Here is a 237,641-nt window from a genome sequence, read left to right as displayed (position 1 = left end):
GTTTCAAGAAACACGAATAACCAAGGAACCCTGTCACGATTTTTCTTAGCCCCATTACTGCCTTATTTTAGCTAAAATGCACACGGAAGATTATTACATAAAAGGGAAAGAAGAGACAACCCATAGTTCCTTTTCCTTTCAGGTCTTTCATACAAATTATTAAGCCAAAAATAGACAGTGTTGGTAGAATATGTATGTAACAAGAAGTGAATAAAACAGTTGTTTACAGCATCCATTGTTGTTCAGGCAAGAATGAAATACATGTGCCCATGTGAACCGCAATTCTACATATGATGTAACTATTCTTATTAAAATTGACACAGCTCAATACTTAAAAAATGGCCAAATTCATGCCAATACTTCTAATTTTTATTTTTATTTACTTCGATGATTACCCCTATGATATATCATGATTAATAAAATAACTTTTAAAAAAATCTTTGAGGGGGCGTACTGGGAACTGAACTCAGGGGCACTCTACCTATAAGCCACATCCCCAGCTCTATTTTGTATTTTATTTAGAGACAGGGTCTCACTGAATTGCTTAGCACCTCACTTTTGCTGAGGTGCTGGTTTTGAACTCTCGATCCTCCTGCCTCAGCGTCCCAAGCTGTTGGCATTACGGGCATGCACCACCCGCCCAACTTAAAAAAAAAAAGAAAAAAAACAAAGATATATATAGATATATAGATATATATATATATCTATATATATCTTTTAGTGACCATTTTCCTGCTTTCTGAACAAGAGGCCTACATTTGATTTTGCTCTGAGATCCACAAATCATGCAGCTGGCTCTGGTAGATTTCTCTCTATTCCAGCTGTGTTCAAAGGTGTTCCCTTATTTATTCGACCAGCCTGGAACCATTTATCCTCCTACAATCACCAAGCTTTGACTTGTTACTGAGGAATTAAGGGAAAGTAAGAAGGTAAAAGGGAAAGTACCCAAGGGAGATAGATCAACATCAGAACACAAAAGTAATGCTGAAAAGCTAAAGTAATTGTTTTGTTTTAAAGAAGTAGGTCCAATGCATGTATAGGGTTATTGTGTCAAGGATGGAAACAGAACCTTTGATCTCACACTCACCTCAGGTTAGAAAAGGTAGCCAAATATCCTGTTATTCCTGTTTTGACTCAACCCCACCCATCCTGCCTCATCTCTATCTTTCTGTCTGACCTGGGACCCAGTGTAGGGGATTAACAAAGAATCAGCCCTCATTCCCATTCAGGAAATTAAATACTTGGTGTCTCAGTTAAGTCTTTTTGGATCTCTTTGGAGAGGGAGGTTCACTGTGTCTGTTTATCTGGATTGTCTGCGCTCCTTTTTTTTTTTTTTTTTTTTTTTTTGTGGTGCATGGGGATTGAGCCCAGGGCCTTGTGCATGCGAGGCAAGCACTCTACCAACTGAGCTACAACCCCAGGCCCTCCTCTTCTTTTTTCAACCTCTACTTGGTGAGCAGGACTCCTCTTAAGCATGCCCACCCACCCCAGCACAAACAATGGAGCTGAGAGAAAGAGAACTTCCAGGAAACAAACTCAAGAATCCAGTTCCTGCCCTCAGAAAGTTCTTTCTGAAAAGTGATTCCACTTTGTCCTTATAGTTTTGGGTCGTGTCACTCTGCACCACAACCAAGACACACTTCGGACTGTTTCACACTTTTGTAACACAGAAGTGACTACTGAATCTGCTCCATCCATACTGGAATTTGAAAACTGCCCCATAATGAATAGAGAAGAAACTTAATGATCCCACTGTGACACATCCTTCCCTGTCAGCCTGATCACAGTAGACACTCTTCCCTGGAAGCCACACTTCAAGGGGCACGGAACAGCAGGCTCAAGGCTGTGCTCCAAGGCACGGTTGCCTGGTTCTCCACTCTGCTCAGCACTGGCATTCCGGAGCTTCAGGGCTCCAAGCACCACACCATTGCCCCCTGGTGGATGAGATGATGTAATAGCTTTTCCAGGCTGAACACCTAGGTTAGAGTTCTTTTTCTAAAGTTCGATGATTAGTTTGATATGTGAATCCAGATAACCACCTACCCTAACCTACACTCTCTCTAGAGCAGAGAAGTACTTTGCCATTGACCAGGTAGTTTAGACTCATTTAGCCAGCAATATTTTTCAATCACCCGCATTTTCTATCCACCGTATCATTTATTGGCATTTCTATTGACCACCGAAATTCCACTTCTCCAGTCCCTAGCATGCTACTGACCGCAAAATAACGTAAGTAGCAATTAATAAGTATCATAACAGCAACTAAATATCTCAGGGATCCAGTCCCTAGCAGTGGGACTGGCCAGAAACTTCTAGTTATAAGAGGAATTCAATAGCCATCTTTTCCCTTCCAGGAATGAACCACTCCTACCCTCCCCCCGCCCCATTTCTTAAGAGTTAGCTAAGTGTGCAATGGGATTTAAAAAAAATAAATACCCAAGTTTTTGGCTAACTAGATAAATCTAAAACTTCTCCAGCTAAAATATAACAAAATACCAGAAAAAACTTTAAAAGTATACATCCTTATCTGAAAAGGGCATTAACCAAAAACTACTGTGGTATTCTTAATGGAGAAATTTTAGAAGTTTTCCACTTAAAAATCAGTATTGAGAAAAAGATAACTATTATAACATTCTGTTCAACATACTTCTGTTCTTATGCATTGGAACTGCATCCTACACCACCTATATTTTCCTGCCTTAACCAAAATGTTAAGAGAAGAAAATAAATGAAATAAGAATTGGAAATAAAGAAAATAAACTATATTTGTTTGATAAAGAATACAAAATATAAGGTAATTATTCAAATTAAAAATATAGCAAAGTGACTGAATATAAAATTGATATTCAAAAAGCAATTTTATTCCTGTATATCATCAAAAACCAAAATGTTAGGAAACCTACTTTTTGAGAAGATGCTATTTTGTCTAGTAACAGAAACACAAAGTACTTAAAAGTTAACTTAATAAGACATGTTTCAAGCTTTTATGGAGGAAAGTATAAAATATTATAGAAAGTCATTAGAGAACATCTAAAAAATAAAGATGATATCTTAGTAGATAGAAAACCTCAAACCTTACATGTCCCAACTCTTCCCAAATCAATGTATAGATTTTATACACTACAATCAACTTTCCCTAAGGGCTTTCCTAGAAATGTTAGAACAGCCAATGCCAAGGTTTGCCAAGACATTGTAAGCAGAGAGGAATGGGGAGAGAAGGAGGTGGCTGAAGAAGATTATTCCATCATAATATCTTATTAAGCCACAGTGATTGGCAAATTGGCAATGCAGCAGGGAATAGAGCTCAGAACAGAGCTTTAATAGATTTGGAAATACTGTAGTGGCATTGGTACTGTAGTTTACTGATGAAAGAATAAAGCATTCCACAAATGGAACTGGAATGATGGAATAGCCACATTTTGTCAAATTATCTTTCCTCCTCTCCTACTACCAAATAAGTAGTTTTTGCCTCCTTCCTTTAAATTTCCTTTTATTTTATTTTATTATTTTTATTTTCTGATGGTTCTGGAGATTGAGCCCAGGGCACTCCACCACTGAGCTACATCCCCAGCTCTTTCTATTTTATTTTGAAGTAGCATCTTTTCAGTTATCAAAGCTGGCTTCAACCTTTCATCCTCCTCCCTCAACCTCCCAAGTCACTGGGATTACAGATATTTACCTCCCTGCCTGGCTTGTTTTTCCCTTTCTAGCTTATTTCAATACAGGAAATTCTCTAGTGAATAAATTCCTTTAAATGTTTACATAAGTGACTTCCCAAATCAATATACCAAGTTTTGTGTGCTCTTTGGTCCAAATTTCCATGTTCATTTTAGCATCTATATTCCAGAGAAAACATGCATCCCTTTTTTTTTTTTTTTTCCTAAGGGCTTAGTCAGATGCAAAGATTCTGGGCTTCATAGCTGTGAAGGAATGCACAAAACTCCAGAAATTACACAAACTGTTTATGTCTATGTATGTATGTATTTTATCTGGGGGAAGATTCTCCAAAAAGGCAGGACTCCATATTAACACACAATTGTAGCTTCTCTTGTGCCTAACTAGCTCATTCTTGGGGTAAGTGGCGCAGAGTCAAGACCCAGACTCCAGGAGTTGGGTGGAAGCAAGCTTGTGGCGATCGCTTGCAAACTCATTTATTACGGGAACAGCTATACATTTTATAGGTTTCTTGCCCAATCACAATGTGCCATGGGGGATCAGACCACCAGGTTCCTATATGGGTTCCCTTGGTAACATTGAGTCAACTTGGGTGAGTTGTATACTTTCCTAGGTGGCCAGAGCGGAACGCTCCTCCCCGCAGGATTTCCTGTTGGGTCTGAATGTGTGAAGGTTTTCCTTACACATTTGGGATGTTCACTGCTGCCAGCCAAGAACTAGGATTTCTCCCAACATACAATCAACTCTCTACCTATGGAATGAAGTTCAGGTACCAATGAACGAGGTGAGCCCAGTGGGTAGGAGGGGTTGCCTGGCATCATCACTGTATCTTCTATGAATAGTCTGATCTATTTCTTCAAAGAAGCATTTATAGACTACAATTATATTATCTTTCTGGTCTGCAATTTTGCAGTGTAAATTGTAAATCAATAACCTTGTCTGTCTTCGTAAATGTTTCCAAGTTACAGTCACAGATACACAAAACTTGTCTAGTAAGTGGACCACTTTTGTAAATCTGTCAGTTTTAGCCAACTGATTGTATGAAATGGCAAAACATTAACCCCTTTATAAATAATTAATACCATAGAGGTCTTTTAAAATTTATTTAATATATATCTCTATACAGCTTGAAGGAAATTGTTATTTGTTACTATAAAAAGAAAAAAGAAGAGGTGATGGACAGAGGATTTCCAGGGCAATTAAACTACTGTATATGGTATTACCATGGTGGACGCATGTTATACATGTATCCAAGCCCATAGAATGAACACTAAGAGTGAACCCTAGTGGAAGCTGTGTGCTTTGGGGTGATTATTATATGCCAATGTAAATTCATCAGTTCTAACAAATGTATCACTCTGGGGAGTAGTGTTGACTATGGGGAGGCAGGGAATGTATGGGACTGTCAGGGGCGGGCTCTGAGGGCCCCAGACCTCACCGTGGCCTGATCTCTAAGATGGCGCCTGGCAGCTTGCCAGACTTAGCTGCACTCATATTCAAGTTTTAGGAAGTAACTCTGGTTGGCTGTTGTACATGAGGCAATCCTGGTATCTCCCTGGAGACTGTTCCTTGATAGGCTGACTTTCCTGGTAGTCTACTCTCTGATAGGCTGATGTTCTCAATATAAGTCTGAGACTTGCAGAATAAAGTGCTTTTGGTTCCTGTGATCAGGAAGAGCGTTTGCGTTGTGCGGTAGGCGATCATATGGGACAATTCTACACCTTCTAGTCAATGGTGCAGCAAACCTAAAACTGCTCTTGGAAAGATAGCCTAAAGAAGAAGGAAGAGAACAAGAAAGGAAGGAAGAAGAGCAGAAGAAGAAGAAATTTTTTAACTGATTGCTAAGGATTTGCCTTTCTCAGTTTACCATCAAGAATGTATTTATGGGGCTGGGGTTGTGGCTGGGTGGTAGAGCACTGGCTTACCACAAATGAGGCACTGGGTTAGATCCTCAGCACCACATATAAATAAATAAATAAAAAGTTATTGTGTTCATCTTAAACTAAAAAAAAAATTTTTTTTAAAGAATGCATTTATGGGCTGGGGCTGTAACTCAGTGGCAGAGCACTTGCCTGGCATGTGTCAGGCACTGGGTTTGGTCCTTAGCAACAATAAAAATAAATAAAATAGAGACATTCTGTCCGGCTACAACTACAAAATTTTTTTTTTAAAAAAAGAATGCATTCATGAAGTTCCAGCTAATATAATCATGGAAGATGAGGCGCATAGCCACACAAATTCATGGCTAAATCTCTCAGTTGGTAAATTGCTGACAACAGAAACGTTTGTATTGACCAAGCACTGTGCTTTGATTAAGTTTGCTCGTTTATTTTATAAATTTGCTGTAAAACCATTAGAAGAGTTTTATTACTCAAATTATGAGACTGAGCCAGAGTGGCCTTTTAAATCTATAAATTAATTAGCACTCTATTTCCAGAGCACTGAGAATATCCACCCCTTTCTTTTAATGAATATATTTCCTTTGTCTATTAAAAATAAGTTGTGATTTAGTTCACAGTTTCTCTAGTTTGCCATCACTCATATGTATGGTACTTATGTCAGCAAATGTAATTATAAACTTACTTTACTATCTACTTCTGAGTAGATGAGAAAATCTTATATATTCATCTTATAGAAGAAATTAACCTCAATTAAAGCATTTTCTACGTCCAATATAGGATTTAAACACACTTAAACAAGGATATAGCTCTGCCCCATTTCACTGCATAAAATTCTTTTTTGCTTTCTTTATGACTTTCACGTGGGAGTTACCTGAAAGTATATATGTATAAACTTGCCATCACTTTGTTCTTTCTTTCTACTTTATCATCACTTCTTGATACTTTTTCTATAAGTCACCATACATTCTTATTTTTTAATTGTTTTGTTTTGATTTTCCATCTCTCAACCTCATGTGCCAGGTTTGTGTTTTTTTCTAATTTCATTAAAAACCATATATGGCAGAGTCCACGTGGTTGGGGCAAGACTGACTTCACTTTCCATAAAAGTGAATGTTCCAATAACTTATTTTAAAATATTTCATCTCTATGTCCTTCCAAAAGCTTATGTGTTTGAAACTTAATCCAAAAATTTATATCTCAATAACATTTGGAGGTAGGGCATTTGCAAGATAATTAGCATAAGATAAGGTCATGGAGTTAGGGCCCTATCATGGCATTAGTGGCTTTATAAGGAGAAGAAACCTGAGCTAGCACACCTGCTTTATCTCACCACATGAGCTAAATAAACATCTGTTCTTTATAAATTATCCAGATTGTGGTATTCAGTTATAGCAACACAAAATGGACAAAGACAATTTCCATTCAGTAGGAGGCAAGATATATTCTTACCCAAATCCTAAATATGCCCCTCATTAAAAAAATATTGCATTAATTGGAACACACTGAATAAAAAGAAATGGAAATCAATCCATCTTGTCTAAGTTGAAAGGGGTATTAATTTGCTCAACTCTTAAAAGTTTCAAAGGTAGAATAGACTCAGATACAGCCAAGTCCCAGAACTTGAAGACTATTTTTATCATACCAATTTCTCCATTAATCTTTCATTTCAACTTGATATCATTCTCTCAGCTTGACATTTTCCCTATGTGGAGATAATAAGACCACTGGCAGCTTCAGAATTGCATCCAGATCAGGTTTCTATGATCTTTAGAAGACATGTTATACTTCCTCTAGCTACAAGTACTCTGGTTATCCCTTCCTGGATCATAGCTATACCTGAAAAAAAAAAAAAAAAAAAAAAAAAAAAAAAAAAAGTCACATGGCAAACATGTAACCAGTCCTGAGTTACATGCCCACCTATGTGGTCAGGAGGATGCCTTTTGTGATTAGTGATCCTGATCGATCCAGCAGGAGTTGGGACTGGGTTCATGTTCCACGGAGTGGAAGAATGGACACCTTCAATGCCAAGTTAAGCAAGCAAGCAGGAATTTTATTTAAAAGGAGAGTAAAAGACATAACTCCCTGGAGAGCGCTCCTGGGAGGGGTAAGAGTGCCACTTAAATTTTACAGTGTTCCCTCTTTTAAAGGCATGTAAGGAGAAATTGACAAGCTCCTTTTGATTGGTTCTTGATGTTTCAGTGTCTCGAGGTGGGCACTGGCTGGATGATGCAGTCACTCTCTGAGAGATGGAAACTTCCACCCTTCCTGAGACACAGGCACTGTTTTGTAACTTGTCTGGGCATGTCGAAAAAGCTGTTCTCCTACTTGCCCTGTTGTCGACCTTCACTCTCCCCTCCTTACTCTCCACAGCCCATCCTTTTCTATCTAAATCCCCCCTTTGATAAGGTCCTTGTGGAAGTAAGGAAAATTGGGTGATGATAGCTCTACCTGTTACAAGCTGAGAGGCGTCGACCAGGGGTCAGCCGTTCAGATTCTCCTTACCAATGATCAAGAGGTTCATGGTAGAAGTCATCTGGAATGATCTCTCAGTAACTGCTTCCTGCTGTCAAGAGGGATTAAGAATCATGACAGTCCCTTGGGGGCTGGTCCAGGGGTCCCCAACAGATGTCCATGTGAGATTCCTTTGTGTTTGAGAGGAAGAGATTTTGTTATTGGTAAGAGACAGGAGTTTGTTTAGTGAGTGAGGTTTTGATTAATGTCTGAACGAGACCATGTATGCAGGGGATGTTGTAGCACCCTACCATGATTAATACCCTAAGCATTGTGATTAAAAATTTTCCATGGCATATCCAGCTTTTTGTCCCCTTGTTCCATAAAAGAACTTCCATCTCTGTACATAATAAGATGTGGATTGGACAGAGGAAAACTTTGGAGTTCTCCCTGGCCTGAGTAATCTGTGGCTAAGCCTTGTGACCATCACAGTCAGGGTTTCCTTCCAAATGATTCTGGAAGAAAGGTGGCTGAGCTTAAATTTGAGCAAGATTTTATTTGAGACACTGGCCCTTCTGAGAGTAAGGCCTGGTATTTTGGAGGTGACTATCTCAGAGCTATAATCCCCTTTTACTATTTGGAATTCCTGAAAGGTCATGAGACATGTATACAGTAAGTTCCCTTCCTAAGGTTATCTTAATTGCCTTGGGGACCAGCAAGGCTACTTCAGCCACCACTCACAAGCAATGGGGCCATTCTTGAGATGCCACACCAAGCTCTTATCTGAGACATGCTATAGGTTGTTGAGCTGGCCCAATCCTTTGTGTTATCACTCTTAAGACCATTCCTCCCCTTTTGGTCACAAACAGATTAAATTTTTGCTCTATAGGCAAGCGGAGAGCAGGAACTTGAAGGAAGGCCTCTCTCAGGGATTCGAAATCTTTAACATACTCTGGTTCCCATATTAGGGGGGTTGTCCCCTAGCATTGGGTTTCTTTAAGGAGTCAATAAAGGGGTCTGACTATCTGTCCATACCCAGGGATCCAAAGCCAGGAATGTCCAGTTATCCCCAGGAATCCTCTGAGTTACCGTATGGTGTATGGTCTGGGGTAGAGGGTATCATCCCATGGGGGCAAACCTCTCTTCCCCTAGCCTGAAGATTCCTTGAGACACTTGAAATCCTAGATATTGAAACTATGGTTGGCATATTTGGGCTTTCTTTTTTGAAAACTTATACCCTCTATCCGCTAAATAATTGAGAAGCTCTGTGGTGACAATTTAACATTCTTCTTGGGTGGTAGTGTACAGGCAAATGTCATCCACATATTGGAGGACAGTTACAGATGACCTATCCTTGAATTCTGCTAGGTCCTTGGTAAGGACCTGCCCAAACAGGTGAGATCTATCTCTGAATTCTTGGGGGTAATATTGTCTAGGTTAATTGAGATCCACTGCCTGGTCTTCAAAGGCAAACAGATATTGTGACTGATTGTCTAGGGGTACACAGAAAAAGACATCCTTCAAATCTAGTACAGTAAGCCAAGCAGTGGCAGCTGGGATCTCATATAACAAAGTATAAAGATCAGGTACCACAGGATGAAGGGGATGGCTGCTTCATTGATTATCCTAAGGTCTCAGATTAGATGCCATTCCCCATTTGGTTTTTGGACTCCTAAGATGGACGTGTTGCAGGGGCACCAGAGTCCCTGTCATTTAAGATTTTAAATGATTGCCAATAAACCTCTTTGTGCCTATGGGTGCAGGGGGTACTGTCTCTGGTGTGGAAAGATGAAGGGGTCCTTCAAAGTTATTTTAACTGAAACTGCTCTCTTTGCTTGCCTGATTTTTCTCTCAGTGGTCCACACTTCAGGGTTTATATCACATTCTAATAGAGGTAGACATAATGAACCCTGGGGTCCCAAATTCATGCTGATGAAGACCTGAGGTTTTGAGAGTATGTCTCTTCCTAGAATAGGGTATTCTGGGACTGTCAGCACTTATGAGAAAACATCACCCTATTCCATTTACAGCTTAATGGGGGAGTGAACTATCTAGTAACAGCCCACCCAGACACCCCTTGCACTGTCATAGTATCAGAGGAAAGGGGTATATGGAGAAGCTAGTACCAGTGTCCAAAAGGAAACTGACACTTCTGGCTCCCTACTGAGAAGCATATGCAGGGTTCATACATAATAATGGGAATCATAGGAGCCACTAAGGTTGACCCCAGGCCCCTTCAGGCCCGGTTGGGGGAATCTAGCCCCATGAGCCTGCACTCCTGGGGACATTCATTCCTCCAGTGATTGCCTGACATGAGCCTTGATCAGGGTCACTTAACCTGTTGGCATTCCCATTGGTAATGTCTCCCCTTTTCACAACAGAAACAAGTTCCTTTTGTGACTTGAGGTCTAATCCACAGAACTCCTTTAACATCCCTAAAGCTTGCTCCCTGCAGGGCCATGACTAGTACTTCAGCCTTCCTTCTACCTACATGTTCTCTTTCCTTCCTCTCCTCCTGATCTCTGTTATAAAAGATAAATGATAAAAAAAAAAAAAAGAAGAAGAAGAAAGATAGATGATACAAGTTGGAGGATGTCATCTAAGGACTGATCAGGGCCATTCGCCAATTTTTGTAACTTCCTCTAAATGTCTGGTGTTGACTGAATAATAAATTTATCCTTTAAAATTATGTGGCCCTCTGTGGATTCAGGATCCACTTTGGTGTACTTTCTCAATGACTCCCAGAGTTTCTCCAGAAAAGTTGAGGGGTTCTCCTGAGGCTCTTGGTGGATTTTAGAGATCACAGAATAATTGATAGCCTTCTGCCCCAACCTTCTGAGACCCTTAAAAGACTAAAGCCTGAAAACGTCTCATTTTACAATCATCCTATTCATCATTTGGGTCCCATTTGGGATCATTCTTAGGAATTGCCTGTGCCTCAGATGGATAGATAGATTTACTCCTAATCTGTGCTGCAGGGGCATAGCTGAAATGCAGATTCTCCAGAATGTTCACCTGCCCTGAAGACAGTCCCCTTTTCATTAGAGATCAAAGCAGTAACAGAATATCCTTCTAGTAAGATGAACACCTGATATAAGTTTTGGAACACCTCAATGTATTTATCTGGATCCTCTGAGAATCTCCCTAAATGCATCCCTTTTGCCTCAGGTCTCAAAGGGAAAAAGGAACATGAACCTTGACCCACATTCCCCGCCTGGCATTTCTTAAAGCTACAGTATGTTTTGTTCTCCTCTGGGGTAGATGATGGGTGTCCTGGGAAGGGAGGACATGAGAGCTGTTGGATAGTTAGTAAGGACTAGTAGGGGTTGGGAATTCTTGGGATTTCTCTGACTTGGAATTTCTCCTTACACTTCTCTTCCATCATGGCAGCAATCATAGCTAGGTCTAGCTTATGCTCTTAACATAATTTGGGGTTCTCCCTCAAAGCAAAAAATAAAAAGCCTAAACATAGGGGACCTCGGACCATTTTTCTTCCTTCTTACAAAACAAACTAAGCTGCAAGATAGTATTAAAGTTTATACAACCCTCTGGTGGCCATGATTCTCCAATGGAGAGTTTGTATCAAGGTCACGCTTAATAGCAGAAGAAAATCAGGTGCTTTTTTCTGAGTATCTATGGATCAGACTTGTCCCAGTTTTTCAGTAGGAAAGCTAGTGGTGAACCTGGTACTACATTTGAGGCTGAAGCTCCCACCTGGATAAGAGAAAACAAAATTCAGGTGCCTGTGCCAGAAGAACTGCACACTCTCATAGGGACTGATATTCTTGGCAGTGCCTACTGCCATCCCATCCCTCTAATCCTACGTGACTTGCTGGATTTATTGCCACCTTACAAGCTAAGTTGTGCAGGTCTTTGTTTTCTGCATGACATGACCCAGGGGGAGCCAGATTTACCAGAACTTACTGGTCTCTCCTAGCCATTATTAGGCTTCCAGATCCAACAATGGCTAATAATTGAATGTTGGCCAACAGTGAGATGTATTCCTCTGCTTTGTGCATCTACAAAATTGGTGAACCTAGTGAGTATTAACTATCCTTTCAAGCAAAGTCCCAGGTGACTTGTAAGGTCAGGTGTAGGGTTCCTTCCACGTCCAGTGTGAGTAAGGGAAAGGGTTTCTGTCAAAGGGATGAACCAGCTGTAGATTAATCTTTAAGAACTTATTTAATAGAATAACCACAGGAGAAAATTATCTTTTTAAATCAAAGGGGGTGTGAGAGATTGAGCCATGCTAATATCTGGCTTTTAACAAAGATACAGGAGCCCACCTTCCCTTTATTTATAGTTGTACAGGTAAAGGGGGACCAGGAGGAGCTTCTGTGAGGAACAAGATGAGATGGAATTAAGGAAGTCATTTGCTTTAGCTGGCCATCCCAGTAGGACCAGCAAATTCCCAGCAGTGAGCCATTGCGCAGACATCACATACTTCAGGCAATCTGGAAAAATCTCTCAAGGATTACCAGTCCCTGAAAGCCAGATTTCCATGTCTGACAGCTTACCAAGCCTGCTTTTAATTGCTGGTCATAAATGGCTCCCCACAGTCAGGGTCATCAAGGAAAAGGATCATTTAAAAGGGGGTTTTCATCTACAATCTGGATCCCAGGGGTCCCAGAAGGACAAAGAATCTCAGAGGACCTTCTTCCTTTCTCATGAATAAATTTGAGGAAGAATTTAACTACCAGGCTGTGAGTCAGGTGGACTTGGAGATTCCCAGAGAAACAGAGTTCAGCTTCCTTGGGGGATGTATGAGAATGTGTCTCCCTAGATCCCTAAAGAACAAAAAGGTATGGATACCTTCCCTTCACTTATAGGCTAAGAAATTGGGTAGGCACATGGGGGCACAGAAACAACAATGGGGGTATTTTTAGCAAATCTGAAGCCCTTTGATATGTGAGAAGAAGGAGTCCAAACTCATCTTTAAAATCTCTCTGCATAGTATCTACTTCTTTCTGTAGAGAGATATTTAGCTATGAAGAGCACTAGGGAGGATCCAGTGTAAGGGAGAACATGCGGGTGGCTCATGCAGAGGTGCAGCCTAGCAGAACCTTCTTCACTCAACACCATGATTTGCCAGCTGCCACAGGATATCCCAAGCAGCTGCTGGGGAATGGCATCAGAATAGGGGCCTTCAATAGTCACCAAAAAGTAGCCTCAGTCGGGTCCTTGTAGTTGCCTCTCAATGTCACCCAAACCCTCACAACGAAAGGCAAGCCAGGATCAGGGTGCTGTCTACTTGCTCCTGGAACCAGGATAGAAAAATGGGAAATGGCTGTATAGAGTCCAATGTGGCTGACCCACAGGGCAGGTGATTGGAATTACTGAAACTGAGAAACTTATCACCCAAGACTTGAGACTGGCAGCTGTGCTTTTAAGTGATTGATGGATGCCCAATTTTCCTCCAAAGGATAGTGAAGGCGAAGAGCTTCAGGTGCAAATTACTTACCTTAGTGGAGGTTGGGAATCCCAGACAAGCCCCCAAGATGTTACCAGCATCAGCTCAGGCTTGTGTTCCATGGGTTTGAACACTTCAAACTCTGCTGAGGTAAGCAAACAAGCAGGGATTTTATTTAAAACAAAAGTAAAAGATTCAGAACTCCCTGCAATGGTGCACATGGGAGGGACAAGAGTGCAGTTTATGTCTTACAGCATACTCCTTCTTTTAAAGGTACATAAGAAGAAGTTGATAAGCTCCTCTTGATTGGTTCTTGACATTTCAATTGTCCCAAGATGGTAGTGGGCACAGGCCACATTAGGCAGTTGCTCTTCAGGCAATGGAAACTTATGTTCTTTGAGAAACAAAAACTGTTTTATTACATGTGAGGGCATGGTAAAATGGCTATTCTTCTGCTTGCCCTCTTGGCAGTCTTTACTGTCCCCTCCCTACTCTTGACTGCCTATCCTTTTCTATCTTATGGATAGAGACCCATGAAATTGGGGTAGTGGGAAGGGGTGGGGAAGCAATTTCCCAATGAAAAACAAGAGTTATAAGATTTCAGAAACAATACTGGGTTCACTACCCATGTTTGTTTCTTCTCCTTCCCAAGATCCCACTACGATGAGGAAATATATTGATAAAAATTATGAAATTGGAAGAAGTAATATTAGTGAATGAGAGAGCTAAACACCATTTTGGAAAGCAAAAAACTAATGGAGGAATGGAAAGAGAGAGATCGCTACAATGAAAGTGGCCACCAAATGCCTAGCACATTAAATGGAAAAGTCCCACATCAATGCACATCCACAAGAATAAAATTTCAAGTTTCCAGAATAAGAACATTAGGTCACATTAAAAGACTAGAGGCTAATTCAGATCGAGCACTAATCTCCAGGATATATAAAGAACTCAAAAAACAAACACCAAAAAAACAAATAACTGGATCAACAAATGGGCAAAGGAACTGGACAAGCACTTTACACAAGATATGATCAGTCAACAAATATTTGAAAAAATGTTCAACATCTCTAGCAATTAGAGAAATGCAAATTAAAACTACACTGAGATTCCATCTCACTCCAGTCAAAATGGCAATTATCAAGAATGCAAGTGACAATAAATCCTGATGAGGTAGGGATAGATGTTCACTCATACATTGCTGGTGGACTGCAAATTGGTACAATGACTCTGGAAAGCAGTATGGAGATTCCTCAGAAAACTTGGAATGAAACCATTATTTGACCCAGCTATCCCACTCCTTGGCTTATACTCAAAGGACTTAAAATCAGCATACTACAGTGATGCAGTCACATCAATGTTTATAGCAGCTCACTTCACAGTAGCTAGGCTATGGAACCAACCTAGGTGCCCTTCAACAGATGAAAGGATAAAAAAAATGTGGTACAGATACACAACGGAATATTACTCAGCTTTAAAGAAGCATGAAATTATGGCATTTGCCAGAAAATGGATGGAACTGGAGACTATCTTGCTAAGTGAAATTAGCCAATTCAAACAAGCCAATCCCAAAAAACCAAAGTCTGAATGTTCTCTCTGAAATGCAGATGCTAACACATAATAAGGTGGGGGGATAGAAGTTCAGTGGATTAGACAAAGAGGAATGAATGGAAGGGAGGGGGATGGGAATGGGAAAGACAGTAGAATGGACGTCACTTTCCTATGTTCATATATGAATACATGACCAGTTAACTCCACATCATGTTCAACCACAAGAATGGGAAGTTGTACTCCATGTAAGTTTGATATGTCAAAATACATACTACTGTCATGTATATCTAAAAAGGACAAATAAAAAATATATAGACATACATGTATTTATAAAATTTAAAAAATAGACTGGAGGTTGAGAATGACATTAACTGACTGATCCAGAAATAGTTTTGTAAATTAGAGGATGGTGGAGCAACTCCTTCAAAATAATGAAGCAACATAATTTTGAGTCACATATTTTCTCTGAAAAATGAGGGTAGAAAAAAGACATCCTGTATGCAAAGGGAAAGATATTTTATCTTCCGTATACCCCTTCAAAAGATTCCATCTTTTCACTGGAGATCAAGGTCCACTAAAATTAAGAATAAAATGAGCTCAGAAAATATAACCTAATAGAGTCCCAGAGAGGTCCCAGGTCACTAGCTACGTAGCCCATGTTAGAGTGAGAGAACAAGAGACTTCAACTTGTTGTCTTCAGGAAAAACCTATTCGGTCGAACAGTTGATATCATGGAGCATTTGCATTGGGGTAGGAGAGGAGGATTCATGGGGAGGAAGTGTTGCAAATGCAAACATTCAATGAAGTAAAAAATCTGCAGAAAAAAAGGGATAATGCATCATAGTGAATGGGTTAACTCTACAGTACATATTTATGTGGTTGAGATGGTTTTACACTAAATATGGATTTAATTAAAAATTGTGACAAGTAATAGGAGATGAGCAGGAAGAAGAATAAGGTGGTGTAAGAGAGCTGAATTCTTATCTGTCATAACCAGATGCCTAAAATTAATAATTCAAGAAAATAGGAGTACAAGTTTGTCATCTAGAAATGTGGACTTGAGAATAGAAGTCACTAAAAGAAAAAGTCAAAGGATTGCTTTTGGGTAGAAGGACATGAAGGTCAGGGGCTTATTTTTCATTTTACGTTTATTGGTACCTTTTGACTTTTCAACTACTTCCATGTATTATTGCCCTTTTATTTTGTAAGGAAGTATTCTAAAAATAACAAATTGAAAACCAAAGGTAGTGATAAGTTAACATATCTTTTAATAGTCATTTCACCAACCTGGGCTATATATTAAAGCTCTGAAGACAAGTCATGTTGACAAACTCCTTTGGTTTATGCCTATGCAGGCAAAAATTTAAATATTTAAGGACAAATGCTTTGTTGATTCTAGCAATGTAATTTAATTGAGTATGTATGTCTAATGTCTCACTTAATGTCATTGGGTCCTTTACTGTGTTTCTCTGATAAGATTTTAATGTAAGATTTGCACAACTGTTGGCTCTGTGAGCAAAGCACTTGGACACCCCATAGGTCAGAGTGTCCAATGAGCAAAGCACTTGGACACCCCATAGTTCAGAGTGTCCTGTGAATTTGTCAACTCTCTTGAAATCTTGTGGATTTTTAGACACATAAATCCTAAATTGAAGAAATTGTCAAAATAATCCTCAATAGGCCAGGAATTTAGCTTAAAAAAAAAATTCCAAATCCTTCAGACAGAAAAAACCTCCCAATCCTTTAGGCTTCTTTGGAGAGTCTGTACAGAGGGGATGTGTGAATTACATGGCAGAATTAGATTAGCTTGGCAAATTTGTGCCATGATACCATACTTCTGGGGTGTTTAGTCAGGTTTTTGCTTTGTTTATTTTTTTACCACTATGACCAAAAAAACTGTCAAGAACAATTTTAGAAGAGGAAAAGTTTATTTGATGCTCACCATTTCTGAGGTCTCAGTCCATAGACAGCCAACTCCATTCTGGGCCCAAGGTGAGGTCCATGACGGAAGGGTATGGAAGGTAAGGCCCATGGTGGAAAGGTGTGGAGGAAGAAAGCAGCTCAGGAGATGGCAATCAGAAAGCAGAGAGAGAAAAAGAGAGAGAGCATGCTCGAATCACCAGGGACAAAATCTACCCCAAAGGCATGTCTCCTAGTAACCCACACACCTCCTCCAGCCACCCCTACCTACCTATAGTTACCACTCAGTTAATTCATTCAAGTGGATTAATGCACTGACTAGCCTCTTATAACCCAATCATTTCACCTCTAAATTGTCTTGCATTGTCTCGCACAGGAGTTCTGGGGGGACACCTCATATCTAAACCATAATGCAGGGGGAACATGTCTGCAGGGGCTGCGCTATGACACTGGGAACACAAATATCAGTGACTCCTTCTACTACTGGTCCCTTCAGCCTCCAAGGCACAAAAGCCTCTGAAAACCTCTGTCCCCCAGATAGAATGACCAGACCAAAAGGATTTGACCAAACATTTTGAAATTAGAAAAATGAAAATTTTGAAGTTCTAACTTTTCATTGTTTTACCCCCAACTCTTCAGCTCTTTCTCAATAGCCCAACCCAGTTGCTCTCAAAAAGGAACTTTTCTTTCATCCAATATGGATTTCATTTTGGTAGTGTATGTGTATATGCGGGTGTGTATACATGTATATATACATATATATATGAGTATTTTTCATTCAATTTAATTGACTCCTTATTTGATTAAGGCAAGTGAATCAACTGATTGATTTGGCTGCCTGCTTACCTAATCTCTGCAATAAGTAAATGAGACCATAATTTAATTTTAATTTAATCATTCATTTAATAAGCTTTACCAGAGCGTAAGTTTTTGCCTAAGTTTCCTGCAATGGCTATATTGACTAGATTACTGTGTCACTGACTTTTCAGGTCATGTTTGCAAATAAATTATTAGTTTTGAGTATTCCAGTTAAATGATTTGAATGTCCCCATTTTCGGAAATGCAGAGTACAGTTTTTAAATTATGTACCTTTTGTATATAAACTTCTCTTGGCATGAAATAGCTACTATTAAATTGACAGCAATGAGAATAGACCTTTCCACTTTGCATCTACTCAAAAATTTGGAGTAGATAGATTGTTGAAGGAAAGGCACTTTTTTAATGCTCTCTCAGATCCTTTGAATGTTTACTCTCAATAATATTTTTTTCCTGTTTTTCACCTTGACCAGTCAGATTTAGAGAGAACTAACCCAGATTCTGACAAATAGTCAACATAGAGATGAGAAATCTATATGCTATATTCTGCCTAGATGTCTATCTGGAAAACTCAGGTTTATCCTTCAAATCTCAGATCAATTGCTGCCTCTGTTTTGAAACCTCCACCAATACCTGGTACATTTCATAGGAAGCAAAGGACAAATATGGATATTGATTAAGGAATAGAAAGGAAGGGTTAATAGAAGGATCCTGGATGCCCTCCATAAATCTGAGGAAGTGCTGAACAACTCAACCTTAGGGAAAACTGAAACTAGGACAGCTCCAGAGACCTCTGCAGCAGGAGTTTGTGGATCTTGTCTCCAGAGTTCTATCCTACTCTCTCCAGAGTCCAATCCCAAGATGATTTACGACGAACAGTTTTTTATCCATGTTTACATTTCAAATCCCAGCAGAAATAATATGGCTAAATAAGATGGCACAGAGACCAGCCCATCCACTATGGAAACTAGGAACCAAAGTCAATCCAATTTATGTCTCCCATCATGTTTGACTTAGAAGCAACTTATCCTACTTCCCAGATCCATTTTGCATCAACTCTGTGAGACCAATGATTTAATTAGAACACTATAAGGGTGTTCAATCCCCAGTACCACAAAAATAAATAAATAAATAAATATTTAAAAATTAAATCCTTAACTTAAAAAAAAAACAATATAGAGAATCTATATAGAAAAACTATAGAGAGAAACTATATAGAATCCCATTTGAAGTTTTGTATAATACACCGTGACTGATTTGTAATTAGTTCTGAAAAATTTGTATGAGTGTAATTTATGAAGAATACCTTTATTCTCAAGAAATATACTCTGACATATGCGAAGGTAAAGTACTATGACATAAGCATCTTACTCTTGAATGGTTCCAAGAGAAAAAAAGTTCCATACACACACACACACACACACACACACACACACACACACAGTTCTGCCAAGTATATAGTATCTTAACACATCTCACAATTTTTATTATCATTATTGTATAACAGTTATTGCTAGCATGTCAAATGTTACTTAACATCAGAGAGGAAATTCTCTCTGAAGAATTGGGGTTTAAATTAAGACTCAAAGAAAGTAGAAATGTTATGACAACTTGGCACAGAGGAGATAGAGGAGACATTTCAAGTAAAGAGAATAACAAATGCAAAACCTCAAGAAGGGATAGAGCTTTGTGTAACTAGGTGTAGAGAAAAGGTGAGTGCGACTGGAAACTAGAGAGAGGGGAAGAGTGATACAGGATAAAGTCTGAGAGCCAGGAGGAACCTGGTCATGCAGGCCTTGGTGACCATAGCAAGGCATATAGAATTTATTGTCATTTCAATAGGAAGCAAGCAAAGAGTTTTGAACTATTAAATGGTATGACCAAATTTATGCTTCAAAAAGACAACTCTAGCTGCTGTGTAGGGTGGGGTAGTGTCTAAGTGAGATATGATAGAGGTTTGGACTGGAATGGCAGCAGTGGAATTGATGAGAAGAATATATTGGCATATATTGGAATATATTGGAAGATCGATCTGGCAGTGCTTCATAAAGGATGGGTTGTGAGGTGTCAGGGGAAGCAAGGAATCAAAGATATTTGTATCCTAAGATGCTGGCATGGTTGATATACCATTTTCTAAGAGCAGAAAATCTAGTAGATGAGCAAATTTTGGAAATTGCCTGATGCCCCGATGAATATATGTCAGTGTGGCAGTCAGAGACACAAATCTGGTGATAGAGATTTATGACTAAGCAGCACATTATGAGATCACCTCGTGAGAGACTGTAGGAAGAGAAGAGAACTGTGGACAGGATTCGGTCATTCATTGTTAGAAACCAAGTAGAGAAGAGGCTGGACCAGCAAAAGATTCTCAGAAATAGTTAAAATAAAAGGGGATTGGGAATGTGGCTCAATGGCAAAGCACTTGCCTAGCATGTACAAGGCCCCTGGCTTAATCCCAGCACTGCAAGAAAAGGAAAGAAATAAAAGAAATTTTTGAAAACTGTGTGTTTCCAGAATGATGTGTTCATCTAGGATAAAAGTCACTGAAAGTCAGACATAGTGATGTAGGCCTATAATGACAGCAACTCAGGAGGATCCCAAGTTTGAGACCATCCTGGGCAACTCAGTGAGAAACTGCCTCAAAATAAAATTTTAAAAGGGTTGGGGATGTAGCTCAATGGTAGAGAGCTTGCCTAGCTCATGGAAAGATCCTGAATTCAATCCCCAGTACCACAGGGAGGGAAAAAAGAAGGTGGGTGGGGGAGAATGCTGAGAGGTCAAATATAAGGAGAACAGGATAAGGCATATATATATATATATATATATATATATATATAATGCCAGAAATTGAACCCAGGACCTTGTGCTGTATATACCCCCAGCCCACAGAGAGATTCACAAAAACTAACTATTAGACTTGGCAAGAGGGAAATAATTTGTGATTTTGATATGAACTACTTAGTAGAATAGTAAGGAATCAAGTCCAAGAAGACAGAATTTCAGAATGATGAGAAAGTAAAAATAGTAAGTGTAGAAATCTTCTGCTTACAGTTCCTATATTCCTATACATGCAGAGATGGACATATGTACATTTTAATTGAATTACGTTCAAAAGAAATTCAGAGTGAGAACGTGTTAACCAAGATCTCTCCTACAATACCCTGTGCAACCTCTTCAATATGTGTAAAACTAGAGAAGAATTTAATTCAGATACAGATTTATCCGGTTTGGGAATACAATTGAATCACTTGCTCTTCTGAATGTCCTTTATTCAAGGTGCTAGAGTATTTTTAAAGGAATTTATTTCATTATTATCTTATATTTTATTCTGTAATATTTAATATATTCCAAAAGTTACATAATATTTATACTCTGAAGGAAATAAACACTTATGAACATTGTACCTCACTCAAAAACTATATGAATTTTAGTATTACTACATCTAATTCTGGGATCCTCTCTTTCATCCTCCTCCTCACTCAATCTGTGCCTGAAAGTAAACAATATCCTAAATTCCATGATTTTAAAAAGAATTTATAATATTACATATCCCTAAACAATATAATTTCATCACTGGTCAATCTTTGTGGCATATATGAGTGTTAAAAAAGCATTTTTCCTAAAAATAAAAACTCTGGTGACTCTAAACAATTTACCCATGACCAAGAAACTGGCTATAACCAGAGCCAACTATAGTTACTCCTTCTGGGTTCAAATCATAAGTTTTACTAATACTCATAAGAGCTAACCTGGAATATAGTCACTCTTTACAGCTCAGTCCAAACACAAACCAGAAATTCCTGCATAACAATAAATCAGGCAGCTTCTACCAATTGCTTGGAGCTTTTAAAGCCACAAACAGTATTTGAACAAAAAGTCCTGAGGTTGAATAAGTTGAATAACGTGGAATACAGTTGGTAATCTCAGAGTGCTACTTTGAAAAAAAAAAAAAGACAAAATTTCTCTCTCATTTTAATAGTAAAAATTCTTTTTAATAATCCATACGATTCATTGTCAAAAACATTTCACCTATGTTTTTGTACCAGGAGTTTAGGCATCAGGAGTGTTTTGCTAATGGCTAATGAAAGCACTCTTTCTATATTATGTTGTAATAGAATTGTAAAATCTCAGTACTACAGGTACAGATATATTATCTCTGCTCTGATATTATCTTCTTTTCATGGATGAGGCTAACTTAATTAAGTTAGTAGACTTCATCACACCCAATATTCTTTGACCAGTCTGTTCTTATCAAAGATTTTAGTCTTTGTTCAGTGGGTCAGCAGATGTTTTCATCTTGAAGTAAATCCTTTATTTTGGGTGCCAAATGTTGTACTGGGTTTCAGTATTATTCCTGAAACTAAGCTTCTGCCTTGTACCTTGAATCTAATATGAATATCCCTGTCCTTCATAGGGACTCATCTCCTCTTCCTGTTAATAACACCCACTTTCCTATGGATAATCCATTCCATAGGACTCAGGTTGAGCACATGACCACTCCTGGGCAATGAAAGAGCTTCTCACCCAAGCCAGAGTGATTGAGTCTAAAAGGCCATATAAACCAAGCCTGGCCAAGGTGATCTGAGGACTTTTCCACAGGAGCTTTACAAAAGTATATCTTCTTTCTTTCATGGTGGCAATAGGGTTTAAACTCATGATATATATGTCTGGTAATAGAAAACTGCCTGGATGTAACTCCTTTAGTTCCAATCTTGTCTGCCAGTTGAGAGTTATTAGAGAAAATATTTCTAAGAATTAAAAATATAGAACTTTCATAATGTCATTGAAAACTCCCTCTCATTTTATCCATGCCTAAAACTCACTTTTAGCTCAGTGAGCTAAAAGGACATTTTCCCTTAGTTCCTTTGAGTGGAATTTCTAGACTTTCAACTGGAAGAGCCATGACTGGTATATAAATTTGTACATGAAAATCAACTACAACATACAACAGTACTTGAACAGAGCAGGTTGAGCCCAAGTGGAATGTTATGTGGTCACGAAACCGTAGATTAAACTGTGTGTGTTGTTTTTAGGGAAACAAATCATGGCTTAACCAGGTCACAGTTTTAGTAACTTCATAAAACATACTCAGGAATTTCCACATCTGACCAAGATGGAAGAAGAGAGGCTAAAATTGCCCTCCTGCCACAAACAAGTGAAAAATAGGGGAAATTATTTTAAAATGGTTTTCAGACATTGAACAGCAATCATCAGAAAACAGTGATTCCTGGGAGAGAAAATCAAAGTGCTAAGTCCCATGAGTGCCACAACTTATTGCCTCGAGAAAGTTTACAGGGTACAATGGAGACAGGAAGAATCCAGGCAGAGTCCAGAAGGGTCCTGAGTTGGAAAGGCAGCATTTTACTGAGGCCAAAGAAACTGAAGTTTGGACAAAGAACAAGAAGCTCTGGAGATCCTCTCTACCCTCACCAAACCTTCACCTGAGCCCTAGCATTGCACATGTAGGAGGAAACAACCCAAACATTGTAAAGAACCACCAGAAAGGGGAAGGTGGAGCAATCACTGGAACTCGCACAAGACAGAAATAGTTGCTGTTCCTTCAGTTAGATAGAAACAAGAAGCATGGGGCATTGAGTAAAACATTTATAAAGGCATGGACTCCCTAGTGGGCAAAATTAGCCCTAGACTGAAGGTTAATCTGGCCCCAACTCATAAAACCTTTAAACAAGTCTCAGGGATAAAGGTGGAATCCAGTTGGAGAGGGTAGAAGTTTAGCCATGTACCACAAACAAAAGAAAGAAAAGAAGGAGGAAAGTACTCCAAAATCAAAAAGATAAAACTGTTAAAAGTAATTTAACTATGTCCTAGAATAAACCTTGAGGAAGTATTTTTTTAAGAACATAATAGCCAGGATCCAATAAAGGAAAATTCTCAGTGTCTCACAGGTAATCAAAAATTAGCAGGCATTCAAACAAACAGGTAAATAAGATCCTTAATAACTATAAAATTTGATGAAAATAGAAACAGATGACAGAACTAGTAAACATAAACATTAAAGTAATTATTATAACTTTTTCCATATGCTCACAAATGTCAAGGAAAACTTATAAGCTTGATAAGGAAATACATGAAAGAAATAAGAATGATCCAAATTGCTTGTCCAAATATGAGTGATCCAGTATCAGAGATTAAAAGACACTCAAAGAAACTGCAACCCAAATGATGCCTTTGGAATCAGTTTCCACTGTACTAGCTACATGACCCACTCCAGCTCCATTTCATTTGTAAAATGGAGTTAATAATACCCTTCATATTGGTGAGCTACAAGGATTAAATCAACAGACACATACAATTCAGAACAGTCCTTGGTACATTAAAAAAACAAAACAAAACAAAACCCTCACCAATGTTAGCCAGTAATAATAGCCATAGATCTTATTTACACATGTCATCCAATTGCTCTGTGGTGTTCTGACTCAATCTTGACTTCCAGGCTGCTACTAACTGCCTCTTAGAATAGTCAATCACCCATCACCATTCTTGTCAGAGCTTCCAGTTTGACTAAAGTTCCTTCCATCATCTTCAAGCTGACTGTGATAGTAATGCCCATCCCTCCCAAAGGTTAGTGTAGTTTCCACTTCTTTTACTATTTGGTTTAGTCCTGCTGTTTATCAAATTCACTGTTCTCTTTCTGACAACAGGGAACCTTGAAAGACATTTATTCAATCACTAAAACTCCACCTGTAAAGGTATTATAAAGAATTTATTTTATTTTTCTAGGTTAGAAGTTTATTTCAGACAAAGACATAATATACATAAGCCTATTCCATAAAGTTTTTATTGCTAAATTGAGTTGGATAAAATCCCACATTACAAACTATTACATTTTAGTTCATAATCTATAATATGCATTGCATATTATATGCCATAATAGTAAGTAAAATAAGCAAAATATATAACATAATATTGCATAGTATTCTGTCTTGCATTTACAAATGCAGTTTCTGCTAATGAAGAGTAATGAGCAATTGCTTTAATAACAGGTACAATTTTTTAGTAATTTATGTGCCAAGAAAGGTTTTTATATGCTATCTCATTTCCTTCTTACTATTGATATCCTTATTTTATAGCTAAAAAATGGAACCTCAGAAAGGATGACATAAAAATCACATTTTCACTAAACTGGTGATTCTGGATTCCAATTCATGTCCCTCTGACTCAAAAAACCTAAATTCTTGACAATCTGCAGAACTGAGCTCAAATGAGATGAAGGCCTTGAATAGAACTAGCACTTTTTAATTGCACTTTGAATAGTATGTAACTAATGTGCAAAACAGAAAAAACCATAACATTAAGGTTGAAGAGCTCTGGAAATATACAGATAGACATAAATTGAAAGAGAGAGAACAACCATACTACACTATACCTTGAATGATCCATGAAGTCAAAATAAGTATGAAGTCCAACTGTAGTAAGAAATCAATTTTATTTCTAGTTTTTCATAGCATCTCTTTCCCCACTCTTTAAACTATCCTAATCTGCTTTCCTACTGTGACTTATTTTCAATAATGTATAGTCCAAATAACAGCATCTTCACACCTGGTGGGCTCTGTAGTGATGCATGCTGGGAATGTGGGACTGTGAGAAACTGGGGAGGTACAATGCAAGCCATCATCACTTCAAAATGAAGACATGAGCTCTGTTGACAGTAGGAACTGGCCAAGGGCAATTGTATCAAAACCACAGGAGCACACTCACATGCAAAACAAACTCAGTCAGTAGCTGACTAGCAGAGCAATTTGATGTGAAATAACATGTTTCACTCAAGTACTTTCTTCCATTTTAAAATTGTGTTTCTTTAATTGTAAAATACACATTTATTAATGTATCCCATAAATGTGCTCATTATCTAGTCAAGCACTGTGCTTAGTATAGGGAATGCCAAAAAGGAACATTCTAGATTTCAATCTTCAGTCTGATAGAAAACTCAAATATGTAAAGGCTTCGATGCCTACCAGGAAAACACCACCAGGAATATACCTGTATTCAAATAAACCTGGGATTATTATTTGCCACATCAAGGGAGACCTCAGGCCCCAAAGAACAAAGGGAAGTCTCAGAGGTGCCTAAGAGGGATTTGTTAAGCTGGGTTTGAACTTGTACTAGGACATTTTGAGGAAGGTTCAAGGAAGTGGGGTTTTCTGGAATAAGATGCTTTCAGAACATGGGAACCATTCTATGATTGGATATCTTAATAATTTTTATCTAGGAAAAAGAAAAAACAGTATGGGATTAAATCTGTAATTTGCAAGATAGCAGCCAGTCCCACCAACTGGGGAAAGGGGTTATGTGGCCATTTTTGTGGTTAGCATGGTGGTCTTGTTTTAGTTTGTGCTCAGACATGAATGTGGAGAGTTTTATTTAGATCTATGAAGTTGATTATCCACAGGGTAACATCATATGATTTTGGTATTCTGTGAAAATATTATGTGCTAGGCTGCTTGTTCTTCCTCAAGATGGAGTTACTGCAGGTTGCACTGGTGCAAGCCTGTAATCCCAGCTACTTTGGAGGCTAAGGCAAGAAGATTGCAAGTTTGAGGTCAGCCTGAACAACTTAATGAGACCCTGTCTCAAAATAAAAACTGGAAAGGACTGGGGAAGTAGCTCAATGGTAGAGCATCACTAAGTTCAGTCCCCAAACACACACACACACACACACACACACACACACACACACACACACGAGAGACTGATTTATACACTACCTTGATAATTTCTAGCTTGTTATGTATGAGGTTGAGAGCCTTATATATACTTATGAATAGCTGTCTTGAAGAGTACATAGGGATTTATTAGACAAAGGAGAGGTCAAAGTTCATTTCCAAACCAAAAACAAGTTTTCACATATACGCAGGAAGACAGGGAACTTTGAGTAGTGCAGTACTACTGGAATGAAGAAAGGCAGGAGAGATGGTAAGATTGAGGTTGAGTTAGCAGGCCATGTCAAGTCATGAAGGAGTTTGGACTTCATTCAGCTGGTAATATGAATCTATCAAAAATGATCAGGAAATAACATAATCTGTTTTAGAAAGCAGACTTTGGAAATAATAGGGAGAACAAGCTAGTTTGAGGACATGACAAGAACAGAGATGAGTTGGAAAATTATTTTGGACAAGAGATGATGAGTGTTTAAACTGAATCATTAGCAATGGGGTTGGAGGACAGAAGGGATAAAAGGTATTTCTCATAATATAAGAGATATATTCTTCAGTAAAATGTAATCTGCGTAAGGACAGGGGTCTGGGGCATTTTCTCACCACTCTATATCTGGGGTTTGGTTTTGTTTGTTTTGTTTTGGTTGTTTTCCAGTACTGGGAATTGAACCCAAGGAAATTCTACCACAGACCTACATCCTGAGCCCTTCTTATTTTTTATTTCGAGGCAGGGTCTCACTAAGTTGTCCAGGCTGGCCTCGAACTTGCTATCCTCATGCCTCAGTTTCCTGGGTCACTAGGATTACAGGTGTATGCCCCTGTGCCCAGCACCACCATGGTCTTACACCAAGTGCTGTCTGATGTGAGGCAGTTGTTCAATGCATGTTTGTTGAATTCATAAGTGAATTGTGAGGAACGAGTTTGGAGAGGAAGGTGGCAATGAAGGAGAAGCAGTAAATGTTTCCAGGTTGAGGTACTGGGTAAATGGTGATTTAATAAACAAAGATAAGGAAGTATAGTTATAGAGGAAGAAATTAATCTTTCAATGAATCCACAAAACAAAACAGACAGCATAAGAATTACATATTTAGAATTTTTCAAGAAGTATTTTTAAAAGGACAAAAACCTGAAGTGGTGTGATTGACCTAGTAAGAACCCAGAGTCCTAAAATTATTACTGTATGTTAGAAGAGGTTAATAAATTCTTTTCATGCTGAACACAATTCTACAAGAGATAAAAGTTATTGACTAGTCATATGTGGTGACTAGGAAGACAGAGCTCAAAACCAAGGTTCTGGAAGATATAATTGGCATATGAACTGAAAATATTTTATCATAAATTGACACCTTTATTGAGGTATAATGATACCCAGTAAACTGCACAATCCCTCAACAACTTGATTGCAACCTCAAGGGAACCCTAGAACCAGACCCACTCAACTAGGCCGCTCACAAATTCCACAGAAATGTGAATTAATAAATATTTATTGTTTTAAGTTACTAAATCATGGATTGGCCAGATATGGTGACTCATGCCTATAATCACAGTTACTCAGGAGGCTAAGGCAGGAGTATCCCAAATTCAAAATTACCCTGGGCAATTTAGCAATATCTTGTCTCAAAATAAAAAATAAAAAGAGCCAGGGATGTAGCTCAGTGGTAGAGTGCTTGCCTAGCCTGCACAAGGCCTGGATTCAATCCCCTGTAACACACACACACACACACACACACACACACACACACACACACAAATTTGGGGTTAATATGTTATGTGGCAATAGAAAAAAGTATTATGGGTTATTCCAGGTTTGTGGTTATTGCAAATAAAGTTGCTATGAACAAAATACAAGAATTTGTATGGATAAATGCTTTGATTTATTTCAACTGAATGTATATTTTATCTCCAACTTTATTTTGCCTTGTGTTGTTTTCTCTTCAGTGTCAAGTTGACTCAACAAGGTCATAAGCTCCAGGTACTTACTTAACATTCCACACAATGCTCAGTCCCAAACTAATTGCCTAGTAGATGATCAATATTTTGAATTGAGATAAATTGAGAACATTAACAAATACTCAAATGTCTTTCAGTAGACACCTCAAAAGCAGAAGGGAGAAGGTGATTCAGTATTCCGGGTGATACACTGACTGACCTCCCCTCTCCCTGGCCTATGAAAAATTAATAGATTTGCCTTGGGTTCATGAAAGCAATGTCCCTTGGAGTCCATAAAGAGGTTTTCACCCCCAGATGATGTAAATTCTAATTAAACACCATATATAAATGGGGAGAATTAATCTAACTAATCCTGGTAAAAATCTGAAGTGATATATTTCTCAAAATAGAAATAAAATATACTTGACCACATTGCCAGACTCTGCCTCTCTCTGTTGGCTGCTTTTCAATGAATTGAAGCTTGTGTTTAGGGGAACTGGCTATGCATTAATTTGAGAGAGACTCTCAGTTCTCAGATATGGTTGGAAAGAGCAGGTAGAGATCCCACAGGAATGCCATGGTTTTCAATGGGTTTCCACTGGTTAAGCATCTTTATCTGTCATGGAAGGCACTGAGCCTTTCAAAGGAGTAGAACTACTTCAAAGAAACATTCTGAGCAAAGGGAATGCTACCAAAGTTACCACAATGGACTGAATTAATATCAAACATAATTATATCTGTGGGTAGAGATAGAATTCACTCCATAGTAGTTCTGGAGAGCTGGAAATAACATGGGCTTCAAAAAATTGTTTATCTATGGATGGAATTCAGTAGAAGAATGGTTTCTAGCATGCTTGAGGCCCTGGGTTTACTCCCTAGCACTAGAAAAAAAGAAAGCATCATTTAAAAATTTGTTAATGGTATTTTCTATTTTATATTCCACCAATAAATTTGCCTAGGGGAGATTTAGAGTTGCTAAAACAGGAATACAATGAGAAAAAATAGTGCTAATAACTAGCTTTTGATATGCAAAATACAATAGGGTCAACCCTTTGCATCTGCAGTTTCCATATGCTTGGAATTAACCAACCCTTGATCAAAAATATTCAAAAAAAGTTGCACATGTAATAAACATGTACAGACTTTTTTCTTGACATTATTCCCTAAACAATGAAGCACGACAACCATTTGCATAGTATTTACATTGTATTGAGTATTATAATTCTTCAATACACAAGAGTATATGGGAAGATGTGGCATAGTTGTAAGTATAAATACTGTGCCCTGAGATATGGTATCCTTGAGAATGGAACCAACAGACAATGTAGCTTGCTACAGAAAAAGAGAGTAGAAGGATTTCCATTTTTTCCCCCTTTGGTGTGGTACTGGGGACTGAATTCAGGGGCACTTTTCCACTGAGATACATCTCTGGTCCTGTTTTGTTTTGTTTGTCTTTGAAACGAGGTCTCAAAAGTTGCCAAGTTGCCAAGGCTGGTCTCAAACTTGTGATCCTCCTGCCTCAGCCTCCCAAGTAACTGTGATTACAGATATATACGTCTATGCTCAACTGCAAAATGATTTTCTAAACTACTTTATTTTCTTCTTCAGATAGCCAAGATTGGTAAATTTAATCATAATGAATTCTGTATAAGGAAGATCTCATCAATTCAGGAAGGCTTAAAAAACAAATTCATTCTCAGACTGATTAGGAAGTGAAGAAGACAGAGCGGGAAGAAGCAGAAGCAGTGGGGTAGGGAACATCTAGGCCTTTGTTCCTCTCCTTGCCTCCCCTGCCCAACCTCAAAGTATCTGGGGCTATAGAACATCCTGGTGTGTGTGCTGGAATCTGAGGACCTCAGAGTTGTTGGTATGCACCCCTCACTGCAAGCCTAGGGGAAGGCCTGCACCCAACCACTTTCCTATAGAAAGGAACAATGTAATGGACAAGGAAGCAGAAAGCAGATAGATACAGGAGCTTGACTCCCCATACCTCCAAGTCCTGGTGAAGGAGTGGAGAGGCAGGGAGTGTTCTACTGAACCAATAGAGAGCTCCTTGCTTGGGACTTTAGGTCCAGAGCAAATGGCAGAGATTATAGATGCCAATGGGAGAGAAGAACCAAAAATAATTCCCAAAAGGCCTGTGAAATCTGTGGGATCCCAACGATTGCCAGATTCAGCAGGAGAGCAGCCCAAAAGGATCACTCTAAAATGATCTAGGAGATACTGGACAGTTCCAAGCACCATTCCACCCAATTCTATGTAGCTATATAGGATCCAATGCTTTCCCCCTCCTCACTCTATCACTGAAAGAAAGGTAGAAGAGAGTGCAAATATCTGCATTTACCTGGTCAATGGTTAAACAGAAAATAAATAAAGACATGATTTAAATTCTTAAATAAGACTGGCATTATAGAACATGATTAAAATTTCATTGTCTTTATTTCTCTCTGTTATCTAGTAAGGTAGAGTTTGTGATGAAAAACAAGTCAGTCACTGAAAAACATATTTATTGTTCATTTCTGCATGAGAGTTGTGGTGTCGACACAATTGTGAACCCATTACACCAGTTTATAAGGGACCGGGTTTCTTAAAGAAAACAAACACTTTTCTCACAGTTCTGCAGGCTAAATGTCCAAGAATAATGTGTTAGCAGTGTTATTTCTTCTGAGACTGCTCTCTCTCTCTTTTTGGCTCATAGATGACCCTCTTTTCCTGTGTCTTCACATGGTTCTTCCTCTGTGCATGTACCTGTGTCCTAATCCCCTCTTCTTATAAGCACACTAGTCATATTGGAATAGGGACACCTCAATGTCCTCATTTCACCTTACCAGTTTAAAGACACTATCTCAAATACATTCATATGATAAAGTCCTGGGGGTTAGGGCTTCAACACAGGAATTTGAAGGGGGCAGGGGAATGCAATTCAGCTTATAATAATCAGAAATCAGTATAAGTTATCATTCTTAATTTTTTCTAATCCACATTGCACGATATTATATCAAGAGTACAATTTCAGTTTAACAACTATGCCAAAGAAGTTCCCATTTATGCATGGAAACAATTTATTCTCTATATTATCCTAGGACTGATTATTGTCCCTGGCTGGCAAAACTTCCTCAACCCCACTTTGGGGTATATGGATTGAATCCAGGGTGGCTTTACCACTGAGATATATCCCCAGACCATTTTATTATTATTATTTGGGGGGGGGAGTCTTACTAGAGACTGAAACCCAGGGTGCTTGACCACTGAGTCACATTCCTAGCCTTTTTCATTTTTTAATTTTGAGACAGGATCTTGCTAAATTGATGAGGCTGGTCTTGAACTTGCAATCCTGCCTCAGCCTCTGGAGTCACTGGAATTACAAGCATGCACCACCATGCCTGGCTTAACATTTATATTTTGTTATTTTGAGATAAGATCTTGCTAAATTGCTGAGGGTCTTGCTAAATTATTGAGGCTGGTCTTGAATTTGTGATTCTCCTGCCTCAGCCTCCTGAGTCACTGGAATTACAAGGTCTGCACCACCATACCCTGCTCTGGCAAGCCTTTTCAAAAACAAATCTGCAAACACCATCTCAGACTTACTAAGTCTGCATTTAGGGTGGGTGGATTCACTGTGGTACTAAATAGCAAGAACTATTCACAGAAGAAAACTGACTTGGTGGTTCGGTGATATAGCACTTGTCAAGGAAACGTGAGGAGGCCATTGGTTCCATCCCTAACACTGTTAAAAAAAAAAAAGGTATGTTTTCACTGTGACATATGTTACTTTCTGCTACTCCAACCTCCATTTTCCTGGTTTTCTTTGGGAAATTACAGTCTCCATTGTGCACAAACCTGAAAACATGAAACAAGATCCTCTGTACTCTAACCCAAGTGTAACCAGGAACCAAAGCTGGCCTTTTAGGCACTCTCTCCCAGGACTTTGAACTTTAAGTGGAAGGAGAATGGTTGGGCAGCATCCTGAGAAGACTGATGTGTATGTAGAACTATCCATATTCCTAGAGGAGGCACACTTCTGATATTTTCCAGGTTGGTTATCCTCCCAGTAGATTCACCTTCTGCTTGTAGCCAAAGTCAATTTCTTTGCTTGGAACTCAAGATCTGCAACTAATATCATTGTTGGGAATTAAGAGGGATAATTACCGAAAATTGTCAAGGAAATAGGTATAGCTTAAGTTCAGGTATAAATTGTATATTGATAATTAGTATCCCTTAAACAGTAACTTTTCATAATTCCTTAGAAATGAAACACTGAGCCCTAAGGAACCATGTGTGAATTAGCTAATAGCACCTGCCAGGACAATACTTTTCTTTCTCTAAAAATAAGGGAACCAAATGTTAAATCCAATTACCAGAATTTTGATCATCCTCAGTGTTCTGGCTCTTAAAGTCCAACATCTGGATCTAAGTATTGTCTTCAGACTTGAAATATTAGAGCTTTACAATGATAGTTTAAAAATCCACAAAAATAAGCAAAAGTTCTTTGAGAAAGCTTCTAAAGTAGAAAATTATTTGGAGTAAAGTTAGTGATTACTATCACCCTATAGCCCAACAGCAAGATATACCACTTATGGTAGTTATCTTTGCATTACTGTAATGTATCAGCCGACTTTTGTTGACATGACAAAATATATCTAAGATAAGTAACTTCAAGGAGGAAAATGTGTATTTTGGCTCATGGTTTCATAAGCTTCGGTCCATGGTTGACAATGCAATTTTGAGTCTGTGGCAGGAGAACATAGCCAAAGAGGCTTTGTACCTTCCTGGTAGCCAGAAAGTGAAGAAAGAGAAGAGATCACTGTCCCACAATTCCCTTCCAGGGCATGCCACCAATTAACTAAAATCTCCCACTTTACCCCACCTCTTAAAGGTTTCTACCACTTCCCACTAGCACCAAACTGGGGACCAAGTTTGCCTTACACATGGGCCTTTGAAGAACATTCCAGATCCAAACTACAGACCCACTGATACCTTTCAAGAGAGACAGAAATCAAATAGAAGAGAAAGATCCAAGTTTATACTTCTCCCTCTTCTAGAGGATACTATGGAGAAGATCAGCAGTCTAGAATCAATATGCACACTATTCCCACATTTGTACCCTACCTTGGAGTACTATCTAAACATCTTCTGAAATATGAGCAGCCTCCCACAAGAATTATCCCATTCAAATTATCAATACAGCCAAAGTTGTGAAACCCTGTTCTATGGTATCAGAGGCACCTATATAGAAAGTGGGGTTAGAAACCTTCTCAGGCAAAGTCACAACTTCTTACATTTGAAGAGAATTGTTTTTTTGTTCATATTTCCTTGTCCACAATAAAATGGACAAGAATATGAGGATTGCATGCATTAGAACATGTGTGTTTAAATATAATAAATACATTTATTTGGTATATTATTTGCCATAAACAATGCACAGGCATTATGGATTTCAAAATAATCTCTGACTTCTGTGAGCTACCATCTAATGCAAAGATAGACATACCAACAATCACATTACTATGGATTAATGGCAGTCCTAGAAATTGTATTAAAAAAAAAACAAAGAATACCAAAGGAGGTCTGGAATTTTCAGGAAAGACTTCAGAAGACAGAAGCAGTGAAATGAGACTCTGTAGATAAGCAGATATATGTCAGATGGGAGCTAGAGAAGAATAATCAGTAGCAGGGACATCATGAAAAAAGTCTCCCTGGTAGACAAATCTATTAGTTTGAAAAAAATAAATTGTTCTTTCCTTTAAGGGTATCCAGAGCAATTAGGAATTAAATCAGAACTAGAATCATTGGAGGCTTCTGAAAATTTAGTCTGAAAAAGTACCACAGTTGATCATTTTAATCCCCAAGAGAAAAAAATCAGGAAAAATAAGTTCTCAGAATCCAAACCTCTTCATGATCCAAACATTAAAAATGTAAAAAAAAAAAAAAAAAAAAAAAAAAAAGTTTGACCAGAAATAAGAAGAAAAGATTTAAAGCAGAATTTAAAGCAGAAGTAAACTTTTCAAGAATCTAAGGTCAACATTCAAGACAGGGATAAAAAAATAGAGGGACTTTATCACCGACATGAAGAAAGCATTAGATGTAAAAACATAGGTTAAACTTTGGAAAATAAGTTTTGCCTTTACTGACTTCTGAAATCTTTTTCATGTTTGAACACTCATTGTTTGAAATTTCACTTACAACCCAAGAGATTCTTATGATAAACAACCCACAGTCTCTCATGCTATTATATGCCTTCAATTTTCCTACATTTTCCCTGTAGAGACACCAAAAACTCCCCTATGGGTTTCAGAATATCTTAAGTACCTGAGTTATACAATATTCAATTTGACCTGGTATCACTTGTAAGCTTTTATGATTCAAAAACCATATGGTATGACATTTTAAAATAGCCCCAAAGAATATCATAGCATTTCTATAATCATTTGACACAATCATGTATTTTAACACCCAAGTAAATGTACCTGATTTCAAAAGACACATTTCCCTTGGCAAAACACCTGTTTCGAAGTGGAGAGCAAAGCTTCTTAAAGCTTCTTACTCCACAGAACACTCTGAAAGCACAGAACACCACAAAGTCAATGCATGTGAACAAAGTGTTGTGAATTAGCACTGAACCAATGCAGATTATCCCTGCAGCAGGTTAGCCTGGTTGTGCATTACCAGGGAGAATCCAGGCTCTCCCCCTGGGCATCAAGTAACTCTGTTTTCAAAAACTGGGTTAAGTAATTACTTCAAAGTAGTCAAGTGGTTTTATTCTAGTGTAACTAGTATATGAGTGCCCCGAATATAAAGTGCATGATGTGATGATTCCAGCATGCAAAGCAGGATCCAGATCATCCCCAGGGAAGTTCAACAGATTGATTTCATTTGTGCATAGCAGTTTTCTCAAAAATGTGTCTCAAAGTGTAATTCTCATATCCCTTACCTGAACCTATTCTGGGATGCTTAACTAAAGAGGCTGTTTCCTTCTGTCCTCTCACATTTGGTGGATACGAATGTTTGGTCTGACTCTTAGGCATGCTGAAATTAACAAACTATGCCTTTAAGAGTCCAGTAAAATTTTGCATAAGAAAATCATTTATTTTGCATTGAATTCACTTGGTACATAGATTAGTGCTGAAAATACGAATTTTAAAAAATATTTTTTAGTTGTAGATGGACACAATATCTTTATTTATTATTTTTATGCGGTACTGAGGATCAAACCCAGCACCTTGCATGTGCAAGGCAAACACTCTAGCACTGAGCTACAGTCCCTGAAAATATGAATCTTAATGGCTTTAGTGGTAAAGAGTGTTTTTAGTTTATGTCTACATGATGGGTTACCAACATTTGGTGGGGTGGGAAATTAACTTCTGATTCCCTGCTTAAGTAATGAAATATTTCATCATGACATTTGTCAAAGTCAGTAAGCCATCATTGCAAGAATTAAAATGGGAACTCTTTCCTCAGTTTTCACTTCAGATGGGTTTGATGGGGTTATTTCTTCATAAAGGAACCTACCTTTATAGATGGAGGAAAGATAAGTATTTTTAAAATTTTAAGATCCCCTAGTCCATGGAAGGAAAGTTTATTTAACTCCAGAACCAAAACAACCTGAGGAATTAGCATTAAAAAAAGAAGTATGGGCTGAGCCCACTCTGGCAGATTCCACTGCACTCTGGCACCCCATCTACCAGTGAATGGCAGACTCTATCTCGGGTCACTACAGCAGTCTCCATACACTACCTCCATGTGGTAGCTTTCATCTTGGGACACTGCGCAGGACCTGGAGACAGCCACCTGCTGCAGCACCGTGCCGCAGAGCTGCATCTCAGAATAGGCTACCCAATGCCACTGCACAGCCTGCCCTCACAACCACATCTCTGAAAGCCGTTGTCTCCATCTTGGGACACCTCTGCTGCCATCTTGGGTTACCTCCTCTGCTGACACTGCCATCTTTAGTTGGGGCAGCATCCATTTTGGAATAACAGTCAGAGTCTAGAAACCCAATATCAAGGTACTTACAGCTTAACCACCACCACCACTGCCAAATAAGACTGTGCCTGCTTTCATCTTGGGATAACAGTCGGGGCCTGAAAGAACATCACCAAGGTCCCTGCAGGCTTGGTTACATCTGAGGTGTACCTGCCAGGTGTGCTAATAGCCTCTGTCTTACTGCAGAGGCAGGAGAGAGCCTTACAAGGGGTCGGTAGGTTGGAAGAGGGTGTGAGGCTGTAAGGATTTATTTGAATTGTCAACTTGATTGGACTAAGAGATGCCGAGGATTGAGAGGATTCTGGGTGTGTCAATGAAGGTGTGTCTAGGAATGCTTGGAATGTGGGATAGTGAATCAAAGTGGAGACCCTCCCTAAGCATGGGCAGCACTGCCCAACAGGATGGTGGCTTGGATGGAATAAAAGTTGGAAGAACAAGAAAGCTGATGCAGATGCAAGCTCAACTCTTCTTGAACAGGTTCTCAATTGCTGCCTTGATCATCTGAGGATATCGGATTCTTGCTTCTTTACTCTTCCAAAGTGGACTCTGACAGTGATTCTCCAGGTAGTTTCCAGAATACTTGGTCTCAGACTTGCGTAGCACTGTTGATCTTTCTTGTTCTGGGGCTTCTGCATGTTGGACTGTGCAGCTGCTGGTCCTTCCAGCTCTCCAGCTGCAGACTATTTTGGACTATCTGGCTTCTGATCATGTAAACCTTTCTAATAAATCCCCTTTTATAATCGTACTTCCTGTTGATTCTGTTCCTCTAAAGAGCCGTGAATAATACAGCGGGCATCTTGATCCCAGCCCACCCAGCCAACCAGGGCTCAGCACTTACCAGGATCCCAGAAACAACTTAGGCAGCACTTGCTGGGACCCAACATCAGCCTCGTCCACAACTTCGTCCCCAATATGGCATCCAAAGACTACCTGGTCCCACCGGTTTGACAATCAACAGGACCTTCTGGCTTCTCAATCCCCAGTCTCCCAATCACCCGCTAGCCACCAACATGGCCCAGCATTTGCAGGTACATGGCTAGCCCATAGCTCTCAGTGCCTGGCCCTGATCTGCCCAATACAGAACAACTTTCCTCAAAAGGTACGCAGATCCTGGCACTCAACCCCCAGGATCCCTGGGGAGAGAGGTTTCTGATTGGGAAGTCAAAAGGGAGGGGGCAGGAGAGAAACACTTTAGATACTAAATTAGAGACCAGGAACTGTGGGGCCCACAAGTGAGGTAAGGGGTTAAGACCAGGCTCCTGTGTCACACAAGTGGACCCCAAGGGAGAGTCCTGGGCTACAGTCTCCAGTGGGACTGGCAATTACTATACCCCACCTCCAGGAGTCCTGCCTCCAAGTCTAATCCTCCCACCTTAGTAACTGTCACCATCCTGAGTATGGATTTATCAGCAAACTCCTGACAAGCCCTCCTATCAAATGAGAAGGGAAGCAGAGAAGATATTGATCTCCAACAGAAACAATTGTTCAATTTTCCTTCAAGATTCTTTTTTTTTTTTTCCTTTGCCCACTCTCACATCCCCATCATTTCTGAAAGCAAGTACTTTTTGTGCATCACGCTACTGAGGACTGGGAGATTTGAATAATGTATTACAGTTTGGTTGTACATTATATTTTTTAACATTTTTTCTTTTTTTTTTTTTAACTTCCTCTATTTTCATCTTATTTGTTTCCTCACAGTCTCTTTCTCTCTTTTCTCCCGCTAACACCCGGTTTCTTTTGATTCCTCTTTCACTCTTCCTATGATCTAACAACTCTATGTTCTCACCTCCTACCTCATTAGCAGCACATCCTACACCTCCCTCCCATTCTTGCTCTGCCCACCACTAGAAATTGTAGACCTTTTTGCAAACCTAATGTTTAAGTTGTAGATAATAATTGAACACATCTTCTGTTTATTGTGACAAAACTGTTAACATCTTATAGGGGCTATTTGGTTTAAGGCTGCTTATTATTTACATTGGGTGCTGTTGGTATAACTATAAATGTATAGAGTAGAAACTTGTATTACTTTGGATCTGCACTATTAGAGGGGAAGATACATGAACAACATGAGAAAACAGAGAAGAAAGTGCTCCAAACAAACCTAGATGTTATATCAATAGAATTCATTGACAGAACAGAAGAAATGTCAGAAAAGGAGTTCAGAATATACATAATTAAAATGATATACAAAGTAAAGGATGATATAAGACAGCAAATGCAGGCAACAAAATATCACTTCAATAAATAATTAAAAAAGCAAATGCAGGAAGTAAAAGATTATTTCAACAAAGAGAGATTCTAAAAAAAATACAGAAATCCTTGAAATGAAGGATTAAAAACTCAATAGAAAACATCACCAAGAGTAGAATTAAAAACTCAATAGAAAACATCACCAAGAGATGAGATTCCTTGGAAGACAGAACCTCAGACAATGAAGACAAAATATTTAATCTTAAAAATAAAGTTGACCACACAGAGAAGATGGTAAGAAATCATGAACAGAACCTCCAATAATTATAGGATAACATGAAAAGACCAAATTTAAGCGTTATCAGGATAGAAGAAGGCACAGAGATACAAAAAAAAAAAAAAGAAATGAACAATCTATTCAATGAAATAATATCAGAAAATTTCCCATACCTGAAGAATGAAGTGGAAAATCAAATACAAGAGGCTTATAGAACACCAAATATACAAATTTCCAACAGATCCACACCAAGGCACATTATAATGAAAATGTCCAGCACACATAATAAGGATAGAATTTTAAAGGCTGAAAGAGAGAAGTATCAGATAACATATAGGGGAAACCAATTTGGATATCAGCAGATTTCTCAACCCAAACCCTAAAAGTTAGAAAATCCTGGAACAACAATACCAAGCTCTGAAAAAAAAAAAAAAAATGGATGCCAATCAAGGATCTTATAGCCAACAAAACTAAGCTTCAGATTTGATGACTAAAACATTCCATGATAAACAAAAGTTAAAAGAATTTACAAATAGAAAGCCTGCCCTATAGAACATTTTCAGCAAAATATTCCATGATGAGGAAATGAAAAATAACAATGAAAGTCAACAAAGGGAGGAACTACACTAAAGGAAAAGCTAATCAAAGGAGAAACCAAGTCAAGTTAAAAACCAGAAATCAGCCAAAATGACCAGGATTATAAATCATATCTTGATAAGAACCCTGAGTGTTAATGACCTAAACTCATTAATCAAAAGACATAGACTGGCAGATTGGATTTATAAAAAGATCCAACAATTTGCTGCCTTCAAGAGACTCATCTCATAGGAAAAGACATTCATAGACTGAAGGTAAAAGGATGAGAAAAAACAGACTCAGTAAAAAAAAAAAAAAAAAAAAAAAAAGAAAGAAAAAGAAAAAAAAAAAAAAAAGCAAGGGTTTCCATTCTCATATCAGATAAAGTGGTCTTCAAGCCCAAGTTAGTGAGAAGGGATAAAGAAGGACACTTCATACTGTGTAAGGGAATCATACATCAACAAGACATAACAATCATAAATATATATGCCCCAAACAACGGAGCATCTATGTATGTCAAACAAACCCTTCTCAATTTCAGGGATCAAATAGACCACAATACAAAAATCTGGTTGACTTTAACACACCACTCTCCACTGGACAGCTCTTCCAAGCAAAAACTGAATAAAGAAATACTAGAACTCAACAACATAATTAGTAACAACATAATTGATAAATTCAGCATGCCTTTATGTTCAAAATACTAGAAAAAATAAGAATAATGGGATTATACCTCAACATTGTAAAGTCTATTTATGCTAAGCCCAAGGCCCACATCATTCTAAATGGAGAAAAATTGAAAGCATTCCCTCTAACTACTGGAACAAGACAGGGATGCCCTCTTTCACCACTTCTATTCAACATCATCCTTGAAACTCTAGCCATAGCAATTAGACAGAAGAAATAAATTAAAGGGGTAAGAATAGAAAAAGAAGAATTCAAACTATCACCGTTTGCTGACAATATGGTTCTATATTTAGAGCATTCACAAAATTCCACCAGAAAACTTCTAGAACTTATAAATGAATTCAGCAAAGTAGCAGGATATAAAATCAACATCCATAAATCTAATGCATTTCTATTCATAAGTAATAAATTCTCTGAAAGGGAAATTAAGAAAACTACTCTATTCACAATAGCCTTAAAAAAAAAAACAAAAAACACACTTGGGAATCAATCTAACAAAAGAGGAGACCTCTACGATGAAAGCTACAGAACAGTAAAGAAAGAAATTAAAGAAAACCTCAGAATATGGAAAGACCTCCCATGTTCTTGGATAGGCAGAATTAATATTGTCAAAATGATCATACTACCAAAAGCATTATACAGATTCTATCCAATTAAAATCCCAATGTCTTCCCTCATAAAAATAGAGAAAGCAATCATGACATTCATCCAGAAAAATGAGAGTCCTAGAATAGCCAAAGCAATCCTTAGGAAGAAGAGTGAAGCAGGAGGCATTGCAATACCAGACCTTAAACTGTAATTAGAGTTATAGCAACAAAAACAGCATAGCATGGGCACCAAAATAGACAGGTAGACCAATGATACAGAATAAAAGACACAGAGACAAACCCACATAAATACAATTATACTAGACAGTGGTGCCAAAACATACAATGGAGAAGAGAAAGCCTGTTCAACAAATGGTGCTGGGAAAACAGGAAATCCATATGCAATAAAATGAAATTAAACCCTATCTCTCACCCTGCACAAAACTCAACTCAAAATGGATCGAGAACCCAGTCATTAGACCAGAGACCCTGCACCAAACAGAAGAAAATGTAGGCCTAAATCTTCATCATATGGGCTTAGGACCAGACTTCCTTAACAAGACTCCTAAAGCACAAGAAACAGAATCGAGAATTAATAAATGGAATGAATTCAAACTAAAAAGTTTTTTCTCTGCAAAGGAAACAATAACACCAAGAAAGAGCCTATGGAGTGGGAGAAAATCTTTACCACACGCACTTCAGATAGAACACTAATCTCCAGGACTTATAAAGAAATCAAAACACTTAACACCAAAAATACAAATAACCCAGTCAATAAATGTGCTAAGACACTGAGCAGATACTTCACAGAAGAAGATATACAATTGATCAACAAATATATGAAAAAATGTTGAACATCTCTAGTAATTAGAAAAATGCAAATCAAAACTACCCTAAGATTTCATCTCACTCCTACTAGAATGGCAATTATCGAGAATATAAGCAACAATAAGTGGTGGTGATGATGAGGAAAAGTACACTCATATGTTGCTGGTGGGACTGCAAATTGGTGTAGCCACTCTGGAAAGCAGTACGGGAATTCCTCAGAAAACTTGGAATGGAACCACCATCTGACCCATCTATCCCACTCCTCAACCTATACTCAAAGGACTTAAAATCTGCATACTATAGAGACACAGTAACATAATGTATATAGCAGCTCATTTCACAATAGCTAAATTGTGGAACAAACCTAGATGTCTTTCAATAAATGAATGGCTAAAGAAACTGTGGTACGTATACACAGTGCAGTATTAATATTACTCCGCAATGAAGAATGATAAAATTATGGCATTTGTAGGCAAATGGTCGAAATTGGAGAATATCATGCTAAGTGAGATAAGCCAATCTCAAAAAACTAAAGGATGAATGATCTCGCTGATAAGCGGATGAGGACATATAATGGGGGGTGGGAGGGGCTAGCATTAGGTTTAGGGTTAGGTTTAGAGTTAGGCTAAGGAGAGCGGCAAGAATGAAGGAAAGAAGGACTGTGTAGAGGGAAAAGAGGGGTGGGAGGGGTGGGGGGAGGGGAAAAATAAAATAAACATCATTACCCTATGTAAATGTAAAAAAATTAAAAAAATAAAAAATAAAAAAAATTAAAAAAAAAGAAACTATAAAAAAAAAAAAAGGAAAATAAAATTATGGCATTTGAGGTAAATGGATGTTGCAGAATATCATGCTAAGCAAAATAAGCCAATACAAAAAAACCAAAGGCCAAATGTTTTCTCTGATAAGTGGATGCTGGATATGGGGGGTCGGGGTAAGGGAAGAATGGAGACACTTTAGATTGAGCAGAGGGGAATGAGGATAGGGGATGGGGCAGGGGATGGGAAAGATGGTGGAATGAGACAGACATCATTACCCTATATACATGTATGAGCACATGAATGGTGTGACTCTACATCATGTATATCAGAGAAATGAAAAGTTGTACCCCATTTGTGTACAGTGAATCAAAATGCATTCTGCTGTCTTATATAACTAAATAGAACAAATAAAAAAATATTTACAAAAAATGGGTGAAATATATTATAACCACAAGATAATTTACAATTATATTACAGATGATATAAAAATGCCACTTTTAAAATCATGCACATTCACTATGTCCCACAACCCCTATCAAAGTTTTACCAATATTTTGGGAGGAAGAGCTGGGTAAGGGAAGGAATTTATATATTCATCACTGAAAATGTGAAGTACACCAGCCCTCCATTCACTATTCCAGGTTGGTCTCAACTCAGTGTTCCTGAAGTAGATTATCAGAGGAGCCAATCCATTGGATTGGCAGACACCTCTGACTTTATGGAAAAATATAAGTTGGACCAGATTCCTGTTACTACCACTTTGTGCTTATGAGAAAGAAATGATGATGGGAGTCTCTGGTGAGCAGAAACAACATAGAGACAGAAGAGATCACAAAACCTCCAAAAGACTGAGGTTGGTTTTCTAGTCCTAGTTGATGTGAGACCTACCTGAATGCCATTAGGATTCTTTATAGTCCCTGAGACCTCTAAGTACCTATAAGAGCCCACCTCACCTTTGATTTCAGTTTCTTTTAGGGGACCTCTATTCTTGCAGCATTGGAAGGAACAACAGTTTCTAAGAGAGTTTGATAAACAGTTGTGTGAACTTCCACATAAACATTGATGGTAAAGATCTGTGTCCTTCCTCACTTGATTTCATCAAAAGCCTGGCCTTGCTGAAACAGCTTCTATGTCTTTTATGAGCATTTTGTTGCATGGTCTGTGGATAAGAATTACACAGAGAAGATGGCATTTGGACTTAATTCATACTGTCTTGATTTAAGCAAACATGATCTTTAATCAGTTGAATTCTTTCCAAGGGAAAAAGACAAACATTTCCTAAATACTGAATATGCAAAGACCTTTATAGTTATTAGCCCTTTAATCTTCACAAATTTACAAGATTTAGGCTCAGAGAGGTCAATTGACTTGTTCAACGATCACAGTTATAAAATGGTAATGTTTGTAACATAATTCAGGCATCTACTTCCTAGTTCAGAACTTTCTACTAGACCATTGTCTGTTATAATATAGTATATATCAATTAGAGTTCCCAAGAGTATTTTAAATAGATTATGAAAAAACATTTTAAATGTTTAAACATTATCATAATTTAAAAAAAAATTATTTTTATATTGGAAAAATAAAATCATATTTGATTTATGAAAATGCATATATAAATAATAGTACATATGACAAATATAATAAAAATCTTGAAGAGAAATCACTGAAGTTTGAGAAACATTTGCCATATCAAATTCACATGAAATTATTAACATCCTGACAATTTATTCAAAAGTGATTACAGTAGTCATATTAAGTTCAAAATTTAGATGTAAAGCAAATATTCTAGGAAAGAATACATCGCTAGCATTCTATCTTTATGTTGAAATTGTTAGTGTACAGAAGACATTTTTTCTAAAATCTTATTGATTCTTAAGGGATTAAAATATAAAAATGTGATGTTTTACTACATCCAATACATGTGCATTGTATTGCATAACAATATAGATAAACACTGTAAACTATTCTAATGCTTTAACGAATGCTGAAAAGATTTAGGCATACTCTCAGCAACTTTGTACATTTAGAGAAATTTTTCCAGGTAGTCAATAAAACAATACAGGATGATGTTCTAGCAATGGCCAAGGGACTTCAACCTCTGGAGAAATATGTTAATGCTTTTGTAATGTACCACCTGAGTATCATACCCACATAATGAAATGAACCTTCAATACTAAAATGACCAAGAAATCAAAACTGTATGTGACCCGACACTCTGGACATAAATATAGGAACACACAGTCAAAGAGAAAAATCCTCTCATATTAAGTCTGAGGTTATGTCAGGGAGAAGTAAATGTGCCATTAGGAGGATTTCTGACATTAAATTGTTTCAGTTGTGTAGGAGCCAAGGTACAGCAGCAGCAGGACTCAATTAGGAAAGAGTCTGAAGTTCCCTTCTTCCAGCTCTGCCCTCTGGTATCTAGGAGATTTGGCTCTTGCACCATTCCAAGTCTCAAAATGTGAATAAAAACCCACCTGATTAGATAGAGAAATTACCATGAAGGTACATTACAAAGTATCTATATGTATACCTGCTAAGTGATCTTGTGTTTAGAAAAATAGTTAATAAATAAATGAAGATTCCTTTTTCTCTTTTTGTACTGTGGATTGAACCCACAGGGGTACTTGGATTCCCAGCAACCGCCCCCCTTTTTTTTTAACCTTTATTTATCTTTTAATGTGGTGCTGGGAATCTAACCCAGTGCCTCACATGTCCTAGAAAAACACTCTACCACTGAGTCACAACTCCAACCCCATTCCCCTTTTTATTTTTTATTTTGAGAGAGGGTCTTGCTAAGTTGTTCAGGCTGGCCTTGAACTTGCAATCCTCCTTCTTCAGACTCAGGAGTAGACGGGATTAGAGGCATGCACTACTGTGCCTGACTCTGAAATCTTCTCTTTACGATGAAATATGCTTATTTTATTTTCTCCTCTATTTGAGATTGCAGCTACATTGCAAAGTTTGGTATGTTTCTCTTTAAGAAACACAATTATTCTGGAATATAGAATAGTATTTAAAGTTCGAAGGTTGGAAGCTGTTTATAGTGGAGGGAGAAATGCTATACTGAAAGAAGACTTTCCCCCCCAAGAAACATCACAGATTAGGCACTGCATTGGATGAGATGATCCAACTCAAACAAACGAACAAAACAAAACAGTGTTCTTCTTAGAATTCTAATGATGAATGTGTTTATTTTTTCATGACGTCGGCTCCATTAGTCTGGTGAATATCTGAAGTGAGGAGTCCCTGCCCTTGGATCTGACTCACACCATCGGGCTGCTGGCTTAGAAGTGGTATTTCCTTTCCTGCCAAGTTGGGTCTTAACTGAGGTTGTTCCGCTTTCCAAAACTTCATGGAGTTTATCTTTGTAGAGTAAATTCACTCCAGGAGCATCTTAAACAACAGGCTTAAGGAAGGAGACGTTTGTACAATTCTACGTACCTATTAAAGGCTTCTTTTTTCCCCATTTAATTACTTTAGAAACATTTCTGTATTCACTGATAAGTTCACTTACTCCTACCAAGACACATATTACCCTTGAAAATCACTTGATACATTTCACTATGGTTAGAGGTCAAATCCAATGACCGTTTCTAAAAGCCATTTCTCTTCTAGATGACCTATTGAGGGTATTTCAAGTGTTGTGATTCTAAATTGCCTTTTATTTCTTTCTCTGTAATATTCTTCTGCCCAAATATCTGAGGGAAAAAAAGGTTGCTTATTGTACCCTCTAGTGGCAATTGTGACATTCTTTTTAAAAATATATTTATTTCATTCTTTGGCCTTCTATTGTAAATTTAGTGCACAGTATAATAGAATTTGTATTGCATTGTCATAGTGTCTATAAATGCATTAAAATAGTTTCATGGGAGATTATCTTGTTTTCTTCATACTTTATTAGCTCATTTTATTCTGTCTTTTAAAATGTTCTAATTCTTCTGCCTCCCATTTTAAAACATTGTTAATAATCAGTTATTCACATGATGAAGGTATGGATAGTACTCTGCATCTCCCAAATCATCACTTATATTGGAGTTTAGAGAACTGTCTCATTCACATTTAGCTATGAACCCATCTCATTTTCTAAAAATTCACATTTGAAATAAAATATAGAAGACACATGCCTGGCATCCCACTTTTGCTCCCTCTCTCCTTTCTCTGCCTTCCCTACTCTCCGTTTTTCCCCACCCCAAATGGGCCAGGGCAGATCTTTAAGCTAAGAGGAAGCTCATGCATTGGAAGGGCTGGGGCTAGGGGTACTGCTGTCTCTCTGTCTCCTTTCTTCGCAGGTGGAAATTTAGACGTTTTTATTCTAAAGTTCTTGCTACCAAATTCTAATGAGGTATTTTGAAGATAGAGGGTGAGAATAAAAACAATTAAGAAAAACAAAAGAGATAATCAAGCAGAACAGTTGGTTCTCAACAAAAACTTGAAATTAAGACTTGTCTTCAATTGAGAGTAATCAAGAGATAACCATTCATTAAAATGACTTTGATTCATCTTGTTCCTGAATATAAAAACTAAATGTCAATTTCCACAAGTTAATCTGTAAATTCAATCGCATTCTAATAGAATTTTAACAGTTTACCTGAAAGACTGTGCCAGTTAGAATAGCCATGAACAACAAAAATTTTAATAAGGGTCATAGAGGGAAGGACTAGATTTAATATGTTTAAAAGTGATATGAAGCCACAGAAAATAGAATAGCATGTTATCACCTCAGAGAAAGACAGGTGTTCCAAGGGAACAGAAAAAAACAAATAGGAACATATGATATTTTGGTAAAAACTAATATTGACATTTTGAATTGGTGAGGAAAAATGAATTGAAACAACTAATTAACAATTTGAAGGAAAAAAATACAATGTTCTACCTCTCTCCTCTTACCAAAATCTATTCCAGATAGATTCATGAATTAAATTTAAAACATAACAAAATAACAAAAATAAATGAGTATTTTAATGAATGTTGAAATGAGAAAATCATTTATGAGCATAATATGAAATTCAGAGGTCATAAAGAAAAATATCTATAGATGTAACACTGTACAGATTTAAATTTTGAAATTACTTATAAAAGCCTTCCATAATTATATTAAAAAACTGCCCATTCCTGGTGGTACATACCTATAATCCTAGCTACTCAAGAGGCTGAGGCAGAAGGATAAGTTCAAGGTCAGCCTTAGCAATTTAGCAAGACCCTGTCTCAAAATAAAAAATATGAGCTGTGGATATAGCTTAGTGGCAGAGTGCCTCTGGGTTCAATCCCCACTACGACAAAAATTAATAAATAAATTTATATACATATATATAGGCAAGTAAGAGGAATTACATTTTTTTTATAAATTTATTTTGTAAAAATTGTATCATGCTAATAAGGGTAAACCAAGATGATGAAAAATGTATCACCTTTGTGAATTTCTTCTTGGGGACAGAGAAAGCCAGGTCTTACTGTTTTATGTAGGAGTTGGGTTTCCCAGGAAGAAATAGACATTTTCCACTATGAATGATACTAAGAAGGCATTATTCCTGGGACAGAAAATGAGGATTTAGTGAGCAGGAATTAGACTAAGGTGAGGAGAAAATTTTTCTCATTTCTCTGAGTTCAAGACTTGGTGACTCTGAGGGATCAGGGTCCCTGACTAAAACCTGACCACATGGGAACAAGCTGATGACCAGTCAGGATGGGGACTGGGGCTGCAGAGGTCAGGGCCGAGTACACTTGAATTACAAAAGCAATTTATTTTTCACATTGGGCTTCCTTCCCTTATTTCCTGTACCTCTGCAAGGGGAAATTACGGTATAGCCTATGTCCATAAGAGTGGACAGTGGTCACTTATCTGAGAGTAACCATGTCCATGTCCTCTGGAGCAGAGATTGAAAGTTGTATCACTCCCTGGGTTTGGAATTCAACACTTTGCCAAGAATTGGGGAACCATAGGGAAGAACCTAGGGTTGTATCTGTTTTTTTTAATTTTGGGGGAGGGGTGCATTTTAATTTTACATAATAGTGGGAATCATTATGTCATATTTGTACATGCTGGGGTTGTGGAATTTTGTGGATGGGGGTGTTTTTGCTTTTTTTTTTTTTTTTTTTTTTGTACTGAGGATTGAACTCAGAGATGGTTTATCACTAAGCTATATGCCGCAGCACTTTTATGTTTTATTTTGAGACAGGGCACACTAAGTTGCTTAGAGCCTCACTAAGTTTCTGAGACTGGCCTCAAACTTGTGATCCTCCTGCCTCAGTCTCCCTAGTCTCTGGGATTATAGGTGGGCAACACTACACCCAGCTGGGGGTTATGTTCTTTAGTACATGGTGGGTACCAAAACCATTAGAAATATCTGAGGTATATTGTGTAGGAGATTTCATCTTAATAAAGAAGAATGGGGATGAGGTCTCACCATCATGGTTTGGATTAGAGTAAGTATAACCTAAATATTATCTAGAGTCTTTCTGGCCCTTAAAGTCAAAACTGACTCAACATCTACCCTCCACGTCCATGTTCTGTAGATTCTAAAATCTTCCTGAGTACTCTGTGAATTCCGGGGGAATTGGGCAGCAGCAGAGGGAGGAATTCACATTCCGAGACTGTCTGCCTCTCGGCTCTCAGGTGTTTGCACACTTCTGGCCCTTTCTTCACACAGCCTCAATACAGTCTAGACCCCCAGCCCCTCCACTGTTCCCACAAGAAAAGCTCACTTCTGCAAGCATTCTGTGAATAGAATAGCTGTCTTAGTTTTTCTTCACAGTGACCAAAATATTTAACAAGAGCAACTTAGAGGGGAAAGTTTATTTTGGACTCACGGTTTTCATTCATGGTCAGCCGACTCTATAGGTCTGAGGTGAGACAGAACATCATGACAGAAGTGTGTGGGCAAGGAAAGTGACCGCGTACCTAATGGCAGCCAGGAAGCAGACAGAGAATCAAGGCAACAGGGACAAATACAAGCCCCAAAGGCACGCCCCCAGTGACCTACATCCTCCAGCCAAAACCTACCTGCCTACAGTTACCACCCAGGACAGTAGTCCCTTCAAATTATTATTATTTTTTTTTTTTTTCAATGCTGGGGATTGAACCCAGGACCTTGTGCTTGCAAGGCAAGCACTCTACCAACTAAGCTACCTCCCCAGCCCCCTTTCAAATCTGTCATATGAATTAATCAACTGATGAGGTTACAGCTCTCATAGTGTAATCATTTCAGTCCTGATCATTCCTGCATTGTCTCGCACACCAACCTGGGAATACACCTCATATTCAAACTATAATAAAGGTCTTTACTAAATCACTGGGTGTGATTTAGACGCAGGGTAAGGATGAGGCGTCAAGACCCCCAGACTCTGGGAATTGGGTGAGAGCAGGATCGTGGCGAGCAGCCTGCAAACTCATTTATTGTGGGAACAGGTATACATTTTATAGGCTTCTCGCCCAATCACAATGTGGCACGGGGATCAGACCACCAGGCTCCTATACAGGTCCCCTTGATAACACTAGGTCAATTTGGGGCAGTTGTTTACTTTCCTAGGCGGCCACAGTCGAATGCTCCTCTCCACAGGTTTTCCTGAAGGGGGGGCGTGAATGTGCAAAGGTTTTCCTTTACACACTTCAGACATTCACTGCTGCGAGCCAAGAACTAGGAGTTCTCCCAACAACTGGGGAGTGGGAGCGCGCAAGAGGGGTGGCACTGGGGCATTATCCACTGTATAGCAAATGTCATCGTGTCTTCCATGAGAGTGCTGGACCCCAAACCCTCCCTGGGCACCCCAGCAGCATAAGCTCTTCTCTCCACTCCTCCATGCAATGCCCAGTCTCACAGCCTTCTCTAGCTCCTCTCATCTCCCACTCTTTATTTCTCCCTGATTTTTTCTTCTTTACTCTAACCTCTGCCCTTTTGTGGAAGAAGAAAAGGAAGAACTCCTCTTCTTGTTCATGCAGAATCATTCTGCCTTATTCTCTGAAGTTCGGGCATCAACCAACATCTTGGTCATCACCTTTAAGCTTTCACCTTTTAACTCTTTCATTTTTTAAGTTACTTTTCCAAGCAAAACCTAGCCAGCATTCATGACAAATTTTTAGGTCAGTACCTAGTTGTCTAATATAAATCCAAATGGACAAATGATAGAAATACAGAGCCCTCTCCACTCCCTATATGCACACAAAAGAGCTAGGAGTTGATTGACTAAGCTGTCAACAATAAATTAAGGGAGTTGCTTGTACATTGCTTTCATTTTCTTCATTGTGTATTTTCAGTGATTTTTGAATTTTTACAGTAAGAATATCTCACTTTCCACTGGGACATCAAAGGTGAGACAAAGTCCCTGCCCTTAGGGCACTCACATTCCTACGCTGGCAGCCCAGATTCCAAGCCCAGTGTGATATGGCGGGTCAGTATGGCTTGCCCATGTTCACTGGGAGAACTGAGATATCTAACTGCATCATCTGTACTTGTGGGGCTCTTTTTATATTGTTGTAAAACATTTTCTAAGTGGCAACAGACCCATTTTCTGTCTCCTAGAACTGTTCATTGCCATCAGTTCCTGGTTGTAATGTGTCCCTCTATTGGGTTCTTTCTAATAAAATCAGCATTTGATTTTCCCAGTCATTCATACTGTAATTTATCTTTTTGTAAGGTTTTAATTGAAATATCCAAATATTTCCTCTGCAGCTATAATTCCAGAGAGCCAGACATGGTGTTAGGAATAATTTTTTTGCTTGTCCTGATAAGAAAACCAGGAAATTCTAATTTTACCAGGGTTTTTCCCCCTAAGTTTGGAATTTAAATTATTTTAATATATTTATGAAATGAGACAAGTTGATAGCAAGAGCAGTACTCAGTAATTGGAAAGTCAGTTACCTTTTATCTCTTGGTTAAAAAGAGGAAGTAGGTCAGTTTCTTGTTAAAATTATTAGCAAATACTATTTATAGCATGGTATAAATTCCTGGGGAAAGACATCCTAATTTTGACTTTCAAGAAGGAGGCAATAGCTAACACATTCTTATTTTTAAATATATTAAGAATGCATTAGACCAACTTTTCAGGAAGGGAGAACATGTCTTTACACCTTGCCCCACCCAAAGAGAAGGAAAAAAAACACCTAAATTAAACTAAGTTGCTAAGACATTTTCACTACTCGTATTGTGTATCTGCTAGAAGGGTTTGTCACAGATGCATATTTCAGCCTGTCTGTGTGATAAAGAGAGAAATATAAACTTGAGAATAAAATATTTATGGCCTAGAGTTACTCATGCCCCTTTATTTATAGACCCCTCTATGGATTTCTATCTCAAATATAAAACTAAAACTCTGGTCGATTTCTCTGCATTTGAATCTTCTGCTGAAGAGATCTAAATTACCCAACCACTAAATTGAGGGCTTCTGAAATAAATCAAAATATATTTATAAATATCATAAATATATTGAAATGATGATTTTAAAGGCAAAGAAGTGATGTTTATGCATTCAGTTTGTTACTGAACTGAGAAGAAGCTTGTCTCAGAGGCAGCAAGATTACCCAATAGCCTTAATGTTTGCACACATCAGAATAAATGACAATTTGGATGTAAAATACAAGAGCAAATATTTCTTAGCAAGAACTATGGTTTGCTGTTGACTGAGTCCCTCTAATGCTAGGTTAAAACATTCTCCAAAATCGACTTCTCTGCCTTGCTCTTAAATGACTCGGAAGGGCGGTGACATCACCCTTTGAAGCTTAGAAGGGAGGAAACCATATTTCAACAAGAAAGGCTAGGAAATATTCAAACTCCTCAAACTGGAAATTTCCACTTCTGACAAGACACACCAAAAGCCATTGGGACAAACGTGCGCTCCTGCACTTCTCCACTTCCAGTTTCCTCTCCTTTCTAAAGCTTCTTTAGTTCTCACCCCTGCTTTGGATGCTAACCAGAGTTCCAGGATAAATGATCCCCTGAATAACGTTTCACATTGCATTTGTGCACAAGGCCAGGGAGATCCTAGACACCACCCTGTGATGAACAGTTGCTTCAAGGGAAGTCAGAAATCCAAGCTGCAGGAGAAGCCTTTGGATCTCTCATGCTCCCAGACTCTACAGGTTCAGTTCTAAGACTTTAGTCTAGGGATTAAAGTAAGATTAGAGCTTGATGGATCAGGGGAGCGAGAAAAGAGGGAAAGGGAATTTGGTGAGAAATAAGATTGATCAAATTATATTATGTTCATGTATTATATGGCATAATGAATCACACTGTCAGGCATAATTATAATGCACCAGTAAGAATAGATTAGAATTTGAATCCCTACCTGTATCTGTTACAAAATTTGGAATAATCTTAAAAGGCACCAAGAATTCAACTCTGAATTATAATTTTATTATTAGTTATTTGTTTGCCACTTCCACATTTAATGACTCTTAAGTTCTGTAATTCTGTAAATCCACAGATGATTTGATAATTTGAATCATGACTCTATACTTGAATCATGTACTTGAGAAGAATGACTCTGGATAGGCTAGTCTCTTTCCCCTCTCAAGGTTCTTGTTCTCAGTTATTGCTAATCAATGGGACTTCCAATGACCTGAATCCCAATCCTACATATATCTGCAGTCTTTGGGTTCTTTATATAGTCTATTCCTAAAATTCTTATTTTCTTCAGTCAATTAAATCTACAATTACGATTTGCTTATTAAATATTTTAATTTCAATGAGCAGAAAAAGAAAGCATTTTCTCCATGATTTCCCTCTTTTCTCCTGTCTTTTCAAGTCATTGTTGGTTTGCATTAAAAGTTCAATTTTGTTCTCTAATTTTTACCAAGGTAGTGAGATTCACCTTCTTAAATAGCATAAGGTTTTATACCACCATATTTTGCATGTTTTGTAAAATATTCACAAATATAGTTTGCTCAAGAATATAATGAACATTTCAGGACTCATTTAAAAAAAAAAAAAAAAACCTACTTGATAAAGAGACAGACCCTTTGGCCCCACAGGTTCCCTTCTTATGGTATCTAGGTTTCTCCCCCATCTCCACATCCACCCCTTTCACCGTCTACCATGATTCTCAGAGAGCTTACATTAAGCACACATTTTTATGCTATTATGGGCCATAAAAATGTTAGAACAGGTGTAGTTCTTGTCTTTGTTGACGGTGTCATTTTATTCCAATGTGTAAAATAAAACAAAACTCACTTTGGAAACTATTATGAGTTGAACTGTATCATTCCCATCCCACTCCCAAATTCATATGTTGAAGTCCTCGTCTCCAGTTCCTCAGAATGTGACCTTATTGGGACACAGAGTCTTTACCAAGATAATCAAGTAAAAAATGAAGTCATTAAGGTGGAACTTCATCAGTATGATCAGTATGATCAGTGTCCTCATGAAAGGAGAAATTTGAACACAGAGACACACATAAAGGGAAGAGGTAAATAAATACAGAGAGAAGACAGTCTTCTATGAGCTTCCCCCTAAAGCTCCCAGAACCAGCCCCGCCAATATTTTAATATAATATTAAGTAAAATCATAATACATAGGAGCTGTCCACACAATAAAAAAACACAATTTTGAAAATAAAAATTAGAAAATAGAATGTCAACACTGATTATCTCTAATGAGTAGAGAAAGGGTTGCTTTAATTTTATTCTTTATGCTTCTCTTTCCAATATTTTCAGATTTTTGAAATCCAAAAATTAAGGAAGAACAAATTATAATCATTTCCAAAGTGAATCACCCCTACTTTCTAGCATTAGAAACAGAAAGGTATCTGTTTTGTTTTGGTTTTCTTCTGTGACGGTCATGGTTACTTCTTTCCAGAGGTGAACTGGCCTTCTATCCCTGGTCTTGTCTGGATTAGACACCTTAGTTTTCAAAAGAAAACATCAATTCTACCACCCACTTAACTGACTCTGATCCATATGTACTTCATTGGCATCAAAGATTATCTATACGCAAGTTTCCTTCCAGAGAACATAATCTTGAACTCTGCTCTGGGTCAAATGTGGGATATTCCTCTAGTAAATGTGTGCTTGTGGTTTGCTGGTTCTTGATTTTCTTTTGGTCCTGATTTCCTTTCTGTTTCTCTCTCTCTCTCTCTCTCTCTCTCTCTCTCTCTCTCTCTCTCTCTCTTTCCTCTATCCTCCCTCTCTCTCTCTCTTTCTAATGAAACTTGAACCCAGGACCTCAGACATGCTAATCTTGCTATGAAAGTTGCTCTACCACTGAGCCACATCCTCAATCCTTCCTTCCTTCCTTCCTTCCCTTCCTTCCTTCCTTCCTTCCTTCCTTCCTTCCTTCCTTCCTTCCTTCCTTCCTTTCTTTCTTTCTTTCTTTCTTTCTTTCTTTCTTTCTTTCTTTCTTTCTTTCTTTCTCTGTTTTCCTTCCTTTCTTGCCTTCTTTATTTATTCTTTTAAGTTCTTTCAAATTTTCTAGAACAGGGAGGAGGGGAAAATGAAAAAATGAAGAAAGAGAGAAGGAAGGAAAGAAAAGCAAATTTGTGGTATGAATTTGTGGCTATGACTTCACGCAACACAATATGGAGGAGAGTTTTATTGCTCCATTTTTCTAAAACAATCTACAATAATTCAACAGGAACTGACATACCAAAAACAGCAAATGGAAAAATTTCCCCTATGAGTTAGTGTCAAGAAGAATTGAAAGAGTTCAAGTCCCAGGTACAACTCAAACAAATTCCCCTGTGACAGAAGCAACCTCCTAAAGTGGATTATTTTCTCAGGGAATGAGTCAGCTGCCTTGGGTCCATATAGACAAGTCAGAGAGGCAGGGAAAAGTGATTTTTTTTTTTCTGTGTTGTTTCACAGTTTTCAAAGTTCACATTCTACATTGCATCTTTACACACACTTCATTTATAAACTTTTAATTTCAGAAAAGTGAGGACAAAGATAAGAATCAGAACAAAGGATGGGCTCTGCCAACCACCAACAGGGTGATCATGTAACTAGAACTACTTTGTTGGTGGGCACCTAGAAATTTACACGCAGCTTTTCAGAACCTGTTTTGTACCTGCCGTACCTTTCCATTTTCCTTGTCTTCATAGGATTTCCATCATCTGTTGCTTTTTTCATTCATTATTAAAGTTTGGTGTCCCAACCTTGCCTAAAGGCAATGTTTGGTCTCTTTTTTCCCCCATAAACAGCAGTATACCCTGTCCTAACATTACCTCCAGAACAATTTTCTATGTAAGATGCTGAGTCACTGAAGGAAGCTACAGACATTCTGTGGGCAGCAGCAGGCAATTGAGAAAACAATCCTTTCCCAGGTCTTGAAAGGTTACTTTCAAGAGTGAGCAAATTCAGAAGGATCAGGAAAGTGGGCGAGACATTCACGCAGGGTAAAAGGCACAAAGTCCATTTCACAGAGTTTGAGGAAGTTCCTATTTCATAACTGAGAATGGTGTGCATGGAAAATTCCTTTATTTAGCAGGAATTTCAGAGAGTTCTCTTGAGTTCTTGTCCAGGCTCCACCTTCTGGTTTTCCACGAGTTAATTGGAAAGATGACTCTCCTGGAATAGAAAGGTAATGAAAAAACAAATGTGTGAAGTTCTAACCTTCTGGATGCCTTGAGTTAGCTATTGATCTTTAAATATCTATTGCTTCAAAACCAAAGTCTGGATACATTTGAACTTTCCATTATATATTTCCTAAAGGTGGTTCAACTAAAAGTCAACTTTTTATGTAAAAGAAAGAGGCATAGCAGAATATACAGGAAAAGCTTGATACTGCCTTTAAAAATGGGTCTTGGTGGCAACATGTTGTGAATCAATAATATTGCAAAATAAAAAAAGATTGAAAAGAGATATTTGTCCTACCCAAACACAGAGAGGCTTCCCATAAAATAGTGTTAATGTAGAATTACAACAGTACCCTCCTCAAGCCCTTCCTGTGTCCCAATAAGCATTCCAGCTACCATTCAAATAATATGTCCTCATTATAAATATATCATCCTTTTCATCATATGAGATGGATTTAATTAACCCATATTTCAAATAAGAAAACTGAGGCTCAGAGAAATTAGATAATTTATGTAAAATTTTAGTATAGTAAGAAGCAAATGACTGGTCTCTCTGAACACAAAGCTTCTCTACTGGGCTGAGGGTGTAGCTCAATGGTAGAGTGCTTATCTAGCATGCACAAGGCCCTGAGTCCAATCCCCAGCCAAAAAAAAAAAAAAAAAGAAAAATAAAAAGGCACTCTACTTATGCTGTTCAGCAATATGCTACGCTAACTTTCATACAACTTCCTGTTCCCAGCCACCTTGTGGTATCTACTATGTTGGAACATACATGAGATAATGCATGTAAAACCTGGGGCCCATGCCTGGCTCATGCTAGGTGCTTACTGATTATCAAAACTTGACCATACCATTCTTTACTTATACTGAGAGGTACTGGCATTTACTTTTTTAAGTGTGTTTTGGTTCCCCCAGTTAGATTAAAAGTCCTATGGCTCATACTTCTTTCACATTCTCTTTGTGTCCCTTAGAATGCTATTGATTGCAAGTTCTGAAAATCAGATGTACAGAGGGTTAAATGGGAAAGGAAATCAATTGCCTCACCTAGGAAGATGGCCAAGGCAGGTGTGAGCGGGCTCGATTCATCAATGAACAATGTCATTAGAGACCTAGATTCCTTGTTCTCTGCTCTCCCATCTAGAGACCTGCTTTATCCTAAGCCTAGCTACCCTTCCTGGTGAAGGAGGGCTATGGTAACCTATAATAACCAGTGGATCACACTTCACTCCTGTCTGAGAGAGAGGAAGGCTGCCTCCTTGTGGCTCCAAGGACAAGAAAGCTTATTTCCTACACAGCTGTTCAGTCTCACTTTGCCTCTCATTGGTCCATGCTGACTTAGTTTACCCACCAAACCATTCACTGGTAAAGGCAGTTGGATTTTCAGAACTAATTAGATTAATCATCTTAAGGGAAACAGGATTTGTCCACTACCACCCTCAAACTTTCATACCTTAAGGCTAACTTACTACTCCTGAAGGGATGAACAAATGAGAAACAAGCTTTTTTATGATTCCAGGTAGACAGTCTAGTGATATCCTGAAAATTGACAGTAAATCAGCACAGAAATAAACCAGGTCTGTCTGCCACACATTCTGGTTATACAGAAAGGGGAGGTAGAGAACTCCACTCACATACACTTCTTTTGCCATAGACCAATCCCATGTGACATTAGTTCACTGAGATCCCAGATAAACTTCTCAAGTACAGAGGACATGAATGTGCAGAAGGAAAACAAAGTCCTTAACACATCATCTATAGCAGGTTCCTCAAGGGATGATTTAAATGGTGCCTATTCACTGCATTAAATAATACTGAATTACAGAGGAGTTAATCTCTATTCAACGCCTTTTGATCTTCCTGATACTATAGAAGCAAAAGTCGGTTCACTGCTTTGAGTCTTTAAGACTCTCTAATACTTGTTAATATCCATTTAACCAAGGCAGGGCCAGTCTTCCACTTGGAGATGTGAATGGCATCTACCTGGACTTTTGAACGTTGTTGTTTTCCTTTAAATTATTTTTAAAGTCAGGCTGTGTTTGAGGTAGCTATATTTGTCTTTATATTTGAGGCAGTGAAACCAAATTCCCTCTGAAAATAATCTAAGGAAAACAAAGTCAATTAAAATAATAAATTTGGAGATGAGATTGTACATGGATATGTTAAAAATTATTATTGCAATGTGTAGCAATATGTGCTTATGGTGAAAAATATAAAAGTGTCACAAGAAGACTAAGGTTTGAAGAGCTTTTACCTGGAATAATTAGAGAATGATTGCAGATGTCTAACTCAAGAATAAAGAAAATGCTGGTGCAGAGGGCAATTATTCCAAGAGCCACAAGAGGGCACCATATTAGTAACTATAAAAACCGTCTGGAGTAGCATCAGATCTTGGGCCCTGTTCCTCAGAATGTGGTCTGCAGACAACATTATCAGCATCTCCTGGGAGCTTGTTAGAAAGGAGACTCTCTGGTCCCACACCAGACCCACTGAACAAGAATCTGCATTCCAACAAATCCCCCTAAGTAATTCTCATATGCATTAAAATTTAAGAAGCATTGACAGGCTCAAAGTTTTGGGTCCCTCTTTGGCAACTCTTCCTGGGAAGAGTTAGGAATAGGACTGACATGTTTATAAATTTTATGAAGTGGATTTGCCCATGAATTCTATGGTCCTGCTGCATGGATTCTTCCTCTAACAGGATGACTTGGACAAATAACTGAATTTCCATCACTTAGAATATTGGTTTGATAAACATATTTTTAGTAAATGGTTGGAAAGTAAATCAACTGCTTTGAATTTTTTGGAATAAAACAGAACATAAACATATTGTCACATATACACATTGAGACTATTCCTGCCATATTCAGTGAACTTTCTAAGGACTTTTCCCCATATTTTGCTATGTGCTCCTGCTAATATAAGACCGTTGTGTGCAAAGTCTGTAAATTAGGTACAAGTAGACTGAGCAAGAAAGATTTTATATCCAAAATTTCAATAGCTTCAGAACACCTAGGACTCATGGGAATCCAGATAAAAAGAACCAAACACACTTGTGTTTCTTGGCCTAAAATTCAATCATTATTCCAGTCAAATATTAAAAATGACTTGTATACTTCAACATGTGGGAAGTTAACACCCAAAAGAATATACTAGTATTTTCCCTTTTAATAGGTACAAGAGCAGGAGATTGAAAAAGCCCTGAAATTCTCCAAAAAGTCTAAAGTATGAGACTTCCCACCTTGTGTATATCCCTATCATTCACCACTTCAAATTGATTTACGGTTGAGTGGTTTCTTCATTAGTTTCAGTGCCAGAATATATGGAGGGGAGAGAGAAGTCTAATTAATGGGACTGTGGTGAGTCTCCCAGTGTCGTGTCTGCCTTGAAACATTACAAGGTAACTAGTCAGTGACTCAAGAAGGCGACAATGGAGGGCAAAAGGAGGTTCTCATTACTCAGGCACAAAACCAGTCCAATGCTTTCCCCATTACTCAGGTCTAGGTAGTGAGATACTCCTTCCTCCTTTCTGAAGCTATCCTTTTTGTGATTTTCTCATCTTACTTTCATTTTTCCCTCCACTCACTCAATCATTTTCCTCTTCATTTATTTAATATTTTGAGCATCTTCTGGATGCTAGGGATATAGGACAAACAAGGGAAAGTGACTTTTAGAATGTGGGAAAGGAAAGAAACAAATAATAGTCAAAGATTATTTCAGGTAGTTATAGACAAAGAAACAACAAGCCAATATGGTTGTGAATGTGGAAAGTGAAGAACCTTAGAGCAAGGCACCTGGCAAAGACTCTCTGAGAGCTTGACATTTGCTCCAAAACCTGAGAATGTGACATTTGCTCGAAGTCTTGCAGGAAGAAACTTCTAATCAGAGAACAGTCAAGAAAAAAGCCCCAAGGCAAGACTGAGTTTGGCATGTCTGAGGAGCAGAACAAATCTGTGTGCCTGTATCACATTGATCAAGGTGGAGAGTTGTATGTATAAAGATATGTTGGCAAAGATTGAGTGCATGTAAATATTTCTGTGTGGTGCAAGATATGGGCAGGTCAAGAGGATGTGACAGTATAATGTAATGAGCTCTGAGGACTCAAGCTCTGCTCTAATGCCACCTATATGTACTATCTAGGGTTAATTAATGACTTTGGGGAAAGGAAGTAGTTGTGCATGTTGGAGCTGGGTTGACTTGAGAGTTCTATGGATGCTTGGAAATGTACCTGTTTGAATGATCTTTACCGTAAACAGAAATGGTGTCTGATCTTATCCCTTTAAGATGCATGTTTGGGGCTAGGGAGATAGTTCAGTTGGGTAGAATGTTTGCCTCACAAGCACTAAGATCCTGGGTTCAATCCCCAGGACTGAAAAAGAAAAAAAAAAATGCATGTTTGCACATTGAGTTATTTTGTGCTGCTCAATCATGGTGGCTCTTGAAGAGAACATTATGATGTAGAAATCGAACCCACTCAGGGAAAGTCATGGATATTAAAAATTTTAGACCCATCAGTAACCATTATAATTACCTTCTGTTGAGAATCTAATTTTTTGAGAGCATCATCACTCTTCATAATTAGTTCCATAATTTCCCCATAGAATATAATCTATTTCATCTGAAGTGCTAAAACCAAGCACTAGTAGTTGATCACTGTCCGTAATTTGCATTGCTCTTTATCCAAGAAAATATTAGTTCTTATTAGCCAGATTGAGATCTATTATGAATGTCAATGTAACTTAATTAAAGCATACTATTAATCACAGTACTATCTTCCAGACTCGAATACTTTTCCCAATGATGTTTACTTACCCAGACCTTCACTGATGAAGTGCAAAAATAAATCAGATAAAGACATTTTTGATGAGTAGGGAGATTTAACCAAAGCCTCTCTTAATGAAAAAATAATGTAATAGGAAATATGGAAAGAACTGTATCTGCTAAATCATATCCAGAAAGGGACCTCAATACAATAAGGTATTTGTTTTACCATCTCAATACCTAAACATTAAGTATATTTATTAAATTCCCAAGTATTATTACTCTGCATGCTATAAATGTTAGCCAACAGGTTCATACCCTCTACTAGTTTTTGCAAATTCTATTCTTCAATATTTGAAATGCACAAAGTCATTTTATGCATTAGAAAAAGTTTAGCTACATTCATGTTTCTAACATACTATTTACACATGTACCTCTTGCAGTGTAGAAAACTGCAACTGTCTTTTGCATTGATGGGGATGATTGCAACTTCCTTGGGGAAATTGGCCATTTCTGTGGAAAAATATTTTCATGGATTACTGGTTAGGCAAGATAGGGCCCAAAACCAAGGAGGTGTTTGGGGATGGCAGGGCAGGGACAGATGAGTGTCTAAGCACTAAGCTGTTAGACCACCCACCAAGAAAGGCCATCCTCCCCGATGGAATATAGAGATTGTTATAACTTATTTGGAACTTCCTGGTTGGGGTTTTAATTATTCCAGAAACAGATAAATTGTCATCCTAGAACTAAAGAAGAAAAGAGAAAGACAATTCGAATCTGTAAAAAGGGCCCCAGTCACAAAAAAAGTGCCAAAAGAACAAGAGAAAAAGCAGTTCTTGGCAATTCTCTGAACACGTGGGAAGCATGGGGTACTTCCAGCTGCCCTGGGATGAGGGTCTGAATTATGGTAGAAAAAGAAAGAGCTGCCCCAGAAGGCTGGGGAAATTTGTGGATACTTGAATTGCACCTTAATTTATGTCTGTTGAAATTCTTTTAGAGTCAAGTAACAAAAAGGAACATACACTGGATTAAACAATATATGGGAATGTGGAGCTCAAAAGACTAAAAGTTCAGAGATATTGTGGGTGTTGAGATGAAATTCAGTCAGGGTTTCAGCCAGTTGAGGAACAGTTCTTTCTGTCTGCTTCTTCTCAACTCTGCCAGCAGACTGACTTCACAAGATGTCTGCAACATCAACTGAGGCCACCTGCTCCTCATTTGCATCTGAAGGAGAAAAGAGCTGGTCTATTCCAGTCACCTAACAAGGACAATCTCAAGTTCTGGCTACTAACCTGAGATGCTAGACCACTAAAGGTGTCAAGGGGCCCTGGACTACTGGATTGGTTAAACGTGTCAGGGCTAGGGCCTGAATATGAAGACAGAGTCAAGCATGATGAACAAGGGAAAATATTTGGAAGACAACTTTGATGTCCTTTATGAAACCTAACTGCTTCTGTGAACTTTGACATTAGGAAGAGTCTTAGGAATGAGTTTAAGGTCCACTAAATTTTCAGTTAACTGCTCAAGAAGATCCACTTTTAATTCTCTTTCCATAGCTGTTACATAATACAACTATTTGAAATATATAAGGTCATTTTCTCAGAGTGAGACAACATCCATTAATCTATGGTATTTTTTAGTGAAAGTTACCATACCTAGGACTCAGCATTAACGCATTGATCACAATTTGAACGCTTTGCAGAATCAATCACGAATTCTCCTCAGGACAGCAGAAGCTGGATATTGGAAGCACTTGGAAGTCTTAAGACTACAGGGGTTGGTTTCTCCACCCCCACAATCAGAAGCTGAGGCGCACTGCCCAAATATACTGCCAGCTGTGCAACCTGGAAAGGGAGCCCAGCTGTGAAGCTCAAAAGGATTTTCCAGGACTCCCTCTGGGCATCCTCGCTCCAGTATGCAGGCTCTCCTCATAAATACCAAAAGTCTGAGTAGCGGGAATTCCAGCCAGCAGTGCACAGTTGGAGTGATACTTGAGGCAGCAAACAATATTTTCCAGATGTACAGACTCAGTTTGCTGGGAGATCTGCTTGGGGAGAACAGGGTAGAGGTCAATTCCTGCTGGCTGAAGAGAGTCTGTGGCTGGCTGGTACCCTTGACGTGAATTAAAGAATTCTGTTGTATTCATTTTAACACAGTGAAGAAAGAACTGAACAATGAAGGTGAAGGGTTTAGGAACCAGCAGACCCTGGGGCGCAGCCACAGGCTGGCTTAGGGTACTTCTTGCTAGCTTCTGCCCTGCCAGCATGGCGGGTGGGGGATTGAGAACACAATGATGAGTATTTGTATGGCACTTTCAAGTCTAGAGTACCACTATGAAGATATGTGAGTCATTTTCTCTTTTTGATCTTCTTTTGACTTACACTGGAATTTAGCAAATGCTTCCCTTCTAAAAGCTTTCCTGAACTACACCTGGTAGAACTTTATTTATTGTCTATTTAGCAAGGTCTTTAAAGATGAAAAACATGAATATTTGCATTTTAAAGAATGTTAACTTCCTTGATTATGAGGATGGAAAACAGAACAAAGTTGGGTGGCAAATGCATTATTTATGTGGGTTTGTTTCTAATTGATTGATTTGGAATAATTTCTATCATGTTGGTTTAGATTGACAGATAGTGTATGCTGCAGCAGACTGGATTGGCCTTTTGTAAAGAAGGGCAGTTTTTCATCTGAGCACATTGACCTTGGACAGAATCAGAACAGATTGTGCTATAAACTCGCCTCAGCTGTTATGAAGATTCTCTACTTCAAAAATATCTGCTTTGCAGGTGCTGAAATCCCTGATCCTCTACCTTACAGCTTTGAAGAATTCATTTTCAGGAGCCGCCTCCTAAAATGTAAATATTACTAGGAAAAGTCATATATTTAGCCAACTCACATCTGGTTTAGATAGAATGTCTCCTTGAATTTAATTATTTGTCCTATGTGTTCCAGGTGGGGTTAGTACCTGAGATTTATTTCCATCCAATCTAAATTTCCTATATTTGGATCATTCCTCATTCCTATAGATGAAACTACAAATTTATAATACACACACCCACCACACACACACACCTATTTATGTAACCAATGCCCTAAATATGTGCTAAGAACACCATTATGTGTTCATGCTGTTATGAATATAAATTATAACCTCACTGATAACAGTCATGCATTTCAGCACTCCTGAGCTGGTGTTGTATCCTATTCTTACTATTCCATTTTGCCATTTTCTAACAAAAAGAAATGTTACCCTGTTGCTAGGTAACCTTGGCAATATTGTACATAGCCCTCTACTTTCTGTATTTTTCTGGCTTCCTTCTTGTGGTCTAATTATAATTGTTTTGCTTCTGAATTCTCTCTCCCTATTTGTGGCTTCCATTGTCATCGGATAACTGTCAGTGTTATTGTCACCATTGAATTCAGTGATGAGAAGCCACAATTTGCTCATCCTCTGACAGAATAGGAAATTGCTGTGTTCTCGTGAGGCATCCGCATGCCATCAGAGGAGGAGTTTCTCCCTTAGAGGTTACACTCCCGAAGAAAGTCCCCAACGCTTGGCAACCCTCTTTCTGATTTTCCTCATCTTTCTAACCCCTGCTCTAATCCCTTCCCTTTGAGAAGTAGGTCTGTGTCTGGATTATGGTCATGCTTTTGTGATGATAATATTCTGAGAGAAAGTAAAGTTATGCACTATGATCAACCTAAGTAAATATTAACAAAAAAGAAAATGACTGTAACTGCATTGAGCTGTGGACCTATTGTGTGCCAGACACTGCTAAGTGATTTACATACATCATTCATTTAATCTTCATCTATACCCTGAGGTATCATCATTCCTGTTTGTAGATATGGAAGCTGACAGGAGACTCAGGGGAGCCAGAGCCATATAGTAAACAGGTATCAAAACCAAGATTTCTCCATTTAAGATGTCACTGAATATAAGAAGTCACATCAATTTAATAACGGTTTTACATTAAATGTAAATGTTAATTGTAGGATGAATTCAGAAATACTATAATAAGGGAAAATATGAACCTTAAAATAAAAAAATAATATATGTATATAACCTACTACCATTCTCTGGCTTTTAAATTGGAACTATACTCTGTTGTATGTAATGTAGCTGGATTATTCTATTGTTTTGTTCCTATACATACAAATACCATCTTCCTACTGTCTTTTAATGGGGCTCTTTCCAGTATATTTCTGGCTAGTGAATATTTTCTGAATTGTGAAGGGGTTCTTTGAAAAAAAAGAAAAACCCTGGAGTCAAATCCTGGCCAGGTAAACTGTCTTGAGCCTGATGATTCTCTGACCTCATTTCTCTGCTTATATTTTGTCTAACCTATCACATTTTTTATGGAGAGACAAAGTTGTAAAAGTATTGACATCCTCCACTAGCCTGGACTTCTTCAATGGTAAAATATGTCTTTTGTTTATCTTGGTATTTCTCTGTAGTACCTTGTACATATGAAAGTAAGAGTTCAATAAGTATTTATTTAATCAAATTTGTTAATACATATTAACTGTGAGAGACAGTGTTCTGGTATTATGAGAATTAATCAATAGATTTGGGGAGATGCCATTTCCATTATTATTGAGAAGGATCATCTCAGGGTTGTTTTCTCGGGGTCCTGATGCTTTGCTGGAGGAGATTAAGATGCTGCTCTTTCTGCAACAAGAATGTCACTATTTCAAAAACTGGATTGGTGCCTTTGTCTTTAAAGAACGGATAAAGCACAAATGGATGATAGGAAGAAGATTGGGGACAGAGTTAATTTACTAGGCCTGAAGACAGAATGATTGGAACAAATTTTGTCCTACAGATGATGTGACAGTTTTTTCTCATCATGAATAGCATAATGGGTGTGCAAGTTTACAATCTAACCATCTTGAGAACAAAGCACTTTAGGTGCATTAAACATTCACAAAACATGGCAAGGAACATCTATTTCCTATACACTTTTACTTGGTTAGCTATGAAATAAATAACTTCACTGTGGCACTATTGGTTTGCAAAGCACCCCAAACTCTTCATAAATGCATACACATTAACCAATTGGAAGAAGAGAAGAGATAGAAGAGAAGTCTCTAGTTTAATTGGTGACTAGTCATTTCATTTCCTTTGTCCTTTCTTTCCTGTTGTACCTGATCTCTGAATTGTTTTATAAAAAAAAAAACTAAACTAAAAAGAGAGGAAGAGAGAGAACCAAATTGGAAACTGTGAGAAGAGTTTTACTTTGGAGCCAAGAGACTCTATCCTCATTTCTCTGGTCATATTTTGTTTATCCTGTCGCATTTTTTGTGGAGAAACAGATTTGTAAAAATGTCTAAGTCCCCTAGCAACCTGTAATTTCTTTGATGGCAAAGTCTGTCATTTGTTTATCCTAATATTTCTCTAAAGTATCTGATTATCATCCTGACTTCTCTTAGTACCAAATACCTTTCTGCTACTCAGAATTAACATGAAAACAGAAGATAAAGTGGGAAAGAAAACAAACATTAGCTATTAGTTTAAACTTTGGGTTTATATTGTTTTTCATATGAGATTTTTGAGATTTCAGATTTGATGGAGCTCATCAATGTTGTTTGAGTGGCACACCTTTGCACAGCAAGAATGTGCACTTTCTACTTTGATTTGCAGATTTCCCATTACTTATTATTTATTTATTTATTGTATTGTCCTATTTCAACTATGTCAAGTTCATGAACTCCAAATATTAATATTATGAATTTATTTCAAAAGCTATTAATTATCTCTTTTCAGAACAGAACTTGCTTTTTACCTAAATCAGTGCTTTTCATATTTCATAGGGGCTTTTAAGACTTTTTACTTCTATTTTCAAAATTGTGTTTAAATCTCACTCTCCAGACTTTGGGGATATTATAGTAATACTGTTAGACTCAGGTAGGCAAATACACTGTATGAGTGCTATCAATTCCCCATCCCGAACTGAAAAGACTATCATGCTAAGTGAAAAAAGCCAATCCCAAAAAAATCAAAGGCCAAATATTCTCTCTGATTTGTGGATGCTAACCCAAAACAAGGGAGGCTGGGAGGGAAATAATAGAAATAGATTGGATGGGACAGAGGGTAATGGAGGGCGGGGAGGGGAGGGAAATAGGAAGGACAGTAGAATTTTTCTAAAGTGTTGTAAGTTTCCTAGCCTTGTATTTGTATACACAACCAGGGTAATTCCACATTAAGTAAAACCACAAGAGTGGGAACCTAACAGAATAAATTATACTTCATGTATGTATATTCTGCCAAAATACATTCTACTGTCATGTATAACCAAAAATTAAAAAAAAAAAAAACCCATCCCACACCAAGGTAAAAAGTACTTATTGATCTTTCCTGTTTAGCTTGCACTTAAAATCTTCCTCAGTGACACATACCAGACATCCACTACTTCTGAAATCTCAGAATATAACCTTTTTGCCTGTCTGCATGAGAGATTAATCTATCCCTTTCATTTTCTTGAATTATTTCAAGTACTATATTATTAACAAAAGTGTTCCAGGGTTCCTTTCTTACAGGATTGGACATTCTCCTACTTTTAAGATTATTTTTCCCTTGAATTAAAAAATTATATTCATTCACAGTAACAAGGAGGATCACTTCATAAAGGAAAAGGCCCTCCCAAAAGAATCCTAGTCTTGAGGTTTATTTCACACCTGTCTAACCAAAATAGGCAAATATTGAACCTAGGAGCTTTCTGAGTGAAGATATGGAATCAGAACCACAAAATGAACACATGATGTTAGATTTCTCTATCTTTTGTGTGTACCTGCTCTATGCATTCTTGGAACATTTTCATATCAATGAAATCAGAAATGCAGTATTTGTTATCTTTGATATCCAAAATATATGTGCTTTCTTCTCCATGTTGCTTAAAATAGACTCAGCCAGTCAGAAGTGATCACCTTCTAGAGGCAAAATACAAATTTTGGATTCTTATAAGAGCATAGCGTTGTTCCTCAGATATTGTTTATAATGTGTTCCTTTGCCTCAGGTTGGAATATGGAAACTTCTTTAGAGTTCACTCAGCAAAAATGTAGAACACATCAATATTCATGCATTAATAAATTCTAGTGGGAAAAGGAGAAATATTTCCAACATTTAATTAGGAATAATATCCCTCTATGCAATTTTTCTTTAGTTAAATTTCACCAAATTTCTAAACAATTTTATTAGTTTAGGAAAAGTTAAGCAGACCTTGCTGTTGGGAGAAGAAAATAAAGGTTGTGGGCTAATAATACCTTGACAATGGTTGATTTTTTTTTTTTTCCCTAGCACTGGGGATTGAAACCAGGGCCTCACACATGCTAGGTAAGTGATCTAAAACTTAGTTACATACCCAACTTACATACCCGACTCTACTTTTTTTTTTTCTTTTTGTGACAGAATCTAAGTTGCCAAGATTGCCCTTGAACTCATAATACTCCTGCCTCAAACTTCTCAGTAGCTAGGATTACTAGTCTGTGCCACCATGACAACAAAGGGCTCAATTTTTTTTTTTTTTTTTTGGTACTGGGGATTGAACCCAGGGACACTTAACCACTGAGTCACGTCCCCAGATCTTTTTAAATATTTTATTTAGAGACAGGGTCTCACTAAGTTGCTTACGGCCTTGCCAAATTGCTGAGACTGGCTTTGAACTCTTGATTCTCCTGACTGAGCCTCCCAAGCCACTGGTATTAACAGGTGTTCGCCACCACGCCCAGTCTCATAGTTAATTCTTAATAGGTATCTGCTAATTCATTTGATGGCAGTGATTGGAATCTGGTATCTTCAGACAAATCTTGGTGAGATTTGCCATAAGGATGATGCATTGGGTGCCCATCACTATGCGGTTATCTTTCTTATAACCATGTCTAACTGGAAATATAAACATGAAACTCATAGTTACATTTCTACAAAAAATGGGAGCTAAAGATATAGCTAGGTTAGCTTCATATCCCTACTGGAAATATGATCATATCCACAGGTGCTAGGCAAACATTTTTATGGAGTGAATGAGGTTTCCCAAGGAAAAAGTGTTGAATCTAAGAAAAGTCTAAGGATGGAGGCCCAGAGTAAAACATTTTTAAGGGGTAAATTAACTCAGTGAAGGAATCTGAGAGAATTAAGAAGAAAATGGGGAGGCAATGTCACAGAGAACTCAACAGAAAACAGAACTTAGAGTTCCAAGAAAAGAGAGGTCTACTCATCAAAGCTTTGTTATTTTTTTTTTCCTTGATAAAAAAATTCAATTTATAGCAGGATCAAGTTAAGACTATAGAGGAGGGAAATATCAATGAAAGTGAAAGGAAGTTTAGAGATAGGATTGTGAGAAATTGAGGAACTGTTTACCGGATCATTTGTTTTTATAAGAAGCTGAGGGTAAATTCATTTAATAAATGTAAATGATTGGGATATGAAAATTTGGGATGGTTGCTGTGCAGAAAAGAAAAGAAAGACAAATAAAAGCAAAAAAGAAAAAAAGAAAGAAAGAAGAAAAAATTTGGGATAGCTTTAAGAACCTGGGTGAGGGGCCAGAAATGTAGTTTAGTGGTAGAGCTTTTGCCTAGCACTCACAAGTTCCTAGGTTTGATCCTCAGTACCACAAAAATAAATAAATAAATAACAGGTGAGAATAGAAAATACAAATTATAATGATGCTGATTTATATCATTATACAAGTTCCTCTGACCCAGAGGGGTAAAGGTAGCATGGAAAGTTTAGAATAAATCCATCCTTATTTGTAATACAAAGACTTCAAAAGATGTATCATCAGAAACTAATGATAGCATCATATCTGATATCCTACTCAAAAATATCAAAGTGGTGTAGAGTATATTCTAAAGTTTGAACTGAGAATCCAACGATCTGGTCATGGTACTGGCTCCACCATCAATCTGCTATGTAGCTATGTTAAGTGACCAGTTCACCTGTTTTCCACTTTTCTGGAATTCAGCTCCTTTAAGTGATTTCTGAGATGGGGAATTCCAAGAGAGGAACAACACTCCTAGAGTTGGTGGTAGAGGTTTGTCTCCAGCATTCTCTTTAGACATGTTGAGTTTGTCACACCTGTTGACATCCAAGGGAAAATAACTGGTGTTCGGTGAACACTACAGATCTGGAACTTGAGAGAGATGAGGCCTGGAGACACATTTTTGAAATTCATCAGCACACAGGTGCTTTTATTCTTTTATTTATTTTTTATTTTTATAAGTATACTTTAATGAGACATGGACAGAATTTTTATTAGAACCCTGGACCTTATGCATGCGAGGCAATCAGTCTACCAACTGAGCTATATCCCCAGCCCACACAGATGCTTTTTAAAATCAAGGGGCAAATAAGATCATCTAGGGACAAAGAGTAGTATAGACAGATAAGAATGAATTCCAACACACTGCAATATTTAGAGAACCAGCAGATGAGACAGAACTAGAGACAAAACTGCAAATCTTCATCGGTAGGGCTCTAGGGGTCCAAAAGGGAAGAGAACTGCTGGGTGTGTCAGCCCTGCTAAGAGAAGTGGGGGACAAAGATGTGATCCCTGCATTAGACCATGAAGGGAGTACTGATGATAAAACCACCGTTTTAGTGAAATAAAATGTTAGACACCCAACAGCAAAGAGATTCTAGAGTCAACAAGGAAAGATGCCTCTTTTCAGTAAATCTGCCATGAATCTTAGGCAAATGGCATTGAAGCAGGCAGGGACTATGTAGTCAAAAGAGTTTTTAGTTTGGTAAGATGTATGTCCTTCCAAATTCAACTTGAGCATGCTCCAGCCAAGGTGTTATGAATTGTTCCTAATGTTTCTGTCTGGCTCCCAGTCCTTGGAACAACATTTTTCCTTTCTATGCTGTTTCCTTTCTTCTTACTTGATGTAGTTTCTTGGTTGTTTTAGCCATAAAACCCATAGTTGTTCAATTCATATCAGTACTACTATGAGATAAACAAACCAACTTCTTCCCCTCCTTGAATTCCTGAAATATGTTCAGTCATATTCTAGAAATGACTTTAGAGAGTTAATCCAAGCATCTTATTTTATAAATGGTAATTGAACCGCAAAAAGGATAAGGGGTATGGTTCACTGATGGATCCAGAAATATAATCCATATATCAATTCACAGTCTGACAAGGCACATATCTCTTTTTCAAATTTACCTCAATGTAACTGAACACATTTCTCATCCCAGAAGTAGCTCCTTGCACATCTAAATCTAATAAAGCATCTTACCCTTAACCATCAAGACCTAAAAATCAAATGATTTCATACCATATTCAAAGCAATGTCTATGAACATTCAATAAATTTTTGCTAATATATTTAAGAAATCCTTTGAAATTTTGAGTTGAGCAGTGAGAAGGTTTTCATTACATATGGTAGGAGATGTTTTGTTCTTAGAGGTTAGGAGCCTCTCCACCGCAATTTTTTTTTTTTTTGCATTTTATTTTATTTTTATTTATTTATTTTTATTGTAAACAAATGAGGTACAACTTGTTTCTCTGTTCGTACATGAAGTAGAGGCATACCGTTTGTGTAATCATACATTTACATAGGGTAATGGTGTTTGATTCATTCTGTTTTTTTTTCCTTCCCCCCCACCCCTCTTTTCCCTCTATACAGTCCCTCCTTCCTCCATTCTTGCCTCCCTTCCACCCCCCATTATGTATCATCATCCGCTTATCAGCTAGATTATTCGTCCTTTGGTTTTTTGAGATTGGCTTATCTCACTTAGCATGATATTCTCCAATTTCATCCATTTGCCTGCAAATGCCATAATTTTATTATTCTTTATGGCTGAGTAATATTCCATTGTGTATATATACCACAGTTTCTTTATCCATTCATCAATTGAGGGGCATCTAGGTTGGTTCCACAATCTAGCTATTGTGAATTGAGCAGCTATGAACATTGATGTGGCTGCATCTCTGTAGTATACTGATTTTAAGTCCTTTGGGTATAAGCCAAGGAGTGGGATAGCTGGGTCAAATGGTGGTTCCATTCCAAGTTTCCCACTCAATCTTGAGGACATAGAACGCAGGGGTCTGACTCTGAATTTCCAAAGTATAAAATACACCTTTCTCATAGTAGATGCTCAAGAAGTCCTTACTTATTGATGGAAGGAATGAATAGAATAGTGACTGTTGGTCTACTTCTTTAAAAATTATATTGGAATTAGTACAATTCTGATTCATACAGAGGATATAGCTTTCCTTGGGTTTAGTCTGATTAATAATTCATGTTATTAATTAAGCTTCATGTTTCATTGATATGTCTACATAACAGCAATTTCCTTTCTTCCCTTGTAAACTTGGTGTATACTATATATCATCTCTGGTCCTCCATCTAGTAAGAGTCTCAATATCAAATCCACTTATGAACCTAGAGAGGTATATAGGATATTAATTCTAGTGCTGGCTTATAATTAAAATTGAGCCAGGCATGATGGCATGCTCTTCAAATCCCAGCTACTGGGGAGACTGAGGCAGGAGGGTCACAAGTCAGGCCAGTCTGGGCAACTTCTCAAGATCTTGTTTCAAAACAAAAAATAGAAAGGACTGAGAATGTAGCTTAGTGGCAGAGTGATTCTGGGATCAGTCCCTAGTATGCAATCCTCTACACAAGATTAAAAATTGAGACCCTAATCTTTCTTACAGGCATTATAATAGTATATAATTTTTTTTCTTAAAAGAACCATTACTATGTCCATCACTTTACAAAGACTGTATGGTTCAATGGACTAAGCCTTGAATATTAAAAAACTAATTTAAAAAAATCTATTTCTGAAACTCACTCTGTAGAAGTGACTTCATCTGAAAAATGAAAAATGAGTCCTGTTAAACAGTTGATGTAATGGTGAACCTTTCCAAAACCTATGTGCAATGTAATTTTAAATAGAAGATAAGCAAAAAAATTCATATTCCAATTAGAGAAACTATACTTAAGAGGCTATTTTATGTTCTAAAGTAGAAAATATTTCAAGAAGAAAAAAATCATGCCATTTCTAAGTGGTTTTTTTCCCTAATGTTCTGCACTGTTTAAAGAGATTTGACTCAACATGAAGAAAATTCTATTTAACCTAACAATAGTGTAAGGTGGTTTTAAAAATCTATGATGGGAAGTAACTAAAAGTGATAAAACATTCCAGTTCAAGGAATGCAAGATTCCCTGACAACTTGTAGAAAAGTCATTTGGTTTACCTCATCTGTAAAATGGTTTGCCATTACTGTCAGATAAAGTTCTTGGTGGGAAATGATGGAATCAGGAATCTAAATCTAATTTTCCTATAGAAAGTAAGTTAATATTCACTCGAGACTAGGTCAGTTTTGTGTTTGCATGATCTAGTTATAGGTAAGCCAGAAATGAACAGAATTAAAAGGGTCAGACTCAAAAGAGAAAATACAAAATATCTCATTGGAAATGTTTCCAATCAGAACATGGAAATTTATGAAGCTCATGATTTTTCCATCAGAATAATAAGCCCTTAAGATATGTGGCAGAGTTTGTCTCCAAAAACCACCACGTCACACCTACTGGCTCTTCTACCACATAGGAACAAGTGAAACCCAGGCCAAAGCCAGACTAACAGTTCTGTGCTCACACTCGGTAGGCACAGGAGTTCCCTTGTTACAGTTCATGTTAAAGCCATTAAGCAGCTCAGAGTTTACAACCAGTGAGAAAAGCCCCTAGTTCCAGCTGTTCCACATCTGGTATCAAGAGTCTGCTCCAAACCTTGCTTCCAAAGGCAACCGGAGCAGATTATACAAGGACAGAAGTTTAGTCCCTGATTTGCCCTTTGAGCCTTACTTGACAAGTTTTGAATTCAACCGAGGCTAACACAGAGTACAGTAAATAGGAAAGACTGGTGGTCAAGCAGGTAGAATTAGCAAGCAATGAGACTAGAAGGATTACTTTTTGGTATTTGGGGATTTTTTAAACGTAAAAAGTCAATATACAAATAGACTCTGCTTCATGTACACCAAATAGCTTCTTTTTTTTTTTTTTTTTTTTTCCTTTTTTTTTTTTTAATTTATTTATTTTTTTTACGTTTACATAGGGTAATGATGTTTATTATATTTTTCCCCTCCCCCCCACCCCTCCCACCCCTCCCACCCCTCTTTTCCCTCTACACAGTCCTTCTTTCCTTCATTCTTACTGCTCTCCTTAGCCTAACTCTAAACCTAACCCTAAACCTAATGCTAGCCCGTCCCACCCCCCATTATATGTCCTCATCCGCTTATCAGCGAGATCATTCGTCCTTTAGTTTTTTGAGATTGGCTTATCTCACTTAGCATGATATTCTCCAATTTCGACCATTTGCCTACAAATGCCATAATTTTATCATTCTTCATTGCGGAGTAATATTCCATTGTATAAATATGCCACAGTTTCTTTATCCATTCATCAACTGAAGGGCATCTAGGTTGGTTCCACAATCTGGCTATGGTGAATTGAGCAGCAATGAACATTGATGTGGCTGTATCTCTGTAGTATGCTGATTTTAAGTCCTTTGGGTATAGGCCAAGGAGTGGGATAGCTGGGTCAAATGGTGTTTCCATTCCAAGCTTTCTGAGGAATCTCCACACTGCTTTCCAGAGTGGTTGCACTAATTTGCAACCCCACCAGCAATGTATGAGTGTTCCTTTTTCACCACATCCTCGCCAACACCTATTGTTGCTTGTATTCTTGATAATCGCCATTCTAATTGGGGTGAGATGAAATCTTAGGGTAGTTTTGATTTGCATTTCCCTTATTACTAGGGATGTTGAACATTTTTTCATATATCTGGTGATTACTTGTACATCTTCTTCTGTGAAGTGTCTGTTCATTTCCTTAGCCCATTTGTTGATTGGATTATTTGTATTCTTCGTGTAGAGTTTTTTGAGTTCTTTATAGATTCTGGAAATTAGCGCTCTATCTGAGGTATGGTTGGCAAAGATATTCTCCCACTCTGTAGGCTCTCTCTTCACATTTCTGATAGTTTCCTTTGCTGAGAGAAAGCTTTTTAGTTTGAATCTATCCCAGTTGTTTATTCTTGCTTTTATTTCTTGTGCTATGGGAGTCCTGTTAAGGAAATCTGATCCTGAGCCAACAAGTTGAAGATTTGGACCTACTTTTTCTTCTATAAGATGCAGGGTCTCTGGTCTGATTCCGAGGTCCTTGATCCATTTTGAGTTGAGTTTTGTGTAGGGTGAGAGATAGGGGTTTAGTTTCATTCTATTACATATAGTTTTCCAGTTTTCCCAGCACCATTTGTTGAAGAGGCTATCTTTTCTCCATTGCATATTGTTGGAACCTTTGTCTAGTATGAGAAAATTGTATTTATTTGGGTTTGTGTCCATGTCCTCTATTCTGTACCATTGATCTACCTGTCTATTTTGGTACCAATACCATGCCGTTTTTGTTACTATTGCTTTGTAGTAGAGTTGAAGATCTGGTATTGCAATACCCCCTGCTTCGCTCTTGCTACTGAGGATTGCTTTAGCTATTCTAGGTTTTTTATTCTTCCAGATGAATTTCATAATTGCTTGCTCTATTTCTGCGAGGTACATCATTGGGATTTTAATTGGAATTGCATTGAATCTGTATAGAACTTTAGGTAGTATAGCCATTTTGACGATATTAATTCTGCCTATCCAGGAACATGGGAGATCTTTCCATCTTCTAAGGTTTTCTTGAATTTCTTTCTTTAGTGTTCTGTAGTTCTCATTGTAGAGGTCTTTCACCTCTTTTGTGAGATTGATTCCCAAGTATTTTATTTTTTTCGATGCTATTGTGAATGGGGTAGTTTTCCTAATTTCTCTTTCTGAAGATTCATCACTTATGTATAAAAATGCATTGGATTTATGAGCATTGATCTTGTAACCTGCTACTTTACTGAATTCACTTATGAGTTCTAAAAGTTTTCTGGTGGAATTTCCAGGTTCCTCTAAATATATAATCATGTCATCAGCGAACAGGGATAGTTTGAGTTCTTCTTTTCCTATTCGTATCCCTTTAATTTCTTTGGTTTGTCTGATTGCTCTGGCTAGAGTCTCAAGGACGATGTTGAATAGAAGCGGTGAAAGAGGGCATCCCTGCCTTGTTCCAGTTTTTAGGGGGAACGCTTTCAGTTTTTCACCATTTAGAATGATATTAGCCATGGGCTTAGCGTAGATGGCCTTTATAATGTTTAGGAATGTTCCCACTACCCCAATTTTTTCTAGTGTTTTGAGCATGAAGGGATGCTGTATTTTATCAAATGCTTTTTCTGCATCTATTGAAATAATCATGTGATTCTTAACTTTAAGTCTGTTGATATGGTGAATGACATTTATTGATTTCCGAATGTTGAACCAACCTTGCATCCCTGGGATAAAACCCACTTGATCGTGGTGCACTATCTTTTTAATATATATTTGTATGCGATTTGCTAAAATTTTGTTGAGAATTTTTGCATCGATGTTCATTAAGGATATTGGTCTGAAATTTTCTTTCCTTGATGTGTCTCTGTCTGGTTTAGGTATCAGGGTGATATTGGCTTCATAGAACGAGTTTGGGAGGGTTCCCTCCTCTTCTATTTCATGGAATAGTTTGAGGAGTATTGGAATGAGCTCTTCTTTAAAGGTTTTGTAGAACTCGGCTGAGAACCCATCTGGTCCTGGACTTTTCTTTGTTGGTAGGCTTTTGATGACCTCTTCTATTTCATTGCTTGAAATTGGTTTATTTAAGTTGTGTATGTCCTCCTCGTTCAGTTTAGGTAGTTCATATGTCTCTAGAAATTTGTTGATGTCTTCAAGGTTTTCTGTTTTGTTGGAGTATAGATTTTCGAAATAGCTTCTAATTATGTTTTGTATTTCACTCGTGTCTGTTGTGATGTTTCCTTGTTCATTCCGAATTTTAGTAATTTGAGTTTTCTCCCTCTTTCTCTTTGTTAGTGTGGCTAAGGGTTTATCAATTTTATTTATTTTTTCAAAGAACCAACTATTTATTTTATTAATTTTTCCGATTGTTTCTTTTGTTTCGATTTCGTTGATTTCGGCTCTGATTTTAACTATTTCCTGTCTTCTACTACTTTTGGTATTGGTCTGCTCTTCTTTTTCTAGTGCTTTGAGCTGTAGTGTTAACTCGTTTATTTGTTGATTTCTACTTCTTTTTTGAATGCACCCCATGAAATAAATCTTCCTCTAAGTACTGCTTTCATAGTGTCCCAGAGATTTTGATATGATGTGTCTTTGTTCTCGTTTACTTCTAAGAATTTTTTTATTTCCCTCCTGATGTCTTCTGTTATCCATTCATCATATAATAGTGTATTATTTAGTCTCCAGGTATTGGAGAAGTTTCTGTTTTTTATTCTGTCATTTATTTCTAATTTCAATCCATTATGATCTGATAGAGTACAAGGTAGTATCTCTATCTTCTTGTATTTACTAACAGTAGCTTTGTGGCATAAAATATGGTCTATTTTAGAGAAGGATCCATGTGCTGCTGAGAAGAAAGTGTATTCATTCTTTGTTGGATGGTATATTCTATATATGTCCGTTAAGTCTAAATTGCTGATTGTGTTGTTGAGATCTATAGTTTCTTTATTCAATTTTTGTTTGGACGATCTATCCAGTGGTGAGAGAGGTGTGTTAAAATCGCCTAGTATTATTGTGTTGTGGTCTATTTGATTTCTGGAATTGAGAAGGATTTCTTTGACGTACGTGGATGAGCCTATGTTCGGGGCATAGATATTTATGATTGTTATGTCTTGCTGATTTATGCTTCCCTTAAGCAGCATGTAATGTCCTTCTTTATCCCTTCTGACTAGTTTTGGTTTGAAGTCCACATTATCTGAGATGAGGATGGATACTCCAGCTTTTTTGCTGTGTCCGTGTGCATGGTATGTTTTTCCCCATCCTTTCACCTTTAGTCTATGGGTGTCTCTTTCTATGAGATGAGTCTCTTGCAGGCAGCATATTGTTGGATTTTTCTTTTTAATCCAATCTGCCAGTCTGTGTCTTTTGATTGATGAATTCAGGCCATTAACATTCAGGGTTATTATTGTGATATGATTTGTATTCCCAGTCAATTGACTCATATTTGTTTTTGACATGATTTGGTTTCTCCTTTATTTGGCTATTCCTTTAGGCTAGCGCCTCCTGTTGCTGATTTGCATCGTTGTTTTTCATCTCTTCCTCATGGAATATTTTGCTGAGAATGTTCTGTAATGCTGGCTTTCTTTTTGTAAATTCCTTTAGCTTTTGTTTATCATGGAAGGATCTTATTTCATCGTCAAATTTGAAGGTAAGTTTTGCTGGGTATAAGATTCTTGGTTGGCATCCATTTTCTTTCAGGGCTTGGTATATGTTGTTCCAGGCCCTTCTAGCTTTTAGGGTCTGGATTGAAAAATCTGCTGATATTCTTATTGGTTTCCCTCTGAATGTAATTTGATTCTTTTCTCTCGCGGCCTTTAAAATTCTGTCTTTATTTTGTATGTTAGGTATTTTCATAATAATGTGCCTTGGTGTGGGTCTGTTGTAATTTTGTATGTTTGGAGTTCTATAAGCCTCTTGTACTTGGTTTTCCATTTCGTTCTTCAGATTTGGGAAATTTTCTGTTATTATTTCATTGAATAGATTGTTCATTCCTTTGGTTTGTTTCTCTAAGCCTTCCTCAATCCCAATAATTCTCAAATTTGGCCTTTTCATGATATCCCATAGTTCTTGGAGATTCTGTTCATGATTTCTTACCATCTTCTCTGTTTGTTCAACTTTGTTTTCAAGGTTAAATATTTTGTCTTCAATGTCTGAGGTTCTGTCTTCCAGGTGTTCTATCCTATTGGTTATGCTTTCTATGGAGTTTTTAACTTGTTTATTGTTTCCTTCATTTCAAGGATTTCAGTTTGGTTTTTTTTCAGTATCTCTAACTCTTTATTGAAATGATCTCTTGCTTCCCGTATTTGGTCTTTTAACTGTTGATTGGTGCGATCATTTAATGCCTGCATTTGCTCTTTCATCTCCTCCTTCAATGCCTGCATTTGCTCTTTCATCTCCTCATTAGCTTCCCTGATCGTTTTAATTATGTACATTCTGAACTCCCTTTCTGACATTTCTTCTGCTCTGCTGTCATTGGGTTTTATTGATGTAGTATCTAGGTTTGTTTGGGACATTTTCTTCCCTTGTTTTCTCATAATGGTCAGTTGTCAGTGGGACCCTGAGATATTGCAGTTTTCCACTATTGGCTTATAGTGTCCCAGTAGATTTCCAGTGTATCACCTCCCAGCCTTCAGTAGCCTGCTGTCTTGGAGGAATCTGATAAAGCAGCTCATTCGAAGAATACTGCCCCTAGCCCCCTACTGGTTCCACGATTTGGAACTGGCTCTGTGCGGAAATGCTCTCACTGTGGGCCTGCACCGTGCAGCTGGCCGTGTGGGAAGAGCCCACTGCCGGAGTGTGGAAGACTACCTTGGGAAGACTCAAGCTGCCCTGCCCGGTTCTGCTAAGCCACCTCTATCTGGGCCTGCCACCCGGGCTGAGCTTTACCCAGTGGGCAGACTCACCCGTGGCTCCACTTCAGTCCGAGTCTCTCAATGCCTCCCCTTCTTAACTCCTGGGTTCTGGAGCGACTGGGGGTGCAGTCTCCCTCTAGGCCGCCATCTTGGATCGCCCCGTGAAGAGAGCCCGCAGCCGGAGTGGGCAGAGCCGCCTGAAGAGGTCTCCGGCTGCCCTGACCTTATCCCTGAGGCTGACTGCAGATCGAGGCTCTCTGCTGGTTCTTTGCAGGAGTACACTGCACTGCAGCGGCTCCGGGACTCGGATCCTGCTCTGTTCAGACAGGCTCTCACTAGCGGGCCAGTTCCGTTCCGAGAACCTGGAGAAGCTGGCTGTGTGGGCGGGGCCCACCGCCGGAGTGCGCAGGGCTGCCTGTGGATGACTCTAGCTGCCCTGCCCGGCTCCGATAAGCCTATCTGGGCCTGCCTCCCGGGCCGAGCTTTACCCAGTGGGCAGACTCACCCGTGGCTCCACTTCAGTCCGAGTCTCTCAATGCCTCCCCTTCTTAACTCCTGGGTTGTGGAGCGACTGGAGGTGCAGTCTCCCTCTAGGCCGCCATCTTGGATCACCAAATAGCTTCTGTGAGGTGTGGAGAAAAGTCTTTCTAGGGTGAAAGCAAAAGGTCTTCCAGGGTTCTGCTGAGCATTTTGAAGTATGAACCAGATGATACACACTTTTAGACTTTTAATTTGTCCTTTTCAGTGTGCATGGTGGAGAGTAGGTGGGTGAAATTTGTATAGATATTTTTGTATCACTTTACAGTTCTTCACTTTACATGATAGATATATTGTGGGAAAGCTGTGTGCAAACCAAATTATGTTTTAAATGTGCTCATTGAGCTTGCTGAATAAAGGGAGACAAGCGTGTATTGTCTGGTAAAGTCAGCAATCACCCCTCTCAGTCTCCTTTGTGTGAATCTAGCCATTCCTCATTGGATTTGATTAAAGCCAAGTCCACATGCCTTATTAAACTTCACATTTACGTATCAATTTTGCTTTTTATATGATGTAAAATCACTAATTACTTCTTCAAATTCTCCTTTGAGGATGAGAGGAAAGCATTATTAATCCAATTTTATTTCTACATATGATTAACTAAACCACTCTGACTCAAATGAAAGCTAGTTATTATCTCTATCAGTTTGATACACAGTATTGGAATATATAAAGAGATAAATGAAAAATTGTTGGAGGTTTAACTATGAAACTGGACTTCTCACTACTAGTAACACTAGAATGTTCATTCTTTTTAATACTTTTAGATGTATATGGACACAATACCTTTATTTTATTTATTTATTTTTATGTGGTGCTGAGGATCAAACCCAGTGCCTCACACAGGCTAGGCAAGCATTCTACCACTGAGCCACAACCCCAGCCCAGAATGTTCATTCTTTACCATAAAAGTGGATAGAAGTATCATTTTGAAACAGTATGACTCTAGCATAGTACTGGTTGATAGTCGATGGCCCATGGGCAAATGTAACCCACCTTTTGTTTTCAAATGGTTAAGAAAATTCAAAAGAGAAATAACCATTTTGCTGTGCATAAAAATGTACATAGAATTTAAATGTTGATGACTTTTAATAATGTTTTATTAGACTATAGCCACATTGAGTCATTTATATGTGGTCTGTGGTTATACTGCAAAGGCCAACTTGAAAAGTTTTGATGAAAACTAGCTGGGCATGGAGGCACATGCTTGTAATCCCAGGTACTATGGAGGCTGAGACAGGAGGATGGCAAGTTTGAGATCAGCCTCAACAACTTAGTAAGACTTTGTCTCAAACTAAAAAAATAGAAAGGACTGAGGATGTGGCTCAGTGGTAGAGCACTTCACTAGTATGTGAGAGACCCTGGGTTTAATCTTCAGTACTGGAAAGAAAAAAGGAACTATATGTATCACAAAATCTAAAATATAAACTACCTGACCTTTTACATAAAGTTTGCTGATACCATATATAAAATGTATGAGGTGATGTGCATCCCAGCAATAAATAGCCTACTAATGAAAAATTGATCTATGTTTGATTTAAATTAAATCATGTTTGAATCAAATAACAAAATCAAAAAGTCATGTGAGAGTGAAATAATGTTTAGATTATGTGAACATATAAGACCTAATATTCCAAATGAAAAGCTAGTCCTTCAATAGAAAATACATAGCTTATTTTAAAATGAAGTTATATTGTCCTTTCAGTAAAAGAGAATAAAATATAAATAGATATGGAAATGAATCTATATATTATTTTCATTTGGGCATTTTGGTCAATGATACAAAATTTCTTTTGGCTGAACCTCAAAAAACTAAGGGACAGAAAAAGATGATAAAGAAATAAACAGATGCAGATTATGAGAGATAAATGGTAACACAATTGAGTGGAGTTACAATAGAAGAAGCATGCTTTGGTGAAATTGTTCAACCCTTCCTAAATTCCATACATCTGCACAATTGTCAGTGGTTGGTTTTATTTTGGAACTGTGCCATTCTTTCTGATAATGACTACAGACTACAGAAATAATTTTGCATTGTACTAAAAAACAAGGTAGTAGGCATTTTACAGGGCTACCTGGGGAATCAACATGATTCATTAGCCTGTTGTAACATAGGAGTTCTGACTGACAGTAGGCTGAGGCCAGTTCCAGGTTTCTGAGGAAGTATAGTGTTATAGTTTATATATAAGGTGTCCCCCAAAAGCTCATGTGTGAGACAATGCAAGAGGGTTTAGCGGTGAAATGATTGGGATGTGAGTGCATTAATCCGCTGATAGGAATTAACTGGGTGGTGACTGTAGGCAGGTAGGGTGTAGCTAGAGGAGGTCGGTCCCTGGGAGCATGCCTTGGGGTATGATTTTGTCCTTGATGAGCAAAGCTTTCTCTCTACTTCCTGGTTCCATGTTCCCAGCCGCCTTCTTATACCACATTCTTTTGCCATGATATTCTCACCTTGAGTCCTGAGAAATGGAGCCAGCCATCTATGGACTGATGCCTGTAAAACTGTGAGTCCCCGAACCAACTTTTCCTTCTTTGATTGTTCTTCTTGAGTCTTTTAGTCATAACAGCAAAAAAAGCTGACTAAAACATACAAGTCTGTGAGATGGTAGAGCCTAGGACTATACCATACTTTATTGTAAATAAAGTTTTTTCGACCAGGAGAGGAAATCAAATTTTTTTGTTCACTGTTTTATACCTACTTGAAAATAAACGCCAATGTTTTTCAGTCGTACTATGATTGATTGTTTAGTTCTAAATTCCTTTGCATGCGGAGGTCTTTTGACCCATACAGATTATCTCCAATAATTTATGGTTTGGAACCCTGTGGCAATAGAGAGAACAAGAGTCTCTGAACAAAATAAAAACTGCACCCCAGGTGGGCCTTACGGACACTGTGAAGCGGCTCAGGAACTGGAGCACCCTCAATAGCTCCCAGCATGGGGCAGGATCCCTGCTCCCCTGCAGGAGCAACTCCACCTCCCACAGTGGTGGCAGCTAATCTCTCTGTGTCATTGTTTCTCTGACTTTTGCCATGACCTGCTAAAATCTTCAGGCTTCAGAAACAAGAAATCACAATTTCTGAAAATTCTCAGAAATTCCCCAAATCATAAATTATCTACACCTTTCAAAATAGTTCACGTCGTTAAGTAATAAGTTATCATAATAACAAGCAGTGAATAATTTTTTTCTCTTACATTATACTGAAATTTTCAGGGGTTTTCTATAAAAGTGACACAATAATAAATTTTAGCTGTTTATCATTATGACCCTAATGTATTTTTATGTTATCTCAACAACATAAAAAAAATTGCCATCTGATAATTTTTTTAAAACTTTAAAAGAAGTCAAGAATAAGACAAAAATCATATCCAATAGAAATAATTAAAATTAAATCTGGTGCATTGGCACATACCTGTAATCCCAGCAACTTGGGAGGCTGAGGACAGAGGATTCCAAGTTCAAGGCCTGCCTTATCAATAAGCAAGTGTCTAAGCACCTTAGTGAGAATCTGTCTCAAAATAAAAAATAAAAAAGGACTGGGGATGTAGCAAAGCACCCCTGAGTACAGTCCCCAGGGCTGAAAAATAAATAAACAAATAAATAAATGAATGAATAAATAAATATTAAACAAGAATTCCATAATCAATATTTTAATTATCATTCTTAAAGTAATATTTAAAACATACCTAAAATTAATCACCTTGTTCAATATAGAAAATTTTCTTTCATTTGCATTGATAGTTGTCAAATTGTTCAGTGTATACAAAAGCATCCTCAAGTTGACTATTTTGAACCATGTGGCTCATATGGTCCAACTTCATATAAATAGCTTCATGTAAGTTCATTTCTTTGTTTTATGATGAAAATATTTTGTCTGTTTGCTCTGATTTAGGTTTTGCTGTTGAAATCAATATTCCCTTGATAATTCAGATTTTGAAATTTTCTGATTTTATGTAGGAGAATTCACATCTTATCCTTTCTGCATTATTCTATTAGAGTACTTACAAAGATCTATGTCCTATAGTGAATATTCAAACATTGAAAATACCAGTTAATATTACTGGATAATATTCAAGTAATTTGACATTCAGAACTACTAGCAAGGTTTATAGTACTTCAAGGAATTGCTATTTTAATTCCAAATTGCTTTATTTTGATTCTAAAACTTATTTCTTGAAATACCACTCATAGGATTTGTATAAAGAATATTATACATATAAACATTAAATTTTTCATTTGCAAACATTCCATGAACGAGAAATGGGACCACCAAAACATGCTTGTAATGTGGTCACAACTACAAGCAGGAGTGACTATATTTTGACCATCGCTCTTCTACATGCTTCTGTCCAGTTCCCAGAAATGGCAGCATTAGCCTTCATCTCCAAGTGTCAGTATTTCCTGCTCTTTCTTTAGACTTGACTTCAGTGGTTTCCATAGATACAATAATGTCTCTATGTGGATAATAGGAGAATTATGATACTTTTCCCTGTTTTCTCAGTTTCCCAGCTGACTTTTCTGGGGTTTCAGCATTCTAAAAGACATAAATTTCCTGAGGAAGTTTGGGAAGGAATTTCCACATGGCAATACCATGACTGATCCCCTTCTTTTTGTTGATGCACTTTACTGGGCCATATAATGAGGCTTCTGCCTTCAGAATATGTTCCCTAATTGGCCCAGCTCACCTTCATTTCAACCTCTTCATACTGTACTTTCTCTCCTGGCTATTCCTGTGCTTGTCTCTGCTCCAACTAGATGTCACCTGGAGGACATGGGGGTCAAAGACCTGTAGGCTGTCCCTCAGCTCCAGGTTAATTGGTGTAATATTATCCTGTGCCTTGCTATATTTGTTGGTGTAATATTATCCTGTGACTTGCTACAGCTTTCTTTTGGGGAAAATAAGACCTGTAAGCAGAAGTAACAAAATATACTTGCCCTGTGAAGAGTGGATACTGTGAACTTGTTGGTCTCTTCAACACATATATACACATTGAACACTAAAACAGGCAGAGGAAAAGGCACATAGAATTTGGGTATTTCAGAAGGGAAACTCAGAAGACAGGAGCTAGGGAACATGAGGACAGGGAAATGAAACTCCTCCAGGTACAACCATTAGTTTATTTTCTTTGTTGCTGTTGTTGTTTCGTTTGGTTTGGTTTTAGTTGTTTTTTGTCTTTGTTTTTGTTTTTTAATTTATTTTCTTCACTTTTTTACATTGTTGTAAAATGATGTTACAACAGAGACTTTGGACTGTCCCCTCAAATCTCTTCTGCCTTCTATGGTAATAGAGTCCCTGCCTTTTGGCTGCACAGTGACCATATGGATGGAGGTGACTTTTCCCAGCTTTCCTTCCAGCTAAGAGTGTCCGCTTGACTAAGTTCAGCCCAGTGGGGTCTAAGCAGAAAGGTCATGTGTCAACTTCTGGGCCTCATCCTTCAGAGACAGCACATGTGCCCTTTGTCTTCATCATACTGCCTGAAACACAGGAAGGCTTCCATCTTCAGCTTTGAGGTTGAGCCACCCAGGGTGGACCAGCAAGACTAACATGTGTACTCTCTCCATCCCAGCCCTGGACTGCCACATGGACTTTCATTTACAGAGAAACAAGCTTCGATCTACTTCAACCCACAGTTATTAGAACTTTCTTCACACATATTTACATATTTGAACTTAATCTTAGGTAATATAGGTGCATAAACTTTGCTGCATTCCACCCTTTTTATCTCTATATAATAACTTTTTATTACCAAATAATCTCTGTAACCATAATTTTAACAGTTGTTTACAAGTTCACTTCATAAATATGCCACTATTTATGTAAGAAATTCCCTAAGTACTTACTTAGTTCTAAAAGGTCCCTAGTTTTAATATACTTAACCTCTACTAGGAAAACTAGTTCAGGATAACCATTTTTGTGTCTATCTGGTTATAATGACACTATTCAATAACCTTCTCATCCCTTTTCAGTTTGGGCTATTGTCTTCATCTGGTTTTATATTGTTATGCAGTTAATTTCTGGTTGTTTATAGTATTCCATTAATCTTTTTCTTCTTATGCCAGTATTCAATTTATTTCTCATACCTATAAAATGACCTAACTACAAATATGTTAAAATACTTATAGCTCTATTTTTTTAACTTGGATTTTAGAACTGAATTTATTTTTCAAAATCAATGGCAATAATAATGACACCTTGCCTGCTTTCTAAACAGAATTTATTTCACAGTTCCATCAAATGTATTGTTCCATTTGAGTCCTGAATGGTGCTATTATGACATTATTCAGATTAGCTGCATTCAACTACTGGGTCTCCCAAAATTCAAAACCAGAGCATTTTTTAAAAAGGTTACAATCAGGCTCACTTAAAATTTTCGGAAATGCTCCTAAGGAGACAGCTGTCAACTCCTGTGTCCATAGCCCCCAGCATTTGCCTCAGATTATTGATGGAGTTCCACAGTCAGGTCAGAGCCCGCTAGCCTCTTGCTAACTTTGGTTGCTGCTGTCTGTAGTCCTGCTGAGCACTGAGGACCAGCAGCACAGACCATAGGAAAACCACCTCTGCGCCTGCTTTTAAAATAAATCCCTCCAAAGTAGGACAAGTGATTGAAGCTTTGTAGTTTTTCAGCTGGGGGCCTCAACTCTGATCTTAAGTTGATGAAGCATTAGTAGATCTGCTTAGGAAAGAGGTAGGAAGCCATTGGAATAATAAAACATGAGTGAGACATTTTACAAATTTCCATTTTTTCACTGCTGACCACAGGATGATAGACCATTCTTAGAGTTCAACTGACTTCTCAAAATAGCAGCTATTATGTGCAAAGGGATATGGAAAGAAGATATTCTTCTCTACTTAAGTACTTTAACTACCAGTAAGATATGGTTCAAATGTGAAAGTACAAAAACTCAAGCAATTTCTAAGATAATATATTTTTTAGAAAAGTTTAAGTGCCAAGTAGATCAGCTATAAATTTTCTATAACTGTATATACAGATGTGTTTTAAGATGTAATAAAGAGAAAGTTATCATCACTTTAGTCACTAACAAGAAAGTCAAATGGAAGTCTACTAAGGTGGCGTAAGAACACTTCCGAAATTCCATAGAAATTAACCTTTAAGTTGCCAGATACAATGGCACATGCCTGTAATCCCAGTGATTCAGGAGGCTGTGGCAGGATTGCAAGTTCATTGCCAACCTCAGTAACTTAGCAAGGCCTTAAGCAACTTAGTAAGCAACTGTCTCAAAATAAAAATAAAAAGGTCTGGGGATGTGGCTCAGTGGTAAAGCACCCTTCGGTTCTATCCACAGTACCAAAACCAAACAAACAAACAGAAATTAACCTTTACATTAAGGCAAGAAAAGTTAGAAAAGTGAATTAGAGACAATGGTCAGATTGGAAAGAAATCATCGAGAGTACTTACCAAGCCATGAAAATCCTAGTTTAAGTCAAGCTGCTTGTACAAGAAACTTCCATGGAACAAAAAAAATTAAAGCAAACAATAGAAATGTTGCTCTAAATAAGAGTTCCCCAAGTTGGTGTCTACTGCCATAAAAAATGTGACTATATATGCCATAAAATAGTGTCCCAGAGCTGCGGAGGTAACTAAATAGTAGAGTGCTTGCCTAACACCCTGGAGGCCCTGGTAAAATGCTCCCACTGGTTAGGGTAATGCTGGGTCAAGTACACTTTCATACTGCGGGACTTCTCTGAGCCTTCAAGAAGCCAAAATAAATTATGCATTTCCAAGAAGGGCTCTGGGATGCAGCAATTTCTCAAACTTACTGACTTTGAGAAATTTCTATTAGGGCAATCTATTTCCATCTCCTAAAACACTAGCTTTGAGACTATCTCTCAAAAGAAACATAAAATTGTTCAGAAAAAATTTTTAAAATAAAATCAGCTGCACCAAGAGAGCAAATGACTACCCTTCTCTAGTGTCCTATAGACAAGAAGTTTAGACCTCTGTGATGGCACCTCCCTTAGGTATTAAACTGATCGTAGAGAATCATGAGATAGCTTTTTAGCATAAGAATGGTTTTTAAAACATTAAGTCTTGAAACAGAATAAGAGAACTCAGAGTTTCCATATAAAGTTGCTAATTTGTTCTATTTATAAAATAGTAGAATTTTAAACCTGGAAAAGATCTTAAAGAATATGTGCCTGAGCCAATCCTCTGATTTCACAGATGGAGAAATTATATTTCAGTTAAATGGTTTGTCAGGGTTACTCCATTAGGTAGCAGTCTAAGCTGGGACAAGACCCCAGTACTGATAACTCTCCCATCAAGCTTTTGTAATTCCCATACAACAGGCCAGTTTTTGTTGTTTATTTGTTTGTCTTATTGGTACTGAGGATTGAACCAAGGGGTGCTTTACCACTGAGCTACATTCCCAGTCCTTTCTATTTTTTATTTTGAGAAGGGTCTCGTTAAGTTGCTGAGGGTTTTGCTAAATTGCTGAGGCTGGCCTCGAATGCAGAATCCTCTTTCCTCAACCTTTCAAATTGCTGGGATTATAGGCAGGCACCATCCTGCCTGTGTCAGTTATTTTTTAAATTAAGCACATAAAGAGAAAATTAAAGGTTCTTCCTTTACTTAATCTGCTTCATTTTATAATCCTCTCCAGAATTAACAGTTTTACGTTGTTTTTTTTTAATTTTGTGTCCAACGTTTTATTTCTTTAGTTTTTATTTAGAACTGTATTATTCATCTTCAGATTTACCAAATAAATATTCAGTAAGCAGTGACTATGATGCCAGTCATAAACAGACTGAGTCTCTTTTCTCAAATTGCTCAATCCTGTGGGAAAGACAGCATGGTCTCTGATAAGTGACACGTGTTAAATAAAGAACCCAAGGGCCACATTTCTTGAATAGTGAAAAGGAATGGGGAAATTTTCTAGAAGGAATAAAACCTTAACTTAGTCTTTTAAAGAGCAAATAGGGAATAAGGCAGATAAATAATGGATTGAGGTCATGAGAGCAGCACGCAAAAACACAGACTCAGGGAAGGTGTGCAGTTTTGTGTGGACATAGACAGCAAGGCAGGGATAGGTTTGGAGATTTAAGGGACATCTGATCATAAAAGACCTTGCCCTCCATGCTAAAGATTCTGCATCTCATAGGTTTAAAAGATCCAACTGGCACCATTATGGTGACAGGATTAGAATAAAATAAGACAGGAGACTATGAGAGTGGTACAAGGGAAAGGGGATGAGATGGGAAATGCAAAGTGGGGCTAGGGAGTCCAGAGTTCACGAGGAGCCAGGAGCACACTTCAGAAGGGAAATGACCATGGCCGAGCACTAGGAGATGAACATGAGGGTGGAGAATGGATTGGTTTGAGATACATTTTGGAGTCAGTGTCATAGGAATTGGTGTTGTAGACAGGGAGAGGAAGGAATTGGGGATGACTTCCAGATTTAAGCCTTCCAGGCTTCAATAGCTGGGCCTATGATGGGGTCCTGTTCTGAATTACAGAGCTAGAAGAGAAGCAAAATAAGTAGATAACATAAACATGACATTCAAGAGAATGTTGAGAAAATTGTGTATATAAGTGTTGAGTGCAAAGGGGAGGTTTGGGATGGAGATATTGATTTGATTTTCTCAGCATGTAACAGATACTGTTAAAGTCATGGGATGAATGGGATGGGATTCCCTCTGGGAAGCATGCACAGAAAAATAAGAAGGCTCAAGACACAGGATGTGGAGAGAAGGAAAAGAAGAAGAAGCCAACCAAGGAGACCCAAGTATGGTCCAAGGGATGGGAGATGAGTGAAATAAGAACTGAAATGTCTATTATATTTATTAACTAGGAACTTGGGTTAAGGAATGGATAGGAGACAAAGAAAATGAACATTAGAAAATACAGAAGAAAGTGATTCAATGCTAGCTAAAGTTGGCAGGGAAATTGGGAAAGTTAGAGGTGGGTGGACTTGTAAATAAATTTGACATGGTGGGGCAAGAAGTTGAGGACTTCTTTTCCCCTGAAAAGTTCCTCTTCTTTCCATAAAATAGGAGCAGATTTGTCTTCTAAGACAAATAGGAAGATAGTGTATTGCAAAGTGTTTAAAGATTAATTAAGATTTGTAATTGTGAAGAATGTGTGAGAGAACCGTCAACAGCAGACTCAGGGAGTAATGACCATCTAAATTGGACTCCAAGATGCTGAGGGAACACTAGTCCATAAGTGCAAGTAAGACAGACACGTACTTATAAAGAACTAATTTTTATAGAGAACTGATGAGCTTCTGGGCTAGTCTGCTGTCTTAATTCAGGCTGATAATACAAAATACATAAACTGGTGGGTCATACACAACAGATTTATTTCTCACAACTTGGGAGGTTGCAGTTCTTAGATTAGGGTGCCAGCATGTTGGATCCTGATGATGACTCTTCTGGGTTGTGTACCACTAGGTTCTCATTGTATCTTCATTTGACAGCAAGAAAACAAGAGGCACTCTGACCTTTTCTTATAAGGGCACTGATCTCATTCATGAGGACTCCACTGTCATGAACAAATTACCTCCCAAGAGGCCTCATCTCCAAACACTGTCACACTGAGGCTTAGATTTCAACATGTGAATTTGGAGGATGCATTCGGCCCATAACATTTTCCTCTTGATCAGTTATCCATACTTCAGTTAAAACCGTGTATTGGTCGAACAACTGTAACTCGAAACACCACCATTCTCCTGGTGCTGACACCTGGATTGCAGCCTGGGTGGAAAGCAGCAAGTCAACCACCCTAATCCTGTAAACCTAAAGATCAAAGTCACCCAAGTGTCCTAGTTTAATGATAATATATTTCACTGCCTTGTGACTTCACTGGATTAAATAATTGATACTTTTACCTTTTTTTTTTCTTGGTTCTGGGGATTGAACTCAGGGGCACTTGGCCACCGAGCCACATCCCCAGCCCTATTTTGTATTTTATTTAGAGACGGTCTCACTGAATTGCTTAGCACCTCCCTTTTGCTGAGGTTGGCTTTGAACTCTTGATCCTCCTGCCTCAGCCTCCCAAGCCGCTGGAATTACAGGCATGTGCCACCATGCCTGGCACATACACTTTTAGCTGTGCACAAAAGTCAAGTGTCCTGTTTCTTTCACTCATTCATTATTCAACAAATATTTATTGATCAGCTACCATAAGCCAAACACTATTACTGGTGTTTGTCACAGAAAATACATTGGAGAACAAACAAACAAACAATATTTGAGTAATCAAAGGAGGTTGTTATTTTAAGTAGAGTGATCAGGGTTGGGTCTTATTGAGAAGGTAACATTTTTAAAAACATTTGAAAGAGTCGAGGGAGTGAACCTTGAGGATTGCAGAGTTGTCACAAGTTCCACAGACTGATGGCTTAAACAACAGAAAGCTATTTTCTCATAACTATAGAGGTTAGTAGTGCAGAGTTGGAGTTTCCAGAGGCCTCTCTCTGACTTGTAGATAACCTTCTTCTTTCTACCTTCATATGATTTTTCCTCTGTGAATGTCTATGTCCAAATTTCCTCCTCCTAATAGGATGCAATCATATTGGATTGGGCCCACCCTAACTAGTTCATTTTAACTTAATCGCTTCTTTAAAGACCTTGTCTCCCAACAGTCAGAGTCTGAGGTACTGGGGTTAGGTCTTTGACATGGGAATTTGAAGGGAATATAATTCCTCCCTGTTCTACAACCTGGTTCCAGTGTATGTGAAATGGTCCCAAGGTGCCATAAGACCAAAGAAAAAGGCAGATGGATCTAGGATTGTACGGAATGCAATTTATTGAGGGACTTATTGGTTTTGCTGGCAGCAAAACCAAGCGGATCCCCACAGTTTGAGTCAAAAGGAGTGGAGTATGTATTGGTCAAGATAAAAGTAATTTCATCCTAGCCAGAATGTACCTGGTTTATCCTAAGCTAATATCAAAGAGGTAGATACAGGGTCTGGTTATAAAGCTCCACATGCCACTCTAATGGTTTTGTATGTTGGTAGCAGAATGGGAAACCATGCGAGAAAAAGAGACCAGGTTACTGTGGGGCAGTCATGGTGGCTCCATCTCAAGATAGCAGCATTATATCAAGCTGAACCATACAAGCCACACAGGGATGTCCTAGGCATAGGAAAGAGCTAGAACAAAGGCTCTAAAATGGGAGTTACTAGAGGTATTTGAGGAAGTGCAGGGACAGGTTTAAGTGGAGTGGGTGAGATTTGGGGGAGGGTAAATTATGTAGGGTCTTGTAGGCCATTGTAAGATCTTGGTGTGTTATTGAATGTAGTGGGAGAATCATGACTGGACTTTCAGGAAGGTAGTCAAATATTTGTTTTATGTTTCCAAAGAGTCTCTGACTACTATGTTGAGAACAGACTGTCAGGAGCAAGGGGAGTAGGGAGATCAGTTAGGAGCCTCCCCCAAGATCCAGCAAAGGCATCATGAGGTTCAGACCAGAACCACAGCACTGGGGATGGAGAAAAATGGAAAATGTCAGTATGCATTCTGATGCTCATATATTCATCAACCAAGCATTTATTGAGTGCCTATTATTTGCTGTTATGATTTCTAAGAAGGGGAAGGACTAGGAATATGTATGGAAAAAATTATAGCAAAAATGAAAGAAATAGAAAAAGGAGAGAAATAAGAGAACTTTTTTTTCTTCCAAGAGAAGAAAATAGGACAAGGATATGTATAAAAGTGGTGAAATGTAAAATCATTAAGTGACTAGGAAAAAAGTGTAATTTAACTAGAAGTCTGTTTGAATGTTAAGAAATTTGTTTCCAGTGCAAGGAAGAATGCCATCCTAATTCCTTTCAGGAAATTCGGACACCACCCATTTCCTCTTACCTTTCAGCCAGTCTACTTTTTCCATTTAAAATAAAACTTCACATTTTTTTTTCCTGTTTCATACATCTAAGACATCTGCTTGCAGAATGTGGGGTGCTTTGAAAGCATTTGGAGAGAAAAGAACTGAAGTTTAAAAAAAAAAGAAAAAAAAGGGGGGGCTTTGGATACAGCTCAGTTGGTAGAGTGCTTGCCTAGCATGCACAAGGCCCTGGGTTCAATCCCCAGCACCACAAAAAAAAAAAAAAAAAAAAAAAAAAATTGCGGGAGCAGGACAGGATAAAAGGGGGGGAAAGGATAAGGGAGAAGGAAACAAAGAATGCTAATTGAGAGAAGTAGAAGGCAAAATTCATCCAGCCCACCAGGCAAGACATTATAATAAGGGATTAAAAGGAAAGTGGCTCATTTGTTACAATTAGGGTTAATAACCACCACATTTTAAAGTACATTGCATTGGTCTGCTTGGGCAGTCTAACAAAGTACCACAGACAGCAGCTTGATTGAATTTATTTCTCTCAGTTCTGGAGTCTGGAAGTCAGAGGTCAGATAATGCAGGGTTGGATTCTACCGATGCCCCGCTCCTGGGCTTGCAGATGACCACCTTCTGGCTGTGTCCTCAGAATCTTCACTGTGTCTCCAGAATCTTTCCTCTATCCTCCAAATAAGGACACCACTCAGATTGGACTGGGGCCCTCCAATGATCTCCAATGACCTCATTTTAACCTAATCTTTACATTTAGCAGAACGTGGTGGTGAATGCATATAATCCCAGCAATTTGGGAGGCTGAGGCAGGAGGATCACAAATTCAAAGCCAGCCTCAGCAATTTATCAAGGCCTAAGCAACTTAGTTAGACCCCGACTCAAAATAAAACATAAAAAAGGGCTGGGGTATGGCTCAGTGGTTAAGTGCCCCTGAGTTCAACCCCTGGTACCAAAAAAATAAAAAAGTATAAAAATAAATATGTAAAGACCCTATCTTTAATTCCAAAGTAGTGAGTGTTAGGACTTCAACATATGAATCGTAGCAGGGTGGGAGATAGACAAAGTTCATCCCATAACAGTATATAATGAATTTTATTTTTTTCTTTTTTTTTCCCCTAGCACTGGAAATTGAACCCAGAGGGGGGCTACATCCCCAGCCCTTTCTTGTTTTTCATTTAATTTTGAAACACAATTTCAGCTGGTAAGCTTGCAATCCTCCTGCCTCAGCCTAAGTAGCTGGAATTAACAGGCATGCACCACTGCATCCAGCAAATTCATTTACTTTTTTTAAAAGTCTGTATATGGGGGCTGGGGACATAGCTTGGTTGGTAGTGTTTGCCTTGAAAACACAAGGTTCAATCCCTGGCACTGCAAAAAAAAAAAAAAAAAAAAAGTCTGCATATATTCCTTGAACCCATGTTGGAATTTAATTTACAGTTTTTAAAGGAATACAAATTCATTAATGAAGCATAAAAGAAAAATAATCTTTAGCAGCATTGCAAGAAAGATATAATTACCATTATTTGAACCACTGCCTTTTAAATAATAGGGAACAAAGGTGATAACTGGCACAGTGACCCTTTGGGCCATGTGGCAAAATCATAGGCTTTTTCAGGTGAAGTACTTAGATTAATTAGTTCCCAATAGAACAAAGGTGCAGTTGATATTGTAACTCAACCAAATTGTGTACGAATCTATGTATAAATCATGGGAAGCTGATGCATGATTCCTATCATGGTGCAATTGTTCAGATGGGTTTTGGGTTTCATTGTCTTTTTCTTCTTTTTCATGCTGGAGATTAAACTCAGAGTTTCCTTCACACGCTTACACCCCAGCTCCACTTATCTTTTCTAGGATAAATATTTCAGAAATAAAATTAAATAAAAATGTTCTACAGTTTTGGTTTTGAAAATTCTCCATGACTTGAGTATAATTATGTGTTCATCTTAAACTTTAGCTGATGAAAGGGTTTGGAGGGATGTTAATTCTCTACTAAAATCCAAAGCAAAAAGCTCACTGAAGATACTGTGAGAGACCATTTCATATTTCTTATCAAATTTCACTCTTTGTAGAGGAGAGAAAAATTTAGTTTGCAAAAATTTCTTAGAAATAGGAATCAAAGCGACTATTACATCTTATGAAAATAGAAATGTGTGTTTGAGTATTTATTATATTTTTCTAAAAAATTTTCTTTCCTGTGCAAATAAATATTTATTTCTCAAAATGATCCCCGTTCCTCTTCCTCTGCCTTTCTTATTGAAGAAAATATGGATCACTGAAGATTAAGCAAAGTCTAATGCTGACTTTATAGCTTCGGGAATTTCAGTCTCTTAGTTGTCCTGTGTACTTATTTAAGCAGTTACTTAGAAGGGTGTGTTTAGGATATGACTGCTGTAGTGTCTTAATTTTACAGTGGGCAATGAGGTCAGTCAACAGGATGACCCCATTTTTTCCAGCCTATTTTTTCAAGTTGCAAATTCTGAAAAAGTAATCTGTTAAATTATTTCACATAATTTAAAAATAGCATGTCATTACCATCAACCACCAAGCAGAATAATTTAAATTTAAATCCTTTCTCCATTTGCTTACTGAAGAAACAGTTCTATGATCAATTTGACCTTTTTATAAGCATAATTGCCAAATAATTAACACAGATAAATGACTGTAATCTGAAATATTTTGAACTAATCTTTTAAGAACAGCATACATTTTGTATTAATCAGCAACTATGAATTTTCTATAATATATTAGATGTACTTATTTATTTTACCCACTAACACATACTTACCAAGTGTCTACTCTGTGCCAAGAACTGTCATCAAGGAATTTATACTCCTAAATGAAATAAAGCAAATATATGTCATAGTGTTTTAGAAGGTATTAAGTAGCCAGTGACTCACCTGTAATCTCAGTGACTTGGGAGGCTGAGGCAGTAGGATAGCAAGTTTGAGGCCAGCAAGGGAAACTTAGCAAGATCCTGTCTCAAAATTAAAACAAAAAAAGGCTGGGGATGTAGCTCAGTGGTAAAGTGCCATTGAATTCAATTCCCAGTACAGGAAAAAACAGAAACAAAAACAAAGAGAGGGCTAGGATTGTGGCTCCGTGGTGAAGCACTTGCCTATCTTATGTCAGCACTGTATATAAATAAATAAATAAAATAAAGGTCCATCAACATCTAATAAAAATATTTTTAAAATAAGGCATTTTATATGCTATAAAGAAAAATAAAAGCTGAGAAAGGGAGTTGTAGGTATGTGTAAGAGGGTACATTTTTTTATTAGTACATTATATAGAATAATGAGTTTTACTGTGACACATTTGTTCATCCATACCCTCCCCTCTCCCCTTCTTCCACTTTCATGTTCTCTTTTCCTCCCTAGATATGGAAGAAAACATATGATGTTTGTCTTTGATTTTGGCTTATTTGTATAACATGATGATCTCTTTCATTCTACTCTTCTCTGAGCCAAATGATTTAATTCTTCTTTATGACCAAATAATATTCCACTGTGTATTATATACCATAATTTCTTTATCCATTCATCCATTCATAGACTTCTAGGATAATTTCCTAAGTTGGTTATTGTGAATGGTGCTACAGTAAATACGGGTGTGCAGGTATTTCTATAGAACGCTGACTTTCATTCCTTTGGGTATGTACCCAGGAGTGGTATACCTGGATTATATGGTAGTTCCTTTTTTTTTTTTTTTTTTTTTCTGGTACTACTAGGGATTGAACCCAGGACTTCACACATACGAGGCAGGTACTCTACCACTAAGCCACATCTCAGTCCTATGGTAGTTCTACTTTTAGTTTTTCTGAGGAGCCTCCACATTATAATTGCCATAAGGACTGTACTAATTCACTTTCCCATCAATCGTGTACAAGGGTTCCTCTCCCACAATCCTGGCCAGCATTTGTTGTTTCTTTGTACTTTTGATGATAGCCACTGTGACTTGGGTGAGATGAAATCTCTACACTGATTCGCTTCAAGGGAGTGCAACTTTAAAAGGGACAGTCAGTGAATATGACAGCTAAACAGAGACTTGAAGGAGGTGAGGGAGTGAAACATGAGTATCTGGAGATTCAGGTGACCTACCATCTTGGTTTGTCTGGGCTACTGTAGGGTTTTCCCAGGGTGAAAGACTTTTAGTGCTAAAACCAGGGTAGTTACAGCTCAGACAAACCAGGACAGATGGTCACCGTAGGAGTGTTCCAGAGAGAGGAAACAGAAAGAACAAAGGCCCTGGATTGGGAGCATGCCTGGCAGTTTTTGGAACTATTTAAGGATGCCAGTGAAGCTAGAGAGCGGATGAGGTCAGACATATGAAGGGGGTGTCACAACATGCAGGCCCTGTAGTGGATGCAACAGAACTCCACCCAGATCTTGTCCTCAAGACTGACAGTCATTCCTACCTGCTGCCACAAGGTGTCTTTCAGTGGTACTTTCACTTGACTGCAGGAACTGATGCCTGCAAGGTGGCCTCCCTTTCTGGGAGTCCGTGACTGCTAATGTGGGAATACAGCAGCCTATTCCCCTCTCTTGATTTGCTCCACCCCAGCATAGAGCTTCCCTTACAACTGGCTGAGGTTTCATTTGTACCACATGCAATTCAGCTTTTCCCTCTGCCTCACTTCTTTACAGGTGTATTTCCTGAGAGCCCTCACTAACCCAAGATGGGACTCTCCATCTTGGTAGCTATGTCTAGGGAACTAAGCTAAGACAGGCCTCACCAGAGGTTTTGAAAGGTATGTGAAGTCTTTGAAGAGTTTTGAAGAAACTAACTCCTGAAATAGTTTCTCTCAGAAAAATAATGAAGTCTTATAATTATCAATTTAGATTATTCTTCTGAGCTCCATGGCAATTATTGAACAAGATCTGGGCTCTAACCCAGCTGGGAATTTCAGGTCTGCTGAAGAGTTGGCATTTCCCCTGTGTCTAAAAATGTGGGCCGGTAGATGAACTCTTCAGCTGACACAGGAAATTTCCTGTGTTCCTGGATGAGTAACATCATACAGCAAATTCTTCTGTGTTACTGGGACTCCAGTTTTAAATAAAGTCGGAACATCGAAGAGCAACAAGCAAGGGGAAATTCTTGTCTTCAAGGATTTCATTCTACTCTTTTGTGGGCCATTTTATTGAAGATGTTCAATAATAAAGGGCTTACTTCAGCATACCTCAGAGCCTTCATTTCCTGTGGAACCAGCATTTGTAGGCAGTGGTAAGGGGTTGAGGAAACATCAGATGGGAAAATAACTATCCCCTTCTTCCTAGTCACACACCAACTTCAATGTCCAGCTGCCCAGAAATGCATTAGCTACGTTTAATGTGTCCAGCATTTTTATACCTCAGGCATCACTGAAGAGTTTCCAGACAGATGGTAGACTCCACATTCATATTACTTAGGAAAACAATGAATAGGAAAATATAAAGTATATTTCAGGAGTTATGTGCAAGAAGACATTCTTTGTCCTTTGCTTCAAAATTGTGAGGGTTTTTTTGGTTTGTTTGGTACCAGGGATTGAACTCAGAAGCACATAACCACTGAGTCACATCCCCAGCCGATTTTTGGATTTTATTTAGAGACAAGGTCTCACTGAGTTGCTTAGGGCCTCACTAAGTTGCTGTGGTTGACTTTGAACTCTTGATCCTCCTGCCTCAGTCTCCTGACCCACTGGAATTATAGGTGTGCACCACTGTGCCCGGCTCTTTGTTTTTTAACAAACTCTTTTACCTCAGAGGTTGAGGCATGAGAATTGCAAGTTTGAGGCTGGCCTAGAAAACTTAGCAAGACTGTCTCAAAATTTAAAAATCAGAAGGAATGGGGATGTTGCTCAGAGGTAGAGTGTCCTTTTTTCAATCTTAGTACCACAAAACAAACTCTTTCAGCATCAAAGTTACCCTGACATGAGGGTTTTTCTTTTTCCCCTGTATATTAATTTCTATTTATTTATTTATTTTTGTACCAGGGATTGAACCAGGGGCACTTAATCATTAAACCACATCCCCAGTTTTTTTATTTTTTATATTGAGACAGGGTCTTGCTAAGTTGCTTAGGGCCTCTCTAAGTTGCTGAGGTTGGTCTTGCAATCCTCTTGCTTCAGCTTCCAGAGTCACTGGGATTACAGGTGTGTACCAGTGCACCTGGTTGAAATTTTATGTGGTTAAAAATGTCTGGACACATCAGGTCAGTTGTGTTTATTATCTGTTCAGACTCAGCAATGGAAAGAAGGAGTCAGTCCTATAACATGATGCGGTTCTAAAAGAGAAGTTAGTTTTGAATGCTTCCTCTACACAGACTTAATTAAAAAATGAACAGTGGTGTGGACCCAACACCGGGGCTCACTAAACAGTTTCACAATTTCCAATAGGACATTAATCTGAGCCTTGGCATCTTTATCTATCAGATGGGATTGATACCTATGCTGTCTGTCTCATAAAACTGATTACACACATGCTGTAATAGACATGAGCAGGACGTGAGAACTAGACAGAAGAACAGGTGTTTTTTAAATTTCTTTTTAAATGGAAATAAGTCACATATTCTCTCCCCACAATAAGAGATTGTTTTGAAATTAGCTCATGCAATATGTATGTAAGGTGCTTTTGCTCTTTATAAAACATCTTATCTTCAAATAAATTCAAATACAAATATACACGCCCATAAATATATCAGCTAATAGAGTCCTGTAATGTGCAGAGTGCAGCACATTCTGGGTGCTCAGTTTTCATTGATGAGTAAGTGAAGCTAAAAGCCACAGAAGGTTGACTTCTATGGAAGTCAAATTATCTAAGTTTTTTTTTTTTTAACATTAAAGTCAATAATGTTCACCAATATTGAATAGATTTTAATTTCTATAGTTATATTTAAATTTTATAGATCTGTAGCTTTACAAATATAAATTTGGACTCATCCTGTGATTTCAACTCCATTTATCAGATAGAATTTAAATTAGAAATGTACTTCTTTGAAAAAAATCATAAGAAATACTAAATATTGGAGTTCATATTACTTTGGCAATATAAATAAATGCTCAGTTGTAGTATTTGTCATTTTCCTTCTCTTTCAGAGATTAAGTTGTCCTTTTACCTATCCAAAACCATACAGATTTCTACGATGGCCTTCAAAATACATCAGTTTTCTCTTATACATGAGCCACCATTAGACAGGTTCCATGTTATATAGAGAATAAGAATACTATTTTAATCAATATTTTTCCATTTCATTGTATGTGCTTTAGGAAGTAAAAAATTATATCATATTTGCTTGACATAATCCTAGCTATTAATGAACACAGATGGTATTACAAGACCTTTATATGCATTTTCTTAATGCTCATAAAAATCTATTAGATAAAAATGATTACTAGTCTCATTACACAGATAGCAACACAGGACACAGAGAAGTTAAAAATCTTGCCTAAATTCACACAGTTAGTAAATGTGCATATATTAAAGAAAAACATTTTCAGATTAAAAGCATCAATATTTAATGACAGAGAAGCATTTGGGAGAGATTAGATATATGGGTGGAAGTCACTGACCAAAAAGGGTCAAAGCCTGTGATAGTATCTCTATTTGAAGGAAGAAGTTTTGGGTAGATACCCAGGACAGAATATTTGGACTAAGAATCAGGAAATAGGATAAAACAGTGCCACAGACATTGAAAGGAATAAATTTTGAGAAGGAAGTCAAGTGGTCCAAAAACAGAGATAAATACATTTTGTCTACCAATATCTGTGAAAGAGTATGACAGGAAAAAAGTCAATTTTGTTTTTGTTTTTGCTTATGCTTTTGAAATGGGGTCTCACTATGTTGCCCAGGTTGGTCTCAAATTTATGGATTCGAGTGATCCTCTTACTTCAGCCTCCCAAGTGCTGATATTATGGTGCCTACCACTGTGCCTGGCTTTCAATATTCTTGAAATAAAGCAAACTAATACAAATCAGGGAAAAATAGCTGTCCATTAGAAAATCAATCAATGAACTAAAAAAAGAGACAATTCAAGAAACAAGGAAACACAAATACAAATTGCCAATAAGCATATTAACTTGTAATTCAGGATATGCCTTTACATTTATTAAAGATTTTTTAATGCAATTATTGGTGCTAATGGGAATATCAATCAGTACAGAATCTTTGGAAAGCAGTTTGTTAGTATGCATCAAGAAACTTTATAATTGTTCCTAAATTTAACACTGTAACTTCACTTTCAACAATATGTACCTGGGAAATAACTGGTACCATCTGATATTATATTACAAGGATGTTCATTGCAGCATTGTATCTGACAGCAAAACTTCAGTCAACTTCAATGTTCATCAACAGGCAAAATGTGTAGTTCATTCATAGAATAAAACACTGTAATTAAAATATGTGGAATAGTGCTTATGGTGCACAATTAAATGTTAAAACCAGGATATAATATTCTATCTAGGATATGAAGCAATTTTCTAAAAATGGGCATATATGCATAGTTCATATTTTTAAAATACTCCAAAATATCTGGGGCAGAAGGATGGTAAACTTGGGGCAGTCTCAGGAACTTAGTAAGACCCTGTCTTGAGATAAAAAATAAAAGAAGGCTGGGTTTATATCTCAGGGATAGAAAACCCCTGGATTCAATCCCAAGTACCAGAAAAAATAAAATAAGATAAAGTAAAAATCTACAATATGGGATCCCTGATGTTTTTTCTTTTCTTTCAATTTTCAAGATGTTTCAAATCATCTGCAATAAAAAGGTGTTTTTTTAATGAGTAAAGTGATAAATATTATAAAAAAAAAAAAGTGAACTGAAAGGAATACACGGTCATCAGCTAGAGTAGACACCTTTTGGATATCATCAGCCCATGCTCCTCTGACAGCATCACCCAAGTCTGCTCCTCTGCCTTGCATCCTCTCTGTCTCCTAAGGGGACTGCCACTGACTCAGTTTAGCATCTCTCACACCCGGTCGCCCCCTTCTTAGTTCAGATCCTGACCTCTCTCACTGCAAACCTGGAGTTCCCCAAGTGCTCTCCTACATCCAGTGTTACAGCCTCTCAGTTCAGTCTCCATCTTCCTGCAGGAGTGTTATTTCTAAATTACAAATGTATTTAAAAGGAAGAGAACCAACTAGCACCATGTTTAGTGCTTGTGAGGTTAAGTTCAATCTCCTTTGTGTCTCAAGCTTCCCAGCATATTTCATTGCCTTTCATTCTAGTTTTAATGCCTATCTTGGTTCATACATTCCAGGCTTATTGAATAGTTTGTGGTATCCTTGGTGCACCTGGATGATTTATGTCCTTGTGCCTTTGCCCATGTGCTTCCTCCCCCTCAATAATGCCATGGCTGGTCTCCCATCCACCTGGTCAACATATAATTTCTTTCCAGAAAACTTGGGCTTTTGCCCAAGAAATGACTCCTTCATTTCTGATTTTACTTTTTCCTTCATTTCTTTATTTCACTTAATTGTGCACATGTCTCCTTTGATAAGTAGGCAAAAAACCACTTGACTTCAGCAAATATATCTTCTCTTACTCCAGGGCCTGCTTTAGAGAGGACTAAAATCCTGAAAAATGTTTGTTGATTAAAGGGAAAAATGAATGAGTGGTTAACAGTATGAAATACTGTAAAAAGGGAAAGAGGAAGCAAATTCATTGCATATGACAATTAAGTGGTCATTGTTAACTTTGAAAGAACTATTTCAATTGAGTTAGCGGAGAGGCAGCAAGTAGTGAATGAATGGTGAATACATAATCATTTCAAGTCTACATAGTCCCTCCTCCCAAAGAAATTTGTCATTGAATGGAAGGAGGAAAAAAATAAAGAGTGAAAGAATTCTCTGAATTTTGATTTTTATAAATTAAAGAAAATGAACTATGTTTGTAGAGACATAAAAGGAAACTACCCACTGGACAATTCTGTTGTCTCATGATTAGTTTTATAGGAAGGCTTCAGTCTCATCTTAAGACATGCACATTAAGAGTCCCATGGTTATGTATTACATGCATTATTGATAACGAGGATGGTGAACTAAAGCTGTCTCTGCCATTTTCCCAGCCCTTCCTCAACATCTCCCAAAGAAGGAAATATTAATCAGATCAATCTAAGATTTGGTGGTACCCAATCAGGGTCAGTGTACTTAAGCCCCAGGGATTTTATCATCAGCTCACCTGTTTGGTGCTAGGCATGTGGAACAAATGGGCTTTCTTTTTCTCATCCTAGTAGTTGAATATCACTTTTTATTTCTCTTAATCATATACGTATTCCATCTGCTTATCCTCTATGCTACATTCTGTATAACTACTTCATCTTTGTCTTCTGATTCACTAATATTTTTATTTGATTGTGCCTAGTGAGAGTTTTAGCCAATCAATTAAAAACATCTTACTTGAACGATTCTGTTTTTTAATTCTAAAAGCTTTATCTGGATGTTCTTCAAATTTCCCTTGTTTTAGAGGAGAGTATTGCTTGCTTTTTTTGTGTGTTTCCATCTTTTATTTCTTTAAACATTTTATAATAGTTATTTCATATTCTTTGGAAACTCTAATATTTGAAATTCTTGGGGGATTAAATTTGATGTTTGTTCTTTCTCGTATTCTCATGAACTTACTTGCTTATATATTTATAACCATTAATTATGAGCTCATATTTAGTTACTATTAATCTATGGGAATCCTAGGGACCTAAATTGAGGATGTGTTTCTCAAAAACTTCTCTGTGGAGTCACATGCCCCACTAGTGACCTGGGACCACTCTGACCCCTTTCTAGGTCTTGGACTTCATGAGATAGCTAGTCTCCCTTAGCCCCTCAGCCTGGCCCCAGGTTCCTTTTCCTGGTGCAGCTGACACCTGATGATCAATGTACCCTGGTGGCTTATAGCCCATAGCCTCCCGCCCCAGGTCCTGTAAGCTGAGAAGAATATGGTATTTTCATTTTGTAGTAGAAGAGATCTTTCTCCCATTTTCTCATGAACACCTTCCAGTCAAATGTTCTCCTTCTGTCATTTCACTGAAACTGCTTCCTAAGGTCATTAATAATCTCTACGTTATTAAATGCAATACCACTTGTCAGCCTCAAATTACTTGCTGTCATGGTTAATTTTATTGGCCAACTTAGCTGAGCCATGGTGGCCAGGTATTTGACTGAATATAGACATAGTGGCACATATCTACAGTTCCTTGAGAGGCTGAGGCAGGAGGATCACAAATTCAAGGCCAGCCTCAGCAACTTAGTGAGATTCTGTCTCAAAAAAAAAAAAATATATAAATATCTGGATATGTAGTTCAGTAGTAAAGTATTCCTGGGTTCAATCCCCAAGATTACAAAAAAAGAAAAGAAAAGAAAAAGGTAAAAATAGAGCCAGGTGCATGCTATAATCTCAGTGACTTGGGAGGCTGAGGCAGGAGGATCTCAAGTTCAAGGCCAGCATCAGCAACTTAGTGAGACCCTAAGTAACTTAGTGAGAGCCTGACTCAAAAATAAAAAGGGAAGGGAATATGGGTCATAGGGTAAGCACCCCTATGGTACCCCAGTACCACAAAATGGTAAAAATAGGAGACTGGGAATGTAGCTCAGGGTTGAGCTCACACTTAGCATTTATGAGGCTATGGGGTTCTATCCTCAGGACTTAAAAAAAAAAAAGTGAAAATATTATTCTAGATGTTTCTGTGAGGATATGAGGGTAGACATTGAGTAATGTCACATTCCATAATGTGAAGACCTGAATAAATGCTGGACCACACTGCAGATCCTGGACTTGCCAGCCTCCATACCCACATGCACCAATCCTACAAATCAATCAATCTCTTTTTAGGAATATGTATGTTCTATTGCTTCTGTTTCTCTAGGGAACCCTGACTATCTGATTGTGCCTGTAATCTCATTTCAAGGCCAGACTGGATAATTTAGTAAGACCCTGTCATGAAGTTAAAAAAAAAAAAAAAAAAAAAAAAGCTGAGAACGTAGCTCAGTGCAGAGCATATGCTTAGCATCCATGAGGTTCTGGGTTCAATCTCCAGAACCACAAACCAAAGAAAGAGAGAACCTTGACTAATCACTTGCTGGCATTTCAGAGTTGAGCACTGCCTTGTCCTGGCCTCATTTCTCTTCTTGGTTTCCAGGATGACACACCCTCCTGGGCTTTGTCCAGCCTCACTGGTTATTCCTTCTCAGACTCCCTTGCTGATCCCTCCTCATCTTCCCACTGAGTGTTGGCATGTTCCAGAACTGGGTCTTTAGATCTCTTTCAACACTTGCTCATGTTAATCTCACTGAGTCTCATGCTTTAACATTTATAGATACACCCACAAGTCCCAATGTACATTTCCACTCCAGACTCACATGCCCCACTAACATAATGCTTGTTGTCTGATAGGTATCTCTAAGTTAATGTTTCTGAAATGAAGTTATTGCAGTCCCTCCCTCCCCAAACTACTCTCTTCACAGTCTTCTTCATAGTAAATAGGATGTTATCATTCTAATTGCTTAGGCACAAAACCTCAGTTTTCCTGGTTTTCCTTTTTAGTAACATCCCACATCCAATCTGTCAGGAAATCCTGGTGCTCTCTCTGTAACATGTAATGGGAATCTAATGACTTCTCGCCACCCTCCTTGCCACATGCTGGCACCAAATCACCATCATGTCTGTCCTTAGTGGTAACTCTCACCTCTCAGCTGGTCTCTGTGCTTCTGTCCTTCCTCCCAGGCATTTATTTTGGCTATAAACAACAGCCAGGGAGAGTGAATCTTTAAAAACACAGACCCCACCTACTACTCTACCCGCAACTGTTCAGTTTTTAACTTGGAAAGAGCTGAAGCCTCTGTCTTAAAAATTCCCTAAAAGACTACAGTCTCTTTCCCCTCACCCCATTCCAGTTAGCTCCTGCCCCAGCAGGTATGATGAGCTCACCTTTGGGCCTTTCATTGCCGGTTTCCTCTGCTAGAAACCTCCTCCCACAGAGGAGTGCCCCCTCACTCCCTCCTGCCACGTCTGTGATCTTCCTTTGGTGGGTACCTTCTTGGTGAAGCCTTTCAGATCACACTAAGTCCCATCTACCTCCTGTTCTCTATTCTGCCTTCTTTATTTTTCTCCATAGCACTTATCTGACAACTGCACATTTTATCTCATTATACATTTTTCTGTCTTCCCCTCACTGAATTGTAAGATCCATGAGGTAGGAATTTTTGTGGCATTCTCAATTCCCAATATATACTTCATCAATACCAGGGACTCAATAAATACTTGTTGAATTAATGAAAAAAAGGACTGAATACCCACTATTTGAATGAATATGAGGAAAGAGACAATCTCTCAAATTATGGTGTGTGTGTGGGGGAATATAATTGATGCAGTAATTTGAGAGACTGTAAGTCCTCCAGTAAGCCATCAGCTCTGGCACACAGCAAATGCAATTTGTCCCTAAACCTGCTGGACTTCAGTCATTTACATTCCGTGCCTGGCCTCTGCAGGCTATTGCTTTTCTCATTCCTGGCCCATACTTTTCTCATTCTGATCCTTCTCTTAAAGATACTCTATTCTTGCAGCAACGGCAAGAATTTTCGAAATTCTCCTCCAAACAGCACTTACTTCAGTACCTCTCAGCCACTCATTCCTTTTTTTTTTTAATTTGGATCAAGTGATACTTGTATTTTATGTGTACATATATAACAATATAAACTTTTTACACATTAAAAATAATTTTTCATGTATGAAAAATAAAAATATTCAATTTTTTAAAACATAAATCAATTTGTGATAGAGATGTTCTTTAAAAAAATGACTGAGTCAGGCACAGTGGCACATACCACTAATCCCAGCTGTTTGGGAGGAGAAGACAAGAGGATTGTAATTTCAATCCCACCCTAGGCAACATAGCAAGGCCCTAGGCAACTTAGTGAGACGCTGACTAAAAATTAGAAGCAAGAATAAAAAGTACCAAGGATATGTATCCGTGGGTACCATCCATGGTCAAAATAAATAAATAAATAAGGCTATAATGGTCAAAGGGACCATGAGAAGGATGATCAATATTATCTCAAAGAATATTTTGTTTAAGAAGGTGGCAATCACCCAAAAAGAAACAATATCCCCTTAAGAGTGAAATATCAATAGGGATAAAGTCTCTTGTGGTCAAGTTCTTAAAAGATGGATTCGGTTGTATTTGCCAAACACCCTGCAATAACCCAATTCTTTCTGTTTAAATAGTACTTTTTTTTTTTTTTTTCAAAAGACCCACTGATGCACACTAATTTGTGCAAGATCTGAGAGTTTAAAGTAACAGTTTCAGATAATCATCCAATAATACCAAATCCCTATCTTTTACTAATGGTAAGGCCAGGTAACAATGCCAGCCACTCATTCTTTAGCTTCTTCTCCCTTTGTTTAACCTAGATAACTCTGACTCTTTCTTCTGTATCAGATCAAGTATCAGATCTTATGCCAACCCTCCACTAGACCCTCAGCAGTAACTTACCTCTGGATCCTGGGTAACATTTTGGGTGGAGTTTGATTACAACTCTAGTATGTATTAAGTTGTATTCAGTGTTTGTTGGGTTCTTGTCTCCCATTCAGACCAAGAGCAAACTTCTGACATCCTCACCTTCATCTCCAGGTCTCTGATGCAGTCCTGGCACTGTCTTTTTGGTTGTATGAACAAAGAAATCTTTGAATATCTTTTTCTAGTCTTCTCACTCCCATCTTTCCCCAGTAACATTTTTCAAAGTTGGTCATGTGACGTTACTATGACCCATCTTCCTGGATACACCCAAGCTGATGCCTGAACACAGATTCTCCGAAAGCTTTGAAGGTAGAATATTCTTCCTCCAAAGACTCCAGGCACAATTTTCTTTGGATAAGATACCCAGGATTGTTTGTTGCAGCACTAATAGCTCTTACCTCAAATTTGCTGCTATACTTTACTTTTACTTGGAGATGTTTAGATTAATTTTTTTCATCATTTTAAATGATAGAATATATTATTGGTTTATTTGCAGATTTTTTATGTAAAAAGGTAAGGTTCAGAATCAAATGGTCAAGTAGGGCCCACTCGGTGACTCCCTTTCTTCAAATTCCCATAGAGAAGTACACTTTTCATTCCTTTCTTTCCCTAAATCTAACATAATATGAACAAGGCATGAACCTAGCTTGTGTCACATATTTTGAGTACACTGATCCACAGTGCTGGAATCAAGTAACTCCACACCCTAAGAAGTGGCTCTAACCCAGGATGACACAATCTGTATTTGTCACATCGCCAATTTAAAAAAGAAAGAAATTGTTTAAAGGCCCTTTGTTACATAATAATGTGTTATTCAGAAGGAGAGGAAAAGTTGGATTGGTACAAAAGGCAATTCTTTCCATTTTCCACTTTATCCCACAACCAAATCAATTCTTTGCTTCTGTGTTGCTAGTGCCTCCTACGACTTTCTTCCACGGGACTTCTCACGAGCTGCCATTCAGCTGCTGGTCAGTTTTACACACCTCTCCAGTGCAGCTGGAAGGAGTGACGCAGTGGAAGAGGCCCGGCTGATGGGTGGAGATTATTTTTAAATGTAATTTGTCCCTATTTTGTTCAAGAACATAGAATTATAAAAAAATGAGGACAAACAAGAGAGCTCTTTCTGACCACCAGAGAATTGAAGTTAGAAGGGTCACTTTAGTCCCTGGACTCAGGTTTTAAGAGCTCACATCAGAAAGTGTTGCTTGATCCCTGGAGTAAATATTCTTGACCTTTGTATGCAGGCTGATGACTGGAACACATTAGAAAAACAAAAGGGAACCTTATGACTTGGACCCAGCTTGTTTTTAACATTCTTTTCTGTCTTACTAATATCTAGGATCTAGCCCCGCATTGCAATACCATGGAACAGAAACTGAAGAACTTTCTCTGTAACTAATACCTTTTCAACCAGACCTGAATATTTCAGTATGTAGATTGAATTTGATGATCAAGTATTTTACATTTTCAGCATTGAATAAAATAGGTTTAGATTTAATTTTTTTAGACCTGAAATTCAAGTACTGAGTAAAAATGGTCTGATCAAGCAAATTTTTTCTACTGCTGGTATGAATATAATGAAGAATTTTTCTAGGTTAGTTTTAAAGGCACATCAACAAGCCTGAAAAAATATTTGGGTATAGGTTTTTAATATAAAAGGATAAGACTAGGAGTGATTTACATTATAATTTTAGTTTTCGAGTGAGCAATAAAATCAATTTTTTGTCTGCCTGGTTCTCTTTTCTTCTTGTGGCAATGCCCATATCTCCTTTAGGGTAAACTTCTTTGCACAATTGGAGGTGCCCATTGAGCTGCCAAACCCTCTATACCCCAACCAGTCTTGTTCTACTGGCCATAGTGTTAGAACTTTCATGTGACCCAAAATTCAGCTACTCAATATTTTTCTGCATGAACTATCCATTAACTGGAGGATTTACAGCCCTTGCTATCTGGTGCTTTGCTCCTTATAATCTGAAACAGACTGATCTGCTGTTAGATTGAAAACAAATCTGAGAGGAACAGATTTGACAGAAGGAGCAATAAGAAACATGCTGACTTTGCTTGAGTCCTTGGTTCTGGAAGAAATGCAATTCTTCCTTCAGTGCTCCAAGCTACCTTAGTATTATTCTAGAAATCCATTGTCCTTCCACCCCAGTCCAGTTTGCATTGGCTTCTTAAAACACAAGAGCTCTAAATCAGGAACACTCATTGGAATATGTTGTGTTGACATTTAATAGTTATTGGAAGAAATTTCATTGGTGACAATGAAAAAAAATTGGCATAACCAGTTTACTGTGTTCTGTTATGTAATGAATTATATATTGCCAGAAGCATTTAAAACATTTGGCCTGAATGTTTTGCTTTCCGCTTGGCCTCCTTTGTTAATCTCTAGTAAAAAAACTTATATTAATTAAGAGTGACAGGGAATTGATCATTGAAATTAGGAACTTTACTCTGGTCTCAAATTTTATTTCATTTTCTATTACTTTCAATACTTTAAAAGCACAATGATGTGCAAGAGATATACTTGTATTATGCTTGAGTTATATACTACATCTATTTATACACATTCAGATGATACCACAAATATTCAAATCCTTTTTGTTCATATCAAGTAGTAGCCAAGAGGCCTGGATTCTAGTCTTGAATATTTTGTTTACTAACTCTAGAGTTGGGTTTGTTACTTCACTAACTTCTCTGAATCCCTGGAAAAAGAGAGTTTTGGAATAGATGGGGTGTCTTCCAGTTTTAAAATCCTATGATTTTGCAACTGGAGAAAGAAGTTAGTTTTGTTAGAAAAAGGCTTTGATGGTTTGTTTTTTTCCCCCTTTCCTTCTGTCTTTGTGGTACTGAGGATTAAAACCAAGGCCTTGGGTACACTAGGCCAAGGGCTCTGCCACTGAGCTATGTACTCAGTCCTTTATTTTCATTTTTTGAGATAACCTTTGAAAAATTGCCCAGTTTGATCTGAAATTTGTGATCCTCCTGTCTCAGCCTACCAAATAGCTGGGATTACATGTGTGCACCACTACACCTGGCAGGTTTATTGATTTTCAAACACAGCTTTTTGTTCTTTCCTCTGGCCGCCTGTTTACCCAAAATATTTGTGAATGTAATGGGATAAAATAAAACTACATGACAGGAGTGAATGTAAACTATGTTGACCTTTGGAAAAGTATTGCTGTCTAAAGACTCTAAGGTCATTGGTTTCAATGATGAACTATAGAAGACCAAAGCAAAAAACTAAAGCTCCCATACTAAAAATGTTCTTTATATAATTTCAGAATTATAAAAGTATGTTTACAAAGAAAGACAGGTCTTTAAACCTGCCTCATTGAAAGAAATTTTGAGCTGGAAATTAAGATGTTAAATGTAAAAACTGATAAATTGGGTACTCAGTAATTTTTTAATAACATTATTCAACCTTTTATTAAAGTTTGATATTATATTGTGGATTATTAAAATTAATGCTTTATGTTTGTATTTAAAACACTATACTTTGACAATTTTCTTTCCTTTTTGCAGTGCTGAAGATCAAATCCAGGACATTGCATATGCTAGGAAAGCCCTCTACTACTGAGCTACACCCAGACCTTTTTATTTTTATGTTTTGAAACAGCATCTCCCTAAATTGCTGAGATTGAACTTGAACTTGTGATCCTCCTGTCTCAGCCTCCCAAGTAGCTGGTACTACAAGTTTATTCTCCCATACTCACCTTCTCAGATGATTTTTTGAATGGGTATGACTTGCTTGCGTAAAGGTCAGTACCCACCAGCAGCAACTAAGAGTGATTCAGGGATTAGGCACACAGCACAAAAGCTTATAGCCTGGGGCCACTTTTTCAGCAAGAGTTGTGGGGCCAGTAGTTTTCTCCAAGAAGACGACTTTGGTGCTGTGTAGATGCTTAGCAACTACCTAAATCTGCTAAGCTCCAGGAATATAGCATTAATAAGACCTGTCTGTCTTATCTTGGTGAATTCTTCAGAGGCTCAAGCTAACAATGTATGGATCATGCTCATAAAAAGTGTTTTCAATATTAATTTATTACAAAAATAAAACAAGATGAATGTGAGAAGTCATTTTAAATGACATTTAAATGTGGTTTAAAAAAAGTCCAAGGGAAATTGTAGGGAAGAAATTAGGAATTTAGAAACTTATTGCTTGAAGTAACTTTTGTCCCCAACCTCGACTATTTTTAAATTTTATTCTAATTTCACAGTGACTTCTAGTTGGTAGGGACTTCTAGTATATAATTTCCAAAGTGACATTTAAGAGGAATAAATGTAAAGATCTGCCCTCAATTACTAAAAACAAATGCAAAACAGAGAATGGAGGAGATATAGTTTTATATATATGTTAAAGACTTAAAAAAAGATTTGCGTTTATTTTTGTTTTTGGTTGGTGATAACTTTGTATTTATGAACAACAGAATGGGGTGGTAGAAAAGTATTAATGTGATACCAAGTTGAAATTTTGAAATACCATTATTAGGCAGTAGGAAATTATACTTCTCTACTCCTCTCCTCATAGGTGGGGTATAAGATTCATTTTTAGGTGGCACATTTTAGTGACAAAATATTAAAAATAAATGCTGGTCATAAAGCCAAAGAATGCCTGCAGTGAAGCTTAATGAATTTAAATGACTATGCTCAGTTTGTTTCAGAGGTTATCAGAAGATACAGCACCCAAACTTTGTTTTCTTTGAATTTATAGTCAATGTTTTTGTTGTGGTGATGGTGGTTTTAGCAGTTGGCCCTCATCTAATAACTGGGTGATGCGATATGGAATGGAAAAAGGAAGGGCAGGGATGTTTTGTGAATTACTAAAATGGATTGTTTGGCATGCTCTTGCTTTATTAGGATAAGCAAAGAATGTGAGTGGTAGTGAACAGGGTTTAAAATGATAAGCAGAGAATATCACATAGGAAGACCAGAACAAAGGGAAAGTTACAGAACATAATTGTTATGGATTTCATTGTATTTCTGAGTAGTTGCTTAATATCTACTTGTTGAAATGAATAATGCTTCAACACTTCAACAAACAGTTAAAGAGAACCATCTTTGTGCTGGGCACAGTGCTATGGTCTGAGGAGCCAAAAATGAACTTGACAAAATCTCTGTCCTTTTGGGGAACATGCAGTTTGGGAAGAAAAGACCACCAAAGAAAACACGGGGGTGGGGTGGGAAAGAATGTGCTAAGGATTATCACTGAGAATAGATAAAAGGCTCTATGAGAGTAGAGAAGAAAGAATATTTAATTTGTGTGTGGGATGGGCATAGTGAAAGGATGGGATGTCAGGGAAGATTGGTGCATTGTTTTCATTATCTTTAAGGACATTTAAAAGAGGGATGGGTTTCAGATGGGGGAAGCTACAAAGATAAAGTCTGTTGATCTGTGTGTGAAAAGTGGATATGGTAGGAGTTGGAGCTTGAGCTGAAGAGTTGAAGGAAATCAGATTATAAATGTCTTGTCTGCCTTGGCCATGGGCTTGACCCTGAGTCAGTCTCAGAGATGGAGAGTTTCTGAGGATTTTAGAGAAGTATCATGCTGGGCCGTGTGTTTTGGGAGCATTTTTTGGCAGTTCCATGGAACTGAAGCAGAAGTGAAATTAGAAAGGCTTGGCCCAAAAAGTGGTAAAGAGGTTAAAGTAGTAGAAACAGATAGTCAGTCACACAGTTATGAGGAAGAATTCATCTGTGGAATTTTTCATTTTTTGGTACTGGGTATTGAAAACCAGGGGTATTCTACCACTGAGCTACATTCCCGACCCTTTTTAAATTTTTGATTTCGAGACAGCGTCTCCCTAAATTGCATAGGCTGGCCTCAACTTGTGATCCTTCTGCTTCTGCCTGCTTAGTCGCTGGGATTACAGGTGTGCACCACTGCCACCAGTTTATCCGTGGGATTTTTAACCAGAGAATTTTAGAGAGAAATGTAGTGCTAGTTGTTAGAATGACTGGACTTTATTGGAACTAGGTGATACTCAAGTGAACGGCAGTGTGAGTACAGTGGAAGGCCTGGGATTGGGACTACGTGGCCACTGTGGTTTTGCATGGATTAGTTGATGACTCGAACTGAAATCAGGAAATGACATAAAAATGATTTGTGCAATACAATAAGAAAGAGTACTCTGAAGTCAGTACATTTGGAAAAAAATATGTAGAGCTGGTAAAGATAGGGGAAGTAGTCATTATCAGAAAGCCCCATTTTGGAGTGTCCAATGGAAAGATACTGAAGGCAAAACAACCGTCTTGAACAGAGCCCTGGCTCACCGCAACCCTTTCCCCCCAGCTGCATGCATCCTTCAGCCACACCACAGAGCCCCTTCCAGGCGTCTCCCGCCAGCGGGTACTTGCTAGCATGTTAGAATTTTGAAGACCTTGGAGCCCATATGCAGCAATCTACATACTTCAGGATGAGGCCAGAGGCAACAAATGACTTGCCAAGGTGTCAAGCAGCGACCCTTCCTTAAGCCCACACTTCCTGACCCCAGGACCACCGCTCTTTCCACTACCCTACACTGCCCCGAGCTGGGGAGCCCGGAGCTCGGGAGGGTGGGGACTACGGGGTGCGTCAGAGACCCTCCTCGCCCAGCCCCCAACCCCTAGCCCCGGTGGGACTCCCGGTCCCGCCCTCTTCCCGCGCCGGGCGGGGTCGCTGCGCCGCGGCCACCCGGGCGCACGCCAGGTCGCGCGGACTCGGGTCGGGCCGCGGGTGCCGGGAGGTGGCCAGGCCACCCGCGCCGCCGCCCCCCGTATGACGCACGGAGGGGCCGGGACGCAATTTGCAGCGAGTGACTGGAGCTGCTGTTGCCGCCGCCGCCACCGCCGCCGCCGCCCGGGCCCGCTCCGCCCCCAGCCCGCCTTCCTCCCGCCTCGCCCTCCGCCTCCGCCCGCGCCTCGCTAGCGTCCCGGTGTCCTCCCCAGCGCCCCGGAGCCGCCGGCCGCCAGTGCCAGCGCCAGCCAGGTGAGTGTGGCCGCCGCGAGGCCGGCGGCAGGAGCGCGCAGGCCCCGCGGCCGGCGGCGAGCGCGGGCGGGTGGCGGCGGCGGCCGGGCTTTCTTCCACCGCGCGGCCCGCGCCCCCAGCTCCCCCGCCCCCGCGGCCCCCACCTCCCCCGCTGTCCCCGCCGCTGCCGCCGCAGACAAAGCGCCCGAGGTGGGAGCCCCGCGGGCCGCCCCTGCCTCCGCGCCGCCTGCCGGGTGCGGTCGCGGCCGGCGGAACCGGGGCTGCGCGCTCCTCCCCCCGAGCGCCCTTGTTCATTTCTGGGTGAAAGGGACCCGCATCGTGCAACAGGTTCGGGCGTTAACCCTTATTTTCCGGTGGGTCTTGCCCTCCTGGCGTGCAGGGGGCAGAGGTGTCGACCGGCTGCGGGGCGAGCCCCGGTGTCCAGCGTCCACGACTGGCTCCTTTGTGTGACCGGTGTCCAGCCCTGCCCGGTGGGTGGGGGACACGGCCGGAGGCTCCTGGACGCCTCCCGCGCGGCGTAGGGCTTGGCTTCCCAGGGCCTGTGGGAGGTTAACGTCCCTCCAGCCTGTGGTGGGCTCACAAAGGGGAGGGAGAGCGCGAGTTGGTCGGGATGCGTGGCTGTGAATTTATTTTTTAGAATTTAGGCAGACGCATATTTAGAAAAGAGCCGCAGTCTGACCAGCTCTTGAGGGTACGGGCCAGATTTCATCCTGGGATGCATAGCTTGGACTTGCTGCTGCCGTGACAGCCCCCGTGGTTCCTTTGGTGCTTTGGCATCTTTCTGTCATACACAGACATCATCACCCAGAGAAGTTGGGAATGCTGTTGAGGGAGCAACCGGATAGCAGTCGTTTGATAAATCATCCCTTTCTTCACGTTTTTTTTCTGTTTCAAGCGCACCTACTAGGCACCCCAGCATAGGTTGGCAAGTCCTCAAATTAAAATTGCCACTTAAAATATCCTCCATGTTGGAAAATCTTAATCCATGTGGTTTTCTATAAATGTTGTTGTTATTTTTATTGGTAGTGGGGATTGAACCTGGAGTGCTGTAGCACTGGGCTACATCCCTGCCCTTTTTATTTTGTAGATTGATACAGGGTCTCCCCAAGTTGCCTCCGCTAGCCTTGAACTTCTGATCCTCCTTCCTCAGCCCAGGGAGTCACTGGGATTACTGGTGCAGGTTGCACCTGGCAATAAATCTTATTTTCTGAGTGTTGAGACACTCCCCCAATACATAATAAAGAACAGTTTATCTTTATTTACATACCTTGGGTCAGGCCAATACCTAGCTCTTTTCATTGATATGCTATTTTGGTGCAACAATACTAAATAGAAGGGAAACCTCTTCCTTTTGCTTTGAGCAATAAAATACTTCTTTGTTCTAGAACCAGGAAGCTTTTATGCATAATACTTTTTGTAGACAGAAGTTGGTGACTGTCTTTACCCCATGACTAAATACATGAAAAATATTCCCAAAGGAGCTAGAAAGCATTACACAACTCTATTGATTATTTTTATACCCCAAATTCCAGGAAATAATTTTGCTGAATATTTATTCAAACGTTCTGGACTAAATTAAAAAATTGTGCCTATTCTAGTAAATTCCCAAACATTAAGGAAAAAAAAAAAAAAAAAAAAGAAAGAATTGACTACATTTAAAGAGTTTACCAAGCACTTTAACACCTGTGAGTCATGATTGGAAAGAATAATTGATGGAAGAGATTTGGAATCTAATAATGGTCTGGAATTCTGGCAGCAGAATGCAGAGCATAGAAAATGGTAAATAGATGTTGAAAAGTCCCATCTACTGTGGTTTTAGTTGATTGATGGGCATTTAATGACATTTTAAACAGGTAATTTTACTAAGGGTATATCCGGAATCTTAATAGACCCTAATGTGAAAAGCAAAGTGTCACAATTTTTCTCTTTTCTCTTTAAATGTATTCTGTTAGGACTCCTTGAACTACTTTACTCCCTAAAAACAACTCAGTATTAATAAGGACTTTTTTGGGGAAGAAATGAAATTATTTCATGTTAATCTGATTTGTGGAAAGTTTTATTGGCATAATAGTTGTAATTACTAAAAATACCATTCATTTGCTTAATATCCAACTTGAAAGAACTTTTATAGCTGTTACAAGCAACAGGAGCAACCTCTTGAGAAAAGCAGGATATTTACACATGTATTTTCTCATTTAATCTTTTCAATAACCCTGTAAGGTATTATCTGTTCTGCTACTAGGAAACTAAGGTGCAAATAAATTCAGTAGTTAACTTGTTTCTTAGCCTTATTGCTAGTAACAGGGTCTGAGTGTAAACTTCTCACTCTGCTTCCTGCATTCTTTTCCACTTGATGAGGCATACAGAAGTTATATTGTGTTTGTGAAATCATTGGCTAATCAGTGACAGAGTGGGGAAAAAATAAATAAAAAAATAAACCAAATGAAAAAGAAGTAGGTACTATGACCACACTGCCTCACCTTCACCGGATTTTGTTATGCTTTTTCAAATGTTTTTTTTCTCCTTTACTAGTAAGGTAGATGTGAACGCTACATGAAACACAGCAGTGGGGAAACAGATCCAGAGTGACTAAATTTGGTAATAGCTTTCTAGTGATGTAGCTGAGTGTAGAACCCATTTCTGTTCACTGAAACTCCATTCCTCTGCAACTTCTGGTATTTGTTTTCCCACTGATTGATTTCCTCTAACAGTAAAGTAATTGAATGGCATTACCTTTTGTGTGAACATTAAGATTTTTCTGGGTTAAACTGAAATGAACTTTTATTTTTGAAAAGGGCAGTTTGCTAGTTTGTCTTTGAAGTACAGGCTGACTAAGGTACTTATTTCAGTTTTTATATATATCAGATGTAACATGCATGCCAAGTTCTTAGCTCCTTAGAAACTAGGTAGGGACCATATGTTAATTATCCATCTTGGCATACCACTGCCCTTCATTGAACTGAATTGAATGAATTATTACAAATGCATTTTTTAAGTTAAAAACTGGCAAAATTATCTGGTATTCTTTTTTTTTTTTAGGATAAAGGTAGTATAAATTTCAGAAAATCTAGAATTCTAGAGATGGAATGATCTAAAAGATGAAAGTGATAAAAATTAGAATTTGAGTTAAAACTCATTGTATATAACAATGAGTTATATACAATAACTTCCTTATGGAAGGAAGTAACTGTCGTGATAGGTTCTAAGTTCCTGGTAAGTGTCACACATTTGTTTTCCAGATACTTAGCTCAGTACCCATGCCCAGAAGTTGTACCCTGAGTGTTCAATGAACGAATGAGCAGGGAGAGTAAAAGAACTAGTTTTTGCTATAATAAGTTAAGGAGATAAAGCAAAAGTATATTTAGAATTTACTTTTAATTTATATAATTTTAATTGTGAAACAATACATGTTAAATACAAAAATTAAAGTAATGTTTGGGTACATAAAAACTAGAAATCTCCCTTTGCTTCTTGTTTCCTTCTCTTTCTTCACCACTGAGACCACTGTTTGTCTTAAATAACAACTGTTTATACAGTTTGTGGTTTTTCTTTCCAAACCTATAGCTTTGTGTGTGTGTGTATGTGTGCGTGTGTGTTTGTATACAAGTACACATTTCATATCCTATCATATGTACATACATGGTGGGTATTCAGAATTGTTTTTTCTTTTACATATGGGATCATACCACACACAGCCCTTTGTTTTTCACTACAGTGTATTAATACTTTTGCATCTGTATTCACACAGGATAAACATTTGTTTCCTATTTAGTTGGTTATCTTTGCCTGGTTTTGGTGCCAAGATTAAGCCAGCCCTTAAGGATGAATGGGTACTCCCCCACCCTTTCTTTTTTTAACCAGTTCATTTTTTTTTCATTTCTGCTTTTTAGTTATACATGACAGTAGAATGTATTTTGACATATCATACATGGAGTATAACTTTCCATTGTGGCTGTACATGATGTGGCATTACACTGGTCCTGTATTCATATATGAGCATAGGAAAGTTAGGTCTGATTCATTCTACTGTCTTTCCTATTCCCACCCTCCATCCCTTCTCCCCCATTTCCCCTTGTCCAATGGGTGAACCTCCCCCCACCCATTGTTAGTTGGCATCTGCATATCAGAGAGAACATTCAGCCTTTGGTATTTTGGGATTGGCTTACTTCACTTAACATGATCTCCTCTAGTTCCATCCATTTACTGGCAGATGCCATAATTCCATTCTTTATAGCTGAGTAATATTCCATTGTGTATATGTACCACATTTTTTTTGTCCATTTATCTATTGAAGGGCACCTAGATTGGTTCCATAGCTTAGCTATTGTGAATTGAACTGTTGTGGCCACATCACTATAGTATGCTGATTTTAAGTCATTTGGGTATAGGCCAAGGAGTGGGATAACTGGGTCAAATGGTGGTTCCAGTCCAGGTTTTCTGAGGAATCTCCATACTGCTTTCCAGAGTAGTTGCACCAATTTGCAGTCCCACCAGCAATGTATGAGTTTATCTTTTCCCCCACATCCTCGCCAACATTTATTGTTGCTTGTATTCTTGATAATTGCCATTCTAACTGGAGTGAGATGAAATCTCAGTGTGGTTTTCATTTTCATTTCTTTAATTGCTAGAGATGTTGAACATCTTTTCATATATTTGTTGGTGGATTGTAGTTCTTCTTCTTTGAAGTGCCTGTTCAGTTCCTTTGCTCATTTACACATTTGTCTTTTTTCTGTGCTGTGGAATAGTTTGAAATGTCTGCCCTGTCAATGTTTATTAGAAATCACCTGACAGCTGTTGGGGAGGGAAGCTATCTGAGATGACCTTTCTAATTTTTCCAGTTTTTATTGTTCTATTAGGTTTTGGCAGGCACTTGTTATTCTGTTACATTTTATGAGTCAGTTTAGGAAGGTAAATGATTAAATAACTCAGTGTAGGTAACAGTATATGGGCTTTTCACATAGACCAGGATAAAGTCTTATGCATCCTTTTAACTCTAGTTATACAAGTAGGGTTACCCTCTGCAAAGTTCTGTTTTCTCACCTGCAAAATAGTATTAGTTTCTCCCTCACAGGAGTCTTGAAAGTATTAGATGAGATATGAGGCAATATATGAAAATGCTCAGTATTTAAAGGCTTGGTATTTTCATCTTCTAGAAATGAAAAAAATTCTAGCATAAACTATAACATGCTATATAAATGCAAATGTTACTGATTTTATAATTATGTTTTAACCTAACAGGAACAAATTTAAGCAGATTGAATGGTGGAGCTAGGAATGTGCCAGCGAACAGGTAGAATCTATAAAAATTCCCATGGGGAATTGAGCTGGAGTTGTGGCTCAGTAGTAGAGTGCTTGCCTAGTATATATGAGGTACGGGGTTTGATTCTCAGCACCACATAAAAAAATAAGTAAATAAAAAAAAAAAAGGTCCATCAACAAGTAATAAAAATATTTTATAAAATTTCCATGCTATTAGGTTTAATTTTGGTAGACAGCGATTTCCAAATACTTGCAGTCTTTTAATTTGGTTTTGTTTTTGCGCTGCTGGGAAGCGGACCCAGGGCCCCATGCTTTACCACTGAACTACATCCCCAGATTTCTTGCACTCTTTTGAGACAGGATAGTAGGGGAAAGTAGTAGAGTAAACAGACCTGGATTAATCTTGCATTATAATTTGCTAGACTTGTGACTTTGGACAGGTTAATTTCTCTCCATAAAATGGGATAATAACACCTACTTTATAGGGGAGTTATGAGGAAAGAGATTAGTATAGTGCTTGGCATTTAATAGGTTTTCAAATAGTCAAACATTGTTTTCATGTGGTGAGTACCCAACAGGGACAAACATGAGCTGCTGTGGTCTGCTGTTTTAAGACTGCTAGAACATTAGGCTAAATCCTGGGTCTGTACTGTAATTATTAGCTATAGAGCTTGGATGAATCACCTAACTGCTCAGATCCCTCTTTCCTTACTTGAAACAAAAGGTCAGGAGTACTAACTCTTTCCAGACTTGGCCAAGTTCTTTCACTCATTACAACTGTCCCTTCCTGGGAATGAAAGGGCCTGCCCCTGTGTCCCAGGAATACCAAATGAGGAGTGTACTGTAAACTGAAATACTAAGTATATATTCAACCAAGCTAGTGCAGGGCAAGACTGCTTATTTATTAATGATTGCCATGAATATTAAATACAGGATTGTTAATGTGCCCTCAGGCCTATGGTTAAGAGTGGTAATTTTGTTTTTTATATTTTGTGTTACTTGTATTCCCTTTACCTCAATAATTTATTACTCAGTCCTCATTGCATTTCCATTGTGACCAGGTAAAGAAGAGAGGGTAGGTGATAGTCAGAAAGGAAATATAAGCTTGTTTGATAGTGCAGAGTGTGTGTGTGTGTGTGTGTGTGTGTGTGTGTTAAGAGCTGGGAAGTACCTTTCTCTGGCAGTTTGGTACTTGCAGAAACTGCAGATTCTTGGAAAGAAGTAGAGAAAATCTGCATTATAATTCATTGTCTTCTAGAGGACTTGCAGAGTCATTTAGAAAATGAACCTGCCTTTGTCAGCTGGTTCGGAAAGAGTTATTGATTATATTCTTGAAAGATAGTAATATTGTCTTTCCTTTAATAGGGCTTGCCAAAGCTTTTGCTTATGAGCTTCAGTTTATTGGATCAGATTCAGTGATATTGATTTGGTACTTTTGCAGTCTTTGTGCTTGGGATATGCAAAACTAAAAATGCTGTTGGGACATCACAAATTGTTATTTGATAATCACATAGAAGATTTAGGGGTCTACCCATCAAAGCTTCATTTGGCGTATTTATTTAGTAGGACCATGTTTAGGTTATAGAGTTTTTATCAGAGTAGGCTTGAATTGCACTATGCAAATTATCACTGACACTGAATGCTTTGTAGAATGCGAAACACCTTGGAACTATATAAGAATTAGAAGAGATGATTCTTGTCTTCAAAGCGTCTGTAATCTAATTAGGGAGGCAATGAAGGAGGAAACCAAGTAAAAGGACAGAGCACTGTGAAAGCTTGTGCCTGTTCTTTGTAAAATCAATTTTGTTGAATTGGGCTTTGGTAATGTGCCAAAGGGCTCTCCTGAGGGATGCTATCAGAAACAGCCTAGCCTTTTAAAGATCTGGCTTGTGTCTTAATGTGTCTTGGTCATTCTATAAGAGTTCTCTCTGCTTTATAAAAACTGCTGTTTGGCCTAGGTACCAAGAATAATAACTCCCCTTGTGAGTTTTCTTCTGTTTATCACTTGGACTGTGGACTGGGCTTTCCTTTTGTGAAGGCTAGAACACCAAAGCTAGGTTTACCCCCCGCCCCTGAGTGGGCAGGTGGGTTTCATGTTTTAGACTTTTCCTTAGCACATTTTTGTTTTTTTTTGCTTTATTCTTTGCTTGTAATTACTAAGTTTTTTTACAGTTCACATATTCTTATATCTTGAATCCTTTTCAGAACAAAATGGAATATATGTAAATAAATATACATGAAATCTATCAAGACAGTTTGGCCAAAGGTTTTTTTCACAGACCAGCTGTGACTGATAACAGTGACTTCCTGGAACACTGCACTGACTGTGCACTGAGGAATAGTTGGAGGCAGCATCTGGATTTAGTGGAAAAAGGTACTGTGATCACCGAGCAGTGCTTGTCATGGGTAGGAGTCGTGATTGCATGAGTGCTGGTGTTTGCTACCCCTGGTATAGATAAAATATACAAGGAACTAAATAGCACAATAGGTGGGTGGCTTTTATGTTTAGAGCTAGATTTTGCAGAGAGAAATGCAGATTTGAGGATAAAGCTGGTGATGTGTTGGGATGGGCAGGCAGATTGGTGCAGAATAAAGTGTAGTGCCTTAAATAGAAAAGTTGGTGCAGAGGTGAGGAAGAGTGGTCAGCTTTAAAGGATAGATTGAAGAGATTGGAATTTTTTTAAATCCATTTTTTTCCTAATGAATCTCTTACATTGTTTCCACTGTCTTAGTCTTAATTCAGGTTCTTGCTACCCTTTCTTTTTAAAAGTTGGGGTTTTTTTTTGTATAGGTAGCACATTCATATATTTTGAAGTTTAAAAGGTACAAGACAACACATTAGAAGGGCGTCTCTTTTTTTTTTTATGTTTGTGGTACTGGGAATTAACCTAGGGGTACACTACCCATTAGCTACACCCCCAACCCTTTTTGTATTATTTTGAGACAGGATCTTCCAGAGTTGACCAGGCTGGCTTTTAATATGTGATTGTTCTGCCTCCACCTCACAAGTAGCTGGTTCTGTAGACTTGGGCCACTAGGCCCCACCAGGCCCAAAGAGCTTTCTTTTATTCCTGTTCTTAGCTCTTTGGTTTTCTCTTCCATGAAATTGACCTGTATCGTCAGATTCAATATGTGTTCTTCAGAAATACCCCATGTACATATATGTGCTTTCCTATCCTTTTTATACGAATGATACTTTTTCTCTCTCTCTCTCTTTTTTTTTTTGCAGTACTGGGTATTATACCCGGGGAACTCTATGACTGAGCTATATCCCCACCCTTTGTATTTTTTATTTTGAGACAGGTTTTCCTACCTTGGCCAGGTTGGCCTTGAACTTGTGATCCTTGCTTCAGCCTCCCGAATAGCTAGTTTTATAGGTGTGTGCTGCCATATTCACTGGATATGCCATTTATGCTAAGTAATTATTGCCTTTTGATGTATATTTAGGTGGTTTAGAAAATTGTAATTGGGAAAAGACTTTGAAATTTGACTACTTGAGTTCAATTTCTGGCTCCACACTAGCATTTTAACTTTAGATTATTTTACCTTGGCCTCTTTTTCCCCATCTGTGCAATGGGGATATTATTACCCCCACCTTATAGGGTTGGTGGGAGGATTAAATGAGGAAATGTTCAAAGTGCTAAGGACAGTGTCTGACATTACACTAAGTACTAGATAGCGTTTGCTATTATTATAATTTTATTGCTCAATTTTTGCTGTTATAATAATACAGCAAGTAGTAATTTGGTGTATGTTATTTCACACACAGTGGTGGAGGCAGACTTCTAGCAGTAGGATTTTGGATCAAAGCTACTTGCTTTTGTAATTTTGATAGATATCATCACATTTCCTTCTAGATGTGCTATTTTGCCAGAAATATATGAGAAGATCTGTGTTTCTATATCCTGTGTTATCGCCAGACTGTTTGACCTTTGACCGACCTCTTGGTCCATTTCTTTTGTTATGAATTATTTTAAGCATCTTTTCATTTAGTAATTTAAAAGTTTAGGGTTTTTTAATGGGATGCTGGGGATTACCACCGAACACTATCCCTAGCCCTTTTTATTTTTCATTTTGAGATGGGTCTCATTAAGTTGCTTAGGGCCTTGCTAACTTGTTGGCCTCAACTTGTGATCCTCCTGCCTCAGTCTCTGGAGTGGCTGGGATTACAGGTGTGCACCACCATGTCTTGCAAATTTTGATTTTGATGCTGCATGTTGTGAACTCATTTGTGCTTCATAAGCTTGGAAGCGATAAAATGTGTTTTGGGGAAATTATTATAGAAGCTCTGTGTGAAGTAGTTTGGACCTGGAAAAAAAGTAGAAGAAATAACCGTAGTTACAGAATGGATACTGAGAACTGGATAGTAAATTGCTAACTTCTCTTTTAGTGTGATGGTGTGGTATCTTGGAAATGTTTTTAAGTTTTAAAAGGAATCACTGCTAAATTTGCAAATGACAATGAATGAGACTTAGGGGTGGGAGTTAGAAGGAAAGTTTATAGTCACATCAAGTCAAATAAAATTAGATGACATATTTTATGATATGCATTTTTGTTGTTTTGCATAATAATTAGGCACAAAGTAAAAACCTTTTGAATATAGGATCGTGGTTAATGTAATATCCAATTTTAGAAGTTTTTCTTTCCTATTGTCTTCTACAGTATGCCTAATCATTGCCAGTTTTTTTTCTGCTATCATGAATGATTTATTTGTTTTTTATCATTGAACTACCTTCTCCTCCAACCATTCTCCCCACACTTCTTTCCCTTCTTCCATTAAAAAAAAAAAAAAAACAATAAAACAAAACAAAACAAAACAAAAAAAGCAAACAAAAACAAAGTGCTGAATCATACTTTTTAATCAGCTTGCTATAGTTTGGATCTTAAATGTCCCCCAAATACCCTTGTATTAGAAGCTTGGTTCCCAGCTTGGTACTATTGGTAGTTGGTGGAGACTTTAATAGATGGGACCTAGTGGGATATTTTTGGGTCATGGGAGTTGTGACCCCAAAGGGGTTTGTGGGACCTGGGTTCTCTCCCTTTTGCTTTCTGGCTATAAGGTGAGCAGCTTTGCTCCATCATGTGCTCCCATCATGATATGCTGCCTTGCCACAGGCCTAAAAGCAACAGGGCTAACTGATATGGATTGGAACCTCTAAACCATGAGGGCAATAAACCTTTTCTCTTGATAAACTGATCTCAGGTCATATGTTGTTGTGGTGGGAAACTGATTCTCCTTCCACACAGCTGGATGGGGTGATGGTGGTGGTGGAGATGATGGTCCTTTGCTGTCTTCCTTGAATTTGAATTCCACGTTGGGGTGTTTGTCAGGTCACCATAGCTATTGTGTATTATTTGCCTCTGAAGTACTCCTCATAGGGTGGAGGCTACAAGAACTCTGGGACATGTAAGCACAGATTATTTGTCATTAGAGAGGTAGAGAGGGAGATTTTAAAAATTAAAAAAAAAAAAAAGGTCACCATGCTGAAAAGAGGAAAGGATATCAACCTAGAGAAGGAAGTAAACACTTTAAAATGGAATCTGGATCCTTGGAATTTGAGACTCTTGGCTACTAAATAATTAAAGTTAAGAGAGGGGTGAAGGTAAAGCAGAGCCCCGGTAACCTACTGACCTTTTCAACTGAGTTTTCTTAGGTGTGGTATCAGTACTAGAGTCATTTTCCTAGTGGACTTGACAAAATAAAAAAACAAATAACGCCCTCACTCCTTCCATTGGGCCAAGTCAAACCCAATGATAAAAATTTCTCCTAGCTGCCTTATATGCAAATTAAGTTGTTATAAGATAGTTTGGTCTTTGTTTAGGGCTTTTCCTGTTCTCATAGGGGAAACTGGAGTTTGTGGATTGATGGGGCAGGAGGTAGGAAGAATACCCTAGGGCCCAGGAGGACAGGAGGAAGGGGGGCGATGGAGTTTTATAGTTTTCTTTAGGGTGTAGATTAGCTTCAGTCAGATACAGAAGCTCTATTCCATATATTTCCTCCCTAATGACAGGCCATGGACCACACATGGATCTTGAGTTATAATGGTGTGAAAGCTGCTATTACTTCTCTGGAGTTTAGGATTTGCATCCCTTAGACTTCCAGAATACCTAGGAACTCCAGAATTAGAAAAAAAAAAAAAGAGTGAAAGATTTAGGGCATCTGAGTTAAGCAGATGACAACACTCGAATATAAAATTTCTTTTAAAATGTCATTTGACCTAGACTGCTTTTATACCTTGTGAGAATATTTAAGCCTATCATTTATGTATACCTTAGTGTGAATCATTTAAATAGATAATTGTTTTTCTCTTTAATAGTTTGCTGATATCAGATATTATGGAAATAAGACTGTCAATAGAAATTATTTTTATAATTTTATCTGATCTTGTCTGTTCAGGCTTCTATAACAGAATACCATATTTCTGGGTGGCTTATAAACAACCAACATTTATTTTTTATAGTTCTAGAGGCTGAGAATTCCAGGATCAAGACTCTGGTAAATTCTCTGTCTGGTGGTACAGGTTCTTGGTTCATAGATGGCCATCTTCTTTCAGTGTCCTCACATGGAGGAGGGACAGAGCTCTCTGGGATCTTTATTAAGGGTGCTTATCCCATTCATGAAGTCTCTGTGCCCATAACCCAGTCATCTTCCAAAGGCCTCAACCTCTATTTCCTTCACACTGGAGGTTAAGATTTCAACATATGATTTTCGGGGGTTTGGCAGAGGCAGGCACAAACATTTAGTCTGTAGCACATATCTTGTGCAAACTCATGCTGGGCCCTGCAGTTGTTGCTTCGGGTGACACTTAACCTTTGGGTACAGCCTGGTGAAGAGAAGCATTAGTGCTGGAGCCAGACTAGTTTTGACTTAGTATAGAACCTGACCTTCCTTAATCATTAATCATTCCACATATGGTAACTTATGTTTCTCTATCCAACCCTAATTATTCTGGTACTTTTAGGACACATCATTCAAATATCAGATAGTGCAGAAAAGGTTTTGATGATGTTTCCTACTCCCCTATTGCAAGAAATAGAGTTCCTTTTGGTAATCACACCCACTTCTTCCTCACTCACTCCTTGTCTCCTTTTTTTTTTTTTTTTTGTCATTAGTGGTACTGGGGGTTGAACCCAGGGACACTGTACCACTGATCTTCATCACCAGCTCTTCTTATTTTTATTTTGAAACAGGATCTTGGTAAGTTGCTGAGATTGGCTTTACACTTACAGTCCTCCTGCCTCAGCCTTCGGAGCTGCTCTGATTACAGGTGTGTGCCACTTTGCCCAGCCACATACATGTTTTACATGAACCTGAATCTTCCTTTTTCTGGGATAAATGCACGAAGTGCAATTTCTGGGTTGTATTGTTGAGATTTTTAAAGAAATTGTCAGAGTCTTTCAGAGTGGCTGTAAAATTTTAAATTTTCACTAGAAATGTATGAATGTTATGAACTGAGACATGTCCTCCCAAATGTGTATGTTGAAGCCCTAATCCCTATATCTCTGAATGTGACTGTTTGGAGATTGGTCTTATAAGAGGTGATTAAAGTTTTTATGGTAGGCCCTAATCTCTTTGACTGATGTCCTTATAAGAAGGAGAAATTTGAATATATATCTGAGGTGTGTTTACACATCTCACAGGGAAAGACCCTGTGAGAACATAACAATTAGGCTGCTGTATCAACCAACCAAGGAAAGAGGCCTCAGAAGAAACCAGACCTACCCATACCTTGATCTTGAACTTCTAGCCCCTAAAACTGTGAGAAAATCAATTTTATGTTTAATGCACCTATTATTTCTGTTATTTTGTTATAGTTGCTCTAAGAGACTAATAAGTAATCTAGTTTTTCCACAGTTTTGGCAGCATTTGATTTTTGACTTTTTTTTTTTTTTTGCAGTAGGGGGATTAAACTCAGGGACACTTTACCCCTTTTTATTTTATTTTTAAATTTTGAGATAGGGTCTTACTAAATTGCTGAGGTTGGCCTCAAACTTGCTCTCCGCCCGCCACAGCCTCCCACAGCACTGGGATTACAGGTGTGAGCCACTGTGCCTGGTTGACTTTTTTTTTTTTTTTAATGGTGAATTGTTGCATAGGGTGGTGCTATTTAATGTGAATGGTAGTATACTCTATTATTTTCTTCAACCTTTTTTTCCCATCAATTTTAGTTCAGTTGAAAAATAATGCTCAAGGGCTGGCATTTAACTCAATGGTAGCGGGCTTGAGTGTTCTTAACTTCAGCAGTTCTGATAGATATGAAGTGATATTTCACTGTTGTTTTAATTCGTATTTTCATGTTGGCTAATGATGTTGACCAACTCTTCATGTGCTATTTGTTATCTATCTGTCCTCTTTGGTAAATGTCTGTTTATTTCTTTTACTCATTTTCTGTTTGGACTTTATTTTCTTTCTTTAGTGTTAAGTATTTTTTGTTAGATATATGGCTCACAAGTGTTTTTTCCCACTCTTTAGCCTATGTCTTCATTCTCTTAATGTGGTTGCTCAGAAAAGAGTTTTAAGTTCAGTTTATCAGTTTTCTTTTTTATGAATCATGCTTTTGCTGTGAAGTCTAGCCTAATTCTAGATCTTGAAAGTTTACCTCTGAAGTTTTACAGTTTTTTATTTTGCATATAAGTCCATGATCTGTTTTAAGTTAATTTTTTTATAAGGTGTGAGACTTCAGTTCAAGATTCTTTTGCCTGGGCATGCGCAATTGCTCCCATACCTTTCATTGGAAAGACAGTCTTTCTCCGTAGAATCATCTTTGTATCTTTGCCCAGAGGCAGTTGGACGTAATTTATGTGCTATAAATTTCACTTCAACATTGCTTTAACTGTGTTCCATACTTCTTGTTTTTGGGTACCGGGGTTTGAACTCAGGGGCACTCGATCACTGATCCACATCCCCAGCTCTATTTTGTATTTTATTTAGGGACAGGTTCTCACTGAGTTGCTTAGCGCCTCGCTTTTGCTGAGACTGGCTTTGAACTCGTGATCCTCCTGCCTCAGCTTCCTAAAAGGCTGGGATTACAGGCCTGCCACTGCCATGGCACCTGACCAGTTCAGTGTATTTTTTGATTTCCCTTGAAGCTTCTTGTTTGGAAGCTCATGGGTTATGCAAAATTTTCAGTTTACTTTATGCATATATCTATTGTTACAAATTTAAGTCATTCCCAATTACTTATTTTCCTAAATATCTTTCAGTAGCTTTTACTTTCTAAAGCTGAGTTTTCAAGGCTTTTAAACTTAGACTTTTACTAGAGAAAATGGTTTCACATAATTTATAGAAAGTTGGAATTAATTATTATTTTTGGTGCTGGGGATTGACCCCACATGTGCTGTAACACTTAGCCACACCCACTTTCCTGGAATTAATCTTTTAGAAAATATGTGCATGGCCCTATTCTGGTTATAAATAATACCTGGTTAGCTAATAAAAGAATATATGCCCAAGTGGAATTTGATAATGGGAAATTACTTCCTGTTTCGTTTGTTCCTCAAAGTTTGATTTAAGTGGACTGCCTAGTAGATTTTTTTAAATGAGTTTTATCATTAACCTTTTGCTTTTAGTCTGCCACCTTCCCATGGGTTATTTATAGATGTGTTACTTGGTTTCTAAGCAATAAAAGACTTCCTTTTATGTTTTTTTTTTTTTAACTGATTTCTAGTTTGATACTATTTTAATCAGAGAATACATGCTGTATGCGATTTCAGTAATTTTAAATTTGTTGAGGTTTGTTTTATTACTCGGGGTCTCTCAGGGTATGGTCTGTATTCCACAGGCACAATAAGATGAATCTTATTGTGTGGTGCAGTATTTTGCAAATGTTGATTAGAAACTTGATTAATCAATAGTTGAGTTCTGTATCCTTGTTGATTTTGTCTAGTTGTTCTATCAGTAGTTGAGAGGGAGATTTTGAAGTCTCCAACGGTAATGTAATTGTGGATGATTGTTTTAGCTCATTTTTTGCTTATGTTTTCTATCTTTGTCATTTGGTGCATACACATTTGTGATTGCTTTGTCTTCTTGATGGATTGACTTACTTATTATGTAATATACCTCTCTGTCTCTGATAATTTTCTTTCCTCTGAAGTCTACTTTAAATATTATTATAGACACTCTTGCATTCTTTTGGTTAATATTTATATAATGTATCCTTTTTTGCCTATCCTTTTAATCTCAGCCTTTTTAAAAAAAAAGTATATATATTTAGTTGTCAATAGACCTTTATTTTTTATTTATGTGTGGTGCTGAGAATCGAACCCAGTGCGTGGCACATGCCAGGCAAGTGCTCTCCCTCTGAGCCACAACCCCAACCCTCAGCCTGTCTTTATGGTTATATTTAAAGTGAATGTCTTACAGTGTATATAGTTGGATCATGTTTTTTGATCCACTCTGCTTGTATCTCTTATTATATTTAAACTATTTATGCTTAATGTAGTTGTTATGTGAGGACTTAAGTCTGCCATTCTGTTTTTTGTTTTCTGCTTGTCTCTGTTTTTCTTTTCTATTGTCTTTTTTCCTACCATCCATTGGGTGACTTAATCATATTTTAAAATTGCATTTTGATTTATCTATTGTGTTCTTGAGTATACCTCATCGCATATCCTTACAGAAAGGGTGATGGTTACTTTAGGTATTAGAACCACTTTGCTTTAACTGTCAAATATACTTTAGAAAACACAAGGACAAGAAAAAACTATTATATTTAGCATATTTTTCCTTACTTTGTTCTTTTTTCCCCCAATAGTGTGCAGTTCCTCTTTTATCCTTATCTTTCTATTTGAAAAGATATTATACTTGTAGCTATACTTCCAGGCTTTGTCTGTTGGTGACGAATTAGTTTAGTTTTTCTTTTATCTCCTCTCTCCCACCTCTCTCTCTCTCTCTCTCTCTTTTATTTTTTATATTTGGTACTGGAGAATGAACCCGAGAGCACTGTACCACTGAGCCACAACTCTATTCCTTTTTATTTTGTTTTCATTTTGAGAGAGGGGCCCACTAAACCGCAGCAGCAGCTGACCTTGAACTTGGAATCCTCCTGCCTTAACATCCACCATTGCTGGATTTAGGCACGTGCCACAGCACCTGTGTTGCTTGAAGTTTTTTCATCTTAGAATGTTTTGATTTCCTTCCTTAAACCCAAAAAGATATCTATTCATTTTATATTATTTATTTATTTTGCAGTATTAGAAATTGAACCCAGGAGCACTCTAACTCTGAGTTATATTCTCAGCCCCTTTTATTTCATTTTGAAAGATGGCGGTCTCACTCAATTGCTGAGGTGGTCTGGAACTTGTGATCTTTCTGCCTCCGCCTCCAGAGTGGCTGGGATTATAGGCAAGTTACACCCTGCCTGGCTCCAAAAGATATTTTTGTTGAGTGTAGGATTCTGGGTTGACAATCTGTTCTTTCTGTACTTGTGCCACTTCCTTCTGACCTCTGTGGTTTCTGATGAGAAACCTGCATTTGAATTGTTCTTTCTCTTACTGGGTAAGATTTCATTTTTTTCTGAATATTTTCTTTGTCTTTGTTTTTTATTTATTTTTAGTTTTTGGTACTGGGACTTGAATCTAGGGCTGTTTTCCCACTATGCTCTATCTCCAGCCCTTTTTGTTTTTTATTTTGAGAGAGGTCTTGCTAAGTTGCTCAGGGCCTTGCTGAGTTGCAGAAGCTGGCCTTGAACTTGCAGTCCTCCTGCCACAGCCTCCAGAGTGGCAGGATTACGGGCACGTGCCATTGTGCCCAGCGGTCCCTGTTTTTTTTTTTTTTGGTTTATTCTTTTGAAATTTTATTAGGATGCATCTTAGGACAGATGGTTTGGATTCTAACCTATTTGGATAACTTTGACCTTTTTTTTTCTTTTTTTCTTTTGGTGGTATTGGAAATTGAACCCAGGTCCTCACACTTGCTGAACAAGTGGTGTACCTCTGAGCTACATCCCTATCCGTCATTCAGCTTCTTGAACCTGTATATGTGTGCCTCTTGCCAAATTGGGGGAGTTTAAGTCATTATTTCCCCCACATTCTTTTTCAGTTATCTCACTTTCTCCTCTTTGGCGACTCCATGGCACAAATGTGAGATTTGTTGTAGTTTCATAGGTCGCTGAGGATCTGTTGCCTTGTTTTTCTATTTTCTTTCATTGTTAAGATTGTGTCACTGTTATCTTCGAGTTCACTGAATTCTTTCATCTGACCTCCTGTTCTGCTATTGAGTTCATTTGCTAAGCTTTTTTACTTGGCAGTTATATTTTTTCAGTCTAGCATTTCCATTCAGTTCTTCTTTTTATTTTCTGTTTCTTTGCTGAAATTCTGTTTCTTTGGTGAGGTGTTTTGTTTTTTTGTTTGTTTCAAGCATGTTCATAATTGCTTGTTGGGCATTTTTTGTTGTAACTGCTTTACAATCTTTGCCAGATAATGGTAACAGGGCCCCACATGAGGGCTCCACTTACACAGGGTGGAGGATGGGAGCAGGGGCTCATTACCAGATGAAAGCCTTGATCTCTACTTGGCCCTCCATGAGAATCACCCTTGGAGACTTGGGTACCTTGATACAGAGGTCTGGGCACCCCACTCTGCCCTTTCTGGGCTGCTGCGTTTTGTTTGGCTAGAGTAGCACTGTTATTGTCTAATTGTCTTGGGGAACTGTTCCTTCCTTGTCTGTGGCTAAAGGCTTTTGTTGTTTTTTCTTTGTCTTCTGGGGTTGCTTCAGGTTGCTGGCTTTTCATCTGTAAGTCTGAGATTTATATGGCAAATAGAAAACCCAGGTCACTCCATTGAGTTGTTCCTCTGGTTCTGAGGTCCCTAGCCAGTCAACCTTCCTCTCTCCATCTTTCACAGACTTGTTAATGCTATTCTGTGTGTATTTAATTGCACAGTAAGGGAAATAGGAGAAATGCATCTATGCCATCTTGGAAGTGAAAGACCTTATTTTGTAAAAAAATCCTCTCTATTATCTATTTGTTAACACCTAAGTTTCTTTACCTGTCATTGAGACCTTTTTAACCTACAGATAATGTTAGCTATCTCCCCACTGCAGCTACTCCTGTTTGTCTCCATCACACTATCATAGTGAATTCTCTCCTCTGTTCTGTGAGATTCTGCACTTTACTGTCTGTGCCATGGCCCTGATTGATTTATTCTGCCTGAAAGGCTGGTCTTGCATCTCAGGTGCACCCTATCCTCTTGTGCCTTGCAAACTATTAGGTGTTTGATTGCATTATCAGTTGTTTTGGAGGATTTGAAGCTGGAATTATTATAAAATCTCAAAACAGTATGTTCTGCACTGTTAATAATTTCATACTCCTTCTAAAGAAAGGTAATCATTGTAATTTTGATTGTTAAGGTATCCATATCACCTGCAAGTGACTGTGCACAGACTGTTGAGTATTGGACTTAAATATTGGAATACTAGATAATTTAAAGGTTTACATTTTGTTGAATTGCAGTTCTCTAAGAATAAACTAGTATTAGTGCTGATACCTTAATCTTTTAATGTACATTAAAAGCCAGATGTGGTGGTACTCAACTGTAATCCCAGCAGTTTGGGAGGTTGAGGCAGGAGGATTGCTAGTTCAAAGCCAGCCTTAGCAACTTAGTGAGACCCTGTCTCCAAAAAAAAAAAAAAAAAAAAAAAGAAAAAATTAGTGTATGTTAATAAGTACAAAGACCACAGGCCAATGGTTCGAATCCTAGCTGCAAATAAAGGCCAACTGGGAAGCACTGAAATAATTCCTATGCACAGGCCCAGGCCCAGGGATTCTGATTCAGTCGCTTTGGAATGTGATCTTGGCATTGGCATTGGCATTTTTAAAAAGCTCCTCAAGTGACTGTGATGTGATCCTGGGTTAAAATATAAATGAACACCGGTAGTTTCAGTCACTTTTTAAGTTCTATGCTAGAGTGCTTCCATCTGTGCACCTTTGAACTTTGTCTTTCAAAGTTTCTACCTTGGCAAAATTTAAAATCCCTGTCATGCATCCTGCAAATGACTCACCCATCTGATTATAGTGTAAAGCATTATATGAAGTATGATCTGGTTTGCAAAGAAAGGACAACATTTTGTGAAAATAAGCTTTTTTAGGTGTCTTAAAATGAAAACATTCAAGATTATTCTTTCCAAGATTTGTTTTAATTCTCTATTGAGTTTTAAAAAAGTGGGTACAGTGCACAGAATATAGCAACCTGCATGGTTCATTCAAACTATAGAATTATTTATTCAAGTCTTAAGTCTGACTTTGAGTATGTATTTTTTTCTGTCAAATCCGAAGTGACATCTGGTAAGGAATTCCATCTAGTTGTAAACAGGGAACTTGAAGCAGTAGTAAAGAAATCAGACATCGGTGGTGCCAGGTCAGTGCCCTCTGGACGGTCTTATGATAAAACTGGTGCAGGCGTGTGGTCAACTTGAGAGACTGACAGGACTTTTGGTTGCTAATTATAAAAGCAGTTAGGGCTAAGAAAAGAAGGGCAAGTCAGCGGGAGAATAAAAGAAAGGAGGAAAGAGGTTAGAGAATAGAGAACGTAGAGGAAAAATAGGATCAAAGACACAGATTCAATTAACTTGTGACAACAAAGCCTTTCCTCTGAGGAGGAAGAAATTAGGTGCTCTAGTTTCTTGTTTATTTTGGGGATACATGTTCAGTCCATTTCATTGCGTGTGACCTCTATATTAAGCAAAATGCAGAAATGATTATGAGATGACATTGACTTTTCTTTCTATAATTACTACTTTATTAAGCAGATTGTTAGGCGTGACTGAGTGACTACTGAAAAGGAGCTGATGCTTTATATTAGGTCACTTTTAAGGAATTATTGTAAGAAAGTTATGGATTATTGTCAAGTCACCTGTCAAATTTTCTCTTTTTCTAAATATAATGTATAGTGTAGTGTTTGCTTAAAGTATGTTTTGATTCTAAGGATTTTGTGAAGGCATTTAATTGATCATCATAGGGATTTCTCAGGGAAGATCAGAAGGTGTTAATCTTTGTTATGCTAACAGTTTTCTGTGGGGTTTATTAGCATAACTTGCAATATCATTTCAAAATTTGGTTGTTATGGTTCAGTCTCTGTCCTTGTGACAAGAGATAAGGCTCATGGATTCTTGTTTCTGGTGAGTGGGGGCAAAGGAATCTACTCTTGACATGGAGAGGAGATTTTGAACCTATACCCTTTATATTATTGACAGTAAGCCTGTTGCTGTATGTTTAGCATGTATGTCTAATTACCAGTGCTTATGCTGGAAGATAATCGCTTTCCTTATTCCTAAAGAAAATAAGCTAAATCCTTACAAAAATTGCCCTTAAAAAAATCTCTACACTAACTCAACTGTTTATCTTATATTAATTGAGTTCTCTCTGTGTTCCAGACAAGTACTTCAGATTTGTGGGAAAGGGGCAGTCCTACAATAGTAAATAAATTGGCAATCTCTAACCTCCAGAGCATGTACTTTGAGTAGAATGTAAGTTTTTACGCATGGAAATGTAGGCTATGATAGAAACATTTATGAAGGGAGGACTAAATCATGGCATTCCCCAAAAAAGTTTAAGACAAAGTGATTATCAGAAAGCCATCATAAAAACTAGGAAAGTGAAGTATCAGAGACTTCCACTCCAGGGCTGATTTCCAGTTATGACTTTGCATATTTATATGTGTAGTATCTTTTTCACAGAAGCTTTCACATGGATTGTTGTGTCATTAGTAATTTAAGGATATCTGTTTTAGGATTGAAAATAATTTGATTTTACCCTATGTTGTGATGTAATGGGAAGGAAGACAAGTATAACATTTGTAATGTTTTCCTTTAAACTTTTTTCTGATAGATTGTATAATCAGGTTAGTTTTAGATCAAGAAACTAAGATTAAGCACTGATTAGATTTTTCTTAGAATTGAATTGAAATCTGAGATATACTGCTTTTAAAGCACTTTGACCAAATAGATGATTCTTGTACCTAAATATAAAGTAAAACTGCTTTTGGTTTTATTATTTTACTTATAAAATTAATTTTGGTTTCAGTTCAAGTCCCATGAACAACAATGTGTTCCTAATCATAAAACTAGAAAAAATGAAAATTAAACTGCATTAGGTTATCTATTTTCTAAAGACAAGTGCCAAAATGCCAAGTCTAGGACTTGTTCTAACTTACATTCAACTTACAAGCAAAAGCATGTGCCATCTCCTCTGTGAAAATGTATACAAATTAGAATTAAAATTGGTCTTTCATTTTCTTTCATTTTCAACATAAAGATCAAGGCTTCCTTACTGTTTTCTGCCCTTTACAGTGTGCTCAGATTGTGTGTGTGTGTGTGTGTGTGTGTGTGTGTGTGTGTGTGTGTGATTGTTCATATGAAGGAGCACTGTTTGAGGACCTATTGTATGACAGGCGACTATGATGTGATCCTGGGTCAATGAACTCACATTAGAGAAGGAGATAAACTGGTTACTCATCCTCACACTGAAGTCGTGTCAGGGAAGGCTACACAGAGAGGAAGGCTAAGAGAAGGTTTAAGTTGGGATTGCTCAGACAGGGGCGTAGGAGAGAATATTTCAGCAGAGTTGGTAGCATGGTCCAGGGCACCACAGTGAAGCAGCTTCGCAAACTCAAAGGGCTGCCCTTGGCCTCCTGTAGTGAGCACCTGGTGGATGGAGAGAGAGGCAGGCCCCCATCTAGACTGAGACTGACTCGAAGAGTTGTCTGTGGAGATTTTCACCATTCAAGACTTGCAGGAGGTTAATTTTGCTAGTATGTGGAGGGCGAACTGAAAAGGAGCATCTGGGGGCAGGTAAAATCTTTCAGGAGTCGTAATTGAGGCAGTAGTGCTGTTGAGGACAAGAGGGTGGAATCAACCTGTTTTGTGGCCATTTTTATGGAGAAGGTGTGGAAAAAGAATAATGTGGAGGTTTCTCCTAGGTTTTTATTATGTATGTCTGTAGATGTGCAGGTGTGTTGGAGAAAAACATGGAAAAGCTTGTTTACATGACTGTGATTTTACTTAAACTAGTTTTATCTTGAAATAATTTTAGATTTACAGAAAGGTTATGAAAATAATTCAAAGAATTCTCATATAACCGTCCCTCCACATTTTCCTAATGTTAATTTTTCACATTTACTTTTCATAAAACCATTTGAAAATAATTTGTAGATATTGTGTCCTTTTACCCCAAATACGTCAATGTGTATTTCCCAAAAAGTAAGGACATTTCCTTCCTTCCTTCCTTCATTTGTTCCTTCCTTCCTTCCAGTGCTTGAGTTGATCCCAGAGTCTCACGTATGCTGGGCAAGCTACCACTGAACCACTAGGCCCCCTGTAGGACCTTTTCTTCTAAAACCACAGTATAATTATCAAAATTAGAAAATTAATATTGATATCATGTTGTAAAGGCTCTGTTCAATTTTGCTAAATTCCCTAATTTTCTTTTGACTAAGAGAAACTTTTTTTCCTGGTGCAGTATCCTGTCCATGTGTTACTTTTATTTGTCAGGGTTCTCATTGTCCTCTATTCTAGGTCACAATAGGACATTTTTGAAGAACTCAGGCCAGTTGTTTTTTAGAAGCATTCCACCATCTGGGTGTGTGTGATGATGTTTCCTCATGATAAGACTCAGGTTCGCGTCTTGGCTGTATTTCTCCAGCAGTGCCCAGTGTGCCCAGCAGGAGGCACTGGTGTGGTTTCATTTCATTACTCCAAGGTACAGGCCTAGCATTCTAGCCCTTGTTATGGTGGCATCTGCCAGGTTTCCCATTGTGATATTACTATTTTTTCCCTTCGAAATTAATACTGGCGATTAATAATCACCCTTGTGGGGTGATACTTTGAGACTATCTAATTGTCCAGTTTGTCATAAAATTTGTAGTCGCTAGTTTTTTTTTTTTTTTTTAATTGGTTCTTTTTGTTTACATGTGTACTCACTAGTTTTAACAGTCAGTCAGTCACCAGTCTCACCTGAACTGTTCTGTGTCCTGCCGACAGGGGTCTGTAAATCTTTGAGTGCTTCCTTACATTCTGGCAACAAGTGTTCCAGGGTTGTTTGTATTTTCCTTACTCAGCCTTGAAATCTGCCATTTTTTTCAAAGAATCCTAATTCTTTTTATTTGGGATGGTATTTAGAAATCAAGATCCAGGCACCAGTAGGACATACATAATTTTTTACATATTCTATCATTTGGGTGGGAGACTGGCAAACCTAGTCTGTGGTGTGGGCCAGCAGCAGGGTGGAGACCTGAGAGGAACCAGCTTCCCAGTTCAGAGGCCATTAGAGGAAGAGCTGATGCTGCAAAGTATGAAGGCAGTGGCCTGGAGAAATCTCTTTCTGGCGTTGGACTTCGTTCTATTCAGGACATCAACTGATTGGATGAGGTCCCCTTACATTATAGAGGGCATTCTTCTTCTTTTTAATACTCTATCATGACCATTTATTTATATTCAAAATGAATTTAACCCCCTATTTCTGACAAGCTTTATTCTATACAATAAAAACAAGTTAGCCTCATTCATTTAAAAATTATCATTTCTCTATATTATTATTTTTATTTGTTTTAATTAGTTATACATGACAGTGGAATGCATTTTGACACATCATACATAAATGGAGTATAAATTCTCATTCTTCTGGTTGGACATGATGTAGAATCACACCAGTGGTGTGGTCAGGTCAAAAATGCACATAGGGTAATAATGTCTGATTCATTCCACTGTCCTTCCTACCCACTTAATGTCTGATTCATTCCACTGTCTTTCCTATCCCCATAACCCCTTGTTACCAACAGTGAGTAAGAGAGGAATCAAGTTTGGTTCCAACAAGTGGCTTTTATTCATGCAGTGCACACTCAACTTAACATTCCTAATAATAGCAAGTCACAAATACATTGAAGATTCACTCCCTTGTTCACCTAGAGTCCAGTCCCCATGGACTTACTCAGTGCAACGTCTCTTAGCCAAGAAGTCAGTCAGCAAGACCGAGGGGATTCTTCTCAGCCTTAGTCTCTGTCAGCTCCTAGGATGTTTTGGATATCCTCAGGTGTTCGATAAGCCGGAGGCTGGGTGACAATCGTCATCACGGGAGAGGTGGTCAGTCATCTGGCCTCAGTGACAGTGGTCGATCAGCAGTCAGTGATAGAGTGGACAACAGCCAAGGCAGTCAAGAGACAGAGCGACGTGGAGTCCTCTGGTCATGGTGCTGCTTGCTGACAGTTTGCTCCAAAAGTCCAGGGGTTTAAGTGGTGATTTTCAGCCCAGTCATGGTCTGATCTTCATTGATAAAGACCAGAACCTGACTATACTAGGAGCCACCACTCAAATCGTAGATTAAGGTTCATGTCGGCATTGTTCAGGAGTGCCATCCTGTCACACAGCAAGTTTGTCACCAGACGCCTTTCATGATTTTAGTTTTACAAGTCCAGGCAAATACCAAATACAGCTTATTATTACCACATAACACACAACTATAGCAATTCCTATTATTTCCTTGTCTCATTACACCCCTCCCCTCCCATGACTCCCCTCTGTGTAGTCCAAAGTACTTCTGTTGTTCCCTAGCCACCCCAGCTCCCCCTTATTACAAATTAGCATCTGCATATCAGAGAAAACATTTAGCCTTGCTTCTTTGAGATTGGTTTATTTCACTTAGTGTGATATTCTTCAGCTCCATCCATTTACCCATAAATGTCATAATCTCATTCTTTTTTAAGGCCGAGTAATATTCCATCGTGTATATATACCACACATTTTCTTTATCCATTCATCTGTTGAAGGACATCTAGTTTGGTTCCATAGCTTAGCTATTGTGAATTGAGCTGCTATAAGCATTGATGTGGCCATATCACTATAGTATTCTGATTCTAAGTCCTTTGGGTATATGCCAAGGAGTGGGATAACTGAATCAAATGGTGATTCCATTCCAAGTTTTTTGAGGAATCTCTGTACTGCTTTCCAGAGTGGTTGCACTAATTTGCAGTCTCACCAGCAATGTATGAGTGTACCTTTTCCCCCACATCCTTGCCAAAACTTAGTATTGCTTGTATTCTTGAACATTGCCATTCTGACTGGAGCAAGATGAAATCTTAGAGTGGTTTTGATTTGCATTTCTCTGATTACTAGAGATGTTGAACATTTTTTCATATATTTGTTGATTGATTGTATATCTTCTTCTGTGAAGTGTCTGTTCAGTTCCTTAATTCATTTATTGATTGGGTTATTTGTTTTTTTGTGTAAAGTTTTTTGAGTTCTTTATAAATGCTGGAGATTAGTGCTTTATCTGAGGTGCGTGTGGTAGAAATTTTCTCCCATCCTGTAGGCTCTCTCTTCACATTGTTGATTGTTTCCTTTGCTGAGAAGAAGCTTTTTAGTTAGAATCCATCCATACTTCTTGCACTTTAGGAGTCTTGTTAAGGTCGTAAGCCGACATGGTGAAGATTTGGGCCTATTTTTTCTTCTGTTAGATGCAGGGTCTCTGTTTTAGGCCTAAGTCTTTGATCCACTTTGAGTTGAGTTTTGTGCAGGGTGAGAGATAGGGGTTTAATTTCATTTTGTTACTTATGGATTTGCAGTTTTTCCAGAACCATTTGTCGAAGGGGCTATCTTTTCTCCAATGAATGTTTTTGGAGTCTTTGTCTAGTATGAGATAACTCTATTTATGTGGGTTTGTCTCTGTGTCTTCTCTTCTGTACCATTGGTCTTCATGTCTGTTTTGGTGCCAGTACTATGCTGTTTTTGTAATGTGGCTCTGTAGTATAGTTTAAGGTCTGGTATTGTGATGTAGAAAGCATTCTTTCTATACCCTACAATTTAAAATGTTAGCAACTCCCCATAATACCCTTGCAGAGACCCATAATAATGCTCAAGTGTGTGGACATTTAGTGGCTTAGTCAAGTTGGCATACAAAATTAACCATAAGGGCCCTCCCAGTGCAAAGAGCTAGGACTGGCCCCACCCCCACCCCCATCCCTGTCCCTGGTGCCCATTTCTATCTCTGTGTTAAAAACTATGAGTATATATTAATGTTTCGTATTCCAGCCATCATTATGGGTCTCCTCCTAGCTTTCCTCCCCCTTTTCCATATTTGAAGTGTCCTTTGACAGCCAGACACCCAGCTCTTGTTTTTCAGTCTACTTATTTGCTCAATCCTAGAATATACTGAAGGCAATTCAGCATTGCTTAACACTGGGAAAACCAAACCCATTTATTGGAATTTAGTGTTTGTTTACAGTTCTCTTGTTTCCACCATGAGAATATGTAGTAAAAATACCATGCTTGAGGCTGGGGTGTAGCTTAGAGGAAAGGTGCTTGCTTAGCCTGTGAGGCATGGTTCATCCCCAGTACAGCCACAGGCAAAAAACTGCTTAAAAGTTCTGGGTTTGGCTCTCCCCTTCTCCATGTAGTGTAGTTCTGTTAGTCCATTGAAGTTGGATTAGAGATGTTTGTTCCTGTTGGATTTCCACTTTGGGAACCCCAACCCCTGTCCTCCTTGGCTTTTTTTTTTTTTTTTTCTCCTTTGAGTATGTGAAATAATATGGTTCTGAAAGTCAGAGCTACCCTGAAATCTATACACAGGGAAGCGTTAGTCATCCTTCCTGTGTCTTCTACTGTCTTTCCAACCCCCCATCTTTTCTACCTATTCTCCCCAGCTCTTCAGGCAGTTACTCTGATTAGTTCCTCATTTGTCTAATTCCTTTGTTTCTCTTTGCACAGAATGAACAGATATTGTAGATCATCTTTATTCTTTACTACTCGAAGTAGCATACTGCATGTATGGAATTCTCTTGTATTCCACTTTGTCCACCAAGCAGTGTTCTGGATATCCATAGTGTTTTCTGGTGATAGGAAGAGTCTTCATTTATTTTAGAGCTGCGTGTACTCCATGTATGAATCTACTTCTCCTTTATCTAACCTCTCTCCCATCTGGACATTCAGGTTATTTCCAGTTGTGTTTTCTAGTTACAAATAACTATGACAAGTAGTCTTCTGTAATATGTATTTTTATACTGTTCCCCCTTGTTGCTTCTTATTTTGATATTTGTGCTTTCTCCTTTTGTCTTTTCTATATTAATTCGGTCCATTTTCTCAAAAAAAAAATCCAGGATTTTGATTTATGATTTAAATAAAATGATTTATTAAATTCTTTGCCTCACTAATTTCCTTTATCTGTATTATTTTTATTCTTTTGTTTTTCCTTGGTTTACTTTGTTCTTTTTGAATTAGGGATTTATATTTACTATTGATATAAACATTAAAGTCTACAGATTTTCCTTAGTTTAGTTTATTAAATGTATAATTTTCACATCATTTTTTTAGAATGTATAATTTTGAGCTTTTAGTTTTATGTTTTACTTGAATTGTTTAATAGTACATTTAAAATTTTGAGGTAAAATACTCTTTTGTTCTTGATTTTGTTAGTAATGTTTAGCTTTACTAGACTTGTGATCAGAGTATATCATTTCTACCGCATGAAATAACACTGTTGCTTTTTTAATAACCTCATATGCAATCACTTTTTTTGGTCAATATTTATGTTAACTTGAGGAGGAGGCATAGATTTTATTATCATGGTCTAAAGTTTAATATATACCCACAAGATCTTTGTTATTTATTTTATGTAAATTTTGTGTATTCTCAGTTAAGTTTGTGTATGAGTTCGTCTCATATATTATTGAAGTTTGTTCCTGTGTTTTTTCACATCCTTGCTGTGCCCATTTTTTTTCTGGTACCAGGGCCTGAACTCAGGGGCACTTGACCACTGAGCCACATCCCAGCCCTATTTTGAGACCCTATTTGGAGAGAGGGTCTCACCGATTTGCTTAGCACCTTGCTTTTGCTGAGGCTGGCTTTGAACTCCTTCCTCATCCAGCCTCTGGGATTACAGGGCTGTGTCCATTTTTAAAAGGTAGTTGCAGTGTTATTTCATACACATAGGTATACACAACTGTTGTATCTTCCTTGTGAAATGTGGCTTCTAACATTCAGCTGTGTTTCTTGTAATTAATGCTGTTTTTAAAAATTTGTTCCAATTAGTTATACAAGACAGTAGTAGAATGCATTTTGACACATACATAAATGGAGTATAATCTCTCATTCTTCGGGTCGTACATGTTGTAGAATCACACTGTTCTTGACTTGAAGTTTTCTTTAGTATCAGAATCACTGCTCTTGCTTTCTGATGGTTTCTGTTTGCTTTTGCACACCTTTGTTATCTCTTGTATGTACCTTTTACTTAGAGGTCCCCACCCCACCTGCACCCACCACACCCCCACTTAAGTCCTTTTTTAAAAAGTCAAATGAAAAATTGTTTTCTTTTAATGACTCATTTGATCTCAACTCAGTTTTTGTTTTCAGTGTTATTTATATTTTTCTTTATTTCTTGATATTACAATGTGCTTTCTTTGCCTTTCATGTCTAATATTTTTAGTATATTTAGGCTTTGCTGTTATTGTTGTTGTTATAGCAGCTATCCATGTTTATGCCTTTTTGAAATGTCATTGGCTTCATCTTTTCTTACTTAACATTATATATCTGTCATGTTTGTTTTTGATGGTGTCTTGATTCTTACCTATTGCTATTTTGTAATTAATGAGTTTATTCTATTTTTCTTTTTATCTTTTCCTTCTTTTTCAATTTCGTTCTGTTTATTTTGTCTTAAACCCTTAATTGTAATTTCTCTTTGCTCTGAAGTCTACAGTTAAGTATATTAAATCCTTACCATCAGTCTGCTGAAGTTTCTGTTAGGTGTATCCCAATTTTTTAGTGGGATTTTTATTACTAGACAGACCAGAGAACCTGCCTGGATCCCCTGGCTGGCTGAACCATGCCCAGCTTCCCTCATAAGACATAAGCAAGCAATGTAAAAGGAAAAATGAATTTTATGTAGTTTGATCAAATTGGGGAGCAGCAGCTAGATTGCTTCTCTGCCAGTCCTACAGAACGGGTTACAATTTATAGAAAGAAAAGCCAGGTGTTGTGCATATGTACATTTCACTAGGCTGTCCTTAACCAGAGAATGTCAGTCTTAACTTTTTGGCCTCAGCACAAGGAAGTTTTTACTCTCAGCATGAGGAAGTACGGGCTGCAGGAAAGCAGTTATCAGGAAGTTGCTTTCAATTTCAAAGAGGAGCCCATAGGGACACTTTTCCTTGAATTCTTGGTTGTTTTTGCATAGTTTTAATACTTACAGTACAGACTGGTTGAAAATAAGATCCTTGCTTCCCATTTTTCTTTCCTTATTTATAATGTAACCTTGCTTGTTGTTTTTGAGTAATTTGATACCAGTCCAGATTTTCTGCCCTTGCAAACTATTTGATTCTGTTGCTTGGAATTCCTGGGATATTTTTTATTATTATTATTATTATTATTATTATTATTATTAATATTGGTACTGGGGATTGAACCCAGGGCACTTAAACACTGAGCCACATCCCCAACCATTTAAAAAACAATTTTTTTTTTTTTTTTTTTTTTAAAATTTTGAGACAGGCTTTTGCTAAGCTGCTTAGGGCTGAGACTGGCTTTGAACTCCTGATCTGCATCAGCCTCCCTCTTTGGGATTACAGGTGTGAGACTTTACCCTTTATTTTTAAAGGGCAAAAGTTTAAAGGGGAAATAGTTTTACTAGGATGTGTCTTAGAGTTAATTATAGCAGATCAGTTTTCCTTACTATCTTCTTTTAAATGTAGGGTCAGGTATTTGTTTCTGAGAAGTTTTCCTGGATTATACTTAAATGTTTGTTTTATTCCAGGGTTTCATTTTTCTTCTTTAGGGACTCTACTTCCTGCATAATTATATCTCTTTTTCTGTTTTCCATTTTAACAGCTTTCTTTTTACATCATGATCTCATTTTTCCTTATTTATGTTCTTACAGAATCTCAAATTTTTTTTTAGTCTCTTTTCCCATTACCCTGTAATTTCCAAAAAACACACCTTTCATCTCCCCACCTCCTTTTTATCCCTTTGTATTATTAGTCCTGGTTCTCCAGAGAAGTAGAACCAATAAGATGAAGACCTACCTACCTATTTGTCATCTATATCTAGGATGAAATTTATAGTCTTTTTTCTGCTAGTACTGGGTTGAACCCACGTTGTTGCATGTGCTGAGCAAGTGCTCTATCACTGAGCTCCATCCCCAGCCCTGGAATGAGAATTATAATAAAAAATTGGCTTACACGATTATGGAGGCTTAGCGCTCTCGTGTGTTACCTACAAGCTGGAGACTCAGGAAAAACCTATGCTTTAAGTTCCATTCTGAATCAAGAGAGTTAGTAAGCAGAAGTCTTAGTGGTTCTAGTTCACAGGCAGAAGACCAATGTCTCAGCTCAAGTCTGTGCAGCAGAGAGAATTCAACCTTCCTCCCCACTTTGGTTCTAGTTGGACTCTGAACAGATTGGATTAGGCTTCTCCGTGGAGGGGAAGGCAGTTTACTTTAACAAGTCTGCCGAGTCAGTGCTAACTTACTCTGAAAATGCTGTCTTGGACACACTGGAAGTAATGTTTAACCAGGTATCTGGGCATCTTGCGGCCCAGTTAGGTTGACATGTAAAATTTACTTGTACACCTTTGACATGCTGCCCTTCCAAGACTGCCTCCTCAAATCCTTTGTGAACTTAGAAGCCTTTCTTGGTAGTTTTCTCTCATGAGTCAATATCCTTCTTTAGGATGTTCTCATTGGGGTGACTTCTCTTTCTGTGAAATGACTTCAGGTCAGTTTGGGGCTTTCTACTCCCCTCTTCTTCCTTCTATGCAGTTTTTCTTTCCCTAGATCTACCTGTGCTCTCTGTGAGGTGTTAAAGGAAGAACTTCAGGAATATCTTCACTAGAAGGGTGTTTATATTTTCTACTGTAGATGAAGTTAGTAATTTGTCTTACAGTTGTGTTGCAGGTAGGGGATTAGTGTGGTTTTATTTGTTCTTGTTATTCTGTTTAATTTTTGAAAGATCCCTTGGAGATTTGGATTTATATGGTCACAGTATCTCAATTAACCCATGAGTTATGAAACTTCATTTCAGTGGCACTCCCCCCGATTCCAAGAACAGAGCGGCATCTTGGTCCCTAACTCTTCCAGTGCATACTTCCAGTTGACTGAGTTAGCATTTGAGATGAAGCCTCTGTTCTTTTCTGTTGTAGACTGAGCCCTTCAGGAAGGACAGGCTCATTTCCTATACATTCCTATATCTTCAGGCAGAATCACTGCAACATCTGTTTTTCTGCCACTGTATTCACAAACCCCCAAATAGAAATCTTCCTGACCCAATACACAATTACATACAATACACAATTACATTTTGTTAAAAAGACGATATGACACCCCCATAGCCCAACCTTTCCAATGTATGAAGTGTGTAATTGAGTTAAGAAGTGTGATATTTAGGCCATAAATAGTGTTGAGGCACTTCCCTGTCTACAACACCATGCAGAAACACACACAGCGGCATACCTGATGTCTCTTGTATCACAGAGACTGTCAACATGTGAGGTGACCCCACACTTGTGTGAAGGCCTAGGGACTGTGCGTAGGTTGCTGCCTCAGTGGTTGATATATGCCAAGATGGATTCCTGTGAGGAGAGGGATGCTAAGGGAGGGGTTTCAGCAGGAGTGATTATCTTAGTTCTGGTCCCTTGGTTTTCTTAGCAGTGAAGGCAGTGTGAGTGAGCTTAAGCTAAAAGAGTGCTTAATAGAAGAATTCTAGCATGTTACCCTACTCTGAGTGGCACCCTGTCCTGCTAAGGTACTTAAACTGGGGTGAGAAGTAGAGCAACTTGCTTTAGGCTACACAGCTAATAAGCGGCAGACTTAGGCTTTACCTCAGACCAGCCGGGCTCTAGCCATAATCATGATACCAGGCTGCCCTGCTCCTTTTCAGGGAACAGAAAATCCTGTTAGAGGCACCCTAGGTAGTGCAGAAGTCACTACACACAGAAGTACTGCTCTAGTGCTTCCTCTGTATTAGAAGCAGTGCCTACTTTCAGAAAGCCCTTTTGCTGGGCCTGGTGGTACATGCTTGTAATCCCAGTGGTTCAGGAAGTTGAGGCAGGCGGACCCAAGTTCAAGGCCAGCCTCAGCAACTTAGTGAGGCCCTAAGTAACTTGGAGAGACTGTGTCTCTAAATTAAATATAAAAAAGGGCCGGGGATGTGACTCAGTGGTTAACAACCCCTGTGTTCAGTCCCTGGTCCCAAAAAAGGAAAAGAAAAGAAAAGAAAAAAAAAGGTCATTTAAGAAAATGGAAAAAGGTGAATATTATATATGATTTTTTCCAAGTGTTGAAGTATTGATAATGAAAACTCACTTAGGCTGCAAGATTAGTGAAGTCAAAGAAGCCATTTCCAAAAGCCTAAAGTTGGGAGTCATCTCCACATAAAGAAGGCTTTATAAAGGGCCTTTCTTCTTTCCTGATCCCAGTGGCCAGGACCCAAGGTTTTCAGTAAATGTCCTTGAACTGTGTAATTTAATATTCTGTTCAAATTTAGTGTTGTGTAAATACATGATCTATTCATAGCAATTTGACAGGTTTAAAGTTGGCTTGTTTTTCCCTTAATTTTTCTTTTGCTTCCTAATTAGTCTGCTAAGAGGCATCTAAATGAGAAAGGCACAGAATCATAAGGAGGGATTTTATTCAACAAATATTTATTGTGCATTGGTCATGTGCCAGACATTGTCCTAGACAAACAAATAGACACATTCGAATGACTGAGTCAGCACCTATTTTGGATTTCAGAAATGACTTTTTTGACCTTCTGAACGACATAGGTAAAATAGATTGTTACTGAGTTTGGAACAGACCCTCCAGTGTTAAGTGTGTCATGTATAAGATCTTTGAAATCTGTTTTTTTTCCTGAATCAAGCTATATGCTATTTATGACATTTATTGATTCTTCACCTAAGAGTTCTGCTTGTGCTTCTGATTAACCACTAGTTAATGCATATTATGTACATACATTTTTTTTGCCTTTCTTAGTAATTTAATCACTTAACAAAAATGTATGATATAGATAGGGAGACTGCTGAGAAAATGAGTCACAAAGTGAGCAGGGCTCAAAGAGGCAGGGACTGAAAGTCTCCAGTACCCGTAGTTGGCAGTGGCTGGGCTTATGTGCCGGTTTACCCCTGCCTTCCTGCTTGCCTCTTTTTATCCTGCGGCTATTGCATTTATCAGAATTGGCCCTCTCCCTCCTCAGCAGTGTTAACTGGGGTCCTAAGACTCAAGATTTTTCTCTACAAAGACCTTTAGAATATGATGGTGAATATGAGAATATTTTAGGAGTATGTGAAATCAAGAAAATATTGCAAAATGCAAAATTTTCTGAAAGAATTATGGCTTTCTCTTACACAGTCTTGGTATATTTAAAGATTTATCCTTTTTTAAGTTTTATCATGTACATTTTCAAGCATAGAAAAACATAGGGAATGGTAAAAGGAACCACTGCTTACCCATCATCCACTTTCAAAAATAATTGACAAATGGTGGACCCTGTTCCAAGTGTATCTTCCTTTCTCAAATTCTAGTGCTGTGGTCTAAGTGTTCACCAGAATTCACACATGGAGACTTAATTGCCTTCATGGTAAAATAATGAAGTGTGGCTTTGGGATGATTGAATTTTGGGGGTTTTGTCCTCATCAGTGGGATTCATGCCCTTCATTAAAGGCCCGAAGGAGAAGGGAGTGCTCTCTCCCTCTGGCCTTCCTCCATGTGAGGATGTACTCTTCCTCCCATGTGCTCATGTGCTCGGGGAAGGACACCTTCACAGCACCATCCATGAGAGACCAGCCTTCATCAGACACTCAATTGTCTAGCGCCTTGCTCTTAGACTCTGCAGACACCAGAACTGTGAGAAATAAATTTCTATTACTGATAAATGACCCAGGATGAGGTATTTTGTTGTAGCAGCATGAACAAACTAGGACACCCATTAAAGTATATGTCACTGAAAGATAAAGGACTCTTTTTAAAAAACATAACCTTAATATCATCTAGAATGTACAATGTTGAAAGAAATTTGTCTTCACAGCTGAAATTCTTACATAGCAGTGTGTTCTAATTATAGTGGAAGTCAGGGGGATAAATTGCTAAGCATATGCAATTCATTTTGCAGATTTTCTGGAGCATATTGCTTACATATTTTTAGTTTTTATTTTTTTAATACTTAAAATGCACATCATTTCATCCAGATTTTCCTGATTTACAAAATGGGCCATTCTGTTGTTTACGTAAAATTTGTATGACAGCTTTATTGAGGTAAAATTTATATGTCATAAAATTCACCCATTTTAATTTTATAATCAGTGAAATGATGAAAAGGTCGGAGTAGATGGTCTCTGTGGTTCCAACTCAATTATTTACAAATATATTATTTTCCACGTACCATTGGGCAAATTATTTCCCTGTGCCCCCATTTTCTCATCAGACAAAATGGCATATTAATAGAATCATTTGCAGTTATTGGTAGAATTATATGTGAGAATGGAATGATATTCTTGTAATAAAAATGTATTAGAAGAGTCGGGTGTGGTGTTGCACACTTGGAATCCTAGCAACTCAGGAGGCTGAGACAGGAAGATTGGCTAGCCACAATTTAGTGAGGCCCTAAGTAACTTAGTGGAAACCCTGACTCAAAAGAGAAAAATATTTTTAAAAAGGCTGGGGATGTAGCTCAGTAGTAAAGCACTGTTGGGTTCAATCTCCAGTACTACCACCCACACCAAAAAAAAAAAAAAAAAGCATTAGGAGATGTTTTTTATAAGGGTGGGACAGTTTTAGTCATGTTGGACTGAGAAGTCCTTAATGGGAATGCCTTGACTGTGGCCTCAGTGGAGAGTCAGTGGCAATAAACTATTAAATTAGTAAACCAGTAATTAGCGGAGGAAGGTGAATTTAGCTACTAATAACAGATGGCACTTTTTGCGTGTTTACTGTCCTAGAGTGTACCAGACATTGTATGTATACATTAGCTTACTTAATCCTCAATCTTATGAGTGAGGTTCAGTGATTATGCCCATAAAGTACATTAAAGAAATTGCCAGAACCACCTAACTGGAGGTGACTGGAGGTGAGTCACGCCCTGGCTGCTAGGGGGTGACCTTACCACTGCACAAACTGCCTTTAAGGGAAAACAGCTCCTGGGAACTGAATTCCATGGCAGAGAGGTCTTCAGTGGGAAAGATAGCCAGTACTGCTAACAGTCCTTCAGGAGGGACAAAGGAAGTGATCATTTCGTAAATATTTTCCATGTGTCTTATTAGTTCCAGGTAAACAGAAATATAAGTGAAATGACATTTCAGTTATTGAAGAAGTTAAAGTATTGGCATATGTTTAGTATTGTTTGGGTGGGTTTACCACAAAAAATACACTACAATGTGTACATTGATTTTTTTTTTTTTTTTAATGAGACTTTTTGTCTTATAGAAAGGAACTCATGTATTCCATTGGCTCCTTTCTGCCTTGGTAGTACTATAATATTTTCCATTTGGGGGGCAGTTTTTTAGTTAATTTACAGCTTTTCTTTAGACTATTTTTATTTCTTTTTCCAATGTGGTATTTGGTACACACCAAATATTTACCTTATACAAACAAAAAACTTTGTGCCAAAGTTTTAATTCATGTCAGAGGTATATTATTTTAACAAAAGCTCTCTTTTATTTGTGGTATCCAGTGTATAAGCAATTGAACACTAAAATTTGTGTGCCAATTATTTGCCAGTTAGGGACCTTGTAAAACATCTGCAGCTCTGTTGAAATATATGTTTGTCTGGGGTATTGAATTTAGTTTGATTTCAGCTCTGTGGAAGGCAAGTATGATTTTGCTGAGGAGAGAGGAAAAACTTCTCTCTAGAAGGAAGATCAAGAGAGAAGAGTTTGGTGATGACCCAGAGGAATTCTGAGTTGTCAGGGACAGGAGATACCTATTGCAGGCGAAGAGGGGTTAGGATCTAGAAATGAGATGATGGAATTTGTAGTTGCTCGGGCTGGACCTGCTTTATTCTCTACTAATAGAGGGGGACCCACCCACCCAGGTGAACTCTGCGGACACATGCATGACATGGAAAAGAAAGTGGTCCAGGCTTCTGGAACTCAGAGCAAGGCTCAGATGCAGAGGCCATCCAGGTAGAAAGCTCTTTTAAGAGCTCTGGCAACAGATAAGGAAGTCTTGCCATGGAGTTCTCCATAGCTGGGTATGCCAGTGGTATCTTTACCCACTTGGTACTCCACCAGTGTGATTCACTATTCTAAAGCAATGATTCTGGCTATTCTAAATCAATTGCTGCCCCAGTTTTGTTAAACAAGCAGCCAAACTCCAGGGGATTTTTCAGTAAGTTAACATAGACAAGAAGAACCAAAGATTGGGGGGAAAAAATCATGCATCTAAGGAATTTCTGACTCTGTACCTTCAAAAATGGAGGTTTGCAGCCACTCAGGGTTTAGTAATTGCTAGGCTTCCTCATGTCGACTTCCCTCTGCTTCTGACTTCTTAGGTGCCAGTGGCCATGGCTCTGGAGAAGAGGCATGTAATTTTGAAAAAGGGTTTCTAAGTGGTGGACTGACACTACCATTAGAAACAGACTTTTAATTTTGAAGTTTAAATATTAATATAGCACTTTTAATGTACTACTGGACTCCTAAATGTAGAATTCTTGTCTCAAGAATTCTTTTCCTTTTTTTCTCCCTGATTTCTTCTTTTGTCCTCCATCACAGAATAAGCTAGGTCTGGATCTGTAAGGTGCTATTACATGGTGATACTTTAGTTTTGAAATTTAGGGGAGGTGTTACACCTTTGGGTCGATGTGTATTGTGAAAGTTAGCCATTTTATCATTTCTATTTAAAATCTGTCCACAGGGTTGCTGTTCATTCATTTAGATGTCAGTATTATTGTAAAATTAGATAAGTCATAATACCCTGACACCTGTAATAACAGAAAAATTGCATAAATTTTCCACTGTTATATTGCTTTACTAATATGATATCCTAAAGTCGAGTAATGCTTATTTGTTTCTGCATAATTTTATGTATAGTTCTGTGGAATGATGAACCCCTAAGGTAGTGAATACTGTGTGTACTGATGGGTGTGTTTGTTTTGATCTCTAAGATTGCTTTTACTTTGCAGCAACGGTTGAGGTATTTTCTAATCTGAGTTTAAGGATAGCTGTACTTTCATATTCTCCTGGCAATGCAGGCTCCATTCTGCTTTTGCTTATTGCCATTAGGTGTCTACATGATATAGACTTATTGAAGATGATTTAGTTAGCCTTAGGCAATCCTAATGGGTTTTCACTGGTGGTTAAGAAATGCTCTCCGAAGAATCTAACTGAATTTTCCAGATAAACTGGTTGATTTATACTTCTTGGGAGAGGAGTTCCAGTGCACCGATTCATATCATGAATTATAATCTCTTTTAAAGTGTAATTTGCTCAGTATTGATTAAAAGGCCTGTAATTGTCTTTTCCTGCTGCTCAGCACATCCTCTGCTGCCCTCTAACGGCTGCCCATCGGTAGCACCATTGTTGCCATCTGGCCACCATCCATAATCTGCCTCTCTCCAGCATCCATCAACTTGTGACTGCTGGGCCTGTGGGAGGCTAGTCTGCAGCGAGACAGCTTGGGGGAGCGACTTTCAGGAAAACCAGGCATGAGATGTAGGCATTCAGGTAGTTGTGATAATGTTAGAATCCCTAGGATAAATGTTTTGCCTTATTGTTCTTCATGTACTCGCTCATTTATCTATATTAAATTCATCAGATGTTTTTGAATGCCAAGTATGTTCAGCGCCTAACTATGTCTCAAACTGTTAGGTTCTTAATATAGATTTGTTGAATGAGTAAATAAATATAAAGGTAAATAAGACTTTGTCTTTGCTCTTGGGGAGAGCAACTACTTAATTGTTCTTATTTTCCTTTTTAAATGAAAATATTGGGAAAGATGATCATACTAGAAGATTATTGCAAATATTAGTGGAAACCTAGTTTCCCTTACATTTCTAGTTCTCAGAATTCCTCATCTAACTTTAGAAGGGCTCTGTTTTTGGTAGGATTTATTTTGCATCTAGGAATGATACTAAAATATTAATTAAATTAATTAAGATATTAAGAGTCAAATTAAGGTGCTTCTAGCTTTTGATTAAAGGTAACATGCAGCCATGGCTGCTTTTTCCTTTATATTCACAGTCTCCAGGACACCTCACCTGCTATAAACTCAGGCTCTCAGCTCTTATGTATTTAATAAATTGTGTTTTAAACTTGTTTTAAATGACCATATATGAAATATGCAAAGTGCAGTAGTGTGTATTTCTTATAGTTTCTTTCATTCTTTTTTGGTAGTGGGGATAAAATTCAGGAGTTCTTAACTGCTGAGCCACATCCCCACCCCTTTTATTTTGACAGGGTCTTGCTAAATTGCCTGGATTGGCCTTGAACTTGCAGTCCTCCTGCTTCAGCCTTCCTGAGTAGTCAGAATCACAGGCCTGTGCCACCACACCTTGTTTTCTTTGTTAAGCAATGTTGTGATTTTCTTAATTCATTTCTTAGCCTGCTTTTTTTGGCAAGTTTTTTAAAAAGCTGCATTTTCCTGGCTACTTTTCTTCATTTCATACCAGGTAAATGCCTCTTACTGGCTTCATTCCAGTCTGAGAGTATAATCCACTCAGATATATTTAGGATGAATAAGCCTTTTTCTTACGAAAAATAATGACCTGTATCTTTCCCATGGGAGAAGAACATGAACTGGTACCCCTGTATGCTATTTAACATGGTATTGTAAAGATGGTGGTGCCTGGTTGTATTTTGGAGGATTTTTCCTTTATTTTTTGTGTTGTGTTAGTTTTAGCTATTGTACAAGTTATTAATGTAACGAGAGAGAAGCAAATTCTTTTTTTTAATGACTGTGATAAAGACTTGAAAGTCTAAAACAAATAACTTGAAAAGTAAATTTAATTTGAACTAACATACAGTAGTCATTATTTTTCAGAACTAACCATAGAGTAGTCATTATTTTTCATTGCTCATCTCATTAGTGACAGTATTGAAAGAGATTGATAGAAAGGGGGAGGATACAAAGATTCTGATCAGTACATCTCAAAACCTTTATTTGTCATTACTTCATCACTTTCAATATGTTCTAAAAGAAACATTAAAGCTTTTGGATTAATAACAACAGCATAGCATTTTACCACGTTGAGGTGTTTCTGTAAAGGAGAGTTCACAAAGTACTAGTCTCTGAGGAGACAGTGATGGAAAGCCAGGTAGCTTGAGGATGTCAGTTACTAAAGTGAATCTGGACTTGGAGGCTGAATCCATCTCCCTTTTCCAGTTTGAGTATAGGAAGAATTCAGTGCTGGGAATTAAACTTTGGCATTTATTGACATATAATCAATAGCCTGACTTGCAAACTCCAATATCAAGATTTTAGGGTCACCTTCAGTGTTGTTTCTTATACCTTATTGGGTGTTAGGGATTCCCAGGGTTATAACCTCTTGGATGCTATTTATTTGGGTTTTATTGTGGCAAGGGTTAAAACCTCCATGTATTGATGGACATTTTCATTGAAAATGAATGGCATTAGATTTTTGAAGAGAAGCACGAAGTAAGCTGAGACATGGTGTACTAAACTCCAGATTGTAGTTTTGCCTTCTATTCCAGATTTCTCCATTGACTTAAAGACTAAAAGAGAAACCTACTCTAGCTAACTTAGCAGAAAAAAGACTTGCTACAAGGGTCTTGTACAATTTATAGAATCGATGAGAAGGATGGAGGAATAGGCTCAAAAAATAGGAAGGACTTAAAGGTGATTGAGAATTCCTGCTCATAGCCAGATACAGACATTCGGTTAGGAAGCCAGTTTGTTGCTGGACATGTGCATTACTTCCCTAGGGTTAAATTCACTGTGGAGGCAGCCTGGATTGGCAGTTTTCTTGTTTCTAGCTTTCAGGGAGTCCATGAGATCAAAACTATTTTTCATGATAATTCTTAGGTATTTTTTTTTTTTTTTTTTTTTAATATCATAACTCTGACACAAGAAACTCATATAAATACCCTCAGTCTGGCCTCTCACACTCATATGTATACACTTGATGTCTGACACTAACATAATATCCTCACTGTGGAATCTGACACTCATATAATACACTTACTGTGACTGAAGACACTAATAACCTTAATGTGACTGCTGACACATAATATCCTCAGTATGCATTGTGTCCTTTAGTATTAACATAATATTCATACATTAGAATTCATAACTAATATATAGTTGTCCTTTGGCTTTTTTTTTTTTTTTTTTTTTTTTTTTTTTTTTAGGGTAATGATGTTTATTATATTTTTCCCCTCCCCCCCACCCCTCCCACCCCTCCCACCCCTCCCACCCCTCTTTTCCCTCTACACAGTCCTTCTTTCCTTCATTCTTACTGCTCTCCTTAGCCTAACTCTAAACCTAACCCTAAACCTAATGCTAGCCCGTCCCACCCCCCATTATATGTCCTCATCCGCTTATCAGCGAGATCATTCGTCCTTTAGTTTTTTGAGATTGGCTTATCTCACTTAGCATGATATTCTCCAATTTCGACCATTTGCCTACAAATGCCATAATTTTATCATTCTTCATTGCGGAGTAATATTCCATTGTATAAATATGCCACAGTTTCTTTATCCATTCATCAACCGAAGGACATCTAGGTTGGTTCCACAATCTGGCTATGGTGAATTGGGCAGCAATGAACATTGATGTGGCTGTATCTCTGTAGTATGCTGCTTTTAAGTCCTTTGGGTATAGGCCAAGGAGTGGGATAGCTGGGTCAAATGGTGTTTCCATTCCAAGCTTTCTGAGGAATCTCCACACTGCTTTCCAGAGTGGTTGCACTAATTTGCAACCCCACCAGCAATGTATGAGTGTTCCTTTTTCACCACATCCTCGCCAACACCTATTGTTGCTTGTATTCTTGATAATCGCCATTCTAATTGGGGTGAGATGAAATCTTAGGGTAGTTTTGATTTGCATTTCCCTTATTACTAGGGATGTTGAACATTTTTTCATATATCTGGTGATTACTTGTACATCTTCTTCTGTGAAGTGTCTGTTCATTTCCTTAGCCCATTTGTTGATTTTATTATTTGTATTCTTCGTGTAGAGTTTTTTGAGTTCTTTATAGATTCTGGAAATTAGCGCTCTATCTGAGGTATGGTTGGCAAAGATATTCTCCCACTCTGTAGGCTCTCTCTTCACATTTCTGATAGTTTCCTTTGCTGACAGAAAGCTTTTTAGTTTGAATCTATCCCAGTTGTTTATTCTTGCTTTTATTTCTTGTGCTATGGGAGTCCTGTTAAGGAAATCTGATCCTGAGCCAACAAGTTGAAGATTTGGACCTACTTTTTCTTCTATAAGATGCAGGGTCTCTGGTCTGATTCCGAGGTCCTTGATCCATTTTGAGTTGAGTTTTGTGTAGGGTGAGAGATAGGGGTTTAGTTTCATTCTATTGCATATAGTTTTCCAGTTTTCCCAGCACCATTTGTTGAAGAGGCTATCTTTTCTCCATTGCATATTGTTGGAACCTTTGTCTAGTATGAGAAAATTGTATTTATTTGGGTTTGTGTCCATGTCCTCTATTCTGTACCATTGATCTACCTGTCTATTTTGGTACCAATACCATGCCGTTTTTGTTACTATTGCTTTGTAGTAGAGTTGAAGATCTGGTATTGCAATACCCCCTGCTTCGCTCTTGCTACTGAGGATTGCTTTAGCTATTCTAGGTTTTTTATTCTTCCAGATGAATTTCATAATTGCTTGCTCTATTTCTGCGAGGTACATCATTGGGATTTTAATTGGAATTGCATTGAATCTGTATAGAACTTTAGGTAGTATAGCCATTTTGACGATATTAATTCTGCCTATCCAGGAACATGGGAGATCTTTCCATCTTCTAAGGTTTTCTTGAATTTCTTTCTTTAGTGTTCTGTAGTTCTCATTGTAGAGGTCTTTCACCTCTTTTGTGAGATTGATTCCCAAGTATTTTATTTTTTTCGATGCTATTGTGAATGGGGTAGTTTTCCTAATTTCTCTTTCTGAAGATTCATCACTTATGTATAAAAATGCATTGGATTTATGAGCATTGATCTTGTAACCTGCTACTTTACTGAATTCACTTATGAGTTCTAAAAGTTTTCTGGTGGAATTTCCAGGTTCCTCTAAATATATAATCATGTCATCAGCGAACAGGGATAGTTTGAGTTCTTCTTTTCCTATTCGTATCCCTTTAATTTCTTTGGTTTGTCTGATTGCTCTGGCTAGAGTCTCAAGGATGATGTTGAATAGAAGCGGTGAAAGAGGGCATCCCTGCCTTGTTCCAGTTTTTAGGGGGAACGCTTTCAGTTTTTCACCATTTAGAATGATATTAGCCATGGGCTTAGCGTAGATGGCCTTTATAATGTTTAGGAATGTTCCCATTACCCCAATTTTTTCTAGTGTTTTGAGCATGAAGGGATGCTGTATTTTATCAAATGCTTTTTCTGCATCTATTGAAATAATCATGTGATTCTTAACTTTAAGTCTGTTGATATGGTGAATGACATTTATTGATTTCCGAATGTTGAACCAACCTTGCATCCCTGGGATAAAACCCACTTGATCGTGGTGCACTATCTTTTTAATATATATTTGTATGCGATTTGCTAAAATTTTGTTGAGAATTTTTGCATCGATGTTCATTAAGGATATTGGTCTGAAATTTTCTTTCCTTGATGTGTCTCTGTCTGGTTTAGGTGTCAGGGTGATATTGGCTTCATAGAACGAGTTTGGTAGGGTTCCCTCCTCTTCTATTTCATGGAATAGTTTGAGGAGTATTGGAATGAGCTCTTCTTTAAAGGTTTTGTAGAACTCGGCTGAGAACCCATCTGGTCCTGGACTTTTCTTTGTTGGTAGGCTTTTGATGACCTCTTCTATTTCATTGCTTGAAATTGGTTTATTTAAGTTGTGTATGTCCTCCTCGTTCAGTTTAGGTAGTTCATATGTCTCTAGAAATTTGTTGATGTCTTCAAGGTTTTCTGTTTTGTTGGAGTATAGATTTTCGAAATAGCTTCTAATTATGTTTTGTATTTCACTCGTGTCTGTTGTGATGTTTCCTTGTTCATTCCGAATTTTAGTAATTTGAGTTTTCTCCCTCTTTCTCTTTGTTAGTGTGGCTAAGGGTTTATCAATTTTATTTATTTTTTCAAAGAACCAACTATTTATTTTATTAATTTTTCCGATTGTTTCTTTTGTTTCGATTTCGTTGATTTCGGCTCTGATTTTAACTATTTCCTGTCTTCTACTACTTTTGGTATTGGTCTGCTCTTCTTTTTCTAGTGCTTTGAGCTGTAGTGTTAAGTCGTTTATTTGTTGATTTCTACTTCTTTTTTTGAATGCACCCCATGAAATAAATCTTCCTCTAAGTACTGCTTTCATAGTGTCCCAGAGATTTTGATATGATGTGTCTTTGTTCTCGTTTACTTCTAAGAATTTTTTTATTTCCCTCCTGATGTCTTCTGTTATCCATTCATCATATAATAGTGTATTATTTAGTCTCCAGGTATTGGAGAAGTTTCTGTTTTTTATTCTGTCATTTATTTCTAATTTCAATCCATTATGATCTGATAGAGTACAAGGTAGTATCTCTATCTTCTTGTATTTACTAACAGTAGCTTTGTGGCATAAAATATGGTCTATTTTAGAGAAGGATCCATGTGCTGCTGAGAAGAAAGTGTATTCATTCTGTGTTGGATGGTATATTCTATATATGTCCGTTAAGTCTAAATTGCTGATTGTGTTGTTGAGATCTATAGTTTCTTTATTCAATTTTTGTTTGGACGATCTATCCAGTGGTGAGAGAGGTGTGTTAAAATCGCCTAGTATTATTGTGTTGTGGTCTATTTGGTTTCTGGAATTGAGAAGGATTTGTTTGACGTACGTGGATGAGCCAATGTTCGGGGCATAGATATTTATGATTGTTATGTCTTGCTGATTTATGCTTCCCTTAAGCAGCATGTAATGTCCTTCTTTATCCCTTCTGACTAGTTTTGGTTTGAAGTCCACATTATCTGAGATGAGGATGGATACTCCAGCTTTTTTGCTGTGTCCGTGTGCATGGTATGTTTTTCCCCATCCTTTCACCTTTAGTCTATGGGTGTCTCTTTCTATGAGATGAGTCTCTTGCAGGCAGCATATTGTTGGATTTTTCTTTTTAATCCAATCTGCCAGTCTGTGTCTTTTGATTGATGAATTCAGGCCATTAACATTCAGGGTTATTATTGTGATATGATTTGTATTCCCAGTCAATTGACTCATATTTGTTTTTGACATGATTTGGTTTCTCCTTTATTTGGCTATTCCTTTAGGCTAGCGCCTCCTGTTGCTGATTTGCATCGTTGTTTTTCATCTCTTCCTCATGGAATATTTTGCTGAGAATGTTCTGTAATGCTGGCTTTCTTTTTGTAAATTCTTTTAGCTTTTGTTTATCGTGGAATGATCTTATTTCATCGTCAAATTTGAAGGTAAGTTTTGCTGGGTATAAGATTCTTGGTTGGCATCCATTTTCTTTCAGGGCTTGGTATATGTTGTTCCAGGCCCTTCTAGCTTTTAGGGTCTGGATTGAAAAATCTGCTGATATTCTTATTGGTTTCCCTCTGAATGTAATTTGATTCTTTTCTCTCGCGGCCTTTAAAATTCTGTCTTTATTTTGTATGTTAGGTATTTTCATAATAATGTGCCTTGGTGTGGGTCTGTTGTAATTTTGTATGTTTGGAGTTCTATAAGCCTCTTGTACTTGGATTTCCATTTCGTTCTTCAGATTTGGGAAATTTTCTGTTATTATTTCATTGAACAGATTGTTCATTCCTTTGGTTTGTTTCTCTAAGCCTTCCTCAATCCCAATAATTCTCAAATTTGGCCTTTTCATGATATCCCATAGTTCTTGGAGATTCTGTTCATGATTTCTTACCATCTTCTCTGTTTGTTCCACTTTGTTTTCAAGGTTAAATATTTTGTCTTCAATGTCTGAGGTTCTGTCTTCCAGGTGTTCTATCCTATTGGTTATGCTTTCTATGGAGTTTTTAACTTGGTTTATTGTTTCCTTCATTTCAAGGATTTCAGTTTGGTTTTTTTTCAGTATCTCTAACTCTTTATTGAAATGATCTCTTGCTTCCCGTATTTGGTCTTTTAACTGTTGATTGGTGCGTTCATTTAATGCCTGCATTTGCTCTTTCATCTCCTCCTTCAATGCCTGCATTTGCTCTTTCATCTCCTCATTAGCTTCCCTGATCGTTTTAATTACGTACATTCTGAACTCCCTTTCTGACATTTCTTCTGCTGTGCTGTCATTGGGTTTTATTGATGTAGTATCTAGGTTTGTTTGGGACATTTTCTTCCCTTGTTTTCTCATAATGGTCAGTTGTCAGTGGGACCCTGAGATATTGCAGTTTTCCACTATTGGCTTATAGTGTCCCAGTAGATTTCCAGTGTATCACCTCCCAGCCTTCAGTAGCCTGATGTCTTGGAGGAATCTGATAAAGCAGCTCATTCGAAGAATACTGCCCCTAGCCCCCTACTGGTTCCACGTTTTGGAACTGGCTCTGTGCGGAAATGCTCTCACTGTGGGCCTGCACCGTGCAGCTGGCCGTGTGGGAAGAGCCCACTGCCGGAGTGTGGAAGACTACCTTGGGAAGACTCAAGCTACCCTGCCCGGCTCTGCTAAGCCACCTCTATCTGGGCCGGCCACCCGGGCTGAGCTTTACCCAGTGGGCAGACTCACCCGTGGCTCCACTTCAGTCCGAGTCTCTCAATGCCTCCCCTTCTTAACTCCTGGGTTGTGGAGCGACCGGGGGTGCAGTCTCCCTCTAGGCCGCCATCTTGGATCTCCCCGTGAAGAGAGCCCGCAGCCGGAGTGGGCAGAGCCGCCTGAAGAGGTCTCCGGCTGCCCTGCCCTTATCCCTGAGGCTGATTGCAGATCGAGGCTCTCCGCTGGTTCTTTGCAGGAGTACACTGCACTGCAGCGGCTCCGGGACTCGGAGCCTGCTCTGTTCAGACAGGCTCTCACTAGCGGGCCAGTTCCGTTCCGAGAACCTGGAGAAGCTGGCTGTGTGGGCAGGGCCCACCGCCGGAGTGCGCAGGACTGCCTGTGGATGACTCTAGCTGCCCTGCCCGGCTCCGTTAAGCCACCTCTATCTGGGCCTGCCACCCGGGCTGAGCTTTACCCAGTGGGCAGACTCACCCGTGGCTCCACTTCAGTCCGAGTCTCTCAATGCCTCCCCTTCTTAACTCCTGGGTTCTGGAGCGACTGGGGGTGCAGTCTCCCTCTAGGCCGCCATCTTGGATCACCCCGTGAAGAGAGCCCGCAGCCGGAGTGGGCAGAGCCGCCTGAAGAGTTCTCCGGCTTCCCTGCCCTTATCCCTGAGGCTGACTGCAGATCGAGGCTCTCCGCTGGTTCTTTGCAGGAGTACACTGCACTGCAGGGGCTCCGGGACTCGGAGCCTGCTCTGTTCAGACAGGCTCTCACTAGCGGGCCAGTTCCGTTCCGAGAACCTGGAGAAGCTGGCTGTGTGGGCGGGGCCCACCGCCGGAGTGCGCAGGACTGCCTGTGGATGACTCTAGCTGCCCTGCCCGGCTCTGCTAAGCCACCTCTATCTGGGCCTGCCACCCGGGCTGAGCTTTACCCAGTGGGCAGACTCACCCGTGGCTCCACTTCAGTCCGAGTCTCTCAATGCCTCCCCTTCTTAACTCCTGGGTTGTGGAGCGACCGGGGGTGCAGTCTCCCTCTAGGCCGCCATCTTGGATCGCCAATTCTTAGGTATTATTTGTCCTTTTTTACTGTGTTGACCTTTGCACTGATGGTGTGGAAGTATTGGTGGGCAAAAGTGCTGGCATCCTCAGCATGAATCAAGGCGGTGGCACGACTGTATCTATACACATTACAAAACTGTTTTTACTGACAAATTTGACACCAAACATGGGGTTTTGCCTCACATCAGCCAATTTTCCAACTATCATAGGACACACCCACAGGTTGTGTTGTATTCAGTTCAGTTCTGGCACTAAGCACCAGAGCTATTGTCAAATCCTGATTTTAAAGGCATACTCTCATGACTGCCCTCACTTCAGATGCCAATCACAAATATTGGGTTCCCTGATTACCCCACTTCTATCTGATTTGGCTACAGATCAGGGGTTTTCATGACCCCCACTCTCCTCAGGTTTGATAATTCACTGAAGTGCTCACAGACCTGAGGAAAACTGTGTATTTATCATTGTAAAAGATTCAATTGAGGAACAGCCAAATAGAAGAGACTATTGGGTGAGGTATTGGAGGAAGGCGTAGAGCTCCCGTGCCCGCTCCAGGAATATTTTCAGACCTGTTTTATTGGGAAGCTGACAGTGTGATATGAAAGATACCCTGCTGGAATCAGATTGCCTAGGTGTGAATCCCAACTTCCTTAGTTATTAACTGTGTGGAATTGGGGCAGTGTTTAACTTCTGAGCCCCATGTGACTCTTCTATGAAAAGGCAATAATATTATTATCTCAGAAATATTGTGAACATTAAATAAGTTAATGCAAAGAAGTCATTTAGATCAGTGCATATTTTGTAGAAAACATTCAGTAAATGTTGAGTATCATAATCATTATCATCATTAGTAGACTTCAAATCAGGTCCTCAACAAGCTGGTCATAGGCAAAGGGAACTGAGAAATGAATTCAGACTTTCTGGACTCTTGAATAGCTTGATAACTCAGTGAGTTACAATATTGATCCAGAAACATACAGTGCTACTGGGTTTGGATAAAGTTGTGAAATGTGGGCTTTTCTTCCTACTTCCTACTGTAATCTGTTAATTGGGCTAATGTGGAAATGAATGAACAAAAATTGCAAACAAATATTTAAGGAATAAAAGTCGAAAAGAACACATCATTCAGTTTGACAGCTTGTTTTCTGTGTAGACAAGTGCAAATAGTGGTTTTTTTTTTAAACAAAATATAGGAAAGTTGTATGATAATGTACTAGCTTAATTATTCTTAATTAGCCATTATCTGACCATTGTTCAGTTACATCTCTCTTTTTTTTTTTTTTTTCTTTTAATATGCCGGATTGAAAAACAAAACAAAACAAACCTATACTTCTTTGTAGGGCAGGGCTAGGACTTGAGTGTCTCACTCCACCTGGGAGGTAACATAGTGCCAGGGTTCCTAGCAGGTGTTTACTGAATAAATAAAATACTTTCATATAAAGAGTCATTTTCCACTCTACTGGAGAATGGCTTTCAAGAGAGTATACTTTTAGTAAATGCAGTAAAGTTTCATGGAGCACTCCGAGAACTGCCCTGTGTTGTGATGGCCCATGGGAGTGAGATGTGACAGGAAGGGATGGAAACTGCTGGAGAGCGCTCTCGGACATGAGGCTGTGTGGACGAGGACGATGTAACGGAGCCTCTGGTTTTCTTGTTTTGTTTTAAAGGTCCTGCTCTCCTCCAGTTCTGTTTTAGTAGTGTACGGGGCTTGCCAGACCTCTGAATGCCTGCCATGCCAAAGGCCCCATTTAAGGGGCACTCTCTGGCCTCGGCTCTGGCCATGTGGGGACTCCTTTTTTGTACTTAGCGTAACCTCTGCCTTGACTGAGAAGACTCCAGAAAACCAAGAGGGGTAGTCTATTGTGTCTTGGCAAAAAACAGTGATCTTATTGTTATTAATAAATGAGTTTTTTTTTACCCTCTGGAGAATTTAATATCGTAAAATGTAGAAAGATGGAGGCAGCAGTGGGGACAAAAACTAAAATAGTATATTAAGAAGTTTCTTGAGGGCCTGGGGATGTATAACTCAGTTGGTAGAGTGCTTGCCTCGCCTGCACAAGGCCCTGGATTCAGTCGCCAACACCAAAAAAAAAAAAAAAAAAAAAAAAGGAAGTATCTTGAGGTTGACATGAAAAAATATATTGTCTGTGTTATAAGGGGAACAAAAATATGAGAAATCAGAAATGCTATTTCATATTGGAAGAGAAGAAATCAGATATTTGAATTAAACTGTATAATTAATAAAGAATGCAATAGAAGATTGACTGCCTGCCTGTTTGATTGATTCAATACATTATTCAACAAATAATTATTGAGTTCCTGCTGTGAACTGGGCATTATGTTAGCCCAGGAGTGTTGCTCTGAAAAGCTAGTCAGTCAGTTATTCTCACCTAGCCGTGATTTTACCCACCCGAGAACATGTGACCAAGTCCAGAGGTGTCATGGCTGTTACAACTGGAGTGTGCTGTTGGTATGTAGTGGGTAGAGATCAGGGGTGCTGTTTACTGACCTACAATGCTTGGGAACCCCTATAAAAAAAGGTGATCTGTTTCAAAATGTTGACAGTTCTTAGAAGCCCTGAGATAAATCGTCATAAGTACATATTTCATAGAATGATTGTTATTTCATAGTTGGCATTTGACTTTTTGTGTTTTCAGAGGTGAGGACATTTCCTGGAGTGAAATGGAGGCCTCAGTAATATTACCCATTCTGAAGAAAAAACTAGCCTTCCTTTCAGGTATGTTTTCTTAAAATTGGAAGTGTTTGATATATAAGCTTATACAAACTTCTTTTCTGTGATAAGTTTGACAGAAGTCATTTTATTTTTCTGTGAAAGCCTTTAAGATGGTATGCTTTAAGGAGTAGATAGCTATGAGAGCTGACTGTCAGGGCTGGTTCCTGGTGGGCCAATTTTTATTCTCTTCTGTCATTTGATTAAAATGACCTCTACAAGTTAGATGTCACATTTCTCACTTCTTAAATAAAAATCTAATAATTAATAATTGACGTGCTGGCATCTAAATAATTATTTCCGAAGTCTAGAGTAGTTAGTTTTTGTGATATCCTGTCCCTTGGCTTTTGCCTCCCCTCTTCCCATAGATGAGAAAGTTGTAGTACATGTGGAGCAGTCTTGGAATTAACAGTTATGCTGCTTTCACTGTTAACTGTTTGGACTTGGGTTGTACTGGCCTGAATTTATTTTAACTGATTAACACAAATCTGTATCAGCTAAGACAAGTCAAGGAGAGGCTGTGAGATATTTTGCTAGCGGGAGGGCAGTGGTGTGGTATGTTGAGTGTAGTGATTTTCTGGAATTTGGATCGTTGAGTAAATGATCCCTACTTTAGAATAGGCAGTGTGGCCAGGCACTACAGTAATCCCAGCCTGGGGAGGCTGAGGCAAAGGACTCCATGTAGCACGGAGACAGAATGCTCCTGGGTTCCATTCCCACTGCCTCCGGCCCCTGCCTCCCTGACCTGCCACACAAACAGAATGGGCACCATCGACCTTATTTGGTGTCATTTGGATGGTATTATCTACTTTTCCTTTTTAAATCTTGTTAGGTCCTGTTGTAACAGTCTTGATAACACTAATGTCCTTTTTTCAAAATATCTTATGTCTCTCTGTAAATTGTCATGTTTACTTAGTATGACTGATAAAGAATGAAATAAGAAATTGAATTCTACTAGTACTATTATCTCCTTATTTAATGTATTTTCTTTTTTTAACCTCCTCCTTTATTATTTGGCATTTACATTTTCTCCATTTTCTGATGTGAATGGCATTGTCATAAAATTCTTCTTTGTAGCTTTGTACATTTTATACAGATTAGCTATAGAAATTCCTGTAGATGGGAGTATTAAAAAGAATGTGCATTTATGTGTTTGGTTTTGTCAGATTGCCCTCCAAGAATATAGCTTCAATTTCTATTTCTCCACAGTATCTGAAAATGCCTGTTTCTCCCCATTGTTGTCAATATGGTTGCTACTATCTTCCTATGATCTTTTTAAAAAATTTGTTTTTATATACACATGATAGTAGAATGTATTTTGACATATTATACATACATGTAATATAACTTAACTATATTTAGGATCCCATTCTTGTGGTTGTACATAATGTGGAATGTCACTGGTCATGTATTCATATATGAACACAGGAAAGTTATGTCTGATTCATTCTATTGTCTTTTCCATTCCCATCCACCTTCCCTTCCCTTCATTCCCTTTTGTCTAATCTACTGCACTTCTATACCCCTCATACCCCTCTTTTTTTGTGTTAGCATCCACATATCAGAGAGAACTTTTGACCTTTGGTTTTTGGGAATTGGCTTATTTTACTGAACACCATGGTCTCCAGATCCATCTGTTACCAGCAAGTTATCACATTGTTCTTCTTTATGGCTAATATTCCATTGTGTATATATACCCCATTTTCTTTATCCGTTCATCTGTTGAAGGACACCTAGGTTGGTTCCATAGGTTAGCTATTGTTAGTTGAACTGCTCTAAATATCCATGTGGCTGCATCACAGTAGTATTGCTGATTTTAAGTCCTTGGGGTATATACTGAGAAGGAGTATAACCAGGTCAAATGGTGGTTCCCTTTCTAGTTTTTTGAGGAATCTCCATACTGCTTTTCAGAGTGGTTGCACAAATGTGCAGTCCCACCAGTAATTTGTGAGTGAACCTTTTCCCCCACATCCTTGCCAACATTTATTGTTACTTGTATTCCTGATGATTGCCCTTCTGACAGGAGTGAGATGGAATCTCAGTGTGGTTTTAATTTGCATTTTTCTAATTGCTAAGAGATGTTGAACATTTTTTCACATATTTGTTGAGTTAGTATTTCTTCCGTGAAGTTTCGTTCTTTTCCTTTGTCCATTAGTTGATTGGGTTGGTTTTTTTGTTTTTTGGTGGTGTTTTTGAGTTTTATTTTGGGGGGGTGGCGGGCAGGTACCGGGGATTGAACTGAGGGGCACTCAACCACTGAGTTACATCTCCACCCCGTTTTGTATTTTATTTAGAGACAGTATCTCACTGAGTTACTTAGTGCCTCGCTTTTGCTGAGATTGGCTTTGAACTCATGATCCTCCTGCCTCAGCCTCCTGAGATGCTGGTATTACAGACGTATGCCACCATGCCTGGATGTTTTTGAGTTCTTTATATGTCTTGGAGATTATTGCTTTATCTGAGGTGTAGGTGGCAAAGATTTTTTTCCCATTCTTTAGGCTCTCTCTTCATGTTATTGATAGTTTCCTTTGCTGTGAAGCTTTTTAGTTTGATACTATCCCATGTATTGAGTTTTGATTTTACTTCTTGTACTTTAGCAATCTTGTTGAGGAAGTCAGTTCCTAAACTGACATGATGGACTATTGGACCTACATTTTCTTCTAGTAGGGGCAGGGTCTTTGGTCTAAGGCTATGTCTTTGGTCAACTTTTGAGTTTTGTGGTGAGAGCTAGGGGTTAAATTTCATTCTGCTACACCTATCCATCAGTGACATTTTGTATTCTGTAATACTTGTCTTCATGAAGCTTTTGACCCTGTTGACCCAGTCTTGAAAGCCCTTTTCCTCTTGACTTCTGCCCCTCTTTTGTTTCTAGACTGGTGATTAATTTATTGTCTCTTGGTGAAAGCTTAGGGTTTGGAGCTTGTTATTGAAGTCTTGAATGTTAAACTTGTCTTCTAAAGAAATTTCTAAAGTAGTCAGAGTTGCCACTACAGTCCAGGTGTGAACTTTTTTTGTGTGGATTTGGTTTAATGCATGGATGAAGCTTAGTAACTTTGAAGAGCAAGTGAAAGTTCTCAGTCCATCCCTGGTACCTTTCTCTCTTGACCATTGATTGTTTAGGCCAATATTTTTCAAATTTTTTTAATAATATAGAAAATCTTTTCAAACCAGCAGTTATTCAGGGGAACTATATTCCCCTCATGTAATCCATTAAAAAAATAAAGCTCGAATTCTAAGTAAAAACAAGCTATTGAATCACTATAGATTATCTGTTAAATTGAACTCTGAATTTGCTATTTACTGATATTAAACAAAATGGTTCAGTATCAATATTTGTACAATCGCCTTAATGAAGGACAGAAGACCACTTATGGTGGCGTGTCATGTCACGGATAGGAGCTTTCACTTCACACCTTTCAATTCTTGGTGATAGATTTCTTGAGATGATATAGGATTGTGCTCTTCAGGATTCACTGGTTTTTAAGCCTTTAACACTGCTGTAAATGTCACTTGGGTGGGGAGGTAGGTTCCAGTGTGGAAGTCAAGCCTGTGGGGGACTTTCAGAAAAGCTATGTGTGAATAAAAGGAGTTAAAAGTTCCATTTTAAACTGGGTGCAGTGGCACATGTCTGTAATCCCAGCAGCTTGAGAGACTAAGACAGGAGAATTGTGAGTTCAAAGCCAGCCTCAGCAATTTAGGGAGGCTCGAAGCAACTGAGTGAGACCCTATCTCTAAATAAAATACAAAAAAGGACTGGGGATGTAGCTCAGTGGTTGAGAGCTCCTGAGTTCAGTCACTGGTACCAAAAAGAAAAAATTAAAAAATAAAAAATAAAAAGTTACATTTTAATGTGTAGGGCAAACCGAAGTGATCTTGGACATGCAAGGAGTGTGTGTGCCCCAGTCCCTGGTCCCCAGGCCTCAGGAGTCAGGTCCTAGCATCCTCCCGTGCTGGTCACTTCCTCTTTATTGCCTTATCAATGACATATGCCTTTATGGCCTTTATGAACCAACTCAGATCATTCCTTATCACAGAACGGTCTTTTGAGTTCATAAATTCTACTCCTTTTTAAAAAGTCAGCATTTTTGTGAAACTTTTCACATATATCACAGTTTTTGTCATTTTCTAAATTCCTTTTTAGAATATTTTAATGTATTTTGTATAACACACCTTAACAAATAAATGGTCATATTTTATCCTGTTATTTCTTATGACTGAAAGCTTATCTTCCCTATGTAGAAATTTATTTTTTTTTACTTGTAAATGCTTACTTGTGCTAGGCACATAGTAGGTGTTAGATGATTATATTAAGAAGCAGACTAAATGGAAGAAAATTAAAATGGTAACTACTATGTTTAGATGAAGATTTTATGAATTAATTTTTTCTTATTCTAAATTTCTATAATTTTGCTAGATTAGTATAAACATTCATAAACTACAGATAGCCATTAGATATTTTTAAAATTATGTCTTATATGTAACTTTTTTTATAACATTGGATTCAAATATATATTATTTATATGATGCCATAATACCTGTGATGTATTAAATTTATTATTTAAAAAATTTTTGGTACTGGGCATTGAATTCATGGGTGCTTTTTCACTGAGCTCATCTCCAGCCCTTTTTATTTTTTATTTTGAGACAGGGTCTTACTAAGTTGCTTAGGCCTCACTTAAGTTTCTGAGACTGGCCTCAAACTTGAAATCTTTCTACCTTAACCTCGCTAGCTGCTGGGATTATAGGGATGTGCCACTGTGCCTGGCTTATTACATGCTAAATTTATGTCTTTTTTTGTTTATTTCCAGGAGGAAAGGACAGACGAAGTGGCCTCATTCTGACAATTCCATTATGCCTTGAACAAACAAACATGGATGAGCTGAGTGTCACTTTGGACTACCTGCTCAGCATTCCAAGGTGACTGTAAAGGTGTCTTTTCTTACATCTCAGTATGTTTACATTCGTTTGCAACTGGTTCCTGCTATTGTTGAAGTATACTTTGCTATATTATCTGCTTTTATTAGCAATGACATTACATTTTAAAAATAGTAGAATCAGTATGAATAGTAGAATCAGTTATGACCACACAGTGATTAAATACTTATTTTATGCTCTTCCTATATCTAATATATACACATTTCTAAAACGTATGACTACCAATGTTTCACAAACATAACAGTTAAGAATCATGATGCACCTTGGAACATGAGCAGAATTGAAGAAGTTAATTTAGTAGATGTCATCTTTTATTTAGGTCACTGTTTTACTATATGGATATAAGTGCAACGATAAGTTCTAATATATTGAGTAAAGGCTACTAGGAGTTTTCAAATATTTTTATTTTTATAGAAAATGGAGAAAGTTTTTATATATTAATCCTTAGGTCTTTGAACTCTTAATTTTCAGTTCGTCAGTGAAAACAAAACTTAAACCTTCCTGTTTGCTTGTGCTCCTATTTGCTTCACATCCACAGCAAAAACAAAGACAAGCTCTCCCAACTTCCTCTCTGACAGTTGAGATTTGGAGGACTGACGTGTGACTGCATGTTAGACTCATTTGGGGATTTTTTTCAAAATTCTAATGCCTCAGGTTCATTCCAGAGATTCTGACCCAGTTGTTACCGGAAGGTCTGCTTAGCAGAATTTTTCTTTAATCCTTTAAGCTTCCCATTTAATTCTAATGTGCAACTAGATTTGCAAAACACTGCAATAAAGCATGACGGTGAGTGCAGGTTTGTGTGTGTATGTATGAGTAAAATGTAGAGGCAGAAAAAAAACCAGTCTATATGTAAGCCCTTAAGCTCTAGAAGGTGAATTTAAAATGTTTTTGTGACAGTAGACAATTCTATTTTTCCTTTTCCTGTATTTGCATTTTATTGATATAATAACTTATTTCATTTAAAATCACCTTTAAGAGTACAGGGCTAAAACCATATTTGAGAAAACATTTTCATTATACCTACTTCCAGTAGCAATCTATTGTTTAGTGATTATATTGCTGATTATTTTTTCTGTATTAGAGAAGTCTTAAAGTAAAAAAATTTCAATTTTTTATTCACTTTCTCCAGAGGAAAATTATCAGGCCCCACAGTTGTGTATTAATATTAAATAACCTTGCTAGTCCTTCACACTGCCTATTGCTAATTTGTATTATTCACCATTAGATAACAGATTTCTTTTTTAGGAAACTGAGGTTTGCTGGAGGTACAGCTCACAGATGATGGATTCGTAGAAGGTTTACTGTTTCAGGGGATTTGGAGAACATCTGAACCGCCTTCCTTATTTTATAGCTGAGAGAATTGAAACTCAGAGGTTAGGCTTACTTGTCCAGGATCACACAACCAGTTAGTAGCGGAGCTGGGGCTAGAGCTACGATTCCCGACTCTGATCTAAGATGTTTTCATACTTCAGATGACTGTTATACAGTGTAAGTGCATCTTATGTGAAGTCTGGTTCTGAAGTTAAGATGAAAAGCAAAAATTACTTATAGTTAATATTACTTTTGAAAAATGCCTGAGAAAGGATTAGAGAGCTGCATACTTGTTTCCACAAACATGCTGCGTTTTCCTCCAGCACTGAGGCTGAGTTTCAGAGACATAGCCAACTTGTGATGAGGTTGATGGGATGTGATGACGGAATGTTGCTGAGCCCCTGAGAGTCAGGAGGTCCATGCCCAGGCACCTGCTCCTGCCTCCTGTAGTTTTGCCTCCTCCCAGTAGTCATTCACATGTCGTTGACGCATAAGGTCAGAGTCCTCATGCCCGAAGCCCCACCTTTGAACCTTGCTGCATTGGTGATCAAACCTTAACCCTTGAGTCTTTGGGGACACTTCATGTCCAAACCCTCACACTGAGCATCTCACATTTGTTGAAAAAACCTAAACACATAGAAGTTATCAGCCCAGTAGAAGTTAATAATAAATTTGTTTGAGTTGGTCTTACCAATTTCTTTTTAGAACTAAATTCAGAATAGGCTCCAGAATTTATATATAGATGATGATTGGGAGCCAGATACAAAAAGATTATCCCACGGTGAATGAGGTAATGGGTAATATTTCCTCATTTATCAAAATGTCCTGTGAGACAAGCACTATCATCCTCACCCCCATGCCACACACGAGGGAACTGAGGCACAGAGGGATGGGCAGTTTAGGTGGCTTCACCACAAGCCTGTGACCCACAGGGCCAGAGGGAGTCTGAACCCCACAGTCCAGCCCCAAGTCTTCTCAACACCCTTCTCTGGTCAACTCTGTTGGGATCACATTGCACATCTGTGGCTAACTTCTGGAATGTTAATATAAAACCTGCATCTGTGACAACTCTAATTAACATATGAGCATAACTCTGACTATAGTATTACAAAAGAAATATCAAACATCTTTTTACTTCACTTTGACTTTTTATTTCAACAGTACAGTATATTCATTAATATTTAAAATCATAATATCTTTTAGCCCAAAGGGAAGTTCTTAATATTCTAATTAGAGAATCATGGAGTATCAGTGTTAGAAAATGCCTTAGTAATCATGTAGTCCGTCACATAAGTCCTCTCTATAGAAATGGTCCCAAGTTCTTGCTCAGGGTATTTTTGGTAGAAATTCACCATCTGTTGAAGCTATTTTTCTCAAGTTTAAAGTTTTTTGAATTCAAGGTTTGATTTTAAATCCTTTTTTATTAATTATAGAAAAAATTGTTTTTGTAATAGAAGAAACATCAGAAGAAAGAGGTTTAATAATGTGTGGAAAATCACATAGACAGTAAGGACATAAATCTTGCCACTCATTAAATCCATGAGAGCCTACAGGGAGCTCCTCCTTATTCTAGGTGCTGAGCCAGTGGGTGAACAAAGGAGGCCCTGTGGTCACCACATCCTAGAGGTCAAGCAGACATCACACACACAGGCACAGCGTGTTGGATATTCCTACGTTATGAAAACAAAGCATAAAGTCAGGAGACTGATGGAGTGGGAGCGGGGTGTGTGTTGATAGTTTACAAAAGATAACATTTTACTGGAGCTGATGGAGTGAGGGGCAGTCTCTTCATATATCTGATGAAAGACCATTTAAGACAGAGGGAGAGGGCCAGCTGTCATAGCACACATCTGTAATCCCAGTGACTCAGGAGACTGAGGCAGGAGGATCCGGAGATTGAAGGCAGCCTCAGCAATTTAGTGAGGACTTCAGCAACTTAGCAGGACCCTCTCTCAAAAAATAAAAAAGAACTGGGAATGTAGCCCAGTGGTAAAGTGCCCCTGGGTTTAATTTCTAGTACCCAAAACAAAACAAAACCAGGGAGCAGTGTGTGGAAAGGCCCTGAGGCAGGAGCAAGTTTAGTGTGTTGGGAACAGCAAAGAGGCTAATGTGATTGGAGCAGAATGCTGGAATATGGTCAGAAGGAGAGACTGGGGTCAGTCATGGAGTGTCATGTGGGCCACAGTCAGAGCTTCTGTTCTGAATAAGAAGGAAGTGGTATGAGACAGAAGTTGTGTCACACACATCATCTGAAAATTTTAAAGGCCCTCTAAAATTAAAGCACCATGTTAGAAGCTGCCAAGATATTAATAAGACTTTATTCTTTTCTCTGGAAGCATGTAACCTAAGGGAGATGAATTGTAAGTAAGTAATTGTAATAAAAGCATAAGTGAAGTTCATGCTGTTGTGTAGGTAGAAGCAGAACTCTTTGAATGTAGGAGAAGGAGCTCTCAGTTGTAGCTAAAGAAATGAGTAGAGAACAATAGCATTCTGAACCCAGAGAATCTCTCAACAACCCCTTTCTTCATCAGGAGTGAGTGAGCTCATTGAGTCTCACTTCTTTTACAGCGTGTTTTAACTGGCTATTGCACCTTTTTTTTTTTTTTTTTGCGGTGCTGGGGATTGAACCCAGGGCCTTGTGCTTGCCAGGCAAGCACTCTACCAACTGAGCTATCTCCCCAGCCTGCTATTGCACCTTTGAGAGGCTCCACTGGGGTAAAAACAAGGAGGTGGGGTCCTAGGTATTTCTTCTTTACTGCTCTAGAAATTATGAACGCATTAGTAGGAGTGTAGGAATTTATTAAGATTCTGTAACCTGCTCTTTATGAAGGCATAACATGCTTCTAAATCAAATATGTTGTTAAAAGTTTAAACCATCACTCCTCTTGAAGGAATGAAGTTAAAAGCAAACAATTTCCTTTCAAGAATTTGAAAGACTACTTTGCCTTGCAATTTTGAAATAATTTCTTTGGATTTTGTATATTTTCATTATCTATTATCTTAGTAAAATATGAGAAAATTATGATTAAGGGTATTTGTAGTGCTTTAAAAGATAAATTTAGTGTTCTATTCAAGATCACTACAGATGGTATTTGCAAGCTTCATTACTTAGCCTTAATGTACAGATTAATTTATAGTATGCTTTCAAACATAAGTGTGTTGTTTTGTAAAACATTTAACAAAATGGTTGTATAACTTGTTTCTTAGAAATAAAGAGGCCAGTAGAAAGAAAGTACCAAATTCTGGGAACGGCACACTTTGGGTGGGAATGCCCTGCGCTGGCCAGCTCTGGGGGAGGCCTGGAGTTGCTGCTACCTCTCCAGAGACCACTCAGCAGCCAGCTGCCCTGCCTAGACTGATCTTTCAGGGCATAGCCATATTCCTAAATATCTAGTTGATGGGGAACTCTGGGAATGGCCTCCTTGCCTGAACCTGACATAGTACTTCGGCATGGGGTTTGCTTCCCTCCTTAAGATTTTTAATTTTTTTTCAATTAATTAAAAAAATTTATTTTTGATTCCTTATATGCAAATGAGGTACAACTTTTCATTTCTCTAGTTGTACATGAAATAGAGTCCCACTATTTATGTAACCATACATGTAGATAGAGTAATGATGTTTGTCTTATTCCATTAGCTTTCCTTCCCTCACCCCCTCCCCACCTCCTAAAGTTTTTATGGGCTGTTGCTAACCCACTAATCAGTGTATTGTGTCACCTTTTTTGTCTCCAAGAACACTTGATGGATCCTTTCTTTTGTAATGCCAATTCAAAAATTGAGTGCATAAATGTTTTTAAGTTGAGATTTAATTCACCTATGAAAATCACCCTTTTCATAAAATATACGATTCAGTGGAGTTTGGTATATTCACAGGATTGGGCAACCATCACACCAATTCCAGGTCATTTCCCTTTGTCCAGAAGCCTCTCTGTACCCATTTGCAATCACTCTCCATTTTCCCCTCCCTCCCAGCTTCTCTCAGTTACTAATCTGCCTTCCATCTCTGTGGATTTGCCTCTTATGGACACTTCATTTAAGTGGGATCATACACCATGTGGCCTTTTGTATCTGGCTTCTTTTACTTGGCATGTTTTCAAGGCATATCTATGTTGTAGATAGATTGTTCTTAGTACTTCTTTCTTATGAATGAATATAATTCCATTGTGTGACTGTACCACATTTTTTTTTTCTTTTATCAGTTGGTGGACATTTGGATTGTTTCTACTTTTTGACTATGATTAATTTTGCTGTGAGGATTTATGTGCAAATTTCTACGCAGAACGCCTCATTTTGCCTCCTTGAGCACTCCTCTCTTTACTTTGGAAGCTCAACTTCTGTCCTTAACGAAGAGCCTGTTCTTCCCAGTTCTTAGCAGCATTTTTGAGGTCTTACTGTTTCTCAGTACAACTTGACTTGCATTGTTTCTCCAAGGACCCTCTTGAGACTCATGTAAATGCTTGGAGGGAGTGGGGAGAACCAGTGAAATCTCCCAGACTGTTGGATTTAAATTCTCTGAAAAGGTCTACTGTTTACCTTTTTTACAGTATATGTAATTGAGAGAACTTTTGGTGGGGACAGCTTTCACTATCCAGTTCTTCCTCTGCAGGTTCTTCCTGCAAGTTCTTCCACTGTATTAAGAGGAAGGGCAATTGAGATCCTTGCATTAAGTTGATAAGCAAAGTAGTAGTAGTAGTTGTAGTAATAGTAGTAGTAATAGTAGTAGTAGTAGTAGTAGTAGTAGTAGTAGTAATTATGTAGTTTTGTCTTTTGGATGAACTTTTTCCATACAGAAGTTGTGCTTTACGAGGATAGACTTCTGGGAAGTGTTTGTTTCGTACACATTTGAATGATTGAATGTAAAATACAGCAGTAACTTGCCAGGAGCAGTGGTGTGCCTACGATCCCAGCAACTTGAGATTGCATGTTCGAGGCCAGCCCCAGCAATTTAGTGAGGCTCTAAGCAACCTAGTGAGACCCTGCCTCAAAATAAAAAAATAAAAAGGGCTGGGGATGTTAGAGTTAGGGTTAGGGTTAGAGTGCCCTGGGTTCAATTCCTGGTACCAAAAAGAAGAAAAAAAAAAGAGAGAGAGAGAGAGAGAGCGGAGGGGATGTGTTCAGCCTGTTTTCCCACACTTCAGTTTTTTGTTGGTCAGGTAACTGAATGAGAAAGTGAGAGCAGAGATGGGCTGGATCTGGTGTAGTCAAGCTTTGAATTATTTTGTATAGCAAGTACTACTTCATCATATTAAATTTCTCCAAAAGAGTGCCAACGAGCCAGTTTCCAAGGTTTAATAACATAATTATTTTCTACCTGTCTTAAGCTGTCACTTCACAAATCTTGTAGTTTGTCAGGAAGGAGAGATAAGACGTACATAAGGCCCTTGACAATCAGTAGTTGCCTGCTTCACCATGATCCCGTTGTATAGATGAAGAAATTGAGAGCTAGTGCAGCTGCTTGAGTGTTGCTTTGATTTCATCACTTTTTAAGACATTAACTTTCCAGGCTTTTTTTAGAGTACTTTTCTTTCCACATTAACTTGTGAATCAGACCAGAGACCCTGCATCTTATAGAAGAAAAAGTAGGTCCAAATCTTCAACTTGTTGGCTTAGGATCAGATTTCCTTAACAGGACTCCCATAGCACAAGAAATAAAAGCAAGAATCAACAACTGGGATAGATTCAAACTAAAAAGCTTTCTCTCAGCAAAGGAAACTATCAGAAATGTGAAGAGAGAGCCTACAGAGTGGGAGAATATCTTTGCCAACCATACCTCAGATAGAGCGCTAATTTCCAGAATCTATAAAGAACTCAAAAAACTCTACACGAAGAATACAAATAATCCAATCAACAAATGGGCTAAGGAAATGAACAGACACTTCACAGAAGAAGATGTACAAGTAATCAACAGATATATGAAAAAATGTTCAACATCCCTAGTAATAAGGGAAATGCAAATCAAAACTACCCTAAGATTTCATCTCACCCCAATTAGAATGGCGATTATCAAGAATACAAGCAACAATAGGTGTTGGCGAGGATGTGGTGAAAAAGGAACACTCATACATTGCTGGTGGGGTTGCAAATTAGTGCAGCCACTCTGGAAAGCAGTGTGGAGATTCCTCAGAAAGCTTGGAATGGAAACACCATTTGACCCAGCTATCCCACTCCTTGGCCTATACCCAAAGGACTTAAAATCAGCATACTACAGAGATACAGCCACATCAATGTTCATTGCTGCTCAATTCACCATAGCCAGATTGTGGAACCAACCTAGATGCCCTTCAGTTGATGAATGGATAAAGAAACTGTGGCATATTTATACAATGGAATATTACTCCGCAATGAAGAATGATAAAATTATGGCATTTGTAGGCAAATGGTCGAAATTGGAGAATATCATGCTAAGTGAGATAAGCCAATCTCAAAAAACTAAAGGACGAATGATCTCGCTGATAAGCGGATGAGGACATATAATGGGGGGTGGGACGGGCTAGCATTAGGTTTAGGGTTAGGTTTAGAGTTAGGCTAAGGAGAGCGGCAAGAATGAAGGAAAGAAGGACTGTGTAGAGGGAAAAGAAGGGTGGGAGGGGTGGGAGGGGTGGGGGGGAGGGGAAAAATAAAATAAACATCATTACCCTATGTAAACGTAAAAAAAAAAAAAAACTTGTGAATTAACTTTGCTGGAATTGGAAAAAAAAAAAATGGCTTCAGAAAATTGAAAAATACTGTGAAGAATTTTATTCATTGATAATGTAGGCCAAATCAAGTGAGGTGAATTCTGTTCTGTGTACTATTGAGCTTTGTACCTTCTTTATTTAGAATTAGGAAGGATAAAATCTGGAGCTCATTTTAATATGTTGTGATTTTGTTTCATTTCAGTGAAAAATGTAAGGCTAGAGGATTTACTGTGATTGTGGATGGCAGAAAATCACAGTGGAATGTGGTGAAAACAGTCGTCTTAATGCTACAGGTAAGTTGTTTTTTTGTTTGTTTATCAGAAAATCTTTTTATTTTGTAGACAACCAATCATGATGAAAATAGCAAATGTATTCCATGTATTGGACCATGCCCCAACTTCTTGGCAGGGACCGAGCTCTGAAAATGTATATATCAGTATTGGATTGTTGAAATTCAGTTTTTTATGTTTGAATTTATGTAGTAAAGTAAATCTTAGCCCATAGTACATATTCATAAATGACTGAAGATGATGTGTCACATTTAAGTAATTTAAGAAAGGCAGCCCTTGGCTCTTTGGGTGTGCAGGTGAGCACCAGTAGATTCCTGGGGAGCTGACAGGTAGGCTGATGATCTCATCAGGCCCCTGTGCTCCCGGCTTGTGCCACAGTTGGAAGCAGGCCTGGGTGAGTCTAGCCTAAAGAGGCTGCTCAGTGATTCTGCTATATCTTTCCATTCTGGCTCTCCTTTTAATCCAAAAGCTGTCAGGATTCATGATGATCATTCTAGTCATTTATAACTCAGAAGATGTTTACTTAATAGCTGTGTCCTCTGAGACTTCAACAGGTCAAAATTAACATTCAATAACACCTTCAGTTTTAAAGTGCTTGTGAACTGACCTTAGTCAGTGTTATGTTAACTTGTGTTCCTCACAGAATATTTGTTATCTCTGGCTTGTAGTAGGTACCTTATTATAAGGGTATTGAAAATATGGTGATGTGAAATGGAAAAATAAAACATTTGTGTGATTAAAGAGGGTGGATTGCTCTCACGGACCTGGTTTTCCTTAGAAGGACTCTGGAGATGGTAAACTTTGAATTAAATAACAGACCTCTATCTAATTTAAGTGAAAGCAAATGAAAAGCCTTTCCTGGCAGGGACTGTGACTTAGTGATAACTCAAAAATAAAGCAAATTCAATAATGGGAGTTGATAGCAGGCCAGTTTGGGAAAATATAATTTGCCAGTAACATGGGATAGTGAACATTGTTAGGTGGATACCAGTGATATTGAAAGAAAAATCAAGAATTCTAAGTGAATTAAAGAAATAATTGGTAGTTGTTTCAAGGTTCTGTGAAAGAAATATAATTTAAAAATTTAAATGATAACCAAGTAGAAAGAGTCTTAATATTTTATCATTTATTTAGGATAATTGGGCAAATGGGATTGGGGGAGTGGGAACAAAGTGGTATTTTTAGTTTTTAGTTACAACTTCAGTGCTTAATTTGGTTCAGGTACTGTGTGAAGCTTCTGTATAAATTATCTCATTTAATGTAACCTCACAACATTGCAGAGCAGGTTCTCTATCTCCAAAGGTCAACAAGGTGCAAGAATTGTAAATAGCTTAGAACTGGAAATTGGTGCAGCCTGAGCACCAGCCCTTGGCTTTATGCCTTGCCAAGGATTATTTACCAGCAGCATGATCTAAAGTCTCAGGCAAAGTCCTGAGGTGGAGACAGACCTATAATCCAGGAGAAGGTATGACTGTTTTAGAGGAGTACATCAGAAGTCAACAGAGACTAAGCTGGGAGGGCCTCAGGGCCCTGGTAAGGGATTTGAATTTTTATTCTGAGCATGACAGAATCTCAAGAAGTGAGGTCTGTTAGTAGGATATTTCAGAAAGCTGGCTAGTTTGGGGATGTTGGCATTACAGTTGGTAGAAATGGTTGGATTTAAGATGTATTTTAAAGGTAGGTTCTATGGGACTTCCTGATAAAATGTATGTGTAATATTTAGGTCAATAAATGTTAATTTCCATTCTTGAGGTAATAAAGAATAATTTTTATCTAGTAAATATGAAAATTGTATTCCATCAAAGCTTAACTCTTTGTCTCTTTAAGTTAATAATCATGCAGAATCTCGACCTCTCTTTGTAATAACTGATAAGAAACTTACTTTGTGATTTATAGCTTCTGAAGAAATTTTTCAAGATGGTAGTATTAGGCTTTTTTCATATAATAGAAAAACCAATTTAAATAATTTCTTAGCTAAAAATTAAGTCTTGCAGTTTAAGCATATTCCTAGTAGAGAGATTGAATAAGATAAAAAATAATTCACATGTACTATCTGTTTAAAATTGTTTGAAATCTTCTCTAACTTGTCTTTCATGTGTGTATTGCCTTTTATGTTTTGAATTTTGGAGTATTACTTCTACTTTATTATTTTAATTCTTTTTCAAAGTCTCTTATCACAATCATGATACCTAGTAATTTGAAAGTTTAGTAATTTACTCATTTTACATGTGTTATTTACAATTATTTTTCTGTATTTTACAGAATGTTGTTCCAGCTGAGGTGTCCCTTGTTTGTGTAGTGAAGCCAGATGAATTTTGGGATAAGAAAGTGACACATTTTTGCTTTTGGAAAGAAAAGGATAGACTTGGCTTTGAGGTAAATATAAACTAAAAAAAAAAAAAAAAAGTGTGTTATACCTCTTAAAGTAGTTTTTTGTCTGCTCAGGTTGGTTACTAAGCAATGCTCAAATAGTGCCTAAGTAATCCTACAATTAGTGTATAGTTGTTAAATGAATTATGATTCATTGTCAAAGGCTGCAAAAGCCTTTTTATTACTCCTTATTAACTCCTTTGAAAAAGTAGAACCTTTTTATTTAAAAAATTTTTCATTGCATTACTCAGAGGAAATTTAACAAATATAAAGAAATTCAAGACATTTGGAATTGAAATTAAGTCTGCTTTCTATGATATGTCATAATTATTTTTTAATATCTTGCTTAGTTTGTTTTTTGTTTGTTTGTTTTTGATACTGGCGATTGAACCCAGGGCAGTATACCACTGAGCTATCTCCCTAGCCCCTCTTATGTTTTATTTTGAGGCATTGGTCTCTCTAAGTTTCTTAGGGCCTTGCTAAGGTACTGAGGCTGTCCTTGAACTTGTGATCCTCCTGCCTCAGCCTGCGAAGTAGAAGGGATTACAGGTGTGCACCCAGATCTTGTTTAGTTTTGATAGATGAACAGTATCCATCTTGTCTTACTAACATTATTCTCTTTCTCTCTCACTTTTATTTTATGAAAGTACATCTTATTAAAGGTTAGAAAGAAGCTCCTAAGATGGTATATAAATTTAGACAATTTGTCATGTTTTTCTTTTACCACCTGTTAAATTTCCAGTTCTCCAAGGATTTGATAGATACCAAACTCTATGTTATTCTCTCTGGAAGAATAATTTCTAACCCAAATTCTTTAGAATATAGACATTTGGAATCCTTATAAGAATTAATAGTAAAGTTTCATTTTGGACCTTGCTATAATATAACAGTTGTGTTCATTTTCATGGAAATCAATATCAATATATTTTTGGTAGGGAGGAAAGGTGGCCAATGTATATTAGGAAGATTTAAGAATGCCTAGTATATTTGTAAATGAGGTAGCTTGAAGAGTCTTAAAATGTTGATTTTTCCCTCTTCACTTAAAAAAAATGAAGCTATAGTTTATATGCAGTCTATATGCAGTGCAATATATTTTAGTTTGTAGGTCCGAGCATTCTGACCAAACAGAAAATATGTTTCAAAACTTGCCACAATCAGGAAATCAAGAAATGTCTCAGTGTTCTCAGAAGTCCTCTGTTCTGTAGTCAACTTCTCCATCTCCAGCCCCCATCAGCCATTGAACTATTTTGTGTCCCAGTAGTCCTATCTTTTCCAGGTCATAAAAGAGGAATAATACAGCAGGCAGTATTTTAAATATGGCTTCTTTCACATACGCATTTGAGATTCCCTCATGTTGCTGCATGTGTTTCTCTTATTGCTGACTGGTGTTCCATTGTTTAGATGTGTCAGTTTGTTGATTGGTTCCCAGCTGAGAGACACCTGGGGCTATTTTCAGTTCTTATTGATCATGCATAATAAAGTCATTATGAATAATCTTGTGTAGGTTTTTTGGGGGGTCATAGATTTTCATTTTGAGGGGTAAAATACCTAGAAGTAGGGTTGGTGGGTCACATATTAAATATCTGTTTATAAGGAATTGTCAATAGCACCATGTACTTTTTCACTGCCACCAGCAAAGTGTGAAAAGTTCCATTTGCATCCTTGTCAGTGCAGGGTATTGTCAGAGGATTTTTTCTGCCCCTTTGTTTTAAATTATAGCTAATTTAATGCGTGTGGAGATATTTCTCATTGTGGCCTTACTTGCATTTTTCTAATGACTGATGGTGTGAGGATCTTTTCAAGTACTTGTTTGACATCCGTGTTAAAGAAAACTGTCTCTACTCATAATACTTCTTACACCAGATGTGTGCCTGTTGATTCATTTATTTATTTTCCAGACCAGCCAGTTCTCTCTCTCTGGGCATCAACTGGTATCCTGTTATTTAATTCAGTTTTGATACAAACTCAGCAAGGCCCAGAAGTTAAGGGCTCTGTCCCTTAACTGCCCCCATTTCAGTAGCCAGTTGAAAGTTTTGAATACCCAGGGTATCCATATTTTGTATGACTTGACTGGAAATCAGGGGTTCACACAACCCCTTTTAAGGCTAGTAATTTGCCATAATGTCTCACAGACACTTCTCAGAGGGAAGCACTTCTCTTAAATTTTCCAGTTCTTTAGAAGGATATCATGGGGTGAGACAGAAGTGTCCTGAGCACAGGAGCTGCAGTCTGTAAGAGGAGTGCACCAAGCCCCCCAGCGTATGGACGTACTCAACAACCTAGAAGCTCTCTGAACCCTGAATTTTAGGACTTTTATGGAGGCATTCATATTTCTTCATTAAGAAGACATGATTGATGATATCCTCAGCCACCAGTGGATAACTCAATCCCCAGCCTCACTGTGAGATAGGGGGATGGGACTTTCTTTTTGGTCACTTGCCCTCATCTTGACGCCATGGAGAGGCCCCCAGCCACCAGTCATCTCATTTGCATGTAAAAGGACACTTACTCTGGAGATGCCAAGGGTCTTAGGAGTGTGAGAAATGGAGATACATCGTTTTAAGGTTCTTTCTCTACATGGCAAGTACTGCTTCAAATACTATACTGTACTATACTATACTATGCTGAAGACTGATTCATTACAGATGTACATTGTAAACTCTAGTATAGCCATTAAAAAATTAAGAGATATTATAAGCCAATAATGGAGATAGGATAAGAAGTGTCAGGAACTGAGGATTAAGATCAAATATAACAAAAGAGTTTCCTATCACTTGGGAAATTGCAGATGTTTCAGGAGCTCTGTGCCAAAAACTGAACCAGGATGAAATGCCAATAAATATTTTTTACATTGCAAAATCACATGGTATCTTTCAAATCCTTTGACCCCCCCCCCTTAATAAAGTCCTTTGTTTTTGTTATTGAGTTTTGAGAGGTCTTGATGTAATTTGGGTAGAAGTAATTCATCAGATAGACACATGCTTTACAAATATTATATCCCAGTCTGTTTGTCTTTTCATTGTTTTAACAGGCGTTTTTTGAGAAAAAGTTTTCAACTCTGATAAAATCTATTTTCCTCATTTTTCTTTTATGAATCATATCTGATTTTGGCGTTAACAGCTGAGAAATCTTTGCCTAAATCAAGGTCACAAAGATTTTCTCTCATGTTTTCTCCTAGCAGTGGTTTAGTTTAGAATTTAATTTAGATCTGTGAGTTAATGTTTATGTGAGCTATGACCAGAGAATATGTGTTATGATTTCAGTCATTTTAAATTTGTTAAGGTTTATTTTTTCACCCACTCTTGGTCCATCCTGGCAAATTCCTACGTGTTTTCAAGAGTATGTATTCTGATGCTGTGGGGCAGAGTGTTCTGTCAAGGTGTACCATGGTGTCATTCAGGTCTTCTGTATCCTTGGTAATGTTCTGCCCATCTGTTCTTTCAATTACTGAAATAGGAGTGTTGCAGTCTCCAATTATAATTGATGATTTATTTCTCCTTTCAATTCTGTCACATTTTACTTTGCATATTTTGAAACTATCGTTTAGCACATAAAGATTTAGGATCATTTTTATCTTATCTGTTTCTTAATATTTAAAGTTAATTTCTTAGCGATGCCATGTAGTTTGACCTTGTTTTTATATTCAGTTTGACAATCTCTGTCTTTTCATTGTTGTGTATGACTATTTACATTCACTATAGTTAGTTATTGATATGATTATTCTATTTTGCGAAATTTTATATAATTTTTTAAATGTAATTTTTTTGGTTTGTACCCTTTGAATTGAATATTTTTATGACTCATACCTGTATTATTGGCTTATAATTTAATTTTAAAATAGTTTACAATATCCATTTTTATCTATATAAAAGTATAGTAAATATGCCTTAGGATTTACAATATGTCTTTAATTAGCCATTGTAACTTCAAATAATGTACCACTTACCACATAGTGAAAAGACCTTCACACAGCGTATCTTCATTACTTCCCTCCCGGGTCATCATACATTGTATTTTTACTGTGGCATAAACACAGTATGTTGTGACTCTTGCTGGAGACAGTATGTTAATTATTTTGCAGCATCTAAATCTTTAAGAATGAATTTCGTATTACTCTTTACACTATTTCTGGTGTACTTCATTTCTTTTTGGAGATTCAGCTCTTTGTCTGATGTCACAGTTTCTTCTGCCTATAGTATTTGTAACATAATTTGCAACAAGTTGGTTGGTGTTGAATTTTTTTTAGCTTTTGTTTGCCAAAAAGAAAAATATTTAGTTGTATTTCATTTTCATTGTTGTTGAGATAGAGTCTCAGTAAATTGCCCATCATCCTCCTGCTTCAAGCTCAGCAATCCCCTTCCTCAACTTCCTGGATAGCGTATTTCAGTTGTGAAAGCTATTTTCAGTGGGTATATCATTTTGTCTCATAGAGTCCCCAACCCCTCCAGCATTTTAAATATACTTCGAAGTGCCTTCTCAGTATCCTTGCCCACTGGTGTTCATAGTTTCTGACAATAGGTCTGCAGTTATGAGTAGCATTGATCCTCTGTGTTGATTTGTCTCTTTTTCACTTTGACTACCCTCAGGATTTCAACTTGATTTTAATTCTTAGCTTTTTTATTTCATTATATCTAGATGTGTTTTGTTTTATTTGGTATTCATTCTATTTGGTGTTCTCTGTACTTCTTGAATCTCTGTTTTGATGTCTGTCATTTTGGAAAATTGTTGGATATTTTCTTTTCAAGTATTTTCTATATCCTATGGTCTTCTATTCCTTCTGAAACTTCATTTACATGTATGATAAACTACTTGAAACTTTCTCAGCAGTTTAGATTGGTTTTCTGTATTATTTTCCTCATGTTTTTCTCTTTGTATTCAGTTTGGGTTTTTCTGTTGATTCATTTTCAAGTTCACCTTTCCCTGGATTGTGTTGAGTTTGTTGATAAGAACATAGTCAAGTTTCTTCATCTCTGTTACCATGTTTTTGGTTTGTAACATTTCTGTTTGATTCTTCTTATACAGCCAGCCCTCCATATCCAAGACTTTGTATTTGTGGATTCAACCACACATTGATTGTCAATGCTTAAAAAAAATTGCTCCTGTACTGATCATTGATTTTTCTGTCATTAGTTCCCTAGACAATACAATATTCATAGCTATTTACATAGCATTTTCATTTTATCACTTATCATGAGTAATTGAGTGTTGATTTAAAGTACACAGGAGGATGTAAATAGGTTATATGGAAATGGAATGCCATTATTTTAAGGGACGAGAGCATCTGTGAATATCAGTATTTTCAGGGAGGTTCCAGAAACCTATCCTCCATAGATATCAAGGGACTAATTTAGTTTCTGTCTCTTTGTTGAAATTTCTCATCAGTTCTTAAATGGCATCTTACAGTCTCTTTATCACAGTTATCTTAAATTCTCTACCTGATACAGTATCTGGGTCTTTTTACTCTGGTTATGTTATTTTCTTTGGTTCTTGGCAGTGGGCTTTGTTATTACCTGCTTTTTTAAGTGCCTTGTTATTTTGCATTGAATATTAGGCATCTTGTCTAAGACAGTGAAGACAGATGTAATTAGTATTTATACCTCCACGTGCTCCTGGCTTCTTGCTCAGCAGTACCGGGAAAGTGTTAAGTTATTCTAGCAAAGAGTTGAGTTGGCTTTGGGCTTTGTTGGTGGTGTTTTTTTCTTAGTGTACCACAGACTTCAGATTTCTCTAGAGTTGTTTTGGAGCAGTGTTTCTTCCAGCTTTCTACTTTCTAATTAGGATCCACATTTTTTCTTTCTTCACTTTACCTTGCAACTTTGTCATTGGTAGACTTGACTGTTAATGAGGACTTAGTGGAAGAGTGTGTGCCAGTACTTTAAGGGAAGATGGCTTATGCTGCTGGATTATAGTAGGAGGATATTCCCCTGATATTTGAGTGGGAAACTGCATCCCAAGGAAGAGAGACAAAGATATGTAGTGAGGGGAGAAAGTAAAAGCTGAATCCAGGAGGCCTGGATTTTGCTTTAAGAGTCAGCTCCATGGAGAGTGAGTATTCCACACAGGCAGTGAGGTCTGCAGTTTGTGGCTGAAAATACTTAGAGAGGAAATACACATAGGAAATACTCTGAAAGGATGCAGAGTGCTTAAGAAAATAAAGTTGTGAGCCCTGAGTGAAGGGCTCCTGTCTCATCCTAAGTCTAGGCATCTGCTCAGAGATGCTGTGCCTAGTTTGATCTTTTTTTTCCTTTAATTTGGAAAAATACATTTTTATTAAAAATAAATGTTTCCCTTGAAAACTCATTTTCCTAGTTTGATCTTATGCTGTATGAATTAATAGTGGTTAAATACTTGTGTCTTGGAGGATAAAATAAAAGAGAGAATTTTGATCTGCCTTGGTCTGATGTCATAGATTGTTGTTTTAAAACGGAAGTGTTAAAACTTCTTGTATCTCAGTGTTTTCCTCTTAACTGAAGAGATTCCACTAGGAGATCTTTCCAAATAAGTAAGTAGTAGGCACTTATTAAAAACCTGATGTCCTAAAGAGATGACAGTAATTTCAAAAGCTGATTAATTTGCGAGCAAACATTTTGGACTTTAAGGTCAGTTCAACACCAACCATTAAATGATACTTAGAGTTTAGAGATATAATTAAATTTAACATAGATGTTTATTTAATTAAACATTATTTTCCATGGTGTTAATTTGGATAATTTAGGCTATTGTAATTAAAGCCTGCGTTTTCATGTATAGTTTATATACTTTTCAAAGTGTAACTTTGTGTGTTGGTACATTTCACCCTATAGAATTATGGATAACAAAGATTTGTTTCCAGCTGTAATGTTCGTAAACACCCAGTGGTCATTTTATTGAAACCTTTTTTTGCCCGTCATCCTATTTTTTTCTTCTAGGTGATCTCTCTCCATCCACTTCTCTGGTGTTTTCCTTTGACCATAGGTAGTCATCTCACTGCTAGCCTTAATATTTCTTCATATTCCTTCCTGTCTCTGAAATAGGTACCTACCTGTTCAATTCCCTATTCAGTAACTCCTGTCTATAATATGTGAGTATTTCCTGTCCTTCGGCAGCATTGTACCTGATGACTTTGGCAGATTTTACTGTTTACATGATAGCATGTATAGTCTATATAATGATAGATAAAATTGAGGTAGAACTGATATTAATCTCATCCTTATAAGCAAAAGGATCTCCACCTTCCTTTTCTTTATTGTCATGACAGTAAAAGTGCTATTTATCGGTAATGGTAACCAACCACCATTCTAAATTGTTTTTTTCTCTTATCTCTTCTTATTTCTTCATCTGATCCTTTTCTTTTTTGAGGCCTACCTAATGGTAGGTTTCAGGACCGAAGGCTACTTGCGTTTTCTTCTGTCAGAAACACCTCTGGTTTCTTCAAATTTGATTTCTTGCTAGTTTTTGCAGGGACTTCTTTTTCCATAGTGAGAAGAAAAATATTCTCCACAAGAGACAGTTCCAAGCAGAGGTACACATCGAAATAGTATATATATATGAATGCATGTACATACATGAATCTCTATTAAGCACACAAAGGCTTACAAAGACACATTTTTTTCCTGGACCTTGCACACAAGTTCTTAATACTAGGAAAAGATAAAACATCTGAGTGCCTGCATAGTGAACATTTCAGCATTAGGTTTTTTGGGAATGGTATATTAGGAAAGGATAAGTATCCTAGTTACAGATGGAAGAATGAGAGTAAAGGAGAAACAAGTTTTGAGTCTTTCCGTAAGTTACATTCCAGACTAAAGAAAACTTTCTCAAATGTTTTGATTAAAGACCATGTGGTAAATTTCTTTCTCTTCAAACTTCTTGAACTATGATATGTACTAGCTAACAAAACATTGTGGTTTAGTCATTTAGTTTGTCTTGTCTTAACCTCTCAAATATATATAAAATATAGGAAAAGGCAATATTTATGTAGGACTTTACTATTAAAAAAATTCTGAGGTTTTATTTCCTTTGAAAGGAATTTGCACAAGTTTGAAAAGTGCTTGCAGGATAGTGATCTTTTTTCTTCCTTTCTGAAGTTCTGCTGTTTTGTTCTGGTTCCCTCTCCTGTGCTAGTTACAAGGTTTCAAATTTCTTTGGATGAAGGGATCTGAAATTTAGATTTCTGCTTAGTAAAACGATAACTGCTTGGAATAAATTTTTCCTTTATAAATTTAGTGCTACTCAACATATTAGAATACTTAAGGAGATGGTTATTTGAAAATAACAATTATTTAGTAGTTCAACCAGATTAAAATATGAATAGAATTCTTTCCATATTCCTAAATTGATAGAGCATAGATAAAGTATAATTTTCCTAAAGGTAGAATGATTCTCAGGCACACATAAAATGAGCATAAGTCAAATATATTATTCAATTCATTAATTAATGAGGTTCCCAGTACTTTGTAAGGTACAGTTCAACAAGCATTTGAGGAATTTAAGATTTGTAAAATGTGGATAAATTACCAAGTTAGAAACAAATGAATGTCCTGTAGACATTCATTGTAAACTTTGAGGATATCTCTTATTCCATTAGACAGAAATGTATCACTTGCATCAAATTGTTGGCATTTCTTCTGAACTAGATCTGTAAGTTAACCTCTACCTCTATAGAGGTTGATACCTATGGATTCATCTATAGAAAGCCAGTCAAAGGTACAAACCCAGCACTTCATAAAAGAATATCCAGTGCTTTAATAAACAGTGCTTTTGCCTGTTTCCAGAATTTAGGTCATTTTTCTGACACATGAATTATACCTTTTATTATAAGAGGACGTCAATAACATTCACTGCAAAATAGTAGAATCTGCTTTTTGAAGTTTGATATTTTAGTTGTCATATTAGTCTCTGTTTAAAATTTGTATTCTAAGCTAAGATCAAGTGTTTCTTAATGTTTTCCAAGGACATTTTTCAGCCAGAGGATTTAAAGTAGGAATTGTTTTTAAAAAATATTACCTTTTTAACAATATAAGCAGTTTTTTCATTTAAAATATATTAGTTTGAAGACTTTAATAAATTTGCCTTCACAGTTATTCCTCTATGTATAAACTGTACTTATTTCATAGAAATTGTTATATGCCATAGTATGATGTCCTTAGCGCTCTAAAGATTATGGTAAAAATTGTATAAAGTATAGTTCAGTCCAATTTGGTTTTTCATTTGTGGAGAATAAAAACTTTTTTACATATTTACAGAGTTATTTACCAGGCCAGGATTGCAAACATTTTCTTACATATAGTTGTTTAAAAAGAAATATAACAACTATAAAGCATAAGCTAGCTTTTTTTTTTTAAAGATTAGAAGTTAGGATTTCAAATACCAGATCATGAAAATAGTCCCCTCCCCACATACTTTATGATATAATAACATTTTTCATTGTAATTTACATATAGTCCTTAAAAATTGTTTTAGAGTATTATAGTTATACATAGCATTTGGATACATATAGTCTTAAAATCCAACTTGAAAGTAGATAATTTTATAAATTACTTAGGACAGATCATTCAGTCTTACACAATTTGTTTTTTTTTTTTTTACTAGGGATTGAACCCAAAAGCACTTAACCACTGAGCCACATCCCCAGTCCTTTTTTGTTTTATTTATAGACAGGGTCTTGCTAAGTTTCTTAAGACCTCCCTTGCTAAGTTGCTGAGGCTGGCTTTGAACTCGTGATCCTCCTGTCTCAGCATCCTGAACTGCTGGGGATTACACGTGTGTACCACTGTGCTCAGTTTACACAACTTTTGAAATTAGCTAAAGATAATTAATGTCATTTGTTAAGTGGGAAAAATCAAAATTGTTCTCTTTTTATCTTGGTAGAAAATGCCTTTAAGTGGTTATGGAATTCACTTTAATATTCAGTATTTTACAATTAAATTCTTTTTAAAAAAAATTTAGACAAGTTCATTGTTTACTACTTCTTTATTATGTTCTGTAAAAAATACTGTGGCATAATAAGCGTGTTCATGAGATTTTCATAACCGTTTGGGAAATATTGCTTTAGATAGTTACCATAGACCAGTCTAAGGAAATGCTGGATACTTTTGGAAAATTTACTCTTTAAAATACTTCCTGAGAAATAAAAGTGCTGTTAATGGTTCTGAGAACAGCAGGTAAGGAATTGTTTGGTTTTTAAGGTTTGTCTTCAAGCTAGAATATGTGTTCCTATAAATTAACTACTTAATTAAAATAGGTCATTTTGTTAATAAATATTTGAAAGTTTTTCAGAGGATAATAAAGAACTAAGCATATTTTTTGGTTCTAATTCACAGAGTTATTTCTTATTCATTAGTCATTTCTCGGAAGACTTTCCGAGCTTTCTCTATAGTTATGGAAAATGTTTCTTTAGAATTTTCAGCAATTATGGCATTTGTTCTTCTATTTAGAGTCATTGGATGAAAAGGGATTATACATAATATGTTCACCTAAATATGATTAAGGGGGACTTATTTTCTAATTTTGGTTTTAATTTTTGATAATTGCTGATAATTGCTCTTTGAGACTGGACCTTAACAAAAACTCTTAATTGTGTTTCTTTGGTTTGTTCCTTTTACTTTCTGGGTATATGGTGTGGGGATAAACCTCAGGACTCAGGCTTGCCAGAAATGCACTTGACCTTTAAGCTACATTTCCAACCTCTTCCCCTCCCCCTCCTCTGCCTGCCCTTTTTGCCAAGTAATAAAACCCATAAGATAAAAATGACCCTCCAATAAACTATCATACACATTTTTTTCCTATTAGTGATCTCTTCATTGAGTGTAACAGAAAGGAATATAGGAAGTCTTACCTCTATTTTGTAATTTAAGAAGCTTTAATAAAACAATTTAGAGAAAATCAGGGAAGCATTGAATTCCTAATCTTTTACTGCATCCACTCTGAAGTGTGTCAAGTTTTCTGTTTTCTTCATGTTGATTATTTGCTTTATAATTTTTTTGTGTGCTTTTCCAACTTCCAGAAATCTCCTTCTCTACCTACTTTCCTTTGAGCAATCCAGTTTTACTTCGGGCCTACAAACTGCTCTCTTCCCCCATGATGGTTTTTTATTTTTGCTTCAGTATTTGAGTTCACTCTTTTTGTGAAATTTCACCCCTCTGAGATGTCGAAGTTGAAGAAATGGTCTGCTTGTTCAGACCTGGTTTATAGCCTGCCTTGGGGCAAGTGGTATCATTCCCCAAGGCTGGAGGACTTGTAAACAGAGTGCCACCGTTCCCTGGAGGAGGGGTTCTCCTCCTCCTGACTCTCTTGGGGTAGTTCTTAGGTGTGCAGCATCTGCATGGAGTAAGATATTTTCCTCCTGTTGCCCAGTTTTTACTGGCTTTTCCCTTTTTTTTTTTTTTTTTTTCTCCCCTAAAACAGTATTCTTTTTTCCCCCTAAAACAGTATTCTTCTTTTTTTGGTTTAAAATAGTTTATTGAAATTTTAAAAATAAAGCCATGTACTTGTATAAGACAAAACACAAGCAAATAGTGTCTACTTAGTGTCCCAAAATTTCTAGACAGTTTTTTGCCCACTGGCAGCTGCTCAGTTTAACACAGGCAAGGTGTTACATTCATAGGAACTGTCTAACATCAGAGGCCATCCTTTGGGTCAGCAAAATCCTAAGCATCCCAACAGTTTCCAAAGGGGTAGTTTCCAAAACCTTATGTTTTCAGTCTTGAGGTTAACTCAGAATCTCTGTGAAGGGGCACTGCCCCTAGCTGGTCTTGCAGAGCTCTCATGCTTTATTTAAGGATCACACATCGATGAACGTCTTAAAATCCCATCACTGTGCTGTGGACCTGCCTGTGAGAATCAGGGGCCTGCAGGCGGGTAGATACCCAAAAGCGCCTTCCCAACACTGAACTGCAGCCTTGGTGGAATGCGCCAGGTGTGCCGAATGAACCCATGCCTACTACCAACCCGACCGCAGAACAAAGAGCTAAAAGAGTACTTCTAATAAAATAGAAACTGTATCGCCAGCTTCCTCTGCCCCTTTTCCTCACGCTCACCCTCTTAAGGATGAGATTGTTGTAGTGGAAACTGGGGTGTTTAATCACAGTGGTAGTTGCCCAGATTGTTCATTTGCAATGACTAGATTTTGAATCTGCTTCTTGCTCAGATCATCCCTTTTGTCACGTACATTTTTTAACTTCGAGGTACTTTTGGTGCTGGTGCAGTTCTGTATATCAACATGTCAGCTCTACTGTTTTCACTTAGAATAACCATCTGTGAATTTTATAAGAATATGAATTCTATAAAATGTTTTACAAGATGGAGAAAATGCTCTTTAAGTAGCTCTCAGTAATTGTGATCTTCACTTGTTTAGATCTGTTTTGCATAGGTAAAATATCATAAAAGGCCTAATTTTATTCAACTATTTCCTTTAAAAATATTTTCATTAAAGGATATTATAGTCTTAACTCTATATTATGCCATAAAAGAAAGTAGATCTGTACTATTTACATTTAAATTGATTTTAGGAAAAAGAACTTTTGAGAATAATATTCAGATGGAAATAAACTTTTAATGGCATATTTTCCTTTGGTTCATTAAACTTGAAACCTGCATATCAATGGTATAAATGCATTTTGGAACTACAAAATGTAGGGGGGAAAACACGATAAGGTTAACCAGAGTAGGTGGAAAGGTATAGAGTACTCCTCCCTGGGTAAGACAGGTGGTATATTAGAGAATGACTCAAATGTATATGATGACAACTCATTAGAATTATGCCCTCTTGGAGCTGAAAGACACATCATAGATCATTTCTTGTAGTTGCCTTCTTTAACAGATTGGGATATAAACCTGCAGTGGTAGATTCCCTTAGGCTGTCTTCTGTAAAAGTAGTGAATTTGTGGCAGAGCTCAGGCACCAACCTGAAATGATTGGCTTCTAAGTCAGTATCTTTCCAACTGTAGAATAATGGCATTTAACCCAAAAAAGGGATTTGACAATCTGTGCTATTCCAGTAAAGCCTTGTCCCCCTGTACTGTTACGACCAGAGGAGCAAAAACTATAGGATATTTTCAACAAAGGTTTTAGAAACAAACCAGAAAACCTGTATCTACTTCTTTTTGTGAATGCATTAGACAGCTGTCTCTGGAATATTACAGAGAAGAGAATGAAGTGCTCATCTTTGATAGAAACTTATTTATCTTTATATTTTCAGCACTAAAACACATAGCTTTTATACATCTATTGAATCAATTTAACTTCCACTAAGTAATGATTGTTGAACAAATGAATAACATCGTTAAAAGTTGTAAGAGGCATGATAGTGGGAATTTTCAAAAGAGAGACTTTTGTCAGTATTTAAATAGAATATTGTGCCAAGTAAGGCAAGCAGAAGAACATAAAGACCATCTATTATATTTTCACATTTTCTGTTCATTTGTCTTCAAGAGAGAGTGGGAGGAAGGATTATCTTTTCAGATGTGAACTGAAATTTTTAGCAAGTAGCTTATTTCCTCACGGAATAGACTTATTTCTTGGTTTCATTATTAGTATGTTTCTAGTTAGCAGATCACTAAACTTTTTTGGAGAAAGGAAAAGGTCCTTCTGGGATCTGATTGTGTTTAATCTTCCTGATGTGAAAGTCTATGTGTGGACCCCCAATCTCTTGGCAGATTGAATGGTTCCTGTGGGCTCACTCCACTTAGTGTTCCATATATAACACTTTGCCAGTCTCAGAGAACTACAGTGCAAAAGAGAATAAAACAGAGCCCTCTGTGACAAGTTTTCCACTAAGTGAAATCCATTTCGGTGTTCTTTGGATTCTAAAATGTTTATTTTAAATTGGTTCCCGTTAATACATAAATAATAATAAAATAGTGAATTTCAGATATGGCAAACTCCTCATACTAGAGATAACATGAAATTGCCATGCAAAATAAGCATAATATAGAGTTTGCTATTATTAAACTAACCAAAATGTAATTTGGTGTTCTTCTATTTCTTTTATTTTTTTAATGGGGAAGAGCACATGATCCCCCTCAGCTTTCCTGTGTCCTCCAGTTTTTCCTTGCTCTTTCTCTAACCTCCTCGCCTGGTGCCTCAGAAGAGTTGCCATTTCTTCAGCTTGAGGTTGAGATCTCAGCCTGTCTTGTTCTATCAGCTGTTCCCCTCTCATCTTGATTCTTTTCTGTTTTTAGTTTTTTAATATAGTGTTTGGTATATATATATATATATATATATATATATATGTATGTATGTATTTTTTAAATGTACATAACATAATACACGAAGCTTAATAATAAAGAATCACTTGGTACCTACCACCCAGCACAAGAACCCAAATATTAATGCTTTGAAACAAAGCAGTGAGCCCTCCTGGTCCCACTCACCTACCTTAGCACCTGAGGCAAACTTGAACTTGGGTCTGTCCATCTTTCTTTGTATTCTCTGTGTGTATTTTAAAAGACATACCTGTGAAAAACAGAACTCCACTACAAGAAAAAAAACTGCACTAGAAGAAAGTGACGTTCTTATTTTTTAATGTTTGGTATATTTGTAGTTGTAATTTATGAATATTATTTATTCATAAATAATATATTTAGTTTTCCTTATTTTTAAGCTTTATACAAAGGCCTTCCAGTTTTAGTCTTCACTGGTTTGCTACTTCCCATTCATTGTTATTTTCTAAGATTCATGCATATTTTTGCAGATGTAGCAGATTAATTTTCACTGCTGGATGATATTCCATTGTGAATAAAAATTATTTACTTACTCTTCTGGTGGAGGTCATTGGTACTGTTTTCATCCTTGCCATCATGTATGATATTACTGTGAACATGATAGTACATGTCTCCTAATAAATATGTTCAAGATTTTCTGTTTACTGAATATCCCAGGAATAGGTTACCGAAATGTTCGCTTTACATAATAATGCCAAATTGTGTTTAAAGAGGCTTTCTAATTTTTATTTCCACTTGAGTGTAAAGGAATTCTTTCTACTCCATAGCCTTGCTAACCCTTGATATTGGAAGTCTTAAAGTTTAACAGGTCCTTTATGGTCTTTTTGCAAATTGTGCTTGGGTATCACTGTTGTTCTAGACTATCTCATAAGACCAGTTGGGAATGTTCCCTGCATTTCTGTGGTCTAGAAGCATTTAAGATTAAAGTGATCTGTTCTTTTTTCTTTAAAACTCCATTTTTAAACTAGGTCTGAAATTTTCTTATGGGGAAAGGTACACTTTTATTCATTGTTGGCAGGACTGCAAATTAGTACAACTACTTTGAAAGAGAGTATGGAGAGTCCTCACAAAGCTAGGAATGGAACCACAATGTGACCCAGCTATACTGTTCCTTAGTATATGACCCAGCTATACTGTTCCTTAGTATTTACTCAGAACTAAAATCAGCATACTGTAGCAATACAGCCACTTCAGTGTTTATAGCTGCACAATTCATAATAGCCAAATTATGGAGTCTGCCCAGATGCCTGTCAGTAGATGAATGGATTAAGAAAATGTGCCATATATAAATGGAATTTTACTCAGTCATATGACATTCACCAGTAAATGAATGGAAGTAGAGAATATTGTGCTAAGGGAAATAAACCAAACTCAGAAAATCAAGGATTGAGCTGGGTGTAGTGCATGCCTGTGATCCCAGCAGCTTGGGAGGCTGAGGCAGGAGGATTGCAAATTCAAAGCCAGCCTTTGAAATTTAGTGAGACCCTGAGCAACTTGGTGAGTATCAAAATAAAAAATTAAAAAAGGGCTGGAGATGTGGCTCAGTGGGTAAGTATCCTGGGTTTAATCCCTTGTACCAGAAAAGAAAGAAAATCAAGGGTCAAATATTTTCTGTCATATGGAAGCTAGTGGGAAATAGGAAAAGAAGGTGGGGGCGGAAGGAAGAGGGTCAGATATCATAAAGATATGGGGAAGATGGAAGTAGAAGGAGATCAAGAGGGGGATGGGGTAGGAACTGGAAAGGAAGGAAATGCACAATGAATTTAACAAAATCATGTTTTGTGCATTTATAAATATACCACAGGGAAATTTCGCCTTTACGTACACGTAGAAAGCATCAATCAAAAATAAATAAATGAACTCAAAGAAGATCAATAGAGAAGAGGAAGGAGAATAGGGGAAGAGAGGGGAAGGGAATGGGAACTAAAATGGAGTAAATAAAATTCCATGCCTGTATGATTTTGTCAAGGGAATCCAATGACTGTGTATAACTGTGATGCTCTGTTAAAAAAAATATTGTTTTTGATTGTTTTAGCAGATATCTATAATTTTTGAATTGTTAAATACTATTGCATTAACTAAATATATATTGTCATGTTGAAACAATATTGCATATAACCTAATTCTTCTTCCTCATTATTTTCATAGACTTTAATAATGATTTACTGAACGTTTCTTTTCTTTTTCCCTGTAGGTTATTTTAGTTTCTGCCAATAAATTGACTCGTTATATAGAACCATGCCAATTAACAGAAGATTTTGGTGGGAGTCTCACCTATGATCACATGGACTGGTTAAATAAGAGGCTGGTTGGTATATTACAATGAGATAAAATCTTAATGGCATATAAATAAGACATTTTTGATAACTTCATTGTTTTAATCAACTAAAATGTAGATTAGTTTTCTTTTTGCAAAAATGGAGAGATACATTGCATACCATAGTGTTCGAGGATAAATATTCTGGAATCAAACTGACTTGATTCGAATCCTCATGCCAGTTGCTGTGTATATGACCTTCAGCAATGCATTTACTCTCTCCATGCCTTAGTTTCACATCTCAAATTTGGTAGATAATAATAGAATTGCCTCATGAGACTGTGAGTAAGGCAAAATGAATATATCTACACTAAAGCATTTAGAACAGCACCCAACATGATGTAATAACACTGTTTAGCTATTACTGTTGCCATTAGTAGCATCAATAAAAGTTATAAATCTTTTAAGTAGAATAACAGAATAACATCTATAGAGGTAATCTGGTTGATATACCATTTTCAGAGAATATTTAAACATCAATTTGAGTTACCAGCTTGAGGAGCTGGGAACAATAAACTTTTGACAGAATAAACTTCATTTCTGAAAAGTCTTTTCTTTATCCAGACTTGTGAAATCTGCTGCTGTGTTTAATATGACTTTTGTTTTATTGAGTTACCGAGACAACAATCTTCAAATTAGATTGTGATAATTTTACTGGAGAATAATGAACTTTGGGTTATCTCTGAATGGATAATCGTTTGTTTCTACTGTATTTGAATAGTGATGTCAGACAAATGTTCATCTACTTTATTACATAGGTTTGAAAAGATTTGCCCAAATCCCTTTTTAGAAATATCTGAGGAAATCATGTTAGAATTACAACGAATTTATTTTCATGTTACGTGCTTGTCTGTAAACCTCTAAACGTGTAACTGTGAATTATTGATAGAATAAGATGAAGAAACATCTGACTAGAATAAAAGCACTTGGACTGGTTTAAGTAACATAGAGTTAAGAAATTTGGTATTACAGATTTTCTCAAAGAAACACAAGGATGAAAATAAACTTGTCTCGATGAGGGATAAGAATAATTTCTTAATGTTCCTTTTAAAAAGTCCCTTTTGCATTGACACCGTTCACTGCTTTAGGATGTAGTTTTGTCTTCTGTGCATTCTTGTGCTCTGGTGCTTGAACTGACCTGATTTCCTGGGGAGGAAAGGGAATCCTGGCTAATTCTACTGCTCCTAATTGAAAATCCTATGCATAATAATTTTTAAGACCATTCTTAGTATATTAAATGTAATTTCATATTGTAGGTTTTTGAGAAGTTTACAAAGGAATCTACATCATTGTTGGATGAACTTGCTTTGATTAACAATGGAAGTGATAAAGCAAACCAGCAAGAGAAAGAAAGGTAGGTGGCTGGTTGTATGTAATTATATTCTTGCCAAGCTATGATTTATCAGTTAAAAGATATCTGTATTGTTAGGGCAAGTTAAAAGAACTATGACAAACAAATTTTCAGTCAACCAAAATTGATATCCATACATATTTATGAGAATTTGCTTTATATGTAAAACATACCCATTTGAATCAGAGTTTCTTTACAAAAGCCATTTCTTTTTTTTGTGAATAGTAAATGATTCTTTTTTGTGTGAATAGTAAATGATTCTTTTTCTGGACACTGTAGAAAATACTAAGTTGCAAGAACATATTTTTGAGACAATTTTCTACCATTTTTTAGTTCTAGTTTTTCCCTGTAAAGAATATGAAAAATAGTTGTAGTTTGAAATATTATAATTTTATTTAAATACATCAGTGTTAAAATGCCTAACTTATAAGAACTTCCTCCAGCCTTGTAAAATATGTAATTTTTTGAAAATATGAGTTTAACTTAGGGAACTTAGTCTTTTATAATAATCGTTAAAGTAATAATTAAGTTCTGTTATTTAATGTAACTACCTAGATTTATCATTTTGACAGTTTGAAAAATTTATCATTGAACTTTACAACCTTGACAGTATTCGTTTTGCTTTTGATAGGTCAATTTCCTCTCTCCCCAGATGAAAAGCACTTAAGGAAGCAAATAACAGCTTCCAGTCTCTTGATTATTACCGTCACTGGAATAGTAATTTTTCATTAGGAAATTTTTTTTTCTTTCATTTTTTAAAAAAATTGTTCTTTTTAGGTGTTCATGACAGTGGAGTGTATTTTGACATACTTACATGGAGTATAACTTATTCTAATTAGGATCTCATTCTTGTGGTTATACTTGATGTGGAGTTTCACTGGTCCTATGTTCATATAAGAACATATCTGCTGTTATTCTTATTTCCTTCCACTCTCCCTTCCCTTCATTTCCCTTTGTCTATTCCAGTGAACTTCTATTCCCCTCCCCTCTTCTAATGAACTACTACCCCTCCACACACCTTATTGTGTGTTTGCATTTGCATATCAGAGAGAACATTTGGCCTTTGGTTTTGGGGGGTTGGCTTATTTACTTAGCATGATAGTCTCCAACTCCATCTGTTTACCAACAAAAGCTATAAAGTCATTCTTTTTTATGACTGAGTAATATTACATTGTGTATATATACCACATTTTCTTTATCCATTCATCTGTTGAAGGGCATCTAGGTTGTTTACATAGCTTAGCTATTGTGAATCGAGCTGCTATAAACTTTGATGTGGCTGTGTCACTATAGTATACTGATTTTAAGTCCTTTGGGTACAAACTGAGGAGTGGGATAACTGGGTCAAATGGTGGTTTCATTCCAAGTTTTCTGAGGAATCTTCATATTGCTTTCCATAGTGGTCATACCAATTTGCATTTCTACTAGCAATGTATGAGTGTACTGTTTTCCCCACATCCTCCCCAACATTTATTGTTACTTTTATTCTTGATAATTGCCATTCTGAGAGTGCAATGAAATCTCAGTGTAGTTTTGATTTGCGTTTCTTTAATTGCTAGAGATGTTGAACATTTTTTCAAATATTTGTTGACCAATTGTATTTCTTCTGTGAAGTGTCTATTCAGTTTCTTTGCTCATTAATTGATTGGGTTATTTGTTTTTTTGGTGTTAAGTTCTTTGAGTTTGTTATATATCCTGGAGATTAATGTTCTATCTGAGGTACAGGTGGCAGAGATTTTTTTCCTATTCTGTAGGCTCTCCCTTCATGCTCTTGATTGTTTCCTTGCTGAGAAAAAGCTTTTTAGTTTGATACCATCCCATGTATTGATTTTTGATATATATTCTTGTGCTTTAGAAGTATTGTTGAGGAAGTCTGTTTCTTAGCTGACGTGATGGAAACTTGGGCCTACATTCTTCTAGTAGGGACAAGGTCTCTTATCTAATGCCTAGGTCTTTGATCCACTTTGAGTTTTGTGCAGGGTGAGAGATAGGGGTTAAATTTCATTCAGTTACATATGGATTTCTAGTTTCCCCAGGACCATTTGTTGAAGAGGCTATCTTTGCTCCAATGTATGTTTCTGGCACCTTTGTCTATTATGAGATAACTGTAGATATGTGGCTTTGTCTCTGTCTTCAATTCTGTACCATTGGCCCTCATTTCTGTTTTGGTGCCAATACCTTGCCATTTTTGTTACTATAGCTCTGTAGTATAATTTAAAGTCTGGTATTGTGATGCCTCCTGCTTCAGTTTTCTCATTAAGAATTGCTTTGGCTATTCTGATCTCTTATTTTTTTCCAAATTAATTTCACAACTGCTTCTTCTATTTCTATGAAAAACGTCATTGGAATTTTAATAGGAATTGCACTGAGTCTGTAGGGTGCTTTTGGTAGTATGACCATTTTGGCAATAATAATTCTGCCTATCCAAGAATATGGAAGATCTTTCCATCTTTTAAGATCTTCAATTTCTTTCTTTAGTGTTTTGTAGTTTTCATTGTAGTGGTCTTTTGCCTCTTATGTGGATTTCCAAGGTTTGTTTTTATTTATTTATTTATTTATTATTAAGGCTATTATGAATGGGATAGTTTTCTTAATTTCTCTTTCAGCTGATTCATCATTGGTGTATAGGAACACAATTAATTTATGGGTGTTAATTTTATATCCTGCTACTTTGCTAAATTCATTTAAGAGTTCTAGAAGTTTTCTAGTGGAGTTTTTTGGATCTTCTAAATATAGGATCATGTCATTGGCAAATAGGGATAATTTGAGCTCTTCTTTTCCTATTTGTACATATCCCTTGAATTTCTTTCTTTTGCCTAATTGTTCTGGCTAGAGTGTCAAGACCGTGTTGAATAGGAGTGATGACAGAGGGCATCCCTGTCTTGTTCTGTTTTTGTAGGGAATACTTTCAATTTTTCTGGAAAATTCACTCAATTTAGAATAATGTTGGCCTTGGGTTTAGCTATATATAGTGTTGAGTATGTTCATACTATCCATAGTTTTTCTAGTGTTTTGAACATGAATGAATGCTCTGTTTTCTCAAATGCTTTTTTCTGAATCTATGGAGATAATCTGTGATTCTTATCTTACATTTTCAGCCCTTAAATAAGTAAGCTTTTGATTGGAGGATAGCTGCATACACTTTTAATGTTAAAATTCTGGGTTTTTCTTTAAGTCTATTGATGTGATGAATTACATTTATTTTATTAGGAAATTTGAAGAATCAGCAGAGATCCTTGTGTAGCTCCTTTGCTTATAACCTGGAATATACAGTGGAACCTTGATAAAAGTACATCTTGTTATCCTGTGAATCCAAATGTAGTCACATTTTAATTACCTGAAATAATAAGGGCAGAGAGATATAAGAGGATCATAATTTTAAAACCAAATCTCAATTAAAAGTCAAAATGTGAATACAAATAGTTTGAATGTAAATCTAGTTAAAGTTATCCTAGACAGTTACTACCCCTTAGATGCCATATAAGAACATAAACGTTTAGGTAAATGATTGTATGTGTATGTATATTACACACACACATATACTATAGTTTAGGTTTTGAAAATGTCACACAAGGTGCTTGATTAAAAATTAACCAAATATTGTTGCTTTTTAATTATTCAGCCAGAGGAAATTTAATATATCTTAGTTATTTTCCTCAGAAAAGACATTTGAATAGGGTATTCGTAGAAAATGAGTCCATGGTCAGAGAGGTTAATGCTGCCAATTATATTTTCCTCCCTGAAAATGACTAAACATTACAGATCAAGCTTCTGAGGAAGCACTGTAGCAAAGAAACCTGTTCTTTGCTTTCTTAAAACTTCTCATATAGTGATGGGATGCCTTTTGCTTTACCTCATAATATCTTGTTCAGTGTTTTGAGAAAGACTTTGGGAAATGCTGGTTTAAATATCTACATGAAGTATTTTAAATAAAATCTTGTATTAACCAATCCCTCCTCAATGAACTGAAGTGTTGCTGTTTCTTTTAGACCCAGATAATAAAGTTATTCTCTTAGAAATTTTCATCAACCTCCTCTGTGGTAATCTTCAGGAAGCATCTAGGCTTCACAAGAGGGGAGGGCCTAGATCAGTTGATAGAAGTGAAGGGTTTAGCTCAGGACTGAACAATTATAGCATATAGTAGCATGGTCCCTATCTTTTCTCAAACTTCTTTTTCTCATATGTATTTAAGAAAATAAAGGCAGAAGCCCAGCTGTACAAGAAAAATAATTGGAATAGGGACAAGAATATAATTGCCAGGACACACACACACACACACACACACACATAAACACACACACACACCCACATACACTATCGGAGTTGTATCAGAAATATGTAGAGCTATGAAAAGGTGCTATAGATAAGTAAACTTTTTTATTTTCCCCAGTACTGAGGATTGAACCCAGGGCCTTATACATGCTAGGCAAGTGCTCTACCACTGAGCTACATTTTCAGTCCTTAGGTAAGTAAGCTTTTGATTGGAGGATAGCTGCATACACTTTAAATGTTAAAATTCTGGGTTTGTATATAATCAGAAGTTTCATTTTGAAACTAATGTTCAGTGGATTAACATGATAATGTATTCTTTTGATATATGTTAAATAATGCTATAATTCTTAACAATTTACTATATTTCTAATTAGTATAATTTTATGGTTTTAAAATTTTATGATTTATCATAAAATTTATTATTTCTCTGGCTGTGAGTATTTAATTTTTTCTAATACTCTTCCCCATGTTTAAGAGAGATTGGCATGGTGGAGATGGCCTGTTTCAGGCTTGCATACTTGTGTACCCATTTTGATATTACATGTAAAGGGATCTCTTAAGTTATATGGAAATGCTATAGGTTTTTAAAAAATTGCTTTCTTGGTATTTTCCAGGTCTGTGGATTTAAACTTTCTTCCATCAGTTGATCCTGAAACAGTTCTTCAGACAGGTAAGATGAAAAACATATTAGTGAGACTAATTCAATAAACCATTTGTTCATTAAGTAAACATTGTCAGCATCTATGCGGTACATGTTGTAGGAATTTGAAGGGAAATTTTTGAAACTACTCTTTGGTTTAATTTAGCAATACTGTGTTATTATACTGTATATATATATTTAAAATTAATAATGATAAATTATCTCCCTCTTAAAATGTTGAGATTTATTTCTTGTTTTGCAGTACCGAGATGAAACTTTCTCTTTCATTACGTGGCTGTGATAATTGTTGAATATTCACCTTGTACCGGGCATTGTGTTTTCATGTTTCATTCTCCCGACAACCTTCTGAGATAGACAAACAAACAAACAAACAGAAAGCTTAAGAAACAGGTCTAAATTACAGAGCCACTAAACCCTTAGCAATCTGCAGTGACCTTGCGCAGTGAGTGCTCTGTGGCGCTTGATATGTGTGTTCCAGCCCATAGATCCATAGTTGTCATGTCACACATTCCAGGAAAACAAATTGGAATTCTTTCCAATGGAAATACTACAATTTTATTTCTATCCATTTTTTACAATAATAACTCATAATTATAATCTGACCGTGGGACAGGCACAGTTCTGAGCACTTTACATATGTTAACTCATTTATTCTTTAACACAATCCTGTGAAATCAGTACTGTTATCATTCCAGCATTGAAAGGAGGACACAGAAGCACAAGAAGCTTAAGTAATTTTTGCAGGTTATCAAGCCAGTAAATGCTAGAGTTGGAACCTGAACCCAGACAGTGTGCTTTCAAAATATGTTCTTTGAAATAATGATGTTATGCTGTTTCTCTAATAGTAATAGTATCCAAAAAGCCAACATTAAGGGTAACAGTTGCCAAAGTAGAAAAAAGTAAATGTATTCTGATATTACATCTTTGATTTTATGTATGGAAACTTGTGCAAAAAGTTAGATGTGTTTTAAAAGCAGGTGTTTTTCCAATTTTAAGATGTGATGAAGACTAAATAAATAAATTCTGAATATCTGTTGTATTAATAACTCAGTTGTCCTCATGTTCAATATAGCATAGATCTTCCTTAAGAGAACAAAGAAATAATGTACCCTCTGAATTATGTTTAAAAGTTAAATAGGTAATCAGTACTACTCTATGTTTGAAATTTAATTCTACATTTATGTTTAATATTTTGAAAACTGCTTATTTTAAAATAGATATTGAATTAAGAAGCTTTTTTTTTTTTTTTTTTTTTGGTATCAGGGATTAAACCAAGGGGTGCTTAAACACTGAGTCATATCCCCAGCCCTTTTAATGTGTATTTTTTTAGAGACAGAGTCTTACTGAGTTTATTAGGGCCTCACTAAATTGCTGAGGCTGGCCTTGAACTTATGAGGCTGGCTTTCAGCCTTCCTAGCTACTGAGATTATAGGCATGTGCCACTGTACTTGGCAAATTAAGAAACTTAAAATTTGTATCTTCAAATTAATTTTTAATTTTATATGCCACTAAGTCTTGTTTTATGTGCTATTAACTCTTAAGGTAGAGTTAAAAAGTTTAAAATGGAGAGATTTAGAAAATGTTATTTATTTTTTTAGAGGTTGGAAATAGATCCAAACTATGATAAAAACCTCCTTCTGTATATTGAAAGTCATTTAAATTTAGGATATTTTACTGAATAAAGATGGAGAGAATTTAAATATCCCAGTATAGTTTTGGTACCTAAATAACAGAATTGTTTTATCCTGGAAAAAGTCTTTTAACTTTACTTTTAAAATTGTGTTTATACTTATAGCTTTAGTTGTTGCATATTCAGTAATTTCAATTTCTCATGTATGAGTGAATTTCCTACATAAACTTGCTATAATTCAGTCACATTCAATGCAGTTCTTACAATGGTATGTTTTATGATTACCAGTTAATATGTCATGGAGATTTTTAGAGATTATTTGTAATGAAAACGTTCTTCATTTATGCTAATCATATATCTGTTTCACTGTCAACTTTTAAGCATTGTGATTGAGATATTAATAGGGATTAATACTGAAATCTTATATTGCTTGGAATAATACAGAAATCCCAGACTATAATTTTGCACTGCAGGAAAACATGATTGATTGGCATAGTATCCTGAGTAATAAATCCACCAATAATAAGAATGTGATAGATAAAATAGAAATTATTTATCACCATATATATGCTATACTATATTTTCTGTTACATAGCATATATCTATAGCATATGTATTTATGATATTATAGGGCATTTTAGTATACGTTCTAGTGTGTATATATATGTATTTATATACACATATGCAGTTTTTCTATTTATTATGATATCAAGTTTTTCATTGCATTTTACCTTTTATGACCTAGAAAGTAGATAGATGGATAATTTTTAAAAACAAATTGTATTTCTTTATAGGTATTAATCACAAGTATCTTTCATTTGTAAAGGGCATGAATTATTATCCGAATTACAGCAGCGTCGATTTAATGGCTCTGATGGAGGGGTCTCATGGTCTCCTATGGATGATGAACTGCTTGCACAGCCACAGGTTATGAAATTATTAGATTCACTCCGAGAGCAGTACACCCGCTACCAGGAAGTTTGTAGACAGCGTAGTAAGCGCACCCAATTAGAAGAGATTCAGCAGAAGGTGATGCAGGTATGTACCCGATTAGATTATATCTAACTCTTTAATTCTAAATTTTTTTTCCTGGTAATAATTATTTCGTGACCTTTTGGCGAGGGTGTGGGGGCACCGGGGATTGAACTCAGGGGCACTTGACCAATGAGCCACATCCCCAGTCCTATTTTGTGTCTTATTTAGAGATAGGGTCTCACTGAATTGCTTAGTACCTCACTTTTTCTGAGGTTGGCTGGCTTCGAACTCATGATCCTCCTGCCTCTGCCTCCCAAGCTGCTGGGATTACAGGTGTGCAACCATTGTGCCTGACCCATTTTATGACTTTATTTTTTTTATAATATAGAGAACTTTAGACATTTCAAACTGGATTCTAAAACTTTTTTAGTAACATCTCTTTGTATATATCTTTTTGTATATAGTATCTACATTAAAGTTATATTATGTCTTCAGTGATGACATTGAGCATTCAGCTAACTAACAGAATGAACTTCAAAAATAACTAGTTGAAACATCATGAGTGCTTTCAGTATTCTTGCAATAAATAATATCTGATTATTGGTATTTGATTTATTCTTTTTGGGGGAGTGGTTTACCAGGGATTGAACCCAGGCATGCTTAACCACTGAACCACATTCCCAACCCATTTTTTACTTTTTTATTTTGAGACAGGGTCTTGCTAAGTTGTTTAGGGCCTTGCTAAGTTGCTGAGGCTGGCTTTGCACTTGCGATCCTCCTGCCTCAGTTGTGCCCAACTGATTTATTCTTAATTTCCAGTAACTTACTAGGTTTTTTTTTGTTGTTGTTGTTGTTGTTAATTTGGTCATTATGAGTTTTTTATTCTAGCAAAAAAAAAAAAAAAAAAAATGCAAGCAATTCTAATAGTAAATGTATTGTTTTTATATAGAAAATATTAGATGTATTTAATTCTTAGGAAATTTTAGTTCCTTTTAAAATTGAATCTTATAAGAAATGTAGGCTGAAATACTGAAAGTCAATACTACAGGAAGACATTTACATTTTTTAGATTACATTGGATTTTTGTCTATTTTATAATTAAGAAACTAAAATGTTCACATATTTAATTAAAAATTGCAAACTAGAAATGTCCTAATGTTTTATCTGAATTCATTCATTCATTAGGTAAATAGTTATTAAATGCTTATTAAATAGAGAGGATTGTGCTAAATTTTATACAGGACTTATAAAGGTAAACTTGGTTTTTGCTGTTGATAAGTTTAAGGGGCAAAAGTGAACTGTCACAAGGACATTACTGAAGTGCCACGGACATTTATAGAAGGTATAAATTTATCAGGCTGTGGGCAATCTGGGAAGACTTCAGTGGGGAAAGCAAAACTTGAGCTTGTTTCCAAGAATATGTAAGATTTCACCCTGCAGTGATGGCTTTGAAGAATTTGGGGCTGGGGTTGTGGCTCAGTGGTAGAGCACTTGCCTAGCATGTGTGAGACATTGGGTTTGATTCTCAGCACTGTATATAAATAAATAAAATAAAGGTCTATTGATAACTAAAAAAAATAAAAAATAAAGATTCAGCATTTTTTGGAGGATAAAGAATAGCGTGAGTAAGCAGCTGTTTGAAATCCTAAGCCTAGGAAAAAGGGAAGCAGTTGGCACAGGGGGAATTTGATGGCCTGTTCATCATAGAGCATGGTCAGAAAGGTAGTCTCCATCCCATACCTTAGACTTGCTCCATCTGACTTATTTCTTTATCCTCTTCTGTTCTGTCACTAATTGAGACAGGGATAATAGCAACTCTTTTAGAAGTCTAGTTTGGAAAGAACCCAGTATTCAATTAATAGTAGCTGTATTTATTTTTGTTGAACTAGTTTCTACTCTAGATACCTAATACAGTTGTTAGTGATTTTTTTCTGTAAAGGGACTGATATTTAGGCCTTGTTGATCAGACAGTCTTTGTTGTAGTTAAAGCTGCTTAACTCTGCCATTGTTATGCAAGAACAGACATTTAAGTAAATGAAGGTGCATGGTCTTTCCCCAATAAAACTTTATTCTTAGGAAATTTTAAGCAGGTGGTAGGCCAGATTTGACCTGCTGGCTACAGTTTGCTGACTTTTGAACTAGAGTATCAAGATGTCATAGGCAAAAAGAGTTGAAAGGAAGGAAGGATCATGAAAATGTTGAATTCCATGTAGAAGATTAAGGCTGGATTTCATGGATAACCACATATAAACTGAGGGTTTCTGGGCATGCTTTAATTTTATGAAGTTTTTTCTATATTCTCATTTGTAAACTACAGAATGGTTCCTATTAATCCAAGTAAACATTGGCTAATTAGTTTGAGATATCTTTGAAAACCACAAACATGGGCAATAGGACTTGTCCAGCATTTGAGCTTTGCTACGTGGAATAAATGGGCATGACAGGAAGTCAGGGACATAGGAATTAATGTATGGCAAGCACATTTTTGAAATGATGGGCCAGCTCAATTGGATAAAGAAATTGGAGAAGGGAAATGATGATGGTGATATTTATGATAATAATAATAATGGTAATAAGATCATTGTTTAAAAGCAAACTTCTATAAAAGCATGAGTTTCATTATGAGGATTATAAAGTCAGTGGTTGGAACATTAGGATTCATCATGCATTGTTTTCTTGCACTCTTTTTTTCATAGATGACAACTTAAGGAAAGATTTTTTTTCCCTTGCCAAAATGATAACTTAAATTTAACTGTATAGTAACACATATTGATGATATGCTGAGCACATAGCATGAACGATACCATCTTCAGATTTGCAAATTTGGGAAAATGTAAAAAATTTTTGTTTATATAAAGGTAACCATTAAGTTGAATATCTTTGTATATGTTAAATCTGTGAAAATTGAATTATTTCAGACTTCTTTGTTTACTGACTCATCACTGAAAACATCATTCAAGAGGAATCCATAGCTCCGACAAACTAGGTGTTAAGTAGTAACATGAGAGTTGTCAGCCACTTATTTCCTACAGTTCCAGGTGGCAGCATCAGACTTCATGTAGTATGCAAGAGGTCTTCATACTGCTACTGCTGTGGCAATTAAAGATTATATTTCACATGCTTTTGACTGGGAGACAGTGTCACTTCACTGAAATATACTATTGTTTCCCCGTTGTTTATTATGGCGGTTATCACCAACACTGCAAATGTTATTTCCAGAATCATCCATGTGCTCTTCTTCCATGTAGAGAGGAACTATAGATGCAAAATTAGATACACTCGGAGTTGCATAAGTGTATTGCTAGAGGCTGTGTTCTCAGACCCCATGTACCCTTTCTGTGGGGCAGATTCTTGACATTTGCTTGACATGTCCTTCTGACTGGTTTGCCCTTATATACTTCCAGATATTCTCTCATGCACTCTTTAGAAATCAGCCTGGCCGTGAAAGAATAGTGAATAGTCACATTTTTGGCCTGTGCAAATATTTGTCATGGTAGATTTTAAGAACACATCTCCAAGGTTGTACTTTGCATATAAATGTAACCATTTGAGGGATCACATTGTCATGGATTGGACACAGAACCATATTTGCACTAAATTAATATTCAGATTGAGCAAGATGTTGTGATTGAAATTAAGTTTTATAAAATAGTTTGGCAAGCTGCCATCATTAATGCATTTAAATTGACTTGTTTACTGGGGCATCAACCTCAATTTGCATTATTTTTATTAGAAATAGTCACCCATTTACTGTGTCTACATTACTGATATTGCATACAAAGGGAGATTATTTTCTGCATACATTAAAGCTGTATGTGTACTTGACTGTGTAACAGGATTTTTGTGCCAAGAAGTCTTTGTTTTATTTAAAATTTATTTTTAAGTTTGTTTCTCTCCTAAACTCATTCTGTCTTAGTTCTTTTTGTGCTGTTTTAACAATACCTGAGACTGAGTCATTATAAAGACCAGATTTATTTCTCACACTTCTGAAGGATGGAAAGTCCAAGGTTGAGAGCGTTGTGTCTGTCAGGGCCTTCTTGATGCATTATCAAGCAAAGCATGAATTGTGGAATGAGAGGGAGCAAGCCAGCCACATTTGCTTCTGTAACACACCTCTGCCCAAGATAATGGCATTAATCCTTTGTAAGGACAGAACCTTCATGACCTAAACACCTCTTCAAGTTCCCACCTCTCAACACCATTGCATTGGGGATTAAGTTTCCAACACATTCAATCCATAGCATATGCTACCAGTTGTTTTTTCCTTGGTATCATTCCTTATATTAACTTCTTTAGTTTCTGGAGTATTCTAAATTCAAAGTTTACATTTGATGTTATCTTAGGTTTCTAAAAGCTCTACATAACTCATTATTAATTAGTTACAAATCTTAAATGTCTTCATTATTTTTAGAGTTTAGATATTTCTAGTAAAATAATTATTTAAAATACCTAAATTAATTTTACCTCAGTGTGTCCATATCTATGCTCATTACATGTAATAATAAATGAGATAATTTATTGTCAAAAAGAAAGTGGAAAATTGTTTAAAAATGTTTACATAAGCTTCCTTAAAACTTGCCCTTTTTTATTTCCATATTTTAAAGTGTAGATACCATAGTTAGTTCAGGGACTTCCTCGAGAAACCCAGGAATCTGATTGGAAAATGCAGATGTGAGACAAACAGAGAAGAAGGTAGACTACAGAAAACCCAGGAAAAGCAAAGCCTGACAGCTGTTAGTCTGACCTGCCAAGCCGTGTATCTTACATACACTGACTGGTATAACCCTGTATGGTGGGCATCACTAATGTGATTTTGAAGGTGAGGAACAACAGTTTTTGACTAGTGGGAGCAGAGTCAGAATTCAGCATTCAGACTCATACCTAGTGTTTCTGATACTAAACTGTTCATCTGTCTCTCTTGTGAAAGAGTGATTATATGACAGGCTAATAGAGAGACAGGATGTTAATACCTTGCCCCGCTGAAGACAGCTCATACAAAAGGTTAAAAAAGAAAAAGTAGAGATGTTAAAGAACAAACAGTTCTTTACATTCTAAAGAGCACCTGAAGATAGTTTGCTGATGAATTTAGCACTCTTAAAATATAGTCAAATCAAGAGAAAGTTCCAGCACTTAGGGCTGGCTGTTCCAGTAAGTCAACAGTTATCCTTTGACTCTTGTTTTTGAGTTTTATTATTATTTCATTGTCATTGGATGCAAGAAGTTCTCTATCAGAAACCTGTCATAGGAAAATGATGCAGAATTAGAGAAAATACTATATATAATTGCTGTCTATTTTTTAATCATATAATTGCTTAGAAATGATGTAGAGTGGAAACACTTTAAATATCTAACAATAGGAATGTAGCAGGTATAACAGTTATTTAAGGTAGCACACTACTTAGCTCCTAATAAGGATTGGTTGAGTGACTGGGTAGTTGGTTGATTAGACAGATAAGAGAGAGGCAGGCAGACAAGCAACTAGATTGGTATTCTTAAAAAAAAAAAGAGGCTCTTGAAATTCCTGAAAATTGTAATAACTGCAGCCACTTGGAAAATCATTTGAGTATGATAGTTTAATGTTAAGTGAAAAAGTACAGGATAGAACTTGTACTCTGAGAACTGACTATAGCAACCAAATCTGGAGTAGTCTATGAAAACTATGTGAAAAATTAATGGAAGAAAATACACATGATTATTCTTTATGATGTCCTTTTGTATAATTATAAAAAATAAAGGTGTGTGAACTGTTAGGTTTAAAAATGAAACTATGTAAAGCTGGTGCTGTGCTCACAGAGTGCACAGTGGGCTGCTTGCTGTGTTACACAGTCCTAATGCAAGCTGTCCGTGGGTCTCTAATAGCAAGCTGCAGGGAGACACCTGTCTGGGAGCTCTCATAAGTTTAGATTTAAGGCATAAACATACATCTATTTTTGAATTTCTTATTCTCACGTAGCAACAGGTAAAGTTTGGTAATAGTAGGAAGAAATAGTAGGAAATTTTCAGTTAAGATTCCTTCATGGTGTGATTGTCTGTGAAGGCTTAACAATACCCTTACTTTGCATGAGCATTTGTTCTTTGCTTAACTGTCTAGTTTTGCTCTCCTGAGAACCTAATAAAAATTGAAATGTCATCTATGTTACTAGGCAGTATTACTTATGGTAAAAATTAGGTCTGGACTGGGAAAACTATTACTATCTGACGGAAGGCAGAACTTGGGGCATCCATGAGTTCAGTTGACTCTCATAATGGGTGTGGCCCCCAGGGGATGTGAACTTTTCATGCCGGGGTGACTCCTATGTCTGTCCCATGTGGATCTTATCTCCTCACACCTGCCTCTGGAAACTGGGAGAAGAGGAACTCCCGAAGCTGCCACCCAGGATAATCTATACCTGCCTGCTTCCCCATCTATCCTGAGTGGACTGGAGACTGTGGGACTTTTTGTGGGTCTGAATGTTTAGTTGATCCTAAGAAAGCACCTAAAGGGTATCATAATATAATTCTGTAGTTAGTTTTTAATTTTCTTTTCAAAGTGAAAAAGTAGTATTTTAACTTTGTTAGTTCATTCAATTTTTTCAGGGCTTAGGGGAGAACATTAGACCAGATACACAGGTTTTAGTCCTAGTTTTTCAGTAATGGATTATGTTACCTTGGGCAAGTCATTTAATCTCCCTGAAACTCAATTTTCTTAAGTGTTAGATAACCTTGACCAATGTCATTTCTGATGTCTCTTTCAACTCTAAATTCTGTAGTTTTCTGATTCTCTTATCATAAGTTAATTTTTAATCCTTTTTTATAGAAGCATTCTAGATTTCTTTTTAGCCTGGCAAATGATCAAATAACTGAAAGCCTAAGGCTACAGTGTACATTTTTCCAAGTGTAGATTTTGGAAATGTCATATTATAACTGTGTAATTCCAAAAGAAATGTTTTTTACTTATGCAGTAGGATTTAAAGAATTTAAGTTTAAAATACTTGAGGAATTTGGGGGAGGTAAAGCCCATTAGACTGAAAGTTTGAAAAGCCTTTGATTATTCTAAAATTTCATCTCAACTTTCATTTACAGGTTGTGAACTGGCTTGAAGGACCTGGATCAGAACAACTGAGAGCCCAGTGGGGGATTGGTGACTCTATTAGGGCTTCCCAGGCCCTACAGCAGAAGCATGAAGAGATTGAGAGTCAACACAGTGTGAGAGGCTTTTTCCTCTGCAAGTTACAGTGCAGTTATTCATGTGCATAATTAGCATATGTGGTACTAAGTGCTAAGTTGCTGTTAACTTTGTATAGGGGGTAGAATATAGTATGTTGAATGCTTACAGGTTATAAAGTTTCATTTTGACTATTTAGTATATGTTAATTAGAAAGTCAGTTTAGGTTTTATTATCTCCAGTACAGTTTCGTTGTATTGTTACTTCTGTAACATAATGTAGATTGAATTTTAAAAACTACAGTGATGGAAAATAAAAAAGTGATAGTATAAAATAGAGTCTTCATCAGTAGTCCTTCAAAGAAAGTTCTGTTCTTAAAATCCTAGAGGAAGGCCCTTCCCCGCTTCATTGGGAGTATACTGTACAACTGAATGCTGAGAGTTACCACCAGGACTGTGGCATTAGACACAGCTGATGGAGAAGGGAGTACAGAGCAGGCAAAGTATCTTTCATTCTCGGTGCATTTAGGGGTCACATTTGTAATTGTCAAGAGGATAATCAGACAGATCACAGGTATGGATTGGGAAATAAATTGATCCTTATACAGATTATAGATAAAATTGAAAGAATTTAAAGTGCAACAACTTGCTGCGTGGAAGAAACTATTGTTTGCTAAACTTGTGCTAGGTTTCAGTTCTGCATTATGGAGAAAGTAGTCATATAGTTTGTGGATTAGGTAGTTCATCCCCTCTTTCTCCAAAGCCATATTGCTTCTTTTGGTGATTTTAAATAGACTGAATACAAAATTGGAAAAGTAGCCAGGTGTGGTGGGGCACACCTGTAATCCCAGCCACTCAGGAGGCTGAGGCAGGAGGAGGATTGAGAGTTCAAACCCAACGCTTATTAGCAACTCAGCGAGGCCCTAAGCAACTCAGCAAGACCCTGTCTCTAATAAAATACAGAAAGGGGCTGGGGATGTGGGTCAGTGTTTGCAAGCACGCCTGGATTCAATTCCTGGGGAAAAAATTATGGAAAAAATAAAATTTGTGGAAAAAATAAAATTTGAATCCATTTACTTCCATCTCTTCAGTCATCTTCAAAAATTGATCAGTAATAGTGTAAACTGTGGATTAGATGAGTTTTTAAGGGTCATCTGAACATTATATTATACAATGTGTTTCTTTACTCATCAATTCCCCTACTTAAAGTGGTAATTAAAAGCTAAATAGTTAAGAAATATATATTTTAACTAAGTAAGATTAAAGAATAAATAATATTCTTTGGGAATAAATTTGAATGAATAAACCTCATCTTTATTAGAGCTGTATTTTAATGATATCTAATAATTACTTTCTTTTTAAGGAGATACATTGTTATTGTTATTGATATAGTTTCCTCATATCGATTTTTTAAATAATATTCCTCCAATCATTCCCTCCCACCCCAATCAGGTTTAATTGTCAGTGGCACTGGCAGATAATCTACATAACATAGCTTAAAGGAGTTGTAGTCTAGCTGAGATGATAATATGTAAGACAGAGCTACCACTAGATTTGGAAATTATCTAAAGATAGTACATAGGTAGTCTAATTTTTCTAATTAGTATTTGTAAGAGACATAAAAGTGAAACCCCATATAGTTTATCCATTTCATAGGTTCCAACATGTTTCTTCCTTTAATGGTAAAAAGTTTGAATCATTTGTATTTAACTTATAAGCCCTGTTCCTGAGGTTATAATCTTTTAATTCTCTTGTATTTTTAAAATACTGTAACACTGTTGATATTTTTATATGGACTATAATTTATTTGATCCTGGTGGATTATTCTGGATGGAGCATGGTAATGTAGTATAGACGAATTCTGTAATTTGTTCCCATGTTTAATTTTTGAAAGCAGTATTTGCTGTACAATATCTTAGATTTCATTTGAGAGAATTTAGTCACAAAGTATTCCAAAAGCCTCTTAGTAAGGATACATGACACTTGAGGAGCCCAAAGATAGGATTTATTTATATTTTTATTATTTTGAAAGATACCAAAAGAATCGTAGTTAGAAATTGAATCATACACTTATCATGTATAAATTCACAAAAAGAATTACACTTTATATTGCATGTTTTATGGGTGAAATCATCAATGACATACATAGAGATCCCCATGTTTAGATGTTTGTTTATGTATACTTTTTATATGAATTTTAAAAATCAGCTTAAAAAGTACATATGGATAGCTCTTTCCATGTGCTTAAGCTTACTTATAATGTGGAATCAATATATAGAACTTTTAAATTGGAAACAACCTTATAAATTCAAGTATCATGATCTTATTTTATAGATAAAGAAACAGAGAGACTGTATATATATAAATTTTTTAAAATCAGTAACTTGCTGGACTAGGGTAGGGTCCTTTCTCTCTGTCTCTTTCTTAGGGAAAGCTATTAAATTGCATGGATATGCTTAAGATACAGTGTATTTATTTCTTTATTAATTTATTTTCCCTTACAATTTGAGGACACATACACATATGTTGACATCTGCAATCATAGACCTGGACCCCAGAGAAAAGACATACTTCTGGTTTATTGTGGACTTGGTTTCCTTAAATCATGTGTGGTATTTGGGATATTGCAAAATTGGAAGGCGGGGACATATTGAATTGGAATATAGTTGGAACAGGATTGACCACGAGTGGGTAATTATTGACACTGGATTATACATGGAGTTTCATTATGCTATTCTTTCCACTTTTGAATAGTTTTAAAATTTTTCTACTCTAAAAGGTTTAAGAAAAGAGAATTGCACTGTTTTAACCAATAGGTGGCACTATTTTGTCACCTTGAGAATAGGTTGATTCTGGGTGAATGTGTTGGTGTATGATGTTTAAGATCTTCTAATACTTCTTTTCTCTAAGTAAAAGCCAACAGTTTCAAGTATTTACTGAAATTGCTCAGACCTTAGGAAATTTCTAGTGTGGCTAGTTAATAAGGGTAGAATTTGGAAAACTTTATAGACCATTGTGTATCAAAATACAATGTCAAGTGTTAGTTTTCCATTCCACATGAAAGCATAATGTAGAAATAAAGCCAAAACCTCAAATTTGTTATAATATTCCACACTAATATATAGAAAATTGAAAATCCTACCAATTTGTAGTTCTTTATGAAGGATTGTAAATTAGAAATTTGCTTGGTTTTTCAACAAAAACCCAACAAGAAATTTTTAAGTAAATAGAAGTGATTGTAGTGTCTGTTAGTAATCTGGAAGTATTTGACTACAGTAGTAAGTCTACTTTTATTTTTTGGGTAGGATTGGAGTGTGGTGGGAAGAGTGCATGACAGGAGTGTACAGAAACATGTGTCTCTGAAGCTTCTTCTGTGTTCTGTCACTGTCCCACCTTCCCATGGTGCTGACTTCCACCCCCAGAGGGCCCCGTGTTGGTGTGTTGTGCCTAATAGAAGGCAGTGGAGCAGGTGTACTTGACACATCAAGACCTCTCTGTCCCCAGTATATATTCTAAGTATATAACACAGCCTGAGTTAGCAGTATTTCTTTGCTTTTAGACTGGGATTCCTATTTCATGGTGTAAAGTGCAAATGATCATTTTACCAATTCTGTATTGACACCAACCAACTCAACCACAATTATAGTGGCAGTCCTGACTGTTCATGTTCAAATACTTTTTCTATTTACCAGCTAAATCCAAACCCCAAATCTTGGTGTTGACTTTTTATTTTGCTATAAATTAATACTTTTCTACACAGTAAATGTATATAAGAGATAGACTAGAGAATGACCATAGTAAATCAAATTCAGCCTGTTTATCTAAGGTCCTATACATACTATTTTCTCAGAAGAAACCTTTTGATTAATTTTAAGCATATACATATATGTAAGCCAGGACCCCCCTGCCAATTCCACAGAGCTACAGAGTTTGTCATTTATCTATGACACACTCATTCAGCAACATCAGTAGCTCCACTTCCAGGACATGCTACTAGTCCTTACATTGTGTTTACATCCCTGATTAGGTTACTTGAACTTATGTATTTTAAGACTTCCACCCAGGACAAAATCAGCTCCACAGTGGTGGTTCTTAAACCTTAGTGGTCATGAGTCATCAGAGTTGCATGTTAAAAATGCATATTCCAGGGCCCCACCCACAGAGACTCAGAGGTCAAGGGAAGAACTTGGGCGTTTTGATGAGCATCCCAGTTGATCCAGTGTAGGTAGTTCTTACTGAGAAATGTACTACTTTGCTCAGATTCATTGCCACTACTTCAAAGAATTGAATCTCTTTATTTAGAGCATTAGTTAAATTTTAATTACTATAGATATGAGAACATGACAATGATAATTTTCTCAGGTAATATTTTCTACTTTAAAATTGTCAGTCTCCATTAATCATAGTGATAACTAGTTTTATAAGTTATCTGATGAAATCCATACAATAACTAATAAAGTAAAGCAGGTATTATTATCACCATTGAGTGAAGCAGGGTTTCTTAGACTCAACACTAATGACATTTTAGGCCAGATAAAAAGTCTTGTTATAGGGACTGTCCTGTACATTGTAGGGCATGTATCCACACCACTAGTCTCATTTGTTAGATGAAATAGCATTCCTCCTATTCAGTTGTGATAACCAAACCTGTCTCCAGACATTGCCAAATGTTCCCTGTGAGGCAGAATCATACCCTGTTACCTACATGATTTAATGCAACAAATCCAAGAGTTTACTATGCTTAATGCATTCATTCAGCACATGTTAATTGAGCACATACTACATATCACAGGTTGTTTTAGGCTCTTAGGTTATAGCACAGGATTACCATATGGAATTATAATCAAGTTGGGGAGGTAGAGAGTAGAGCATGTTACGGGCATGGCATTTAAGAAAACCTCCTCTGAGGAAATGACATTTAATCAAAAACCTCAAGGTAGTATGGAGTAATCCAAGCAAAGGGCACTTCAGTTAGAGGGTAGAGCAGTAGAAGCACCCTGAGGCAGGAACATGACTGAGGAACAATGAGAAGGTTGATGTTGCTAGAGTACTTATAGCAAGACAGAGTCACAGAAATGAGAGGAAGTTAGGGGCCAAAATATGTAACAACTTTTTAACCCATGAAAAGGAGCTTAGAGTTTATTTTAAATGTTACATGAGGTCATAGGAGCCAAAAATTGGTTTATATTTTGAAAAGATTACTGGCTGTTGGGTGGAGTATAGGGAGTGGGGACAAGCATCATAAATGGAAGACTCTGGGAGCTATTGGAATGGGGGCAACAGAGAGGTGAGAAGTGTTGGGTTCTCGAGGTTGAGCCAGCACGACTTGCTGGTGGAAGAATCGAGCTTTAGGAATTTTTTGGTGAACTTGCAAGACTGGTTTCAAAGTGTGGGAAATACAAAATCTTGACTTAGAATGAATTTTAAAAAAATGGGAAGTGAGAAAAGAATGTTTTCTTCTAAGGAAAGTGTTTTTTTCAAGGTTTAATTTTTAATTTATAAAATTTTAAAACTAAAACATGCAGTTCCTAAAGCATGTATTTTGTTCAGTATCAGGATTACAGCATGTTTATGTGCTGATGAAAATAATCCAGTTGAAACAGAAGAATTGATGGGAGAGAAAGAGATGATAGTTGCAAAAGCAGAGTTGAATATAGGCAGCAGAAGAGAGGGTATCATGTCCTGGAGGAGTGTCACCCTTAGGAGCAGGGCCTCTGTGGAGCAGGGAGGCAGGGCACAGGGCTGCAGGAGGGAAGGCTGTAGATTTATTGGTGGGAAGATGAGAGCGCTCTCTTTTAATTGCATCCAGGAAATTAAGAAGTCCTCTGAGAGTGAAGAGGTAAAAAGGGAGTTGGAGACTTAAGAAGTGAAAAAAAAAAAAAAAAAATCACAAGAATGGAAAAGTACATTACCTAGAGAAACACGCAAGGATTGCTGAACCTCTGCTTGAGGTTATTTAGTCATAACTTTGAAAAGAACGATCTGCATAGTTGCGTATTGCTTAATTTGGGGCGTACTCTAAGAAGTGCATCATTAGGTGATTTTGTTGCTGAGTGAGCATCATAGAGTGCACCTGCAGGAACTAGGACAGCTTGATATCACCAGGCTGTGTTATCTTACAGAACAACCATCACACATGTGGTCTGTCACTGACTGTCGATATGCAGTGCATGAGTAGTGGTTTTTACCTAGCTGTGTTCAGCCACTGTGGTACAGGCACATAGTAGACAGAGAAACCAGACTTGAGGTCTCCATAGGTGAACCTGATAGAAGGAAGGAGGTAGGTGTGGGTCAGGGTTGAATGCTGGGAGGTGGTTGTAGCCTTTGACCAAGGGCAGGAGGCTGCCAAGTGCTGAAGTGTCAGACATGCCAAGACAATAGGTTGGTGTACCCTGGGGTTGCAGGTGTAAGCTTGCTCAAAGAGGGGAATTGGAGTTAGTATGTGGAGATCAGAGAATGGGATTCACAGAATTGAGGATTTAGAGTTGCATAGTAAGCAGTACATGACAGACTTTTAGGGCCAGGGGAGTAGATGGCTGAGATGGGGTGAGGACGAGGTAGCTGGAAGTGAGGGAGGCTGTCGAGGAGCTCTCTGCAGGGTGTTGGTGGATGTGTGCATGGAGAGCATCAATAAGAAGGCTAGTGCAGAGAGGAAGCACCGGGCGGATGATGGGGTACAACAGCGAAAGCTAGAAGGGGCAGTTCAGCAGTGTGCACTTCAAAGGTTTTTCAGAGAAGAGGAAAAAGAAATGGTTTGAAAGTAGTAATGAATCAGCCACCTCCAGGCTTGTGGTATGTTGGTGTGGAAATTGAAGCCACCAATTTAGGGGGCTTCAGAAGTAACTGTGCTCTGTGAGGGTGAACGGGTTTCACGTAGAGCATGAAAGAAGAGAACATCTAGATGCCAGACTGAGGACACAGGAGCCTACCACTGGCAGGCAATGAGGTCCAGGGATCATGGTGAAAGGATCTGGGTGAGGATAGGGGACTTTACCTCCTCTTAAACAATGTTGCCTTATAAAAGTGTTCGTGTGTATGTTACTTAAGTTTGTCTGGAGAAATGACAAAATATGTCCTCCAGGAGCTAATTTGATCCTTAACTTACTTTGTGATGTCTCATTTACAGGAATGGTTTGCAGTATATGTGGAGCTTAATCAGCAAATTGCCGCACTCTTGAATGCTGGGGATGAGGAAGATCTTGTGGAACTAAAGTCACTACAGCAACAACTTAGTGATGTTTGTTATCGGCAGGCCAGTCAGCTGGAATTCAGGCAAAATCTCTTACAAGCAGCTCTTGAATTTCATGGTGTTGCACAAGATGTAAGTGTCTACTCTGATTGCTTCTCTTTTCCTCAGATAATCTGAACAATCTACACATAATTTTTGCAGGTTTGCATGTCTCCTTTAATTATTTTCCTTGAACAATAAAAATAATTTACTGGTGGGGATAATGAGATTAAATTCTTTGATTTAAAAAAATTATTTTAAGTCATTCTGCATGCATTTAAACCTTTTAATGTCTAACTAAAGTATTCCAGACTAGTAGATATGTTTCACTTTGACTGTTCCTCAAAATGTATGCTTTATAACATAGATGGAAATGGAAGTGTCAATTAATTTTTTTGCACTCTGTTGATCTGGATGTACTTCTTTGTCTTTCTGGTGCATGCATCTGTGTGTTCCATCTTCTAGATAACATGTACTCTGATTATTCGTTCTTGTCTTTTAACAGCATAGTGTTTTCAAGTGTAATTGTGATAACCTCATTAGATAAACCTCATTCATCATTAAACACTGTAGATGCTGATTACATCAGGGTTGTCTCTTTGGTGTCCCTCTGCTTTAGTTGTCTCAGCAGTTGGATGGCTTATTAGGGATGTTGTGCGTAGATGTAGCACCAGCTGATGGAGCATCGATTCAGCAAACTTTAAAACTGCTTGAAGAGAAGCTGAAAAGTGTTGGTAAGCAGATTTTAAAAATGCTGAAACATAAGAGTTCTTTTTAAAAAACATTATTACCTTGGTTACACAATTAAGTCAACTTATACTGAACTAATTATTATTTGCAGGGAACACAGGAAAAGTAGTATTAAAAGGGTTGTATTCCCTTGAGTAGGTCTAATTTATGCTAAAAATTTTATTTTTCACCATGATTAGGCACTCCTCCCTTCATTGGGCCTTTGGCCTTTTTGTTTACTACAGGTGCTATATCTTGCATATCCTAGGAACAGTGAAGTTATTTGTAGTGCATGCATAAATTGTAATTAGTTGTGAAGTGTTCTGTGGTAAACTCTGTATGCCCCGAACTGTGTTTTATGCAATGATTTTTGTTGTTGCTATATCCTAACCTTGTGGAAAAATAGTTGGTTTGATTCTGTGCATTTGTTTCTCTACCTGAAATTTGGTCAGGGTTACCTATCCTGTAAGGAAAGAGTGGTCCCATTTCATTCAGCTAGCTCTTAATGAGAGCTCCATTACTTTTGTCATCAGAACCTTTAAAATGTTTCTACAGTAAGAAATGCAGTGAACTTTCCTAGGCCACGAATGAAAATGGGAAGGGACTGTCCATTGAGGGGAAAGCACAGAGGAAGCAGGTGCTTAAGCCAGAGAATTAGTAGAAAGTGGTGACATGTGATCAAACCAAATTAATTAGTTGTGAAAAACAACTTCAGGGAATTGGCTTTAAAAATACATTTTTTTTGTATTGACATTTTACTTGCTTTAGTCTTTGTTAGTTAAACAGATGATTCACATAGTACATATTTAATACACTAAATGAAGTTTATTTTAAAATATCACAGGTTTCCTTAAGTTACACTTTTCCTTAAAAAAGAGAAGAGAGTTTCTCTACACATGTCTGACTTGGAGTATTGTAAACATATCCTAATGTTGCTCCCATCGTGTGTAAGTTGTAATGTACCTTACAGTGTACAGCATCCTTTAACACTGATAAGACATCATGGGGGCATTTCGAAATCTCACAAATTTTACACAGTTTTTAAACAAAATATAAATATTTGCATTGTTGTCCTAAAAGTCAGAACACATAAAACAGAAAGGAAAAAAAAATAAGTAAAATTTTATTTGTCAAAATAAGAATTAACATACTTTCTTCCTACTTTGAGTTTTTTTTTTTTTTTTTTTTGCGGTGCTGGGGATCTAACCCAGGGCCTTGTGCTTGCAAGCACTCTACCGACTGAGCTATCTCCCCCTGCTTTGAGTTTTTAAAATAAATTATTGTCTATGGAGATTTGTGTTTTAAACATTCCCTTTAAGGAGAATTTGGCATGAGAGCTGTCCATTTAAAGGGATTTTTACTGCTTGAGATGTTCAGAGGACTCCATCCCAATATGGTTTAATGTATGAAGATTTTATGCTTGGATTCCAAGTGCAGTATCTGCTGAGATGATTTATTTGAGGGAGGGAAAATACCTTAATGAAGAGATTAAATCTAGTAACTTTTGTTTTAGATGTGGGATTGCAAGGTTTGCGTGAAAAAGGTCAAGGTCTGCTGGATCAGATCTCCAATCAGGCATCCTGGGCCTATGGAAAGGATGTAACCATTGAAAATAAAGAAAACGTGGACCACATTCAAGGAGTGATGGAAGATATGCAGCTTAGGAAACAAAGGCAAAGTTTGACCGTTAATGTTAATTTTACCAAGATAACATATTAACTAAAATGAAAGTTGTATGTATGGCATACATACATACATGTAATAGACTTTTGATGAATGTAATGGTTATCCTGTAATTGTACTAACAGATTAACGACAATTTGTTCAATTACCAAGTATTTTTTCCTCCTTTCCTTGGTGGTGAAATTTTCCATTATACTGAAGTGCTTAATATTCTAAGCCCTATGATTCTGCTTTGCTTTGCTATAAAAACCTTTTTGGAGAAATTTTCTTTTCCATTTTATTTTCGTTTAGAGTTCCTGTTAAATCTGCCATCTGTATTAATCTGATTCTTCACATCACATTTCTTTGTTCTCATGTTTGCTGTACAGGGATTAGACACAGTGGACTAATGATGATACTCAGTTTGTTATAGGACTACGAATTCAAGGAATTCTTTGAAAACCTAATTTGCCACAGCAATTGCAAAGCGAAAGATCAGAATTACATAGGCAAGCATACAAAGACTAGCATGGTTATATCAGGTTTTGTACACTTAGAAATGTTGAAGTCATCCACAAAACCTCACAGAAACTCTCCCCTACAAAAGAAGACAGTCATGAGGCTAGAATTCCTTCTGGACCTGCCCTGTATCTGCAGACTCCTCACCACAAGGGAAGAGCTCTCTTCTTAGAAAGGATCCTACCTTTTAGGTTCTGATTTCCATTACCCTGCCATCTTCTCACTCCATTAACTCCCATTTTCTATTCTGAACCTGCCCCCACTTAAATGCTCAACTGTCTCCTGTAGGAAATATTTGAAGTACACTCTTGGTATGATTAAATGAAGAGGTCCCTCTTCCTTACATCCCTTTGTCTCCTAGCATTAAGTTCTTTCTCACAGCTAAGTTGTTTGCAGGTCTCAACTGCATTCTTTACTGCCTCCACTTTACTTTTTATCCTCGAGTCTAATTTCTGACCTTACCATTTCACTCCACTTGTTCTTGTCAGTGTTACCAAGACCATACGTAATAAACTCTTGATCTTGCTCAAAATCCAGAGAATGTTTTAGACCTGACCTGCTTGATTATGAATAGCGTTGGACACAGCTGGCTCATACTTTCTCCTCAAGACTCTCTGACAGCTGTATCTTCCTGAAACCACCGTGGTTCTCCTCCTGGCATCTTTTTCTTCTTAGTTTCTTCTCTGATTTCTTGTTCAGTAATTAAACACTGCTTCCAGGGTTTGTTGAGGCTTAATTCTCTTCTTGATTTGGTCTCTCTGCACAATCTCACTATTAATGGCTTTTAAAAATATGATTGTGGTTAATAGTCATGGTGCTTACCAAGACCTGTCCTGTGCTCTAGACAGTTCCAGTTGCCTGCTCCATATCTTCAGATTAGAACCATTGTCCTCCAAAACTTACTCCTGCTTTTAATTTCTTATTCAGGGTAAAGTTCCTGTTCGCTACTAAACTTGGAATTTATCCTTTTTCTTGATGAAGGAAATCCTTCATCTTCCTCATCCCTTACACCTAATCAAACGTTTAAGTGCTGTTGTTGCTGAATCCCTGATGATTCTTTGTTCAAGATTTCCTCTTTCATGTGCCCCTGGTCTTGCTCTTCTCCAGTTTGTGATATATAAGAGTAATCTGCATGAAGTACAAGGATCCTGTTAAACCTCCTTCCTTGACTTCCTCTTTCTTCAGATGAAGTAGTTTTGTTGGAAAGGTAGGAGACCCTTCCTCATCCAATTCTGCATCATCTTATGCTTCTCTAACTTATGCACAGTTGTTTTCAGTTTCCTTGAATACGTCCTACTGTTTCATCCATGAGTGAGAATGCTTCTTTTCTCATTTCCATCCAGTGGATTCCTACTTATCTTCCAAGACTCAGTTGTACTTACCTTAGGAAATCTTTTAGGATTTCTAAGACAGGTTAGTCACTTGCTGCTCCTTGCTCCAATAACACCTTTTTATATGACTCCATTATATCATTTGTCTCATTGTTTAAAGTTCACCTCCCAAATTGGAAGTATCTTTAAAAAAAAAAAAAAATTAAAGCTTTTTAGTTATACATTACAGTAGAATATATTTTGACCTATCATACATACATGGTGTATAACTTATTCTAATTAGGATTCCCATTTTTGTGGTTGCACATAATGTGGAATTACACTGATCGTGTATTCATATGTGAACATAAGAGAGTTACATCAGATTCATTCTACTCTTTCCCATTCCCATTCCTCCTCCCTTCCCCCACTTCCCACCCCTCCACCCCCCCCTATTGTGAGTAGCATCCACACACATATCAGAGAGAACATTCGGCCTTTGGTTTTGGAGATTGGCTTATTTCACTTAGCCTGATAGTCTCCAGTTCCATCCATTTACCAACAAATGCCATAATTTCATTCTTTATGGCTGAGTAATATTCCATCATGTATATGTATCACATTTTCTTTTATCTTTTATTTGTCAAAGGGCCCTTAGTTTGATTCCATAACTTAGCTACTGTGAATTGAGGTGCTATAAATATTGATGTGACTGCATCACTATAGTATGCTGTTCTTAAATCCTTTGGGTATACGCTGAGGAGTGGGATAACTGAGTGAAATGATGGTTCCATTCCAAGTTTTCTGAGAAATCTCCACACTGCTTCCAAATTGGAACTATCTTAATAGCAAAGAACATGTTTCATTTTTCTAATAACCTGATATAATGTTTGACTATATAGTTGATATCTTTATCATTAAGGTGTCTTACCTTGTTTTTTAATTTCAGGTTTCAATAATTATCATCACTCCCTTCAGTACCATGTAGAATTACAGTACCCAAGTTGCATCTTAATATTATGCTATGATTTTTATTGAGACCATCTCCTTAATAGCCTATGATAGCTATGGAAGGACCATTGCATGTTGTTATTAAACTTTCTTTAAGGACATCAACTGTAGTACAGCCTGGTACCTGTTGGGTAACTTATTGTTGATATTTGGAATTGCATTGGAGTGAAGAAATAGATCAGAGCTGAGTTAGGTCAAGATACCTTTAACGTTTCAGCCCTATATTTTTCAAGCACATTGCAGTGAGATCAGAAAATGCTCTGAATTGTGTTCCTTTCCACCCATAGATCAATGGAGTTTTTTTTTTCCCCCTTTAAGAATGTAAATGGAGAATTTAAAAAGAAATTCAGTTTTAAATATTGTTCCAGCTAATACAATTTAGTGAAAAGTATTAATTTAAAAAATTTTCCTTGGAACATTGTCCTTGAAGTTAGTAGTTGAGAAACTTCACATTTTTATTATTGAAGCTTTGTTTGATGCTAATTGGCAGCGGCAGTTTGTTTGGTTTAGTTACTGTTGCATTTATACTTTGCTTCAATATTTTGCAGAATCCATGCTATTGTCAAGAGGGTTTATCTTTCAGGTATTTTGAGGTTTGATGCATAGATATAGATTAGATATCCTTAAAATTCTTACAAATCAATACAAATAATTGCAGTTTCCATAGTATAGGACTAAATATTTTAATATATTATAAAACACATGCCAGATGACTATGTTATCATCGAAACCAAAATGATAGACTAAATGTATATTTGGGTTCATTAGATGTGAAGACATGGTAGATGTGCGAAGGTTAAAGATGCTTCAGATGGTGCAGCTGTTTAAATGTGAAGAAGATGCTGCTCAGGTAAGGACCAGATAGCCACGTTATATGGTTATGGTTTCTTAGAAGAGCATTTTCATCTATCTATAAACAAAAGTATACTTATGTTCCTAAGAAAATAAATTCTTAAGTCAAATCTAGTTTATCCTATTGAAGAATAAAATGTGGTTCTTCTCACTGGCTTACTGATTTCATTTGGCTTATCCTCTGGATGAAATCCTCTACTGTGTTAGAGATTGGAATTATTTATTTATTATCATTATTATTGACTAGTCAATTTTTAGTTACATCCTATAATAAAGATAGTTGTAGCACATTGCTTTCTAACCCATAGGAGAACTTTCAATGCTAGATAAGCAGTTTGATGTTTTTATGGAATTAGTAGTAAATATTCTTTCAACTTGATGTAGAAGAATTTATAAGTTCAAATAGAACAAATCTGTAGTGAGATCCTAGTAAGTCTGTTTTACAGAAATGCATGATCTTCTATTATGTGATGTTAATTATAAGAGTACTTCTGTAATAGGTCTTGCCTTTGGAGTTTAAAAACATTTGAGAAGTAGGAGAGGAATCTGAGTGTCATTGGATCAAAGGAGCCATTAAGACCTTATTTATAATTAATGGACTAACCAATCACAGTATTGTAATTTTTGTATAGTTAATGTTTTGGTGTAATAAGTAAAGAGTTATGAATGCAGCTTCATTGTTCTGTATTTTCATTTAGGCGGTAGAATGGCTAAGCGAACTTCTGGATGCTCTGCTTAAGACCCACATCAGATTGGGCGATGATGCTCAGGAAACGAAAGTTTTACTGGAAAAGCATAGAAAATTTGTTGATGTTGCACAGGTGCAGAACTGGTTATCTTCCTTTTCTACAAGCTCAGTGTTTGAATAGCTTTCTGCATGATTATAATGTAACTTAACCCTCCAAGTCCAAGAAGGTTAGTTTTGTTATTCCAGAAATATCACAGAATTAAGAAAATGTCAGCTGGTGCATCAAAACTAGCCTGCATAAACTTGAGAGGGTTTAAATTGCCTCAAATACAGGTTCTGTATGCTCCCTCTGATATGTTACATGTTATGGTATTTTTAAGATAATCCAATTATTCATTCATAGAAGTTAATGTGAAATGTAGCACTAAATTAGAAACCCATTTTTTGCATTTCACTATTGTTAGCACAATAATGCAGAGTTGTTTTGTGGTAAAAAGTATCAATGTATTTTCCCTCTTAGTTTCATTCACAATGTAACGGGTATAGCTTCCTATGTGGACTATAATGTGAAGAGTTTCATCTACTTGTTTTGGTAATTAATGAGCAGTCAATCTTTTTGCCAGTGAATTTAGCAGAGATTGGGAAAGCCTAAAAAGAAAGAAACTTATAAATTAAAATTATTACTTCCCCTTCATTACTTATGCATGCAGATCATTTATAGTAATAAGAGCTACTAGATTCATTCAGCATTGAATTCCAGTGGTGTCACTTAATTGCAACCACAGTCTCCCAACACCTTTTCCCTCCTCTTCAGAATTCTTTTATTATAATTTCATGTTTACTTTTTTTTTTTTTTTTTTTAGAGTACTTATGATTATGGGAGACAGTTGCTGCAGGCCACAGTTGTGTTGTGCCAGTCTTTGCGGTGCACTTCGCGGTCCTCCGGGGACACACTTCCTCGATTGAACAGAGTGTGGAAACAATTTACAATAGCCTCTGAAGAGAGAGTACATAGGTTGGAAATGGCTATTGCATTTCACTCAAATGCTGAAAAGGTTTGCCTTTTTTGAAATGTAGTCTCAATAGTATTTATTGTATAAATGTGTTGATTCTAATAATGTAATTGTCAGATTAATCTATTGGTTAAAATTTGTATGAGTTCCATTATTAACATTTGTTGGTATAAAATACATTGTCTTATATATCCAAATTAAATTTCCTTAATCCACACAAGTGCTGGAGGGCTGTGGTTGGAGAACTCCAGAACCACCTGGTGGTCCTCACTTCTCCCTGCTCCTGTCCTCTCCAAGCCTGATGTCCACAGGTGCTCTGTTCCCTAGAGTGTCATGACATCAGTCTCTTTCATTATGCCAAGAAAGGAAACTTTGCTTTGGCAACTAGTACTAATTGTCATTTTTTTCTTTTCTCTCTTTTTTTGTACTGATGATTCAACCCAGGGCACTTTGCCACTGAGCTTCATCCCCAGCCTTTTGCCTTTTTAAAAATTTTATTTTGAGACAGGGTCTTGCCAAGTTGCTGAGGCTGCATCCAACTTGCAGTCCTCTTGCCTCAGCCTTTTGAGTTGCTGGGATTACAGGCCTGCACCACTACATCTGCCTAATTGGTCACAAATTTTTTTAAAAAGTCATTTTGTGATGTTATAACTTAAGGTATAGACTGTCCAACTAAAATAATGAGAATAGGAATTACAAGAAGAAAACCACCTTTTTTTCCCATGTGTTACCTCTACACTGCATTCCCAAATTTATTAGTCACTGAATTCCAGAAACCAACAGTAAAGTATATAGTGTTATTTGGGCACATTTACTGGGGATGGGCAAATTTTTAATAGAACCTTTTTCTTACAGTAAAAATGTATCGCGCCCTAGCCTTATATTTCCTTTCTGAAGAGGAGCCTTCCTTTATAGTTAACTTTGTTTTGATCACTTAACATTGAAATTTTATCTGTAGGGATGTTAAATATATTTTAAGGTATATTGCATATGTTTAAAATGTGTTAATTCTGATAATGTAATTATCTGATTAATCTATTTATTAAAACTTACATGAATTCCATTATTGACATTTGTCTACATACACTACCATGTCTTAGATGTCTGAGTTAAATTGCCTTAATCCACACCAGGAAAACTTAAGTTGTGAAGCCTGCATGACACAATATTTGTAGCAAGAGTTAAGTGGTCTCCGTCTGTATTGGACAGTACAGCCATTGGAAAGTGTTCATAGTTAGTTCTTAGCTGGTCACCCCCCTCTGCAGATCTGCGTTTTGGTTGAAATGGGCCTAATGATGGTAAAAGGAATTATACAAGATGACTTGACTTACTTATCTACTGCTTGTTTCAATGAAAAATTTTCATTTTTATGAAGCATACCATTCATATAAAAAATGTACAGATCTTAAGTGTTCTTCTTGATGAAACATCACAAAGTGAATAAACCTGTGGAATCAGTGCACTGATGAAACAGCAGAGCATCCCCAGCGCTCCCCACCAGCACTCAACTGCCCCCTCCCCCATCGAACGGTGACCTCTGGCCCAGTTTCTGACACCACTGATGACTTTTCAGGATACCATTTTAAAATGTCTCTGCAAGGACATTTTAAAACCTAGAACTCTTTGGGAGACTAGATGAGATTAAGTATCATTAAGAGATTTTATAATAGAAAATTAGAGTTTCCATTTTTTTTTAGTTACCAGGCTTTTACCTTGCTCAAAATAAACTTTCGTCAAAGTTATTTTACCATTCAGACCTTTTGTTCTCATTTACTATTTTCCTTTTGACTATTCAATTTTGTACCAATAAGCATAAATATAACCACAACCATAAGCAAATTATATAGTATAGTAAGTGGGAAATACCTAAATTAAATCTTGAATTTTTAAATATAAAAATGTCCATTTCTGAGTAATGCTGAAATAAATGATTGGATTAAGTAAAGTGTAATATAGAAAGTTGCACAATAAATATTTGTATTCTTCTTTCTCCCCCAAAAGTTTACATTTTTTTCTTTTAATTAAATTTAAATGGTCATAACTCAGAGGAGAAAAAAAGAATAGTATGTCTTCAAGGATGATAAAACTTCCTAAATTTGAGTGATAATCAATAAAGTCAGCTGATGAGTTACTCAAGTGCCTACCTATCTCTTCTCATCAGTTACATGTTTGTGCTCTTAAGAATATGTTATTTCAAGTTTATGTTTTAATTTCTGAAGTCTATAAGCTCCCTAAGGACAGTCTGCATCTCATTCACATACCAAGATGCTAGATAAACATACAGTAAAGTTTTTAATAAATGGTTGCCTTATGAGTGAGAGAATACTTCTTAAGCACAGGTCGAACTAATTTTCCAAATAGTAGTCTGCTTATTTTTTCTTGGAAATCACCATAGACTATTTTGTTTTCTGATTATATATTATTAGTAGGGATTATGTATTTTGTTTTTATTGGAATTCTGTGAGCCACTTTTACCAATAATCAGTCAGTCTTATACAGTGATGTACATGAAGATGCTAAGAATAAAACAAAAACCACCTTTTCCACTCGCTTCATTTGCATGAACTTGATTTCCTTTCTTTGTCTCTTGATTGAGGTTGCCCTTTTATTTGTTGCAGATTTTACAAGACTGTCCAGAAGAGCCTGAAGCTATTAATGATGAAGAGCAATTTGATGAAATTGAAGCAGTTGGGAAATCACTTTTGGATAGATTAACTGTTCCTGTAGTGTACCCTGATGGGTATGGTGCATGTTTTATACAGTTTGATCTTTTTAGTAGCAATGTCTTCAAGCAAAATTGTTAAGAGAGGAAATCTTTTTTTTTAAGTTGTAGATAGACACAATTCCTTTATTTTATTTATTTTTATGTGGTGCTGAGGACCGAACCCAGTACCTCACACGCTAGGCAAGTTCTCTACCACTGAGACACAACCCCAACCCTGAAAATCTGTTTTTTTTTTAAAGTCAAGGTCATTAAGTTTGGTCCACATTTTCAATTGTTTTAAACCCAAAAGAAATCCAAGCTTAGCTGTCTGTGGGGCTCCAAACCATTCTCTTTTCACTGTGCTCTATGGCATCCTAGTTTTTCATGTGTAAAATGAAAGGGTCCTGATTCCGACATGCTGTTCCATTTTAAATGGTCCAGGGTAAGAATAATTAATAATCTCATGCAAAATAAATAGGCCAGTAAAAGACTCAGAAGGGACTTCATCCCTGGATCTAGACTTTCTCAAAGTAATTTAGAGGTAGTCCAGAGGATATTTAATTCAAATGATATAGAAACCAAACCATCAAATAAAAGTAGGAGAGGGGAGTGTTGTCTCTGGTGCCAGGGATCCTGAGCTCCACCACTTAACAGGAGCAACAGCTTGGGTAAGGTGCCCCACCTGACAGTGCCTCAGTTCCTCATCTGAAAACAGGGGGGGGACAAACGTGCTTCTTCAGATTACAGTGGCATTCTCTGTTATAAAATGGATGGAATGCCCTTCAAACAGATCTGAGTTATAGTAAGCTACTGCTGTGTCAGGAACTCTGATGATAATTGGAGATCGATATTTAAAAGATACTATTTTGTTACCTTGAAGATGATTTTGCAGAATATATATTTAGATAATCTCTAGTCACACCTAAACTTGTACTACCTGAAGTCATATTACACATCTGTAATAAAAGAGAACAAAATTCAGCTAGTAACAGTATTATAGGGGTGATTCTGGCTCTCTGTGCCAGCAACCCTCGCCCCACCTCTATGTTCACAGCCAGTTGTCACAGTCAGCTGGCCACACCACTTAGGTCAGATGGAGCATCTGCCCTTGGTGATTTTGCTTGAACTCCTTTTCCTGTGCTCCACCAATAGGTGTCATCTCTTCTTAAGATGAAAGAACAAGAATTGTATATTCAGATTTCACAAACACCCACCTTTAATACTTGTGATTGTTACTTTATTCCATTTTATATTCATACACATACACACATATATATACATGTGTATTTGTGACATATGGTATTTTGTTACACTAAATATGCCTTTCAAATGATCTCAGTTATATTTTCCATAATTACTAATAATGGTAGTCTGTTTTTCTATATAAAGTTTATGTAACAGGCTATTCAGATTTATCTTTTATATACATTCTCTGGTAAAATAAAAGCAATTGATGGTCTTTTGGGATTTTTTTCCCCATGAATCTTGATTTTTTTTCTACTGTGTGACCTTGGTTAAGTCCTTCTAGACCTTATTTTGTTTTGTTTTTGTTTTGGTGGTACTGGGGATGGGACCCAGGGTCTCACACATGCTGTATGTACATGCTCCCCTTGAACTTGAATCCCAGCCCTAGACCTTAGTTTTCTGATCTTAAAAAACAGAGGTTAACCAAGAATTTTCAAGAACCCTTAGAACTCTGATTCAATGTAGTATCTTTGCAAGTAAAAGAAAACTAAATTACTTTTATCTATTAATGTACCAAACCATGTCTTTTGTATGTGTGGTACTAGAGATTGAACCGAGGGCCTGGTGCATGCTAGTCAAGTTCTTTACCATTGAGCTGCATCTCCAACCCTTTTTAAATTTTGAGACAGGGTCTTGCTAAGTTGCCCAGGCTGGCCTTGAACCTGAAATTCTCCTGCCTCAGCTCCCCTGAGTAACTGAGATAGCAAATGTGTTCAGCTTTACCTGGCTCTAAACCATGTCTTAATATCAAAAAGGATATTTACTTGCCAGCTTTATTCAATAATTGGTGTATGCAGCCCTTAGCAGGCAAGTACAGATTTTATGTTGGTGTTTGCTTATTGACCCAGAACTGAATGGCAGAATATTGCCAGTGTTGCTTCATTTGGTTTATTGACTATTATAAGTACATACAATATGATATTTGTACCACAAAAATTTAACTCATCTTGTCTTAACATATTTTTTGCTGTTGAAAAAATATTTTTCCTACAGAATTACTACTCAGAAATAAACATTTTGGATTGTGAATGAAATAATTTCTACTCAGAGGCCATATTGCATAAGCAGTTTTTTATGGCTTTTTCTTCCTATTGCATGTGCTGCACTTAAATGAATTTGTACTAACCTGGGACTTTTCTGTGTGTTTTGATTTTAGAACCGAACAATATTTTGGGAGTCCAAGTGACATGGCTTCTGCTGCAGAGCACATCAGAGACAGGATGAAACTAGTTAGTCTCAAAAGGCAGCAGCTGAGACATCCTGAAATGGTGACCACAGAGAGCTAATAGCTACCAGCATCCTACAGACCTGCAGTTCACATTCCCGCATGCCGTTGGCATTCTGCAGCATTAGGCACAGTACATTAAGACACATCTCACAGCAGGATAAGCCTCATTTCCTCCCACAACACGTTTCTCTCCACATGCTAACACCTCGCAACTACCAAGGCATAATTATTTAACATGCTTTGAGATCGTAGACTCCAGGTATCTTAAAAGAAGGAACTGTAAACATTGCACTGAAATCTTGCTTTCAAGCTTTACATGACCTGTCAGTTTGTAGATGAACAACTGATAATAAGCTTTGAATGGTGCTAATAATAAGAGTCTAGAAATTCTCCCTATAAAAACTGGTTGCCCTTCCTCCCCAGGTGATGTAGTAAATTTAGACTGTAGTTAAACTGTTATTAGTAGACAGTGGCATCCTCAAAATTTTACTTTGTAATTCTTTAAAATTGATTATTTTTATTGTGTCAATATGAAGAAAATTCTTCAGATCTTTGATATATCATATTCATTAAAAAACATTTTCCTATTTGTATTGATAATGTATTAAAAGTTGTTTGTGCTTAATAAAAGGCTTCTTTAAACATCTTATTTAATTTGGTAGTTATATCCTATTTTCAAACATGAGTGCCTTATTAAAAAGGGCATTCTTAGGACTGTGAGGATGGTTTAATAATTGTTTTTTCAAGGTTGTTGCATGTATTTTAGCCAGAAAATTCATATGTAAGCATGTATATAATAAATAAGCATGTTTTATCATGAAAAATAATTGTGAAGAATAATTTAGATCTTTAAGAACTTATTAATAATGGGATACTATTTCAGATTTTTCTTTTCTTCAACTTCAAAAATCTTATCCAAATTATTAACTATCCTGAAGATATTTTGTCTTTAGGGGAGTAGGGCTGAGGAAGAAGGCATACATAATTACTTCAGTGTAATCCTTTATATCAGAGTTACCTTTCTGGAACTAAAGTAGTCATTGCTAATAAAATTTAATTTCTCATGACAGACTAGAGGCAAAATCATTTCTGAAGTAGTCTAATAACAAAAGCTGTATGACTCCTTTAGAAATAAAATTTATCACAAAATGCTAGTGTTTTTACATTTGTATTAACTTTAAATTGTAAAATGCATATAATTCAATTTTTGTGTTACTTTTTATGCCAGAAGATTTTTTTAAAGATGAAAAATAATTTTTTAGGCTTGTGATCAGCAAAGAATTATGTGCTGGTTCCTCTTTATGATTCACAAACAAGTTAATGTGTCCTCTGATGCAAAAGACCTCCTCCCTCTGAACCTGCTGGTTTCTCCAGCCTTCTTCACTGCCAGACCTCTTGAAGAAGTCCACATCCCTTTGCCTTACATCTTCATTTCTCCCTGCGCAGCGCCTTGCAGTCCAGTTTCACACAGCACCCTAATGAAACTCTTCTTTTGAAAATCAGGAATGGTTTTCCAGCTATTGAACTGAATATTTTTTTCTCAGTCTGCATCTCTTACCCTTCCATTTACAAAACTGAGCAACCTTTCCTAGACAGCATCTCCTCCCTTGAAGATGCTATCCTCTGCCATAACTGTGAGTATAGTCACATAATTCATCTTTACCATCATGTGTTCTAACCATGTGTATTCTCAGATTCTGTCCTCAGAAAACTTGTGGCTCTTCTTTAGGTATCTCATCCTTAGGGTTTCTGTTTCCTCACAGCATTTTACATCACATATCTGGTCCAAAACACTAGACTTGTTCTTTGAACTGCCTACTTGGACAAATAGCCCAGAGGAAGGATTTCTCCTACTTACCACCCTCTCCTCCTGGAGTAATTTTGATTAATGGTGCAGCACATTTTCCTAGTCAAACATGCCAGATAATCTAGGGCAAAATTCAACTGGTCCCTCTTGTCTTATGTTGTCTACCACTGCTTCTGAGAACATCAAGGAAGTTCCTTCTGTACTTGATAATCTTCTAAGCTTTTAGGGCTTTACTCCTATAGTATGAACTTTTGTGATTCTTCCTTTTGGTCTTCCTGACGGTGCTAGACACATTTTACACATCTATGTTCTGCTATGTTATAAGCTCTTTTAAGGGAAAGATCTTGTCTTACTAGTTCGGTTCCCAGGGTTTTGCTCCAATAGAATAGATGTTCATTTCCTGCATGGATTCTGTTGTAAGCATTGTAATAATCCCTCTCATATTTCAGCCTGAAGTTTGTTTTAAACTTATTTATTTCCTAAAGTTAGGACTGAGGAGTGAATCACCTTACAAGAAAGTCTTTTGTTATTTTAGATACTTAGTTGTATAGCTACTTTAGATATTCAGTTATTATATTCATTGTCTTCTGAATTTTAGAATTGTTAGAATTTTTTTATTAAGACTTTACTAAAAGAGGAACTGATTTGTTGGTAATTATACCATCAACTCATGGATTCATGATTGCCAAAATGAATTAATTTCTATATACCTTAAGCTCTCCTGCCCACAAAAAGAGTACAATAAGGCCAAATTTGGAAATGTTCTTTCTTATTTGAGTATTTCACATAAGCTAGATATGTTTTTTAAAAGTAAGAATAAATACTGTTGGTCTTCATTTGTAAATTTGCTGCTATTTTCTATATGTGTATCTGAATATACTTGTAGAGTTATAAATGAAAGCCCAACAGTGCCCTGTTTTTCGTGTGGTCAGAGTTTACCTTTAGCGCATGTGAAGGAAGCAACTACAGTCTGGAATCACAAGCCCTTTGTGTGTCATAGATAACACTGACCTGCAGATGTAACTGAAAAACAACCTCTTATTTTTCATAGTACATGCCGCAACCTCCCATTTTACTTCAGCCCTTCTCAGGGAATTGGCTGTGGTGTTGGTTGGGCTAGTCTTGTTTTTGGGTTTTGAAGGATGTATTTTTTCTTTTGCTTTCTTATTGTGTATTTGCTCCTGCATAAACTCAATATATAAAGACATCTTAATATCTATCTTCACTCCTGTCTAACCCAGCAGGTTATGATATAAAGATGACACCTACATTTCTGATCCACTTGGCTTTGTTCCCAGTCCTCATTGTTGGTGACCTTATTCTTCAACGGTGGTGCATTGATGGTGTTGGTGAAACTGCTTAGTCTTGCCAGCTGGGATGGTAGATATAGGCTTCACAGCCAGATAGAAGATTGGACACATCTCTCACTTAAAGGGATTTATATTAGCTATTGCTTCTGACGTTATTTAGTCTTAGTGTGTTTTTTGCTTCATTACCTTGTCAGTTGCTGTAATGTGTGCTATTTAGTTTATTATTCTTGTCAATAGTGTCACACTCCTTAATGTATGACAGTGGGTTACTTTTCTGATAGTGCTAAGCATACTGTTTTCTGATCTAAACCCATGTAACCAGTGGTACGATTGGTATGATAGTGAGGTGAGTTGAGTCTGTCCAACTGTGCAGTGTACATCTGAAGAACTAATTCAGAATTTTCTACTACACTTAAGTTACTTATCAGCTGCTGTTGTGCACTTCTGCCATCCTCACAGCCTACCCAAAGTGCACAGAAGCATAGGAAGAATAACCTTGCTACTAAAAAAACAAACATACTTATGGCTGTTTAAAGTCCTCCATGTCTTGCCCATAGGGAGTAGCACAGGTGAAAACAAACCCAATAAATGTATCATAATCAGTGACAAGACATGAATGATTATGGTATCTTCACTTAAGCCCCAAAAGGAAGTTCTCTAGAATCAAAAAGATTGGCTGAGCATTTAACTGAATTGGTAAACTCAGCAATGTTAACTTTTAGTTCTAGAAATAAAAAAGTCTCGATTGGGAGTAGAAAATATTCTCCTTGTATGATGCCAACAAATACCTTGATGAGACAAAATGAAGAATCCATTTAATATTTGACCTTACTTGACTTTTTGTGTGCCCCAGAAAAATCTCGGTTTAGCTAAGAAGCATAAATAATGGAAGAATTGTAGAGGAATTATCATAAAAGCTAAAATAAGAATTAGAGTGCATATAATGGAAAGAGTTTGGAGTTTGAACTTGGCTTCAAAACCTGGCATTGCCATGTACTGTGACCTTGGTGTTGAATCAATGAATTTCTTTGGGACTGTAAAATCTATAAAATAAAGAAATCAAGTCATTTCAGTAATGAGATAAAATTATGTAAAAAGTGTTAAAAACCAAAAAGTTATGCAAAATGGAAGTTGTCATTGCTCTAATTATCTTTTCAGAACAGAAAATAGAGAATCCTTTAATCTCGTTCTGTCTGGATAAGCATGGAGGGTAGGGGAAACAGCACGCTGTTCATGTTTATTACCCTCTTAGCTACATCCCTGTCTCACTAGTTTTCAAGGAAAATATGCATACAGAATTGCATATCTGAAATATTAGGAGTGGAGTTGGTGAGCTCATCAGTACATGGTAAGGCTTTAAACTGACCAATGCACTGTCGAAGGAGAAGCTGAGGTCACAGTAAGATGGAAGACTAGCGATGAATTTTGTTTATTTTGAGGTTGACAGGGCATGACATGACTCCATTAATAAACCGAAGGAAAAGAAAATCACACTTGAATTTTCTGTTAATAAATCACCAACCTGTAGAAACTAGTAGAGCAAACTGTTGGAATATTTATGAAGTATTCCAATAATGAGTTAAGAAAACACTACTTGAGACCACTGTTAGTTCTGGTTATAGTTGGAGAAAAGCTGTCTTGGCAAACTTGGGCTGTGATGATAAACAGAAAAAGAGTGGTCCTCTACCAGAGATAAAGAGCTGAGGGTGTTGCATGACTTAGCATAAATACAACGGAGACTTGAAGACTGAAAGAGATCATGGATATAATGCTGAATATGACTCAACATCACAGCAGTAGTTTAAAGCACACTTGAAAGCCTGAGAATAAACACTAGTCCTGTTATATCAAAAAAAAGGCAGAACCTGTACTAGGACGTGAAGAACTTAGAGATCAAAAGAAAGCCAGAACTCTAACTAAATATTTTGAAAGCCAGTGAGTGCACTTTTTGAAGAATCAGATTATTTTTGTGAGAAATCTATGAGGCAATATGAAGCATGTATGTCATAATATAGGAATTCTTAGTTCTTAACATAGAACTAAAAATAGTTACTTCATATATTGAGAGCAGTGTTTTGAGGGATTTTAAAGTCAGGCATTGGAAAACTATTTCTGACAAAAGGGCTATCGAATTCTGGAAGCCAGTTCCAAGTGAATCTCAAGGAGGCACCTTAAAAGTATTTACGAGTTATCTGCCATGTCTTCCAGGTATCCAAATGTGTCCCTCACTTACATGCAGGAGGATGATGCCCTTCCACTGAGAACACAGTGGCCCATTCACTGTATATGATCGAGACTCACTTTTTTTTTTTTTTTTTTTTTGGTACTGGGGATTGAACCCAGGGGTACTTAAACACTGAGCCACATTCCTGGCCCATTTTTTATTTTTTATTTTGAGACAGTGTCTCACTAAGTTGCTTAGGGCCTTTTAAGTTGCTGTGGCTGGCTTTGAACTTAAAATCCTCCTGCCTCAGCCTCCCAAGCTGCTGGGATTACAGATATGTGCAGAATTGACATTGTGCCTGGCTTAACATTTTTTTCTTTTTAATTACCCCAATTCTTTTTTAGTTTTTAAGTTAGGGTAAAAGCAAGAATATTTCTTCATCTTAGCTCTGGTGTGAGTCTTCACAGCCAGCATATTTGCTCACAATATGCCATCAAAATGTGGTTTTTCCAAAGCTGTGAGAGGATC

General features: G+C 37.3%; 1 protein-coding gene across 3 annotated transcripts; it reads left to right on the top strand.

The window, feature by feature from the left end:
* The first annotated feature begins 113,464 nt into the window (after positions 1-113,464).
* Sestd1 (SEC14 and spectrin domain containing 1) lies at positions 113,465-237,265 on the top strand. 3 transcript variants are annotated; one of them, XM_047545041.1, is made up of 18 exons: positions 113,467-113,750; positions 163,435-163,514; positions 168,317-168,425; positions 176,636-176,726; positions 178,986-179,099; positions 195,489-195,602; positions 196,868-196,965; positions 201,849-201,904; positions 204,352-204,563; positions 211,563-211,685; positions 218,770-218,964; positions 219,491-219,605; positions 221,114-221,273; positions 224,871-224,952; positions 225,653-225,775; positions 226,506-226,697; positions 229,274-229,395; positions 231,761-237,265. In XM_047545041.1, the coding sequence occupies exons 2-18, from the start codon at positions 163,460-163,462 to the stop codon at positions 231,888-231,890; spliced, it is 2,091 nt and encodes a 696-aa protein (XP_047400997.1). In that variant the 5' UTR covers positions 113,467-113,750; positions 163,435-163,459; the 3' UTR covers positions 231,891-237,265. The 3 variants fall into 3 exon arrangements, with proteins under 3 accessions (XP_047400999.1, XP_047400997.1, XP_047400998.1); XM_047545042.1 differs by lacking the exon at positions 113,467-113,750 and adding an exon at positions 113,920-114,077; XM_047545043.1 differs by lacking the exons at positions 229,274-229,395; positions 231,761-237,265 and having other exon boundaries at positions 113,465-113,750; positions 225,653-225,869; positions 226,506-226,629.
* The last annotated feature ends 376 nt before the right edge of the window (positions 237,266-237,641 follow it).

The sequence above is a fragment of the Sciurus carolinensis genome, chromosome 3, assembly GCF_902686445.1.
Source record: "Sciurus carolinensis chromosome 3, mSciCar1.2, whole genome shotgun sequence".
Lineage (NCBI taxonomy): Eukaryota > Metazoa > Chordata > Mammalia > Rodentia > Sciuridae > Sciurus > Sciurus carolinensis.
The sequence above is the reverse complement of the archived record's forward strand: the minus strand, read 5'-3'. Positions and strand labels throughout refer to the sequence as shown.

Bases quoted from the DNA above. Each gene is read 5' to 3' on its own strand.
- Sestd1 (XM_047545041.1), top strand. From the start codon at position 163,460: ATGGAGGCCTCAGTAATATTACCCATTCTGAAGAAAAAACTAGCCTTC. The intron at 218,965-219,490 runs GTAAGTGTCTAC...CCTCTGCTTTAG, and splicing joins TTCATGGTGTTGCACAAGAT to TTGTCTCAGCAGTTGGATGG. The intron at 229,396-231,760 runs GTATGGTGCATG...TTTTGATTTTAG, and splicing joins CCTGTAGTGTACCCTGATGG to AACCGAACAATATTTTGGGA.